The sequence below is a fragment of the Strix aluco genome, chromosome 1, assembly GCF_031877795.1.
Source record: "Strix aluco isolate bStrAlu1 chromosome 1, bStrAlu1.hap1, whole genome shotgun sequence".
Lineage (NCBI taxonomy): Eukaryota > Metazoa > Chordata > Aves > Strigiformes > Strigidae > Strix > Strix aluco.
In genome coordinates this window covers 40564353-40845281 of record NC_133931.1, presented here as the reverse complement: position 1 = coordinate 40845281, position 280929 = coordinate 40564353, and the positions used below count along the sequence as shown (strand labels likewise).

Here is a 280929-nt window from a genome sequence, read left to right as displayed (position 1 = left end):
AAAAGAAGTAGAATGTACTGGGTTGGGATTTTTTCAAGATCAGAACAGAAACACAGGTTTCTTTCTGCAGCATCATTAGTTACTTACTATCTTCACTATTAATGGTTGAAAAGAATATATACTACCCAAAGAAACTACAACTTTCAACTTACTGAGTCAAAAAAAGCAAATAGACATTTTTCCTCATGTAGTGAGCACCTGACATCAGTACAAAAAATACCTCAGATTTTTTAACATGAATTTTAGTCACATGAGATATCATGTTTTATATGCATACCTGTCTCCCATACAAAACTGCCTTTATTGCTCTTTAAGTTTTATCCCCTAATCACTTCTTAAGCATACGCTAGTTGTTTCTATTAATGTCAGTCCCTTTGAATCATTGCTCAACCAGGTGGGGAAAAAACAAACATTCCCCTAAGGCATTGCTGATTCTGCTCCATCTGACTGGAAATTCATTTTCCTCTTCAGAGTCCCACATTTTGAAATAAAAGAGTCTTAGGAGGCTGGGTTCATTCCCTTGCTTCTTGAAGCACAGTACTTCATTCATGCCCTCTATTAAGTCCTTTCCTGCAGTAGCTTTCCTGTGGGACGTCTGTTCTAGAATTTCACACTTATGAGGGGCAACATCATCAGACCTGTGAGTTCCTGTTTTGCAATAAATACTTTTCATGGCTTTCCATAGTTTTCATGGCTTGCATTCATAACTGAATTTAAGAACTAAGCTACTTATATTTGTTGACCTTCCTTTTAACATTTCCATTCTTTCCATATCTCTCTGCAAAATCAGGCATAGCAGGTAAAGCCTTACTGAATAGTTGGCATTTCTTTATTCCCATATGTATGCTGAGTTGTTTTCTGTGCAGATGTCCTATTTCTTCCATAGGTATAGCATGATCTAATCATCAGATTAGATTCCATTAAAGATTTCTATTTCTTTAATGGTGACGTGTGTAAGTAAGAAAGTATTTCAAGGGTGTGTCTCCACGATGAGATGGAGCAGGGGACAGAGCCCTCACATTTAACTCCAACCACAAATGTGTATATTGACCTGAGCAATCTCTGCACAAACTCATTCATTTATGGATCCAGCTTCAAGTACAAGGATTGAGACAGTCAGATGGCGATAGTGGCATGATCTAAGCCTTCTTCAAGATCAGTGGGATGTGGTCTCCTTTAGTGATGTGGGCACACTTGAAAGCGTTGTGCTCTGTTAGTCCAGTTTTGTCTCTATATAGAGTATACTGACGGTGCCCTATGCACTGCCCTTTGCCACATATTGATGTACTGTGCAGTCACCGAGAAACACTCACAGTTGTAGCATTGTTACCTGATATAGTTGTCCCAAGGCATCCACTTCCACTTTACAGTTCTTTCCTCTTTAATTCAGTGTGCTCTTTGTGGGGATCACGTGGTTTATGTCAGCCATCTGTGTTCCAACTCTCTCTTAAACTGACCTTACATCAACCTTCAGAAACTTTATTATTACTAGACATCTGAAGTTTAAATTTGTGTGGAAGCTCCCAATAGTTGACTTTACTATGAAAAGATGTTAAATATATAACTATAATACAGATAAATACACTCTTCATTCTGTAAAAATGCATTGCTTGAGGTGTTTGCTACATCAGCTCAGCATACTGAAAAATCTGTAGGGAGGCATAGTTACAGCCCTCAAGCTAGTATCAAATTGATGGGTGAAAAGTAGGAGAAGCCCAGCCAACGTGACCTTCATAAGTGACGTGACACCTCACCAGCAGAAAAGCAGGAGCCTCTCTCCTGAATCCCAGGTTCAGCCTTTGATTCTATGGAACATGCTGGCTTCTTGTTTAACTGGGATTAGCGATCACACCCTTTGATGATACCAGGAAAAAAAGCTCAGGCACAGATCCAAGGCTTAACAGTTCCTCTTTGAACTCAGAGGACAGTAGTTCAGAAGCAGGGGAGTTTCTGACATTGCCTTTCATCAAATGAGAAGCAGTATTTTGAAACGTGTTTGGTATAATACTTAATCCTGGTGAGATTGCAAACAACTATTCGTGTATTTCCTATATCTAGATATTATTTGTTATACAGTTACTGATTTTTTTCCAAAGGACAATACACCTTCCCTAAACACCTTAAAGTGTATACACTGGGAAAACCAGGCCTGAAGCAAAATTCTGCATCCAAACACTGTGAAATTTTTATGCATTCATTGTCAGTAATGACTAGCAACATTTTTTTTAAGAGGTTACATTTCAACAACTGTATTTATTGCTTTCACCAATCTGAAAGGGAGAGGTCAATGCAGGGAACTGTACAGGTTACTAAGAAATCTGTAGGAAAAAGAAAAGCAGAATCAAATACAAGTTATTTTAAACTATACATTCCTACTTGCAGGATTCTTTACAGGTCACAGAACTAACAGCTCTGATTCGAGGGATGAGAAAATTAGACTGTGAGGTGATCATATTTCCTTTATCATTCACTTTTTTCTTTATTACCTTGCTGCCAGCATACAGTAGTTGAGGGCACGTAAGACAATATTATGATAAGGAGCAAAATGTTCTGTGGGATATTAGGGTATTCCATTCGGGGCAATTTAGAGTACATTTATGCTTCTCTAAGCCAAATCTCAGTTCTTACCAAGGTAAAGGCAATGTCCATACAGCAACGTAGGCAACTGAAGGGATCAGGAGCATCTAACTTTTTCAGTGAATAGGGCTTCCTATTTTTCTTCCTGTGTTGGACTATGAGGTTGGCCAGCAATCATGTCTCATGTGGTCTTGTTTCTATCTTTATTTCTTGCTAGGTTACTCTCTCAAATAAGTTTGATTCTTTTCCAAAGTTTCTGCATTTGACCATTAAAGCACAAGCTTATATATAACAAAATGGAAAATCTCTTCACATTTTAAAAGGAACTAGTTCATTACAAGGAATAATATTCCAGTATTCCTGGAATAATATTATTTGTCTGTCATTTTTTTTCTGCAGCTGAAGTAATATGTTACGAAAAGGAAAAGGATGGTCGGGTAGTATAAATAGTCCAAGATGAAAAGGTAAAGAGAGACCATTTTCAATAAAGGGACCATTTATAGCAAAGAGAAACCCTTTACAGTGAAAGACTCTGTATGTTTGCAACTCAGGTTTACATTGGCAACTGCCGTCCTGCAAATATTGCAGAATATGTCAGCGGGATCCTGATTTCCCCTCACATCCACACCAAAGCGTGGTTTCAGTGACCTTGCGCATTTTATGGTCTATACGTGTAAATTTGTGCTTCTTGGCTTTGCCAGTTAATAGGATAGCAGGCTGGTCCCGCGCACACTTCACACGTTTCACTTTACGATATGCATGCTTTTGGGGGAATTAAAAGATCAACACATTGATCTGAAAGTCCATATACAAGTTTTTCTACAGTACAGGTATAAAACTCTTACATGCAAAATTGCATCTGTAAGAGGGCACAAGAGATGAAGGGAAAATGGACACAGGCTAATATTTCTAAACCGATGGTCATAATCGGCAGGTATTCTTCCAGTGTTCAAATGTGTAAAACAGGAATATTATGGCTGCCCATGAGAACTCACACATACAGCTAGAGGACACTAAAATTGCGACAGGATAGTTTCAAGTTCTTTAAAGAAAACCTGAGGAATAGAAAGCCATTTCTAAGGACTAAAAATACCACAGTCAAAATGGAAGTGAAGAAATAATAAAAAATACAGTGTAATTAAGGGCACTAAAAAAATAAGAGAATAACCCAGTGCAGTCTCCTGAAGCTTTTCTTTTCACTAACAGGGTCTAGCCCTAGGAAAAATCTGTAAAGAATTATAAAACATGACAAAGACAACAGGAATTGCTGATTAAGTAAAATAAGTACAAAAGTAAAGTGAAATCCTGTAGACAATAGAAGAGTAGAAGGGAAGTGAGATTTTTTTCCCCTAGTAGGCTAAAAGGAAAAGAGAGATAAAGGATGAAATGGGATGTCTCTGAAACACAGAATGCAAACAATAATCAAGGGCCCTGACATGGCAAAACTCCTATGTAAATAGTTCTTTATTTCTTTAGGAAGGAAACAGAACTAAAGGTACACCCAGACCCAAATTCAAGGAAGAAGATGGGAAGCTCAGAGGAAAAATCTGCAATAAGGAGATGACAAATATTTATTTACTTAACTGTAATAATTTCAAATCTTTAACATTAGATGAGATTCCTGAAGGATTATGAGTTTCATCTAATACCTATTGAAATGGAGTGGCTCTTTGTCAGTGGAACTGATAGGCGTTAATCCGCTACTTGCAAATTAAATGTTTAAAAAAGAAGCACTGAATCAGGGAAAGACATAATATCTTCTACTTTTTAAAATAAAAGGAGAGAACAGGTAATGATCCTGAGCATTTTTTCGCTAGAAGAGCACAAGCAGGTGTTGGCTTAAAGGTGTTGGCTTTTCATCTGGGAAGCTCGTGAAACAGGGGAAGCACTGATCAGGATCAAGTGACAAGGGAATAACAACATATTTGAGTCTGTAAATTGATGGCGAAAGGAGAGTCAGGTTCTTCACTCATTCTACTAAGTTTTGCTTATCAATGTCTAAACATCCATAGATGACAGAGTGCTCATGTGCCCCATTCTAGTAAAGCTATGAAATCATGCATTCAGCATGCAATCTGGCTTCCTGTATCACAAGCTATTACATTTCGTACAGTTACTCATGTATTAAGTTAATTATTTGGCTATCAATAAATAATAACTTGTGTTTTGCCACAGCACATTTTCCAGAAATTCATGACCTGAAGACAGCATGAAATGAAGAATTCATTACTTTGACAGTTTGTTCCAGTGGTTAATTCCCTTCAGTGTTAACTAATGGGTACCCAATTCTAATTTGAATTTCTCTGGCTTCAACTTCCAGCCACTGGTTCACATTATGTTTGTTTGCCTTGACGGAAGAGCCTTTATTACTTTGTGGTTTTTCTCTAACGTATCTCCCACTTTAGTCTGGTCACCTCTGTGTGGTCTAAACAAGAGAAGCTCATTAACACTTACTAGAGGGTTAAGACCGGGATACCTTGGTTTTAGCTTTTTTTCTGCACATTTTCCCATTTTCTACATTAAAAATACAGGCACCAGAAGTCTCTGTGTAGCTCTTGTTTTCACCTCTGTGTTCTCATTCATTTCTTTTTTATCCGCACACTGACGATTCACATTAGTCTTCTTTTTGCTGTTGAGTCAGACATTGGAGCTCTTGTTCTGCTGCTGTTTAGTATAAACATTAAACACTCTTCCTGAATCAGGGTATCCAGGAGCCAGTCTGTAGAATGTGGACACAGCCTGCATTATCATTTTACATTTAGTTGACCTAAAATGTCATTCATTTGAATGAGTCCTAGCATTCATTTGTAATCAGAATCTTGTACACTAGTAAATCATATGCTTCATAAAAATCTGTCATCTCATTATATATGTTTGTTTGACAAGATATACTTTCAGTAAAACTATCGTCATTAGCATTAATTATATTCCTCTCCATCAAGCTTTTATGACTGTAATTCCATATCAATGTTTTTTGTATTTTTCCTGGAACTGTTGTCAGGCTAACCAGGTCGTAATAACCCAGATTATCTCATTTCTCTCTTTTTTCTTTAATATTTACACAACGTTAAAATTCTTTCAGTCTTGTAACATTATCCTGGATTTGTTAAAAATTTAGAGAAAAGACTGAAGATCTGTTCAGCTAATTCTTGTAGAACTCTAGGGTGTGAGTACACAGATTTAAATCAGATTTAAAAATTCCAAGTTTATGATATTGTATAATACCACTTAGCTATTAATGAACTGCAAAATTTTTTACCCACACATGGTGTAAAAAGATCAGACTCCTTCTCTCCAAACACGGAACCTCAAAAATATTTATGAATATTTTATTTCTTTATCATTAACAATTCCACAGTCAGCCACTAATTGACTTTTCTTTTCTTACTAATGTAGTTAGTGAAACCTAGCTATAGATTTTGCCCTAGTGTTCATCAATATTCTATAATTTCTACTTCATATCAATATTTGTTTACTCCTTTTTCTACTTATTATGGTTTTTATTTCTAATTATTTTTTCTATTCACCACTGAATCAGCATCAGATTCTAAGTACAGCAGTTCTTCTTTTTTTCAGTGTGACACCTTGTCACATTTTATAACAATTAAAGAGCTCCCTATTTTCATTCAAATTTTTCTACCTTTTTCCTCTCAAGTCACGTCACTTGTAACCTTAACGATAGAAAACAAACTGTATGATTTCAAAGTATATAGAGCAGGAAGCAAAAGATATGGAAAGCAGTTTGCAGTTTCAAAGTCCAGTGGTCAACTGCAGATAATAATTATGAAGGAGCAAGTATTTAAAGGGAGACCAGGCAGTAAATGCTAGAGGATAGTGTGAGATAATACTGTAATGCCGCTAGAAAGACTCTTAGCTCACATCCTCAGTTTTGCAATTCAAAACAGTTCAACTGGAACCGAGGAAAAGGAGATGTTTCCATTCAGATTTAGATTTTACCATTCATTAATCATGTTTCAGTGTAGCTAACTAGGAAGAAGCAACTGATTTTGTTCTAATTTAAATGTTTGGGGTAGGAACATTGAACACTGATTTCTTGAATTAGTATTCTTCCAGGGTAATATTATCATAAAAAATAATGTAGTAATACCTGCCTTAGATTAGATGTGTTGTAAAAAGAATCACTAAAGGGATTTATCTCTGTATCCCGAACCTCAAAAAACTGAGATCTTATACAGACGCAGAAACATTCATACTCAGAAGTGCAAAGGCACTGCTAGCTTTCCAAGCCACTGAACAACTTCAAACAGCTCTCATTAAAAATAAAAATCCTTTCAAACTGAATATGAAATCTTTGCCCAAAATGCCCCAGATTTCCATGCAGCAAGTTATCCAGTGGCTCTAATATTCTATCAATGTCCTGCAATACATCCGTATATAGCAGTTTTATATAAAAAGGGGGGAAAAAAAGCATGAGAAGACTTCTCCACTAAAAAGAAGAGTGTGATATAAACCTTTTTTTATTTTTTCCTAGAAGATTTTGTATTCTCCACCTTCCTGTTCAAGAATCTGCAAACGGGCATTTTCTGGTTTACACTGAAACATGGGAGTCTTAAATATCTCTTCAGCTGCTTCCTAATGTTTGTTCCACAGGAAGGGAGTTAGTTCATAGCATAGTGAGCTCTGTTGTATCAGCAAAGCAGATAAGCTCAGCCTCTCTTCATCTGGAAAAGGGGCAGAGGAAGAGCACCAGGAGACAGTCCAGTACTTAAGGATTATTGTGAAGGTTTCAGGGAACAAGATGACGGTCAGGTAACCAGAAAAGGTCCTCTGCTATTTATGTTCTGTGCTGCTTCCCAAACTGCTCAACTGTGTGTAAGCACTTTCTCTGAAACAGCTTATTTTTGGCTCCCAGGTGTGGGTCAGTATTTCTCATAGCAAACTGAAATTCTCCTTAATTCTGTTATTATTCCTGCTCAGCACTTAAGATCTCATTCTGACACTGAAGAGCTCTGTCTTGGGTATGTTACCATACATACAAGTGTCGGGTATTTCCTTCATGCAGAAGATGGCCCATCTCCATCAGTTCTACGTGACATGCTTGGGCTCGCATCATATTGAAGGAGCCATCAGGACTTTTACTGATACTCCATGAGATTTGGCTACCTATACTTCGATTAAACAACAGTTTGTCCCAGAGAGACCTTATCATATGAAAGGGCAGGCTTCTCGTGAGTCCCTGCGTGTTTTTGGCTTTGGCAGATCACTCCTTGGAATTCAGGGAGGCAGAAGATACTTTTCAGGTTGAAAGGCATCATTTATAGTTTCTTGGGACTTTTCCTAGACTGTCTACATTAGGAATAAGTAGAAGGCCTGCAGCAATAACTCTGATGGCACTAAATCAAAGCATCTACAAAGCTTCTAAAAGTACAATTCTTCTGTGAGCTTCCTGTGAGCCCTTTCTCCCCTGCCCTCACACTTCTTTCAGCGTCTCTGTTTGGGGCTGAGCTTTTGGCACAGTCATCAACACACAGCTTTGTCAAGTTGCAAATTATAAACTAAAAGTGTGAAAATACAAAATTAAAAGCTTGTTTATCACAGAGCTTCTTTGCTGGCACAGGGCACTGAAATGAGTCGTTCTGTGACAGGAGAGCTAGGTCTTTTTCAATGTCAGGGAAAGTGAAATCCATGCCAGGCAATGCAGTGCATCAAGCCCAGGAAGCTGCAGGAGTTTGCAAGAAAAAAAATCTCCTTTCATAGTTAAAATCCCAGAGCGTCTACAAAATCCCTGTGGCATGGTGTTTAAAATGAGGGTACTGCAAGAGTGGCAAATAAAAGTGGGCATGCTCCACTAATGAGGGCAAATTGTGCCAGCTCTTTACAAAGAATAGCATGTTTTCACCCACATCAAACCAGCTCTGCTGATGGATGTGGAAAGAGAGGGAAGAGGTGCTATGGAACTCTCTATTCCTTTCTACTCCCCTCAGTCTGGCATCTCACAGAGACTGGATCATATTGAGTCTAATCTAGCCCTTATTGAAAAATGACAATGTTATGTGTGAAAGTTGAATTGTCTAGTGACAATATTCAAATTCTCACCACGCACCCAAACATAACATGCTCTCACATTACATTGTTGTTTACTTTAACAGCAATAATATGATTGGCAACAGTAAGATTGTGGCCTTCGTTAGGTTCAGGAGTTAAGACACTGTTTGTCTTAAATGATAATATTTTACAACTACTACTTCAGGGTATTTATACGCAGATTCAGACAGCGCTGCAATACATGGAGAGCATCCATTTGGAGCATTTCGGTTGATAAGAAATTTTGTAGCTCTAATAGCATTCAACTAAGGCAGACATTTTTTCTAGTATTAGGCCTTTTTTGTTAAGTACTTCCTTGGGTAATTTAATAAATCATTCCTCATATCCTCATGTTTAAATTATATTCCCATACAAACTGCACCCATCAGAGTTGATGAGAGTGCAACAGTACATGCTGTAACTTCCAAAGAGCTGGTGTCTCACATTATCATTAGCAGAAATGTATCTAGAAGTTACAAATGGTTTTCTAAAGATGGTACAACACATCTCCCTGTGACTTACTTCCTAGTTTCCTTCAAAAGCAGCTGAAAGAGGCACTCTGCACCTGCTTTCTCCTTGTGCTGACATCTGTTTCTACATGAGAAAGGAGGATGTTAAGCTGAAGGGACTTACTTTATTTATGATTGCAAAGATTCTTGGCTTGAAAAAACCGTTCAATTCCAGCACCTTTCACCTTCCACACTAAGCAGGGAGACAAAGAGAGCATTCATAAGCATAACGCATGTGACATGGGGCAGTCTAATGGCATTAGAACAGTTCAGTGAAACATTAATGAATTTACAGTGATGACAGCACAACAGTGCTAGGATCTAATCTGCTCTGTGATATGTGGTTTTCATAAGTGACCTCAAACACAAATAACCAGTCAAGACCCTAGCTAAAATCTTCTACTTTATAACAAAACATAATAAACTATTTTTCTTTTGAAACCGGTAGCCATTCCCTTGTTTGCTGTATCGCTGGTGTTTCTCCAGTCTGTGTTATATCTCAGACTGTACTCACCAAGCTCAGATAAGACTTCACCTATTCTGAGCACCTGATATTTCAAATACATTTTTGCCCATAATCTCCTGTGCTTCATGCCACTAGACCCAGCAGCTGCTTGGAACTCAGATACAGAAAAAAAAAAAAAAACCTGCACAGAATAATAGGTGGTATGATCTTGTCCATAATGCCATACCTTTAATCCAACTTTATATTCACATCCTTTTCTTCATCGTCATACCACCTTGCTGTCACATATCTGTGCCCACTTGTGTATTTGGGTGAGGTGGACATATAAGGTGTTAAATTAGATATCAGCAAGGTTCTTGAGATGAGGAAAGATGTGAGCACTGGCTGTTTACACAAGATCTTATCCTGCCTCACTGACATCAAAAAGGTTATTGCTATTGACTTAAATGAGCATGGTGACAGAGACAGCAACCTCTGCTAGAATGCCCATTTCCAGAATCCTACAGAGGAAGATGTTGGGCTTGAGGAGACAAATATATGGGGGAGCTTCTCTTCACAGTCTACCAAGAATGGTGGTCACACATTAGTATCCACAAAATTATTCACAAGATTAGTAATTTCACCATAGACATTCCCTTCTAAGGAGAACTATGAGTTCCATACTTGAAGCAAAGCAAAGTATTTCCAGTATTTCTTAAATCTCTGTGTTTTTAAATATATCCCATGATATTTCCCTGAAGAAATAGGTATTCTTTCAGATGCTACAAAGATACATATTCTAAATCACATTGTCCCTTCCCAGGAAAATGGGTAATGAAACAGGCAAATGAAACACAAAGAAGGGAAAAAGTGTCTGTCTGTAGGTTTTCAGGGATGTGCCAAACCTCACTGAAGCTGGATTTCAGTTACTTAGATGAAGGCAGACTGGAGTGGGAAAAGATGACAGTAAGAAGTAGAGATACACTGCAGTCTGCGGTGTTCCTACAGCATGAGTAAATACAATGAAGCTTGCCTACTTTAGTTAACTCCAGCACTTGGTTTCACTCAACCAAGCAGTGTAGTGTGCAGTGAAGATCAGCTAATTGCATAAATACCCAAAGGTCTGGGAAGACTGGTGTAGCACAGCAAAAGCCTTTGTGATCAGTACCCAAGTCAGCAAGACCAAAGGTAACTTTTACAGCAGCTAGAGTTTATTGGCACACCAGTAAGATCTATAACTGCACTCCAGATGCACTGTAGCAGTTTTCTTACTCAAAGATAATGTGGCTCTAAGGGCATTGTCATGAGAGGAACTACAGAAGCAAGGCAGAACAGAAGTGCATCCACAGAGTTTTATTTACTCCCCAGACTGCTTGTGAACTGATTTCAGTGGGACTTCTCATGTCAGCAGGGATTGTTGGGAGGAGAAGACAAATCTGTCCTTTTTCTATCAGAAATGCTTTGAGAATCAAATACACAAAAAAATATTATATAGGATTGATTGCCTTCATTAGCCTCATTTCAGTAATATTATTAGCTATAAATCACAAGACAGTTTCTTGGAGTTACATTCTTATTCATATCACAACATCCTCATCCCTCCACCAGTTACCATATTCATTTATTGTTTGCTGGAAATCCCGATAAAACCAGTTAACTGGAGACTAATAGCATGGCTGTATCTTTCCCTCTTCCATACTTTCTATTAGCTTGTTTTTATCTTACTTTCTTCTTTAATTTTTTTTTGGTTGTCAAATTGTATTGCAGAGCAGAGAATGCTTTTCTGGTTCTTACCATGGCTCATACATTAAAAATGCATTAGGGAAGATATCAACTACCTCGATTTGCTTTAAAATGTTGTCTTTCCCTCATAGACACTGAAAATAAGACTTATGAATGCATTAATCCTAAACAGAGTAGATGGTGGTTCCTTGTTTATTAAAAATGCAGACCAAAACTTACTATTAAAAGGATGATGGGGGGAAAAAAAAGTGTAGTTTGCTCCATATGCTTGATGTTCAAAATAATTCATTGATGATAATAATAGCAATAATAGGAAGCTGAAGAAAAAAAAAAAAATTACCTTGTCTAATTGAAACCTGGGAGGAAAACGAGTTTTCCTGAACAACCAAAAACTGCTTTCAGAAGCAGTTTTATCTCTGTGGAATCGGTGCAAGAGTCGTGCTGTTACATATTCCTTCTGTTCAGTACCTAAAAGGCTGGGGGAGATATTTTTTCACACTTATTCCCAGCCCTGCTCTATTCCCTTTGTGCTTTGTGGCATCAGTACAAAAGGTCTAGAAAGTAGGCTGGAAAATCAGCTGCGGGTTCTCCTTGAGAGAAGGGCTCCCCAGCTGCCACAGTGACAGCACAGCCAGCTGTCCCCCACCAGCAGCTCATTCCTCCTCTCCAGTATACTGGGCAGACCAAAGTCATGCTGCTCACTGCACTCCTTACCTGGGGGTGGGGCAGCCCAGCCGCTAAGGACTGCAGGTGGTGAGGAGCGGCAAAGGACCCCCCATCTACCCCAGAATCAGGTGCCAGAAGGTCCCTGCTGTCTCTCTAGATGTCAGGATCCCGTGTGCACCGATACCCCACAGGTTTATATGAGAATTCTTTCTAATACCGCTTATTAACAGCAGAACACCATGATTACATCTATGCCTATAACATTGTCCTGGTTTGTGTGTGTGGCGGCGGTTTTTGGTAACAGGGGAGGGGGCTACAGCAGTGCCCCCCTGTGAGAAGCTTCTCGAAGCTCCCCCAGCTCCAAGTCGGACCCGCCTCTGGCCAAGGCTGGGCCAGTTTGTTGCGCCTCTGCAATAATGTATTTAAGAAGGGGAATCTAGGAGGAGGAATGGGAGTTGTGAGGAGGAGTTGCGAGGAGAACTCCTATGCAAACACCAAGGTCAGTGGAAGAGAGGAGGAGAAGGGGGGGAGGTGCGTGGGAGCAGAGACTCCCCTGTATCCCGTGGTGAGGAGTCAGGCCCACCCCCCCCAGCACCCATGGAGGTCACTGGTGCAGCAGATATCGATTTGCGGCACGTGGGGGGCCCCACGCCAACCCAGGTGACTGCGCCCAAAGGAGGCTGGGACCCCATGGCAAGAAGGCCCCACAGTTGTAGTTCAGTGCTGGGAGGACTGCGACAGGCAGGGGTGACCCACACGCCCGTGGGAGTGACTCATGTTGGAGCTGGTTTGTGGAGGACTGTCTCCTGTGAGAGGGGGACCGCTCTGGAACAGGGGAGGAATGCCAGAATTTCCCTCCCCACCCTGAGGTGAAAGAAGTGGCGGGACTGACTGCACCCCCCATTCCCTGCCCCCTGTGCCGCTGAGGGGGAGGCAGTAGAGATGTCGGGAGCAAAGCTGACCCTGGGAAGAAAGGAGGGATGGGGGAAGGTGTTTTCAATATGCAGTAATGATTCTCACAGTCCTACTCTGTTACGTGTTGTTGTTAGTGTCTGTATTAAATTTTATGTTCTTTTTTTCTTCCCCTAACAAGCCTGTCTTTTGCCTGTGCCTTAATGGATGAGGTCATCCCTTCTTGTCCTTATCTCAATTTCCTGGGCCTTTTGCTTTCCTTCTTCCCAGCGCTGGGGGGGAAGAGGGGAGTGAGTGTTGCCTTTGCTTTATTCTCCCCTTCTCAGCGCTGGGGGGAAGGGGGAGTGAGAGGCTGTGTGGTACTCAGTTTCCCTCTGAGCTCAAACCACAATAAACATGGAGCTTCCTACAGAGACAGCACTGTTTGATTAATTATATGAGCAATGATTTCACAGAATGGCTGAGGTTGGAGGGCACCTCTAGAGATCATCTAGTCCAAACCTCCTGCTCAAAGCAGGGTCAGCTAAAGCAGATTGCTCAAGGCTGTGTCCCATTGGGTTTTGAATATCTCCAAAGATGGAGACTACACCACCTCTCCGGGCAACCTGTGCCAGTGTTTAACCACCCCAGAGTAAAAAATATTTTCTTCTTATGTTTAAGTGGAATTTCCTGTATTTCATTTGTTCCCATTGCCTCTTGTCCTGTCACTGGACACCACTGAGAAGAGCCTGTCTCCATCCTCTTTACTCACCTCCATCAGGTATTTATTCACATTGATGAGATCTCCCTGAGCCTTCTCTTGTCCTGGGTCAATAGTCCCAGCTCTCTCAGCCTTTCCTTTTAGGAGAGATGCTCCAGACTCTTAACCAGCTTCACGGCCCTGTGCTGGACTGTCTCCAGTAGCTCTACATCTCTCTTTTACTGGACAGCCCAGAACAGGACACAGCACTCCAGGTGTGGCCTCACCAGCACTGAGTAGAGGGGCAGGATCACCTCCCTCGGCCGACCTGCTGGCAACACTCCTCCTAGTGCAGCCCAGGAGGCTGTTGACCTTCTTTCTTGCATGGGTACATTTCTGGCCCGCATTCAACTTGGTGAAGAACCCTCAGGTCCTTTTTACTAAAGCTGCTTTCCAGCTGGTTGAGTCCACAGTTTCTACTGATACCTGAAGTTGTTCCTTTCCAGTGGCAGGACTTGGCATTTGCCTTTTTTGAACTTCATGAGGTTCCTGTCAGGCCGTTTCTCCAGCCACAAACATTTGGTGAAGCACTTCTCCCAGTTTTGTATCATCTGCAAACCTGCTGAGGGTGCACTCTGTCCCACTGTCCAAGTAACTTAGGAAGATCTTAAACTATGTTAGGAAGATGTTTATGATGGCCCCAGTATTGACCCCCAGTGTACACCTCTGGTGAGTGGCCTCCAGATGGACTTTGTGTTGCTGGTCACAGTTGTTTCAGCCCAGCAGTTCAGCCAATTTTCAGTTCAACTCACTGTCCTCTTACCTAGTCTGTACTTCATCAATTTGCCAGTGAGGATGTTGCGGCAGATGATGTCAAAAACCTTGCTAAAACCAAGATAAACAACATGCACTGCTCTCCCCTCATGCACCAGGCTAGTCACTTTGTCATAGAAGGCTACCAGGTTGGTCAAGAATTACTTTCCCTTCCTAGACCTATGCTGACTACTCCTAATCACCTCTTGTAATTCATGTGTTTGCAAATGGTATCCAAGATTATTTGTTCCCCAGGGAATGAGGTGAGGCTGACCGGCCTGTGGCTCCTTCATGAAGAAGTGACATTTGCTTTCTTCCAGTCCTCAGCAACCTCCCCTGATTGCCATGACCTTTTAAAGATTATCCTGAGTGGCCTCACAGTGACATTGGCTAGCAATATCGGCACTTGTGGTTGCCATCAGGTCCCATGGACTTGTGTGCATCCAAGTTGTTTAAGTGTTCCCTAACCTGGTCCTCCTCCAACAATGGTAATTCTTCCTTGCTCCAGATGTTTCCATGCATCTCAGGGACCTGAAATTCCTGAAGGTTGGTATTACCAGTAAAGACCAATGAGAAAAGAGCATTGAATACATTGGCCTTTTCTGTGTCCTCTGTCACCAGTTCCCTGCCACATTCAACAGTGGGCCACATTTTCCCTAGTCTTCCTTATGCTGCCGACGGATCTGTAGAAACTTCTCTTACTGCTTTTCACTTCCCTCGCCAAATTCAACTCCAGGTGGGCTTTGACTTTCCTAACCTGATCCCTGCATGCTTGGGCAATGTCTCTATATTCTTCCCATATCACCTAACTCTACTTCCACCTCTTGAATGTTTCTTTTTTATCTTTGAGTTTTGTCAAGAGCTTTTTGTTCATCCATGCAGGCCTCCTTCCACCTTTGTTTCACTTCCTGCACATGGGGATGGACCACTCTTGAGTCTGGAAGAGGTGTTCCTTGAAAATCAGTCAGCTCTCCTGGACTCCTCCTCTCTTCTTCAAGATGGTGTCGCATGTGATTCTTCCAAGCAGGTCCCTGAACAAGCCAATGTTTTCTCCTCTGATGTCCTACTATTTATCTTCTCTCCAGATCCTGAGCTCCACAATCCCATGGTCATGGTGACCAGGGATGCTCCTGACCTTCACATTCCCAACCAGTCCTTCTTTGTTTGTAAAAATCAGGTCCTGCAGAGCATCTCCCCTCTTCATCTTCTCAATCACCTGTATCAGGAAGTTGTCATCAATGCACTCCAGAAACTTCCTGGATTGCTTTTGCCCTGCTGCGCTGTTCCTCCAACAGATATCAGGGTTGTTAATGACTTCTGGGCTAGTGAACATGAGATTTCTTCTGGTTATTTGAAGGAGGACTGATCTGCTGCTTCTACCTGACCAGGCGGTCTGTGGCAGACACCCACACCAATGTGGGTCTGCCAGCCAGCCCAGACCCATAAGCTCTCAGCTGGCTCATGGCAGAGCTCCATGCGTCCCTACTTCTCTCTCAAATACAGGGCAATTGCCCCTCCTCACCATCCCATCCTGTCCTTCCCAAAGAGCTTGTATCCAGCCATTGCAGCACTCCAGTTGTGTGAATATGATTTGCCCATTCATCTGAGATTTCCAAAGATGCAGGCTCTATCTACTGAAGAATTCAAAGGTGAATGTTTTGCTTTTTTTATTTCTTTTCCAAATAATTGGCAATAAACAGGAAGTCCTTTTCTCAGTACCATTGCAAAGTGCATCTGTTACGGTCAAATATGTCCTATGCTACTGTTAGTTTTGTAACAAAGAAATGTTTCTATCAAATGGTGCTTATCACCAAAATTAAATAGAAATGATAAATGACTTGCTAATATTTTTCTGTGAGCCAGTTTTTAAATGGGTCACATTGTTCTCCTCTTTGCTAGCAACCTAAAATAGAAGTTATTATATCAACAGTGGTTTGCACATAATAGAACCCTATCTGAAATTGAATTTGGTAATATTTTTCCTTGAAAATTAAGGCTATAGTAGTATAGTTATTGAAAATTATCATAGTTTACTTTTTATTTTTCTATTTAAAAGCAATATTCTTGATAGTAAAAATTGCAGTTGGAGTTCTGACTAGAGAAAATGATCTCTTGGTACAGGCAATAAGGAAAATGAATGTTCATGTTGAGAGCATAGCATTATCAAGGCTTCTTTTCCCTTCATGGGCCAAATTCTCTGCCAGAATATTTAACGCAATTGCACAGACTTCAGTGGGACTGCACCAACTTATGTTACAGAGAATATAGGACATTTTTTTTTGTTGTTAAAATTGAACTAAGTTTTAAAAATAAGGATAGAATTTAAGTAAAAGCATTGACAGCATTTGCTTTCACAAATCTTGGATCTGAGAGGCTATTTATGATAATCAGACTGTGGTCCATTTCTCCCTGGAGTCTCTTACAGATGTGCAGCTGCAGCTCTTCAAAACCAAGGAAAATATGAGCTACCCACAGACACCAACAAAAAGCCAGGCACATGCAGCCCACCCAAGGCACGTGGGGCCTTCCAAGAATCACCAGCATTTCCAAGGGAGGGGTTTTTTACACTCACTGTGAAACATTCTGAAAGAATGGAAATTCAGATGAGCACCGAGTGCAAGTTGTTTGGCCCAGCCCAGATTTGTGCATTACTGCAGTGCTGGTGAGGACTGTGTTTGGGCAATGCCACGTGCTGCTGTCGAGAATTCCTTCTCGGAGAATGGATTTCCCCACTATTGTGTAAGCAGCTTCTGCTCCCACTCAGCTCTCAGTTCAGGATTAAAGGGCATCTCAGGGCTCCACTTCGGTACCTTAAGTTAAAGTAGGGCTAGAATGGTCAAAATCATTTGCAACCCTTAAAAACATAATAAGGGAAAATAAAGAGGTCTTTCCACCACCTGCTGAGGAGAATGGAAGCGCAGGAGAAAACAGACTCAAGTACAAGGTCCTGACTATGCCTGGCACCATGCATTAGACTCTTTGGGGATTTCTTCAGAGAGGTGAACTTCACTTGCACTGAGATCAATGAAAACCTGCGTATTCAATCTGTTTCTCATAAAAAAATACCTCTGAGTCTCTCCGGCGTGCAAGTGAGAACTGTCTGAAAGTCACAGGGAAATGAAGGGCTAAAAGGCTAAGAATTTCATGCTTCCTTTTCTTTTTATATACTCTTTATTCCCACAGATCCTATGGGAAGCATAGGACTTCAGCACAGGGACAGCAAGAAAGATTCAGGGCTGTTAAATTAGCAGCTTGTTTAAATCCCAAGGTAAACTGGTTGTGCTAAATTAATCTATGAACCTTCACATCAGATCTAGAGCCTCTGAACAGTACAGATATTTTGAGATGATCTAATTGTGGTTGGAGAGAAGGGAGAGCATGGGCACGAGTAACGCTATACTGTGTGCCGCAGTGGGGTTAGCACACAGCGCAGTGCAAAAAGCTGACACGGGCAACACAACCAAGGATCAAAGATGTCTAGGCATTTCTAAAAATTAGTTGCTTGGAATAATCACAGGATGCCAAATTTTAAATGCCTGCTAGGAAACTGAGGAAGATGTGTAAAGAAAAAACGGGAGTTTCTTGAAGTGGTGGAGGGATCAGAAAGAGCACGGAAAGCTACTGCTGCCAATTAATAGATTAATAGGCAGGAGCTGTCTGTTGTGGGAGTTTTGCCAGCTCTTAAGCAGGAATCACAGGCAACCTAGATAGCTTTGTTTTCTAAACTCAGGCAGTTAACAGTAGTGCCTCTCACCAGAGTGAATTAGAGGATACAGGTACTGCCATCTTTAACATTGTATTGGGAAGCAGGGGACAGGTCTTGACAAATTGCAGGCAAAGTCTGTGCTGTGGAGCCGAGCAACAGCAGCGTTCAGGGTAACCCCAGGCTCCTTCTGGACAACTCTTTTTTGTGAGTCTGGCACTGGCAGACGCTGTGGGCTGGAAGCACTATATCCGTCCCCACTCCACACCTAGCCTAACATCAGCACTGTGAAAGCACACACAAATCATCATGGTTTTGTGAATTTAATAGCTACAACCAAACAAGAAGGAAATAGAGACTTCCCATGTGCTGCTGGTAAATGCCAAATTTGTCATATAATGGTATATCCACCTTCGCTGGGTGGATGACATTTATGCACTGAAATTGACTTTTTTTATAAAGTTCTTGAGATTACACTTTTGTTTTTACCTCTCTGCATGAATGGTGGAAAACATTTTTTAAATACTGTGCTGCAGACAGAAGATAAAAAGTATTTTGCAGTTTGTGACTCCTTCACGATGTGATTGATCATTGCCCCATTGCCACAGGTCAACCTCTGCCATGAAAAACTCCAGATAATCTTCAGCTGAATTTTCTAAACCATTAAGAGAATGGACAAGGCTAAGATAACAATGCACAATTTATTTTCTAAAAGCAGCTGACAGGAGGAAATGGATACCAAATGAATTAACTCATTAGAACAGTGCAGCACATTTGGAAATTCAAAACAGACTGCCTGGAATGATTTAAATCTAGCATGAGGTTAATGTCAGTCCCTTGCTTAGGTGTGTCAGCGTTGTAATCTAGTGCTCCAGTTATAGAAATGTTGATGGGTGCACATGCTGGAGCTTGCGTGTTAGGGTGAGCCTGGACTTAATTAATTGCATGACTAGAATACCACTTATCGTGGCCACACACAGGTTGCTTATTATGTGCAAGGACTACATTCATATGCATGGACACACACACACAACACACAGATATACCAACACTTTCTAATATAAATAAAAATTTCTATTATTTGCTTGTTGAGAGGCATTATTAAAAGTAGCAAGTATCTTATAGGCTGTAAATACATTCTGTCTTTAAGAAGCTGCATCTATATCCAGGGCAAAAACTTGTCAGTCATGTCAAAGGAGCAAAGTTTCTCTCTTGCCTGATTTATAACCAAGAGAGAATTTTTCAGAAATTGGGTTTTACCATTTGTCAGCCACAAGTTGTCAACCAAGCCTATTTTCTCCTGGTAAACTTCCACTTGTGCCTCTCAAAGTTATAGGAGTGTATTTTTAGAAAATTGTGGACCTTTATTCAGCATACCAGACTCCTTTACAGCACTGCTAAAGTAATATGTACATTTATAGCTGTCATTAATAGGGTATATTTAAGAGCTTTAGTTGCTTTTTATCCTTCATGGGGTAATAAGCCATAATTAAAGGACTCAGGGGCTGTATTACAGAAGCATTTGCCACCACATGTGTAGCACAAAGATTATTTTGCAAAGAGACAGCTGATAGCCAAAGCAGTTCAGGGTATTTCTTCAAATATCCATAGCAAAAATATGATAGCACTTTTCATTAAAAAAAAAAAAAAAATCTAACACAATACCTTGTTAAATTACTGTATCTGAAAATGACTCAAACTTGATTAGTGTGTGCAGATAATGGGGATTAGGCAACACCATAAAAATGGTCCTGTTGATGGATATCTGAGGAGTCCACATACATGGTCTATGACCAGCAGCTATAAAAAGCTTTTTGCATTCCTTTTGGTGCAGGAATCACTTGGAACAAGGATCATCCCAAAACAAAAGCAATTCAAGCAGACTACCTGAGAGGAAGATGAGGAAGGAAGGAGGAAGGTTTATTTCATCTTCTGCACTGCCAATCATTTTCACATCATCCCACATTATGCAATACACCATAGCAGGTACTGTGAAGCATGAGTTCATCGGGGAAAAGCAGTCTTCGTTAGCACTGTCTGCTGCACAGTGTGTGCTCTCAGATGTCTGAGGTGGAAAGGTTGCAGTCACAGACTTCACAGCATGTCTATCCGGCCTCAGTCTACACCCACCCTTGATAATCTAGGGTTATGAGGAAGAGAGGTTAAATGTTTTCGTGTGAAGTCTGTGTTTATCCTGGTGGCATATAAAGAAGAATCCAGTTAAAATCAAATTAAGTAGCTCCCTTCTTAAGAATGACATTGTTACTGTGCAGTACAGATTAAAGCAAAATTCAAGAATTAGTGATCTGATTTCATTTTGCAATGATGTTTTTCAATGTCTAGTGTCCAACAATATATAGGGATAATCCTAAAGAGAGCACGTGAGGATTTACCATGGGTAATGATGTGTAATGTCTTTGGTGCTCAAACTCTTGTTCTTTTGTTTGCATATGAACCATGGTGATATAAACTGGCTTGGCAGAAGGCACAAAGTTTTTTCTCATCTCAGAAAAAATCAGCTGTACAAGAATGAGGTAAAATTACAAAGGTAAAGGCAGAATTACTTTAGTTCAAAGGACTGTGTCATATGGTCACAACCCTTCCTTTCCTTGAGTATCTGGGTTTATTGTGATATTCCAGTAATCTTCAGAGAAGTGTTGAAAATCCCTTTTTTAAACTGTATTGGTCTCTCTCCTTTAACTCAATTCCCCACATACACACTCACACGTGGACACACACTCTTAACCTTTTTCATTATGCACCAAAAGGCTTTAGTGGAGCCCTAAGTCACAGAACTTCTGAAATCAAACATGTTGGTGTTTTGTGCAAACTATCTTGCAAACTCTTGCAGAACAGATGTGCGATCCCAATCCAAGGCAAGCTCCATGCAACCTGCCAGCTCTGTATACAAACTGAGAGTCTGAATCAGATACAATCCTCTTCCTTTATTTTGTTCTGGCTTAAAACAGCTCTCTGAGATCAACCTCATCCATGCAAACATCCCAAAGAGAAATGCTAGATTTAGCTGACAGATGCATAAAATCTCATGTTGTCACAGAATTCCCCAGTGTCTACTCAGCACCAGATGTCAAAGAATGCAAATCTACAGCTGGGTCTGGTGTTCATTTGTACTCCAAACTCCCTCCTTCACAGCTGTTGTTTTCCACTTCCATGTACATAGAGCCAAATTTTCAGAAGCAGGAGCTAGACCATGGCTCCCTATACTGACGTGAATATACATGTTTCTTTATTTGCCTGGAAAACACCTGCTTGAGTTGAATAACAGTGTATTTGTGAGGGCATATTTGAGTACTCTCACCCACCAGTATTGAAAACAACCTTGCTCATCTTTCAAACACAATCTCCTTTCAGCAAGTTCTCTGGAACCAGAGCTGTCTTTCCAAATATCCATTTGGAGGTACAGAATAGGATTTTCATCCTTGCTTAGGCCTCCTGGGCACCGTAGAAATAATAATCATAACCACAGTAATACAAAACAAAAGACATGTAATCATGAGGAACTGCAGAGCAGTCTTTCTTCAGTTATCTGGGGGGGCCTTCGCTGGCTATCCCATGTGCCCCTCAGGAATGGAAGCTCTAGCCTCTCACTATAATTACTGTTTTAAACTTTTGTTCTCCCTTGTGTAGATATTACCAGCCTGCACAGCTTTTGAAATATAGTCAGTGAGTGCCATTAAAATAATATGCCTGCAAGAGCTGAATTGATGTGAATTTTTCCATATTTTCTATCTAAATAGGGGGGAAATATGAAACAACAGGTAAAGGCGATTACAGCAGTCCACATTTGTTTTCCTGAGCTTCCTTTAAATGAATTCAGATTTCCAAGGTTCACCCCCACTGGCCTCAAGTGTAGTTTAGATTTCATTTTCTTAAATGAAGATAAAATGCATATGGAGACCATTTCTTTCCCCTTGTATAATGATCTTCAATTCACTGAGTTCTCAGTTTTACAGATAGTAATCATAATCTTGCCAAATATTTGTTTACTTACATTTCTGATTTTCAGCCAAATCACTAATTTATACCTGAAAAAGTTTCTTTCTCCTAGGGCTGAGATGATACCTTTCTGTGTTTAAAAGGGATGAGTCTTGCATGAAGGGAGGCAAAAGTACTCCAAACATAGGTTCAAATTTAAATAAAAAGTCCTAATTGAACAATCACATATAAATACCTGATTTTTAAGGAAAGTATAGCAGGCACTTTACCATTGCAACATGACTTTTATCAGACTCCATTAGTTTCCCAGAATGTTTGTCTCTTCCCAAACTCTTTTTATTGCCTTCAGCTACATAGGAATATTTTTCTCTTGGTTTTACGTCCCTCAATATCTTGATGCCTGCACCAAATGCAATTCACCTAACAGTACTGTCTCCCCAAATTCATGGAGACCTGAGATGGTAAACCCATGCTATGAATAGTTGTGTTGTACAGATTTCTCATCCAGTGTCTGTAAAAAGTATAGACCAGCCTCACTAGAATTACCACACACTTCACATCTTGACCTGGCTTGCGTGCAGCTACCCCAGCTCTTTCTACAGCATTGCTACCCAGTAACTCCAGATCCGACCCTAGGGCAAGCAGAGCCAGGTCAGGTACCCTCACCTGCCATATGAATACTTACAAATCTTCACGTTGCAAATAAGTTTGAGTCAGATAGATAAACAAATCTGGCTACAAAGTACTGGAAAATTGACTCCTAAAGTTGCATAAGCTAATGCCAGAGTCCTATTATTGTCATGAAATGTTTTAATATATTTAGAATGATGGCTATGAAATATGGAAGTAGAACAGAGATGTAGTAAGAGGCTCCAGCTGTGCCTATATTTACTAACTGTGGCCATAAGACAGCGCAATGGTAATGAAAATGTTGTGTTAAAGACACTTTTGGGCAGTCTAGCAGTGTTTATTACTACTATTATTATATACATATCCAGATGTCAATTTTTCAAAGTATCAATTTAGGAAAGCGGTGGTTTAAGGTAAAAGAAAAAGTGGTGTTTGCTGGTTTTACACTAAGCAATAGCAGAGCTATCCACCTATCAGGTAAGAAGAAAGGAGGACAAAGATTTCAAAATACTTTGTTTGAAGTGATATGACCCGGCACAAATAGCCTCAGTGACATTTTAAGATCAAACAGTCCAAGCATCAATCACATGTACTTCAAATCATAAAGGGAAGTTGTGACAAGTTCAGCCTGATCTGCCCAAGCAAAGGAGCTAGTGCCCAGGGTGACAGACTTTTACTTAATTCTGAGTTCCTAAAGTTTATCCTGCATAATTTTACAAGTATCACCAGGTTGTATTTACTTTATTTGACTTCAAATACTTTCTAGTGACAATATCCCAATGAAGTGTTTTATACAGTAATTAAAAAGACATTTACCAAGTTATATTTTTAGGTTAGTGACTGTTTCCCTGAAAGAATGGAAGGGAATTAGAAATACGTGTTCAGACATTTTAAAAAAACCCAAACAACAAGCCAGAGATGACATTTAAATATGATAGTTAACATTAAAATAGGAATGATAGGAATGAAAGAAAAAAGAGAGAAGTGCTGAGAAAGGTAGGGAAGTCAGGGAGATTTTCAAATGGTCTGCACCATCGGAAATACATTAAATCTGGGACTACAAGATGTTGAGACCCAAGCTGTGAGAAATCAGCAGGAAAACAACATGCTAACCGCCCAGAGTAAAGCACAAGAGGTGAACGAAGAGGGGGTTTAAAAACTTGCCTGAAGTTGTGTTTGGAAGGTTTGGGGGAAGTGCCATTCTGAGGCAAACAGGCAGGTGGGCAGCTGTTGCATAAAAAGTAAATGTGGGGAAAAAGCAATGTCACTCATAAAAATCATTGGAAAAGAGGGTTAGAAGTTTCTTCCATTGCAAAGGTTTTCATTCATAGGAAACAAATAAAGGACATTTGTGCAGTAAAAAGCAGTCTGTCAAGCCTGCTCCCTACCCCCCACAACAAACATCACTTCTGTTAGAAAGGAAACGCACGCTTTCAGCCAGAATCATTCTCCGGGAGCCCGTAGGCTGCTGGAGATGGCTACCTCTGTGGAACACGCTGAGCCCCGGCAGGCCCAGCGTGAGAATCAGGACTTGAGCAGGCCAGCCAGGCAGTGGAGAATCAGGCCACAAGGAACAACCGTCGCTGCTCATTCCATGCTCACTGTATAAAAGCAGATACCTTTGGATTAATTATATCATATGCTTGCTTTATGTTCGTTATCATAGAAATTTATCTCAGAAGCAATGCCTTCTGCCTGGAAAATAAATGTTTCTACTTTGCTTCATTGCCTAATAGCTGGAGGAGTCCATTATCTTGGGAAAACATTTTTTCCATTTACACTGGCTCTTAAATATTTTATGATCATTTGCCTTTCTAGTTTTCACAGTAAATAAAACAAATACATGACAGACACAAGATGTTAAATAGTCACCAATGTCTATAATTTAGTGTATACATTGAATCCTCACCTATTTTCATCCTGACTTTCTATAAATTGTACTGTATACTGCTTCCTTCAATTATTTTCATTTACTTTAGACTGTCAGTGCTTAGTTCATCTACCATTCAGCCTCTGTATTATAAAAGTACTTCATAGCGGGCTTCAGGAGGTACAGCTTTTAAATGATGTAGCTCTGGAACTTGGATCCTAGTTTTTGAAAGGTGTCTAATTATTATTTCTCTTCTGTGAAGATTGCTGCAGAAACATTTCAGTGTAGTACCTCTGCCACTAACTCACTTTCAGTTCATTTAGAATCAAATGTTATTTTATCAGTCTGAAAAAGATGGTAGAAGACTTTTTCTAATAACCAAATGTAATATATTCTGTAGTTCTGCACATACAGCCTAAATAGCTTATGTAATCCAGAGGAGGAGGAGACTCAAAGGCATCCTCAGGGTGCACTGCCTGAACATATCCCTGAAAACATTTCTGTAGCACTGTTTTGTTTTGCCTCCTCTCTGTTTTCGGGAATCCCAAGGAAGGAACGGCAGTAAGATCACCTGCTTTCACTTGCATGTATCAGCTGCATGGAAATGCCCAGGTATGTACAGGGAAACCAAGCCAAGACCTCCCTAACACAGGAGCAGATTCTGCTTTCTATACTGGACCGCTCCGGACTGGGTTATAGGTAACAGGCAGCGTCCTTGTTGCATATGTAAAGCACAGTGTGCATACTTGATGCCATACCAGTAAAGGGATAATCATTATAATAATCACAAATGTTGCACATTCAATTAAATCAAACCAGAACTTTGTAACACTGTAAGAAAAATACACCTAGGCTTATTACGGTCTGTAAAATCTTGTTGTAAAATCTGGCTTGGTTTTTTGAATCTCAGGTTGAAAACACTTTGGAGAGACATGCTTCTGATTTTCTGAAATGGAAAAAAAAAAGTAGCCCCCTTTCGTACATTATATCTTGACTACCAAAGCCAAAAAGTAATTAGTCTCTCTGGAGAACCTCATCCTGTTCATAAAATCTCTCTCTTCTTTTTTCTGGTGCAAAACACACATTGATACTGAACAAAATGTTTCAGGAACTCCTCCAACCTTTGTGAAACAGTTACATTTGCTATGTGCAGGATATATATGACATCAATTTTCAAAGGTCAGGATATGAAATATTACATTATTACAACATATTAACTGTACCCACTGACTATCACCATCTGTACACCACTGACTAGGCATCACATTAACAATTTTTCTCTGCAAAATAAAAAAATACAGGTCTTGAGAATACAGTCTTTCACCAAACAGCCTTCTCTGAATCTTGTAAGCTTTAGAAATTTGGTTTGTTTCCAAGGAGTAGTTACAAAAGAGGTGAGATTTAAGTCTGGCATCAGATCTGGGCAAATAAGCTTTTGTGTAAAGTAAATGAACTCTGAGGGGACTGGAACTAGGGAACTTTGGATAAAATCAGCTAATAAATTCAGTCAGACACAGGTACTGACTGGGGAGAATAAAAAGGTCACAATATCTTAGTTTCACATTTTCCCTTTTTAATGAAATTCGTCATTTTGAAAGCATTGAATATTTTGCTATGATAGGTTTTAAACAAAACATTTGACATCATGTTTTTAACCACCACTTCTAATTATTATTTTTTTATTTTAATAAGTTAATCAAAAAGTCTTAGCCCAAAATCTTAAACCAGCATTTTAATCTTTTTAAAAAAAAAAAAAAAAAAACACAACACTTTGGAAGGCTCAAAAATGGGCTTCCCCAAAGCCTGAGAATATATCTATATTTCCCATTCATTTAGTTTCTCCTTTGAACAAAAACATTTGTTCTTAGATGACTTTCTCATAGTGAAGCACAGGGTGTGTAATCTGCTGAGCTGTAGCTTGTGCTACAACTGCATTTACTCTTTAGAACATTTTCTGAAATGTGCTTTATAGATACATTCATCTGACCTAAATTTTACCTAAATCCCTGGTTCTATTGTCCTCTATTGGCCAACCCTAGGCCTTCAGAGTCATCCTGTTAATAGAGAGCACTACTACTCAAAAATTTAACTGGAGATTAAGCCGTTTGAAGGTGGTCCTAGATATACTGCATTCCTTACATTGAACTTCCAGAAGGAAATAGAATTTCTAATACAATACTTGACATATGGGTTTTTTTCTTGGCTGTTCATATGGTTCATTTATGTCTTCATTAAGTGAATAGGAATGTTTTCTGAGACTGTTTACTGGGGATTTGTACATCACAAGCACACTTACTTCTTAAGTCATACCGAGAGGTGTGACAGTGATGCAATTATGAAGAGGAATAGATTATATCCAAAATATATATTCAGCAAATACTACAGAATATTTGGTTTTTGCAAACCTGGACAGACAAGTAGCTCTGTGTATAATATTACAACTTAATTCTCTTTCTATCAAAAGAGTGGCAGCTTGCTTTATGACCTACTGCCTTTGCATGCAACTAAGACATAGTAAATACTAAACTGAAGCCCCCGAGTGCCAATTGCACCACTTCTCTTCCACATCACCCAAAGATAACATGACTTTATTACCACAGGTTGCCGTGCTCATGTTTTAGTTGCTGTACTTTCTCTAGCTAACATATATCAAAGGTTCACACAATATAAAGGACAAGCTCTATTTTGCTAAAGCAGAGAAAAGTGTATGGTTTCTGTGTAATGTCAGAAAGATCTGGGAAAAGAGATTCCTTTTGCTTTTGAGTTTCTACATTGAAAACATTTCCACACTGCAATTCAGGGTGAGGCAGTATCATCTGCCATAACTTCACTGAAACGTTAGTCAAATTATCATCAAAGTAGTGTAATTTCTTTTCAAATATTTATTTCACTGTATATCTTCTGTTCTTATTTATAGAAATTAATATGAACCCAGTCTATCACTTTAGATATCCAAAGCAACTTATTCTTTAACATTTCTTTGCAGCATCAAAGAAAGCCAACAGGACGCTGGGTTACATCAACAAGGGCATCACCAGCAGAGACAAAGAGTCACTACCCCACTCAGTGCTTGTCAGGCCACACCTGGAATACTGTGTTTAATTTTAGCTCCTGCTATACAAAGAAGATGTGGACAGGCTGGAGAGGGTCCCAAGAAGGGCCACAAAGATGATCAAGGGACTGGGAAGCCTGCCATATGAGGAAAGGCTGAGAGAATTGGGCTTGTTCAGCCTTGAGAAGGGAAGGCTTAGGGGACACCTTTCATCCTGTTCCCTTTTTAAAGGGTGTCTACAAGGAAGATGGAGACTCCCTTTTTACAAGGAGTCACATGGAAAAGACAAGGGGTAATGGTTACAAGTTACTCCTGGGGAGATTCCCATTGGACACAAGAGGAAATTTTTTCACAATGAGAACAATCAGCCATTGGAATAATCTCCCCAGGAAAGTGATGGATTCCCCAACATTGGACACTTTTAAGATTCAGCTGGACAAGGTGCTGGGCCATCTTGTCTAGACCATGCTTTTGCCAAGAAAGGTTGGACCAGATAATCCTTGAAGTCCCTCCCAACCTGGTATTTTATGATTTTGTGATTCTATGATTCCCTTCATCCCATGCCCAGTAATCATCACAGAATCACTAACTCATACATCATTCCTGCTTTCCATCCCTTCCTTCAACTCCTGAAAAGGAGTAAAGGAGAAGAGAGGCCTTCCAGCATGCCCTGAGAAAGAAAATAAACCAGGATCTATTTCTAAAGTTGAGGAGGGCACATGAAAAACCATATTCCTCCAATCTCAAAATTCAGGTAGGTATAGCCGCAGTTTCAATTCTTCCATAGATGGGCACTGAGGTATGGTGCTCTGAGTGCTGAGTAAGCAAAACCCACTTATTTCTTCAGGCCAAATGTTTCTTTAGAAGCGGTGTTTGTTTAGATTGTCCAGGTCATCTGAGTAATTGAGGTTCTCTGATATTTCTATTCCTCACCAGGCTAAGAAATATGCAAACTCTAAAGGAAGAGATCTTATAAACTTCATATTACTGAATTGCATTATCTATTTGTACCCTATTGTTGTTTGTTGTTTTTATAACTTCAGCTTAATACACAAAGTACTTTTCAGATAGTATCCATGCAAGCAAAATCTCTCTGGCTCATCCAGGTTTTGCTCGAATAAAAGTAAAGGAACAAGTCTTTGTCCTCTTGACTTGAACTGCTCCATCTTTGCTACATACCCTCAGAACCTATATTATAAACAGTGCTATTATAAACAGAAAAAACTACCTACTGATAGTAAGAAGGATGCAAGCTTAGAGTATTGGATTTGTCACGCCGGAACTTAGCCCCAGTGTATTTCATCTACTCTCTGACAGAGGCCTCATCAAGATGTCTCTGCAGAAAGCAATATCATCACTCTCAGTGCCTGCAAAAATTCTCCAAAGTGCATCTGATCGGTGTTTGTTCTCACAGAGTGCTTGGGATGGAGACCCATGAATGACTCTAATCAGAAGTGTGGGAACAACAAGGATATTATCAGCCAATCTTCCTTTCTCTTTACGTTGTTTTGTTTTCCCAAATCTCATAGCTGGAATCTGCTTAGTCAGATAGATACAGTTGTTAGGGATTTACAGAAAATGCCTAAACACTGTACGGCATCACTTAATCTATATCAATTCTCTTGACATTTTTCAAAAAGGGTAGAAGCTTAGCTTTACCTCAGCACTAAAGATGGCCTTACCTTTTGTAAACCCTATTTGAGTGTCTGTGTCATACGTGAATCTCCAGAGAGCACTTTCTCTTCTTTCATCCTCTGATTTCCAGCTGGTATTCATTGCAATTTAGCTTCTAGGAATTCCATCTATAAGAGTACAATGACTACACTGAGAGTTTTAAATTGTTTTTCTACCTACATAACACAGCTGACAAACCTCTGCGTTTTCTGAAAACACAAATGCTTGAAGCAAAGCACGTGTGTTCAGCGTTGAGTTTGTTTATTTTCTGTTACTATATTTCGGTGTAAATTTAGGATCTAAACACTCATTTTGAATCCATGCAGGTAGAGACACGCACTTACACATTTCTTATTACACAAAAGTAATTTTCCTACACCTTGATCCACTTACTAATCTTACAAAGACTTTCTATGTAAAAGATATTTATTTTTAAGCTAAACCTTATCTGCTTTACCTGTAATGATTTATCATAAATATTTATGATAAGTCTTACATAGCTTAAGATAGCTGGCAAACAAAGGCTTACTAGGCTCCCTTCCAGAAACATAAAAACAAATCAACAATGTATGTTGGCCTGCATTAATATACGAGCACTTGCATCTTTCCTCACTGCTTAGTGCCTCTTCCTCAAAAGGATCTTTTCCCTACCTCTGCTGCCTTCCAGTGGCTCTGTTGCCTTTCAGCTGTAATCTACTCTTAACTGCATTCGTTCTTTGCTCTAGGATCTTTGGTATTCCTTTACCTATATTAAGTCTTGCTTTACCCTCATTTGCCTGATTTACTTTATGATGAACATTGAGAGTGGAGGTTACACAAGCTTCTCCCAGCTTCGCCATTCATTTCTTTATTTGAACTGTTTCTTCATAGAGGAAATTGAAAGGAGCTCAGTTTCTGGAACACTTCCAAATGGTCAAACATCCCAAAAGTCCAGATGACTCAAATTCTTGATGTATCTGGCAGTCCTTGTTACTTCTTTGCCATTCTTCTCTACAAAAAAAAAAAAAATAATAAAAAATTATTCTACTTCTGGCTACAAAAAGCCTCTTCTTCTCTGAGCACCTCTCTAAGTATGACATCGTTCCTCTTCTGATCCAGTGGAAACATCACAGCATCATTTACCAAAATGTGTATCATGGCTGGGAACTTCTTTCAATAGCATTAGTGATCTCACAACTTTGTCCCACACTTCTATTTCCTGTATCCGCTTGGTAACAACCACCTTAACAAGAAAACCCAACTCTACATTTGTCTCTTCGCAATACTTGTGTGAATGACCATCTTTTTTCAGACTTCAGATAAGATAAACTTCTTGGAGAACAAGCAGGAAATTTTTCACTAACAGAAGAGTATGAACAGTGTAGCTCTCCTGATGAAGCTCAGACAGGGTTCATTATGCAGACAATACAAGCTATTAAAGCAGAAAAACAAAATTAGCTCTTATATCATTCAACTGTGCCTGTGCCAAAACAAGAAGTAAATCACTGAAGCTGTGTATTATGCATGAGGTATACAACATTGTTGAAAATTGATTTTTTTTTAAATTATAAAAGGGAATTTGCACAGGAGTGAGATGTGATTTTAAATTCTTAGCCTAATATCATTGCTAATTTTAATTGTTATTAGAAGAACCTTTTTTTCCTCTAAGGCATTATGTAAAGAATCATTCTAGCCCAAATATTCATGGGAAATGTTTAAGGGCCATTACAGAACAAACAATGAATATGAAAGCAACAGCAGTAAACTAGCAAATATCCCTAGTTATGATGCCAGTACTTGGCTGTTTAGCTATCAAGCAGACGTTAACAGATGACAGATAAGTAATTATTCAACAAAGTTGGATGAAAAACACTTAAATGCATCCAAATAATAATGCAAAATACAATCTAAAATTTGATGAATGGGAAAAATTACACATAACATAACAACATAATTTCTGTGTAATATTCTTAATTATGAAATATTAACATTTCAGCATGCGAGGTTTTAGCAGCAGTTTGGAATCCCATTTATGAAACTGAGTCCCACACATTTACATATAATTGGATCCATGCAAAAGATTCCAGCCTGTGCTGAGAAGAGACTTTGGCACGCAGTGCCTCGAGGGGAAAACAGCACAAAGGCCATTGCATCCTCTATCTTCCCTAGACACTTTTCTGCTCAGAATCAGAGCTGTCCTGTATAACAATAGCAACAGCCAGAAGCTCTTATCACCTTACAGGAGGTGACCTTTTCAGGAAGGCAGAAAGGGTCTTTAAAGGCACACCCTTTTCCTCTCCCGACCTCAGGAAAGCCCTGCTCATTGCTGAAGGGAGAGAAATGACATTGATGAAGGACAATGCATGGGATCTCAAAAGTAGTGTCTGCAAGAGATACCAGCACATAGACAAAATGGAGTGCTTTGCAGTGGATGGGGATTTGAACACATCTAACTGAAATATATGAAATTACAGAGAAAAAGGAAATGTTATATGTAAGTAGCATGCGAGTAAGCATGATTCAGTGATGAAAAAACTATTACACAGCAAAACTAGAGAGGGATGAACATTCAACTAAAAACAGTGGAAGGATGGATCCAGAAAGATATTTATTAGTGTTATTGAAGATGTAAGCAGATGTTGCGTTCACTGAAAAAAAAAGAAAATAATAGAACAAAAATATTTTAAATCAAATTTTCTAAGCAAGTATAGCTTTTGCATAAGGATGGGAATTGGAATAAACCAGTGCATGGAACCAAATCCACATCAAAATCTTGATCATTGTGACAGCACAGACTCAAATACCTTCTTCATAAGTATCTCCTGTAAAGTGTAGTACTAAATGAGGGAATAAGGAAGCAGGAGAAAAAGAATACAACACAGACTCCAACTCAATAGCCAAGGCATTCTCTAATAAATGATCACGTTTGTGCTATTTTGCAATATAAACTCAGAGAACTACTCAAAGTAGACAGATTTTAGGGTAATTTGTAAATCAATTACTTACTTGTTAACACTGTTGTGAAGAACACTTTGGATATTACACAAACATTTGCCCAAAACAACAACTAATTTGGGTTTAATAGCAGAGAAGTGCCTGTAGCCAAACAAACTTGCAGGCCATATGTAGAACAATTTCACAAAACTAATAACTATATTGAGTTAATTTATAATCAGTTAAAGTGAAGTAAAACTATAGTTTAAAATATCCCATGAGACAGATAGGTGCTAGAATTTTTGCTGTACACTCTGTGTTGTAACTGGCAGGAACAATTTGGTCATAACAATTACATTTTAATTAGTAACAAAACAAGGAGGTAATGTAAAAGACATAATGACAAGTAAGAACAACAAATCCTGGCACTATAGTCTGAAAAAGAACAAGTAGAAAACATGAAGTATTAGTCATAGTCACAACACTTAATTTCAAAATATTTGAAGGAGTGAGAACAAAACTGAGTATTGGCACAAACATTTTCTTCTGATCGAGCAACACAAATCTTTTTGAAGACAAAAAGATGGAAAAATGTTTAGGCTGAGTTGGGTTAAATACAATATTCTTAGGTTACAAAAACATCTGATTCATGGTTTTTGTCATAAAATGGGTTTTGTGTGTAAATACAGACTGATTGGTAATGGCTGGAAAAGAAATCTGAATGCTAACTCATTAATTGCTTACCAAGTATTCACTTGGAATTGTAGTTAACTATTGCAGAATTATTCTAATGAAAGGTTACTTATATTGTTTGACATGGACATGTGTATTTTCTGCCATCCTTCATTGCTCAGTGCTTTGCATATTTCATAGGAATATAAGATTGGAATCCCCCTCCCTTTAGTCACTAAATACATTCCCTGCTGACAAAGAAAACCATGTGAATAGTTTGCTATCACTCAGTTATTATTAGATACATTAGACAGCTTCCTTTTCTTTTTTTAATAACATTGTCCAGGGAAGCTTTGTAAGTCTCATTATGTTAGGTTCACTGCCAATGCTCATGAACAAAGGGGGAAGACATACAATAAAACCAAAACCAGTTATCTTTTAACCACATGTGAATTCCTGGCATTACGGAAGTCAATGGGTGCCTTGCCATTTGTTTGGGATTTCGCCCTGCAATTGTAGAAAGGGGGTGTGCTCACTCTTTAGGGCTTTTCTCATTTAGCAATCAGAATTACGAGAGCAAGGACAGGAATATAAAGCTAGATTCATAAAAAGATTAGGGCCCAAGATTTACACACTGAATCTAAAAGTCACCTACCTGAAATCTTCACTCAGCAGCTCCTTGCTCCAGAAGGGCCTAAAGTTTCCAAATATCTAAATTTTGCGAATAAAATGTCTGGGCTACACCCAGAATTGCTTATGTCCTCAAAGGGAATTCCCAAATGATAGAAGTACCATTGCCTTTCTCCCTTCTGAGGTCATATGTGACTGGTGTTCTTAGACAAAAATAACCGGTTTCTTCTACAAAATTAAGAAAAAAGTACTGTATCTTTTGCCTTTACCTTTTAATGTCCTCATCATTTATTAAACATTTAGAGGTCAAATCACTTATCCGGGATATATGACACTCAGGGTTAAATCTTGGGATGACCTGAACTACATCACCCACTTCCCAAGGGAATATATTATCACCATGTCTCAAATAAGGTAGAGTGAAATTCTCTCAATTAGTCCTCTTAAACTGTCTCCACTTTGCATATAGCAATTTGAGAGTTCAAAGACTGGAGAGATCTGAACAGTCTAAGTCCATTCAACTACTTCATACAGTATGCAAAAGCTTCATCAGAAGAAACGATATAAAACCCACACGTAATTCCCCCCCGTACTGCCACCTCCAAAGACTGAAGAACAAGTCTGAATACGGCAGTGAGTGTTTCACAACACTGAATTGGATCTGCCTCTCTCCTGCTTTAGGGATTTCTGAGAAAGAGCATCTAATTTCAGGAGAAAGATAGAGAGCCCTAGCTTTTTGAAGGAGTGAGGCTTATGCTCACCTGGGATTTCTTGTTATTATTGCATGCTGACAAGTGGCTCCCACAGACCCCACTCTTGCACACCTAACTCTCCGTATATATATAGCATAACTGCTTAACTGTTGAACAGTTGAACATCGGAAAGATGATCTATGAAAATTCTTTATCTGATAGAAGATACAGGCACAGAGAATAAGAGAAAACAGAATTTCTTCCTGTCACTCTTTAGTTCTAAATTACTAATCTTACTGATCAAATAGGATATAATTACACCAGTGTGAAATTGGACTGTTAAAATATATTCCTGGGGAAGTAATACTTTTGGGACTTGTAAAAAAGTTCTTGTATTCATGAAGACATGGAGTTGATTAAACACTTCTGGACTGAAAATCAATATTTCCCTTACAAAGAATAAGTCATGCAGACTGTCTTAACCAATTGCAAAATAAGCAAAAAATGTCATCTTGAAAACACGTTCGAACTGACAGGTTAAGATAAAAGATGCTTGCATCTGCTGTCTTCCGAACAAAATAAGGCTTTCACTTTCCAAAAGACAGTGATTTTTCTTATACATTTCATTGTGTTGTGTATTGGTATTGTTGAGGTCACTTTCACTCAGCTGCTTTGTGGCAACAGAAAGGAGTTCACAACCTTCCTCCTTGGGAGTTTTCTCTTGTTCTACAGATGTGACACTTTAAAACAAAACTCTCTGTCATTACACCTGAACTTTGTGTCCCACGATTTTATCTCTGACTGTGGACATCTTGGCTCTTGATCTCTTGTTTCTAGCTTAATTAAATGGAAAACAATTACTCAGAGTAGCCAGCTATCTGGAAATCTTCCATACAGAGATCTGAAAACAGGAGGTTTTTTCACAGTCTGGCTCTCAATTCTGTTGCTTTGAAGCACAACCAAGAAAAATTATTTTCTGTTCTCTGTCCATCACATAATATTTCAGACAGCCTCCTGTCACATTACCTGTACTGGCACACAGAGGCTATTACAATGGTTACAAGAGCTGGCAGAGCAAAACTTATGGAGAATAGTCAAGAATACAATTACACATGGAACATAGTGATAGAAAATGGACCAAACAACTCTTAGCATAGCAAAGACATTAATAAACCCTCCCTACCCATGTTGAAATTAGACGATCTTTTGCTTTCCTGATCAGTTAATCCTTTTCAAGACTGTACCATCAAAAAAAAATCAATTGTTAGCTACTGTTTGATTAAATGATAACTCTAGACAGACTATTCTTTTGAAAAGCAGATAAGGAGGTGGAGGTGATTTGTAAGATATAAATACAATAGCACTCCTTATGCCTACCATGTTAATTTAGTACACTGACATGTGCCTCATTTAAACACTTCTGAACACTTCTAAGCACTTATGAAAACAAACAGGAAATGTTTTCTCAGAAAGCAAAAAGGAAAGGCTGAAAGACTGTATTTCATTATCACCAAACCAGAAGGTGCAAAACTGGTACAATGCAGAAGTCAGAAGAGTTGCTGTGATCTAGGTTTCTGAGAAGCAATCTGCATTTACCAGATCTTGGGATGCGTTGAACTAGATCTTTTTCCTGTAGTGATGAACCCCCCAAAAAAAGATCAGAAAGATTTGTACCCAGCCTTCTTGTGCCCAGGTTTTGTAACAGCCAGCTCAGTGGCCTTCTGGACCAAAGAAAACTGAACGGTCTCCTGTGGATCCCAGGAAATCATTTAGGTTGGAAAGGACCTTCAAGATCATCAAATCCAACCATAAACCTAACACTGCCAAGTCCACCGCTAAACCATGTCCTTAAGTGCCACATCTACACATCTTCTAAATACCTCCAGGGATGGTGACTCAAGCACTTCCATGGGCAGACTGTTCCAGTGCTTGACAACTCTTCTAGTGAAGATTTTTTTCCTAATATCCAACATAAACCCCCCTCATGCAACTTGAGGCCATTTCCTTTTGTCCTATCACTTGTTACTTAGGAAAAGAGACTGACACCCACCTTGCTACAACCTCTTTTCAGGTAGTTGTAGACAGCAATAAGGTCTCCCCCAAGGGTCCTTTTCTCCAGGCTAAACAACCCCAGTTCCCTCAGCCGCTCCTCATAAGACTTGTGCTCTACACTCTTCACCAACTTCGTTGTTCTTCTTTAGATGTGCTCCAGCACTTCAGTGTCTTTCTTGTAGTGAAGCCCAAAAATGAACACAGTATTTGAGGCGCAGCCTCAGCAGTGCCAAGTTCAGGGGTAAGATCACTTCCCTAGTACTGCTGGCCACACTATTTCTGATACAAGCCAGGATGCCATTGGTCTTCTTGGCCACCTGGGCATGCTGCCGGCTCATATTCAACTGGCTGTCAACCAACACCCCCAGGTCCTTTTCCTCCAGGCAGTTTTCCAGGCACTCTTACCCAAGCCTGTAGCATTGCATGGGGTTGTTGTGACCCAAGTGCAGGACCCAGCATCTAGCCTTCTTGGATGTCATACAATTGGTCTCAGCCTGTTGATCCAGCCTGTCCAGATCCCTCTGTAGAGCCTTCCTACCCTCAAGAAGATCAACATTCCCATTCAACTTGGTGTTTGCAAACTTACTGAGGATGCACTTGATCCCCTTCTCCAGATCACTGATAAATATATTAAACAGAACTGGCCCCAGTACTGAGCCCTGGGGAACACCACTTGTGACCGGTCACCAACTGAATTTAACTCCATTCACCATCATTCTTTGGGCTCGGCCATCCAGTTTTTTACCCAGCAAAGATTACACCTGTCCAAGCCACAAGCAGCCAGTTTCACCAGGAGAATACTGTGGGAAACAGCGTATTTTCTCTTTTCTTACCTATGGATGCTCCCTGCCCCTCTTGTAAATCTCTTGGCTTGAGCAGCATCACCCAACTCATGCTGCAAACCTCTCTCTGCTCTTCTCCCACAGGCTCCTGTCAATGGAAATTTTGCTCTCCAGCTGTCCCCAGATGTTCCCATGGGAAGAAGCCATCTTCCTCCTCCTTCAGGTAGTCTCTCTGACTTGGTCACCCTTTTACATTTTTCCCAATGTACAAGCTAAGAACAAACAAACCAGATGGATTCTGTCCACAATGGTCCATTGTTCTCTGTAAATATTTTTCAACTTGTACAAGAAAAAGAGATAAAAGGATTACTGGAAATAAGACAAATCACTAAAGGTCATTGCAAGCTGAAAAAAGTATTAAATGGCTGGAGATATTCATATACATTGCAAAGGACAGAGATGTCTGCTCCCCCGAATTTTTGCAGTACCTTTTATACTGTGAGCAATACAGGTCAAGTGAAGAAAAGGCTGTCATACCATTATACAGCATATGCATTAAGGTCTACATTTGCACCAGTCCTGTTGATCTACACAGTTTTAATGGTTTCTTGTAACAACAGCGAAGCCTCTGGTCAGCAGCCTTTGCTGTGTCTGCACCACCACTGTGGATCCACCAGTGGGAGAACTTTGACCACCAGTGCAATCAGAGCAGACCAACATTTTGTCCACCTTTCCTTATGTCTATCACCCTTTAGCATTGTTTGGCCTTCATCTCCTTCTGACCAGATATGCTGTCACACAACCTATGAACATAATTCCTGTATTTGGGAGGTTTTCAGTTCAAAGTGTACTTCTCACCAGCAACCAGCGTAATACCAGCGCCACACAGTGTGTCCTACAGAACAATACAATGGAATTTTGGACTCAAGTGGGTGTTATATACATGTCCTGGCAGACAAAGTCAGATTCAGTGCAGACCCTCTGCCAAACTGTCTGGAAGATACCCTAAAGTGAATTATCAGCTGGGCCTGGATTTACGTTTGGGTGAAATAATTGCCATCTTCTGAATGGAGGTGAACATGATGACTCCTCGAGGAAAATGAGGCCCAGAAATGGAAACAAGGAACAAGCGAGACAGTGTGAGAATACCTTCATGTTCCCCAACACTAATGTGAGCCTTCATCATATCCGCAAGACAAATTCATACCCTACAAAAAAAATAAGTTTTAACTACTGCTGTTACACGTCTTCTGTCTCACATCAATTCTTGCAGCACTTGTACAGGATGACAAAATTCCTGGTCACCTGCAGGAAGGCAGGGCAAGGCCTGGCAGTTCATCCCATCCCACCACCTCAGCCAGGAGCAGCTGGGGGCTATCTAACCCTCACTCTGACTCTGACTTTAATTTCTAGCAGAGGTTCCCTTTCAATGGTGGGAAGAAAATAATGTGTTGCCCCCTAATGATCAATTCCCCCTTTCTACCCAGAGGGTCCTACAAAATGCCATAACAAACTCAGCTCTTCAGATATTGGGTTTCCAAATGATAACTCCAGCCCTAAATTCAATCTTAATTATGTTTAATTAGATATGACCTCTAAATCCAGTAATATCTTTAAGAAATTACTTTCCAAACATGGGTAGACCTTACATAAAAGGAGAATATCTTGTAGTTTAGAAGCTTTAGATTTCTAAGCTCTAAATTTACTTCCAGACCTGAACCTAAACTTAAATATTAGAAGGAGTTCCTTCTAGTGTTCTCCCCTATATTATTTAATAATTTTTAAATATATTATTTTATAGTAATTATTGTTATAAATATTAATTTTCTATCTTTGTAAATCATACAAAGTGCAAATCCTAATGCAAAATTTAATTATATGAATGAATTTAAAGAAGCCCAGAAGTAAATGAGAACATAAAGCATTGGTCCATCCAACTTTTTTCTCTATTTGTAGTTATCGAGACCCCCTAGAATGCAAAAATTATTCCTTTAAGCATAAAACCCAAATTATTAACCCTAGCTCCAATCCTAATATTAACATCAACATCAGCAGTGAGCACAGCAATGAAAGCAGAAGAAAAGCATGTTCCCATAGAGAAACACATCATCTTTGTATTCCCTGGAGAATCTACTCATAAATTGGGAACTGTGAACTTTAGATTCCCAATTCCTAACACTAACCCTAACCTGTACAGCTGTATAAATATAACCTTCTGCAAGACAACACAGAACATTGATCCTTTCCAAAACCTGCCCACTTCCAACTCTTTAGTAATAAGAGGATGCAGAAAAGATCTGGGCTCTTAGGAAGGAATGTGTTGATAGATGAGAATGCCTCAACCCAAAACCCAACCTCAGTCCTAAATTTAAAGCAAGTTAAAGCCTTAACCTAACACATAGCCCACCACTAGCCCTAATCTTAGTTATAACTTGGTATGCATCCAAACAAAATAGACAGCATTTGCCTTTACAAGCACCTGTTATCTTGTCTTCTGAACTCTGCATGCCACCAAGAATATATTATAAAGTGGTATCTTGAAAATCCAGTTCCAAACTCTGTCTGACTTTAATTATTTGCGGAGTTAAGAGCATAATAAGAGTACATCCAACCTGCTACCCTGTCATCACCTGCCCTCTTCCTAACTCTTGTCAGACCACCAGAATAAAGACATGAACAAATATCTTGAAGACTTGAATTCCCAAATCCCAGTTACAGTACTTGCATAAATTAAACATATGTAAATAGTAAAGAAGGATACAGAGCATTTACCCCTTTCTGCCATCTTCCTGATTCTTCACTCTCCTGACAAAACAAAACAACTCCAATTCTCTCTCATACTCCAAACCCCACCTCAAAATGTACCCTGAAGCTTAATGTTGGCTAGCACACTCAAACAAGCAATGGCCCTTTCTGAATTTTCCCCTTCTAGACATTTGGGTCCTAGAAGCTTTACACTCTGACTCTTACACAAACCATATACCACTTTTTAATTATTTCCAGCAGACAGATATGCAGATTGCAAATTCCCTGCAGATTTACCTCCACAGATTAGTCTCAGAAGATTAAGAAAAACTGGCCCTGTTAATCTTTACTCTCCTCCCACCTACATGGGACCTACAGAATACTGCAATGCTACAGAATTCTGAATCTGCAGAAACTCCAAAGCTAAACCCAGTCCTAATTCTACTTAATGGTTGGGACCTATATCCAACACAAACATAATCAAATATTCTCTTTTGACAGCATTTGTCCTCTTCCTAGTTCTGAGGAACTTGATATCTTAATAATGGCCATGTTTGACAGAACCAGAGAAAATAATAAAATATAACATTTCCTTAGTTTATGATTAACTGAGATCCAGTTAATTAGGACTTTTAAAAAATAAATATCTCTGTTTGGCAAAGATTTTTCACTGTTTCTGCCCTTAGACAGTCTGCATTGTCAGCACCTCATTAGAATCAGCTGAATGGTGAATAAAAATGTTTTAAATGAGTATATTTCACAAAAAAGTTGATAACTACTGAAATCAACATCTTCAGCTAATATATCAAGAAATATGTTAATCTTCTTATTAATTTTTAAACATAAATTAATATAGTGTTCTACAACCTCACAGAATTTCTATGCTACAAATTTAAAAGTGCTCTTCACCAGAAATGATAAAAGGAAAGTATGATACAAAAACCGTTCAGTTATTCGGCGTTCTTTTTTACAGCAACGGTTACCATTTCAGTTAGTACTAACATTTTTAGCTGCATACTTGATGCAAGTTCTCCACCTAGTGGAATAATTTTTAATGCTCCAAAGGATCGCAGTTCCTTTTTTGTCATAATTTTTATTTCTGATTCATTTAAGGAGTAATAGCAACAGTTTCCTTACATAATATTTTATAAATATTTAAGCTATACAATAAATTTCTCCAAAATTAAACTTCATTTCACACAGTAACTGAAATATTCATAATAGCTTTGGAAGACATAAAGGCCAAGAGAACTATAAAAAAACAACCTCAAATATTTTTTTATCTAGGTTTTGGTAGTTGAGTGAAGTACTATTTTTAGAAAATCCTCTATGCTTCACAAATATTAACAACAATCATATTTTAAAGAAAATGTTGCCTGCTCATATAGCATCGACAAAACAAACCCATCCAGGTGCCAGAGTAAAAAGTAGCAATTTGAACAGCTTATCATGGGACACAGTAAATTCCAAATCACTTGAAGGTCTTACTTGGAGGCTGGGTGGGACTGTAAAATATGTATTCTGGTCTGACTATGTACCTGTGTAAGTACATACATCATGCAGGAATTCCGGGGGAAAGTAGAAGGAGCATTGCCATGTAGAAAGTCAAACCAGATGAACATAATCATCCATCCTACTTAAACGTATGAATCATGGTAATACTCCTTCCTGTGCTTACAAAGAACTGTCTCCTGGAAAAAAAATACAAAAGTAAGAAGTGTTCGTACAAAATACACAGTTCACATCTCAGACCTATTAAAACTTAAGTTGGCCCCAGCTCCAGTACCTGTAATCACATCTGTAGTGCACAGCACAGAAAAATAAATGTCCCTTCAGGTAGGTTGGTCCTGAACCACTTCAGAAGACAAAGGTCAAAACAGAGGATATGTATTTCACCTCCCTTCTTGCTGGTGACGAGTGCTCTCCCAAAGCAATTGGTGTAATGCACTGTGCTCCTTGCATGACACATTACTTAATAATTGCATGGCTGCATTTCAGGCCACCTTCAGTTCACAGTAGTTTTTAGTTGTGACTTGACAGTAAGAGTGGGTTACAGTTATCCTGCACTTGAGATAATGAAGGTATAGATTATAGTAGAGAAGCCCACATCAGACAAAAGAGGTCACCCATCCTGACTTGATACAGATCAACATTATAAACTTGGTCTCATATAACACGAGCATCAGAAAGGTGCCTTGACTCCTTCAGTGCGCTTACCAGAACTCAATTTGCCAGTATTGGAGATCATATTCCCTTGACCCGATGAAGTTCCAGTTTAATCTTTCCTCCTGTACTGGCTGACTCCACCACGGCACCAAGTCTTGCAGATGCAGGTAGACTTACTTGGGTAACCTAGCTCTCAGACAGTGCACCATCTCATGTGCACACTGCGCTGCTTGCACAGCAGCAGCAGGCAGATGTCCCTGCTGCACAAAAGGGGAAACTGAGGCAGCAGGAGGCTAAAACTTATCTGAGCAGGTCGCAAATGGACTGCAGTAGAGGAAGGAGAATTAACTGAAACCTTTTCCTGTATGCTAATAACACATAGCCTTCAAAAACAGTGCATTATCCTTACAAGCAGAAAGACTGTACAGAAGATTTCTTAATGCTACATTAGGCAACGTAAACACAGTATCCTTCAGGGTATGACACGAGGCATGAAAAGACAGGAGAGTTTCCTTGTGATCATGGGATATACACATGTAATACTGTCTTTTATAGGGCCTCAGTTTCAATGTGGCGCAAACCTTAGCATATAACTTTTGTTGTATTTACTCTTTCTTAGAGAAAAACTAAAATATGGAGCTATGTAACTTGTGGAGTTGTGTTGCTGTTTGTTTTTTTTTAATTGAGCTTCCCCTAACTTCAGTACACTTTTTACTGTGATTCTAGTTCATGATCCCCCACGAAGAGCAAATCTCTCTCATTTCTGGAGATCAGAGTGCAGGCTTTAAAAGCCCAGCAGCTCTTGAGTGGAAACAAAAGGGATAAATTGCAGAACTGACAACCACCACCTCCCCAGCTGAAGCCTGTAAGGAATACAGGTGTATAGCAAAGGCTAGGAGAGGAGCTAACAGGTCCAAAATGACTGTTCTAAGAAAGGTCCTTACCTCCTCAGCAACCTTGGCTGTAAACCTTTGTTTTCAATGCACATGGGGTTAATTTTGTGACCCCTCTTATTGCAGAGGGCTGCTCAGGGAGCTGGGGCTGCCTGACTGCACGCTGGCATAGCCAGTCTCTCTGCCCTAGGCCTACCTTCCGGCCCTTGGTGTGTTCCAGTAGCCATTGGCATGGCCGAAATCAAAGAATATTGCTTAACAAGAGCTGCCAAATACTAGGGTGCAAATACTCCTAGCACAATGACAAGGAAAGATCAGACTTAGTTACTAAGTCAGACCATATGAGTAATCTGGTTGAAGCAGGAGGGCAAAATTCATGACCCCTCTTCATTCTTCTCCTGCCTGGAAACATGTCTTCTGCTCTTCAGTTGTAGCTACACTGGCCTTTTGCCAACACGCTGCTTTTCAGTTTTTCTTCTTCAGTGTCAGCAGTCTACTTCTTTCATCTGCTACTCCTGCTTATAAGTTCTCTTTATTTCTTCCTGAGAATCAATAAATATTACTGTCCTTCAGAGGCAGGAAGATAAACTGAGTAATGACATTCCCTGCTTACCAGGTTCCTTCCACTGAGACTGCAACAACAAGATTTCTGGTAATGAGATAGAAAACCTTTGCAATATTCTTCCATCCTGCTGTCCACAAAGGAGGGAGTTCACATGTTATAGGTATATATTCAATTAAGCCCTAAATTTTTGTAGTCTGACTGAAATTGATTTGTTGTCTGAATGAAAACTGACCTTATGTTCCTTGCTAAAACACAAATAACCAGAAGGAGAAAAATATATCCTCAGACATTTGAAAAAATACCCTTAATCAAGGAGTATACCTTGATTTTTATACTAGTTCACACAAGGGTTGCTGAGAAACCTCTTGACACTGAGAAGCTAGTCATTTATAAGGATGTAGCTACGAGGCACCGCTTCGAGAGTAAGAACTAATGCAAGTGCACAGCTCGGGGGGTTTTTTCAAATTCCCTTATGGAATTGCATGACGTTTTCAGTAAGCCATCAATGCAAACTGAAGAAATTAAAATTAAGTTTGGGAGCACAGTTCAGAGCTCCTACCCTGCCAAATTTCATCTTGCTTACCACCTACTGCTTTGGTGCTAGGATTGCAACAAATTTTAAAATAAATTATTACGGGAAGAAATACTTTTTACTTGTCCTGACAAAAAAAAAAAAAAAAAAAAAAGCTGAATTCTTCTGTGTAATTTGTGCAAAAAAAAAACCCCTATGAATCAGAAGATGTAACTGAGGCAAATGGAAGTTTCTAGAAGTGATTAATACATGGAAATATTTCTAACAAAGGAAATATTTAAGCCTTGTTAGTCAGACTTGCAGCTACTGCACCGGAGCATGCAAGCTTGGTATGTACTTTTGTTTGGAATAAGGTCACAACTATCTATAATTCACACTACTATCAATGCTGGTGCCCTTTCGGATTTGGCTTTTTTTTTCAGTTATATTAAATTAAGCTGGCATCTGGTTTTGACTTTGGGCTACTCGGTACTTTCTTAATAGCATGGCAGATTGTCCTTTCTTAATCACAGTTCATGAGAGGATCCCTTAAAAAAATATGTGCTCTTACAAGAACACAGCTCGCTGTCAGAAAACATATATTCATATATCTACAGCTGAAGCAATTTTCTGCAGATTGCCACTGTGCAGCTACAGGAAGAGAGGGAACATTTCTTCATTATACTATCATTATAATTAGGGTCATACTGGACACAGAATAAGTATCCCTTGGGATTGGACAGTAACTCCAAATTCTTTTTTTTTCCTAAAGATGATAAATGCAAAACATTTTAAGTAGCTGTTGTTCCTTTTTTATCTAGGGTACATGGACAAAATCTGTCACATTGTTCTTTTATGAATTGACCATTTACTGAGTACTGCAGAAATTCTAAAATGCCTTTAACAGACAGACGTTGTTTGTTGGCAAGGATTATATTCAGAGTTATGATTGTGGATATCGTGGGAGACGTGTAGTCTATTTATGTGTATATGACTTGGTTTTTTCCTCTCATCTGTACCACAATCCCTAACGGAAGATTTACAAGAGAAGTTTTAGAAAATTGAAGTTTTCAGCTTTTATTGGATAGTACCACAGATTCATCACTTGTTTATTACCTGCTAAAATAAAGCCCAGAACACAAAGAGGTTGACTTCATGCCACCCAAAGTAAAAATCGTGGCTCTGTATATAGTTCATGGAGCAAGACAGGTCAAAGTGCTCTCTGAAGGAGCTCTCTGATTTGCTTTCTGAAGATGTCTGTCTTTCTCCATTGACTAGAGAGGGAAGTTAGAAGGCTAATGGCTAAACCTAGACAAGAAGAAAAGATGTTCTGGGAAAGATTTTGATGTAAATTAGGATAGCCTCAAGGAAGTAACTATATTAAACTCTGAGTTTGCTACTGGGGCAACAACGGCTAAACATTTTTATTTGCAAGGCTAAGATCATCTTTCTTACAAAAACAGCAATGGAAGGCTTAGTTGGGCAAGGGGGTGGTTGCTATTGTCATGACATCAAGATTGCGATATGCAGATTTTTTGAATGTTCTTTCCATTCACAGTTGCAGTCTTACAGTTAAGCAAAATAGATTGCCATCCTGCCCTTTGAATTCGCCCTTCAAATCCTTGTGTTTTCCTGCCTACCTAAGATAGGAAGAGATTAAGGGTGACTGACAGCAGAAAAAAATTATGCAGCCACATATATGTTAATCTTGCCATCTTTTCTGCAGGATTTGGAAGGAGAGGGATATTTATAATTGTTCCTTTGTCTTGCTTTTGGACTAGCCGCTGATTTCCCAGCACCCTAGAAAACATTTCTAAAGGTCTGGGACAGAAAAATAATTCTTTCGAGACAACTAATCTCTCCATTCATGTCATTCATATGAAAGTAATTCTATACCCTTAATATTGGCCAGAATATGTGGTCTTGAGTCTCAGGCCAGGAAAAGACTGGGAGACTCTGATAAACATTTCCTTTATCACAGTCTTAACTAACCCAATTTAATGTAACATTTGAAATTAAATCAGTATACTTTTGCATGTTGGCAAACTTGGGACAGCAGCCTGTTTCTGGCCACAGGTTGCAAAGGTTTTTTTCAACATCAAACACAACCAAGGTCTTATCTGAAGGCCTTCTTGTCTGAGAGGGGCTCAGAATCTTGACTTGTATAATCTGGCTACATAACTGTTATTAATTTGAAGACGTTAACCTCATTTATAGGAGCTGAGATCCAAGTTCTTTTTAATAATAAGTTAAAGCTTATTCATTTCTCAAAAAAATGCTCCAGATCCCCTCTAACATTTGTTCTACTTCATGTATTTTCAGCATTGTTAGGTCCCACTTTTCCAGAGCCTGACCTCAGAATACTGTTGCCTCTACATCTGAAACAGACCCTTTTCTTTGCCTATTCAACCCTGCATTATGTCCCAAACTAGAAAAATTATCTGCTATATATCCCTAACCACCATCATTTGTTATTACTACTTTTTCAACATGGCCATACTGGATACCATGACAATATATTCTGGACAAGAATGACAGGATTTACAGGGAACATAAATGAATGCACTTTGTTCACTTACAACTAAGTATGATCACTTCAATTTTTCACTTTATTAATATTTTACATACATAAAGATCCTTTTGTCCTAATGGATTCCAAAGCAAACCATTAAAAAAGGAATAGGAGTGATTTAGATATTACTCCACATAATTGGATTATATGTTCCTTGCTTCTGTGTTAAATTACTGTAGCAGTTCAGCCTACAGATGACCAAAGTCTCTGATTTCTCAGTTGAGAAACAGTCTTTTCTTTGAGCAACAGACTTGTAATTGTAGCACAGAATTTGTCAAAAGATCCATTCTATCCTCTGCTGAATTAAACTCATAAAAGATGCAAGAACACATTTGTGCCACTGATAGTGACAGTACTAGCTCTGCAGATGTCACTGTTGCTGCCACTTTGCCCCACATAACTCAGGCAGTCTTGGGTATCTTTCCAGAAACTAGCACAAAGCCTGATTCAGCCCTTCCCTTTTAAACGTAGTCTTTATAGTACATGGAATTACAGCAAGCAGGAAAAGGAGGATGCCATTTGGAGAGCAATTTCTAATTAATTTATATTTTCAGTGTCTGAACTACAGTTTCAGCAAGCTACTGGTCCTTAATTTGGCCCTCTGGTGCTGAGTGCCTCTAGATCCCTGGCTTTGGAACAAGTTTCTAGGCCAGTAGGCTCAGTGTGAAGTGATGACTGGTGCAGACCAAGGTTTTTTGAAAAAACAATATTGAATTATATTTTAGAAGTTCTATGTTGTAAGAGGTTAGTGGGATAGCCACAGGTCCTCACAGCATCCTTCTGGAAAAGTTGTCCAACTGTGGGATGAGTCCTGGGTGAAGAACTGGCTGAAAGGCAAAGCTCAAAGTGTTGTAGTGAATGGGGCTACATCTGGCTGGCAACCAGTCACAGCAGTGTTCCTCAGGGTTCAATTCTAGGGCCAGGTCTCTTCAATATATTTATCAACAGTCTGGATGCAGGAGTTGAATGCACCATTAGCAAGTTTGCTGATGATACCAAATTGGGAGGTGCTGTTACCTCTCTTGAGGGACAAGAGGCCTTGCAGAGGGATCTAGATAGAATGGAGCATTGGACAATGATTAATGGGATGAAATTTAATAATTCAAAATGCTGGATCCTGCACTTAGGATGGAGTAATGCTGGGCACAAGTATAAATTGAGATAGGAGTGGCTGGAGAGCAGACCTGCAGTAAGGGATCTGGGGATGCTAGTTGACAGCAGGCTAAATAAAAAGTCAGCAGTGTGCCCTGGCAGCCAAGAGGGCAAACCACATCCTGGGGTGCATCAAACACAGCGTAACCAGGCAGTCAGGAGAGGTGATTATCTTGCTGTATTCAGCGCTGGTGCAGCCTCATCTTGAATACTGTGTGCAGTTCTGGGCCCCACAGTTTAAGAAGGATGTGAAGGTACTCGAACGTGTCCAGGGGAGGGCAACAAAACTGGAGAAAGGGCTGGAAGGCATATCCTGTGAGGAGCAGCTAAGGACTTTGGGCTTGTCTAGTTTGGAGAGATGGAGGCTGCAGGGTGACCTCATTGCTCTCTACAGCTCCCTGAGGAGGGGAAGTGGAGGGGGAGATGCTGATCTCTTCTCCCTGAGATCCAGTGATAGGATGTATGAGGATGCTTCAAAGCTGCACCAGGGGAGGTTTAGACTGGACATTAGGAAGCATTTCTTTACCAGGAGTGGTCAAATACTGGAACAGGCTTCCTAGAGAGGTGGTCGATGTCCCAAGCCTGTCAGTGTTTAAGAGGCATTTGGACAATGTCCTTAACAACATGCTTTAACTTTTGGTCAGCCCTGAACTAGTCAGGCAGTTGAACTAGAGAATCATTGTAGGCCACTTCCAACTGAACTGGTCTATTCTATTCTAGTCTATTCTACTTCTAAGGGAAAGCCAAATTATATTTATAAGCATTCTATTTTGTTCAGGATTGGAACTCAAAGAAAGAGGTAAAAGGGAGTAATCACAGGATTGTAGCAGTCCTGTTTTGTTTGTTTTTTGGAAGCTCGACAGGCAAGACAGGTACCCATGCAAGTTATGGTAGGAGGGTCTTCACATGCCTTAAGTTAATAGATCTCTAGTTTTAAAGTTGCCTCTTGTAACATTTAACTGGCCTGGCAGGAGAAGCTGAATTGTTAAGAGTATCATCTAACTGATGTGAATTGCTCTAGGAGAATTTACTGTGAAAGATTTAGTTACTCACAGGTATAATCTAATTAGTACTTGAAAGATTTTTGCATTGGGATAGGAGGACTCATATTAGCTAAAGAAAGAATATTTCAGAGAACTCTTTGAGCATTATTTGAGGGGAAATGGCACAGAATGACAGTGAAAATCCATTTTCACAGAATCAGATATTAAATTACTTAAAGAAGAACTAGAAAAATGGAAATTAATTTCAACAGAAGGCAAAAAAAAAGTGAAGGCAGAATTCAGAAACAGTATAATGAAAAACTAAAATTGACATACTGTTCCCAGAAAGCATAAAGGAAACTATGTGCCAGTGGAAAATCTGTTAGCTGTCAGCAACCAAACCCAGAACAAATAAAATAAAACAGTTTAAAATCACAGCTCCCTGTAAATGGACAGATAAGTCAGCTTTAACTGGTTTGCTTTATCATAATGAAAGTCAGATTTGACCAGGGTATCCTGGATAACTGAAAAAGGGGAGTGTTAATTCTGTGAAAGGTAGTTTGGGACCAGTGGCTGAGGTACAGGATTACAGAGTAATATCATCCAAAATGCCATGCAGAAGAAAAACAAGTGAACAGACACAAAGCACAAAACACTCTCACCTAAAATACTGTGAATAAATTAGAATTACTAATTTAGTAGGAAAGATAAGAGATGAGGTTTTGTTGGACATTTGAGCCCATGGGCAGATGATTTTCTATGGATATGCCCTGGAAAGTTTGGAGACTGGATAAACAGTGTGCCTGACTGTCAGCAGACATAAATATATTAGAAATTATAGAGGGAAATCTTATTTTAATTAAGCAAAAAGGCTACTGAGTTAGTCATTAATTGTCCCCAGCTGAACTGGGCACTTGATCAATAGCTACAATATTCCTGAAATTATAAACATAGTGCAGTAAAGTACGGTAAGTAATATGGTTGCAGTGCACTAGTGTGGTACCAAAATTGACCTTGCTAAGAGTGTAGAATATGTTCTTCATCAGGCTAGCACTTGTGGACATCATTACATTCCTATAATTTAGGCAGACTGAAAAGGAAAGAGAATTAATTTTCTCCCCAGAGAAAGTCCCTAATGTGGCATGTTGGACTAGTGGACCTGGTTACTGAAAATTTAGCAGCAATATTTTTGAGAAATGTTACTGCTCAGTAACTTGAGAAGAGAAAACATACTAACCTAAGTATTTTAAAGGATTATATTAGTGTTATTTTAAAAAGACAAGACTGTTGGTAAGTTTATAGATATGAAATTGCAGCGGACACTCAGCATGTACAGGTGAAATCTATCCAGAAAAATAAGGAATTTGTATCTTGGATTAGCCAACACAGAGAATAGCTGTTTGAATTGGCAGTAAGCCTCTTCTCGGAGATGTATGGGAAAATAGCTTACAGAATACTCAAAGGAGAATATTTGAACATCTTTGAAGGTGTAGACTGGATCCCTAGTCTGCGTGTGAGAAATATGGCTGGTAACCAGTAGAGAAGACTTACTAATACCTCACGTAATATACCAAATGATCAAGGAAAACAAAAAAGAATGATAAAGTGTACCAAAATGAGGCTCTGAGAGGCCAGAGAAAAACATGTTAGTATGATATCTCAAGTTCAGGCCTTTCACCAGGTAAATCTTTCTACTCACTCTTAGATCCAGAGAAAGCTTACCATTAAGGGTTAGCAGTTGAACAAAGCACAGCCTTCTGTAGCACAAATATCCTATTTGTTTGAAGATTGTAATAGTGGATAAAAATATCCTGTTTAACTTCAAGGTGAGATATGTATTCCAAATGTGGAATAGCCTTATTGTTATCGTATCATTACTGAAGACTATGTGGTGAGTGTAAGAAAAATGTTGCAGCCATCATAAGAACATTGAATTCATCTGGAAACTGGTGAGCCTTCAAAGAAATCACTTTGATTAATTAAAACTGGGCTGAAATTCATCCTCCTGTAAGGGATTTGAGGTTCATTGGCATATTATTGATGCAAGTTGTTAAACTTCCTCATCTGCTTTCAGAAGTATATTTGAATTTTTTTTCAAGTACCAATACATACAAAAACACTAAAGGAAAGAAAGGACGCAGGGAAAGGATATATACTATCAAAACAGTTACCTGTACTGGGAAACCTCAAAGAATTTTAAACCAAATAACTTGACTACAAGTTGCAGCTAATCCATCCCTAGGTGCCTACTTGTATCATATTTTAGAAGGTAAAGCCAGTAATTGGTAATGAACCACTGACTACAGCTAAAAGAAATAATTTCTTTCATGAAAGCTGGTCTTTCTGAATTTGAATGAGGCTGCAACTGGCAAACGCTGTAACCTGCAACAGAAATTCTTTCAGGAGTTACAGGGATGGCAGTTCCTTATCCTGTGTCTTCAGTTCTACAACGCTGAAACTTAGTGCAGAGTTGGTCAGCTTAGAGAATAAAAGAGGAGAAGATATTTGGCTGCTGAAGAGACAAATGCTTTCTCCAGATTGTTTCTGATTATAAGAAAATTATGAGAAGCTAAACAAATTGCAAGAAGTGAACTGTTTTGCAGTAAGGAAATAGGCAAAAAGATGGGAAGGTATCTTGGTTAGATGGTACTAATCTCTTGACAGTAAAAAACATTTGCCTGATTTAAAGTCTTCTGCATGAGGAAACATTTAACCATCCAGAAGAAAGATCTAGATTTTGCTAACTTTTTCGTTATAAGACATATAGTCACAAAAATACTTTTTTTAAAAAATAGTATGACAAACAAATGACAAACTGGTTGAGATGATTATGGGCTGAGTACCCTCTTACAGAATTTAGATTATATATGAACATAATCAAGTGGGGTTTTTTCTGAAGTATCTAAAATCCCTTTAGTAAATCTTGGCTCTGTTACAATACATATATTAATAAAAATATGCTTTGGAAGCAAACAATTCTTGATTTTTTTTTTCTTTCCTGATGAAGGTTGCTATTTGTAGCCAGTAATGAAGAAGAAATGCTCAATATGGAAAAGAAGAACAACCACTAGTCCTAAATAAATTCCTTTTAAAATTACCCTGTGCAATTGGTCAGCTGAAGAATTGCTTTGCACAGATGTTTTTTCTAGATAAAAGGCTGGCACAGTGCACTAAATTTCTTGGTGAAAATACATTTAATAACTTGAAACAGTAATTACTTCTAACTTGTTAGGAATTCATTACCTAATACCAGAGTGATAAAATTTTAGAGAGGATAAGCTTAATCAGTGTTTTAAGGGAAAGACTGAATTCAGTTCTGTTACAGTTTCTGGTCACATATCATAATCCATTCAGAAAAGAGTTGCTAATATAGCTGTATCCCATATATAGAGAATATTTATATAGACAATCCCAAACTCAGAGAATATTTATATAAATAAGGTTTACATATGTTTATAAGCAACATAACATACATCTGTCTCTGGGATAACAGTCTACAACAATACAGTAAGATGTCTTGCTGAAGATCTAAATGATCTTCAGTCATGGTCAAAACATTATCGCAAACCTGGCCCAAATATAAACAAGAGATTTGGTCATCCCAGCTCGGGAATCACAGTAGATGATGGTGGCTCCTGCATAAACAATTGGTTACAAAAGTGCACCCTCTCAGCTGAGCTATCTAGTTTCAGTTGACTACATATCTAACATGATTGCATTGCCCCCATTCCTGTGTGATTATCTGAGCTCTACAGTCTTTATTGATCTTGATAATACTTGTGCAAGTGCAAGAAAGTGCTAACCATAATTTTTACCAAGGCAACAGTAAATATGTGGTAGAGCAGTAAATTCAAGTCACAAGCTGATGTCCCAGTTCTTAAGCCAACTCTCTATGATATGGCCTAAGTAAATTTAAACTCTCCATCCTAAAAATATCCTACTTCCACTTTTAAGTGAAGTTTGGGAGAGAGAAGCTGGCAGTAATAAGCTGCTTTGCTATTTCTACATTATTTAACCAGGAAGATGTGACTGGGGGATGGTAAAAGTGACCTTGAAACTTCTTTGTGTATAATAAAAGTAAATTTTGTGATGTAGGCCTCTCAATTAACATAGAATATTGCAAAAGAAACACTGACTCCAATAACCTATGCTAGCCTAAATTGTTTATTTTGACAGTCACTCAAGTAAGTGATGTTTCAGCCATGACTGCTGACCTTCCTCAAGGTTTCTTCCAAATGAGTCAAAGCAAACCCTCCAAATACCTAGACGAAACACAATGTCAAAACAGTGTACTTCAGAATAACTGTCAACATCTATGACTAAATTAAATTAACCTGAACTGAAGATTAAATATTGTTGTTCTGAAACGCATATCAATCTTTGTATTTATTGAGGGAACTGCACCAAGATAACCTTGGTAATTTCTGTGGATTTGGGGAGGAGGACACAAACATATGGCTCCTTAAAATCACTGGTTAGCTGTCAGTGTTGGCCCATGGAAACAATGAAAAGCCAATTTTGTGCTAAATTAAACATCAACAGTTTCAGTTTTAAGATTTAATATCTGAGGTATTGACAATGTTAACTGTAAATCATGGTTTGGGGAAAGAAGCTCTATGTTCGGAAGTATCAAATCACCATCGTTATTTAATTGTAGTGTCGTGGATGTTTTTAATGGTCATCTCAGAATTTCTTTCTGCAGTTAGCAAGAACATCCAAAGACTGAAATGGTAGCCTGTAGGAAACAACTGCAGTACATTTAGATTTTAAAAGCCAATGATGTTATTCAGATCACTTTCATTAGTAATAAAATAATTACCGTAAAGCAGGAATAAGTTCCACTGAAGACTAAACTACAGGGGCTACTATAGCTGGTATTTACACAAGCAAAGCCTAGAAAGATTTTATGTAGCTATTATTCACACATACAATCATCTCAAACATTGAGGCTTCCTCAAGGGAGTTGCAGTTGCACTGCTTAGCCCTGAGTTAGTTATAGAGAACTAAACTATTTCTCATCTCTTTTAATTCAAATTCCTGGCAGTATAACTGTGAGAGTATATGTGTGCTTCTATACACACCATTTTTTAAATTATTTAACTGAAAATTGAAGACATTGCAAATTGAAAAAACAATACCTAGAACAGGCTGTTACTTGTGAGACAGACATCATTGTTTAGTATATGCAAAGCCAAGGCTGGTTTTTTTTTCCCTTGATGTTCGCAGATAGGTTTCTTGCTATTTAAATTCTCGGCAATTTCTCTTTTAAAGCTCCAGTATCACTTAACACGCCAGGAAAAGTACATGATCCAAAATGCATCTTCGGGGAGGTGTTATGCTGCTCTGAACAGTTGACTGTTCCAGCATTCAGAATCTATGGTTCTGTCATTACAGACAACATTTAAACCTTTGGGAACTGTGAAGATTTGAGGGTAAATCCAGTCCAATTGAAAAACAAGTTATTAGCAAATTTTAAATGGTTTCCTTCCTTTGTTTCTCAATGGAGGCTGCTATCATGTAAACTACTCCACAGCCTATTCTTAACCTTCCTGGAGTAACTGCAGCTCTAGGAAATGTTTCCATGCTACTAAAATCCATGCAGTTAAAAGAACTAAATTATTCAGTGAAGTATGCTTTCCATAATTCAAATCTTTGCAAAGCCTGCTACTTAGAGGAAGACTCTACTGGAATGGACCATCACACTCTGAGAGAGTTCCCATTTCTTATGAACTTAAATGATTCCTAAGGTCTCTTTCCTTTCTTAGTCTGTGCTTCTCAATCGTAACAAAAGTATGGTATGAAGCGTCCATTCCCCTTCCACAATTCTGTCTTGAGGAAAAAGAACCGAGAAACTCTCACCGACCTTGTTCCATCATTGGAAGAGGGCTCTGGAGCACTCATTTCCCCTTCCCTCCAACACTTCCACAAGGTAGCCTTCTCTGATGAGGGATTATGTTTGCCCTTGCACTGCCTGCCTTTCAGCAATGGTTCCCTAATCATAATCAGATGCAAAAACCGTTATTGTTTGACAAAGAATTTAAATTGTTCAACTCAAGTCTAAAATCTGGTCTTGTTTCAGTACCTGGGGAAATTTGCCAGGGGCTTACCTGATTTGCTTTAATAGATTCAGATTCTTAGTCAGCAGTCTAAGTTCGAGACATGCTAAATACACTCTGAACCAAGTTCATCACCTGTAACTGAAATCTGAAGTCCTCGAGCTGATGCTCCTTGGTTACTTTTTTAAGGCTTTTCATTCACAATGTGCTTCTTGTTTTCTGCAATGTATTCTCCATGATGTTAAGTTTATCTTTATTGCATCACCTACTATTTCCTCCATGAAGAGGCAACAGTTTGTAAGAAGTATTAGTGTAATACTGAAAATGCTTGCTCTTTCATAGCATTGAGAATTAGAGACAGGATACAACAAAATACCAGATACAGTTAACTGGGTATTTTCAAAAAAGCAGGATAAGGAATGTATATTTTTTTCTGACAGACAAAAAGATTTTCTCATAAATAAAGACGATAATACGGATGACAAAATCATGTCAGGGATACTTTACTGCAGACAGCTGTATTTATTTTCTGGAAAGCATGATTGCTGTTTTAACAGTAACATCTAGTGCTTCATGCATATAATTTGATGTAGGTTTGGGGAACAATGAGTATATCTCTCTTTGTGTCAATTTTAAAGATACTAAACCTCTGAAATAATGTTATTATTCCCATCTATTCCCAATGCGCAACATGTACATTTCTAAAGTGTTTTAATGCCATTGAGATACGTCTTCTGTGTCTTCCAGTCTGTGGCAGTACTTCAGTCAAAAGTACTTTGAATCCTCTCTAGCACATTATTTTGCTTTACATTTACCCTGAATATAAACTACCATATATACTGAGTCACAGCGTTCTTTGGATTTACACAATTCCTGTTTATTAAATATGATACTAATCATAGTAATTTGTTACAAATAAACATATAATAGGCAATGTATTTTTCCCCTCATAGAACTGCACGCATGAGAGTGAAATTTGTAATTTAATTTTTTCTCATTCAATAGACAGAATTAACAGAATTTCAATTCTGATCAAGGTAATTACTTTAAAACAAGGCTCAGCAAAGTACTATTTCTTATTGGTTGGTTTGTCAGTTCAAGTCTAATTTTCTCTAAAACTCTGCTAGATCATTACTAAGTTAGACTTCTGTAATTCTCTTTGGCAGTAAAGGCAGAGCCCAACTTATATGTACAAAATGTATGGAATTTACTCACCTCAGAACATAAGGTCAAACATCTGCTTACTGCAAGTATGGTATTTAAACCTATTTGATCTTTATCTGAGGTGTAGGATAGAATGTTTTCATGCTTTAAGAGACACTCATAAACTTAGGGCTTATAAAGCTGAACTACTGAACTATTTCAAACAGTGGGACAATTCCATGTTCCAAATTGATTTACATAAAATAAATATGCCTGTTGTCATTACAGTAAAATTTTCATGTAAGAAAGTACAATGAAATCTTTGGTATTTTTTTCATCATTTAAATGCAAATTACTGACAGAAAATTCAATTTATTAAGATGAAACCTGAAAGAATGAGCCACAGAGTGGATGGAATGTTCAGCAAACCCATCCAGTTCATGCTCCAAAAGGTCCCAATTACAATTTTACTTTCCACTAAAAGTGGAAAGAGAAGCAGGCTTAATTCATACAAATTAAGGATTAATTTACTGGGAAACAAGCCTATAAATCTCTGTATGGTCCCTTTGTTTTGGAAAAAGTACATTTGTATAATTGATCTGTACTTATCTTTTCCTTTTCTTTCTCTTCTCTCCTTCCTTTCATTGTCTACTGTAATCAACGTGTTTTTTCCAAAAGAGTTGTTTTTATTTTATACATGACATTGTACTACTTAAACTGGATATTGCATCATTTGCTCCATTTTCATTTGACATAAACATTATAATTGTCATAAGTTTTTCTCTGTGTTTTCCCTTTGCTTCAACTGACATTATACTAGAGGAACTACACATTTTCATTGCTTTCACTTGAGGAAACTGTTTTAATAACTTGCTTTGAGTCATCAGGATACAAATATTTTGATCTCTACTTAGTCTAACTCACATAAATTAGATCAGTGCTGCCATACCTTTCTGGGAAGGTTGGCTGTTTCATTTCTTTCTGTGCCAAGACAAATTGCATTCCCAATACATGGCAGAACTTTATTGCATACCTTCAGCATAGTAGGTCTGATGCACCGTGGGAGCACCCCATTTACCAAGTAGGCAAATACTGATTAACTCTATGTTACACAGAGTATACACAAGGGAGAGGATGAGAGGATGGCTATGGCTTGACTGCTAATGCAGAATGAATTTATGCAGTATACTCCTGGTCACTCTTTTTGTCAAGGACAGCTCTGCTTTTCCCCATTATGTTGCTGGATTCATGTGCATGGTAAGAAGAACTATGGAAAATTTACACATTACTGTTGCTCATGGAAATACTCATTTAGGCTCTTCCCTGTACGCTCCTCTGTTGCTTCTTGTCAAACAAAACTACTGCAAGTAGTACTAGGAGTAGGCTCCCAATCCCTACAGGGCATAAGCTAGCATGCTGATGGTTCTTATATGGCCTTAGCCAGTTGTTATATGGCTGATGATTTCCTAAAAAGAGCAAGTTTGGGTTTTATTTCTGAAACACCGAATTACTTTTCATAGTTTGTGGACCACTCTGTGCTCATACTAGGGAGTACTATATACTGTGTATTTTTTTCCTACAGCACCAAGGAGTTCTGCAAAAGACCGCTCATTTTACCTTTTGAAAACATGGGAAGAAAATACCATGACTGAAATTGTTACCCAGAAAGCCATTTTGCCAATTTTCATGTATTTTTTGACCACATAAAATAAATTAAGATCATTCTGAAGAAAATACAAATAGGATTGAGAAACATGGCAGGAAAAAAAAATGTTAAATAGGAGTAGGCCTTGGAGAAGAGGACTGTCAACATACCACAGAGCAAGCCTTATGTTGATGAGGGCTCGGTGCTGCCACAAACAGCAAGCTTTTTCTATGTTAAGTAGTTATGATGACATGAAGGTTGTGACAACTAAACAAGCTTCACTGTTAAAAAAGATGGGATTACACTAACTAGTGATATAATCTGAATTTAAATTTTAGCAAACAAGAGCTCCCTTAAGTCAAGATGAGATACAACTCTTCTTTCCATTTGTGGACTAGAAATAAAGACTTGAAAAATCCCTTTTTAAAGTGTATAGAAGTAAACTATAAAACTATAAAAGAAGAGACTCTCCACCAAAGAGAAATCTGATGAAAAATAAACTGGAGCTTGGAGCCAGAATTACTTTCCTGCTACAGTTATTGCCATGAAACATGACAAGAGTCCTTGACATCCAACATTTTGTACTACTTGACATCTCATGATCAGAACAACAGGATATTCTCAATAAACATGCAGAAATTGAACACCTGATAATTTGCCATCCAAAATGAGTGCAAACTGATGGGGTACGGGGTGTTGCCCTGTTACAATTCATTCTCTTGGTGTTTTTGACTTTCTAGCATGTACTGCTTACCTTTCTCAGACAATGTATAAATGGATATAGGAACCTGCATGAAGAGCAAAAAATTAACACTTGCCCACCTCCTGATCTATGGAATGAAAGACTCTCTAGTTTTTGATGTAAGGATACAACAGCACAACTCACATGGGCAATAACAGCTTTGGTGTGACCTTCACAGCCTGAAGTAACCTTAAGAAGGCTGGAGTTCTGAAAATTACTCAATCAAATGAAGGAAAATACATGCAGAAGCACGTGCTGCCCTCTACATCAACAATGGCTGAATACAAAAGCAGCCTACATATGTCTTTGTTAAAGTAAAACACCTTCTAATTTAAAATACTTAAGATTAAGCTTATTTAGTGGAATGCACAATGAAGAGTACTTAAAAGATAAATAAACCTCTAGTTTCATGCTATTTTGGTTTGTTAAATTTTAAATAATTTCAAGAGGAACTTAAAACCTTTTAACATCATTTTAGCTATGGTTTAGCTACAAGCATTTTCATTAGAATCACCAGACATTGTTATTATCCCTTTAAGACAAAAATGTGGGGTAGGTTATCCGCTAATATCTTGGTGGAAAAAGATCATTTCTGTGACACTGACCTTAAGATTTCCTCAACTCAAATTCTTTAGCAACTCTGCTGACTTCCAGAGTCTTAGACAGTTCCTTACTTTCTACAGCAACCAAAAGACATCAGTGGAGGTGTCTGAAAAACAAAAAAAATCATTATTATTGGAAAAGAAGAAGAAAATGGGAAATAAAAGTAGATTTTTTTTTTTAAAAAAAGCTGCTTCTTTTTAACCCTTTCAGACCAAAATATTTTCAGTTTGAAAAAGATGTGATCAGGCGTGCTTACTACTGTTCCTTTTGAAGCAAACCAGTTTCCTTAAAGTTCTCTCACTTCTTGCTATGAGTAAACAGGAAGTTTTTACGATTTTCACTTCCTGTGAGCCTGTGTAGTAACTTTATTTACCTTCCACTTTATCAAACCATTGCCAAAACAATTTTTAAAAGACATCTAAAGAAAATTAAGAAAAACTCTGCCTCTAAAGAAAAAAAATCTTGAAAAATTTGCCTTGATGCCAGTTTAAGTAGCCTTCTGCATGGATCTCTCAACTTGTCTGTGTAGCACTAATACTCTATGCTTTTGTGATTCTTGTTACACAAGCATGCATTTTCTAATGCTTCTGAGGAAAAAAAACCAAAACAAACAACCAAAGATCATCACATCTTTTCAGTTGGTTTGTTAGCCATTTCAAGGTTATTTCAAGGATCCTTTCATTTTCCTAGTTTTTATGGGAAAAGTGTATTAAAATTTATTTTGTGCTGTTTTATCAAACTGTTTATTTTTATGTCAAGGCAGCACAAAACAAGGTTATTTACAAAGAAAAACAGGGTGCAATGATAACAGTGGCAAAGGCCATTAGTAAATAAATAGGGATAAAGCAGAGGTTGTGTAGATATTTCCAGGGATGCAAAAACCTAAAATACGAATACAACTGAGAAACTGAATAACTATACTTTTTATTGTACTGACTTGAAAATGTAGTCTCAAGATTGTATTTTAAAAACAAAAAGTGCTATTGAAACTGAATTTTTCACTCCCCAAAATTATTTATCAATATAGTTGATCTGGAATAAAACATTCAATAACTGTAGTGATTGGAGAAATAAGGTATCTTTCAGAATGCATTACTTCTATTTTTAGCATTTAGCTAATAGCATTCAACTAAGGCTGTTAGTTAAATACTGCACTATTCTAAATAAAGGTTTTAAAAAAGAAATTCATTTCTAAACTTTCTTCCGCCAGATCAAAAGCAACAATGTAACTTATCTTGGGTCTTTAACAAGTATACAAATTGTAGTTAGTAAAATTGCTGAATTTCTGAAAGAAAAACAGAGGCTATAGAAGAGGGTGGGGAAAAAGCGTTGTGCATGCGTTCCAGCCATTAGCTGAAATCCTAGCCAAAGCTACCTGGACTAGGACCCTCAGAGCCCAAGCCGCACATCCCTCATGGGAGTGTATTTCTAGGTACTCTACTCAGAAGCCCAGTCTCCAGTTTCCCACTTCTCCACTCCAAAATTTTAATTTCTCGACTCTTTTCCCCTAAACCACCTGATCTTCAGCACTCTTACCCAACTTTTCACTGGAGGCATTTCTTCTCATATTGCCCCTAATCCTCTCTCAGACCAGTCCCCAACTTCTCCCAGCCCAGAGACCACTTTCTATTCCCTGAACTCACTCTCCTCATACCTGAGTGAAAACGTCTAAGCATTTTCATTTCTTTGGTCCTGACCATCCTTCCCAGAGTCCAGTAGATACCTGCTGCTCTGTCCCTCCTCTTCGCATTGTTCTCCACGTATACAGCCTCTGCTGCTTCCCACACTCTGGGCCTAAACGGCATAAGAAATAATAGAGATTCTGCTGTGCTTACTATGTCATGAATTAAATACCTAGCAAACTAGTCAGAGTGTAAAGGTTTACATCATTCAGAAGTTAAGCCATGCTAACTTTCTTGAAGGCAAAGATTAAAAAAACAGTTGTGGTTTAAACCCAGCTGGCAGCCAAATAGCACACAGCCACTTGCTTTTCCTCCAACCACCCAGGGAATGGGGAAGATAATCGGAGGGATAAAGGGAGACTCATAGGTCAAGATAAAAACAGTTTAATAATTCAAATAAAATAAAACAATAACAGTAATAGAAAGTACAAATGGGTAATGTACAATGTGATTGCTCACCAGCCGCCAACTGATACCCAGCCTATTCCCAGCTAGCGATCCCAAAATCCCAAGATCTCACAACCACAATCCTGGAAGCAAGAGAGAACCCCCTCCTTCCCGGACACCCCTCCTTTATATACTGAGCATGACGTTACATGATATGGAATATTTCATTGGCTAATTTGGGTCTGGTGCTCTGGCCGTGCTCCCTCCCAACTTCTTGTACACCTGCGCACGGGTTGGAAAGTCCTTGATCTCTTAGCAACAACTGAAAGCATCAGTGTATTATCAGCATTCTTCTCAAACCAAATCCCATACCAAATCCAAAACACAGCACTATTCTAACTACTAAGAAATTAACTTTATCACAGCCAAAACCAGGACACCAGTGGAAGACAAGCCTATATTCTAGCTCCACAAGTGAGAATCCTATTATGAAGGCCAAGGGCTGGAGGACTGGGAATTAAAAGACTAATTTGTTTCCTTCTTTCTATGCAAACAAGAAGTATGCATGAAATTGCCCGTTCAAGATATACAGCAATCTGCCAGATTGACCTGAAGAGGGGAAGACAGATTTCTATGCACAGGAGGTAAAGAGACCAATTACATCACAGCCCTTGCTGATGCTTCCAAATGCTCCTGTCACAAAATGAAACCTAACATGAACAATGAATGAGAACCTCAAATTGCCAAAATCAAGTATCCCAGAGTCCTGCAACTGAAGGGAAAATGGAATTTCATCATTCGACTTGGCTATAAAGTCCAGGGTTAGAGCACTTCACATAAACAATATCAGCAGTAAGTGGGTCAGAAACCAGAAGAGAATTTCAGAATTTCTTTCAGAAATATTGCACCACCAAATTTCAATGTTAATACAACAAGCAACTTCAGCAGCTCTCTGGCTGCAAACGAGAACTATTCCCACATCTCAAGGACATATCTGAGCATATAAGATGCTTGCATAAACAGACCTAACAAACGATGTGCCAATTTTGCTACAGAACTAACTAACTAAATAAATGCCATCTAACTCATACTGAAGACAAATTAAAAATAAAATTAAAAATCCGGCATGGGTGGTTGTTGTGATAATCCACTATGAAAGTAAAATACCTATAATTTCACCACAGACAAAATAAAAATTTAGTAAATACCACTGCTTGATGCTGCACATCAAAGACTTTACATGAGCTTCTACCATTACTTCATCTTAACAAATACAGGATAGGGAAAAGTGTTATGAACCTAAAAACAAAGTACTAGACTCTTAAAATCCCAGATTGGAAGGAGGAGGCACTATACTGATCAGCTGACAAATCTTTCTCTATGCCGTTAACATAATGATTATTTTGTGATAATTTCACATGATTTATCAACAGGCCAGACTGTCCCTGTAGTCTCTAATGTTAATGATATCTAAATGGATTCTATGATGGAATTTATACCACTTCAAAATATCCTAGATCTTCTATAAATAAAGGGAAAACTAGGATGGCTAACAAGGGGCTCTTCACTTTTTATGCTTAACAGGTACCTCGAAACTCTCTTTCCAAAGGCAGATCTTCATTGAGATTTATATACATTTGACTGTCTTCCTGCAGGATCTGCTTTGTATATTTCCACATGAGGTGGTATCCCATTCTCAACATTTATAATAAATAAAATATGCTATATATTGCCTTGTTACTTACATAAAATACAAATCTAATATTTTAAAAATTATTAAATAAAATTCACAAATAAGATAAATTGTAGCATACAATTAATGTCCAGAAAAAGTACATACAGACAGATTAAATGCCAGACACCAGAAAATAACATTTCCTGCTCAACATATGTATAAATACTTTAACAGCACAAAGGAATTTTCTAAAAATTTTAAGTTAAAGTGAAGAGCAGGTGGAGATTGACTTCTAACAGTTAAATGATAGTACAATGCAAATGATAAATAAAGTGTAGCTGTATTCAAATGTTACACTAGGGTTCTGCTTTTCTTTTTCAGTTTCCAGAAAAAAATTCCTGTCTAATGCTTAGCTCTGCAGAGTACCTAGAGCTTTGGATGCCTCCATGGCTCTCTCCTAAATAGTACTGTTAGTCATAAGGATCCTGCCTAAAGCTTTGCTATAAACCCCAAGTGAGTTCACACAGCGATAAATGACAGAAATTTAGGGAAAAAACTGAGTGACCCAGAAAAAAGAGCAAACTCTAGTTTCCTCAAGTGTATCAAATTTGCCAGAATATAATCCTGATACTGTCATTTTAGTGAAATATTTCATGACATTTCTAAAGAGCATGTGACATAAAATCACTAACAGATAACATGTATTATTCAAGAGAACATTAACAAAAAAGCTAAAGCAAAGCAAACCTCTGCAAGCATTATGTTTCAATATTGAATAACCACTGCTTCTTTAATATCTCCTGGCTAATAATTTTTTTAATAAGTGAGACTGAGTCCATGGTAGCCTTCTATTAAAGTATTAATGCTTAACAAAAGAAGATTTCCCTCTGGAAAATGGGAATTTAGACAGGTGAGAGGTAAAAATTGAAAAAATTACAATACCTATTTACTTACATGCCTCTTAATAGCATTTAAACAAATGTATGTTAAACATAACTTGGAGGAGAATCAGTTTAACATTAATCTCTAGTTGGAGGCATCTCAGATTCGCAGAACAGCTGGTAACACTCAATAACTTAAGTATATAGTCTCTTATCCAGCAGCAAATTAGCTTGTATTTACCATGGGATAGCATAAGCAATGAATTCTTGCATGTTATCCTTGCAAGCCTCTACCAAACACTGATTCCATAAATATCCCAACAGTAGCATCACAAGTGACTGAAATACTCCTCAGATGTGCACACGCAAAGCCTCCCCAGCACCGCTGGCTGCCTGGCTAACCAGAACAGGCCTGGCTCTCTGTACACAGTGCAGCTCCTGACCCAAGCCAAGCAGTCACCGAGCCAGTCAGCGGGTCATTGCCCTGCCACATGGGTCACCTGCAAGTTGGTTACCCGTCTGACTTATCAGGCTGCCAGAGCAGAAACAGGTAGGGCAGCCTTCCCTCTGAACTGTCAGTCACATCAGCAGGCTGTTAGATGGCTAAGTAGTGGTGTTAAGGATACCTTCCACTTCACTGGAGATTCTGTAATGTCTGTATTTTCTCCCCATCAGCAATCTGCAGTTTTACAAAGTGGAAATACCCTTTTCTGATCAGATTTAATTCAGTCACATCCGGCCAATTTTGCTTGTGTTGAACCTGAAGTCTAGAAGATCACATAATTTGGAAACTAAGGCACCAAATCCCATCAGCGAAGTAAACAAAATCATAGAATCATAGACTCACAGAATTGTATAGTTTGGGTTGGAAGGGACTTTTAAAGGTCATCTAGTCCAACTCCCATTGACATTTTCAGCTAGATCAGGTCTCTCAGAGCCCCGTCCAACCTGACCTTGAATATTGCTAGGGATGGGGCATCTACCACCTCTCTGGACAACCTGTTCGAGTGTTTCACCACCCTCACAGTAAAAAATGTCTTCCTTATATCTAGTCTGAATCTACCCTCTTTTAGTTTAAAACCATTACCCCTTGTCGTATCGCTACAGGTACTATTAAAAAGTCTGTCCCCACCAAATACACTTGAAATTTATTACCCTGGGATGTTGAGGACAGATTGCCAAGATTTGACCAGCCCTCAGAGTAATACCCTTTGTGGCTCAACCATGTAGGAATCCCTGACAGTACCAATGGACACTTGGAGCATGTCATGAGTGATGGCAGGGCTCTGAAGGAGAAGGTGAAGGACACAGAAGCCCGCACAATTCTCCTTCATCTTGCCAGCCATGGGAGAGGTGCCTGAGAGTCAATACCTGTCTGCATGACTGGTCTAACAGAATGGGCTTTAGCCTTCACAACCACGGGATCCTCTGTGAGGCGTGAGGACTGCGGGGCAGAGGTAGGATCCGTCTGACAAGGCTGCCAAAAGCATTTTAGTCTGTTGGTGTGGCTGTGGGACCCAGAATGAATTTTCCTGAAAGCTAATATGGAAAAATTAAAGCTTAGCCACTCCTGTTCCCCGATTCAGCAGGTGACTCTGACAGTGCCAGAACAAGGGAGGGTCCAAGAGCGGGTTAGTGGGGGCAGAGCTGCCCGATCTCTGTTAGCAGCAACCTTCACTTACGCTGGATGAGATCTGACCTGCTTACGGGAGGGTTTCCTGCAGCTTAATTTCCTGTGGTTAAGGTCACACAAACCCCTGTGAACAGCGTCAACGCCAGCTGAGGGGCTTACCTGTAGAGGGAGCACGCAGGAAGCCTTGTTTTAGTGTGAGTTCTTGGTCGGGTTTAACAGCCGACCCCAACTGCAGCTTTTCCTTCAGCCAAGGTGCTCGACTCCATCCAGATGCCAGTTTTCAGGACAGGGAACGTAGAGCCCTACACACAGGGATATGTGAAAACAGAAGCCTAACTGTCATAGGAAACAAAGCAAAACCCTGTTTTTCTGAAAAAACTCATTTTGGATAGGAATTGTTAACAAAAATTTATATTGAGACTTCACTTCTTGTACATAAAATAATAGGGAAGTGGCTTTCTTCTGTGTGTGAAGAGTTTTTAAACTAGGAGAAAATTTCACATGCTGCTTTCAATGTTCTGTCCAGTCCAGGCAAGACCTATTCAATATTTTCATGAACAACCTGGGTAACAAGATGGCTGAGATGGAATAAAAATTAAAAAATCAAATGTTTGACAAACTGAGTGGCCCTCATCAAAATTACTGAAAATTGTGGAAAACGGTGCTTAATAAGGAGATACCAAATGTATAGATATATTTGGGTGGTAACTGTCTACTATAGGGATCTAGAATGAAAAATAGAATTCAGATGTTATTGGGGAAAAAAAAAAGGTAAAAATCACACGCAGAGAGGAGCAAGACTGGAGATACTCATATGACTGTTTTGAGGTGATGAAGCTGGTGTTATGGACACATGAGAACTACTATTTTGGACTCCACACTTTACAAATAGTGTTGAGAAACTGGGAGAAGTATGGAGGAGAAAAAAAAAAAAAAAAGAGGAGCAAAATGACTGACAAGGGAATGTGAATTTTTCATGTGGAAAAGGTTTAGAATATATAAGGAGCTTCTTTCTCTTTAAAGCATTCACCTTTTTTACATGTCTACAGGGGAGAGGACAATAAAAAAAAAAGCTTAATTTTGGGTTGCAGGTCATGAAATATGGAAACAGAATTTGGCACAATCAGCTTTATTGAAGGTTTTTACAATTAAGTCAGATGCACACCTGTTAGAAACAGTGTAAGTCAATGTTGTCTAAGCTGTTGACTTGACGCACCACAAATCAAAACCTTTATAAAGTTAAAAGCTACCAGACTGGTCCAGCCAGAACAGTAGACCTGTGACTTCATATGCAGAAAATGCAAATGGATCTTCAACAGTCCCACCAATTCACAGTCAACAAACAGCTGAGCTGACGGGCACCCCAAAGCATCATCCATCAGCCTCGGCACCTGAGTGGCGTGCCCTGCCCCTTCACCATTGCCCGGCATCTGACGTAGCCTCGGCGTGGAACCGACCCATGAGCCAAGCCGCCTTTGACTGCCCCAGGGCCAAAGGTCTGCGTACACGGGGCACTCTGCAAAGCAGGTTAGACTAAGGGAGACCTTGACGTTTCTTCCAAGTCACCAGTCCCACGTGAACTCCAAGCAGAAAGTCCTAAACAGCAGCTGTGAACTTAGGCTGCCTTCCCGGCTCATTGCTTCCAGTCCAACGAGGGAAGACTGAAACAGAAAGGAAAAAAACCCTTTACAAGCCAGAAGTCAAGTTTGATAAGTGATGAAAACAATGTTGTACAGAATTGCTCACTAGTGCTTACGCTCAGAGGCTTCTCTAGCTCAGAGCTGGCTTCGCAGCCTTAGCTCAAGCTTTTTCCCTGGATCCTCCCAGTCAGAAACACCACAAACGCTTCAACCAGCCCCACTGGGTTTTTGCCGCATCCTCGTACTTCAGCACCCCTGACCCTGGCGCAAAGCAGGGGCGAAGAAGCGCCCAACACAGGCCCGATCGCCTCCATTCTCCTTCTCCCGGCCTCTCCCCGCACGGCAACTTTCTCCCCCTCCCCGCGGAGCCGCTCGGGGGTCACCGTGGGAGAGACGTCAGGGCGCCCGCCGCCACGACACCCGCTCTGGCGAGACGCCGGCCTCCCGGGGCCGGAGCACCTTATTCCTCCCACCAAAGCGAAAGGAAAAGAGAGTCCCCAGGCCCCGGCTCCCGTTAGAGCGGGCGAGGGAGGGGGATCAGGCCGCGCAAGCCCCCGGCAGAGAAGCCCCCGGCAGAGAAGGCCCCGACGGCGCCGGCCCGCCACCTCCCCTCAGCCCCCAACCGGGCGGCGGGGCGGGGCCGGCGGCGGAGCCCCGCCCCCACGCCGGCGGGAGGCGGCCGCGCGCCCGCGGCTACCTCAGCACTTCCGGGTCGGGGGCGGGGCGAAGCGAGGAGGTGGGTGCGTGACGTTGCCGGAGGGGTCCGGGGCCGCTCGGCGCCTGTTATTGTTCTCGCCGCCCGCTCTTCCCGCCGCCGCGTCTGCCTTCCCCGGCGCCTCGGGGAGCGGCGGGAGGGCAGCAGCGACCGAGCGAGCCCGCCGGCGCGGGGGCGGAGGTAGGAGGGAGCGAGCGGTGCCCGCGGAGGCGCCCGGCGGGAGCGGGCCGCCGCCCGGTGGCCGTTAACCGTTTCCACCTCTCCGCAGCGCGAGCCCTGACAGCGGGGGCGGGGGGAGAGCGCGCGCGTCACGAAGGAGCGAGCGGGAGCCGGAGAGCCGGGGACCGGGCGGCCATGGCCTACGCGTATCTCTTCAAGTATATCATCATCGGGGACACAGGTAGGCGGCGGGGGCGGGGAGGAGAGGCCGCCCCGGGAGCGGGGGGGCGGGCAGAGCGGAGCGGAGAGCAGGGCCCGGCTCCCCGCTCCCATTTCCGCAGTGCTGGCGTCGTCGACGTGGTGGCCCTGCGCGAAGAGGCGGCTCCCCCCCGCCTCTGCGCTGGGCCCCGCCCGGGGCCTCGGCCTGCCTCTCGGCGGCTCCGCGCCCGGCGGCCTTGGGCCCCGCACCAGGCCTGGAGGCCTGACAGCCGCCTCCGGGCCTGGCTGACAGGCCGCGGGGCAGGTCGGGCTGTGGCACGCCCCTGGCTGCGGCATCTGAGCGGGGGAGGGGAGAGGAAGAAGACGCTGTCACTGCAAAACTTGTACCTGGGTAGTGCCCCTTCATTGCATCCCCGCAGCGGTGAGGCCTGAGAGGTGCCACATGCCATCCCGCAGTGGTGAGGCAAGGGCTGCTGCTTTGAGGTACCTTCCGCTCAGGCCACAAGGATGTCGTTTCCAGCCCCGGCTGGAGGTGCTGTAGCAAACTGAGTCAAGACATGCTGTCAGGGGAAAAGTAAAAGCCCTGGCTCTTTCCTTCTGATTTACAGGGACTATTGGTTTGGGGGTTTTTTGACCACTGCTTTCCCAGATGCTTCAGGTTGCTTCTGTGGTCTCTTCCCTTCCTCACTCCTTTGCTTGCCACTTTTTAAAAACTTGCTGCATTCTCTTTGCTGCTGTGTAACAAATATTAATGCTTACAAATGCTGCGGCCTTCCATGTGCTGATAGGAAGTGCTGTTTGAAGCCCCTTTGCCAATATATTCTATGCTTTCTCAGCATAGAGTGGATATAAATAGCATACTTTCATCAAACTGTTGTCGGGACAAGGTAACTAACATAGTTAACTATTGTGCCTGTGTGTTGTGCATCTTGTTGTTTTCCTCATACCTGAAAAGATGCCTTCTTTAATAAGTTTGATGACACAGCTGTCATTTTACCTGCTATTCTAAGGATACCTGCATAATTGTACTTCATACCTGTGAACCAAATTATCTGTTGCTGTAGTGTAATTATACATTTCAGTTGCATTACACATGAGGTTGTTAAATACACTGGATGCAACTGCTGTGTGATTTTTATCTTTTTTTTAAACCTACATTTAAACTCTGGAAGCTTTTTTAGGCTACTGCAGTAGCAGCTGTAGTACGAATGAATCTTAAGAAACACATCACAGCTATAACAACCATGACCATTAGGCTGTAGATGATAAGCAAAAATTCTGATTTTTCTTGAGTATTTAGGTGAGTGACAGTTCATTAAACCAGAGGACAGGAGGTCACCTGAGCAGATTGAGGAGAAGGAAGAAGTTTGTCTTCTCAGGGTGATGCAAAATGGTAATGCAGAATTCAGAATGATTGTGCTTCAGAGGAGGAGGCCAATTCTGGTGCATCTCTAAAAACTATAATTATTAAAGTGGTAGAGATGGCAGCAAACAGTTGCTTTGGTACATTGATCGTATACTGATTAAATTTTTACAATGAAGTATCCTCAGTGTAATGCTCTGTTCTGCACTTCACTTCAAATGTGAAATACAGAATGAATGTGTGTCACTTCTGAAGTTGTTTCAGCTGCTTAAGAGCTAAATATGGGAAGAATAAGACAGAAAAAAGAAACAGAGGGGAACAGCTCACAAGTTTATTTTCTTTGTTTCTTAAATTCCCATGGCTTTTATTCGGAGTTGATACAGGAAGCTAATTAAAGCTACTGCAAAGATCATTCTTGATGTGAATTAAATATGCCAATAGTGGTACATTAGTTTTGCTCTTATTTAGATCTCCTGTTAAGCTTTTCAGTATTCTAATATAGCTAGTGCTGAAGAGCTAATTTATGTTGTGCACAGTTGTTTGTTGCCAAAATGACTGTGATGGTTTAGGTGTTACTGCTGTCCCTCACATGAAGGCAGCTGAACTCACAGCTCTGCTGATGGAAATTAAGAGTGGCTCGGGACTGTCCTGTTCCGTTCCAGTGGTGGTCTGCCACAGCATTCCAGCCAGTAAAGATATGTCAGTGGCCTCACAGGCCATATAATTTTCATAGTGATCGAGAAATTTATCTCTGGGACTTATTTAGAGTCTTTGGAACTGCATCAGCTGTCTGGTGACTCAGCAATTAGTTGTAAACAAACTGTAGGAGAAAAGTAAGACAGCATCAGCTGAGGACAGATGTTAACATTTTGCTCCTCTGCCTTTTCAGCACTACAAAACAAAGTGGGTTACGTGAACCATAAACAAACCAATGGAAAACATCTGCAGTTATAGAAGACACCTGCACGTGTCTTCTCTGAATTGTGATTCCGCATGCTTTCATCTGCTTAAACACAGGAATTCAGCATGATCTCAGTCTCTTAAAATGACAGCCACAGAAACTGACTGTGGGAGACTGCTTTTTGCTCAACAGCTCTAGTCCCCTTGTGTTGCTTGCTTCATTGGTCATTGACATTCAGTGGCTTTTTCTTTTGCTGGTACTTCAGGCACGGTAGCTTTAAGAATATGGGACTGATTCTATTCTGGTTGTTACATTTTATATATTTAAAAAAAAAAAAAAAGTTTTTTCTATATAGTCAGAACCATTTTAAGATCTAGTTAGTTTTCTGTTGTGGGAGAGACCTGAAATAGCATGGCTGTTTTTCAGGCACTCGAACAACATTGTCATAAATCTGTGTGGTTTTTACGTTTTATCATTGGGATAGTAGCTGTGGGATTTCATGGAGTTGGTATCTTTAAGAGAAAAATAGAAGCAGCATGAAATACTGACTGCCCTGAGAGTTAACCAGGAAACTCATAGAAGCATAGAATCATCTAGGTTGGAAAAGACCTTAAAGATCATCTAGTCCAACCATTATGGACCAAATGTTTTGATCTGGATATTTCCGAAACATTATAGGAGTTTGCAGACACATTTAGAAGCATTTGTGGTGCATTCTGCTTAGGGCTGTACCTCCGAGACCTTTGCCTTGGTGGTTGGTAGCGTCTGTTCCATTTTGATTGCTGGTAGGAGTTGGTGTGTTCATCCACTCTTCCCTACACATCTGCTTCTGGCCACCAGCTGAAGTCAAGATGGACTTTGATCTCAGTTAGGGTAAACAGTCTTAGCATTGCCTGTTCTTGCAGTTGGTGGCTGAAATTTGTCATTTTTTTCTTGAAAGTTTTTCTGTATGATGGTGAAATCTTCTGCTTAAATGTTTTGGTTACCAGCAGTGTACCGCATGGGAATAAACTGGGAATTATACATGAGATTCCTGTGAAGGCTAGAGCTGGAATTATTTTTGTCCAGAATATTTAATATGCATTAAGCAGGATTTTCTTATATTAGAGTATGTTTACTAGATTCCACCAGAGAATGCTACTGAACTTTAGTATACCTGAATTACCAGTGTTGCAATGGTCAGATTTCTTGCCACCAACATAATTTGTCGGTGGTATCCCATCTAAATGTTTCTTTATGATCGGAGCTGCTGCATCTTTCACGAGCAGGTCTGTCTTCTGCTTTCTTGAATGTGTTAGTTCAGCAATCTTCAGAGCTTCTTGCGTAATGAACTTTCACTTGCCTTTCAATTTCAGCAGATAGTTGCTGGTTATAAACCAACAATATCTCAAAGTTACTCTTATTAGGGGAGGATGATGAAAGAAAATATCATTGCTTGGTGATCTAATTCTCCTCACTCTCTAGAGTAAAGCAAGCTGTCTAGTCAACCATTTCACTTGTCTAGGAGATTCTCAAGTGTTGAAATTAAGCAATTGAATTGGCTTTATTTTTCAGTCCTCCTTGTGAAATGTTTCTAGTGTCATTGCACTTTGTCCTGGAACAGCAGCTGTTATTAGCTAGCAATGTGCATGACCAGAGCCTCTTGCCCTTATTTTCTTCATGTTTGTAAGAATACTTCTCAGCTAAACAGGTTTTCATCCCACTAGAGCTTATGTTAACACCCCATGATAGCTTGAAGACTAGTTCATACTGAAAAACAGAGTATGGATCTGTACTACTTACATCTTGCTTTGAGACCCTTTCGATGATACTTTCATTCCTAGAAGAGCAGATATTAGGTGTTGTATATCTTCTTAGCCTCTTAGAAGTTAACTAGAATTAACAAACTATAAGTAGATGCCCATACAGATGGTTTCATGAGACCATTACTGTGAACCCTCATACTAATTCTAACCTTTAATTTTAAAAAACCCCAACATTTTCCCTCCCCTTGATTAAAACCATTTTATTATGAAGGGCTGGCAGTTTTCTAAGTCTTTTGTGATCATCCAGGACATGAAGAGGTTTTCTATAGATTCATGTAGCTTAATTTTGTTTGGAAATAATCTTTATTTATTTATTTTTTAAACCTGCAGTTAGTAGTTGGGTCGTGCCATACTAAATGAAATGTGATAAAGCTGAACAGCTCCTTTCGGTTTGTAAGTCTGCACTAATTTTTATGTAGAAAAGAAAACTTACATCATTGGTTTCGGAAATGCTGTTGTAAATAATTTACAGCAATGTTTATTTAAGTATTGAAGCTGAATCATTTTTAAAAGTTAAAAAGCCATTTTTATGAGATCACTTTTCCCAAACCTGCGTAGCCATCGTGAAGGATTTTGGAGCTTATTTTTCTTCCCTTCTTGTCCATGCTTACACTGGTATGTAAAGTCCCTTTGCTCTATAACTGACAGTTTGGAATTTTGTAGTTGGTCCTTCCTAGCAATTTTATTTCAATTTTTCCATTTGATGACAGCATTTTGACTAACAAATAACTGGCTGAAAAGAGGTTAAGAAAAATCTTTTAAGTTAATGTCTCATTATGCTTAGGCCTTCAAAAGGGTAATTTTGCTGAGCTGCATAAAGATGCTGTGGTTGGAGAGGAAGGAGAGAGGGAATGAGCTTGTGCCCTGTGATAAGAAAAGGGCTTATGAAACATCTGGAAGCTGTGCAGACTCCTAGAGAGAACTAGAAATACCTCATAAGCCAGGTTACAGGTGTATATCTTGTGACATTTGTACTATTTAATTACCTGGTTTAAATGTGCATTGGTTTTAAAATCTGTTATTCGAGACCTGTCCATTGTTTGAGACTGTCCTTGGCCTATTTAAAGATTTATTTTTGTTTGTTTTCTGAAGGAAGGTGAAAGAAGCAGCTCGGTTAGTATTGGGCTTCATGGGCATCCAAGCTGATACAGTTGATTACACATGAAAGGAGGTCTTGCTACCCTTACCTTGTGGTGACTTTAATAGTCTACTATGAGCTGAATCAACCCACTAACAGCAATAGAAAACTACCTACTTTTGGGTTAACTTTTTACTTAGTGGCTGAATCAGCTGAGTTGGTCGGGGGAAGTGCTTTCCAAGGTCTGGAGTGCTTTCAAGGGAGGAAACTCGATGTGGGAGGATCGGTGAGTGCAAGATAAAGGGGGAGTAGGTCTTCATTTCTGTGGGTGGTGAGCTGATTGATCACCCTGTCTTGTGAAGCAACAACAAGAAAAATACAGTTCTGTGAGATGGTTGAGTTCATCCAATGTTCATCTGCTGCCAAAACGGGTGGACCTGGTTACCACTCCTTGTCTCAGCTATGAGCAGTCAGCATCAGAGCTTGTCTGATCCTTCAAAAAGCCAGTTCAGCTCACAGAGATGACTTAAAAAACAAAACCAAACAAATAGTAGGTATGGTCAGAAAAGCATAAGAGTCATTTTGAGTAAGGAGGTGGAACTGTGTGGGAAGGAGTGAGTCTACCCATCAGTGGCAGCTAATAGATTAAAGAGATTTGTCTTCAGGATTCAATTTTGATAACTAGGTTGGGATGACAACTACTGCAATTCTTTTCCTCTGTCACTTTTCTTGGGCTATAGTGGTGCTTTTGTGAACAAGTAAGGAAATGATCTTAGCGCCCTCTCCCTCCTTTTTTGACGCATTTTTAGTTTTGAGCCAGATCAGCTTTCTAAGACAAACATCAATGGAAGGAACACTGATGAGTTTTGTCTAGTGGTAAGAAAAGCCTGGAAGTTTTCCTCATGTTGATACTAGTGCTCCTCTGAGTTAGCAGTTGATGACTGAACTTTCCTTACCGAATTCACAGGGAGTCACAGGAACTAGAAGGGGAGAAGGAAGCAAGTCAGCTCTTCTAGCAAAAGTCATTACCTGTGCTATGGTTCCAGAACTGCTTTTTTAATTGCTGTAAGTTCAGCCTGCTACTGAAAAGAATAACCCTTTCCTTTGCTATTTATTTGGTAGCCCATGTCTCATGCACATACTGGTGTTTTGGGTGACTGTAGTTTTATGGTGGATTGGTTTCTTGGTTTAGCTCATTGCATAACCTTAGGAGTGGGAAGGGAGAGGTTCACTTTACCACTGAGCTGTTTGAGCTTGCTGAGCAGTGAAATGAACACTAGTGTAGATATAAGGAAGGGAGGTGTTGAATGGTGGCTGGGCCAAGGTGGACAAGAGCAAAGCTCTGGCAACACTTTGCCTAGGGAATTTGACTGCAGAATGGCATCCAGATAAAGAGGAAGCTGTTAAGGGAGTCAGAGAATTTGGAGAAACAGCTCAGGCTGCTGGTTTAGAATTCAGAGCCGGAGGGTAAAACTGCTGTAGCACAAGTTCCACTTCCCAGCACTGTTCGGGTACTAAGAATTGATGAAGGCATCCTAGAACAGGCACTTGCAGAGAAGCACACTTCTCCCCTCCGAGCACATAACCCGTTGTTTTAATTTGTTCTTAAGCAATAGCTTTTGTTTACTGTGGTTGTTGGTGAAGTGTATCCGAGCTCTGCTTGTTTCTTGTTTTAAGATACTAAGATTTTTTTGTCTGGGGGTGGTTCATCTGAAGCTATATTAAAGTAATTGTGGCAGTAAAATGGAGAATGAGTTAATAAATAACTGAATATGTGTCTCTTGTGTTCTACAATTGACTATCGTAAGACATGCTCAACTACTTTTCCCAGAGCGTCTGCCTTGTTTCAGGCATAAGTGAACGAGGTACCTGGTAAACAGCCACTTTGCTCTTAGAGTTAACCAGTGTAGTTACTTTAAACCATCTGTATGCCATGGAATTAGCTGCCATGCAGCTGTTAACTGATCTTTGCAGCATCTGTTTATGTCACAAGGTGGTGAACTGCAGGAGTTCATATCTAGCTCCTGTTCCTGATAGGGGTTCTTGACTGTGTCTACAGTAGCGCAGTCTGCTCCAGCTCTGGAAGCGAATAGGCTGCAAACTACTGTTGTAAGAACTTTCCTGTTACAAACTTGCAATGTCTTAAAACTATAAAATTAAACCAAAAAATACTATTACATTTAGGCAATAAAATATTTGTAAATATTATTTAAAATGGATTATAACCTAAACTTAACAGGCACTACAGCTTTGTTTGCAATTTTTTTAACCCCTTTTCCAGTCAATAACAGTATAAAATTTAGGGACTTCCCTAAATGGGGGGAAGAAGAACCTTTTTGATGGAAGGTTCTGAAGTAGCAGGAATGGCCTTGAAAAGAAACTAGTTATTTCTTCTCTTTCTGTGTGTGAAGCCATCTGTCTGCAGCCTGCTCCCAAAAGGCCTTATAGCAGTAACTAGAGGTGCATCTTGTGCCAGTTTGAGACAGGCCTTGCATCAAAGGGGCTGTGCGTGTCTGTCATCTTTGCTGTGCTGACACTAGTGTTTGTATGTTCTCCTGAACCAACAGGCTGGTCACCAGCCTTACAAGAAGAAGGAAATATCAGATTGCCACCTGAGAGCTGGTGCTGGGACACCTAATCAAGTGTCACTTTGTTGATTAGATTTCGAATATTTTTCTAACGTTTGTAAGATTTGTGCAGGAATATTGGATAGTTTTGAGGTTCTGGTTTATCCAATGATACTGAAATCACTTTGTAAGATTAATAGTAAAAGCTAGTCTACATTCTATTTCTGCTGTGATTTATAGGTGGTTTTTTTGTAAGTGGGATGGTGATTATGTTCTGCAATGGGGCAGCTGTATTTCATTGGTTATCTGTATATATGAACAATGTTCTGTGAGTAGAAGAATTCTGAATATTTTAAGTCCGTAGAGTTTTGTGTTCAGTGCCCCACCTGTGCTTTTCCCTGCTTCTTTCTTACCTCCAGTGCTCTCCCCCATTCCTCATCCACTTCTCAAGTCCATTAATTTTGTTGGACAAAATCTATACCTGCTTCCAAGCTGCTTGTGTTCTGACAGCTTGCTATCATATGCCAGAGCGCTACAGAAACGAGATCTGTTAAGGCCGATGCTGCAAACTTTGCCTTGGGCTGCAGTTCCACGCCAGCCTAAGCTGTTGATCTGCTGGCTGCTGCATTTCTCATCCCTCATTTGAACTAACTCTCATGCTTGTCTGACCCTGCATTAAGCCATTTCTGTTTGCTTTGTCACTCTTCTTGTCAGATTAGCATGCTAACCCAGCAGACAACTGAAATTACTTCAGAATTTATCTAAGCCATATGGAGAAATGGGCACAAACATGCTGTAGGGAAGAGAGTAGGGATAGCAGCACCATCAACTGGCTTAGGCTGCTGGAATTACTGCATCACTTGGGATATTAATCTCGGAGTGTCATCAGTTTGTCACAACTCGTTTTGTGACAAAACTAAATGCAAGTCTCCTGTTTCTGTTAGATTTGTTTGAAACTGGCCACTGGTCTTAGCTTTTTTTGAGACCAAAATGACAGGTGGGCAGTGACTACAATTGCATAGGCTTTGTTTCCTCATGAAACTGTACTAAAAAATTTTGCTGAATTTAGTAGTAGAAAGGTCAATGTCACTATATGCAAATCTCTGGTATGCATATCTTGTGTCTTGCAGTATTGTTCTTTTCCTTACCCCTTTGTTTGCTGTCTTTTATTACCAGATATGTCACTTCTGATCAGCTGTTACTGACCTCTAGTATGTGGCTAAAATAGCCTTATCTTCCTGGACAGATAAAGCAAAGTACAGCAGGAACTTGAATGCTACAGTATTGTGTGTTATGTGATAATAGTTCAGAGTTTAAATGTATGTACATCAAATGTCAAGTTTTAAAAGGCTGACAATATGAAATTTGACTGAGCAGAACAGGAAGAATGACCCTTCGAAGTAAAAGAACAAGGAAAAATTAACTGTAAAAAGTATTATGTTTACAGACCTAGGTAGTTTGAGTACTCCTATCGACTTCATTAACTTTTACTTTTCCGTGCTTTCACATACAGAAGAAATTGCCCATTTGTTGACCAGTGTCCATGTAATGTGAAGCAGTTAACCCATTTGGGTTGGAAATCAGGATATCTGAGGGGGACAGTGTTTGTGTTGGCTGGCTGTAATGTGAACTCAGCTGTTGCCAATTCTGCTTGGGCTATTTTTTGGCCTGTTGGGAACTAGTGGGTGGTAGCACATAGTGGTTGTAAGCAGCCATATATGTACTGCTGTTACCTCAGCTGATAAATTAGGAGATAGGTGGGAGTGAGGTGCTATTGAGGATCTAGTTAGCTTGGAAGAAAGCTGAAAATACTGACGGGGAAGCACATGTAAGGTTGTGAGGAGTAGCTAGACCTGTAGTTACTGTGAAGGGAGGATGTGAAATGATACTTTGAAGGTTTGTTAGGATACTTTTTTCCACATAATTTTAAAGACATAACTACTTTTTCAAAATAATTTTTTTTGTTCAAATTTTGAAAATAACTGCTTTGGTTTTAATGTTTCTGGAACTTTAACAGCTGTTGTGTTATGAAAAAGTTGCATACACTTCAAAGTAGATGAAATCTAGTATCTTAAGTTCTAGTGATGAATTTTAAACAATATATACCATTCACTTTAATTTCTATTGGTTCTTAACAGATTTTTTTTAAAATTTGCTTAAAACTTCTTTTTTTTTTTTTTAGGTGTTGGGAAATCATGTTTATTGTTACAGTTTACAGACAAGCGGTTTCAACCAGTCCACGATCTCACTATTGGTAGGTCTCTTTTGTCCCCCACAACACTAATGGTTAAGCAGCTAGGGTACCTCAGCAGGCATTTATGAGTTGGTTGTGCTGCGGTAATGTAGGATTTGTGCTGTATTAAGGCAGTATGAATAGTTGTTAGCTCATAAAGCCAAGTGGAGGTCTTTTTTTCTTATTGGGAAGGTACTGAAACAGTTAAAAAAAAAAAATCATAGCTATAGTATCTCAACTGTCTCTTCAGAAAAGCTGAAAACTGGATGTGGAAGCAGAATTGGCCAAGCTTGAAATGCATTGATGGTGATTCAAATGGCAGATTTTTCACTAGGGAACAGAATATTAGCCTAGCCACAGAACCTTGAAGATAAACCAAAGCAAAGTTAACTTTAAAGATGAGTAAGCAAATTTACTATTTGGGAAGACATAACTTCTGGATAGAGAAGGATTGGAGTGTGAATATATTTCCTGTTTGGAAGGGACAGTGTTTTTTCTTCCTGACTTCTCAATTGGATGTGGACCATTTGTGTTAGGTATGATTTGATATTCAAAGTAGATGAAATGCATACATGTTGACAGAATGCATTACCTCTGATCTAACTACAGTAAAAGATACAAACTTTTATTTATCATTCCACACAAAATATGAAGAATAACATGAGAATAAATTCTTCTGTGGGCAGGCTTAGTCTTCAGATTAGCTTCACTGTTAAGCATAACAGATGCTAGTCTCTGATAAGGTTTCAGAAACTTTGAACAACTTCTTGATGTTATTTCAGGGAACTTACCAGCTCTAGTCATGATGAGCCTTGCACAAAATGTATCCCTAGTCTCTATTTTTAGTTTGTGCCCTGGAATAGGTGCACTTCCTGTGTTTGGGAGTACTGAAATAGATGCTTGAAATATCAACAAATATTCTTCATGTAACAGAATATATCAGGTGGTTTGGTTATGGCTTCCCTCTCTCTCTTGACAGTCTTCCCACACCTTGTGTGTGGCTGTCTAAATTAATTCAAATTCTTAGGCTAACATCAGTTTTTAAATATTTTTGACGTCTTGGCAGCAGATAGGCTGGCTGAATAAAGAGCCTGAGGTCTTCAGGGAGGCATGAGCTATTGCCATCTTTTCTTCTTTAGGCATGCCAAATATATGACACCTTATAGATCACTTGTGCCTTTGGCAGCCCTGTCACATCAGTAAACAGGCTGTGGGAAACAGCTTCATCTCAGCAGGGTGGTTATAGTGCCAGTTCTTTGCCTGGCATATAGCTAGCTGAAATCTGGGAGCAGAAATTGAAGCTAGTGGGATGAGGAGGTGAACCTAGATAGCAACATAATGAGGGATGTAGGAGTGGAGTATGGGAAGCTGCTTGGAAAGGGCAAGGAGCATAGGCTTGAAACAGCCTCCTTTCACTTAATTGATGGATGGGGCATGCATGTGTTTTGGCCAGGAGAATGGTTCTCTCAATTACCCAAACAAATTTAGAAAGACAAATAAAGAACATGTTAAAGTCATATGAATGCCTGTGCAGTGCAAGATAGGATGGGTTGGTGTTACCTAATACACCTCCAGTTGATGATGTTAAAACTTCTGAGAACCTGTAGATTGAATAAAAAAGCTTGCATTACATTGTCTAACTTTCTTCAATATAATACAATTATTTTAGCCTATGGGAGTAGAGATTCTATTCCTGCTGTGAGCAACTCGGGAGAAGAGAAGGGAAACTAAAATTGGACATGTGGAAAAAAAGACATTTAATCTTGAATTGTGCAAAATGCAGCCCAAAATTTTAGTATAGCTAGCCTAAGATGTTATTTCTAAGATTTAAGAAAATCAGAGAGAAACTTTACCTCTAATGAAAACAAGATTGGGGGGGGGGAAAGATAGAATACATAGAAGCAGGTATTTTTCTGTCTTTGAGCTACATTCAGAATTGTGCATAATAGTGTACTTTAAAAGAACTTAGAATGCAACAACTATCTGTTTATTTTTCATTTGGGAACTGAAGTATCTGTTATTAAAAGAGATGAAGGTGGGAGGGAGAACCTGCATCGGGGCGGGGGGGGAGAGAAAAAAAACAAAACAAACTCACTCCCCCCCCCAAAACCAAACACACACACACAAAAACCGAACCGAAAAAAAACAACTCTACAACATTTGTATATAGATATGGGTGACAAAAAACACTGTAAACATTCTGGGTTTTTGCCCATTGCCCTTAGGATATGTCCTTAACATAAACCAGAACAGCTTCTATTCCTTCTTTTTAAGAGCACAAATTTACCATCAAATTGTGTGTGTTGTTTCAAATCCAGAATTTTCTCTCAGCAGATATTTGGATGGAACAGGATAAATATCCTTTAAATTTTTCTATGCGGTTGTGTGTAGAAACTAAACATTTAGGCTGATTGCTGGATTTAAATCAGCAGCTCTATATCTGCATTTTGAGATCAAGTAATACCTGTAGTGTTGACACTTGTAGTGGTCCGAGGACCTTCCCCTGGCTTTGCAGTCAATTTCAGAGAGAGCATTGACATCCACCTGCTTCCTCCCTTCTGCCCTCCCCCTCCATTCTTCCCATTTGTTTGCATACAGTTACTGTAGGTTATTTGGATGCTAAAGAGAGCACAGTGTTCTTTGGCCCATGGCTTTTATTTGGCTCAGATATCCTCGGGGGGGGGGGCACAGGGAGAGTGGTTCCTCCCTGCCCCCTTCCCCAAAAGTCCTTCGGCAGAAAGCAACGCTGCTCCCCCCAATATTCTAAACAAGCTTTGAAGAGACATTTGGAATACTTCAGATCAGGGCTGCTTAATTGGAAGACTTCAGTCGAAATCTAGACAGTGACCAATTTTAGACAAAAATTAAGCTACCGGATCTTTATTTTTTTCTGAAGCATAGATTAATGGAAACTTGACAGCCTTTAAATATGTCCATTATGTCTAGGCATTTGTCAGATTTTAACTGCTGTAGCAATAGCCTCAATTTATGCTTAATTTACTGTTAAGGATATTAAAATTGCTTTAAAAGATGGTACAAAAAGCTGAATCTTTCCACTGGAGAAATTACTTTTGTTTATTTGAAACATATGAATTTTTTTCCTTGGTTATTAATATTTATCTTTAGAATTTCAGAAGCACTGTTTTTCATAAAGGCAGAAATTAACACAGTAATAAAATTTATCTTATTGAAGGTGACATTTGTATGCTTACTTAATAGAGTATTTTACTGATAAAGAATTGTAGGTTTAGTTACTTCTAAACTGGCTTCAGCAATCTGTCATTGGTAGAGTGTTAAAATAAATGTGACACTTCAATTTCCTGTTTGCATTTAAATGGACATGTTTTTCTTCCTCTGTTCTAGAACTACTAAATTGTTTGGAAAACTTTGTAAGAAATACCTGCTTGACACTTGCTCTAATTAATGCATTTTTAAAGCACCTTGAAAGTAACAGTTTTTTTCATTCTGGAAAACTTTCTAGCTCTTTCAAACAGATGGAAAATTAACTAAAAGCAGATTGTGAAAGATATACAGTGTTAAGTTAAACTTACTTTCTTGTTTTCATAGTACATGACATTCTTCTTTCTGATACATGCTAATAATCTTTTGTAAAATCTATTCAGGTGTAGAATTTGGAGCTCGAATGATAACTATTGATGGAAAACAGATAAAGCTTCAGATATGGGATACGGTAAGTAATAAATCATAGAAATTATTTAAACGTATGGCTCCACTGGCTTTCTCTTTGTTCTGGTTAAGCTCTCTGTCTTCAACACCCATGTGAGACTACGTACTTTGTCTTGCATCTTTCTTTGGTTTCTGTGAAGATCAAAAATTTGCTAAAATTTCCTTTTTTGGTGTGATGTATTCTTGAAACAGTGCAGATTTCTGCTGTTTGCACTGTAACTTTACTTCCTCAAGTAACACTGTCAGATTTGTAAGACTGGAATTCATGCTGCCTCCCTTTTTTCTGAAAATTTTGTGTATTATTAAGAACTTGCATTTCTCTGTGCATTCATGCAAGGTTGGTTAATGTAACATCCTGTTGGGAAATTATCATGTGTCTACCAGCTTTAATCAAAAGCGCTCTAGAGGAAATGTTTGCATTTACAACGTAGAAGAAAAGATGTGGCTCACTGTTTTCATAGAAGAATTAAGAACTCAATTTCACTATAACCATGAAGATGGTAAATACTTCAGACAGTCAAGAAGGGGCTGGTAAAAGCTTAGTTTTGAAAAGCCTACCAAAAAACAGACTGACTTTTGGGGGGGTTCAGGTTAAGAACATACATTAGCAAACTCAGCTGTTTTCTTTTTGCCAGTCACTTTACCATAGAGCAGTCAGCCTTGATGCAACGGCTTTAAGATGCTCATACTGATGGCTGTGTCCTTCAAACCTTTCGGGCAGGGTTGTCTGTTTCCTTTACTAAAAGCATTTTTGGATACCTTTAGAAACTGACAGATAGAGAGTCAGTCTCATGTATGTGCTCTTTTTGGTATAGAAAATCAGTGAAGTGAGATGCATTTATATATGCATGCCTATGTATGTACATGCGTATATGAAAATTAAACAAATGCAGTATTTTAGCCAATTTCCTAGGTAAGATCTGAAGTACCTTAGTTACTATACAAGTTCATCACTTGAAATGGCATCTAACAATTGTGCTTCCTTGGAAGTTCTCAGTGAGAAGGTGTAGAAGAATGTGGTCAGATTGTGCTTGCTTTAGGCTTTTTCTGCCCCGTGCATTTTTACTATTACAACTGTTGATTGCTGACCACCAAGGTGACTGGTTGTTTTTAAGTTCAATAGACAAGCAATTCTCTGTATAAACAGTAGCTTCTGAAGCAAACTTTTTAGTATGTGGTGTGACTACATGAGAATATATCTACATTGGTCTTTATTTCCCAAAATTGGGACAGTTTCTCAGTAGACAAAATTACTCATTTCCCTACCAATGCAGCCACTGTCTTTCATTGACTTTCAAACTAATTTTGTTAATGTGCTGTTATCTGCTCCTTGGATACAAGTGAACTTCAACTATTTTTGAGTAGATTGTGTTTTTCTTGATGCCTGTGACTCAGTAGCTCTTCACAGTCTGTTTGACTTCTTGAATTCATGCAAGGTGTCTGATAGCCAAAATTTCAATGGAATTTCTTTTGATTATGACTTATAAACTCTTTTTGAGCAGGGATTTTGTCTGACTATCTTAAGTATATCACACCTAGATTAAAAATATTAATTGAAAGCTTTCATACACTGATTGTGTATATGCTTGTGTTGTAGTTAATAATTTATAAGTTGTAAGCAATGAATGACAGTATATTGGCCATAGTTAAAATTTTAACTGTATAGAATCTGATTTTTAAAACACAGGGTGTTTCAATTCTAATTTAATCTAATCTTGATTTGTCAGCATATCTAAAGTTCACTGTCTTGGTTCTCATCTGGGGTGCAAAGGTGTTGAAGGAATAGCAAAATAAGAAATATGATGAGGTAGAGAGATATTTTATTTATGGGTGTTAAGGTATGTAAAGATGTCCATAATGACCAAGGTTAATATGTCTGTATTGTGTATCTGTGTTGAGCATTTCCTGAATTTCTTCTGTTAGCACCAGTAACAGTTAGCAGTTTTTGCTATCTCCCTATTTATTAAGCTGTAACAGTTTCTGTTTGATAACAGGAAGTTCATTTCACACCTATGGCTAAAGAAACAGTGCAGTAATTATGTTTTCAGTTGGTGCTTACTGAGTCACAGCACCAGCACTTCTCTGATTTAGTGCTAGGCTTACATACCTGCATCTAACCCATCACTGAACAGGAGGTATCTTGAGCAGAGATGTAAGAAGTGGAGAACTGGATAAAATCTGTTTTGACTGCTTAACAATGAATAAGGACTTGTTTTCTTAAGAGAACCAAACACTTTAATTCAGATTTTTCTGTCCAGATATTTCTATGCAATGGTGCTCAGTTTGTGTTGTCTTCAGCTGCAGCTCCAAGGAAAGTTATGTCTTAATAATGGGAATATATGGAAGCTGCAGCATACCTCACTGTAGGGGTATGTCATAACTTACAGGGTCAGCTGAAGCTAACACTGTTGCATGTCTACATGAGATCCATTTCTATGCTCTTCTTGTATCATAACTTCAGAATATTTGACTTTTTCATTGACATCTTAATTTGGATCAGGAGTGTGTTACAGAAGTTAGCTCTGCTTGCTGCAGTCTAGTTTTCAGGTGGGAGTACACGAACTGAATTCTTTTTGGATAAGGCTGAAATGGAAGATATGCTCACGGAATGCATGTGTGTCCGTTAGAAATTGTAGTCCAGTATTTGGTCCTGTGAGCTGGTAGTCTAGTAAAACTAATCTGATGCAAAAACACCCAACACCACTACCATCACTCTTTCCCCACAAACCAACACCACGCAAAAACCACATTCCATGAAAGATATTCAGTGTGGCCCTTCAATATTTAGTGTTAGGTGTTTCAGTCTCAGCTCTACTGCTGATCGTGTCTACAGAAGCAAATAGTGTGTCCTGTTGTTCTCTCCCAGCTGCAGGCTGCTCCTGATCTCCCCACTGCTGGGCTCTGCAAGCTTGCTGCTGTGTGCTGTGGCATGCCCAGGTTTTAGGTCTGCGAGTCCTTGGGTTTCACTTTTCCTTTCTGATGCATTTAGGTCGGTCAAGGGGAGTGCAGGTATTGGACCAAATTGTTCATTTGTCTTGTCTATCTTTAGTCTCTAGATTATTTCCTTTCCTGTGTCTTTTAATCTTAGTAACAGCTTTCAGTAGTTGGATAGACTGAGATATGTTTTTGTCAAAACTGGTTAGTTGGTAATTGCCTGCAATGAGAAGTTAAGCTACTGTTTTGTAGAAGTGTGGTGTTCGAGGTAATGTCAGTTGCAAAAATAACTTTTAGGGAACTAGAAGTGGTCTACAGAAGCTGGTAAGGATCAAAATGACCCTTCTGGGAGCTATTAAGCTTTGTGAGTTTAAACAAGCTGTGTAGATGAGGTTGTTTGTCTTGTGACCGTGTAACACTGAGAAATACTAAAATTGCTTCTCCTCAGAAAAACTGCATTGTTGCAGAGAGATACTGGGCTTGTTACCAGGCTGAGTCAGTAGCCTTCATTTTGTTGTTGAGGGGGATGTTCTGTATTGTATTGACTGTTACTAACAAGTCATTGTTGATGAGTAAAAATAAGCAGTAGTTGAAAGAGGGAATTTAAGTTCTCTCAAATGCTGTGGTGAGAGAGATCAGTGGTGACACTGATACTGCTTATGTTCTCTAAATTGATATGAATAAGAATTTTTCCTGTGTATTTAAATACAGTAATTTTTAATATCTCTTTCTTGGAAATCTGTGATTAAAAAGTTTAATTGTATTCATTATTATGTTTCTATAACACTTCAGTCTTGCTTAGACTAAGACTGGTCTTGCCCAGAATAAAACTAAATATCTGAAATAATATTTTCTTTTTTATAAGCTAATTTCAAGTAATTTCTTGGTTTCCATAGAAGTGAGCTTTCTAATTAAATTGTTAGTGTTTTCCAGTAGTTGAAAGCTTGCACAAAAATGCACATTTGTGCAAGGTGGAAGGCATCATCACTGAAGGCATGTCTCTTTCTTCCCTAAAACCATGGTGTGACTTGTCTGTCCACTTTCAGATATTCAGAATACATTAATCCTTCTTGGAAATTCAGTTATTTTTCATGTATTTGCAAATGCTTTGGATCTAGTAGAACCAAATAAAGTTCCCTTAATTCACTAAATGAAAATTCATTTCATCTTGGTGACACTGATAATTGCTAGGATGTAGCGCTCACCCCCCGAGAGTTCTTTACTAATTGTCTACTTCATGATGTTTTCTACTTGCTTTGGTAGTCAGAGCGTATTTTTATGTTCATGGGCAGTTGGTGAATTCTCCTACTGTATTTTTATTAATTTGACTCTTTTACCATTGCACCTGCAAGAATGTGGCTCCATCTTACAGCTCATTTATGATGACTCAGTGCTCATGGCCCTGTTTTACTGCTGTTAAGTAGCATCAAGAACTTGGAGGGGATCTCTTTTGGTTCCTGAAACTAGTTTGATATCAGTTCACAGAGTGTTTTTGCTGCTATGTTGGGAGCATTAACTTCTTCCTGGATTCATGGATGAGGGGAAATTTGTCCATTTAATAGTTATTCCTATTGCAGTTTGTGTAATAGGACCATCATCAAGAACCTCAGTGCCAGTAGCTAAGTTATTGTTCACATCCGTGATGGCACTTTAGGAAGCTAAGGAAACTTGATACACCATCTAGCTTAGTGCTCACAAACCTTTATCTGCCATGTGCTTAAATGTATTTGGTTATTGAAATAGTGTATTATTGGTATTTTATTTTCTGACTGATTATAGATTTCTTGTCAGTTTATATGTGTCTTTCTACCGTAATAGAGAAAGTTCTTGCTTCAGATAAGGCCTTAGGTGGAAGAAGGGCAAATCACTTCCTTAGTGGAACTCTCATTTTAATGAGGGTAGCTACTTAAATATATTTGAAACCTTTAGGTTTTATAACCTGAAATCAATCATAAGGGTGCTTCTAATAATGGAAGGCTAAAGCTTTCTGTTTCTGTGATGTGTTGGGAATTGCTCTGGATGTCTAAATGGCATGCATTCAACAACATCAGTAGAAAAGGCATATGATCTGTATTTAGACATATGTACAGTTTCACCCTTGGGGATCTTTAGTCCTCTTGAAATTTCAGTTCTTATTAGGATGCTGATAGGGTTATTCTGAAGCCACATGTAACTTGGCTGAATCCTTCACATAAATTCTGACACTTCCTTAAATTGTTGTGGATTCCTCTTCATCTTCAGTTCTTGGTCGGGAATGTCTTTGCTGGAAAGCAGCAGTGTTTTTTATTTTTATACTCCTTTTGTGCCTATTATTTGTACTACATGCTAGTAAATCACCTTAAAATTCTTTTTATTCTGGAGTAGAGACGTGATTGCAACAAAGATTAATGTATTTGTATAAACAAGTTGCTATGTGACTAAAAGGCTGTTAATTTATTTATAACTTTCAAAACTATGTTCCAAGGTATGTATTGCTCTTCTCTTTCTGGAACATTTTGTTTCAGGGATCGGCTTTGTGAAGTAGTTCCCAATTGTCATAGGTAGTGTGACACTTGTGTGAGGTAGCTGTTTCTTAGATGTCTTTTTAGTTTTCTATACAGCTTATGAAAGTGTAAATAAGTTTAAATGAGTAATAATTCCCAGTGTGAATGAGGTGTTCTGTCACCAGGTTTAAGCATACTGCACGTGTATGCACCTTGTAAAAGTGAAGGAGTCAAGAGCTACTAGCTATGGTGCATTGGAGTTTCTCATTTTTCATGTAGATGTATACTATAAAGTTTCCTCCTAATAAAAATGATTGGTCAGCTTGGATGTTGAAGGCCTGCTGGGATGTAATCATATAACTTTGTCCTTGAAGAAACTTTCTAAATTCTTCAGCATTGAGAATAGAGAGTTCAGTAAAATGCATGGACTGTTTTCTAGAGAGATGCACTGTTGTGGATCCTATTTCATTATGTAACTACTTTCTTGTACTGCATAATGGCTCTTATTATTTTTTTTCCCTTTAGTTTATAGGTTCACAAATACACAGTTAAGGAACTTTCAAGGAACCCTTTTTGATAGCAAAGACTTGCCTGTATATTTTGCAACTGACACCTACGTGACTACACCACACACTTGGAAATGACACAGAGATTTCCTATAGGAATAGTAACACTTGGAGTCTTTTCTCAAATGTGCCATAGATACTGTGTCAGTAGTTAACACAGTTATATAGCTTAAATGTTCCTGAAAACTTTAGTGCCAGCCCTAAATCTCTGTGTATCTCGGTGACCTAAGTTGATTGATAATGCTTCATGTTCTGCTTACATCATTATTTTGAAACTGTATTTTGGGCTCTATACCGAGTTATATTTAGAGAAGCACATGGGATGTATGTCCATGCAGTTGTACAGTTCAAGCAGGGATGAAGATTTTTGTACTATTTTGAAGACTTATAACTCCCAGAACTATGATTATATAAGTCTCTCCTATCAAAAAGTTTGTTTTTGTTAACCAATATGATATGAATTGTAAAAGCTTACAGTCCAGAAAACAGGCCAAAGAGAATGTTCCTAGCACTTAAAACATCACTTGTTTATCAGAGGCCCACATTTTTTCATGATTAGTGAACTACTTGCATCAGAGCTAGCACCTTTTTCTCTGAGAGGATGCATGTTCAGGCCTGTTCAGTATGCATTTATTTGGACATGTAGGCAACCTTGTCTGAGCTAGAGTTTCTATATGTGAAATAGCTGTCATGGTCTATCTGTTACCAAAAAGATCTTTCATCTTTCCCCTTCCACTGCAGTGTAATTCTGAAAGTGGTTATAACCAGGGATTGCCTCAGAGCAAAGGCTTGTGTTGCCTGTACTAGATGTAATACAGCTGTGGGAAATACCCTGTTTAACATTCATTTAGTGGCTACTGCCACTGTTCCCCCCACACTGAGCGATGGCATAGGTTGCCCAGAGAGGTTGTGGAGGCTCCGTCCTGGGAGATCCTCAAAAGCCATTTCAGCATGGACCTGGGCAACCTGCTCTGAGTGGTCCTGCTTGAGCCAGGGGTGTTGTAACAGGTGACTTCCAGAGGTCCCTTCCCACCTCAACCATTCCGTGAGTTTATCAAAAAAGCTTTTTACTATGGAAGAGGAAAAAAGTGCTGCATTTTGGGGGAATGTGGAAGAGATGGTAAGAACAATGTTAATTCCACCAAAGATGGAATTATGGTATCAAAGATGGAATCTAAAGAGACTAAAGATGGTATCTAAGATGGAATCTCTGGTATCAAAGCTGGTTTTAATTTATACTAAGCTTCCATATTGCTACTTATGTCTGTTGCTCCTTGTAGCAAGTAGCTAAACTTGTGTTGGTCCTACTTTGCAAGACTGATAAAAGTACAGTTGTAACACACTTGTGGGGTTTTTTTTTTTTTAAAGTCTATTTTGGCTAATAGCCTACGCTTTTTGTCGTCTTTGAAATAGGTTGTCCCTCAGGTAAAAAAAAGAGGGCGGAGGCAGAGATCAAATAGTCAGATGAAAGATGCTTGAAGTAATAATGATACTAGAAAAAGCTGTGTAGTATGTTCTACATGCCTAACCATGCTGTATTGACCTTCTAGATCTCTCATTCAGAATGATACTGTTAAAATAGACAGTACATTATATAGATATAAGGTGTTTATTTTTATTTTATGGATAATATAAAATATAAACATAGATATCATGGAGTTTCTTTACAGAAACCCAGTTTTCTTCTGTTTAGAACGAAAGGGAATTCAGTTTGTGTTGTGCTTATATATACTAATAGACAAATTCATTAACTGCTATATAGAAGATTGTATCTTCTTTGGTGAAGAAGGGGTAACATTTTCCTCCCTCTCTCCAGTATTTCCTTCAGGAAGCAATGATATTTAAATTTCATCATGAGCAAGTGAAACAATTAAAAATGTTACAGTATTTTCAGGATTTAGATACTGAACTTTTAAGTGATTCTTGTAAGAACTCACAGTTCTTACTTGGTTGGGTTGACCATGATTAATTGGTCAATTAACTTTCTTGGGTTGACCATGATTAATTTACTCAGAGAGATGAACAATTTCAGGTGTCAGGGTGGAATTTATGAAGGTGAAACAGACAATCTTAATGTGCTAGACTAAGTCCACTTCATGTATTATCTTAGGCAATACATGGAATACACTGGTAACAATAACTTGTCTGTTGTCTAGTTAGGAGGGAAATGTTTTATGCATCTACCATGTGCTTGAGTTAGTCACTGCACCAAGAAGAAGTCATAGAGCTTAGTGCAGCTTCTGAGTAAGGAACCAAGTATTGCACTAAAAATTTGATTTTTTTTTTTTCACTATTCATTGGTGCAGATTGTCTGTGTTCTGTTACCTTAGTTTACATAAAGATGCACTTGGATTCTCGGCCAAGTGCATATGCTAGTGTATTCTAATTGTGTTGAAACTATTCAACATATCGTCTGTCTTTTGTAACTTTTTCCACTGGAATGGCGAAGAGAAAGTGTTTTCTTAAACTGAAGTAACTGATTACTTTGGAAGATAATAATGCTTTCTGAAGGCTAAACATGTTGAAACTTGTGCCACTGTTCTTGTGCAATGACAGAATCTTAGATCAAGTTCTTGAATTCAAAAAGACCTTACTAAGAAAAGTACAGTAACTGTGAGAAGAGAAAGTTCTCTGTATACTAATTTTTTCTTTTACACTGTACACTAAAGGGTAGTTTGTATTTGATAAATATTTCATTCTTGCTTTTCATGGTTTTAAATCAGGGTAATTTCCTATAGTTCTGCAGATAACTGTCTTATTGCATATAGGGTTTTTTCAGCATTAATATTAGTATTTCTTAATTGTGTTCTGTGTTATCTTTGAATTATGCTAAAGCCTCTGTTATTACTAAATACTAGAAGTAAATGTTTCTTCTAAGAATTGTCAGGTGCTAGATAGCACCTCCAAAAACCATGAGCATGGGGAGCTCAAGGTCTGCAACTATGAATATGTATTTTTCAGGACTGTGTTCTTTTGAGCATGTTCTTATAAGTGCTGAGGTTTTTACTTTTCTGTGAGAACTATCAAATTTATGTAGGATCTCTGAAGTTTTTCACCAGTGCATATGAAGATGACTCTTGCATCCTGTAGCTGTTTTGACAAGCATTATTTATCAAGTACAGAGGAAATTGATTAACTGTGGAGTGGAATTGTGTAAAATTGAATTCAGAACCATTTTCTGTTTTTTCATAATAAAATGATTACTGAAAGAATTCCATCTGAAGACTGTTGAAAGCTGGCTGCAGTTTATGATATAACGGATAAAATCTGCATCCTTGGCCTTCCAACAACCTTTACACCAGCAGATGGTGGGCGTAAAGATGTCATTCATCATTTATTTACAATGGGCTTTATTTATTCTAGTGTCAACAGCTGCCCCAGGGAGCGGGTTATTGAATTCAAATGTGAAGCTCTGGGTTATTTGCTTCCTTTCAAATTTGTCTTCAGAGCTTAGTTGCTAGGAGTCCATTCTGTGCTCTAATAATGATTCATGTATTGTGAAGCCATTCAGTAAATTGGGTTGTCAGGGATTGCCAAAAAAGGTTTAGAGGTCTTGTTCCAATTTTTTTTTTTTAAACAGCACTATGCAGTAGTTGCTGTCTTCTCCTTATGTGCCTTCTCTTGCTAGTGTTAGAGACTGTCTCCAATTGTCCCCTCTCTGATTTCTTCTCCATACTCCTTCTTGTCCCTGTCCTCTCCAAAGTAGAATTCTGTGATTCGAAGTTTGTGGTTTTCAGCACCAAAAAATAAATGTGATATGAAATAATGAAATTTTGTCTTCCACAGGCAGGGCAGGAGTCCTTCCGTTCCATTACAAGGTCATACTACAGAGGGGCAGCAGGGGCTTTACTAGTGTATGACATAACAAGGTGAGAATACTGTGGAGGTATAACTGGATTAAAATTATCTGTCTTTGTAGAATTGTCCTATGGTATATAGCAGTGTTAAAATGCCTAATTTAGCTTGGCTTTTTGTATCGATATTTGTAATCTGGCATTTTGCCAACTTTCCTTAAATCAAAACCAAGATACAGCCTATGTAACCTATGTACTTCCAATTTTCTCTGTATAGTGGTTGAGAAAAAGTATACATAAAGTCTCAGGAAGAATGAAACAAAACAGAAAGTATAAACTATTTGCCCATGAACCTCTGGATTACCTTTATTGAGAAAGACTTTAAAATATTTCATTAATTCCTTTCTAGTGTTTTTATTACTATGAGCCATAATTTTTCTTTAATTATAGCTGATTTTTTACTGAAGTGCCATTCTGCAAAGGAGTGAAATTGTAAAACATCAAAGCCTGGTTACATAAAAATACCAGGAAACTTCTACCATTGCTGTGTTTATGAGGTTGGGAAAATAGAGGTCTTGGCATGATTTTTGTAGCAGTCGTTCAGAAGTGACTGAGGTTTTCCTGCTGTATTGAATAAAGTCTCTATACAACTTATCTGCAAAACTGTGGGTACTGTGGCTGGTTTATAAAAATGTTCAGGCTCTGAAACCCTATTAGGGTCTGTGGCTCTCTGTGTGGATCTTGGGTCTTGTTGCTGAATTAAGCAACAACTTTTACTAGAGATTTCCTAGACGTTTTTCCTTTTGTTCACGTTTATTTTTAAATATTAGGATGCAACGTATTCTTTCCATTAGATTTCCAGCAAATGAATCTTTGATTCATAAATAGATGTTTTTTCTCTTGTAAAATCTTAAACACGCTTTACAAGTACGTGATTTAATATTTAGTGTGCACATTCTGTAAAATCTGTAACATGCCATATTTGTGTATCTTTCTTAAACTGAATTTAGTAGCAAAATCTATTTATAAACCCACAGAAATTTGTCAACCATTTTCTGCCTTCAGTAGAACAAAAATTACTATATGAGTATGTGATTATTTGTACTATTATTTGAATTGATTGAGGCTGTTATGGACTTCTAAAATTCCATTCAGCAGAATTTATATGTATATAAAATTACAGATTCTTGCAGCTATAAGAATCCTCTTTACTCTTTGTAGCAAACATGTTTTCAATTACTTTTTAGGCAGAGTTCATTAATGCTCCTTGTTTACTAAATTTTTGTTCGCCTATTCTCCCTCTCACAAAGGGATTACTAGCTTTTATCCCTGGAGCATGTGTACTAATAAATGAGTTGGTTATTCAAGTAGAGACGATGACTAACAGAAGGGAAAGAGATTTCTTGAAATACTGCTTTTAATTTTTATTCTCTTCCATACTTAGGAGGGACACTTTCAACCACTTGACAACTTGGTTAGAAGATGCTCGTCAGCATTCCAATTCCAACATGGTTATAATGCTTATTGGAAATAAAAGGTAACTAGTTATGATTTTGTAAGTGGTAAAGATTTATGACTTATCTGTATTTCAGCTTTTGTGTTTTCTTATTTGTAGGGAGTATTTTAACTTTAAATTACTTCCAGTCACTGGATGTAGTTCTATAGTGAATCTAAAACCTTTCCTTTTCTGATTAGACTAGTACAATGTGCAGCACATGTGCATCAACTACCTTATGTTCTGAGTACCTATTTTAGAAATTTTGTTTTAAAAGGATTGACTGTGAATTCATGAAGTCATGGATTATACAAATTATTTTTCTTGTTACCTTCTTTTTTACATCTGGAGTCACCATTTAGAAGCACCTAGATCTCTCTCAAAGAGAATATGGCTCCTAATTTTAGGTGTTCTAAAGTGCTTTGGTTTTTGGTTATGAATCACAACAGAGAAAATGTCATTTAAAAAAAAGAAGTCTGTACTACAGGATTCACTTTGCACTTTTTACATTTGAGAAAAAATTTTGTACCTCAGAGATTATGAGATGTTTCTGAATTCTAAGCCTGTTTCATATTCTGTATATCTTAGCTGGGGTTGGGGGCAGAGAATGGTTTTTCACCATTTCCTGCTAAATTCAGACTGCTCTTAGACACTGATGAAAATGCAACTAAAAGTGTTGGAAGTGTGTTACCCAATTTGTAAACAATTATGTACTTGGTCTTCTGATCAGCTGGACTGTCCAAAGTTCTAAAATGGTTCCCTATTGATGCTGAGACTTTGGTCTGTATTGAAGGTCTTTATAAAAACACATCAGTGAATACATTTTTATCTGTAATTTTTCTAGCTCTTAATGCAGTGAACTGTAGCATCATGTTAAGATTTTTTTTTTTTCCCCCTGGAATGTAGGATTTTTCCAAATATCAAAAGCATCATCTCAGAATTTAATAACCCATTAGTTATGGACCTTTACCTAGTTGACCCTAACTTGTCTCTGTGCCTCCACAATTCTTGAAGGTAAAGATGCCAGTTGAAATAATGGTGTGTATGCTTGTCCCTTAAAATTTAATGAGCAGCTAGATAATTTCTTAGTTACTACTGAGAAACAGCCTTGTGGTAAAGAGGGTCTGGTTTTGCTACTCTGGCATGTTCATTTCTTATTTTATTCTTCTTTCCCCTTCTTCCTTCTGTTGTCTTCCCTCTGCCCCTCACCCTCTACCTCCCCCTGAAAAACATGTTAAACTTGTGAAGCTTGTCCACGTTTTTATATGTGATCTGGAAAATGATTTAACTATGTTCTTTTTAATTGAGGAATGTGATAAACATAGTCTTCACAAATTAATATAAAAATACAATCTTTTATTAAATGAAGCTTTGGTAAGACTGTGATGTCCCTGACCAACTGTTTTTATGCTTATGTGAGTAAAAATATGGCACTGAGAGAAACAGTAAAGCCTACTGTTTACTTGAGATAAATATTACATAAGTTTGCATACTTAGTTGACATCTGTAACTATTCCTGATTATTCTTAGCTATTAAACTAAATTTGTATGTCTTGCATTCTGCTGATGCAGACTATACCATGTGATTGTATGTTATAGTATGCTACTTGCAGCTAGCTTAGTATTTCCCAGTTACAACTAGGTTTTATTCAAAGAAATAGACTTAAATGATGTATTTGAAGTTACAGATTAAGGTGCCACATGAAGTAAAAGTTAAGAAACTTTTTAAAGGGGACTATTTTGAAGCCTCAAACAACAGGATGGGAAGAAAACTTCAATTATATTACATTATCCTGAAAGTGTGTTACAGGAGCTCTTATGGTAGGGCATACTACTAGAGATGGATGGAAGGAAGAACGTGTATACTAGCATAATGTTTTTGAAGGAATAAATTTTGTTCTTATGAGTCCCAAAAGTGCACTTGATATACATTTGTAGTACTGACTTATTGATGGATTTGAAGAATGTTGATAATTTAATCTGAAATACAATAGCTGTTTTTTTAAAAACATTACAAATACTAGTGTTAAAACATGACAAATACTGTACTTAATCTTCTTTCCAGAACAAAACATAGCTATATTGATCTAGTAAGACCAAATGCTTCGAATTATTGGAATGGAGAGAGGAAGACAACTGTGGTTAGTAGAAGCAGTTAAAGCTCTATAAGAATATGTTTAGATATCAGTAGTGAGTTTTGACTGGGTTATCACTGCAGTTTTCAATGTAGCTGCACTGTTTCAAGTCAAAAGAGTTGTTTATTTCTGTTCTATCATGGAGATAACACTCTAGTGAATCAAGGTTTCAGCAAATTAAGACATTGCTCAAGTTCAAAAATACAATGTCAGATAGCTACTTCAGGGACGTGAGAGTGAACGTCTTGTTAAGATATCTTAAGCCTGAGGCTGAGATACTGGGAAAGCTTACATATAATGAACATCAGCTTTAAAATTGTTTTGAGAAGACACCTCTTGTATCCTTATCTTCAAATGCTTCATGTTTAAATGATGTGCTGAATTGTCTTGACTATATAACTCATCTGAGCTAGCATGTAGTTATAAAAATAACAAAAACCTGCTTTGCTGCAAAATAGATGCCACAGTGAGTATCATTGATTTTTAATATATGTATAATTACAAGGATGGCAGCACTGAAGCCCAGTATGATACTTTTTACTGCTATTCTAGCTGCAAATTAAGCTTCTGTGTTCACACGCTGTTTAGTTTAAAAATGTGTATCTGAAGGTATTTTTACATGCACAAGTTAAATGAAACTTTAAAATATATATGTTGATTTTATTATTTATGTGTAAATGTAGCATTATTATTGCTCAAGAGGTAACGCACTTACAAAGAAGGACAAACTGTGTACGCCTTTTTCCTAAAGAAGCTCTAAAAAGTAAGAGTGAGATACTTAAGTGTCTACGTGACTTAGAGAAGCAGATTTGTCTTTAGCTGTCCAGTCCAAGAGAGTTTTTTCCTATTCTTTTCTGTAATATTTAACTTTAATTTCAACTGTTTGGAAAACAAGAAACAAGAAACTGTAAAATAGTCACTTCAAATTTTTCTGCTCTTAGAGGGCCAGGCCTGGAGTTTCAAAACCTAAATGCTAGCTTGTTGGGAGAGAACAGCTAATGTAGTTCAAAATAACTTATTTTTGCTTTTAAGTCTTTTTATCAGAATAGAAATTGACTGTATGAAGTTTTGTTACTGAATAGAAATAATCAAAAATAATTAAAAAAATAAAGTTCATATCATTAAGAAATAATTTATAAAATTCCCTTATCAGTCCAGCTTTACAGTGTGAATTAGTAGATAACATTATACTAGAAAAGAATATTTATCTAAAATGACAAGGTCTATAGTTAGCATTCAAGGAATAGCTAGATAAATGCATGTGCCTCCTGTTGAAAGCCATTTCATGAAGTCTTTAAGATCTGTGTCAGCTAGGATTGATAGCTCAAGCAAGTGTGATGTCTGTGGCTGCTCCATATACTGTAAGTGCAAAGCTTACAATGATTCTACTTTAAGGGCTTGAATAGATATTCATATGTACGTAAGTTCTAATGGGGGCTCTTGACCTCTAAGCATGTCTCTGAGGAATAATATATACATGGACAGGTTAGACCATGCAACTAACTTTTTTTTCCATCTTAGTGATTTAGAATCTAGACGAGAAGTCAAGAAAGAGGAAGGTGAAGCATTTGCACGAGAGCATGGACTTATCTTTATGGAGACATCTGCCAAAACTGCTTCCAATGTAGAGGAGGTAACTTTGCTGAATGCTGGTGTTTTAGTAAAACAGTTGTTTTGAATTGCACTTTGATATTTGTACAAATACTATTCCTCCAGGTTTTGGATTCCTTAACTTGAATCATAGAATGGTTTGGGTTGGAAGGGACCTTAAAGATCATCTAGTTCCAACTCTCCTGCTGTGGGCAGGGACACCTTCTACTAGACCAGGTTGCTCAAAGCCCCATCCAGCCTGGCCTTGAACACTTCCAGGGAGGGGGCAGCCACAACCTCTCTGGGCAACCTGTTCCAGTGTCTCACCACCTTCACAGTAAAGAATTTCTTCCTTATATCTAATCTAAATCTACCCACTTCCAGTTTAAAGTCATCACCCCTTGTCCTATCACTACATGCCCTGATCAAGAGTCCCTCCCTATCTTTCCTTTGGGCCCCCTGTAAGTACTGGAAGCCCACTATAAGGTCTCTCCAGAGCCTTCTCTTCTCCAGGCTGAACAACCCCAGCTCTCTCAGCCTGTCCTCATACGAATGGTGCTCTAGCCCCCCTGATCATCTCCAGCCCTCCTGGACCTGCTCAAGCAGGTTCATGTCTGTCTTGTGCTGGGGCCCCCAGAGCTGAATCCAGTACTGCAGGTGGGTTCTCATGAGAGTGGAGTAGAGGGGGAGAATCACCTCCCTCAACCTGCTGACCACCCTTGGTGCAGCCCAGCATGTGGTTGGCTTCCTGGGCTGTGAGCACACATGGCTGGATCATAGTCAGTTTTCCATCCACTACTATTCCCAAGTCCTACTCTGCAGGGCTGCTCTTTATTGACTACTCTTTATATTATGGGAAAGGCAATGTCTACATTGTATCTGATTGTATAGCACTAATTATATTGTTGAGACTCTAGCAATTAATATGCTTGTTTGTTTTTTTAAATATTTGATCAGGGAAAGGGGTACGTCTGTCTGCCTTGAAATCTAAAAAGACTAGAATAGATTTGCTAGTCTGAAGCAAGCCAAGCTATTGGTGTCCTTGGCAGATGTCAACCTAACCTGTTCTAAAGACCTCTAATATTTCACAGGCTCTTCAGAGCAATCTGTTGCACTGCTGTGGTATTTGTGGTGTTGTCATCTTTCCCCTCTGCTACCTAGCAGGAATATTCTTTGCTGCAATTCACACACACAATTTCTGTCCTCTACAGAACTGCTGAAGTGGTCATTATCTTGGTTGCTGTAGTCTGCTGTGTATTTGAATAAGTTTCTCAGTCTTTGCTACTTTAAAGAACTTAAGTTTTTTGAAGTTTTGCTTATAGTTCATATTTCTGGACATATGTGAGTTCTTACATATCTCACCTTGATTTACTGCACACCTTTCTTGAAGGGTTGTTGTGGTGGGTTGACCTCAGCTGGCAATTAAGTGACCATCCAGTTGCTTGCTCGCTCCCCCTGTCCAGCAGGATGGGGGAAAGAACCAGAAGAGCCAAAGTGAGAAAAACTCAGGGGTTGAGATAGAGTTCAATAAATGAAGGAAAGAGGTGGGGGGGGAAGAATGATGGAATGGCAGCCACTCACAACTTCCCACAGATTGATTCCCAGCCAGCCTCTGAGCAAGAGATACTTTGGAAAGACTACCCTTAAGCCAGTTCTGGTCAGCTGTCCTGACTGTGTACATGTGTGTGTGTGTCCCCTGCCTCCCCACCAGATTTTGTCTAGCCTAAGCCTAATCACTGCAGGGAGCGGAGTAAGAAACAGAAAACCTTGACACTCTGTAAGCACTGCTCAGCGGTAGCTAAAACATTGGTGTGTTATCATCACTGTTTTAGTCACAAATCCAAAACACAGCACCATACAGGCTGCTGTAGAGAAAGCTAACTCTGTCCTAGCCAGACACAGTACAGTGGTGGATAAAGAGCTCCAGCTGAGATGTTAGTGCTATGTAAAGCAGAAAGATGGCTTCACATGTCAGGCTCATACTCAGTTCATATGTCCCCACTTACCTTTTTTTGTAATAGCATGACATAGTTCAGCTGCTCATACTATGTAATCTGCCCATACTATTTTCCAAATTTGTCCTAAGTGTAAAATGGTGGCCAACAGATGAGGTATTCTTTTAGTGGTAAAGCCTTCTAGTTTTGAAATATTTAGTATTTTTTTTTAAAGTTACAGTAGAGTAACAAACAGCTCTCACTGACTTCACTGTGGTTTGTTACTACCTGATTCTACTATTAGCACCTCTCTCCATGTCAAAAAATACATGCTAGCGAATGAGTTGTCCAGTACCTAATGCATCTCTGATCATCAGGAGGAAAATGAGCACTAATTTATTTGTCAGAAAAGTTCAAATAGAATCCTCTCCTCCTGATGATACGAGTGAGTGATTGCACGCATGTACTAATTTTCTAATTCTGTTGGAAAATCTTTAGGGTATAATCCTTTTTAGTGACAATCAAATGCACTCCTTAAATGGTATTCTTAGTCAACACTATAACAGGTGATGTGATCTAGAATAGCTACAGCTGAAGGAGCAAAATCTTAATCTTTGGGCCAGTAAAATTAAGTGAGGAGAAATAGCAGGCACACAGTAGGTGAAAGAGATAATTTTGTGGACAAAAAAGACTATTTTCATTTTAATGCTGATTCTGGGCTATTCAGTATGAAAAAATAGAAGGGAATGAGGAAAGAAATCATATGGAATGGGCAATATTTGAGGAAAGAACAGGAATTATGCAAAATGGAGGCAAATCTAGCAAATTTGACTTCAGGACTGGAAAGAAATGGTAGTTTTGTGACTGAATATGTAGAAACTAAACAGGAAGAACAACATTTTAGGTAATTCAACTAAAATTAGAGTAAATTTTAAGCAGAAGAAATCCACAGCCCTGTGTCTACAAATGTTGTCTTGTGTGGTGGCAATGGAGGACACTTTCACTGGCTTCTTTGGGAAGCTAAGGGCTGAGAAAGTAATACTGTTGAAAATTTACATTGATGGAAATACACTGGATCTAAAAAGATGGATGTTGCAAGTCTCTGGATTATTATATTGTATGTTCTCAAATGCATTTGTGTCAAAAGTATTGAAGCAGACACTTCTATTATTAGGTTTCAGATAAATTGTCTGAATACTTCTCATGCATTTAATTTGAGTCTTGGTATGCTCATCTTTTCCAAAAGTACTAAGCTTTTTAGATAGAACTGCTGGGGTCAAAGGGGTGCTCTCTAATTGTATGGAGGTTATTGGGGGATGAGGGGAATAAAAGCTATGGGGTTTGGGGGAGAAGGAATATCCCCTTAATTACTCAGCAGCATTTTTAATCCATGCTGATAAATCACTGATGACTATAGTGCATCATGCATGGGTTATGTAGTTAACCATTACAGTGCCAGGATATCTGTAGAAATCTTTAAAGTCAAACATGTCTATATAAGATACAGCATCAGCAGTGTGAAGGAGCAGGGGATTTTACTTGAGAGAAGGATATAGCCCCAGAGCAAAATGGTAGATGTAGATTCTGACTAGCTAGCAGCAAAGACTTATGCAAACAAAAGTTTACATGAGTACAGCTTCAGAAATACTTAAGAATTATGTGCACATATTGGGTCTCTCTACTCTGTATTTAACAAAGTCTTATTGAATGATAAAATTAACGTTTAATTTTAATTCAGTTATCAGCCTCCTGTCCTTCTTACCCATCAATAGGAAATATTTCTCATAAAAGGTCCTTTGGAGAAAGACACTATTACTGTAAGGCACATGCATGTGTACATATGGAAATGCATAGATATAACAGGCTAGAACATTCCCAGATAACAACTGGTGTCTTGTTTCCTCTTTCCTTTCCCAAAAGAGGGATTTTACCATACTGAGATCATGTAGTTGCCTAATAAAGCCTTGGCCTGCTGCATTTGTGCCTGTGTTGTGTAGCTTAGTGGTTGCTATACAAAACAAAGTAGTGATGGAAGTGTATTTCTGCCTAGGGTATTGAAGGAAGTAATGTAAGTGGGATTGCCCAGAAAAATGGCAACAAAGAAGCTACACAGTATCCAGTAATAGGGCTTAAACTACTCTTGCATTCATTTAAGAAAAATAGTTAGATCCAAATTTGACGTATCTGTCCAAAGTAGAATTAAGAAGAATATCCATTTTTCCTGGCCAAACATGTTTTGCAGTTTAAATGTGGGGGGTTTTTTCTCACTACACAGATGGTTTTCAAACTTTGCTTTTTGAATCTGAGGCAAAAGTAGTCATGGCAAAAGAATCAAGACCATGAAGGGTTTAGAAATAATTGTTTTGGATCATTCACAGAAGCCCTTTCTCAAATTGCTTGAATTTTGTAGTCCTCTGTAGCCTACCTCAGTATGTGGAAGCAGTCTATCTCATAAACATACATGGCTGCTTGAAATACTAGTCACCAGAACTTTATTTTAACAAAAATGCTTTAATACATGTTTTTAGAGTAGAAAATGGGGTAAATATCTTTAGTTCTTTAGGTCAGCTGCTTGTATCAGTGATTTCTGAAGTGGTAAGGAAGCTTCTCAGGCAATTCTAAAAATCTTCTGAGGTAATTCTTCATGGGAAAAGTAAATTTCAGAAGTGTTTTGAATTAAATGACTCTGCTTTTGTAAAAAAGCAAGGTTGCATCAGTCAATTTTTTTTCTGAGCTGTTCACACTGCATTTTCAGGTCTTTTTAGTTTATAGCAGATGGATTAATTCTTATATATCTTTTGGTTGACATCAGTAAGTCTCACCACTATACAGTTTGCATCCTACAGGTATAAAGAAACTATAGCGAGTGCTTTTTACCCATTTTAATTATTCTTGAGACATTGTTAGCTCTATGGGTTACTGTGGTGTTTTCAGTCCCACACAGTTAATGGATTATCTAACCACATTCCACATTTTCTGAACAGCTACTTGGGTAGGGGCATTGCCTTGTATACTACCAAGTTTGTCCTATTACCTCAGGAAGCTTTGGCTGCTTACCACATAAGTATTTCTACAGCATCTGGTTCAAGATCTGGCATGCTTTTCTTAATATTGTCTCTAGTCTCGTGTCCAGACTAATACCTGGCCCTGCAGCAACAGGGCTAGTAACTGTGTGGCTCTTGTATGCTGAATATCAAGTTCTTGACACTGGGGAATTCAGGAGGGGCAATGTGGCAGTACAAACTGGTGGTGCTACGTAAGTTAACAGACAAATCGGCATTGTAAAGCACAAGCAGATAGCCATAGAAGTCTTTTGGTCCTAGTCATAGCTATGCAGTATAAAGACTACTCGCATTTCATGCAAATGTAATACTGAAACACAGCAGCGCATGGGTGTGTCGCTCCTGTGTTGTACCAGAAACATTTAAATGGCCAGAGAAGACTTTGCGTCTTGGATTTTTCATCTCTAGTTGAAAATACATGTTTATCTCTGTCAAGTGACAAGCCTCTAGACTTTGTTTTGATCAGTTTGACATTGTTTCTGACCCAACTTTATCTGCCTTGCGTCATAAATGGCTGTTGTAGATGTTTGTAAGCTAATAGTGGAGTCTTTAGCAGGTTTTTTTATATGAACAAATTGGCTCTTGTTGTTAATGTTATTTAAGCTGTTTCCCTTGTTTAAACCCGATTTCCACCACTGTGTAATGCCTTAGTCAATCTGGGGCCGTAGCAGCTACATTGACCTGTTCAGCGACAGTTTGTTCACTGTGTCCTTCAGGATTACATCTCATAACCTGCATCTTGGATAGAAGCATTTAGCAGTGGGGAATATCCTGTTAGCTATTTATCTTGTGCAAGGTGGTTAGGGGATGTTTATACCCTGCTTGCACAATAGGTAGTTGGTAGTGGGAAGTAGATGTAGGCTCTTCCTTCATAGTTTCTGCGGAGGCTTCTGAGAATTCAGTGTGGCCACAGAGTTAAATCATTGTGTTTGATATGGAATGGGATTGGGTGAGAAGAGTTTCTGAATCATTGGGAGGATAGAAGGATTACTGGGGTGGAGGTTAAGCACAGGGTTATAATTTGACTGCAGTGGAAGGCCAGTTGCACTAGTCTGTTCAGCAGTATCACCTGCATGAACCCAGGTGACCATGCAGCCTCCTGCTACACAGAGCGCTTATCTTTGTGTCCCTGGAATGTCACTTGTTTGAATCCATTTACATGCACTGATTCTCAAGAAGTAAAGATACCTACTGTATTTGGGAAGCAGGAATAACTGTCCGTTCTTCTTGCACTTCAGACTGCTACTTTTAATAATGATTAATGTGATCAATCTTAAGCAAAAGAGTTTTCTGGATACTGGTCAAACCAGTGCTAGATACCATCACTGTTCAGAAGCCGATCTCACTTAAGTTGTACTAGTGTATCATTGACTCCTGGTGTGGGAGTTGGTTTTATTAAGTTGTTTCCCATATGGAGGGGATTATATAGCCCTATGCCAAGCTTTCATCTTAAGAGTATCGTCTGTGTTATTCCAAGTTGTCCGCACATAAATAGAATGCGATAATGGATTCATTATTTAGGATTAAATCTGAATAGCGGTTTTGACTGAGCAAGGGAGTGCTTCTGCTACATGTAGCTGGATGGTCATTCAATGGTTTTCTTTCAGCTGTAACTTAATTTTCTCTTCAGGCAGCTTCTTTCATACTTTTGCTTAAATGAATAATGAATATTCAAAACCCCTGTAGTTTCAATGGTGGTAGTACTTGGTCATGGATAAGGGAAGGAAGATAGCCTTTAATATTCTGAAGGGTAAAAATGAAAATACCATGGAAGGATGAGATTTTTAGCAGGTTCTAAATTTGAACTGATTTTTAGAAGTGTTTTTTATATCCCCTCAACACCCTCCCTAAACACAACTAATTGCTGGTAAACAAACAGTTGTTTGACCTGGTGATATAGTTAACAGGGATTTAGTTAGTAAAGCTTGAAAGTCGTGGGATATTAATAGTTTTCACAGTAAGGTTAAGTGACACACAAAATGTAATCTGACTAGAACTTGCAAAAGAGCAGGATTTCTAGTTCATCAGAGTCTTTAAAAAAAAAAAAAAACCAACCCAACAGTTAGGTTTATCTTAACTTGTATCAAAACCAGTATTCCTTCAAGTTCCTTGAAATCAAAGTTCTGTGGCCTTTCGACTGTGTGAAGTTGGTGCTTTAGCTGGTTTCTCCCATGAGAAAGTAGAGAGGTGAAGCTCATGTCAGTTCAGCTCCGGGAGAGAGAAGGGGCAGGACACTTGGCTCCGGTGAGGATTCACAGCTTTTACCTCCTTCTGGCAAACCCTTGGACTGTGCCCCAGTTGCGCAGTAAGGAATGGTGGCTCTGCCATGGTTCTTGGGGCTTCTGGGCATCCCAAGGGATAATCAGAATAAAAAGTATCAGTTAATCGAGGGTTTCAGGCTTTATAGCAAAGCATGAAAAATACGATGTGGCCACTTGCCTGAGCTGTAGGTTCTGCTGGAGAGATGGATTCTTAGTTCTGGGGTTTTTATCTTCTTTTTTCCTCAAGTTCTTTGTCCTTCGTAACTGTTCAGCAGCCACTGCAGGACTTTTTGAGACACTTTGAGCTCTAGTACTGTGCATCTTCCTGTTAAGTTTGTCAGAAAGATTGTGCTTCAGTGAGTACATATAAACAAATAGCTGTCAAGTTCCATTTTGTGCCTGTGCACCTTTACTTCAAAAATAAGGCTACAGATGTGTTGGGATGCTTTTTGGGGTGTAGGTTCATTATATAGCACCTTTCTACTGCTTGATAATTAACTCCTCTGTAGCCCCTTTAGTGGCCTAGCCTTCCTCCTGAAGGATCATTTCCCTGTAAAAAGTATTGTCTTACTGTGCATAAAGCAGCTGCTCAGAGCTTTGGGATCTCACACTATTAAGTGTCCATCCAGCACCACTTATACAACTGGGATGGTGAATGCTCTAGGGGTAAATCCATTTGTGGTCCATGTTGTTACTGTTTCCAAATTCATTCTTTAATACTCGAGTAATCTAACTATATTGTATTTTACTGCTAAAAGATGGGAAATTGGGAAGGAGGAGGAAATGCTAGGTGTTGGCTGACCACAGAGGTGAGGGTCATGCTTTAGAATTTGTGAGATATTTAACCGTTAATTGTAAGAAAGCATCCAGAAATAATGACTGACCAATTTGTATTTCAGAGCACTAAATTTAACTTTTATATTGCCACCAGAGGGCAGCATGTTACACGAGCTGGCAGTGCAGAACCTGATTATACTGATTTTAAGCAAAGATGAACTTGTAAAATCTGAATTTTGAAAAGTATCACTGATTCATTTCCAAGTTTTTCCTGTTATGTTCAGCTTGTAGCTAAGTCCTCAAATACTTGTCATGGAATTAGCTTTCTGAGAAGGAAGTGACATTATTGACATCTGCCAAGTGAAAACTAAACGTAGCTGTTCTATAACTCGCACTCTGCTTATTATATTCTGCATACAACTTCCAAAAGACAGAAGTGTCAGGAACTTACTCCCTTCTTGTGTTGTTTTTACCAGTTATAGAATTCATTCTTCCTGGTTATGTCTGAAGGGTAGTAAACCTACATTACTTGTTTACTTTGTATAATAAAATGGATGTTGAAGTTGATTTAATGCTATGTTCAGTGCATTTAGGATTAATTTATCTTAAATGCAGCATCTGTATTGTTTGGTAGTTGGGGTTTTGTGGTTTGGGTTGTTTAGGGGTTTTTTGAGGTGAGCACTGTGAGACTTGACTTACTGATTCCCATGTAGCAGTATGATCTAGGAAACTCCTTATACAAGTCATCTAAAGTGATATTATACTGGCATATTGTGACTCAAAAACTTCCTTCATTAGCTTTGCAGTAGGTGCAGGTGTGACATAACAGACAGATCACATCTATAGGACTCACTTTCCCACTTGTACAGGAATGTAATTTTCCTTGGCAGGCTATTACTATTATTTGAGAACCTAGTTATGATGTGAACACAGTTGAAAAACATGTTACATTAAAACAACTCACTGAATAACTTGTATACAACCTCTTTTTTTTTTTTTGATGCTGTGGTACAGATCCATTCAGTAGTCTCATGCATAAAAGCATCAGTAATTTGTGATTTAGAAAGATTAAAACCAAGAGTTAAACATTAAATGTAGATAATTTCCTGAAGTTATGCTGTTTTCTTTCATTTTCCTGAAATGTAGTCTAGAATTTTTATATTTGGAAGTCTAACATACTGTTTTTGCAAAAGTTTCTCTTTCTTTTCCAAGTAATGGAGGCACTGTGTACTAGGGCCTTGCCATCTTTCAGGTGACTGATTATGAATCCAGACTGAATCTGGTACTGCCTCTCCGGGGGTGGTGAAAATGAACCTGGACCAGAGCTGATTTGGGGTGGGAGTGCTCAAGTGTCTTTGTGTAGTGTTTTAGTAAAAGCAGTGTTACAGGAATGTACAGTGCAACCGCAGTAGGCTTGGTAGGCAGCCAGCCAGGTCCATGTGGGCTTCCTGGTCGAGGTCTTGTGTTGTGTGGAAGTGGCTAAACTGCACCTGGATCCAAGTTGACGTGTGAAGGGCTACAGCTGTGTTCTTGCAGTTGCCTGCATATGGTCTAACAAATCCAAACTGGATTTGAGGGGAAACCGCTCTGTCTTTCTGCATCCATGGCTCAGTTAATCTGCAAATAGGATAAACTGCCCATAAATAATTGAGAGTTTATAGTACGCTGTGTGTTCCAGATAAGAGTTAGAACATGCAGTATTAAAAGAGATTTTTAGAAGTCGTCAGTTATACTGAGTTCACCTTCTTGTCCTTGTTAAATGGGGCGCTAGCATGCGGTGCCAAAATCTGATATGATATTCTTAAACAGAGTAGACTGCTGTTTTCAGTGAAGTTCTCAGGCAGTTATTTTGAGTCCACTTACACTTTGAAGCATAAGCTAACTTAAAATACATGGATGTAAGAAACGAATGGAAGTCTCAAGGGATGCAAGTCTCTCTTCATGGCTGATTAGTAGTAATTTTTCAGAGCCCATACCAACTGAAGAAAACATGAGGTAGACTTATTATGTGCTATATTCTTGTCAAACCATTGTTTTCAAATAGGAATTATTTATACGTGACCCAGTGCAGTCTGGCATTTTGCCAGGTAGAATAACAGTACGTGCTGTTTTAACACTAATATGAGGTGCACCAGAATCACTGATGGAAAGGTGGTAGTCAGATGATGTCTTTTCAAGACAGCCAAAATGATAGAACTGAGATGAATGGAATATTTGAATTTTTCAGATCAACAGTTTCTTAGGCAGTGTTTAATATTAAAATAGACTGTACTGGACTCGGTATGCTTTTTTACACTTTGTACAGTACTGTGTAATAACTAGGGGTGTGGGAAGGAATTGAGTGTGGTTAAATCACACTGTTTTCCAGTGCGTTTTACTATTTTTGTGGTGATCTGTTCTTGAGTGTAGCATCTAGAAGATACTGTATACTCAGTTGTGTTAAAGTTTGTAGTCTGTTAGAATTCTCGTTTTGTTGGTCTAAAGTAATTTTTATAGATCTAATGTAATTCTCATTAAATTAATTCTAAGAGCCTAGGCGTGCTTAGCAAACATCTTCTAGAATTATTAGAAGTGCCAATTGTTAAGTGCTTGTTTACATGAAGTTATCATAACACATTTTTAAGACTTCAAGTTCTGTTTAATGTCCCACTGAAGTAGAAGCAAGCAAGTATCCTCACAGATTCCAGCTGTGTGAATTTCCGTCATTTTTGACTTATACCTTTCAGTAGGTCCATGTATGAGGCCATTACAATAATTAGTGTGTTATCAGAAACCAAGATAAGTTCAAATTTTTTTTTCTTACATTAAAAACTTCAATTTCTGAGGAATTTGAATCAATTTGTTGTTGGCCAAAAGCCAATTTTTCTCCTCAACTCTAACGCGTGTTTGAAAAACGAACTCACTTCCTAAGTGCCTTGTGAATCTGCAATGATTAATTCTTCTCATTATTTTGCTGCAAATTCTCATGACCCTCTGTGATGATTCGATCACCCACTTAGAGTTTATGCATATTCATATCTTTCCGCTCCTGCTGCAGTCGTTCAAGTCTCCTTCACTGGCTGTGGTGTGTGCTTGGTGCAGTAATTGAGCTGCAGTAGATTGATTACTCTGGGGAGCTGTAAGGCCTTTAAAGGTGAAAACATATCAGTCCTGTTAATTAGGAAACAAAGCTCTGGTGGCAAGTTCAGCAGTCAAATGCTTCCAGTGTAGAAATGAGGAAAGGTATGATTTGTTCCTTTCCATGAACCCTGTTTACTTTTTTATATTTGAATTAGATCTGTATTTGCTGTAATAGGCTTGTGCAGAAGATAGCATATGTTGTATGATTGCATGGTGTTGGTATTTTAACACAAAAAACCCTATATGTTTGATATTGATTGTAATTATTAGCTGCTGTTAATCACCTCTTAAATTATACATTATTTTAAGCATTACTTGACCTATAAAGTTAAATGAGAGACGAAGAATCGAATCATTGATTGTAAACTTTAACCAAAAAGATTTATATCATTCACTTTTTCAGACCTGAATGTCAGTCTTTTCTCTGAATTCAAACAATAGATTTTCAGAAATCATTCTAAAACCTGGGGCCTCTCCTTTCTACTATTAAGATGTCTGTTGCCTATCGTGTGCAAGATTAATTAAAGAGAATACATTCTTAAAATTAGGTGAATATTAAATGATAGCATAAGGTTTCATCCAGCAGACAGCATCCTTACATCATCATTGTAAGTACCCTGTGGTTTTATGTTGCTAAGCACTCTAATCTAGAGTGGCCTATTACAAAGATATTAAGGGTAGGGGAAACCATCTGCCACACAATCTATCCATAAGGGTCAGAAATAAATAATTTAAAAGTAATTTATATATCTTAAAAACCACTTTTTCCCTGTAATTACTGGACAACAGATTGTAGAATACAGATGTTATGAAAACGCCACTGGTTTTGTAAACAGCGTGTGATCCATTGCTACTTCAGGGTAGGTTATAGGATGCTGTTGTCATACCTGTTCCTGCTGAGGTCAGGAAGAAGTCTTGCTGAAACAACTGCATGTGAGATTGGATTCCAATTAGTGCATCTTACACCAAAGGATATCGCATTCATTATGTTTTGTGGTTTTTTCCTCTATTTTAGGCATTTATTAACACTGCAAAGGAGATCTACGAGAAAATCCAGGAAGGAGTTTTTGACATTAATAACGAGGTAACTTTTAATACTCTGAACACTTCTTGTTTGTTTTTGAAATGTACAAAATTCTCCTTCCCTAGAAGGCTGGGCAGTAAAATATTTGTCTGTTCCATTTGGATGTAGAATTGTCTGCCATTGTGATAAAAATGGATTAAAATAAGTGACCCTATCCATCCATGAAGCATCACAAAATAATATAAATCCCCAAAAGAGAAGAAAATCCACTTTCATCCACTTCTCCATATGGTGTCATCTGTTTTCAAAGATAATTTTCCACTATGTAAATGGGGGACCATGTTGATATGCCAGATGCACTCCATGAGCTGTCCAGTGTAGGGGAGGGATTGCTTTGAGAGTTACATAAAAGACTTTTGAAATGTTCCTGGTTTAGGTGGCTGGATTCTGTAGGGAATAAAAGATTAGCCATTTTGCCTATGCACATTACTGAAATTACAGATTATCAGGGCCTGTCTCTTTGCTTGTTTGGGGTGGGGGTGGGGAGGTGGAGCAGGGAGCACTTTTGTAATGAAAGAGCACAGAAAGACCTATAATGTCTCGAATTTTGAAATGGTTGTGCTGTTGACAATATTGAGCAGAGAGGTTCATGGCCGTAGAAAAAGCAGATTCAAATTCAGTGGTAGTAAATAGAAATACTAGGATCATATAGAAATGTTACGATCATGTAAGCTCTCTGTCAACATTCTCACATAAAAAGTCACACCACATAAACTTTAAATTTGACAATGTGGTCAGTCCTTTCTGATGGCCAAGTTTCTTTTATCCTACATGTCCCTATGTTGCTGAGGTGCTTAGTGAAACCACATGTGAGAATCTGCACCACCACTCACTCTGTTCTGTATCTGTTCTGTGAATAGGTGCATTCTCTGTCTGGGACTGTCAGTCTGACACTTCTCTTAAGCATGATAGTCCTTGCAGAATTGTTCAGAGAGTAGCCAGGGAATTGGCAGGACTCAGTTTTAAGTAGCTTCACCTCCTTCTGCTTAATATATTTCAACATGAGAAAATTTAGACTATTAAAAATACTGCTCTTACAATTTTAGAGAGGAAATAATGAGAAACTTCAGTAGTATGCAAAGTATTTGCATTAGGAAACTTGTAGCTAAATAAGACTTGAATAGTAATCCTTCCAAGACACTAATTCTGACTGGAAGGTTTGTGTGTATATGGCGTTTTGGTGAAACACTCTTTAAATTCAGTTTAGTGATGGAAAATTTAAAATTTTCTTTAAGATATTTCCTAAAGAAAATGCACTCGGTAGCGCAATATAAATTGGACGGTAATCAGAGTGTCTGAAAAAGCATGCTCATTGTATCTGTCGAGTTTCATATAGTAGCTGACTGCTTTACTGTGCCTTATGGAGCTTTGATTGCAATATGCTGTCAAGAGCCAACAGTCCGTGCTATTTATTTGGCTTTATGCCAAGTCTGGCTCCTTGATTCCTCAAGAAGTTGCTATCAGCCCAGAGGGGGCAAAACCAATGAGCCATAGGGCATGCTTTTTATTAAAGAGGAGTCAAAGAGCGAAAAGAAACCACATCAGCTGCTGTCAATACTGAGCTAGTGCCAGAAACCCCAAGGCTACCACTGTTGCAGAACAACTGCCAAGCACTATAAATCTGAGATTTACTGTGACGCAAAGTTTCCTTAAGAGCTTAATTTCTGAAGCTACTGTATTACTTTTCTCAAAGTGCTGTATTTTTAGGTAAAATCCACTTGAGGGAGTGAGGGTTAAGATATAAGTGTGATTTTGATGAATGAAAGAGCTACGCTGTGTGTGGGTTCTTGGCAAGTAGCCACGTCTTTCGGGATCATAGAAATTATTGATGACACAGAACACTCGTATGCCCTTAGCCTCTACAGCTGATTCAACACAGAAAGAAATGCTGTCTAGAGAGGAAAAGTTTTATATTAAACTATTAAACTAATGGAGATTTTGGTGAAAGGGGAGAGGTTATATGTTCCTAGCAAATGCTATGTATTTTTAAAGCCTTGTACTAAGTAGTAGTCAAATACAACTCTTGCTCTATGTTTTGTGTTAGGAGTTTAATGTACAAAGTTCAACAGAGAGATAAAATTTAAATGAGAAGGAAAGCTTCTTCCTTTATATTTAATCACCAAGGACATATTGCTAAAAAAGTATCAATTTTGCTATATTTATTGCATACATTAGCAGAACATGCTATGTGATCTTCTAAAAAAAAAAAAGCTTTTCAATTATATTAGTGTTCTAAAATAATTACACTGTGTATTAAACTTCATTTCAGGCAAATGGCATAAAAATTGGCCCTCAACATGCTGCTACTAATGCAACACTTGCAGGCAATCAGGGAGGACAACAAGCTGGAGGAGGCTGCTGTTGAGCCTGTTTTTACTTTCTAGCTGCCTGGATGGGGCCTACTAACTTGTTTGTTCACCCTTCCCTCCCTCCCCCCTGCCCCGCTCGCCTCCACTTCAATTCAACTGAGACATGAAACTTGTAAGTTGGTTTCCTGTTGCAGAAGACTTTATCCTTCAAATTCTTGTATAACTTTGAATAAATGGTTAATGTTCACTTAAAGACAGATTTTGGAGATTGTATTCATATCTATTTACGTTTGATTTCTAGGTCAATTGATGTGATTATTTTTGTTAAATGTTGTCTTGTGCCCTTGACTACGAACTGAATTGTATTAAACACTACAAAGTCATCTGAGTATTTTAATCAGTTTGTGTAGTTAGGTTTCCCAGCTCCTGCGGTTACCTAATGTTTAATATTGTAGAGCTGTCCTCAAGTTTTTTGTCAATTTTCAAGGCTATAAAGAGAAGCAGAAGGACTCTTTTAATTCTGTATTTATCACTTTCTGTATATATAGTTTAATAACCTGCTTGGGTGTACTTGCCAAGCTAGAATTCTTTAATGCATTTGCATAAATTCTATACTACTTAGAGCTTGAAAACTACAGAAGCATTAATAGAAATTGCTTGGACGCTAAATTTTAAGCCTTTTTGACATTGTTAGCATGTTCATCCTCCCCTGTCATTATCCTGAAGTCCAAGAGAAATGCTTAATGTATATTACTAGAGGCTACATACGTGCTATCTATTTTAATGCCAAATGTTTGCTGTCTGTCCACAATTTCCACAGCACCTCTTCAGAAATGGATTAGCTGTTTGCCTTAACGAATACTGTAGGTAAAAACAGAGTACGAATGAAAAGTAGAGGAGGAGTTGATAAATTTAAAATGGCACATTATAAAACTTTAATCTTTTCTTAATGTTCTTTTCTTGTTTACCACTTGATTTCTAGGTATATTTTTCATGCAAGGACAGTTTTTCAACCTAAATGTACAGTGGTTGTGTAAAGTTTTCTTTTAGTGACAACTTGTAATCCTAAATATATGGTAAGCATCTTGTCTATTGTGAAGAGGGTGTGAAAATAAAATCTGCCAGTTTGGAAATCTTGATGAAAAACAAAACTAGAGATGCTTTGGTACTTATTATGTGGTGGCTGGGGGAGGGGAGATGTTTTGCCTCAAATGAAAAGGTTGCAACAGTGCAAACCAAAATCCTGTGTTTAAGTGTTTTTGTTAAAGTATACAGAATATTCATGACATTTTTCCTACAAATGAGGAAACAACTGAGTTTCCATCTCATCCTATTTAAATAAATTTCAGATAAAAGGGTGACACTAATGCTAGGCCATGCTTCATGTATCTTAAAAAAAAAAAAACACCAAACAAACAGGGAGGGGCAGGAAATAACTGCAAAACTTTTGTCTTACTGGACCAATACTGACTGCAACACAGCACTGGGGGATGTGGATCCTCGTGTCATCCGTTCCTATTGTCAGAACTTTAACATCAAGAGTGAATAAACTTTAGCCTGACAGGTGTAACATAGCAGTGGTTCTGAGATTAAATAAAGTTTAAAAAATGTGTGGAACCTTTTGTTTGTATCTGGGGGAAGGGACAACCGATAAGGATTTATGTTAGTTGCCGACTTCAACTATTTTTACACGTTTAGGAGCATTATAAGCAATGCAATATAATTGTTTTTAACTAAATTCTTAAGAGGCTATGCCATTTACATACTTTCAACTGTTAACTGTTTATTATATGAAGTTTGCACTTATAAAACACACTTAGTTTCAGTTGAAGCTTGAAAATTCTGTTGTGTGATAGTAACACCATAGGACTGAATTGCATTGATGCTGAGGGAAAACTGGCTTGTAGTAACTAGATGCTCGCAAGAAGGAATTGAAGGAACAAGAGTGCTTGCTTGAATTAACTAACTGCTTGAAGATTTTTTTGCAACTGCCAACATTGCTTGAGATGAGATGGGAGAAAAGCATGCTTTTCTATAGCAGCTTCAGCTACATTACAAATGGGAGTAAATTTCTTAGCCATAAAAGCTGCCCCTCTTAAGGGAGCAGAGGAGGGGAATTTGTATCCTGTCCGAAGAACAAAAATGCATGGTGTTCTAAGTGGTGAAGATTTACAACGCTACAGCTTCTGACAGCCACTCATTTTCTGAAAGCATGGAAGATGTATATTTTAGCAAAGAGCCGCTAGTGGTTTTTTTACTTTGGGGGGGGGGGGGGGGGAAGGGGAATGTGCTGTGATACTGATTTTTTGATCCTGCTGGTTGGTCCTGGTTTACATGCCAGTCTTATACTGTACATTATGTTAAGAATCTGGTACTTTCAAAGAGGAGCTAGAAGAAAACCAGTGTTTCCTCTCATTCTGGCTGGCTTTCTGGAACAAGCTTTGTTCATACATAATCCTTTTGTTGCCGGTTAGAAATCTTGGCATTTTTGTGACTTTTTTTGAGAAGCCCCTGATGCTGTTTTATCCTATTAGAATTTGAAAATTACATAGCACAGAACCTAGCAAGGAGGGTTTACTGAGCGTGTGTTTTACAAGGTTATTCTTTCACAGGTTTCAGTTTTACTTGTACATGAGTGACGGATAACTTGCCGAGTTTCATGCTGAATTCCAGTTGCTTTTATTGGTTGCCTTGTCATAACCAAAGAATTAAAACAATTGTTCCCCAGCAACTTGTACAGCTGTTACATGTAATGTAAAACTATCAATACTAAAAAATCGTACCAAGGTGCAGTTTCCCTGTACTCCCAGTTTAGCACGTGGTATAAACCATAGATAACTTACAAAAGAGTAAATTTGGAGTGACAAATCCTCTAAGCGTGACTTAAGACTTCTCTCTTATTTCTGCTTAAAACGAGAAGCTCTGGGAATTTTGGCAGTCATTTAAAGATTAACACTCCCCCTCAATCTTATACCTGTGTGTTTCTGTTGACTTCAATCATTCTGATTTATTCCTGTGCAAGATCAGACTCGGCAATGACTTAAGGTAAATGACTGCCAAAACACTTACTGATAAGCTAAAATAATGAGAGACTGTCTGAAGCCCCTAGCAGGCAGCAAATGCTCCATCTCGTGCTCCAGAGAGTCTCCTTTCTGCTGTGTTACGCTTTTTGTGATGCTTAGTTCTTGTGTTGTTGACTAGTTGAAGAGCCTTCAACCACAATATTTATATATTGGTGGGGTTAGAAGGGCAGAGATTAGTTTTAGGCTACATGGCATACATTTAAGTTGGGGAAGTTGTTTCTGCCTTGAGAGTTTACCTAGTGACTGTTAAAGCACTAAATCTGTTCTTGGGAAGAAAGGAGAACCTCTTATCAGGTTTTAAGTTACAGTTAAACTGAATCTGAGTGAAAAAATGTGTATTAAAACAAAGCAACTTAGAAATACTAGAAGACAGTTTTGGGCATTAAAGGATTTTTTTTTTTTAAGTAATCATTCTACATGAGGGCACCCCAATGTGCCTGCATTTTTCCTGAAGTTGTTACCAGTAGGGTATTGCTTTTGTAAATGCTGATGCCTCAGATAATGATTCCTCTCCATGGACTATTCTTTTGACACTACTGATTGTCCTACAGCATTCTTCTTGGGGTTGATTCGTTTGTTTGTTTGTTTTTCCCTCCTAAATCAAGTTTCTCTTGTGTATTATCTCCTTTTTGTCTTGTCTGTTCTGGTATTTTTTCATTCAAACAATCCAGTGAGCAAAGTGCCACTTTCCATCTTTACTGCTCCACATCTGTTACACCTGCACTTAAGGGAATTTGCCCAGTGTGGGGCATTTGCTTTGGGACGGAAGGGTGGGATAGAGGGGGAGAAGGATGTACTATCTTGCTGCATGATATAAAACCATGAGGGAAGTATTGCATGGGTTCTGTTACTTATTACACATACCCCTGTACTGTTTTGCGTGTGCGGGGGGATACGGTTTGCCTTTTCCTCTTCCACTATTGCATGGGAGGAGATAGGGGAGAAGGAGGAAGACGAACAGGTTTTATTTGGATATCTTAATAAATGTGTTTGCTGATATCATACTTCTGATTTGTATATACTTAACGTTCCTCCCCCTAGCATATCTGGCTTTTCTTCTGCCATGTTACTGCAGTGTAACTTTAACAGTATGCAGTGGTGATTTATTTTAATATGGTACTGAAATCTCCATTTGTAAATAATCCAGGCTGCTGCTGTGTAAGTAGCTGATGAAATGTCTTTACTGGGTCTGCTGCGTATGAAAGAAACCACAACATTAGGCAATAAAAACTACTAACAGAATGTTATGAAACCAAGACCATGACAAAAAAGCAGCATGTTGTGGATCTATCATTTTTATTCTTGGGACAGATTTTATTATTTTTGGAACTATTACAAGACTTATGTTAAATATTGTGGATGATAAGAGGAAACAGACTCTTGGCAAACATGGAAAACCAATTACAGCATATTACCCTATTCCCCTTCCAATAAAGGAGGGGCGAAGCTAAAAGTTTATTCTTTGCCTAGCAGCTGGAGGAGGAGGAGGGGGGGGAAAGTGTTCCTGCTTTAGGATTGACTTGAAGGAAGAGATTGTTGCTGTAGCAATCTTACCACAGGCAATCCAAGCTGGAGAAGGCAAAACCAGCGTGCTCCACAGTCAGTTTTACTCCAGTCTAAAACAGTACGATGTTGTCACAGGATCATTGATTAAAGAAATCACTATACTATCGGGTATACTGTTCCCTTAAAAATAAATTTTAAAAAATTGTGTTTGGTTGCAACCTTCAATACTGCCACGTCTCCCTGTTGTGATGATGAGTATTTCCAAAAACTTGTTTTGACAAATAAACTGGAATGTGCATCTGATACTCCGGCACAGGATTTAAGAGCTATATCCCATGGCTCTGTGTGACACAGAGGTGAAATAAGGTGCGGGGAAAGTCTACTCAAAAGTTTGTTTAGAATCGAGTCTACTACACTGTACATCAATTTGAATTCCTATCCCCAATTACAGTTCTTGTAAAATTGTCCATGGCAGCATGTATGTAGATGAATCAACGCATCGGTATGTTTGGGGTTTCTTTTCCCCCTACAGCATAGTTTTGATTTTTAACATTTTTTCTTTAAAGAGTCAGAGATACAAATGTTTGTATTGGGCAGAATCATGTTGATGGTTGGGACTAGGGTACATTTGGTGTAAATTATAGCAGGATCCAATTAGCCTTTCTTACTTAAGCAAAGCCCAGTACCACATATCAGACTAACTGGAAACTGATTGTTTACTTTTTCTTAGACTTAGATATAAAATACTGGGAGGCAGGAAAATCCTTAAGTGAGAGGACAGCTCGAAAGAGACCAAGGTACAGTTGTAACAACTGTCAATTTAACATTGTTTACTTGACTACTTTAACTTGGACAGTATGTTTTCCGATTAGGGCTTGGGAAAACATTTTCAGACACAGGAAACGTCTGAAATAATGTGACTTATAAGACAGTTAAATAACAAGGGTACTCAGGAAGATAAAAACCCATGGGGTTGCCTGCGGTCTCCCATGGAGACGATGCGGAGAGAGGCTGTGGGTTTAACAAGCGTAACCCAGCAGCTGAACGCTGCCACCTATGCCTGGGAGGGTGTTGCTGCTCCAGAAGCATAAGTGCTGGGCCGACTGTCATGGGGGACTTCTAAATTTGGACACCCTATTGCCAGGTGCACCTTGGTACTGCTAAGACCGGAGCTGAGGCAGTGTCCAGAATTTGAGGACACATACGTGTGGTTTTCAGGAGGAGAGATGGGAACAGAAGCAGTAGCAGAGGGCATGGGGCAAATTAACTTGCCAAGTGCTGGCTCAAAAAATACCCAAATCCACACACAACACCTGTCTGGGATTGTTGTATACAAATACAGCAAAGCTGTGTCTTGAATGTAGTTGGAAGCAGATTCTTCCATTTTTTTCTATCACGTTTAATTTGTGAGGATGGCTGGACCTTATTTATAGGTTGCTGGTTAGGTTCATGTCAAGAGTACTTAAAATGGACAATACCAGAACAAAACATGAATTTATGTTTCTGGTGTCCTTGAGAGTCAATCCAGCCACTTCTAAGCAAAACGTGACTGACTGACCTAAACCAACTGGTCACTGACGAAGGTCTGTCAGCCATCAGGGGTGTCCAAAACCCAGCAGATGGGCTGTGCTGATTCTCCTTGCCTCACATTGTTCAACTCTCATCTCACAAGTAAAATGTTCCTGCACAGACAGTTTGCGGTGTCTGCCATAGCTATTGCTATGAAGCAGAAATGAAGTTTGTATGAAGTATATGCAATATTGTAATCCTGTCTGGGATGTTTTTCTATAAAGCCATGTAACTTCAGAGAAAAGGGCATCCTTACTGCTGAAGAAAGTCTAATGCGTGTTATGTCACAGCACTGGCCTGCAGGACTGACCACTGTGCATCATAAATTACTACTTTGCCATTTTCTCTGGATTCCTATCCAAGTCTGATTCTGTTTTCTTTCCAGTTTTCAGAGTTCCATGTCTTGTCTGTTGTGCGTTTCTCCACATCTGTACCTCACTTCTCTTCCTTTTTGTCCCTTCTCCCACCTTTTCCTTTCCTACTTGGAGTTTGGGGCTGAGTGTCTGTTTAGGGGGAATGATTCAAGAAAAGGAGCGGCATACTTACAGTTCCCTGTTCTTCTGGAAGACCTTTATTAACTATCACTTGTTAAAAAAATAACTAGTTTGTCCACTTTGGATGAAGTGACATTTGCTTATAACAATGCCGCTGTATAAACTTAGCAAACATAGTTGGTCATAGACCCGTCTACTTAACTCTGTTGAGGACCCAGGAGAAGTACAAGGCACGTGAGGAAGCTTGCTGAGCTGTGCCTAACGCAGCCACGCAGCAAAAGGCTGGATAACCGGATCTGGCAGCATGAACACCGAGCACAGAGCACAAAGTAGTTTGTAAGGTTGAAGGTTTGCCTTACTCATCAGCCTGCGTGGAGGCTGCTAAATCCCCTCTCCTAGGTCCTGCACGAGCAGCAGAAGGCTTCAGTACCATCACGGAAGAAAAATGCAGTTGCCTATTAGCAATTTCTTTGGCCAAGCACCATCTGAGTGGTGTTCTGTTGTTTGTTTTGGGCTTTATTTTGATGGTATATGTAACTTTATTCCATCCTACTGGCTTTCCAGTTTAATTCCAATTGCTGTGCAAGGCAAAAAGCAGTTTTCCTTCAACGTCAGATGAACTCTGAAGTTCTGAAGTTGTTATTGTTACTCACCAAATGTAAAGAGGATCCGTTCAGGGTTGCAGCAGAGGAGAAGCAGCTACTGAAACTATTGCTTCATGAGCCAAGGAGTAAGCTTGCTTGCTGCAGGAAGGACCAGACGTCTCATTATCTGGGTGCTGGGAGCCGCCAGTCTGTTAGAGCCGTCTCTTCCTGCTCCACGAGGACCGAGGCGTCTCTTTGCCGTACGCAGAGCAGTAACGCGATACTCCCCAGGCTTATCAACCACTATCAGCTAGATCTGCTGTTTGCTCCAGACTCCACCTTTGCTTGGAAAGTGCTTGCCATTCCATGAGGTAATTCTTCCTCCCAGCACTGTGGCTTGTTACGACGACCAAGTGCTCCTACCATAAACCAGGACAGAAAGTGAAGCAAGCCTACCCTCCCCATCCACGGGCCATAACTTTTTCTCCATCCTGGCGGGAAAGGCTGTCGCGCTTCACACTTTTGCTCTCGCCATCGCGACAGCAGCAGTGAGTCGGGCAGGGAGAGTGAAACACCACAGCCCGAGCCCAGCCACCGACCTCCCGCCAGCGACGGGGCCTGAGCAGCCACCCTGCTGGGGCCCGCCGGCTCCCAGGCCACCGCCGCTTCACCCACAGGTGTGAGGGGAAAACCTGCTCGGTTGGCACCGAGGCCTCCGCGGCCACTCTGGGGCTGATCTAAATCTGCGTTATTTTGATTTGGCTTGGACTGATTAGGAACAGGTCCGGACTAACATACCATAAACACCTATTAAACCGAAATAAATACGTCTACAGGGGGCTCAAGTTAAACGGGTGCAGCTTTGCCAGTGCGGGGGAGCCGGAGGCGGCGGCGGGCCCCGCCGCCGCGCGGGGCCGAGGCCGGGGCCGGGGCCGTGACTCATGGCGCCCCGGGGCCGCTCCCGCCGGCCGGCAGCCGGGATGAGCCGCTCTGCCCGCACGGACCGGGCGGGACCGGACGGAACGGGGCGACCCCGCTCCGCTCCGCGACGGCACCGGGGGCTGGGGGGGGGGGCGGGGCGGGAGCGAGGGGGTGGTGCTCCCCATTGGCCGGCGGCCGCAGCCAATCAGCGCGGCCGGGCAGTCGCCGTCAGGGGAAGGAAAGCCCGGGCGGGGTGACGTCACGCGGGGCGGGGGGAGGGGCGGCCGCGCTCGCGCCTGTCGCCGCGGGAGGGGGCGGGGCGGGGGTTCCCCCGGGGGGGCGGGGGGAGGGGGCGCTCGGTGGGACCGGGCCGGTGGCTCCTCGCAGCCCCGCTGGGGGCGGCGGGGGCCCCGTCCCGCCGCCTAGACCGCGGCCGTCGCCACGGCAACCCCGGGGCCGCCGCCGGCTGCGCGCTCTTCCCCGCGGCCCGTCCGCCCCGGGGCCGCAGCCCCGAGGGGCCGCTCCGAGCTGAGGCGGCGGGAGGGCGGCCGAGTCCCTTCGGGTCGCTTCCCCCGTCTCGGCCACAGCCCCCGGGAGCTGCTCCCTCGGCAGCTGCTCCGCTCGCGAACCTGGCCGGGGCGGCCGGGGGAGCTGCTGAGGGGCGGCGCGGCGGCAGCCTGAGGGGACGGCGCCGGCCGTTGGGGCGGCGGGGGAGCGCGCCCGGAGCCCGGTCCGGCCGAGGAGGGTGAGCCTGCACAGGGGAGGTTTCCTCCTGGAGCAAGAGCGCCGGCGAGCGCGAGGAGCCCTCCCCACACCGAGGGGAAGGGGCGCGAAGTCAGGTCGGCACTTTGTGCAGGCGTGGGGTCCGACTCCCTGGCCTGACCGCAGCCGTGGCAGCTGTCGGCGTGCCTAAGCCAGGCCGCTGCGTCAGACCCCCGGGGGACTTTCGTCGGTGTTGTGTTTGTCCGTTCAACGCGGGCTTTTTTTTTTGCACGCAGCCTCGCTGGCGGTGAGCCTTCTCCCCTTCTCCCCCTGCTACACGGCCCCGCTGTGGGAGGGGAAGGAGACGCGGGAGAGCCGTGTGAGGGGTGACTTCAGCAGTAAAATCGTTCCCTGGGGCTGGGTTTCTTGTGGTCACTGCGAGGGCTGCCCACCCTGCCGGCCCCGCGGAATCCTCCTGGAGCCCATCCCAGAGTCCCTCCTCTGACCCAGCTCCCACCGAAGCTTCGCTGACCTACCTGTGGGGGTACCTTGCCAGCTCTGTGACCGGCCAGGCCATTTACAGAAAAGGCACAATATAGCTATTCTGCTTAGAAAAATAATAGAAAATTCGAGGTTTTTAACTTCTTTCACTGCGTTTTATTATTTATGACGCTATCCCCGAAATAATTTCAACTTCTTGCGTTAAAAAGTTACTGCAGTGGAGGAAGAACACTTTCACTTTAGTTTTGTAGTTGGCGAAATGAAGGTGAGAAAACAAGCAGTGAAGGTAAATATTTTGATCTTTAAGTGGCTGGACAATTGAACTTTCATGTCTGTAAATTTTTTCACGACATTAGCAACAAGCAAACATTTTTACTGTCACCTGTTTTACTTGTGAATGAAGCAAGAATCTGGGTTGTAGACGCCTGCACATGCCTTCTGTACTGATACTGGCTTTAATTTTAGTGTAAACTAGACTGGCCTCATCTAGAGAAAAAACAAGATAGAGGAAATGGAAATTCCCCATAACGTCAACTTTTCATTAATTAAAGTCTTCTGTGGATGATTCAGTATTAAATGTGATGCTTAGACAAGTTTCATGTTACAAAGGTAAAATAACATTTTCTTTTTGCTCTAAATCTTAAAACTCGATGAAGTGCGTAAAAGTTGACAGTGGGCATAGTCGGTATTTGCCTGAACAACTCCTTCAGTTTTAATTTGCTTTTTGGACAGGTAGAGTACACCACAGGCATGCCTGGACATTTGGCCCTTCTGAGCAGTTTGTCACTGAGGAGGCAGATAACTGCAAACTCAAAGCGAAACCATTTCAGTGCTCGCAGATGAACACCTCTTCTCCTTTTTTGACCTCCTGACATCCCCAGTTTAGGTGGGTTTAAATAAGTGGAGAAACGTATGCAATGCATCCTTCCAGGTACACACTAATAGTATATATACATTGAAATACTATTTGATAGAAAGACAAGCAGCATCTGAAAAGCACATAGGCCTAATTGATTCCAGACACAACTGGCCTGGATTTTGTTTCCTCTTATTCCAACTTTCTGACCTTGTAAAAATTATCTTGATTGTGTTATACTAAAACAAGGCCATGATCTTGCAAAAACTACCATGTGTGCTAGCGCTGAGAAGTACTGAGTAATGCACTGTGTATGGAACAAATGTCGACAACATTGGGCCCCAAGTTCGTTTCTTTGTTTTCCTTTGCTTATATCTAATCATGGTGAAGCAATAGTCTCACTTCTGCTAAAAACTGAATCTGGGTTTTTGTTTTTAAAGGAGGTGAAAAATGTGTAGTAAAACTTACAATTTGAGGCGAATGATAGGTTTTAAATTCTCACAGCAGTTTAAGCTACTGGGATTTTATGGCAACTAGACTAGGGGGAAGAACAGTGAGGGTTTAAAAATATGTATCGCCTGTAATTTTTTTCAGTACTTTTGTCTGTGTGTGTAGTGGTATCTTTGTTTTTCAGAAGACTGTTCTAGGGATCGGTAGGAAAGTTTAAGGACTTACTGGCTTTGATGATAACCCTTACGATATCATTGTGCCTTTGTATAAGCATGTAAAAAAGACCTAGGACAGCATAAAGTGTTAGATGTGCTGCTGTCTTTGGCACTGGAGAACTTCTGAGTGTAATTATATTTTCTGCTTGACAAAAATCGAAGGCCCAGGTACACTGATCCTTTTATTGCAATAACTACTGCTGCTCCTTCTGTTTGAGAATCTTCAGCTTGCTAGCCTTAAATCTCTGTGAAGAGTTGTGACAGTTGTTTCCAGCATGTTGAACTGAACAGATGATCCCTCTCTTTATTTCTCTGAAGGCTGTCCTTTTGGTTTTTTTCAGGATCAAGAATAAACTATGTATTTGTGCCTTTGTCAGCCAGGCTCCCTTGTAAGTACTGGGATTGCCTGTTTGGTAGCAAGGAGGCTTATAAAAAGCAGCTCCAGGTGGAAGTGAGTCTTTTCCTGCTCCTCCCTCCGTCCTGCTGCAATTCCCTTTCATCCAGGCTGTGAGAACTGCCTGCTCAGACTAAGCTACAAATGTAAGACAGTTGTGGTCACTTGACCAAGATATTAGAATATCTGCATTTACTTATGTTAATTCATTGATGTTCTGGGGAGTTTCCGTGTATATAGCGTAGCACATCAACTTACGGTGGTCATACAACAGGAAATGTGACTTAAAAAATGAAGCCTACCTCTAAAGAAAACGAGCAGCTTTTCTGCATCATTAAACTTGGTTTCTAAGAAGTTGGTATCAAATTGGCTGCCATCATGTTTGGGCTTTTTAGCTCAAACATTAGCAACGATTCTTATTTCCCTACAGAATGCAAGGTGGACACGGTGTGCGATATATTATTTATTAAATAAAAAAACTGACAGTATATGCACTGTTCTGACTCAAAAGTCATGTTGGTAACCAGCTACACCAAAGATTAAACACTGAATATTAGTGCTAACGCTGCATCTGTTGTCTTTATCTTCTAGCAACCATTTTACAACTTTTCTGTTAAGTTGTAGACAAGCTTCAGGTAAAACCCTCTTGCCTTAGAAGCCGTGATACAATCTGTGCTCTCAGTGTGAAAAACACGGCGTGTTCTGGCTTGCATTTTTTAAGAGAGAAAACAATTGGTCTGTTGCATAAAAGTTGTGCCATTCGGTGCAGCGCTACCGAAGTGTGCAGCCTACGAAGTGTGACCTGTGGCATTACGGATGCAGCACACATCCCCTCCCTCCTCTGCAACCACAGGATGAAAACACGAGGTCTTTCTGCCTTCACTGAAATAAGCAAGTTCTGTTCATCTGCTAAGAATGTGCAAGTAAATATAATGATTGTGTAAGTTGCTTGTAATACCCAAAGCATAAACACACTTGTGCATAGGGAAGGTGAGTTTCTGGCAGGTTTCCAGGGGAGTTCCCTCAGCGCTGCAGAGCTGAGGCGTTCCTCTTTAAGAATAAGACAAATTTTAGATATTTACGCAAGAGAGACAGAAAAGCTGCAGAATGGAGGGATAGAAAATTACGTATATGCTGGTGGAGGTGGTGCTTTTAACGCTAACCTGTGGCTCTAGATTTATTTCTTCACGGTTAGCACTGGGTGGTATTGAACACCTCTACTTTCAAATCATGTCGGCATGAATGACAAGTACGCAGCATCTCGTGGAATCAGATTTAATGTGTCTCCTGTGAAATGTATGCATAAAGTGAGGTGTTCCTTTATTTGGGAGTTGGGATTATGAGAGTACATTTTGTTAAACTCAGTTTTAAATTTAATATTTGTAAGGTTCAATTAATGGTGCATTGTTTTAAATACTTCGATGAGCAAGCTCTACTTAGCCAGGCAGTTGTTTCTTTTCTTGCAGTGAAATGCTGCACAAGGGATACGCATTTGGCCGGATTGTGAGAAACTGTGAAGATCATACAAGGAAGTTGAAGTCCTTAACACGTTTGCCGAATGTCTCTGACACTATTTGAATGTTCCAGTACCCACAGTAATTAAGGCAGGCTACAATGTGACTGCGTTTTCCTTTTCCTCCATATTATGCTGTTTCTATAGAGTATTGATTCATATTCAGAGTTTTGGCCCTTGAAGTGTTCTGTGCCAGTGAAATGAAGACCACAGCTGACAGCTTGGCTACTCTGTCACAGCAGAACTCTTCCATAAGCTTTAAACTTAATTATGTATGAGACCTTGTTCTCAGGGATGGGTCTGAAATAGTGGAAGGAAGAATTTATTTTACTTTTTCTCTCTCTAAGTGTACTGTGATTTTATGTATGTCCCTATATCCTTCTGAAACCAAATTTTCCATGCATGCCCTTCTGGAGAGAGAAAGGACAAGACAGAGAAGGAGAGAGGCGGAAGAGATGTTGCCAGTCACTCTGCTGTAAGGCACCAAGATACTACTGTGATAAATTTGGTGTAAGAAAACACAAAGAATAATATGGATTGCTGTAATGCAGAGCACATTTATGAAACGTCTCAATTACACTGAGCTGGGAGGATGGTGACCGCTACGGATGATCAGTTCAGAAATCAAAATGAACTTAAATAAATGCAAAAGTGAAAACGGTTGTCAGTGTCTTGGAGAAATCAAGGTGAATGGTTAAAGGGAGTTTGTAGACAATCAGTAAAAAAAGCAATGGACAATGCAATGCTTTTGCAAAATGCAATGCTCTCTTAGGATTTATCAATAGGTGGCATATGTAAGTCATAGAGAAAGATGTAAAGATGACTCCACTAAGTGCCGGTAAGGCCTCCACTGCACTATTGCCTTCGGTTTCATGTTCTGTGCTGAACAATAAAGTACAGGACAGGGCAAGAAGAAAATAAGCAATGTAGAATATCAAAGGACATGGTGAAGGAAGGGAGGATGCTGAGCCCGAAAAATAATTTTTAGAGGGAATTGGATACATTTGCCAATGTGTAAAAGGTTAGAAGAGGTTTGATCAACCGTTTTTGAATGCTGGGGGGAAGATGAGATACATCGGATCCGTACAGAGGGAAAATGACTCAGATTGGATATTAGGAGGGTGGGAGGATGATACAGATTGGACATTAGGAGAATGGGGGGAGATACAACAACAGCTTTTGAACTGTTGTAGTGAAATACCAGAACAAGCTAGGAAGTTCGGGTATCTGCTTCACGGACGGTCTCTAAGCACAGGTTAGACAAACAGCTGTTGAGGATTGTCTGGGGCTACTTTATCCTGTCTTTGTGCGGCTGGGGTGGGGACCAGATGGTCTCTTCAGATCCCTCTCAGTCCTCTTCCTAGAAGTTTACCAAGCAGGGAGGGGAGTGGACCTGAGGGTAATGAGAAAACTATCATCCTATTAGTCGATCCTCTTTCAGAATAGAAAAAGAATCGGAGAGAAACCACACCTAACCTAACCGTATCAGTAAATGTGGGGTTTTTAAACTATTGTTGACTTGCAATTTTATGAAGATTTACCAAAAAATACATGAAAAAGTCATAAAACTTAACACATTTAAGGTGTTCCTTACTGCATTTGTAGTGTAACAGTTTAAAGAAACAATTTTAAATGCATCTTTTTCTCAATGAATGTTGAGTAGCAAAAATAACAAGTTTATAACTATTTTTCAAGGATATTATAAATGTGTGTTTGGGGCTGTGGGTTTTAAATTGCCTCCCATTTTGAAACAAGTAAGACAACACACATAGGTATTTCTGACTGTATCTGAGAATGTCACACCTGGGTGCTCCTTGCATGTGCCAACCCAGGAAGTAATCATGACGGATCACTCTTACTCCCCAGTCCACAGAAGGAACAAGTTATTCAGTACCTGCTCTGAAAAATCTGTCTTGAAGGAAACCTGAATGGAAATGTGAAAAGTCAGAGCCTCGCTTCCTCGGCAGGTGAACTCTGTGGCTGCAGCGGCGTTTCCCTCCCTCCCTGCCTCCCCCGGGCTGCGCGTTGGGAAGTTCCAGTGAAATATAGCCGCTGTGGAAAGTCCTGCTCACGGCGAGGAGACGTGACCTCTCGGCGAGTCAGATCCAATTTTACAGGCGGCTCTGAGTCAGGGTGGAGCCCGTGAACTGAACTTTGTATTTAAGAAGGAAGTGATGTTGGTGGCAGCTTGTGTTGCTAAGCAGACAAGTTACCATATTTTTATGTCAGCTGATAGTTTCATCGGGTGTGTGACTTCATTCTTAGATATGTTGCCTTCCATTTATTAAGGACAAAGGTCAGAAATTGTCAGCGCTGTGATAGCTGTGTCTCTCCATATAAGAAGAGGCATGTTCTACTGAGCCGTCAAAGATGGAAATGGGAGTCCTTAATGCTGCTTCTGCACGGTGAAAACAAAACCAACCGTGAAACTGTCAGTTCGTGTCACGGTCCAAGAGCAAATGTCCTCACGAGCAGGGATGTTGCAGCGTAGGTCAGTTCCCTGGTGTTGCTCCATTTTTATAAGAACTCACTACTGTTCCTGATTAAAGAGGTGGCCTGTCTAACCCAGTGTCTCGTCCCCAGTAGTAATGGGAACTGGGGGGCTGAGGTGAGCAGTCGGGCACTGGCCTGTTAAATCAGAATTTAGATGGAAAGCTAAGCAATCCTGCCTCTTACTTGGGTAAACTGAGCGGTGAGTCTGTTTGGGAAGGAGAGCGCGTTGTTGGTCACCTCTATGCCGCTGGCGCTCCGGTGGGTGCTGCCTTCCAGCTGTCCGGATTGTCACGGGTAAGTGACGGTACCTGGGCAGCATTTCTGAGAGACCTGAGGGGGAGACTGCAGGCAGGTTCGGGCAGCTGCCCACAGCTGTGCGTGCACCCACGCAACCCACAGTGACGAGTCACGGCCTGCTGTCTCAGATGGCATTTCCACCTATTCCCCCCCTTCTAGTCTTTGGTTACATCTGTAAATTAGCCTTGAGAAACCTATATGTTGTCACCCTTGTTCTGAGAAATATTACTGTCAGAAAACTTCCACAGAAAAGAATTAATTTTGGGAGTGGTATTAATTCTTCTTGTTGGATTTCCCGAGGGTGAGGCAGCGGGGAGCGCTCACGTCCCTCATAGAGCTTTGTGCCTGTAAGGCCTGGCAGGTGAGTGGCACATGGACACGAGCTGCCGGGGCTCTCTGCCCCTCTGCTTTTCTGGTTCAGTTCCTCAGTTAAGGACTTCCCTGCCACAGAAGTGGCTGTTTGGGACAGTTCCAGCTTTTGTCACTGGGGCTGGATTGAGTTTCAAAAAAAAAAAAGAAAAGCAACCCACACCAGTGTCTACCCTGGCTTGCCCTCTGTTCCCTTAGCTTGCTGGTGCCACAGGGTGGCTCCTTGTAGCACTTGTATTTCTAAGGCTTTTAGCTTTTCAGCTGAAATCGTTAAGGTTGTTCTTTCTGATAGGAGTCTACAGCTTCCTGGTACTAACCAAAATCCACGTGCTCTCAGTATTTCAGCGCGCTGTACATTGGTGAACAATTTCTTCTGAAAAGGGAATAATGTTTTTCTTTAGCATTTGGCACATCTTTATTGTCTGGGCCCTTTTGGCCGCTTCACCTTCTCAGTCTCGTGCTTCCATTGCTGCCTAACTTTTGAGAAACTTTGAGTAAAACTTTCACTTGTGAAAGAAAAAGAAACCGTTTGTCTTTTTTGCTTCATTTGACTGAAACAATGTTCAGAGATGAATAAAACGTGAATATGTGTCAGGGTTGTGCGATTTTGGAGCCGCTTCCCACCAATCATGGGACAAAACGTGATGCTGCTACTTGTCTGAGGCTGCGAAATGGCATCTCGAATACCAAGCCTGGAGTACTTGGAGGGCAGCTACTCCAAGCACATGCTTGGGCTCCTGATCCAGTTTCACATCTCTCCTTGCACAAACAGAAGTAAAAGAAAGGCTGCAAGATGAGAAGTTGTTGAGGTTTGGGTACATCTGTACAGAATTTCCTTGGGAGCTGCAAGTTCCTTCATCAAAACAAAAAAGCCTTTTGGCAGAAGCCAGCTGGAGGCATGGCACAAGCACGGGTACTTTCTGTTGGAACCGATGCATGGTTTGGACCATCACAGTGCTGAGCAGGTGAGAAAGCAGCTTTTCTCAAGCAGGGTGGGTTGCTCTGAGCTCTCCATGCAGAGCCCGCAGCATTAGCAGTTCTCAAACAAGCCAAACACGTGGACTGAGTTACCAGAAATGAGGCACGGACTGCTGGGGCCTTGTGGCCCGAAGGCCCACCTGTGCACGGCTTGTGTGGGGACTCGGCGTCGTGAGGTGTCATCGGCCACCTTCAGAAGTGAGAACGTCTAGACCTTAAGATTGCATTTCACCATACCTGCCTGTTAAAACAGATGCTGGTTCTTCAAAGTCTACTGAATAAATAGCCTTCGTTTGTATTTTCATGTGATACTAAATCATTTGCATTTCGTAATACCGATGTTTTAAAACAGATGTAAATGCCGCTTGGTAATCTCTGTGCCGTACTTCTTACGGAGTACATTAACTTATCTCTGCATAATTATGCCTGTCATACAGAGTGACTTGCTCAGCTTTGTCCAAACTATCCCCACCTTGAAAGTTTACCTAGTTAGGTAAAGTGTAGCAATTCATTGGGGTTTTGTTGGTGCACATACTCTTGCTCTGCAACTGCTGTTGAAATTCTCAGCCATTAATGCAAATTCTTTCTAATCTGCGAGCCAAATGGCTGCCTACATCAGATGGATTACTTCGTCCCAACAGCATACAAAGGGTTGGGTGGCTACGAGAGAATTTTCATCCCTGTCATCTCTTGGATATTTTAATAAGGTGTTACCAATAAGGTTAATCATGAAGACTGCCATGTTGCTGTTTCCTCACTCTCCTACAGAGCTGCAAAGTGCTTGTTGATAACTTGGGGAGTTATGACTTTCTCTTTGGGGACTGGCTGAAGCACAAGTTAAGGTTTCAAAACCGCTTCCTCCGTAGCAGCTATGCAATGATGTATTTCAGACCTGTCTGGTACTGCCGTCGAGTATCCATGTGAGCGAATGTGTGCCACACCTGGACCACGTCCCACCTTGGGGTGGTGAAACGCCTGTGGCACTTCCCCTTACTCTCCATTTTCTTTTGCTGCTGAGGAGTTGGAGAGCAGCTGTAATTCTCCCTGTTCTGTGAAAGTGCCGTTTGAGGATTCTGTTTCTTCTAATGTTGGCAAACGTTGGGAGACTCTCTCCACATTTTTATTACCCAAGTGGTAAGCCAGCTGATTTCATAGGCTGCGGCCTGAGGATGATTTATGGGACCCGAGGAGCTGGTTCTGTGCCTTCAGCAAGAGGCTGGGGCGTTTTCTTTTACCTTGGAACAAACATTTACCTAAGTACCTACCCCTCGTTGCTGGTGCCATGCTAAAATACCTTTTTAAAGAAATGCTGCATTTCTTTGATTGTCTTACCCTGTCACCATGATATTCTTTAAACACTTTTCATGCTCGGAAGCTTTGCAATCTGATTTCTGCTCAACAAGAAACTGAAACAAGTTCTAGAGGGAGCAGTGAGGCTGCTGGCAGTTGGTCTCAGAATGAGTTTCTCTTGCCCCTAAATCTTGGAGAACTTAAATCTTTGAAAGCAAGGGGAGTTCCAGGCGGGTTTACGCTATGCCAGGGTCCTTGGCTTCCAGATTAGGGGCGCAGTTAAATGATACATGCAGAAAAACAGACTTGTGGGTTAAGTGTTTGGAGGCTGTTTACTTTCTGGTCTGTCAACATACTGCAAGAGAAAACTGAAACTGATTACAGTAACTTGGGAGGATACCTCTGTGTAGGGTTTGGGTTTTTTTTCTTTTTCACAAAGTAGAGAAATGCACATTAAAAATAGAACCATCGTAAACCGAGCAAATTTGGTGAAGGTATACTCAGGGCATGTGCTGCTTCAAAGGTTTTCTTTAAATACTATTTCCACTTGCTATTTTTAACTTTATGGAAGACCACAGTGAAGAACAGGGGACGTATTCTACCACACTGTCACGTGCTATCAGGTTTTCAACACGTTTTTCAGTTGAAAGCATGGGACAGCGTCACCGCCCCGGCTGTTGGCCCCTCTCCCTGTGACTGCGCGGGCCCGGCTCCACGGGAGGTGGTGACACCTCTCCAGCCACAGGCTGTCCCTTCTCCCAAAAAGGTGCTTTCCCCCTAAACCCAAGAGAGATTGAGTAGGCCAGACGTGAACAACACCATGCGGAAGAGTTTCAGACTTCCTCCGGAGAAGCCTGAAAGATTCCCGTGGCTGTAGCGGCCCTCTCAGCCGCAGCACCGACGCTGACGCCTGGATCGACAGAGCCAACGGCCCAAGAAGCGAGAGGAGCTTTTGACATCCACCTTGTCTGTGCCTGGCTTACCTACTGCGTGAGAAGAGAGCAGAGAGGAAAAGCTGTGCGAGATCCCGTGAAGACGCCTTCTCTCCCACAGAGGAGGTATGAGTGTGGGTCCGGCAAAGAGCCCCCCAGAAAGGAGCGGGGGGGGGGGGGGGCGGCACTACTCAGCAGCACATGACTTTGTTTTTCCTTCTCCGACCTGCTACAAACGACGATGGTGGAAAATTGTCTTGTCAAATGACTCGCTGAAAATTCCTGTAATGCCGAGTATCTTTACACTGGGTTTACATTTTAATCTCTTTATACTTTTAAGACGCTTATTTAGTTTCCCGAGTGATGCAGGGAAGACCGTTAAGCGTGCTACTACTGGTAATCACTTTTGGGTGGGATTTGTCCAATTTACTTACGGAACGAGTTCGTTTCGGTTTGTCTCACGACGTTGAATGTATGGCTTAAAAACACGACAGCAGCAGGGCTCGGCCTCGGCCCCGGCCCCGGCCCCGGCCCCGGCCCCGGCCCCGGCCCCGGCCCCGGCGGGACGGGGGCGCTGGCGCGGGCGGGCAGCGCTTAATGGCCGCTTCTCTTTGAAAACTCGACCCGCTCGGGACAAAGTCCACCCGAAACCGCGGACTCGGGCGATCCTGCCCCGCCCGCCCCGCCTCGCCCCGGCGGCCGGCAGGAGAGCGGCGGGCGGGGGCGCGGCGGCCGCTGCCCGGGCAGGGCCGGGCCGGGGCCAGGGCAGGCCGCGGGGGGCCGGGCAGCCTCCCGGTGCGCCTCTCGGTTTCACTTCGCCGCCTCGTTTGGGAAGTTCGAAGCGCGGCAGTGACACAGTGACACCCCCCCACACACCCCCGCCGGGCTTCACCGGGAGTTTCCCGGGCCGGTCTGGGCCGGGCCGGGCGCTGACCCCGCGGTGCGGGGCTGCCCCCCCACCTCCCCCCGGGCCCGGTCACCGGCAGACGGGGCGGAGCGGCGGGGGAGCGCACGGAAGCCGCCGTGCCCCGCCGTGCCCCGTGTCTCGTCCCCCGCCCCGCGGCAGCGCCTCCTCGCCCGGCGGCGGCAGGAGCCCCGGCGGGGCGGGCGGCGGGGAGGTCAGTGACCCCCGCCCGGTGCTGTGTGTGGGGGGGTGCGTGTGTCTTTTTTTTTTTTTTTTTTTAATCTTCCCCCCCCTTTTTTTTTTTTCCCCTCTCCCCCTCGCTCCTCGTTGCATAAATTATACCGGGCGGGGCGGTGACGTCGCGGGGGGGCGGGGCGCGCGGCGGCGCTCGCCCCCGGGGAGGGGGCGGTGTCGGGGGCGCGCCTTGTGGCGGCGGAGGGAGGGGGGAGGCGGGGGCGGGCGGGCGCAGGGGGCGGCAGCCGCGGCAGCCGCCTGGCTGGTGTCGCGCTCGGCTCGGCTCCGGCGGGCGCGCTCGCTCGCTTGCTCGGGAACTATCGGATTAAACTTGAATCGAGTGAAATTACACAAAGGAGCGAAGCGGAGCCGGGACCCGGCGAAGACCCCGAAACTACCCGAGACCCGCGCTGACCCTTCCTTCTCCCTCCCCTCCCTTCCACCCCTTCTTCGCCCGCCCGCCCCGGTCAGGGATCCCCCTCCTCCCCTCTTAGCCCAGCCCCGGTGCGAGCGAGCAACTCCGTGCGTGCGTGTGTGTGTGTGCGTGTGTGTGCGAGACCCGCACCCCGCCTCGCCCCCCCCCCCCCCCCCCCCCCCCCCGGCCAGCGGCACCAACTCCGGAGCGTGTCCCCTCCTCCTCCCCGGCCCCTCGGCGGAGGGCAGCGAGGGAGCGAGCGGGGGACACCGGTCCCCGACGGCCCCCGACGGCCACGCACCGGCCCGGTGAGTGACCCCGCACCTCGCTGGGCGCGGAGGGCGGGCGGTGAGGGGCGAGGGCCATGGAGCCGGCGACCCGCGGCAGGTCTCCGGCCCCGGCGGAGCGGAGCGGCGCGGAGCTGCTCGCTGCCGGCGGCGGCCCGGGGGGGGGGGGCGGGGGGCAGGGGGGGGGGATGCTGCGCCCCGCCGCGGCTCTGGGCGAGGCGGGGCGGGGGGGGTGGGGTGTCTCAGCGGGGCACTTCCCCGGGTGTAAATGGCTTTTTGTTGTGCTGCGGCCGGCCGGCCGCCTGCCTCGCCTCGGGGGAGGGGAGGGCACCGGGGAGCCGGAGCGGCGGCGCCCCTTCCCCTTCCCTTCTTCCCCTCCCCGCCCCCCCCCGCGCCTCTCCGCAAGTTTGGAGGGTGACTAAAAATCCGGGAAAAGTTGAGCGAAACTGCGCGGCGGCGGCGGGCGGGGGCGGCGGGGCCCAGCGCCGGCCGGGATGGCCGCGGGAGCGCTTCCCCCGCTGACCACGCTGACGGCTCCCGGCGGCCGCGGCGGCACAACAAGCGCTAACAAAGTGAGGGCGCTTCCCCGCCGCGCACGGCCCGGCCCGGCCCGGCCCGGCACCGCCCCACCCGCCGCCGCCGCCGCGCTCCCCGCCGGCACATGGGTCGGCGGGGCCGGGGCCGGGCCGCAGCGGGGGCACCCCCAGCGGAGGCCGGGCGGTGGGTGGCGGCGGGCGGCAGGAAGGCGGGCGGGGAGGGAGGAGGAGGAGGAGGAGGAGGAGGAGGGAGGCGGGAGCACGAGGTGCCGCTGCGGCCGCCGGTGCGCGCGGCGGGGGGATCGTCCTGCCCCGGCGGCGGCGGGAGGGGGGGGCAGGGGGCGGCCGGCGCTCTCCGGCGGCCGGAGAAGAAAGAGGAGAGGGGGAGGAAGGAAGGGGGGGCCGGGAAGGGAGGACGCTCCCTAAGGCAGCCGGAGCGGTGCCGGCGGACGCCGCATAATAGGGGCTTCACCCTGCCGGGCACCTCGCTCCGCCGGGGCGGGCGGGCGGGCGGCGCCGCCGCCGCGCACATGGGGTCGGGGCCGGGGCGCTCCCCCCCCACCCCGCACCCCCCCGCCCCGTTCCGGGCCATTTTGAGGGTGAGCGGAAAAAGGTGGTTTGAGGCCAAGCGGTCAGGGCTGGGGAGGGGGGTGGGGAGGGGAGGGGGGGGGGGGGGCTGCCGTGGCTCCGCGGAGCGGGGAAGGTGGGGGGGGGGAGCGGAGCGGGGCCGGCGCTGCGTGCGGGGAGCGGGCAGCGCGTGTGTGTGTGCGTGTGTGTGTGTGTGTGTGCGGTGGCGGGGGGAGGGGGGCAGGGTTGTTAGTGAGTCTCAGGGAGAAGGCGCTGCAGGCAATGAGCAGCCATCATTACGCTGCCTTCATTTATCCCGGTAGCGTTACATCAGGGGACGCGCTCCCACGCCGGGGGAGCCCCTGCGGGCGGGCCCCACGCCGCCGGACCGGCCTCCGCGGGTGGGTGTCGGGGGGGGGCGCGGGGGGGCGGTCAGGGCGCCCTGGGAAGGGGGTGGCTGCGGGGCAGGGGCTGGAAATGGAGCCGGTCTCCTCGGCTCGCTCCTGCACCCCGCTCACGCCCGGGTTTAAAGTAGTTGTTTTTTAAACAGACAATGGACAAAAGGAAAGTCGCGGTGCCCGGGAGTTCCCTTCCCACTGCCGGGGCCGCTCGGCGCGCCGCGCAACTCTCCCGCACTTACCCACTTTCTGCCTTTGTTTTCGTTTGGGAAGGGACTGAGCGTGCCTTCCAACTACGGAAAAGGGCGATTTTTTTTTTTTTTTTTTCATTTGCCAGCAGCTTTGTTTTTCTCCCCCCCCCCTCCACCCCTCCCCTCCCGCCCACCCCCCAGCCACTTGGTTTTTCGTGGATTTTTGGCTCGGGGAATATCAGAATAACCTCGATGCGATAAGTTTGTTTCTGTGTCGATGTGCGTCTCGATTTTACTTTCATCAAAGCAGATTGCGAGCTGTGTTTATCCTAGAAGATGGCTTTCGGGAGAATGTGTTTGCCTCTTTTTTTTTTTTTTTCTTTCTTTCTTTCTTTCTTTCTTTCTTTCTTTTTCTTTTCTCGTGGTATGTGGGACTAGCGGAGATACAGACAAGCAAGTTGAACAAAAAATGTTTCTGTTCATTTTCTCACAGATCATCCATTCTAACGACGGCAAAAAAATCTTAATGACTATGACCTTAGCAGCATGGGTAGCTGATTTATCCCAATTATAAATCCCGTTAGTTTGCGGTAATGTGTGAGTATCAATATATAATTCATATTAAAAAGCATGATCGGTAATTTTTTTTTTTATAAAAGTTGAAATCCATCGTTTTCCAATGAGAGTGCTGCATCTGTCGCTTGGAGTGTTTTTGTCTCGCTGTTGCACAACAGAGGCTCTCCAGTCTTTAACCTAAAATGGCAGCTTTAATTTGACTGGGGCCCATTCATTGACAATGATAATAAAAAGGCTGAAAGCTAAATGTAGCTGGATGCTTGGGGCACGTTTGCAGAACTCTCTCCTTTTCATTGCTAGGCGCTGCTAAGAGAGGAACTTCGAAGCTCTCTAGTTTCTATCCTGAAAGTTTCCAACACTTTTTTTTTCCATTTAAAAAAAAAAAAGAAAAAAAAATCACGTTGCTCTGCATAAAACACGTTCTAGACGGCAGGGTTGCTGACAAACTTAACGGTGAGGAGATAGTTAGAGAGGGCTTCTTCTGAGAGGTCTGTCTTTATAACAGCAGAGGAAATACTCTAGTGATGCCTTTTAAAATAAGATGCAGTCTGGGGGAAAATTAACCGTTTGTTTCTGAGGTTTGTAACAGGTGATTAGAACAATTACATTCTGTACATTTTCCGATCTCCAGCTACTAGAAGCAGGAGTGTTGCTTGTTTGTTCTTGTTTGGTGGTGTAAATGTGCTCAGGGTTTCACAGAGATCCTTTTGATAGTGTGCTATTTTCCTCTAGGATAAAACCACAACTGTTTGGAAAAAGTAATTATTTTTTTGTGTGAGACATCATTTGAAGTTTGAAACAGTTCTACAAAACAGAATTTCCCCTACTATAGCACTGGAGAGTGCCACAGATTCACACATCCCCTGTCCTGCATTTCTGTTAACCTAAACTGCTTATTTCCAGTCTCTTTCGAGCTTTTTTTTTTTAAATAAGAAATATATAAAGGTCATTATGAAAGCTGTAGAACAGGCTCTTAGAAGAGTGTTAAATGCTTGTGATTGCAAGTTTTAACTGAATTAGTGATTCACTGATACTAATTGGATAATCGTATTTGACCAAATATCTTACTAAATATTTAACAATGTAATGATATTTCTGTTATTACTTGTAAATCCCAGTTAGGTTATTTAAACAGTGGAAAAAGACTTGCTCAGATTTGAAACCCAAAACGATTTTGTTGCCTCTACAATAATTAAGGAAAGTTTTGATCATAGGTAAAAATCACGCAGTCCTTTTAGGAAAATAGCAATTTCGAAGGACATAGTGGTGTAAAAATACCGGTCAAAATGAGGTATAGCAGAATACACTCTGTTGCAATCAAAACTCTGTACAGTGGTGGGAGGTTTGAATTGTAACCATTTTCTTTTGAATTTGGTTAATGTGGAAACCTGAAGAGTTAGGTCAAAGCAGCCCTGTAAAGACTTCCCATCCACGTAGAGGGATCAGTTAACCAGAGTGTAGCTCTTTTTTTCACGTGAGTTATTTGCTGTTTCGCACTGAAAAGCTTTTGATGAACGTCCACGGTATTTCCCATTAACGCTCAAATAATATTAGGACTTTATAAGATGTAAAATGGGTTATTTGCGAGTAAAGGCAAAACAAGCTGGTGGTGAAGCTGAAAAAAAGTGTACTGAAGAAGGTGATGAGCTGCTCGGTGCGGGCTTGATGTGGGTGGCTTCTCAGTGTCGGTGGGCCCATCCTGCCCTGGCTGTGCGCAGGACGGTGGCCTAGGCCCTTCGCTGGAGGAGAATCTGCAGTGTCAGGATACAACACTGCTTTAAAACTAACAAAACCAACCCAGACGTGAGTTTTCTGTAAAGGTGTGGAAGGCCTGAGTAATAGGAACTTTGCAGGTTTTCAAAGAGCTGCTGAAATCTCGCAGTGAGACTCTGTGGTTTGCCATATCCATGGCACCCGATAGCAGCTGGCGGTTTGTTTTTTTGTTTTGTTTTTAGCATAGGGTGTGATACGTAAGGGTTGTTAAGGTGGGAGGAGGAGGAAAAAAGTAACCAGAAAGAAAGGATGGAAATAAACATGTGCGTTGCCTTGAATCCTGTGCCTTAACTCTATCCCTTATTTCCCGTTCATCTAATTTTTACATTAATTTTCAGAGGGAAAGATTTTAGAATCTGCTGGTGGGTATTTGCTCTTGTGAATCTAGCGCTGTTCAAATAAATCTGTGTGGCTAGCAAGGATACGGGCAACTGTGTGACAAGTGGTGTGTGTCTGAACACCCTCCTTCCCCTGGTTCCTTTAAATCCTGACTTCCAAACCCTTTTGTATTTGTCTGCTATGAACAGGTCACTAACTGCTTGGATTTATGAGCTGGTTAACTGATGTCCGTAAGTAACACGGGTGATACTTTTTATGTTCCCTGTATACATGAGAAAACTGCAAATTTTAGTAAATAATTAAACTGTCTTTTTTACAAATGAGTCTTTTGTGTGTAGGTGAGGCTTTAGATTTCACTTTCCCAACAGAGAAGTTACTGTATTAATTTACTGCATCTATTTAGCTTCATCATTAAGACAGACATTAACGTCATCGTTTCTCATCATTTGTATTTCTGTGAGTAGCTTGTTTGCACAAATGTGAACCACAAGATATTAATGGAAGAAAGTTGCAAATATTGTCTATATTTTGGCAGTGATAAAACGGCAAAGGGAAGCTCCAAGTATAATTTATTTTTAGAACTCTTTCAGAGAAAGGAGTGAGGTGCAATATGCAGAAACATCTCATGTTTTTATTAGGATTCTGACAAGATACTGAAACCCGATGGAAGAGTTTTCCTCTTGATTTCTTTCCGCCTGCAGAACCTAACTGTAACTTTTAGTGGTTCGTATCTTACCCGAGATCAGCGGTCATGGAAATACCACATCGTAGTTACACACTAAAATTCTTCCTTGGAAAATGAGGTTGGAAGGCATGATAAAACAAAAAGGAGGCTGTGACCTAAAGGACACATTCCAAGCGCCTGAATATGACAACAAAGCTCTTACGGATATTCTTAAGTATACAAAAGCTGATTAGCTCTTAGCTTCCAACATTGTGACTTTTCAAAGATGTAAACATGCACCTAGAAGAAGCCAAGTCAAAACCAAGGATCTTCGTGCTGTTGGGTTCTCTTGTTTCATCAATGCTGCTCAGTAGCCGTTTCTAAACATCCTGATTATTTTGCTGCTGTGACGCTAAATGCGTTCTTTAGAAAAAAGAAAGACACTACTTAATTGAAGCATTTTCATTTAAAAGTTGAAATTCAGTTAAAAGAGTGCTAATTATCAAATAAGCTACTACTGTATTGTAACGTGTGACTTTGAAAGCTTATTGGCATATAGGAACTGACCAGAAGTCCTCGCTGGCGTGATGTAGGGCTCACTTTGCTTTGTAGTGACCTATATAGCTATTTTGGGTGTGGTTTTGCTTGGCTTTCATGGGAGCTGTGTCCAACCTTCCTCTGACATAGACAATTGCTGTGACGAGAGGGCCTTGAGGGGAATGGTGGGGAATAAATAACTTGGGGAATCAATTGTCTGGAAAAAGTCATTGCAGCCAAAATGTCTGCCTTCTTCCTAATGGTTCTGAGAGGAAAATTAAATTTCACATATACGGTCCTGATCCTAGAGGTTATTCTGTTCAGGCTTCATTTAAATATGGACTGGTGATCATAGCAAGCAGTGCAGCAACTTACCTGCCTGGGAGTAGCTGGCGTGTGGAGAATCCACTGCTGGATAGTTTTGGAAGTGCTTTAATTTTAATGTCCTTGAGATGCTTTTTAAGCCGTTCAGTTGAGCTTTCTGTTTACTGCGAGAACTTCAACAGGTAGCTGGCTTTAATATTTCTTCATAGTGATTTTTTTGAAAGAAATTGGCCTACCCACAGTTTATTTTGATTTCTATGTGTCATAAGCGTCACTTCTTAAAGCATTTTATGGAGGTGTACATAAGATGTACAAAATATCATTCCTTTTATGCAGCAAAACCAGTCCTGTTCTGAAATCTAAACCCTTTCTTTCTTTCTTTCTTTCTTTCTGTTTCTTTTTCCTGCCCCCTCCCCGCCCCCTGCCCCAGCTTTCCCATGGATTTTTCTTCCTCTTCAGATTGTGCCTTTCCTATTGGGCTTTTAATCTTCTTTCCAATTTATATGGCTCTGTGTTTGCTTAGCGGAGTTGCGTTTTCTTGCCAGCCTTAGATAATTAGGATATGTTGCGAAATAAACATGCATTTCAGCTCTTAGTAATACCGCTTTCTACCCAAAGCGTGGAGGATGCCTTTGTTGGTGTGGGAAGAGCTGGCTGGCTGCACCAAAGCCTGATGAAGTCTCACGTTAGACCCTGGGTGCTGCCTGGCAAGGGGGCGGTTGGCAGCGGAGAGCCAGAGCAGGGGGCTGCTTGGGTGCTGCAACCTGCTGGCAGCTTTCCAAAGGTTCTTCGGGACCCTTTGAACAGGAAAGGCCTCTTGTCATTTCAAGTTTTGTTTTCATGAAAATGACATTCCCCTTTCATTTAGTAGTTAAGAAATACAGCTGTAGTAGTTTCTCTTGCTCTGTGCACGGGGAAGTTGTGAGTGGGGAGAGTCTAGTCCCATCATGCTTCGTGTGAAACGGGGATAGCTGTTGTGGGATATCCCTTGCCAAACAGAGAAATTTGGGGTGTGAGGAGGAGCTCCTGTGGGGGATTTTGACGTTTTTGAAAGGAGTAGGGAAGATTTGAAGACCATTAACTATGTGACCAGCGGTAAAGCAGATCAGAACCTGGAGCAAGTCCAAGGAAGACTTTAATAAAGGCACTTTTGTCCTGGACCTTAAAATAGGAAGCCTGTGGATTTATTCACAGGGTAAACAGGATTTGTTAAATGGGTAGTCTTTAGGTGCAAGGGAATACGGGTCGTTCTTTGAAAGAGAATTCAGGGGAAAACTAACTAAAACTGAACTGAAAGCTGGAATTCTGGAAGCTTAGAGATCAGAGATAGGACAAAACGAGCAGAAAAAGTCTTGGTCATAGAAAGCATTGGGGTAGTGCTGTTCCAGGGGAAATGTGAAACGAACTCTTATGAGAGAGAAATGGAAAAATTCAGTTAAAGTCTTTGTTATTAACAACTTGGGTGAGCTAGTAAGTGGGAAGTCTGAGTTGACAGTAACTTATAACACTCCTTGCTTCAGAGAGGATTCATAGGTGTAGCTATTGAGATTGAAATCCAGAGCTGAAATGTTACTTGGTAAAACATCCTACAGGAAAGTGCACGTCGGTCTGGACTGTAGAGAATAGCAGTTTAGTATTTCTCTGAGTTGAAATTAAGACCGCTGGAAAGGAGATACAACTGACTTTTTCTTTAATCCTCCTTCTATCGAGCATTAAAAACAGGAAGGTAATGATGAGGCTAACAGATGTTCAAAAATCACTCTGATAGGGCTGAAGTAAAATTGTATGTAGGTGAGAGACTGGTAAATTTCAAGGATGCATCTTAATTAGTCGTTTAGGGTATAACAAATGTTTCCAAAATCTTACCTATTCCTGGGTAGGAGAGCATATCTGAAGTCCAGAAATCTGGCATCTGGGGTAACTTGCTGCTCTTCGTTCTATATTTGAATATGCACTGTTTGTTCATGTGGGATCAGAAATACCTAAACAACTGTAGCGGAGGTTATTAGCTTGAAATAAGATCTAAAAATATGATTTTTTTTTTTTTTTTTTTTCCTCTCAACTGTCTGGCATGTATCTGGGCAAGTCCTGTGACTTTGTGAGAATGTGCTCAGGTTTGTGCTGCTGTTGGACTGGAGTGGCTGCTTGTTGGATTTGGTGGCTTATTGCAAGGCAAAAAAGCAGGCAGGTCATCATCTCTGGTTCTTGGTTTGAGAGGTACTTGGACTATGTTGCTAGATCCTGGGAGGATCTTGAAGACTTCATAGGGTGGTGTGGTCATGTCAGGATGACTTAAACGAAGGCCCTGTGTCATTGTAGCCATTGCTTACGTGAGTTGAGAGATTCCTTTAAACTCTGATGAGGGGAGTCTTGCTAAGAGTATAATTCTTGCCTCAAGTTGTTTTAACCGTGAAGAATTAAACTGAGAGTTTATAGTGAGCAATTTAATATCTCTCTTGATTTAGGAAGGAATCATTCAGAAAGTGAGTTAAATAGGGGTTTCTGGACTGCCTCAGGAGGTGAGTCTGGGAGAGACCTACTAAGTAATTCAGTTTATTTATCAGTACCGTTAGGAGGTGTCTGCTGTGCTTTGCATTCACTTGGCTCTGTGAATGGGGTACAGCCTTGGTCATCCTTAGCTTAATCGTTGTTCTTTCATTGGTGGGGAAGTGAATAAGCAGGCTTCAGCTTCACTTCCCCCCCCCCCCCCCCCCCGCTTTCTCTTGATCTCTGCAAAGGTACATTGTCATTTCGGTTTCTTTTTGCTACAGAAGTGAAGGCAGTTATGTGCCTCTTTAATTCTATTGTAACCTTAACAGAGGTTATTGAAAAAATTACATCAGTTCCACCTGCATTTCTCCTTTACTATAGTTCTGCAGCAATCCTCACCCATGCCACCTTTTCTCATAGAAGTGAGTCTTAGCGAACGTACTTTTGTATTTTAAACCTGTTTTGAACTTTGTGGCAGCCATGCAGAGGGAAGGGGTTGGTTTCGTAGAAATGGCATGACTGTTGGAAGAATCAGCTTGTTAAAGGCAGCACTGGAACAGAAACATGCTTTCCAACTTGGGTCTGATAATTGTTGTAGTAGGTAGTCTTAGAAGTCAAGCGTGTTAGATGTTGCACTGAAAAAAAAAAAAAAAAAAAAAGGGGAGGTGTTTTTGTGTGGCTTTTCACTTACCATGGTTAGATTTAGAGAAAAGCTATGGTTAAGGTGACTCAGTCCTTGCATGGCTGGTTCTCAAGGAAATAAGCTAACGACTCACACCCCTGCTCCCCCCAGCCCAAACCAACGATTCCTTAATTTTGGGGTGTTAAAAAACCAAAACCTTGGCTACAGAAGAGATGGCAGAGGAGAGGAATTGCTTCCATTGCTCTTCTCATAAGAAATTTCCCTAACACAGTTATTTAGAAGGTGAATCTCCTTGATATATTTCTCTCCTTCCACCACCAGTCCCCTTTCCCTGCCCTCTCCCCCAAAAGAAGGGAGACCAGAACGCCTGTCTTTCTGCCTGCCTCTCTCAATGAAGGATGGTCAGCCTTTGGCTTGTCAGCAGTTCATGTGCGATTGATTCCCCTGCTGAGATTGTCGCATGACTGGTGGCACAACTGGACTGTGCAGTATGGGGATGGTTGGGCAATGTGAATTTTTGCTGTGGGAGGAACTGGACTAGTAGGGGCTCTTGGAGGCGGATATTACAGAGCCAGCTGGGATGCAGGCTGCATGCCCAATCTTAACCCCCGGTGGGGCTTCTAGGATCTGCTGCTGTCTTCCTTTGTGGCTCTGTCGCTATGGCACTCAGGGATTTGTGGTGTGTTCTGTGGCTGCCCAACATTAAGATTTTTGGTGGGCAGCTGGTAGAGTCAGGAAGGCTGAGAAACCCTTGTCTAATTTGATAAGGTGTAATGATGGTGGTGTTTTGGGGCAGGGTGCTCTTTCTCTTCAGTGCTTACTGAAATTAGTTGTTTCTGTTTTGAGGTGCCTCCAGGCACTTTGAATAGCAAGATAAGGACTCCAGCAGCTGAGCTGTCCCGTTTGCTGCTGTCATCGATTCAATTTGGCTGTGGGAGTGATATATTTGATACATGTTCACTTCTTGCTTCTCAAGTGAAATGGCACATCCACAGTAGGCAGTCCATCACAGAACGAGGCAGATTGATCCATGGAGGGAAATCACTGGGCAGAAAACAGGGGGACTGGACATCTATTAGAGCACATTGTCACTTGCCTGTGGTACAGCACCTTGCAATGCATTGGTTCGACTGCCTCTCTCCAGATTCTTTCTCTTAGGCACGTCAGCCTTCCGTTAATAGGTTTACTTGGATACTGGTGACAACTTCAGGAGAGAAGGCAAAGTTCTTGCTGTTTTTTCCTTCTCGGAAATACTTGTAGCTTTTCTCCATCATAATGCTTACTGAGATTGGTGGTCAATTTCCTAGGGCTTTTTTTTTCTTTTAAAAAGAAAAGCTGGAATGAAATCTGCCAAGCTTTCTTTACCTTCCTCTTCTAATTGAGTTATTCTTATCTTGCTATTATCTTTGTAAGAACTTTTTTTTCCCCTTAGGGGAGTATTATACTTAAATCTGTATAAGAATACATATTACTATATTTTTTGTACAGTAAATTTTTTGTAGCTCCGAAGATAGCTGAAAGCTATTGAATGTTGTCTTGTGGTCCATCTAATCGTTTATAAGTCAGGGTATGGTTTGAGAAACGCAGTGAGCTAATTCAACCGGACATTGTTCTGAAAGGAGAAGTTTCCTCCCTGCCTTTGTCCCCCTGCACCCTTCCTCCCAACCGCATGGCTCTGCTACTTTGTTATAGCAGCAGTGCTTGTCAGGTCCTTCTGTGAACCACTTTAGTTCACTAAAATGGCAGAAAAATAACTCGGTAAAATGGAGAGCATTTTGCTGTTGTAATGAATCAAACTGGCTCATAAAAGGATCTGATGAACACCAGAGCTGGTACTAAGGACAAGGGGGGCCGGTGGCTTGGAGAGCAGCAAGCCCTTTTCATCTTTTCATTTTGGTGGCAGTGAGCAAGTGGATTGGCTCAGTTGCCTGGGAACCTTCATGGGAGAAACAGAAATAGAGTAATCATCTGTGAAGCAAAGGACACCAAAAGAAAAATGTGCTGGCCTGAGTTCAAACTGATATTAAAATTTGTTTATTCCAATGATGGTATGGATTGCATGCTCTAAACAGTTTGTTAGAATTAATAATCCAATGCCCAGAAATCAGTTTTCCGCTTGAGATAGGAGAATAAAAGCCTTAAAGATTTACTAATGTATAAATGGCTTGTCTGATATTTCAAATGTGAAGTATTTAATTGTTAAAACAATTTATTCACAAGAAAGTAACATTGCTCAGGGAGGGTGTGGTGTGTGATTCTTTTTTTGGCAAGCTTGAAGTTCTCCGTTAGGTTCATCAACCTTCTGAGTCAATTTATATGTCACAAATTTTACTAAATCAGTGTTTAATCCAGTGGATTCAGTTGTCCAGAGTTTCATCCCAAGTATCTACATAATTCCTGTTAGTTTGAGATGGTGTGAGCTCTTGGTCGTAGTAGATACCTAAGACTGTTAACTTCCGATCATAGTCTAAAGCTTTCTCATAGCAAAATGGACGCGCTCTTATTTGTTTAAAATTGGTGAAAAAATTACATTGCAAGTAAAATAACGTGCTGCTTAGTTACCCCGGTAATACTATACTGTTGCTGTTCTCCAGAGAGAGAAATGAGCAGTTTACACTGTGTAGCCCAGCGGAGGAATGAACACCTTACAAAAAAATCAGGATTCTGGCTGTAACTCCTGCTCAAGCCACCTGCCAGCTTGAGGTGACTCTTTCAGCGTAGTGGGAACATGGCATGAGAAACTGCTTGCTTTCTGAAGAGCCCTGGCTGTTTTGTAAATTTATTTGTGTAACTGCCTGCAGTGTGACAGAAACGGGCTTCTTAGCAGGTGGAAGGGTGGAATCTCATTGTTTCCCTCCTGGTTTTCTCAAGATTTGGGCAATTGTATGTAATGGAAGGTAAACACTTCCTATAGATATACCCGCCCCCTCCACCAATGTCGTGAACCATCTAGATTCCTCTCTGCAGGTTTTACATCTAAAAAATTTCCTTTCAGGAGCTACAGGGAATGGCGGGAGGTGCAGGAGAGGGAACTTAATAATTCTGTCTCAAGGTACCGAGGATATTGCAAGCTGCTTTTGGTGAAAACTGTGAGGAGTGGTGGCCCTGACTAGCGTTGTGTGTGTTCAGAGTGAATATTGTAGTTACTAAAAGCAGCCTGTTTACATTAGGAGTTGTATGTGCTAGCTCTAATGGGCTTTAGGAAGCCCAGAGCACAGCTGTAAAACATCTGTCTCTGGGACCAGATCTTGTCTATCTGATGGATTTTTGTCCTGCATTTCATGTTGGGATTCAAAAAAGAAATGAAACTTTTTTTTTTGCAATAGGAAAGTTCTTAGCCGTCCTGCTTGAAGACTGGTTTACAATTGAAAGACTATCATGCTGTTGTCTTGAACGCAGAATTTAAAATACTCAGTATTAACTTAAGTCTACTTCCTCTTTAATCCGATCATCTTGCTTGCTATATGACCTTATAACACCTTAATTTAAAGGCTGCTTATTCCAGTGGATTAAATTTGGAGGTGTCTGGAGTGGTGGGCATTGCTACAGGAAGGGCTTAAGAGGAACTGAGAAACTGTTGCTTAAAAAAACGCCCAGGAGTTGGGGGGGATAGGAGCAGCGGGGGTATTTTCCCACTTGCTGATGCTGTCTGTTGCTGATGTATGGCCTGTGCAATAGCACAAGGCTAGCTGAAACGTCAGAAGGAGTTCTGAGCACCTAGTTCTGCTGTACCATAAGAATTACATTCATTTCCAGTGAGTGAATTTGAAGCTCTTTGTCTCAGTTGTGCTTGGAAGTGATAGAAGGCAAAATATCTGTTTAGTCCATGCATCTCCAAGCATTTGGATGGTTTTTCTTCTTTTCAAGGCTAGTGGCCTAGGCAGATGGTCGGAAGCCAGGAACCTGAGTGCTACTCCAAACCGGTATACCAGGTTCATAATGATGTATTTTGAGGTTTGCCATATTGTGATTTGTAATAGTTGCTGTTTACCTAGCAGTTCTCATCAGATGATCTTGGTTCTTTACCAAGTGTTAATTTTGCCTTGCTACTGCTCTCGCGGAGTAGATAAATACTGTCCTTAAAAGCGGAGTTGGTCTGATATTTAGCACTTGAAAAAAATCCATTTTAAGTGTTCAGAGTCTGTGTCTGAATAGCCTGGTATTTTTCAGAATTTAGGTCTTCTTCCTTTAAATATTTTTCTCAGGAGTAAATTCTAAACAGTTATATTTTGTGTATTGAGCTTAGGGACTGTAAGCTTCCCCTTTGTCCTACACAGTTTCCTGAATAAGATCTGCCAAATAGTCTGTGATTATTATACGTTGAGCTTAGGTTTAGGAGTAGAAAGAGTTTAAATAGTATACTTTCTACTCTATGCTATGTTATTAGCCATTTTGACTCATGTTTTCTGTGAGGTTTTTCTTCTGTCTCAAGTCAAGTATTTAACTTGACTAAACTAAACTACAACTGAACAATCTCTTTGAAGAACTGTGTGGTTCCAAGCAAGGGTATGTAATTTGTTGGGTGTGATCTGGGTGTTCTGGTGAGTTCTATTGTACCTGTGAAAACTGATCGTTAAGAGTCCTTGGAAATAAACCATTGGCTTCTGCTGCTTTGTGGCTGATAGAGGTTTAGCAGAAGGCTTGTTCTGCACAGGGCACACGCTGCTGGCTCCAAGCTTGGGCTGTGCTCAGCATAGAGTGGCAGCAGCACCTTTCCTGTACTGGAGGAAGCTGGAGTAGGCTGGAAGGTGTAAAGAGGCAGAGTTCTTCCATTGCTTACAAGAGCAATCACTGTGTCTTCTGTATTTGTGGAGGGAAAAGTTAGTACCCCTAATTTAGGAGATGGGCATGGGCCCACTTCATAGGTAATAGAGAGGGATTGTTTTCAGCTGTTAAGATGTTGCACAATGACTTGAGGATTGGAGCTGAGGATTGAATTCAGTCTTCCAGTAATTCCTTTAAGTGCTTAACCTAAATATGTTGTAGTTATTTTAAGTACCTTTTTATAACAGTAGTAAAGCTTCAGGCCAGTCCTTTGAGCTGATACTATCTCTTACAACTGCTGTTAAATCAGAAAAAGTATGAATATTTCAATTTTTTCACCATTTAGTGTTGCTTTTAATTCTTTCTCCTTCAAACATGAAAAAATGTTTTTAATACAAGTTCAATGTATAACCCAACTTTGTTTTGAGTTATTCCCAAACTGAACTTAAAAGCCATTGCAGGTACTGAGTAGCATCCAGAGAACTACTGCTTGTACTGCAGTATTTAGTATTGTCAGTGTTTTTGTTACTATCTTTTTCCACCTTTTTTTTTTTTTTTTTTACTCTCTCAAGGGATTAATACAAGATCATAAACTCTCTTTGAATTTTTTTGTTGTTGGAATGGGGTAATCTTTTATACAGGAATGGTAGTATTTCACCATAGTCTGATACTCACTATTTTGAGTGGCCTAGTCTCATTCATGCTGTGGTCCTCTCAAATGTAATCTCACTCGCATTCTTGAAGTACTGATAACATGGACTGAAATACAGTTTCTTTGTGAAAAGAAGGCGAAATGATGTACTGAAAATTGTGTATTATCGAAGTAGCATGTTTGTCAAGAGCTATTAAAACCATGTTACGACTATGATCTTGCTTTTTTAGTACCAGAGAATAGCTTTGCCAGTTGAGACCAGAGGTCTGTCTCATCCAGAATCCTATTTCACAGTGACTACAGTGGAGGCTACCCAGAAACACAGTAAGCCCCTTTACCCTCCACAACTCTGCAGCTCAGAACTACCTCAGAAGAAGTGATAGGTAACACTTAATGATTTTTTCTTGCTTGAATTCATCTAGTCTTTTCTCGGTCTGTGTAAACTCTTGGCTTCCATTGGGACTGTGGCAATGAGTTCTGCAGCTTAAGTACACATTGTATGAAGAACTGCTTCCTTTTATTTGTTTTATTTTGAACCTACCACCTGCTAGTTTTGTTTGATGTTCTCTAGTTTCCTTGTTAAAAGAAAAAGGGAACAATAGTTCACTACTTACCTGCTTCATGCTGCTCCTGATGTCACAGACTCTCTTATTCTCTTCCTGGTTGTCCCTTCTCGAGGCTGGAGATTCTGAAGGGCATTCAAATGCCTGTCAGCCCCCTTTGGTCCTTCAGTAATTTTACTCTTGAAGTGGAGGTGGTCAGAGCAAACACTGGCACTGAAGCAAGATATGGGTACCTCATAGACTTGTGCATCTCCTCTCTCATACAATTCTGTGGTTGGTTGGTTGGTTTGTTTTTCTTTTTTTCTTAAATATGCTTAGCCTTGTTTACTCTTCTGACAAATCTTGTCTTCTTAGATCTATTTATTCTAGCTCCCAAATCTCTTTCTTGACAATGAGGTAATCAGGTCAGAGCTCAGCAAAATGTAGGCAAAACAGTTGGATTGTATTTTCTCAGGTGCATTGCTTCCCGTTTACCTACACTGAATCTCATCTGCATTTTATTACACCTTCACTGGGTATGATGGTCTGCTACTGCCTGCATAGTTGACTTTCAGTTTTAGCAAAATGAACTTGTTAATATTATCAGCAAACTCACTTCAAGGTTCACCACCTGTTTCTAGATCTTTTATGTGCATGCTAAACAACACAGATCTGGAAAAGAGTCAGGTGATGTTTCCTAACATTTTTTTCCCTGTTTTGGACTGGTTACTTATCCTTGTGAAGACCTTCCCTGTTTTGCTGGTGTACCTTAGTTTCTTTAGGAACTATTGGTGGAGGAGCTTTGTTCAGCAGCTGGCTCATGTTTTGGTTATCCAAGTTAGCTCAGACTTTTGACTACTTATCAATTGCTTCAAAGAATTCTCAGGTATTGGTAAGAGAGGACTTTTCTGTGGGAAAGCATCAATGTCACTGTCATAGTTTGTACTTGGCTGCGTGCCCGTGAACATAGTTTCTTCCATCCTCTGCTTGTTTGCCCCACTGAGACATTGGACTTGCTGGTCCGTAGTTCTTGACAGTCTAAAGGTGTGACTGCCTTTCAAAACTGATGCATCATCAACATGAAAGCAGTGTTTGACACCCAGATAGTACGTGGTATAGTGGATAGATAGGCTACTTCATCCTTCAGCTTTTCAGAACTCTTGGGTGAATACCATCTTACTTTGGTAACTTGCTACTGTTTGCTTTAGCTTGACCAAAACTACCTCTAAGGCTTTATGTGACGAAAAGGATGAAAGCCCCCCCTGTAGCTTCTTCAATGATAGTAGAGGCAAAAAACTTTATTTTTGGGGTTTTTATTTATTTATTTATTTATTTATTTATTTCCTATCTTGGTTATATGTTGTTCCAGTGTATTGTCTATCAGGCTTCATGTACCTGGCATTTGTGAAAGGGCCTTTTATTACTTTAGCCCTTTATGAACATGCCTTTTGTTTGCAATTTTACTTGCTAGTTCTTGCTTTGTGATTTATTCCCGTCTTGATGAAAAATGTTCTTGCTGATAGCCTCCCCAGCTTGTGGTTTAACTGTGCTGAATTTTTTTTTTGTCAGGTCTCTGCATTTTCAGTATAGTATTCTTTTGTCTGTTGTCTGCAAACATTTTGTCTGACTGTCTCATTTTGTTTCTCTTACCAAGCTTCCTCATTTTCATGCATTTTTCTCTTGGAAAGTAAGCACTCCAATAATGCATTTTTGTTGCTGTTGCTTTTCTAGGAATGCTAAGCTTAAATATATTTAATGGATTTCATTAGCAGTAGCCACGAGTCATGGTATAGTCAAGTCAAATATGACATGGACAAATCTGAATGTCATATAATTTGTTGGACGTTGAAATAGTCCATAATCTAGTTAAAATGCAGCAGTGTTGCCCTGTGTGCTTCACCATAACTTCGGAGAAGTTGTTGGATAAATATGGTTTATATGCTTTTATAGCCTGTTTTCTTCTTGCCAGCAAACCAGTCACCTTACCAAGTTGTACAAGTGCCATGGAAATGTATTTTGAATGCCACTGATTTATTTAAGAGTGAGACAAAGTATGTGACTGTGTCCTTCAGTTTTAATTCTCCATCAATTGTAAATTGATGCATTTGTTCAAATATACAGTACAAAATAGTATTACAATCAAGCTGTAGTTATGGGAACCATAACTTTGACTTTTCTTTTTCTTGGCTTCCTATGTGAAAAACTGTACTGTGGTATATTATTTAATTGTTTAGTACTGCAGTCTCTGTTTTATCATAGTATGTGACATGCTACAGTACCACTCTGTATAAAAACCTTTGGTGCTTGAAGCAGTGGTGGAACAGTAAGGGTTTATTCATGTCTTCATGTATAGATACACAAGTACCGTATTTAGAAAAACGTCTGCACAAATAATAACCACTTCGTACTGGGGTTTTTTTGAGAATTATGTTGCTTTGCTTAGCCGAGAAGTACTCAGAAAGTTGTAAGTCTGTAAATCTAAAGTCATAAGCTTTGACTGTTATTTCTGTGTTTCATTTGATTACTTCTATTAGAGAAGAGGCTATCCTGAAAGTTACTTAGACTTTCAGAGTAGTCTGTAATATGCACTCATGCAGTATTTCAGCATAAGAAACTGAATTTTGGGGACTTTTACACTTCAGTAATGGAAAACATGTTTGCTGTATAAAGATGGTGAACTATTTGAGACGCCATAGTCATGGAAGTAGGCAAACTGATTTTATAAAGAAGGAGCAGTTGCATTTCCAAAATGGATGCTCTGAAAGGTGGCAATTGTGAGTTCATAACACTTAGAAATAAACAGAATTTTAAGAGAGATCTTACAAAATCCTTTTGTTTTTTCCTACCAAGAATCCAGGTGTCATGAAAGGCTTGTGTCCGTGCCAATTGTTGAGGAGTCATGGTTGTGCTTTGATAAGTTAATTTTTAAACTTTCTCATGAAACCTACTTCAGCTTCTAGATAGCATGCCATATGTGCAAGATAAGCTCATCAGTTGTTTTGTTTTCTTAAATTGCAATTAATGTGCTTACAGGTAAATTTGTTGAGGGTGATGGGGAAAGAAACTGTATAGAAGTATAGGTTTTTGGTTTAAGAAAGAACTTGAAGGCATTTTAGGATGGGGTCATTTCTTAGTTCAGGTAATACTAGCAAAGCACCTAGAAGAAAGTGGAGGTGTGGTTTTCTGTCTGCAAAGTGAAGGTTGGTAACAAAGTTAGAAGTAACAAGGGTTGAAACTAATCCAGCCTAGACACAATCAAAACCAGCGTGTTGTGTGATGGTAAAATTCCCTTAGGTGGTATTTAATGGGGGTGCTGTAGCCATTTTTTGTATCTCTTCCTGAACTACTGCATTTCGAACTTCTCCTCCCAAGTAACTTTCATGAAGAATAGAGGGGAAATCTGGAATTTGTTTGTTTAAAAGCTGCATAGTTGTTGTGTGTTAGTACAACTTATCTCTGCTGTTGGAAGATCACAAGCTATCAGTCATTTAGTGCCCAGGTTTAAATGGAATAGGGCTTTTATAGGCTGATTTATTAGAATACATTGCTTATAGGCTTGTTTAAAAGTGTCACTAGCAAATTTGATACGAAAAAATGGCATGAAGACAGTTGGAGAAGATTTCGTCATGGTCTATGAATAGCTGATAAACAAAACGAGGTGCTGTAATGCTCTCGTTTCCTCCCTTAACCTCCTTGCCCCCCATCCCCCCACGCACATGGGATTTTGAAAGTGGCATTGGGAGGGGGAAGTAGGTCTTAATCTATTAGTATGAACAAAGCTATGGGTTATAGGTATCTGCTCCTGTTTCTGTGATCCTTGTCAAAGGTATATATCACTTTTGTTCCCCCCATCCCCCAGCAATAAGGCAGTATCTTTTTTTTAAAAGACCGCTCCATCAAGTACATTTTTAACAAAGACCTCCAAGTAGCTGGGTATTGCTCCATAAATGACAGTTGCTCATTAAATTGTAACTTTGAATTTCTGAAAATCGAGACAACAGTATATTAGGCTTCTTTATTTTAAACTGTTAGAAGCTCTGTGTTTCAGTCTGAAATACACAAAAGGTATCAAACTAAAAGGCAGGACAGCCTTTCTGCAGGCCAGATAAGTTTTTCAGATAAGTTTGGTGTTGATGATTTGATGATCTTGTTAGCATTATCTTATTTTTAATTGAAAAGGTATATGCGTTAATGAGTGGTATGAAATGAAATCACATGCTTTGTGTTCCACATCCCTGTTTTAGAGGATGTATGGAGCAGTTATGCATTAGCAGAATAGAGTCCTAACATAGGATTTGTTGTAGGATAAAATCAAAACCAACTCTTTTGACAGTGAGTTGTCAGTTTTTCTTGCTTTTTCAAAGGCTTGTATACATATTTGTTCCTTCTGGTTTACCTTGAAGTTTATCGGGGCAGTAGGGCTGATCCTGAGTTAACTACAACAGCAAGCTCTTGGAAACTTAATGTGGAAAGTACTTAAAAATGTTCATGAAGACAGACTATCCTGATGTGGTTCTGATGCCTCCTTTTCCCCCTGTATGATTATTGATTTGAATCGGACAGATGTATGTGATTGGAGCATGAGTTGATTTACATTTGCCCATCACTCAGACTCATTTTCTTATTAATGAGATAGATAAGGGTAAGTAGAAGGAAATAAATTACTTGTTTCTGTTTAAGCAGAGTTTTTGCATGGTTAAGAAGGATGCTTTTTCTTTCCTCTCTTCTTCCTCTTTTACCTTTCTATGTCAACAAAAGAAAGAGTCAAACTACCAGCTATGTGTTTTTAGCTGGAGGAATGGAAGAATAATCCAGTCATTTAATGTATTGGGCATAAAAGAAAGATGCTTATCTGAATATTCACATAGATACTACTGTTAATACAAAGAAGATGTAAATTTGGAATAACTTCTGAAAAGCATGCAGCTTCAAGGAAAAAAAGGCAACAAACCAGTGTGGCCAATTCTTGCTTTTTGAGTGGGCAAGCAAGTTGGGGCCTTAAGGTGAAGGGTCTAGATAGTTTCAGAATATGGGGATGTAATTTAAGACAGTAGGTGTTAGTCATCTGTCTTGGAAGGAAAAATACAACTCCTGTGTTTAAATGGATGCATATTTAGAATTGGTATCACTGTTGACACCAATGTTACAAACACTTTGCATTTTTATAGACAGAAACCCCATCCATCATCTCTAGCCTTTCCCAAAAATTGAGCAATCTGAATTCTGTTAGCAAATTCTGTCCTGTGATAAGCTTGATTGTATCTAGCGATTCTGGTTATGGACCATCATTTACCCTATGTGATTACAAAGCTGTTGTGCATTAACTAATGGAATCCATGATACGTTTAAATACATGCACAACAGGCATTTTCTGTGTTAACTCCAAGCCTTGTGTTGGGTTACCTTATGTCTTGTAATTTCTCATTAAAATCTTTGTGAAGTTAGTAACTTGGATCCTCTGTGTAGTTAACAGCATCCAGAAAAGTGATCTGTGAAGGAAAGATCATTGGTTTTTTTGGAGATGAACAAAATTTAAAGTCATATCTGTTGTGCATCTTAGTCCAAGGCAAGGTTTCTATAATATGAAATGTCATTCACTGGAATTAAACTGATTTCATACTGAGGCTTCTGTTTTAAGATACAGGTATTTTCAACAGTGGAAGGTTAAAAATGATATCTTGAAATATGTTCCTGTTATCTTGAAATATGTCTTGAGTCAGCAGCTAAAGTCAAGTTCTGGGTTTGAAACCTGATAGATCCCAGCCTCTGGTATTCCTTCAAATAAAACTGTCTTTTGCTCAGAGATTGAACATTTGGAGTTAGTCATAGATGTGAGCTTTGTGAAGTCGCGAAAATGAGGCTCGGGTTACAGAGCCAGAAATCACTCTCTTAGAAGTTTAATTTGTTCGTTCAAGAGATTTGGCATAGTCAAGGGTAGAAACCTGTTCTCCAGAGTGGCATTCACTTTACTTGTATCCATGCATATATTTCATTTTTTGTTGGCTAGCTAACTGACCGCAGCAAAGTAATTATGTGAGGTAAAGCAGAAAAATTACAAAAGAAAAATTGTCCTCTTGTACTAATTTTTGTATATTAATTACAGGTTATTCTTCATTTATGACCCTGAAAATCCACATTTCCTACTAGAGAACTAATAAGTCTTTAGCAGATAAAATCTTTCTCTGGTCTGTAATAGATAGAGCCTATAATGTGGATATTTGCTGCAAGCTTGAGGATCAGATTTTTGCCAGTCTATAAATTTTCATTTTCTTCTTATACTATTTGTTGAGTATAATTATGATTCAGTTTGTAATCACTACATAATTGCACTTGATAGACTGAGTGGATCCACTGTATGTAACTTCAGGTAAAAGATCACCTGTATAATGATGCTGAATGATAAAGTCACCGATAAGTTATTTTCATTCAGCATTAGTATTGCAGTTCTGTGATATCACAGTTGGTATCCCTTTAAAAACACTTCTAAATTGCTGGAGAAGCATCCTGTGTGATAGCTCTTGTATTCAATGAGTTCTTAGATGTTTCTGAAAGATTTATAGTGAAGTCCAAAACATTTCAAGGCCAAGTATAGCAGTCTTGTCAGATACAGCTTTACAGCCTAGTGACTTATAATGAGAGTAGAATGTAATTAGAAATTGTCCATGTCTTTACTGAGTACTGATGAAAACTGTGGCTCAAAGGTTAATTCAAATAATAATTAATATTGGTTTCTGTCAGAACAGGGTGGTAATGAAATCTTTGTCGTACAATGACTCTGATTTTTAAGAAGTGGGTGCGTAAGAAATAGAGGCTACAGTTTACCTTTTCTGATTATATTCTGTTATCTTACAATCAGCATGATAGCTTGATAAAGCATAATTTGAGGGCAATTTAAATGTACTCAGAAATATTACAACCTACAGTGAAAATCATCTAACACATTGCATCTGTTTAAGGAGATATATTCATAGTTAGATTGCTGAAGTAGATGGGTCTACTACATATGATCCTTAAGGACTCTGTAAGAAATTTTTTTTTTGTTAATAACTGAGCAATACCATGTGTTTGTGGAAAGTATTCTTAATAAGATTTGCTAGCATGAGGAATGTGGGATGTTACATTGATGTTTGTTTAAATTGGACTAGTTTCAACGAAAGCGATAGACCAGGTTTTGCTGGCAACCAAAACAAATTCTGTTCAGTTTCTTTTCCTGAGTTGAAATTTTCTATTGGAAAAAAATGAATGCTGTTAGCTTTTGGTTAAGCTAAAACCATAATTTTTCAGTTCCAAGTAGTCAGTGAGCTACTAGATCTGTGAGAGGCATTTCATGAATATGTTGCTGTCTTCTGATTTTTCTGTATCTACCCTGATCCTGTTCTTAAAATCTGCCTAGTGAAAAGCTTTTCCAGAAAATTACAGCTATAACTTGGTTTTATAGGTCCAAATAGTTCTGCATAACATACCTTTCTCAAATTTCTCCTTTCTATTCAATCTGCTTGTCTTAAATGTTACTGAACTGCCTCCCACAATTTTAAACTTGCTGTAATTTTTAAGGCTGTTTCCTCTATTGCCAAAAAGGAAACGTAATGCCTCTGAATTAGATCTGACAAAGATCAGGTATTTTCATTCTTACACTTGCAAAAGTGATCACAAGACTGATTTTTTTTCATTCATCTGGATAATGCTTCCTATACAAACTGCTTCAATTCTTGGGAAGCAAAGAGAGTCCGCAGTCAAGATTGGACCTCTCAGGAGCCTGGGCACCCAAGGGGAAATGAGTTCCATGGCAGGGGTGGGAGTTGAGAAAGGGGGTGTGCGTGTGTGTGTTGGAGGGATGTTCTAAAACTGTTGAGAGATACGAAGCATTATGTTGATTTCTCAAAGCTATTCCTGCTGCTCTTGCTTCTCTCTCCATACATTTTCTCAAAAGCCTGGATGAGACAGTGCTATGTTGAAATTTCCACGGGGAGGGGGGGAAGCCCGAATTTTAGCGGTAGTACTGGAGAAAAGCTCATTGTACAAGTTAAGTTAGATGCTTATATTTTCTCTCCCTTATTTTATCGTAAGCAAAGAAATACTGGCTTGGGAACTGAGCTGCTCTTAAGACTCTTACAGAAATGTCTGAAGCTACAGGGTTTGAAAACTGTAGTGAACAGACTTGATCAGGAAATAGAGACTTTTATGTAAAATGAAATCTGCATACAAATTTTCAAAAGCTAACGAAAAATCTAAAGGATAGAAATCTTTCTTAGTGAATTAAAGTTTTGTGTTTATGCTTAATGATTTAGTTCTTTGAGAGAATCCATTGCCTGTAGAGTTGGTCCAGCATCTGTTGAAGGTCTGCTGTAATGGTAGTGGAAAAAAAAAATCTTTCTAAATCTGAAATACTGTGACATTTACTGAAATGTAAACTCCTAATACAGAAAGGCTCCACTTGTAGCAAGACCTAAATGTGCCAGAATTTGTGCTAGTACTCAAAGGTGTCAGAGTACAAATGTGAATAGATAGAAATTTAAAGGGAGGTGCTTTGTTGAACATCCTAAAAACATATTTTATTTCTGTATATTCCTGCAAACAGCAAACTGAACCACACTTAGGTTGTTTTCCCAGTCCCCTTCTGTGACGGGTCTACAAATTGATATGGAGGTATCAGTTAAGACTACTCTTGTTTAACTAGACACACATGCACTGGTGTAAATACACCATCTCCAAGTAGCAATGAGACTACATGGTGGGGAGAGGGGAAGAGGAAAGGAGGGTGGTCATTTCAGTTCATCTTTTTAATAGTCTTAAGTGGCAAATTTGCTGGAGTTAGGTCTGCTTGAAACGTGCCGTAGACTGTCCTGTAGCTTGCTGTCTCCAACCACTTGAAATTCTTTGGGAAGGGAATCTTCCAGAGGATTGTATCTGTGCTGTGGAATAAACAGTTGTCGTGTGAAACTGATGTGAGCCTTAGTTTTACTCTGCCTCCACTAAAATACACTTTTACGCTAGTTTGTGCAGGATCAGCACAGAGGAGTACAAAGAGGGAGCTTTTCAGTACAAAGGCTGCCTGTTTGGCCTGCCCAAACCACCGTGAATGTGTTTAAAGGGGACTTTTATTACCATGGAAACTCTCAGACAGGAAGGAATTTGTCCTGCCATATCTAGAAAATAGTCTGTAATGGTCAGCTCTTGGAACAAAAGTGTTTCAACTAGTGGGATATATTTAAAAATTCTTGTGGTGAATATATTTTTTAAAAAAGAATATGTAAAACCCGATCTTATTCTAATGGACTTTTAGTATGGGGATTTAGGGAAGACTGCAGACAAGTACAATGTGAGCAGGGGAAGTGTTATGAGAAATCCATGAAAGTTTTACCTCGCTGTGTCCAGAAGTCTTCCTAGGTGTTGAATGGATGTAGACAAAATTTTCTCCATTAAGTAGCATGTTTATCCATCACAGCTGTTCATTGAGGGACTGTGCGTGCGCTTGGCTTGAACTGCTGGAGGCAGTCCTCTGAGCACCATGGATTAATTGCTTTTGGAATGTCTTAACTAAAACCTGTTCTTTGACTCTCTTGACAAATATCCTTAGTGTTCACAAATGGCCTTTATTTTCCTAAATCACACTGAGATACAACATTTCTTGTCTAAAATGAATTCTAACGCCGGATCCGAGAATATTTGCACATCCTTCACTGGAGTTGTACATTGGTATGAAATAACTCCCAAGTCAGCAACCTTCCCTTTCAGCCAGCAGGAGTAGCTAGCAGTAACTGCAAGATTTTCCATGCTTTGTCTAGTGTTCGGTGTCAATTTAATTGTGTGTTTGATCAGTTAGATGCAAAATATTGTTTCACATATTTGATAAAATTACAATTTCTTTTTTTTTTCCTCTTGAAGTCATACCAGCAGAGACTGGTTTATCATGTTCTTTGATACAGCAAATGCCTGGCTTGTGTTAATGCTGTGCTTTTCAGGTTAAGTTGTTGAACCACCTGGCTGTGGCCCAAAGGCAGTTTGAATGAGTGGTATAGTAATAAGCCGATCCAATGGGTTGTGCTGCTTGAAATCAGCTGTACCACTCTTGCTTCTTCCCTTGTGCTGTCATTGCTGTTCAACTGCCCCTGTGGTGATGATCTTCTGATGGCGACTAATGGTTACATCAGCTTACCTCTAGTGGCAGACTGCACCCGAACGTTTTCTTGAGACGTTTAAGATAAGCAGTAGAATGAAAGCATCTTGTTTGTGGTTAGGAACAGGAATAACTAAGGAGGAAAAATTGTCATGAAAACTTTACGCTGCCCTGTCAATTTTGCACTTGCTCACAGCTGCTGAAAATCAGTGTGCAAAGTCTAATTCTCCATGGCAGGCCAGGTAAAGAACAGTTACATATATATGTGTATATAATGGAGTATTTCTGTGTGCCTTTTACAAGCATTGAATGACCTTGTTTGTATTATCTGGGTTAACACTGTAATCTGCTGCTCTCATATGAGCACTTCCGTCTTACACGTTGATCAGTTTAGTTTCTTGTCTCCTGACTTGGGGACCCAGAAGTATTGCAGAAGGTAGTTCCAACCAGGATTAAAAAAAAGAAACAAACAAGAAAAAAAAAAAACCACCCTGCTCTTCTTGTTTATAAAACTGCTTAACGGCTCTGTTTCCCTCATAGGGCTTGGTCCGTTTCCCTCATCTGGGAACTGGGGGTAGGCTGCTGTCCAGACTGTGCCAAGGGATGGGGATCTTAATCATGGACAGTCATTTGTCTTTCAAAAGTGTAGAAACTCCTGTTAGATGTATTTCCCTAATAGTTAACTAAGTTGAGAAAGGAAATACTGGTGACATCATGTGTGACTTAATACGGTTATTAACTGTGCAGGTGTTGTAAAGCTGTGAATCTAAACTGCAGTGGAATAATTGTACCATATGTCAGGGCTTTTTTCTTCAATTCTTATTATTCCTCATTCACCATGTTTGTTTTTTCCTCTTTAAAAACATACTTCTGTGCCACTTTAGTTCTGTAATACCTCTTTTTTAAAAAAAGAAGGGGAAAAAAGCATCCCTCAAACCTTGATCGGTTTTGACCTTAATTAATCTACTCTTTCCTTACTCATTTCTCCATTATGCATGTGTAGTTTTGTCTCCTTCCTCACTGTTCCAGTTCTAGGTTTTCTCAAGCTGGCAGTTCTTCATCTGTTGTGCTTTTCATGAAGGTGGCAAAGGCTCAGCTTGCTCTTTTCCGCTACCTCCTGCTCCCCTGAGGAGCTCGCACCCAGTGCCTGCAGGTCCGTGCTGCGTGGCTCAGTGTCGCTCTCCTGATGGGAAGCCTGGGAAGCACTAAATCATCCGACCACGTACCGCTTCCTTCAGCTTTCTCCCCAGCAGATCCGTGGGCTGAGTTTGCAGTACAGCGTGATGGCTGCACGCAGCTTTAAAGCTCAGGAGCAGCGATGGGCTTTATGCCCCCACCCCACCCCCTCGCCCCACGCCCGCACAGACATTTCCCTGCTCTCCAGCTGCTCTGGTTTCCATCTGTTACGGGGCCTTCTGGTGTGACTGTTTCCTCATCTGCTGAGCCGAGTGAAATGTTGAAGGACCAGACACTGCGCTGACCCGGGGAATTAGGGGGTTGTGGTTTTGGAGAAAATGGCTCGCATGCTTATTTTCCTTTCCTCTCAGAAACTTGGCATGCAACACATGCACATCTAGTATCTTGGAAAACTTTGTTAGGTGCATTTTCATTTCTTTGTAGCAAACATGTTTACTGATCTTAGTTGTGTATGTGACATTGTTGGCCTGTCACACATGGCAGCTGCCCCCTGCCCTGGGAGGAGCGATGTGCTTCAGCCTGCGATCGGCTCAGAAATGTACAGCGATGCTAAATGTTAATTTGCAACAGACAGTGGGAGAAATAGCTGAAGCCTTATTTGTGAAGACAAAAGTATGCAACTAGTAAGAAGTAGCAGGGAGCCAAGGGAGGCGTTAAGAAACCTTGGAGTGGCCATCGCTCTCTTGGCCCGGGAGCTGGGGAACTTCACCCTGTGAGGTGTCTTCTTTTTTGGCAGGCAGATGCCTGCTGCCCATCTTCAGACTGCTATTTTAGGCTGCTCTTGTCTTTAGCACTTCTTCCATCCTGCAGTTGCTTAGATTATCCCTTTCGCAGATCTTTGGGCTGTTGCTCTCTCTTGAGTGATACTGGTAAGTTACCAACAGCAGCAGAGTTGGTGGCAATGCAGGCATGCAACTGAAGAGTATTCCTGTAAAGCAAAATAGGTGAACAACAAAACACCCATTTTATACGTGAAGAGTTGTAACCACTTCTGACTTGCCAGTGCATGGAAGCCCTGCAAAACTTCTTTAATTATCCCTGATCAAGTATATATAACTGTCAGAGTGCAGTCCCTTGCTAGTCAAGTGAGTGAGTTAGCAGCTTCCCTTTTTCTGACTATTGCATCTTCTTCCTTTTGGAAGTATTCGTTCTTGGCTTTTAAAATCTGTTTAGACACTGTCAAATTGGTTTGGACTTCAAAATTACACGTGTAAATGAGAAACGTACTTAGCACCCACTCTTGTAATTGAACAAAGCTTTTATTTCCAGAACCCGACTACTACTCAGCGTGTGGGAGAAGTGTGCTCTGACAACTTGGGCTGTTTTTTTGAGGACTTCTGTGATCTCACTGAAGGGTTTTAATATTAATTCATCACTAGTGTTATGGTTGTGTTTTGATGATAGTCACTTAGGAGATGGGTGTTAGGCAACCAGTTGAAAATTACTGTAAAGTGATTTTTTTTTTTAAGTGGTTCATACATTCAACTTGAAATCCCAGAGCACATTAGAAGTGCTAATGCTCGTTCTCCTGAAAGCAAGGTTTCTATGTATTTCTCAAATTAGCCCCCCTCTGCCCCCACATCCCAGCTAATATACTATATGTAACTTAACCACTGATTTCTAACTGGGGATCATGCATTTATTAGCTTGATGTTGGCAGAAATTGATAACAGAAATTATTATAGAGCTGCTGATAGGAGTGATTGTTTGCCTTTTGGGAGGTAAGATGTACTGCATTATCAGAGATGTAATATATACTTCTGGATGGTTTTCTGTGCAAGTGCGTGACTGTCAGTGCAGCTGCCACGCGTAGTTCTGTGCAGAGTGAGAAGCTCCATGCCCATGAGATGTGTTGCCTTCTTGAAAAACGTGGAGTGAATGAAACAGTGACCAAGAAGGAGAGGACTCAGTGAAACAGGACTGTTTTTATTGATGGATATCAGTTGTGTGACTCAGCATCTCAGTCGTGTGCTCAGTTGTGAGCAACTACTGTGTTCAGCTGAGCAGTGAGAATGGGTATGGAGATGTCAGGTAAAAGGCTCTGCAAGGTTTTGTAAAGAAGCTTCTCCACCCTGTGTTCTGCAGTTGGAGCATTACTATGGAAGATACAAGATCAGGATCAAGGAGAATCCAGCTTGTGTTCTAAAGTGTGAGAACAACAAACAATGTCTACTGGTAGTTTAAGGAGTTGTTTGGTATGCTAGTCTGTCTGGCTAGCAGGCTCTCAGATTAAGTAGCTACTGTATGGTGCAGCAGAAATGGGAAATTAATTTAAATGGATGAATCAGTAGTTATCTGGGTTTGAATTCAGTCAAAGCTGCAGATGCCTAGGTCAAAAGAAGTAGGGGAAACTGGCTGGACAGTCTCCTTGGCTCCAGTGAAATGCAAAGTTTGTGGTTAGACTGAAGATTTCAGCGTTTGTTCTCAAAACTGCAAAAAGATTTCAGAGTGTGTTGTGTAGCCCCCTTTCAATTGTATCAGTGATGATAAAAGGTGGTATGTCTTATGTGAAATAACAGATGAACAATGCTTTTCTAACAAACTGTAAGTGAATGGACTATATTGCCATCATAGGTTTTGAAATAGAGGCGCTACATAGATTTCTATCTTGTAGATGTTCCTTGCATCACTGCTTTGTTGATGTATACTTCCTCCTTGCCTCTCAAATGAAACTCTTGTCTTTAAACTTGTTCTGGTTGGCTTCAGCTCTGGAAAAAAAGGCTTTCATAGTACTGCTCTGAACCTTACCTGTAAATTCACTCCAGCTTTAATGCTGTTACTTCATTTAGTGTTTCAGAAGGTGTGAGAGGAAGCTCAGTTTTGTACTTGCTGTGAAAAAGACATAGGGAATGGGTGCGAGACATGAAAAATTAACTGTTCATCCTCATGTAAAGCAGTATGTTATGGCCATATTGATAATCTCAAATTTCCATATTATCAACAAGTGCTGTTTGTGGACCGGGCTGATAGCATGGTGCTAACTCTCCTGGTTTAAATGAGCTAAATTGAATTACATGTTTGTCATAGAAAAAGTGATTTAGCCTGTTTCTTAGTAGAGCATCTTGATGTGAAACAATTGAATAATCCCTCCTGTATGTGATGCCACTTACAATCTTGAGATCCCTAAAGCAGGGGTTCTCAACCCTTCCTTCACCACAGACCCCCTTTAAATACTTTTTGTGACCGCAGACCACCAAGACTTAATTCAAGATTTAAAGCACCAGACTGCATCAAATATTTAATTTCAATTTTCTCATGAAGGGCCTTCAAATTTGGAGAGAAGGGGAAATATGTTAATCTGTTAATGCACACACTCCTATTATATCATCTTCATTGCAATGATTGCACATGAATTTAAAATAATAGCATCAACACTCCTCTTGCTCAAATGGCCCATTTTATGGTATTTTAACATGCTAGTTCTGAATTTGATGCCAATTTTTACATTAAAATTTGATGAAAAGTTTTTACAAGTCTTCTCACCTCCCCCCTTGTTTGTCTGTGTTCAGTCACCATGTATTTTTGTTTACGGGTCCAGGGCCACCCCTTGGAGGAACAGGCTTCAGCCCCGTTGTGGCCCTAAAGAGGGCCGCTGGGTTAAGAAAATGTTTTTAAGAGAAAAACCGCCTAGTTAAAGTGAGTCCCACCAACCATACTAGTGCGTCAGGGCAGGCGAGGGGGCGGGGGTGGTGGGGCTTGTGTATGAGAGAAGCATTGAGGGGAGGGGGCTGTGGCAAAAGGAGGGGCCGTGCTTGCCGCGGGCCAGACCAAATGTTTCTGGGCTGTATGTTCCCCACCCCTACTTTAAACCCTCGTGGACCCCCTGTGACAACATCATGGCCCCCCAGGGGTCTGCAGACCACAGGTTGAGAACTACTGCTCTAGAGAATAGGGGAAGTTTTACTTTTAAGCAGACAGATGTTGAAGTGGTTTTGCTGGGTTTTCTTGGTGTGGTTTTTTTTAACCTAATACTTCAATTCCTGTTTACTAAAAAGATTATAGATACATAGAAATTATTGTTTCATAGCATCTTCCATCCTTCCTAAAGAAAATCCATTTTATATGGAGGTGTCAGGAGGAGCTACTAGAGTACGTACACTATTTAGCATTTAGTGTTACTAATACCTAACTGCTGCTTCTATAAATGCAGGTGCCTAAAAATGTAGGTATTGAATAATCAGAAAAATAAGCCTGATGCCATTTATGGTTTTGATAAGAGACTTTTTTGATAAGAGACTGTCAGTATTGTCATGTCTGAGGCTTAGAATTTCTTCAGTAAAACCTTCACTTAGCCTGCCTCTAGAAAGTTACTTTGTTATAAGTAGCCACAAATCAAAAACAAAACCAGGCATCCCCAGAGGAAAAAAGACACACACACACACACACACACACACACACACAAAGCCTTAATTTTAAATAAACACTTTTCTAGTTTTTGGTAGCAACAGCTTTTGAATATGTTGAGAGTGCCGCCTGTGCTGTAACCCAAGATTGCCGTGAGAGGCATGGCTGACTAGTGAGGGCTGTGTTTGAAAGGGAAGGTGGCAGCTGGCTTACCTGGATGCTCAGAAGCAGGCTGGGACTCTTGACAATCCCGACTGAACAAATCCGGTTGACAGCTGTTGCTATTGCTACTGCCTTGCAGACATCTCTTGATTAAGCTGGTCCCAGTATCTCTCTTGCTTAATTATTCTCTTTTTGGTTTCTGAGTAATTAGCGGAGCTGTGCAGAATGTGTTGGGTGCTATGGAGATACAGTAGGTGCAGTTGGTGTTAAGTCCTTCTGTTAGCATCCATTAAACTGAGAAGGAAAGACCAGGGTTCTGGGGAAATACAACAGAGCCCCCTTAACAGTTTTACAAAGGCCAAATGGTAGAAAAATCAGTCTATCAAGTTGAGTCTTCATGTATTTTAGAGTGGTAAGACACTGAAGTTTCTCAAATAGAATTTTTTTCCTCAACAACTCCTCCTCATCCAGGCTTGGCACACTGGTATAGTGTCCAAGGGGACCTGATTCTGACGTCTGGCTGTTCCTGAGGTGAAATGTTTCATTGCTCGCTTTGCTTTGAAGCTGCAGTCTCAGTTGAGGACATAACATGTACTTTTTTGAGGTGATCTTCTCTCTTGCTGTTATTTCAAAACTGGGTTCAGAGATCACCGTTGTCTGAAAACACAGAGGTACATGGATTGCAGGTGCTGAGCAGGGTAGGAAAGGAAGAATCATGATCTTACCAGTTTCAGATTTTTGGATGATGCTTTGTGCTTGGATACAGTAATTTAAAAGGTGCTGTAAAAAGTTGGTCAGGAAAGCTCATTGTGAAGGTTTAATTAGCAGCAGCAGGCAGTTCATCATCCCTTTCAAGTAATTCTAAGTACTTTTACTTTCATAACTAGTTTTATATAGTATATGTCACTGGGGGAGGACAAGGAGCTAGATTTTATTGCTTTGCAAGCATCATTAATGAAACAGTTACCCTAGTCTCAGCTGTAGGTACAAATAATATTTGCTTATACAGCATAAGCATTTCATCTGCCACTAATTCCTGTGACTCCTAAATCAATTGATCTCTAGCAGAGCCTCATCCAGTGCTTCTTCCTCAGCTGTGCACGGTATTATTGGGTTCCGGTTATCTATGTCTTTGCATGCTAACTTAGAAAGATAGGCCATCAAGATAGTTCTTGATGTACTGAGGATGTTATAATACTGCTATTTACTGTTTGTTTCTTAAGTAAAACACAGTGTAGGGGTTCGTGCTTTTAGTTTTCTGATGGCTGTTATATTCTGAATGAGTCTTTTTTGCAGAAAAAATAAATTTGGAAATGTTGTTTAGCACTGGAACGTCTAAGTTCTTTGTACCTGTTCTAATTTCTCTCTCTGTGTAGTTTGTAAGCAAAGAAATATGTTTTTAGCTGTTTGAGTTTATTCACCTTCGACTATCAGGTTTTTGACCCTTGATAGAATGAAGATTTTCCTAGTAGTGTTTCTGCATTGCACTGTAGCATAGATAATACGCCAGCTGTTGTAGGTCTTGTTCTGACAACCAGACTCTGAAGAGTAAGTGAAATAGCTCTAAATCTGGCTGGTTACACAAATCTGTATGGTAGCATTCTTCATACAGTAATTGATGAAGAGTCCCTGAATTCTGTTCTGTGATCTTTGCTACTTAAGTGGTTTTGCTTGTTATTTTTTAATGAGCCATTTTATGGGTCAGACTTTTATGTTTTCAGGTATTTACAAACACAAAATAAATAGCTAGTTCAACTAAGTTTGCAGTACAAACTCTTCCAAACTCTAGATGATTTTTAAAGGTCCCTTCCAACCCAAACCATTCTATGATTCTATAAAATAAACCTTCCTATTTCTCACACTTGTAAAATAGTACTCTAATCTTTTAGCTTGCTCCCACCTTTAATTTGCTTACTTTTCCTACTTACAAACAAACAAAAATGAAGCACAAACCCCTTCTACACTAAATTTTAACCTCTCAGGTTTCTAGTGAGTAGAAATAAATTTTTGGTTTTGTTGAGGGGAGGGTGGTGTAGGAATGTGTAATTTTGGTTTGTTTGTTTGTTTGTTTATTTAAAAGGACCTGGAAACTTCTAGCCCTCTGTAGATGCTGCAGCAAGATTGATAAGCTTGAAAGGTACATTGAAATGGAATGTGAATCATTAGGAACAGTGAAGATAGTGCTTTCTATTATAAAATTAAGTTTAGCCCTGCTTTTTGAGAGAAGGTAGACCTACCTACTGTGAAATGGAACCAAAGTTTGCTTTCAGATGAGTAAAAATTTCCTTTAACATCTTATCCATGAATGCAATGCTGCTCTTGTATGTCATCATCAGTCTCTGAAAAGCTTGTGGAGAACTGAAGGTAGCTCAAGAATTTCCCTGTTGGGGGTAAAAGGTTTTTGTGGTAGATGAACGTCAGCTGCTTCTACTGCTTGCAGTAGCATGAAAGACTGTGGCTCTGGGTACTGGGTCAGTAATTATCTTTGACTTGCAAGCTACTTCCAAGGTCTTCAAAATCTTGATGAGAAGGGGAGTGAGATTGCATAGTTCTAAAACTTAAGATGACAGACTTTTCCCTGGAAGGCTTTTTTTGTTTGTTTGAACATAACTACATTGGAATAATTTTAGAAGTGCATATCAATTAAGCGACACACTTGAAAACACCCCAGTTTTATTCTTTGTGAAGAAGATACTGGAGACCCATTTAAGATTTGCAGAAGAAAATTTTGTTCTTTTCCTTTTGAATCTCCCCTGATTTTATAGGAGAAAAGCATGCTAGCTTAATCCTGCCTGGAAAGAAAAGCCACACTGCACATGATGTGTGATGAAGGTTGTACTCATCTGACAGTCCCCATTCCAATTTATAACTTCTGGCACCATTGCTCCATGCTGTGTAGGCACCCTTTTTCCATGTCTAAGTGAACTTGAACACAGCAGTTTGTTTAAACATGTTAGTCTTACACCCTGGGAGCTGTTGAGAGTTCCAAACTCTTCCTTTTGTCATTCTCCATTGCAGAGAACAGCTTGGTATAGTCATTTATGTTGTGGTCTGAATAAGCACTCATGATCATTGTGAGCCAGGCATTATGTTAAAAACCAAAAAAGTCAAACTTCATTTGTACATGCAAGAGCCTGCTTCCATTCACAAGCCAAGAATAAACCACCATTTTTGGCATATCCTTCTTCAAAAAAACACAATGGGATGTTCAAAATGCATATCTGAATTTTGTTAAACAAAAAACTCAAACAAACAAACTCAAACAAATGTCCAATAAACAGTAGTTGTGGAAGGTCTTTTTGGTATCTGCCCTGTATCTCAGCTGTCCCCGATGTTCTGTGGACATTATTAGACCTAGTTAATGGTTCAGGCAGTAAATGAAGGTTCCTGAAATCTATTCACTCCATCTATTGCATTGTGTCCTGCAGTGTACAGTCTTTCTCCACACCCCTCCCTCCCTCCCCAACCCTTTTTCTTTATGTTGGACTTTAAGTTAGTGAAATAATTTAACATTTCTTTTAAGTAGTCTATTGCATATGATAAAATACATAATTAGTCTGGTACTACAGGTCTTTTTTCTAATGGAAAGTTAAGATTTGTAAAATCCAATAGATCATGTATGATTTCATTTAAAATACTTTATAAAACATTGATGTTACTTTATTCTTAAAAAGGTAATTTGTACTCCCTTCCCAATGTGATATGTAATGTTTTTTTCTTTGCTGAAAGGTTCAAGACAGTATGCTTAAGTGTATTGGGCAAAAATTGTCATCGATATGGGAAGTTGAGTGAGAGCTTAAGTTCAGATGTAGGAAGATTCATCTTGCCACGTGTAAAGAGCGTAAGGGAGAACTACCATTTTGTTCCACAATCCTGAAATATGTTCTCTTTAGTTCTGTGAAAACTCTGGCTTTTCACTTTGGATGTATAAGGTGTATTTATCTTCACAGAAATGAGTGTGGATATGTGGTTCCTGTACAAGCGCAGACTGTGATCTAGCAGTATTTATGAAGAACACATGTACAGGAAAATGACTCTTAAGTACAAGTCATAAATTGAAATGATTATGGAATATACGTGGACAAATATACCATGTGTGGTATCGGTAGACTGTAATTTCATCAAGTGGTTTTTCAGACTTCATAAACTATGAATGAAACATGATTGTATTGGCCTTATAACAGGTAAAGTAAAATATAGGGTCTGGCTACTTTAAAGCGCTCATAATTCTATAGCTGGAAATAGCCTTTTGGGATATGATTAAGTCTTAAAACCTGCCCATGATTAAAAAAATACATTTCAGTGGAAATCACATGTTCAGAAACCCTGGGAAACGTTTTAGTATCCACCTCATGAATTTTTACAATTCCCAGCTTTCTGGGTGTAAACACTGCGAGGTACTTCCAGCAAAAGGAAGAGAAACGGCCCCGTTTTACTTTGAACTTCGTCACCTCTCCGATTATTTTGCTGTTCGCGATGTTTTTTATGACTTGAACCGCGCCGGGCTTTGTTTACTTCGGGGGACGTGACAAACTGGAAAGGCTCCGGCCTGACGCTGCTGTGGGGAGGTTGCATGAGGCGGCCATGCGCGCCCAGCCCGGCCCTGCGCAAACCCTCCCGCTCGCTGCGGCGACCTCTGCCCTTTTGTATCCTGTGACACTCAGCCTGTCTTTGTGCTCAAGTTTATTCGTGATGGATACGTTTCCCTCCCAATCGCATATGCCGGGAGCCCGGCAGAGCGAACAGATAAATTATTTTCAGCTGCAGGCCTGGCAGGCCTGGGCTGGGGGAGGAGGGCGGCGGAGCCGGGAGAGGGGCCTGCTGGAGCGGGGGCCTCTCCGCGCCCCGCCGCACCACAGCCGGACGGGGCGCAGCCTCCCACTCCCCCTGGAATATGAAAGGGGATGACTCTCGGCCTCTCAGATCCTTTTTAAATGCAAAAGAATGTAGGAAATTGCCAGATCAGTTGGTTAATCAGTGACAACTGCAGTAGGTGCACAAAAAGCACGGCCCTTAACAAGAGTAATCAGTTGCGCGGGGTGTTTTTTCAGCGCCTCAGCGGGTCGCCGCTGGCCCCACCTCTTGAATCCCCGGGCCGGTTTAGTGTCAGCCTTATAAGAGAATGTAATTGCTGGGAGATTTCTTGGTGACTGATGGCAACAATATAAGTCTTCTCCCTGACACCACCTCCCCCCGGCCCTGCCTAGGCTTTGTGTCGGCCTGGCCGTCGCACAGCCGCGGATCAGGGCGGCAGCTGGCACCGAGCGAGGGCCGGCGACAGCGGCTGCGAAACGCTCCCGGCCCCCTGACACCGAAAACTGTATCGGCTGTGTTGGGTGCGCTCCTCATGTAGGGTTGTGTTAAACCTGCGACTGTTCCCCTTTATAGCGTTATTTGCAGGATAACGCCCCTATCAAAAATTCTGAAAGAGTATTCCTGAAATATTTTTGTGACTGCAATTGTTTCCCTTGCTTATCTAGGACTATTTTTAGATAAACCTCCTCCTCACATCTGTATTTTAAACTTATGCTGGGAGAGAGGGTGGTCGTATGACCAAAAAAGGCCTCTTAAAATTCCAGGCTACATAACACTAAAACTGAAGTGTTTCTGGTTTAGACTTGTCTCCTCTCCTCCCACCTCATGTTTGTGATGTACTTAAATGCAAAAAACTATTCATTTTTATTCCTCTGGTTAGCTCATTGAAAACCTCCAAGTACCTACTTCTAATAAATGGCTATAAACATTCCCCTTTTTCTTCTGGACTGGGAAGAAAAGACATGCTGAGGCTTCTTATTTAATGCTATAAGCGCTGACTTAAAATTAGCAGTGCCCCATGTTAGGAAGAGAGTTTGCAGCCCAACTGGTATGGCAAATGTAGAAGTCATTCGCAACAGGAGTGTATGATGTAACGACGAGGCTTGGTGGGTTTGCATCAGAGTACTCCTACATGATGCTGTTGTGGTCTCGTATCAGAGCTCCTGTGAACTTGAATGACGTAGGATATTGTTTCCAAATGTGTGGCACAGGCTGAACTCTAGCTGGTCATTCCTGCATCAGCTGCTTGACAGCAACAAGCTGCCAAATATTCGAAGGCTGTTGTGCCCTCAATTGCCTCTGTCAAAGCCTGTTCTTTGCCAAAGTGCATCATGCATTAAGGAAATAAAATGCAGTCTGGCTTCTGCTTAACTATTGTATGGGAAACTTGGGATTTAATGGATTTCTTGCCCAAAAGATGTTACTGAATAGCATTCATGGTATTTAGCTGACTGCACATGTGCAAAAACTGTGACTTTTGAGGAAAGATGTGTGAGGTTTTCACTCCCTCCTGCCCCCCCCCCCCCCAATTGTGAATTTAACAAGAGATACTGACTGCCGCTGCAAATTTCTGTAAAGATGTGTTTCTGTAAAGAACTAACTGAATTTTACAAAGATAGATGTGAAATTAAACTTTTCAGAAATGTTTATACTGTAATTTTCTGACTCTTCCCACTGAAGGCAGAATATTCCTGAAGTGCATGAGGTCATTCTTTTCATCCTTGCAAGTCCCCTCTCCCTTTCCTGGGGCAGGGAGGAACAAGATTCCTGACATCCTTTGATCTGATATGAACTATACGGACTTAATTTTTAACACAGCTGTACTGTGTGAAGTGTATACTAGGAAAGCATTCTTTCTCTACGAAGGGGAAAAAAAGTGTCTTTAGGCATTCAGATAACCAAGTTTCTTAGGAAGTTACAGTCAGAAATCACATTGCAATCGCTTTACAGATCTGCTCTTTTATTTTGGCTAATCTATATGCAGGAGGTACATACCATGCATGAAGAGTTGTCTGTGACAACAATGAGAACTAAGCATTAAACACGCAGGAGACTAGGCGTGCTTCCCACGGACACGGTCAGGCGCTTGTGTAACTGTCCTGGCATCAGCAGTGCTGTTCACTCTGTAGGTAAATGAGGTGAAAGGTAGAAGTCTCATCAGCCATCTTCCCCAATTTGAATGTCATGGCTTGACTCTTCCTATGTTGTCAGGGTGTTACACGTGTTTATGAAGTTTTTGGTGAATGTTTTCCTTCAACTTTGTTAATAAAATAAGAATGTGACTTTAATTGTTGTCATTTGTGTCATCTACTTCCATGTGGCAAATGCTTAAATTACTACCCCAACAGCCAGTAGGAGCTTAGCAGTTTTGAAAAGCAGTTTAAATACGCAATGTTTAAATGCAGATTTAGTAGCCTGATGTTTAATCTTACATTTTGAGGCTACAGTCTCAAAATGACCTTTGGCATGGCTTTGGTTTTTAGCATGAGAGGTCTTTTTAGCCTAGTTCTTCAAAATACCACTGTACTGCAGTGTTTATTGATTTGTGTTGTAGGTGTATAGTTCCATTATATGAGTAAACTTTTGTTTGTGCCTATAAAGTACTTCAGAGTTTTGTCTGAGATATCAACGGGTAGCTGTAAAAATATCAGCTCTGCATGACACATCTCACTTCAAAGCTTGAAGCAGTCATTATTATCTGCCTTCTCGAGTTCTGTTTATTCAGAATACTTGCTGCATGGCCATCAAGAAATGCTGCTAAATTTCTTTTATAGAAGGATTGATAGTTGAACTGAGGAACCTGTTGATTGACAAAAGGTTCTTCTCAGCGGCAAAATGAGAGGATGACATTGTGGAGGGCACGAGTGTCTGTGTGCTGCCCTTGCTGCTTCGTGGTCTTGACTGCCTGGATCTGCTGCTTTGGGAACAAGACTAATGAAGTTCAGGTTTCAGTGTTTGCAGCCCTAGTTCGGGTTGTATGTATGCAGCAGCCAGCTTTGTTCCACGCATGAAAGTGGGAAGCTGCCCAAGGCTATTGAGACCATGTAACTCTGAGATACTAAGTTGAGCAATGGTTAACTACTACTTAAATTTGAGATCTATCTGCTTAGGACTGGAATGTTGCAGACTGGAGTAATGTAAGCTTTGTCTGTTGAGACAACAGGGTTGTTAAGCAATTGACTGTGTCCTGGTAGTTGGGATCATACTATTGCTTTGAACAGAAACAGGTTGTCTGGGCAGTCTTAGGGAAAAACATTCATTGACTCTTTAGCTCAGTGTTGTTGGTGCAATCTTTCATGTTTAGGAACAGAAAAGCTATAGCATTTTATAGCAGAATCTGTATAGTTAGTTCAAGATGATTTTTAAAGTTCACTATCTCTTCTTACGGTCAGACTTACATTCACATACGTATATTCACACGTACATACACAAACACATACTTTCATCAATCTGCCTTTCTAAGGATTCGGATATTCTCTCCTTTGTACCTGGAAAATAGTCACTGCTTCACAAACGTCTGTTGGTTTTAACTTATGGGATAGTAGAGAAGAAGATGAACAAACTCGTATTTTTAAACAATTTAACCCCAAAAAAGACTTTAAGCTGAGTTTATTGTTGTCAGTCTTGCTGTTAGTATCTCTGCTTTCATGGGGAGGTAAACAGTGGTGCCTAGTGAGTATTTAGCTAGAGTTATTGCTTGATGCAGGTCCTACGTTTGTGTGGGGGCTTTTTTTTGGTTTTATTTTTTCTGGACCAGCCTTGAGGATTTAAGTAGAGAAAATACATTGATTGTGGTGAAAGAAGCAAAGAAATGACTGCAACTTAAAATAAGGCTGTGACTCTCATGACTTGCTTAAGTATCTAGAAGACATCCTGTTAGTGTAGAAGGTTGAAAGCTTATTAGGTAATTCCAGTGTGGACTCTTTTCTTATCACAATGTTGGTTAATTTATTTTGATCAGGTTGTAGCTGCTCCTGACTTCCATTCTTCAGCATGTGCTGTTAGCCATATATCACATCAGAGTTGTAACTTTCATTTGGAGAAATAGAAGAAGGTTTTGTGAGAGCCAATGTTGACGGTTATTGGTTGCTGACTCTGCCCTGAATTTTATTGGAAGCCTGTCAGCTGAAAAACAGTAAACGAAGCAGTACGATTCAAATGTGTACTTGATGACTGTAACCTTGTTTCTGGAGATGCTCTGTTAGCTTGTCTATAACAGATAGCAAAGATTATTCTTCTATCTAGACTTCAGTTATTTTTATTGCAAAGTTTCATTAGTGCTTCAGTAGAGTAGAGCATGCTTGTCTTAAAAAAATGGTTCTTTTAGTAGGCATGATGTTATATAACAAAGAGTGAAATTCTTACCTGTTCATAACTCTGTGGCTGTAAATAGGTTAGCTGATGGGTGAGAATCCTCTACTTGGCTCAAGTGTGATATTACCCAGATTATGTCAGTGGTCGGGAGGTAACAGTATCTGTGCACTATGCTTTTTAGCATTTCCAAGCAAAGAGACTGTTCTGTTAGATGGAAACTGTTAGTACACACTGATGTCTAGCTTTGCCAGCTTCTGATGGCAGTGTGCATCAGCAGTGTCAGAAGTCTTCGGGCAATCTTAAATCACTGGAGACACCTTCACCACGACAGTGGTCTGCTCTGGAGCAGTCTAATACCAAAAGCTTGTTTTGGTGAAGGAGGCTCCTTCTCACCTTGTTGTTGGAATTTACACTATGCTTTAATAAGCTGATTGAGGTGGTAAATACTACATGCGGGTTCTGCTTAATAAAGAAAATGAAATAAAAATAAATAGATATTAAAGATGTGAAGGTGGCTTATAGGAATTTACCCCCAAGTGATTTAGAAATATAAGTGTTAATATCCCAGCTGGGCACTAAAGAGATTTAAGAGTGTGGTTTTAAAGGTGACATTCAAATGCTATTTTAAGAGGAGTGATAAATGCTTGTGCTTTTTCTCCTGCCCTCTGCTTTATGCTGTAGAAAGTCCTCTTGACAATGGCTACAAGAAGTGTAATAAATGTGCTGATATTTTCTCCCTAAAACTTGTCTGGGACAAATTGCCTTCGGTTAAAATAGTCTGGCCTGGCATTTTGCATCCAAAGTGACTGAAAGCATCCCTCCTCCGCAACAAAATGCGAGATGTGAAACTACAAACTTGTAAATCTTTTTTTCTTTGATCACTGATTAATGGCAAGTTGGTCTCTGCAACTACAGTCACTACTAAATTATGACAAAGATACAAAGTACGTGGATGGGCTTCCTTGACTATCATTTTGAAGTTTATTTTGAGATATAAGACATACCATTTGAAATTCTGTTTTCAAGAAGGAAAGATAGCATTAGACTAGTTTTATTCATAATAAGCAGAATCCAAACAAAATCTTCCGAGCTGTTGCGGGCAGGGGATGGGCGACACATTTTAGAACATGCCACTCTTCCCTGTGAAAAACCTAAACAGGAACTTTTCTGAATCTATTCCATTATTATGTGTTGTTTGTTTGTTTGTTTTTTTTCCCAAGTCCAAGTGTGTACCTGGTTCAGTTAGCATTTTATTATTTAAATTCTTTTGCCATTACTAATTCTCTGGAATGACTTTTCAATGTTATAATTCTGGAGAGAACTTCAGTGTGATCTTCTAAACTGCTGCAGTTGCAGGTACTAGCATGATTGCCTGAAGATGAATAATGAACTCCAATGATAGTCTTAGCTGTTATCATCATGAGAGAAATTAGGGTAGGGATTGAGAAATCTACCCTGTCATAGAATTAGGCTTTTGAATTGAATTTTCTTACACAAATTGAGCATATAGTTTTGCTTAAGTGGGAAGAAGCATCATGTCTTTCAGTTTACAACTTCACTAAATTAAGATAAATTGTGTGTTAAAAAATAAATTTTTCATCCTAAATGCCACAACTTGGAGTTTAGAATGTTTTTAGAGGGTCATTTCTGTGTGCGTTTGAAAATCCGTTCTCTGTATAACTGACTTTAGTCCATCATAGGACTTGGTGCTTCTGCTTGCTCATCTGATTACGCAGCTCAAGGGAATAAGGTTAAGGACATGCTGTTGGTAACTAGAGCATTTTCAGGGCTTTAGTTCGGCAGATGGGCTGCTTGGCTATATTCGTACATCTGCCTACCTGCTGTGGCAGCTGCTGCTGCTGCATGTTGTGTTCTTTTGTTCTGTTCCACCCAAGAAAGGAGCACTAGGAAGTGTAGTGAATGGATTAATTTAAGGTTAAGGCTAGTGTTTTGCTTGCTTCCTAACTCTCTGTAATAATAAAGATTCTGATAAAGCTAATGAATCCTTCGTAAAGTGAAATAGATTTTTTATGATGTATTTCAGGGGCTGAAACTAGCTAGCATTGTCTAAAACAGTCAAGTATGTTTTCTTTATATTGCCTGACATTATTTACTTCAATATCTTCCTCTCTTTCTCCCCCTTCCTCCGCTTTTTCCAGGAGCAGTAACCAGACTTTGCCTGACACTGCGTGGTCCAAAAGAATTAAGGAAATATGGAATGACATGAAGGAGATTAGTTGAGGATTAAAGGCTTTGAGGACAAAACACCTCACTGAGGTGAAGCACAGACTAGCATTCTAGTTGTAGCTCTGAGGAGCTGTGTGCTGGAAAAAGATGGCAGATCCAGGAATGATGAGTCTGTTTGGAGAAGATGGGAATATTTTCAGTGAAGGGTTGGAAGGTCTTGGAGAATGTGGATATCCTGAAAATACAGTAAATCCTATGGGGCAGCAAATGCCCATGGATCAAGGATTTCCCTCTTTACAGTCATCTCTTCATCATCCCCCTGCAAATCAAAATCAAGCCAAGTTGACCCATTTTGATCACTATAATCAATACGAACAGCAGAAAATGCACCTGATGGATCAGCCGAACAGGATGATAAGCAATGCCCCTGGGAATGGTATAGCGTCTCCTCATTCACAGTATCACAACCCTCCAGTTCCTCAGGTTCCTCACAGCAGTGGTGCTGGTAGTCAGATGGGAGTCTATCCCAGCATGCAGAACGAAAGACACGGGCAACCCTTCGTAGACAGTGGCTCCATGTGGGGGCCACGGGCAGTTCAAGTGCCAGACCAGATAAGAGCACCATACCAGCAGCAACAGCAGCAGCAACCGCAACCAACACAGCCACCACAGGCACCCTCCGGGCCCCCTGGGCAGGGCCATCCTCAGCACATGCAGCAGATGGGAAACTACATGGCTCGTGGTGATTTTTCAATGCAGCAGCACGGCCAGCCGCAGCAGCAGAGGATGAACCAGTTTTCTCAAGGCCAGGAAGGCCTCAATCAGGGAAACCCTTTCATTGCCACCTCAGGACCTGGCCACTTGTCTCATGTGCCCCAGCAGAATCCCAGTATGGCACCTTCTTTGCGACACTCAGTCCAGCAATTTCACCACCATCCCCCCACTGCTCTCCATGGAGAATCAGTAGCCCACAGTCCCAGATTCTCCCCTAATCCTCCCCAGCAGGGTGCTGTTAGGCCTCAAACACTTAATTTTAGTTCTCGGAGCCAGACGGTACCCTCACCTACTATAAACAACTCAGGGCAGTATTCTCGATATCCTTACAGTAACCTTAATCAGGGATTAGTTAATAATACAGGGATGAATCAGAATTTAGGCCTTACAAATAACACTCCAATGAATCAATCTGTACCAAGATACCCAAATGCTGTCGGATTTCCATCAAACAGTGGTCAAGGACTAATGCACCAGCAGCCCATCCACCCTAGTGGCTCACTTAACCAAATGAACACGCAAACTATGCACCCTTCACAGCCTCAGGGAACTTATGCCTCTCCACCTCCCATGTCACCTATGAAAGCAATGAGTAATCCAGCGGGTACACCTCCTCCACAGGTTAGACCTGGTAGTGCTGGAATACCAATGGAAGTTGGCAGTTATCCAAATATACCCCATCCTCAGCCGTCACACCAGCCCCCTGGTGCCATGGGAATTGGACAAAGGAATATGGGCCCCCGAAACATGCAACAGAATCGTCCGTTTATGGGTATGTCTTCAACACCACGGGAGATGGGTGGGCACATGAGACCAAATGGTTGTCCAGGTGTTGGCCTTGCCGATCCACAAGCAATACAGGAGCGACTAATATCTGGCCAGCAGCTTCCTAGTCAACAGCAGTCTTTTCAACAGCAAATGCCAACCTGTCCTCCCATGCAGCCTCATCCAGGGATACACCATCAGTCTTCACCACCCCCACATCCTCATCATCAGCCCTGGGCACAGCTTCACCAGTCACCACAAAACACACCACAAAAAGTGCCTGTCCTTCAGGTAAGCTACTTCCAATGAGTAGAAAAATGTTTTAAATTACTGTAAAGGTGATTCAGTATACCCAGGATCTGTGGTTTCAGAATAGTTGCTCCTGTTTGACCCCTGTTTGTTACTGATTATGTGGCTTTCTTGGTGCACAGAAGCTGAAGGTAAAATGAGGTTCAGGTAGCTTGCTAATGTCCTTACAGTAATTTTTACAGGATGACATTATGGATAGACCGAAACATGATACAGCAACAGGACAAGCTGAATACCTGCTTTTTTTTTTGTGTTGGTTTCTTTGAGGGGAAAATGGAAAGCATGTGTGAGAATTGTCAGTTAAACTATTATTTTTTGTATTTGCAACTTGGAGAAAGAAGTGTGTGTTATAATGTGTTTGTTTTGGCCAAACTGAGGGTTTTCTTTAAATCCTAAGGGAATGTTTTGTGGTTTTAAGTTAAAGCTGAAATTTTTACATGTGAAAAAATTTCCAGGATGAACTTCTTCAGCACTAAGTAATGCAACTGATAAGTGATGGGGCAACAGTTTATGCAAGGAGAAGACAGCAGATGTGAGTCATAGTCTGAAATCAAATCTTCTGAGGCTTAAATGAAATCTCGAATAGGATAGAAGTTTTATTTTACTGAGTCTCTGATCTGCCAGGTTTCAATGAAAATGTATTGCTTCCACATCATTTTTCAATTAAAAGCTAAAAATGGTAAAACATCTTGATCCTCTGTAGCTTAGCAGGTTTGACTACATGCTAGTATGTTAAGCTTCAGCTGAAAAAGTGCCTTTTGGGATCTTCGCATTTGCCATTGCCTGCCTCTGGCTCTATCAGTCATCATTCAGGAGATTTTGGTACCAAATGAATAGGTGGTCAAGGTATCAGAGGTTTAATTTTTTTTTTTTTTTTAAACAGTCCATAATTAATGCCACGTAACTGCCCATAAATATTTGGAGACAATTGTTGGAATGCAGTCATAATGATACGATGCTACAATAAGCATAATAAATCATAAAAACAGCTGTCCTAGCCAGTGTCCCAGGCCTGTGCGGAAAGCAGCTGCTCAGCAGTCCCCTCCACTGCTGCCTGCCGGCTGCTTCTGTTAGCCGCTCCGCACAGCGTGAGGTGGGTCTGGGAATCAGATGTATGTGCTGCAGAGAGGCAGCTGACAAGGAGTGGTAGATGGAGCAGCTCAGCAGCTGGGAGAGGCTTCTACATTCCCCGTGGAAGAGAGGGGGGGGGGAGCGCTGGAGGTGCCATAGGGTGGGGAAGTCCTGGGTGGGAGATCAGGGACTAAGTTGCACAAGGAGAAGGGCACTGTCTTTCTGGGAGGGAGGAGGAAGCTCTCCTCTTGAAGGGGCAAAGAATATCTTCGAGACCATCTTTCTCTCTACTGCCCCCCTCAAAATTGGCATGAAATTTTATACCTGTGTTGGCCCTTCCTCTCCCCCTGCCTCTATGCACAGGCTTTGTTTGGAGAACCTAAATTATAGTTCTTGCATGCACATGGAGTTGTGTGTTCCTCCTTGAGAGAGCAACTCTTGACAGTGCCTCTTGTGTTATCGACTGTGTGGGTAAGCAGGATGAAAAAGGAGAGAACTCAAGACTGTACAAAAAAACCCAAGAGAATGAGCAGGTATTTGGAAAGGCGGGTAATGACAGCATGGAGAAATCAATACAGAAGGACTGGGGATCAGAAAAAGAAGTACAGGGTGTGTTTTTTAGGCTGAAGATGAGAGATGACACATCTAGCAGAAAAAACTTGAAAGAAAATGGTAGAAATGGTAAAGTAAGACTTCTAAGACAGAAAAGGAACAAAACCCAGTGGCACTGGGATCTTTCACAACTAGTGATGGTGGGGGTGTGGGAAGGGAATACTTGAGGATTGACTGTGCCCTAAAGCTGTGGTGTTCTTCACCAGCATTAATTTCTTGTTTTCATCTGACCATCCAGTAACCTTTTTTTGGCAGCAAGAGGTGGTTTGGGAGGAGAAGGTTTACTTGTAGAATGAACAGACTTGTTAAATGTTCTTGGTACATTAATTTCCCTTTAATCAGGGAAGAGGTGAAACGCAGACAGTTCAACCCTTAAACAAGCTATACAACCTACTACAAAGTTCTGAAGTGCAGATGAATAGCTTGAACAAAGGTAAGTGCTGAAACTGAACAATTAGAGGAAAACCACATGATAACTCAAGTTACTTGATTAAAATCAGTAATTCAAACAGCTGTAGCTAGCCAAGTAGCTTCTCTATTAGCCTACTTCTGTTAAGTTTTTATTTGGTAAAAGTTATTGTTAACATACCTTCCCATTAAGTAATTAGTTTGAGACCTGACTGTAGTAATGAAACTCTTGACAGGCAGGCATTTCCCCCTTGAAAACTGTTTGGATGAAATAAATATTGTTCAAGTCATTGAAAATTCAGCTCCTCCCCACCCCCTGGGGAAAAATGCAGATGTGTGAAACCCCTGCTTTCAAGACTGAATATGGAATTTGCAGCTCTCCTGTCTGTGTCACGGTTTTCCCTTCATGTCAGTTGGCAGAAAACTGTTCACTGAAGAACAGTTATTTAAATGACTGGTTTGTTTTTATTTGTATAAAATGAATCAACAAAATGGATATAGTCAGTGAAATGGAAATCACTATGTACTTTTAAATCAACAGAAGCCATCTTAGTAATTATTTTTTGGTGATTTGAAGCTAGCCTTATCATGGGAAGACTGTAATAGTTGTGGTTAACCAAATTACTGTTTTGTTTTTAGACATGTTGGAAGGAAAGTGAAGTTCTTTTGCTTTTAACTTGAAAGAAATTGCCGTGTCGATTCTAGGGCTTGTTATTTCTTTTTTTGTCTGCAAAACTGCAAATTATTTTGGCTCGGAGATAGAGCTGGTGATTGACAATTCAGCTGGTTTAGATTAATAGCTGAAAACTAGACATGGTTATTAGGACCTTGTTAGCAGTGAGTTGCTGGCTTCAGTGGAGTTCGAGAGATTCATAAGAACCATCATAGTGTTGGGACATTCAGTCAGTGTGCTTGGTTTTTCAAGCCCTCTTTTTGAAACATTCTTCACTAAAGGCCTTTGGAAGAGCTCGGTGGCCACGGGGTGGGAAGGTGGGTTGTGCTGTGGCAGGGTAATCGGCCAAGGTGCAAAGCAGAGGGTAGGAGTAGCTTGCTTGTTTTCACAGTGGAGGCATCTGTATTGAGCTTGCGAGCTTGTGGTCTCCAAAACGCTCATAAATGATCTGGAAAAGAGCAAGAAGTCAGATGGCAAAGTTTCCTGCTGCTGTTAACATACTCACAGCTGAGTGCCAAAGTGCAGACATGGTGGAGAGCCTAACAGTCATGAAACTAAATAATTAGAAATACAACAGAAACGTAAGTCACTTGGGCTGTAAGGTGTGTGAGTCAAGGCATGGCCAGGGGAGGTTTAGATTGATATTAGAAGTTTCTTCACTGAAAGGGTTATCAAGCACTGCAACAGGCTGCCCAGGGAAGTGGTTGAGACACCATTCCTAGAGGTATTTAAAAAACGTATAGATGTGGCACTTAGGGACTTGGTTTAGTGGTGGACTTGGCAATATTAGGCTAATGGTTGGACTCGATCTTAAGGGTTGTTTCCAACCTAAATGATTCTGTCATTCTGTGGTGCCTGGGCAGTGAAATGGCAGGCAAAAACCTCTCCTTAGGGACAGGGTCTTGGTGTCAGATGGCTGCCTGAAAATGTGCTATGACAGTCAAAGAAATAAAACGGTAGAAATTGTTATGGAAGTAGTAGAGAGCAAAACATAGCTTGCTACTATGTTGCTGCATGTATGTGTGGTATGCGGATGTGGCAAGTGCTGTGCAGCTCAGGGTCCCTTCCTTACGCTTCAAAATACAGTAGCACTTGAAAAAGCACAGAGGGGGGTGACTTGGGGGGAAGAGAAGGAGAGAGATGGTGAAAACCTCTAAAATTGTAAGTGAATTGGGTGCATGAAGAAGGTGGATGTGAAACAAGGGTTGTTAGTCACCTGCTTTTGTCTCCTTGAATTCTTTTAAGGTATTCAGCAAATTATCAGGTGGTGAGCTCAGAACTGCACATTAAGATGCTGATCTCTGAGGTGTTGTGCAGAAAAATGCATCATTTGATAAACATGAAGGCACCACATCTGGCTCAGCAGATCTGTGCCATAAGTAAGTGGCTGAGAGTTTGTTATTGGGGTGCATCTACTGTGTGTGTGTCTAGTTCTTGTACTCTTCCACAGACTTTATCAGAGAGGGGATATCAGGTTAGACAGGCCTCTGGGGGTCTAGTACTATGCAGCTGCTCATACATACTGTTATTTTCAGGGAATTTTATTAGTGGTAGAGCAAGTGTAGGAGTTTTCTCTGCCAAGAATTGGCTATCCTGGGTGTGTTGTTGTAAAGAACTTCTTATTGACCCACAGCTACTGTGTGGGCTGGAGTTTTGAGTCCTGTTCATTAATCACATTCCACAAATGTGATCTACATTATTTATAGTCAAACATAGGAATACATAAATGACAAACAGTTATGATGTAGTCTTCATGCTCGACTAATGGTAGAGCTCAGTGGTGGGCACCAACAGTGTTGAAGGATGCTGGGTTGCAGTGTCCAGCTTCTTGTGGAGAAGGAGTTCATTTTGTGTGTGTTACTGGTTCACTGCCAGGTTTACTCTACTGGCCTTACTATCTGTGGGCATGTGACTTTGCTTTAAATCATAACTCATAGCTGTGTTTGGTATGAACACATTCTTTTGAAATTTCCTTCCCTCCCTTGCAGGGGAAGAGGCAGGGAATGTCCTGCTGAGTCGCCAGCTGGGTCACCCCTGTCACAAACCCCTCCTGCATTTTCAAACCTCGTGTTGCTGCCTCAGTTTAACTTACACTTGGATATACTGTAATGGAGGGGGATATTAATGAAAACTACTATCAGCTGGGGTGGTTTGATGCCGTATTCTAACCTGGCAGAGAGTGCAGGTTAGGTCAGTTACTGCTGGCCCACTAAAATGAAGTTGAGTTTCTCCTGGGTATTTGTTTTTTAATGACTAAGAGTAGTAAGAGACTGACTCCTTAATCTCCTTACTTCTTTGCATAACCAGTGATCTTTCAATGCACGTCCTATAATTTTATTTAGTAAGAAATGGTATCATTTCAGATGGTTAGTATTTTTCCCATAAATTAATATTCATAAGCAATGTCCCACAGCTCCAGAGAGAACTGTTAGCTTTTTCATTCCTTGAGTGTTGAGCTTTTTGACTATTTTCCTGTCAATAAGTAGAACAACTCTAAATTTTTTTTTTTTTAAAACTTATAAACACTACTGGGTACTATTTGTCTTGATACAGAGGCTATTTCATGTGACTGCTGGCTGGTCTTTTGGGGTACTGTATGTGCTACACATTCGGCAAAATGTCATGGCTGCCCCCGGAAATTCTAGTTTCCCTTTTCAAATGTTCATAGACCAGCAAACTAGTGTATGTTGGTAAGATTGCTGAAGGTGCCAGACTAAATGGAATTTTAAAAAAGCTAATACTGAACCTTGATTGATTACGATTATGTATTATTTTTATATATAGATTAAATGTATGTATATATATAGATTAAGTGTGTGTATTTACGTAAAATATATGTAAAAACCCAGGCTATGTCAGAAGTTGTGGAGAATGATGAAAGGAAAGCTGAGAAGAAAATCCATAGTATTCATCTAAAAATAAAAGCTGATAATAATTTTTCTTAAAAGTTTACAGGCTTCTGCTGTATTTTGTTGAGGGTCTGAAGAACTCCTGTATTTGAGCAATGTATGCAACATAAATAATTTTCCAAATAAAGAAAAAGTAGACTGTTAAAGCTATCTTTGCTTATAAGTATTGAAGTTATTTTACCTTTGTGGAGTAGAACAGTCTGTTACACTGATAACCTGATTCATCTGTGAGCTAGTTTGCATTCAAGTCTCTCAAAGGATATAATAATTAATATGAAATACTTTGTCCAACAAAAGTTCATGTTCTAAAACTCGCTTGAAAATATTCCAGTCTAACAGTTAATATTAACATATCTAAAGGCTTATTTCTTCACTACCCTTGCGAAGGCTATATGTACTTCTGTAAATACGGGGTTGCAGTGATTCTGTAGTGAATAGGGCTTTGGGCTAAAGACTTGCAGTTTTGAGGTGGTTTTGCTATAGATTTTTTAGTCTTTTTTACTGTTGAGGAGGTATAAGCAACTTCAAGAATACTCCTTCCCTCAGGTGCCATGATTTGACTGTGATGAAAATGATTTGTGCCATTAAATTACCTGCTCTGGAGTTTTGGGTAAAGCTGGTTTGCAGCATTAGCATAAAAACACAAGTCTGCCTCAGCATACTGATTTTGTAGGCTTTAAGAGTTACCAGACTTGTTCTTCAGTGTGAATATGTTGAAAGTTTCTATGATATGTTGGTGACCTGAATGTGTTTTTTCTTGAAATCATTAGTATTATCTGAGGAATCACCTAACTAGTTTAAATTTAAGCTCCTGCTCAGTACTTCAGTACAGTATTCTTACCTGCTGATGGTCACTTCAGTGGGAGTTGGCAATCATCTTATTTTCTCATGGCTGAACACATTCTCCTGTTTTACATTTATTTGAACAAATTGGAATCTGTTGTTTCAGAGAGAGCTTTTTTTCATGACTGAAAGCTGATAGTTTAATCCAAACCCTCATGTCTGTATCATCATCACCCTACATAACTTACGAGGATGGAAAATTGGGGCAAATGAAAGGAGAAATGCTTGATACTTGTTTTACATTTATCTTTTATTGCATTAAATACAGTGAGTGGCATTCTTAACAAGGAACAAGTTGCAGGTGAAGTAATAATTTCCTATTTATTACAGATCCTCCTCCTGGTCTTCCATCCTGCTCTTTCACGTGGAATTTGAGGCATCTATTTGTTTAAAACTAATCTGGTTTTGCTTGTATCTTGAATGCAAAAGTCACAAACTTGCATAAGTATCCTCTCTTTTTTTGTCTGGGGATAGTAAATGTCTCAGTTCCCACTGTGATGGGACACCATCACTTTGAATTTTAATTTTTAACTTTTGTCTGTAGAGATTGTTTTCTCCCTCAGTTCAGTAGAGAGCCAGTGCTTTTCACTTTCCAGTTTTGAGATTTGAGTTATAATGAAAGAACTGATGACCAAACAATTACGAAACTCAAAATAATGGAATGGTATTTTTAAAAGGGACGGTCTCACCTGAACAACGTATCAAAATGGATGTAGTATGCCTCCTATTCCTTTCTTTATTCTCTTTGAGAGCTTTCCTTTCTAGGTATCAGTGTTCTTTTAATTGTATAGAGATATATGTATATTATACAGGTGGTAATGTGGTCTGGATTTTTGGGAATGAATCGCTTGTGTTTTTTCTTCAGAGATGTCTTCTATGAATAATTGGTACCTTTTTTTGTCAACAGAGTATAAAGTTTGCTAGCTAAGGAGCGAGGTTAACACCCTTGAATTTTTCACAGTGATTAAAGCATCTGTTTGTACAGATCTTTCTTTTGAAATATTACCAAGTTTGCAGGTGTGGTTTAAAGATGGTGAAGCTGCTACTTGGGAACTGGTAGGAGTAGAGTAGGAAGTGTGGGCAGGAAGAGGTGATCAGGGAGGGGTAAGCAAATGACTGAGCTGATGGAGCAGTGCTGAGCAGTAAGAACAGAGAGGAAATTGCCAACATCTGTGTTAAAATAGGGACAGAGAAGTTTAGAGAGTCACCCCACCTCTCCTGTGCCAGCTGCTTGAGTCACCTGCCTCTTGAGGCCTTGCCAGAGGTAGCTGTTTGTCACAGTGATGCCTGTTAGTGCTCTGCATGCTGCTTCAGGGAGCACCTTTGTGTCACCGTGGTGTGGGCAGACAGTTCACTGACAGCTTCCTGGCATAGTTGGGTGAACTCGATAACTCTCAATATCTAATCTTCTTTAAAATAATAATAATAATATAAAATAATAATAATCCATGGAAATAAAGGTGACTGAAGTCTGGGATACAGAACTGTAGCTCCTTCCTTGCTTCGGCACACCTGGCCATTTGGTGAACTGGCTTATCTGGCCAGCTTGCCTCTCGCTAGGTCAGGTTCCCAGCATCTCTTCACTGTGCGACCACAGGATCACCCAAGCTGATGGAATGGGAGTGGGAATGCTTGGTGGGAGAAAATGGGGTCTGCCTCTTACTCTGGCAGTGAGCTTTCAGGCCTTTTAATACCCTTACACAGCTCAAGTTTCTGTAGCACTTGCCCTCAGTAACCAGCCCTTGAGTCCTCCCTCAAATTTTGATAAATGAAAACTTCTGTTAGAAGTCAAAGCTTTGTCTTGTTTTACTGAATTAGTGACAAACAGGTCACATTCCAACTCCCATATGTTTTTTAGCTCTCACCTTCTGTTCCTTTTTTCGCACCAATACAAGTAACTGATTTGATTTCAGAGGTGTGTTACTTTTTAGAAAAGAAGGACTCTCTTTCTCTTCCAACTGAAGTAGTTACAGCTATTTTGTTATTGAAGAGATGAAAGAACATCCCCATTCTAGCAAAGAGAGCTTGGCACAGCTTTGTTAGATGTGTGTCGTGTGCATTGGAATGAGGGAAGATGCTTCCAATATCTGTCAGTGAATTGTTTTCCTTGAGCACTGAATGGGTTTTTTTTTCTTCAACACAGAGAATCTTTTAAAAGCGTAAAAAGTTAGAAATAAAACTCAAATTAATTTCTTAGTCTTCTTTATGAGGAAACAGAACTGAGAGATGGGGTGGTTTAGTGATCTGAGTGTGGGTTTGATTATAAACTCTGGAATGAGCATTCTTTCTAATTTTGCTGACCTTGATATATTACCTATTATATTAGAATTTTCTCAGCTAGTGGGCAAGATTGGTAATAGTGTTGCCCCTGTTTATGAAGAGGAACATACAGATGGTGGGCATAAAGATTGTTATTTATTCAAAATCCAGATTCGTAAATCTCACAATTCCAATTGTTACTCCAATTCTTATCTGTTATGCTAAAACATGCCATCTCCCTGCTCTCCTTGTCACTCCTTCCAGTATGGCTCTTGCTTAAGAGTGCAGCTCAAGAAGACGAAGATGACCAGTCTAACAGTTCAAAGCGTCCCACTTCTTGTGTAGGTATTTGGTAATTGTAGAGGTTAACCTGAGAGCACAAGATGCGGAAGAAAACAGGTGGATCTCTCTCTGATCTTCCACTGTTGGGTTGGGAGGAATCTTTGTTCCTTTGTTTCTGTTGTTCCATCACCTGTTCATCCCTGAATCAGTACCGAGCAACTCTTTGCTGTACTCCTCAGCAGTTTTATTGTGTTAGCCAAGCTTAGGAGACAGCAGCTCATGTATTATTGCACTGAACAAGCACAAAAATTAAGAACTTCTGGGAGTGGGTTCATATTGCATGGGTTGCTGCTATAGAAATTAAATGCCATGAATTCTTAACTTCTGGAGCTTGGCGGGTTTCCATGGATTATTATTAAAGTTTTAATTTTGGAAAATTGCAAGTATTTGTTTTCAAGAGTGCAACACTTACTCTTCAGTACAGAGCACCAAATCTGTCTTTGCTATATTGACATAACATGTTGTAGGAAGTGCCAAACACTTATTTAAGTTTCATCTTTTACTTTTTTATATTTTGTGAAATATAAACTCTTGTTATTTTAATCAGAGAGGAAATTTTCATAGGTAATGCAAGAGTTTCTGAAAGGAATGTATACCCACCTACAGTAGACTTCTTTCTTAAAACAGATGGAATAATTTAATCAGTTGAATCAGAAAATCATTAGTCAGTTTTAATTGTGCTAATTAAATTGTGTTTTATTCTGTCTCTTAACTCCTGCAACCAAAAGAACTTAATGGCCACAGTAACTGAGAAGTTAATACTCCTATCAATTTTTGGATTTAGTGTTCCTGTAAGAAAAGAGAGAGAGGACTCATAACAAGCTTCATAACAAACTTCCTAGTATCTAGTAGTCAATATGAACTCTGTTTTTTCCACTCTCCTTTTACATCTCCTTTCTCTCCAGATGGCCCTCCATCCACTTGCATTCTGGTACTTCATATCTTTTTTGGCCCTGCAAGACTCTGATAACAGTGATAATACTGTAATTTTCCTTACATGTGAGCACAGAAAGATATGAAGTGCTTTAATTTATTTTTGGAAGAAATCTTTCTGTACCAGCCAATTGTTTCTAAATATAGTGGGAGACTTGTAATATACAGTGCATATTTGAATTTAAAGTGACACCATAAAAAGTTGACGTCACAGTTTACTTGTGCAACTGTATATGAAATATATAGTTATTAAAACTTTGGGCTTTATAGTTGCTATTTGTATCTTGGTCAGTTTGTTAAGGCGCTATTGCACGTTTATTTTGGCAAGCATTGTCAGTTGTGGACGTAGGGATGAACACCTGCAATATACTGGAAGACTAAGTCTTTCTCTCTCCTAGCCTCCTTTGAAGTACTTCAGGAAAACTTGTTGAAAACCAGATAATTCTGTAACTAAGGCATTAGACTGGGATTCAGGGAATTTTTGCTGCCTGACACAGGTTGCTTGTTTTGTGTTTGTATTGCCAGTGTTGTTGTCGGGTGTGCTTGAGAGGTGCTGCATAGCAGCGGTGAGCAGGGGACGGCAGAGCGGTTCTGGCAGTTCCGTGCTGCGTTGTACAGCAACACCGAAAAATGTAACTCAAACTGTTACTGGCAGTGAGGGATAAGTTATAAAGGGTTGCTTTAGACACAGCTCTCTGGTTATAATACTACAATATAAAACAGAATTTAGACCTGATATTGCTGTAGACATGTCTATTTGAGACTTGTGTATAGGGATTTTTACATTTTACTATAGGTTGTGTAAAGAATGGCTGGAGCTAGGCTACTAAAGATATCTGCACTAAAGATAAGGTGTTTAATGTTTCATAGAACAATGTTAATCAAACTGGTTGGAGAACTAAAGTATGATTCAGACATTATAATTAAGAGTTATCTCAATTGGTACTGCTCAATGAGGTGTTTGACCACAGAAAAGGAAGTGTGGGGGTTTTGCTTGGGATTTTTTTTTTTTCTTTTTCCCCGCCCCTTCAGTTCTAATGACACTTCCTGATTTAATTGTTAGTTTAGTTCAGTTATTGGAGGAGCTGGGAAAAGGCCTACCTGTGACATGCCATAGATAACATATTCAAAGGCTTTTTTAATTTGTTACTGTGACTAAAGAACTAGACCTTGAGAATATCTTGGGCTCTTTGACATAAATGGATCTTAGGCAGTATATATAACATCAAAGGATTTTTAACAAGTCTGTAATTTCAAGCCCACCTTGTCATGCTGAACTGTAATGGAATTAAAATACTGTAATGGAAAGTCCATTTGGAGAACTGTCGTCTTCCCACCCCAGGAGAAAAATAGATTGATAGTGATGATCTCTTTTGGTTCTGTATCTTACATGTATCCATTGAGATTTCTTTGAGTTGGTGGTTTCAACTTGTGGTCTGTAAACCTCTGAAGTTCCTGCTTTTAAGTGGTCTGGGAAAGGTGACGAAGGAGAGCAGGTTTACACGCTAAGCAACAATATCCATATGGGAAGTTTTTAAAGAGAATTACGTCTCCACTATGAGAGTCTTACAGATTAAAAAATTCAAAAATGAAAAAAATTTTGACAAAAGAGTTCTGTGTTGTAACGTGAGTCTCACTTCAGATGGTATCTGCTCAGGCTGGTGTCTGAAATGACAGCAGTTACACTTCAGTGTAAAGCAAAGTGTAGGAGATTCCCTGTCCCAGCAAAGTAAGTGTGTTGGGACTGGTACTGTTTAATATCTTCATCGACACAGACAGTGGGATCGAGCGTACCCTAAGCAAATTGGCAGACGACACCAAGCTGAGTGGTGCTGTGGACACACCTGAGGGACAGGTTGCCATCCAGAGGGACCTGGACAAGCTCGAGAGGGGCTCCGTGAGAACCTTCTGAGGCTCAACAAAGTGAAGTGCAAGGTCCTGCACCTGAGTATCAATACAATCTGGGGGATGAAGGGATTGAGAGCAGCCCTGTGGAGGAGAACTTGGGGTGGGTGAAAAGCTGGACGTGATCCAGCAATGTGCACTCGCAGCCCAGAAAACATATCCTGGGCTGCATCAAGAGAAGCATGGCCAGCAGGTCGAGGGAGGGGATTTTCCCCCTCTGCTCTGCTTTGAGACCCCACCTGCAGTACTGCGTTCAGCTCTGGGGCCCCCAGCACAAGAAAGACATGGACCTGTTGGAGCAGGTCCAGAGGAGGGCCACAAAAATGATCAGAGGGATGGAACATCTCTCCTCTGAGGACAGGCTGAGAGAGTTGTGGTTGTTCAGCCTGGAGAAGAGAAGGCTCCAGGGAGACCTTATAGTGGCCTTCCAGTACTTAAAGGGGGCTTATAAAGAAAAATGGGGACAAACTTTTTAGCTGGACCTGTTGTGATAGGACAGGGGGTAATGGTTTTAAACTAAGAGAGGGTACATTGAGGCTAGCTATAAGGAAGAAATGTTTTATGATGAGGGTTGTGAAACACTGGTTGTCCAGAGAGATGGTAGACGCCCTGTCCCTGGAAACATTCAATGTCAGGTTGGATGGGGCTCTGAGAGACCTGATCTAGTTGAAGATGTCCCTGCTCATTGCAGGGGGTTGGACTAGATGACCTTTAAAGGTCCCCTTTGACCCAAACCATTCTATGATCTCTTCAGGGGGGAGTCCCAATGGTGAGTTCTGTGTCGGCTGATCAAAATGGTATATCCTCACCTCACCTGGAAGTAATGGATTGTACAGAGCCACCTTTTTTTGCAAAGGACATGGAAAGACTGAAGAGAACATGTACTAAAATGTTATATTTGCCTTTGGATTTGAAGGGAACTGGGCATAACTGAGCCTTTCTGTGGAGCAGCAAATCTTGTAGTGGAAAGTGACAGTATGAAACCAGTTACCTGCACTGTTTGACAGGTTAGTATTAGTAAGCCAGCTAGAAAAAGACGGCTTTAGCCTGTGATATGTACTCTCCATGTCTGTTAACTTCTTCCATCAGAGAACCTTGGGGTAATTTGAGTCAGTGGGAATATGCTGTCAGGGCAGGCAAACCCAATCACTGTTTCCATTTCACAGGGTGGAAGTGGGAGCCAGGTAATGCGCCTGGGATTACGCAGGTGGCCACAAACCTCCCTCTTCTGCTCCTGCTGCCCTGGGCAGGCCCCTGCCATGGGTGGGTGCTCCCAGGGGTGCCCGCCTCAGGAGCCCTCCTGTGAGAACAGTTAACACTGCTTGTTCCTCAACTCCTGCATGCTTTCTCGTATGCCAGCTTGACTTCTCCTGTGCATTTGTATGTCCTCAAAAAGGCAAAAAGCCTTCGGGTGTAGTCTTGTGTTCTGCTTTGTCTTTTAGTATATCCAAAATAATCAGTGCAGCTTCGGAAACTAACTTTCTGCATTTAAAGGACTTAACTACCTATGTCTAATGGGATAATGAAAAATTCTCATATAGAACTATGAGGACTAATACATAAAAGGAATATTAGCTGTGCACATGAAAATACCTATCTTAACCTCAGTCCTAGAAAACCACCAATTTATTTTTACAAGTCAAAAGGCAAATAGAATTATTGAAATCTTGATCAGTGTATTTTCCTTTAACTGGGGAACATGTTCTATGAGTTGTAGATGCTGAAGAATTAGATGCTTGTATTCATAAGTAAAGCAAAGAAAACATTGTGGAGGGCAAAACATATATTAGTATATAAGAAACCTGGGCTGCAGGTAGTTGAAGTATGATCTGCAGGTTGTGTTGCTCTTTCAGTGATTAAGTCTGATATACTTGCTAGAAGATGTAAAAGATAAAAGCTCTTGTTCCTCTCTATCTCTTCTAAATGTCTCTACATCAACTTGTACAAATTTAACCCAAAATGAAGCACTCTTGTAAACCACCTAGTTGCCTTAATGGGTGGAGATGGGAGAAGGGGTTTACATTGTTAATTAACTGGTCTGGAGGGCTGTCAGAGCAGGCCAGGAGCTTCTGGTCTGGGAGCTCTGGGGTAATTTCTATGGAAAACAATTCTTTTTTTTTTTGAGGGAAGAATTTGTCTACCTTCATTTATCATCATTGATTCAAATCTCTTGTATTAGGGATGTTGTGAGTAGGAAGCTCTTGAGGAAGAACAAGTTTTCCAACACAACATTAGAAAGAAGTGAAATTCTCTTGGGAGCCTTTTTAGTTGCAGTATTCCTGTTGCAAGTTAAGACACATGCTCAGCAATTGGATACCAGCATCTCCTGCACTAACGCACTCCTTACAAGTATATCACTAAAAATCATTAAATAATGTAGCTGTGTAAATGAACAACTGATGACCAGTAATTTCACAAACTGCTTCTACTTTTTTCAAATCTCTGTCATCTAGAGTACCTAAAAATAAAAATGACTTCTGCATTGTTTTGGGAATATTGTCCAAACCAAGGAATAGAAAAGCTATTGCAAAAGGCCACTGGAAATGTGCCCTCTTTATTTAAAAAGTAACCCTTTCTGTTTTAAACAGCAGTGTTGCATTTTGTATGGCAATCATGATATGAACAAAGACAATTTCTAGTCAAAGATGTTATGAATACAAGCATTTGCAATCACAGAGGTTTTTCTTGGAGTGTCAGAGTAGTCACATTCATAGCTGTGATGATTTGAGGATGCGAGAGAACTAGGGCTTATAGAAGAGGTAATACTTGGGGTTTTTTTCTGACTATATCGGCCAGTGTAATTATAAAAGCTTTACGGGTAGCCAACCCCTTTTTTCAGGTTTGAAGGTAAAACTTCTTCAACCAGAAGCGTGTCTTACCAGCCCTGTTAGTCTGCTTAATAGAGGTTTCCTTCCCCTAGAAAATCAAACATAAATGGTTATTCTAAGCATATTTAACTAATTTCTGAACTAATAAGTTCAGTGTTTGTCATATTCCAAATTACGTTTGTTAAAATACATTTATTTTTTATCTAAGCAAGATTTTGCTGTTGATTTTTACTGTCACCAGTCATTCGGAGCAAAGTACTTGTAAAGATTGTCTGGGCCATTGAGTTGAGCCTCCAGCTGTCACATGTATCATCTTATGAACTACCTTTCATAACCTTATCAAACTTCAATTTAAAGAGCACTTGGCTTTTGCTCCCAGTACTTCTTTTTTGAAATTCTTACCCAAATCAGATTACTCTGAATGTTGGAACAGGCATCTGACTTTCTATCCTGAATTTATTAGTCATTGGTTTTATACCCAATTTGCTCTGGTGCCAGTTTTACCCATCTTAATTCTTTTTATTTCCTGTATCGGGATCTGCCGATGTTTTCATAAATAGCAATCTATCTAAAGTAAGTTAAATTCCCTTTAGGCTTTTCCTTGAAGATAATTTTTACCTGTGGCTGAGGTCTAATTGTTTGTTGATGTGGATGATCAGAATTTTGTACAATATTGTATTATGGCACAAATACTTTCCTGGGTTTACTGCGAGCCATCTTGAGAGGCACTTCAACATTTTAATTTTCTTTTCCTCATTGTACATAGCACCAGTTGTTTACAGACATCATATGGTTAAGTACAAAATACTTCAGTCTTCAGCTACACAGTCTTACCTTGTTTTATGTAAACATAAACGAATACCAAAAATCAGTGGTAATAGCATAGTACAAAAATTACAAGTACTGAAGCATTTCAAGTTTGGAAATATGTATGAAATGCTAGTTAAATTTATGAGGGCTTTACACTCATGGTCTTAATTTCTTTGATAGTGTTTTGAAGTTCAGGTGTCCACAAATTTCTAATTCAAAACTAGGATTCTGAGTAAGCGCAAGCTGCTCTACTGTTGCTAGTCTCAGCTGTATAATGCTTAAAGGACACCTTCCTTTGCAATAACATTTAAAAATACTAATTCCTCTTAGTCATCTGCAATCCTCTTCCCACAGCTTGAGCTCAGGGCTATAATGGAACCTATTATAGACAAAAGGTCTATGACTCAGCCATTGAGCCATGCAAACTCTTGGCTTCTTTAATTGGCACCATTAAATCTTTAGTAGTTTTTCTCTCATAAAATAGGTATCGTTGGTGTAAAATGCATCACTGCTGAAGATATATTGTACCTTTTACCCTCTGATTTCCCTGAGTTGATCAACTATAGCTGTTTAAAGGCTGGTTAATTGGAGAGACTTTTCTAGAATTACTGCTTTTCCGTAACTGTTCAGGAGTGTATCTAAAACAAAATGGAAGAAAGCCATCACACAAGTCGTTATGTTTTCAGGTTATTTTCCTTTTCTGTTTAGAGACAGGAGAGGGAAAAGAAAAACCTGCCTTTCTATCGTCTTTTGTTTTATCTTCATGGAAGTTATTTAACCTGAGGACTGGGTATCTTCTACATGACAGGATGGAAAACGTTAATCTTGAGTATTTAACCAGGGAAGAACCTGCATGATTTAGCTGATTATTTTTTTTTTTGTTGCATGTTGATCTTGTTTTGCTTTTTTAAAATTTATTTATTGGAAAGTGAACATAGAAACATCTGTGATTTGGAAAGGGGCTCAGACATCAGTAAGGGAAATCTGAAGAACACTGGAAGTTAAATGTTTGTATACATACATATATATTTGTAAGTATCTATGTATGTAAGAAAAAAACAGTAGCTTTTAACTCTTCTTTTGTTGCCTTGCCACATATTTAGTATGTGACATCTTAGAGCTTTTAAGTATTTTTATTGGTGTAAGCATCAATGCCTCTGAAAGGGGTGTGAGGAGGACATCCAGGAAACTGTAATTGTTACCATCTGCAGATGCCTGTCTTGTTTGTATCTATGGTTAGCAAGAAGTCTTTGGTTGTTATGTTTGTATATACTTTATCTGTTGAAAGTAAGAATCAAGAAACAACAAAGTTATAGAAAATGTGAAACTATGTAATTGAATACACATTTTAAGTGATTGTGTTTACAGAATTGATAGCAAGCTGCAAAGCTGGAAGTTAAGAAAGATCTGAAGTAGGACTGTTGCTACATGTTCTTTGTGCCTATGAAACAGGATGTAATCTGTGTATGCAAACATGTTTTCTCTGTTCCCTTTCTTCTACCTGCAGAAGATTTTCTGTGATATAAGTAGCTGTTTAATTTGTTTGTTTTTATTAATTGAGGTATGACCTGATGATTTATTTACTGTATATTATCCAGTAAACCCAGTCTTGAATATCAGTGAATCTCATGAAACAGACTGATTCTTCCTACAAACACTGCCTCTCTTCATATCTCGGTAAAGAACTAATAGCTAAGTGAGCGCTTTTTAATGGTGATTGTAATCATAACACAGAAAAACCTCAACAACCACTAATTCATTCATCTTCTAAACTCTCCTACAATGTGTATTCTCCATTTTACATATGAGGAAACCAGAACAGAGAGACAGGGAGTTGCCTGAGGCCTGAGTGATAGACGTGGGATTTGGGGCTTGGTAGTGTGCATTATGCTGGGCTGCACTGCCCTAATGCTGAAGCCAGTAGATATCCAAGTAGGTACTCTCTTTCAGTCATGGTTGGACACTTCTCAAGAAGGTGTCCTTCTCTGGAGATCCCTGTTAGAAATAAATGAGTATGTAACTCAAAAAAAACCAAACCAACCACCCCAAAACTTATTCTGGAAACAAATAGAAAAGTATCACAGTGGGTTGGGGCTGGTGGAAAAAAGGACAGTAAATTATCTTGCCTGATGTTCACTGCTTTCATCACAGACCATTTCCTTGCCGTCTTTCCCTTTTCTGTACTTAAGTTTTCAAGGTGACGTGAGTCTTCAGTATAATATCTTGGTCATTCAGATCTGATTTAATCTAGGAGTCTCATCCATCCTGTATGCTGAATGAGGCAGCAATTCTGGAAGTAACTAGGGAGGAGTCACCCTAGATGTTAGAGATACTACTGTAAAAAATTAAGTACTAGGAAGTAGAATTTGTTTCATAAGTGATGCTAACGACATTATTCTTTGTTTTCAAGTATTTGAAATACTTAATAATTTAGACTGTCATTTAAAGAAAGGAGAATATGTTTATAATGTATAATAGTTTTTCTTAGGATTACAGTGAACTTCAAATACTATTTTTCCAAGAGAACATTGTGCGTTTACTATTTCACTTGCAGGGTGACTCATTTGTCAGCATCTGAAGAAAGCTTTTAAATTTCTGCTGGACAAGAACAGTTTAATGTTGGATAAAAATGGGTTAGAAAAGTCACTCCAACTTATTAGGGACAGCTTATAGAAATAAAAGTGGTAATGGGATTTTTGGAGTTTCCTTTTCTCTTGTGATGTGGAACTTATTTGTGACTAAGTGAATGGCATTTAGAATGTCAAAATGTTAACTTCTAAATAATTTTAAATTGTGAATCTCTTCATACTAAGTGTGCTCACCTGGACTGTGAGATTGAAACAGCAATAAACACTTTGAGATTTGGAATAAATAGTAGAGATAGGATGACTGAGCTACTGTGAATATCACGTTATGGTATCAGAAGACATTTAACAAATACGGCCTTTTGGGGGAAATTCTGACACAAAGCCCTTTTAATCAGAATAAGCAAACTTAAAGATGAAAATAATAAAAATAATTTTTTTAAAAGTTGGTTTAGACTGGTTTAACTTTCTTTGCCTTAGTGGTGCCTTATGTATTTTACAGTATTAGAAGTCCATGGGATCAGAGAATTCTGTGTGGTTTTTAAAATTTGTAGCAAAAAAGCCTTGACTACAAGTTGTAGTTTAAAAAAAAAAAGGCACCAGCTCAAGTAATGGATCAAAAAGATTTCATCTTTTGATTGTGGATACAGTCTAACTTCACCTTGCAGAGGCAGGAGGTGGCAAGGGAGGAAGAGTGTTGTATTATTTGTCTAGTGGGGTTTGTTGCAAGTTATCAAGATAAAATATTGATGAACTAAAAGTTCGTCAGCTCCAAACTGAAACCAAAGTGTAATATTTATGCTGGTAGTGTTTCCTCTAATGATTTAAGCTCATTTTTCTTAAGCTGGTATGCTCTATCTGCAAGATATCCTGGTGAAATTGAAAAACATCTTGCTGCAAAACATGGAAGAATTCAGAATATTTTATTATTTAATAAAAATAGGGATGGTATTGTGGAAGTACTGTGGGACTTCCTTTCTAGGGACAGGAGTAAGAGCTCAGGGATTCAGGTCCTTTGTCACATCTGTTAAAATCTTAAACATCTAAGGCCGTTGTGCTTTTCTTGAGCTATTAGAATGTGGTACATGTTTATACCTTTGGGGAAAACGTGCTCTTTTTTCATGAGGGCTTACAGATAGGAGAAGTGGTAAAGGCTCTCCATGAATTGCATCCTCTTTTCACCAGCCTCATAATCTGATGAATGTTTGTTATTAAACTGTCTGTTGATACATTTTTGATATGTGATCTATTGATATGATCTTAAACATGCATGTTTAGCAAGTCTAGAATCTGTTGGGGGGGGAACTCCTAAAACAAAAATGCTGGGTTTTTGTTTTCCTAGGTATATAAGAAAGGGATTAGGAAAGTGATAGAGAAGTTATATCTTACCTAAAGACTTCCTTTGTGTTGGAACAAACACCGTATGCTAATAAATGCAGTTGCCTAGAATACATTTGAAAGCGTTTTGCTGGTGGTTGCTATATTTTACTGTTTCATGAATGTATGAAGTAAAGCCCTTTGGTTGCTGCCCTCATTCACTTCTATGAGAGGGCTTGGTGGGCAGGCTGAGATTCCCAGCCTGCCTCCTGAGAGCCAGCTTTCTCCAGAGGTAGGCTAGACCCGCTGAAGACCCTTGCATTAGAGTGCCCTCAGACGAGGGGCGAGAGGCTGTCCCAGGACAGGTGTGTGTGGCAAAACACAGTGTGGCTTACCACGAGAAGGCTGACAGAACTGGCTGTGACTAGTGTCTTTCTAAGGCTTCTTAAGGCTGATGGGAAGAGACTGGAAGATAACCAAGCCCAGAAGAAAGGACATGATGATGCATGTACACAAGTGTGGCACATAGTCATGGACATGAAGTGTATAAAGCTGAGTTTGAGGACTTTCTGGCACAGGATGATGTAAAAATACATACACATGCAGTGGTGCCAGATAAATAGACTGGGGCAATACACACTTATATCCGTGCTGCTTCTGTCTGTGCTCATCTCTGCTCCTAGTGTACTTCCTTACAGTCTTTATTGCAGTTTGGTCCTTTTGATTCATTGTTAGAAAGCATTTTGCGTTGTCTTTACAAGCAATGGACTAGGGCTCACAGGATGTCTGTCAAACAGCTGGTATTTCTGAAGCTTGTATTTACTTGATCCTTAGGTGCTGCAGAGCAGGCAGGAAAAATACAAATTTTCTGGCCTGCTAGTTGGCTTCATCCAGTTAAAAAAAAAAGGCCAAACATGCTGCTTTTCTCTCTGTTGTTCTCCTTCCCTTAGATTAAAGTGCACTTTATTTGTTATAAAGCATCATTGTAAAGATAAAGTGTACTTTGTTTGAATTCCGATAAAGCATACTTTATTAGAGGTTTTGCAAATCAAAAAGGTATCACTTCTGAATTTAGTTATACACCTTATATTTTTAGGGTTTTTAATAGTATGTATCTCTTACGTAAACATGTAAGATATATGTGTCCTATTACCTTTCACCTAATATTTTTTACATATATAGCCCATTAAGTTTTCCTGTTAACTCTTTTGGGGGTTAGAAGGGAGGGGCGGGGGGGGGAAAAGTACCAGAATAGAAATGCTTTTGCTGTTGTGGTGTGTAATGTTTTTGCTGTTACTACTGCTTGCAACAGTGAAAGCACAGATAGAACTTTTTTGTTTGTCTGTGGTCAGAAGAAGCAGCGTTTGTACCACATATGCTGGTCTTTGATTTTTCTCCTTAGTCATAAACCTGATGCCGTTTGCTCTGTGTCACTATGATTAAATTTGATAATGGTAGAGAAACACTGATAGAAGTAGATGTGAGCTGATTAAGGTCCCTCTTAAAATGGTTCTCTGAGTGACTTTAAGTCTAATGTAGAAAAACAAAATTTTAGGGGACATTTATCGATGAATTACTATGGGGAGGCTGTAAACACTAATACACCAAGTCAGTCAGGACTGTTTTGTTGAGTTTTCTTTTTCTGGGTAGGGGACAGGGTATTAAGTGGAAATCATACTTGGTACCAGAGCGTCACAACCTTTGGTGATGGCAATACAGTGTGATGTAGGAATGGGTTACCCTTCAGAGAGGATGGGTCTCTACATATTTGACATTCAGTAACTGAATGGAGTGAATTCTGCTGGTGGAGGGAGGAGACTGCATGTCAAGGGTAGTATGTTTCCACTCTTCCCTCAGGACCTTGGATTTCAAAGCGTGGCTGTGAAACGTACCCAAGAGAGGGTGGATGTTCACATTTTACTATTTTGGACAAACTGCTTCATTTTCACAGTGGAGCTGAAGGGCTGTGAGTAATGTGGAAGCAACCACGAGAGCAATACTCAACCTGTGTATATGCTGAAATGTTAAGTTACTCTTTATAAGGCTTATGTATTTAATAGCAGTTTCAATATTACTGTTTTGGTTGAATATGTGAAGGTGTTTCCTGCCCTACTCCCCCTGTCATGGAGAAGTTGAAGTATTGCACTAGGTCCTCTGGAAACTATTTCATCCTGACATGTTCTTACTTTACTGCGTGACTATCTTGCCTGGAGATATGCAGCAACTTTGTTTTAGAGGAGCTGGAAAAGACTGGTGGTAAACTTCCTTGGATATTCTCTAATCTAAGGAATTCTCTAGTAAGCACTGAGTATCTTAATAGCTGTGCTTGGGCGTAACTTCATATAAGTTCTACGTGGCAGAAGTAAGGTGTTAAGAAAAAGATGCTTATGGGCCATTTTACAGTAGGACACTTGCTGGTCTGCCTGTCATTTCCCCACCTGTAGTGTAGACTGCATAGCATAAACTCTGCAAAACTTTTGTGGTAAAAGTCATGTTGGAGTTTCTGGCATGTCTACTGATTGATAATGGAGTGCACACAGAAGTGAGGTTTCCTTTGACCGTGGCTGTGCAGGGAAGGCAGGCTTGAGGTAGACGAGCTGTCAACACGAGCAATACGGGTTTTGCCAGTAGAAATCAGTACTTAATTGTCCCTCCCTTTCTATGTGTCTCTACAGCTAGAGCTAGTAAAAACTTGCCAAAGTCGTGAGTCCTTGGCCATCTACATGGTGATGAAGGAGAGTGGAGTCTGGCTACTGTTGCGTAATATTTAGGACCTGCCCTGATTGCATTAGGAGCAATCTTACACTGTTCTCTAAACCAGTATATATTACAAAGTAATCTGTAGCAAAATAAGTATTAATAAAATGTTTGTCTTGTGGACCATTGCATCAGCAGTTATATACAATTCATGTGGTAGCTATTCCTGTTTCTTACATGGAAAGCTAGTTTGGAGCATACACGCTTCATTATCCTAGGGATGGCAGTTGTCTGAGATTGATCAACACTGATGTCGATTCTGATCGATGGACAGCAACCTAAGAGCTCTCTTATGGGAGAAGTTAGTTCTTTTTGAGCTGTGAACAAACCGTCAGCACTCATTGCACTGGCTGACATTCCATAGCTTTAGTAATATCCCTCACTTTATGTGAGCATGAAACAGTGTTGCTACATATGATTACTGTAAAATGGGACGTTTGCTTTTTAGATGGTCACCTTAGTATCATTCATATTTTGTAATCTCTGTTACTCCACAGAGTACATGACCAGAAAATAATTCTAATACTGTAGCTGTGCTGAGACTCAATTAAGGAGCTCTGTATTTTGTATCGAATGTTATTATTCTTCCACATACAGTAATTGGGTGATATTTTCAGCTGTACCAAATCAGCAATGAGTGTACTTTTGCAGTGGTGGCTGAGGGCATTAAGATTGGTTTTAATCACTTCCACTCCACTCTTAGGATGCTGCTGGCATCAAAATTCCAGTTGTTTTGATTCAGTTTTTCTGAAAACTTTGGATCAGTGAGTTTTAACTTTTTAATAGTTGTACATGTTTTTTAAAGATGGTCTCCATGAATAGTAACAGAGCAGGAAGACTTAGGGTAGATAAGAAACAAAATGGTATTGCAGCAGCACTTCACTAAAACATGAACTTTTTTCATGCAAAGTGATTTTTTAATTGTCAAGTTATATCTTGCTAGGAAGGTATTAATAGAACTTTTGTTTTCCATACATTTTTATCTGTGTTTTGTAGAAGTATGGCAAGAGATTTAGTAAACTGCAAGATTCCTATTGAGTCTATTTGCCAAATAGATTTCTTTCATTCTTATCTGCTGTGATGACTTTGCCTTTGTTGCAGAGAACATCACTGACAACACTTGGTTTATAAATGCAAGTTGTCACTTTGGAACTGCAATTTTTTTAGAGGGGTTTCTGAAGTACTGAGATAGTAGTTGTTTCTAAACAGCATCATATTGCCCAAAATATTTTAAGGTAGTACTAAGTATTTTCATATACTAAAGTAAAAAAGACATATCCATCTTCAATTCAAGGTAGTAGTTCCACAGAAAAGGGGTCTCCCACAATAAAGGAGAAGAAACCGATTGGTAAAACAGATTTTGGAAATAATTATGGGTGCGAGCATAGTCTTGAGGAAGTTTCTGGACTTCAGCTGCTATAGGAGAAAATACTGTACAGCTGTACTGTTGTTGAATGTAGGTACTGGTATTTGGTTGCAGTTTTGGAGGTGGTGTTGATTCCTGTTTACTCTGGAGTTTTTACTGATAATGCAAGCTTTGCAGATGAACAGTGTCTGAACAAGTATGAAGCATGCTTCAGATGGAGGGAGCACCAAGACAGGCCTAATGCTGAAAGTATTGATGGGGCAAGTTGAGAATAGCAGGGACAAAGCAACGTCATGATTGAGACATGATTGAGACATTGAGCAATGAGACATGATGCGGAAACTTTACAAATGGTTTGTTTGGAGGATAGTCAAGATGAGTAGTTTGTTCTGAATAATCCAGAGGGATGATGAATCCTTTCATTAACCTTTGAAAGGAAGAATCATGGAGCAATTTCTGCATGTAGTGGCTTTTAACACCTTGGGGACTGTGCTATCAAGAAGGATACAAATTCAAAACAGTGATCTCTGTGTCACTAGGTAGAGCTGCTTCCAGAAGTGATGCTGTAGTCTGTCTTCTGTTTTAAAAGAACTTTCTTTGGTCGCCAGTTGCTGTTTTAACTTTTCCAAGGTGAAGGTGATAATTTAACGGGACTGCAGTTGTTGCAAAGGAGACTATTCAGTAATGATTTACTTATCATGAAGTTATCCATTGTATAGATATATTGGAGACATTTTTATTTTGGACCCAGTGGGAACTGACTGAGCACTTGCTCTACTGTTACACAACTTAGTTAATAAACCAAAGTTCAAGAAAATTAAAAGTGTGGTTACAGTAGATCTTTTTGAAAATACAGAAAAGACAAGGGAGTCTGGAAATACCGGTGAGGGAAATGAAAGCAGGCCTGGTAAAAAGCTGCTTTGTTGTTGTTGTTTGGTGCTGATGTTTAAATTTCCCAAAGTTAGCTGAGTCATGTTGCATACTTTGCTGCTCTTGCTTCATACTTCTTAAAGCTCAATATTGGCTCAAGTTGCTGCTCTGCTAGGGAAGTGACACTCAGCTACTTTCAGTGCTTAAGTACAGTTGATTGTGGTTCCAATCCTTGTTCAAGCAACAGAAAGATTCTCCTCCTTAACCTCCCTCTCTGCCACTAACCCTCGCTGGATTAATCCTGCATCCTGTCCATCTTGCTACTTTACATAGCAGGCCTGGTTGAGACTTTTATCTGTGCTTTGGTCTGCGGAGAATGAGCTTAGCTCTAAACGTGTAAGCCACTGTGAAACGCAGGCAGCTTCATTTTTAATTTTTAAAATTTTTGTGATACATATGTGGAAGTTTACGACAAAGTTTGAATTCCAGACAAGTGAGATTTTTGCACTCCAGAAACAATTTCCTGAAGTAGTGTTTTCATTTATTATTTGCTTTGAATATTGTTGGCTTTTACTGATAATGCAAAAGCATATTATTGTCCTGGGTAACCTGTTGAACTGCAAATTATTTTAACTCCTCGGAGTTCCTGAAGAATCTCTGTTTTGCTCTAATTAGCTGCAATCTTTAGGAGTGTCCTGCATTGTGATATTGCATGTTAATAGCATTGATTAACTGTCAGGCAGTGGGAATTGATGAGGAAATGTCCATTGTAAAATTAAATGGTATTACTGAAGGCTGTACCATGCTGCTGGTTAGGGAGGTGACTAGCCCAGTAGTCGCTGGTAGGAGTATTAATGTGAGCTCCAGGTTTTTTCGCATGATTAAAACAGGCCATCTGTTCTTTGTTAAATGTTTACAAAAACAGCTTTTCTCTAAAAGATTTAAAGAGATGTGGGTCTAGTAAACACACCAATATTTTTGAGCACCTTTTTCACCTTATTTCAAATAATACCAAAAATAATTCTGCTGCAATATCAAATAGGACGAATATCTATTTGTGTCTAATCTTCACCGCTTTCTTTCCTGTCGAAGATTAAATTCTGTACCAACATACTAAATTATGGCATTGTTATTACCAAAAGCAGCAGAAGCGATTTCTGAGATAAATTTTTCAATCTTTTGGTAAAAACTTGTAATATACATACTTTCTTAATTTTGTAAATGGAAAATGGGGTTCTTTCATTAGAAATTGTGACCCTGTAACTAGAGTTAATCCTTTGTAGATGTAAAGAAGTAGAACTATTTGAAATAATTCCCTTGTGGTAGGCTTAATCTAATATTTACTAGTGAAAGCCTGTTCTTCCTTTTCTCCCTTCTTAAGAAAGAGCAGGCCACTGGTTTGGGGTAAGAAAATGCATCTTTCAAGCTGCTTCCACTCTCTTACTCTCACTAGATTTGTGCTGCTCCTACACAGCTTCACACTAGGGAGCAATGTGGGGTTGTCAGTTAGGGATAAACCATTTTAGCATATTGCAAAACTGTAGGCACAGACTTCCTAGAAATATAAAGTTAATCACACCCATTTCTTTGAAAGAGTGCTACAATTTAAAAGATTGTATGTAAGTGAATTACAAAACATGCCAATCTGCAAAGGGGGAAGTGGCAAAAATAATGTATTTTCAAGTAATAGGAAATATAACCAAAGCCTAATTAGGAGAGAGTTTGCTTTTTTGTAGCTTAATGTTTTGGGGATTGTGAATGATATGAAACAAAGCCGAAGTATTTTAATTTGTATGCTTGGTAATGCATGTAACTTGGTACTGTAAATAAAAGGCAGTAAGTTGTTTTATTTTTAATGTTTGTTTCATGCATAATGTTTAAGTCTAATGTATAGTCTAAGTTACTTTAGAGCATGTAAATGACTCTTGTGGATAAGCTTTTTGAGGTAGTAAGAATCTGAATTTTTATAAGATGACATCTTTCAGAGCGAGTTACTGAGTACTACGGTGTGGCAGCAATCTGCCATTCTCAGTGTTTTACCTTCTGGCCAGACCTTACATTAAAGCTACAAATGTCAAATCATGAAGGGCTGACATTGCTGTTGTGGAGACTTGGAAGGCTGTCTACCTTACATTCAGATTTGCTTATGACTCTGCTGAAAGTAGTTGTTCACACTTCTAAAACAAACAAGCAAACAAACAAAAAAACCCAACCCACAAGTCTTAAAAAGAAGATGAGGATTCATTTTTTGAATTAGATTAAGAAGGTAATGAGAATACTCAAGCATGTATCAAACTTCATATTGATTTGAATGACACGGTCATATCACTAATGAAGGTGCAACCTTGAAAATTTTATACAATTAAATTTACATGGCATTACTGGATTTCTTATGGTTTTTAGTATTTGTCGGCTTGACTGTTTCACATGCTTAAGAGGAAGAAAAAACAAACTACCAGTTCTGATTTGTTCTAGAAAGTTGTGCCTTGTACATAAGCTTTTAGATAGTTGTAAAAGTCTCTCTTAATATGGCAAACAGATACTGTAGTGCCAAACACAAAGTAGAAGTAATGGGAAGAAAAACTTAGCTTTCTTATGTTAGACACAGCAAGTGAACGGTATTTAAAGAGAACTGAGTCTCTTTAAATGAGACACTAAAACTGAGACACTACAGTGAACAGCTTGGTGAAGACATTGATGAAACTTGCACCTGAGGTCTCTGAAAAACATAGGATGCATGAGATATGAAATGGCAGATAATACAAAAATATATTGACGACCTTTGGAAAATGTAGGTTAAAATTACTTTTCTGAATACCTGTGGATAAGAAATACTTAGAGGTGATCTGTGTAATATTCCTGTATTTTCCTACATAAAAATGAATGTTAGACTGTACAAATACGTAATGGTCTGAGGTACAGAGAAGAGAGTTTTGTTCTGTGTCAAGAACAAATCTGAGAAGGTATTCAATTCAGTCAACCAAATTCAAAACCAATTAGATTTTAAAATATCTATTTTATGTAATGCGTAATTGGACTGCAGAATTCGTTGGCAACACTTGACTTCCTGGGATCAGTGTTTTCTATACAGATACCCAGTCTTCCTGAACTTCCCAGCATGAAGATATGTAAGCATTATGGTGACTACAGATTTCTAGAAGAGGTGTCAGTTCATGCTTCAGGATGCCTAACACGAGGTTGCGTTGAGGTGGGGCTGATTGATGTGGTGGTAATACAGTCATACATCAGGTTTGCATTAGAGCTGAGTTTCCACTGCAAATAAGACCCTGTTGCACTAAAAAGTATCTTAATAAACAGGTGGAGGACAGAAACATACAGAAGTCACCCTGAAAGTTCTTGGTTAAGCCAAGTAGACCCACATCTTCAGTCCGTCACTCAGGCCTTCCCTCTTGTCCTTGGAGACTCTTGCATGAAGAACTGTAGTGTCTAGCTTTTAACCAGTCAAACCTCTCCCAAACAGCAATAAAGTGTTGTCGTCTTCTTGACAGCCTTGCTCCTTCTGCTTCTTGGGTAGCTTCTGAGTATGTGAGTGTATTCTCAGGGCACGGTGGTTTTTTGCTGCTGTGAAGAAGCGCTGCAAATAGTTAGTACTGCACTGGTTCAGTTTGTTTACATGCAGAAAACTATATTAATATATTTGGAAAAATACACATGCATTCACTTGCTCATATAATGATATTAAGAATTTTATTTCCGAAGTGCATTGTTTTTTTTAGATCCAGGTGGCTAAAGTATATGTCTGTGTATGCCCATCAGTTCTCCTTATGCTCAGGGGTTGGGTCTGTAGTCATTTGTTTGCATGCTTCCACTCCTAAGTAAGTGCAGTTTGAATAAAAAGTGGAGAAAAGAAAACATGAATAACATTACAGACAGTTACACAGGCACTGCTCTTCCTAGAAGTAAAATTCCATTTTTTTTTTATAAACCTTTCTTCTCTCAGTTCAATGGATTGAACATCTCAAATGGCTAGACTTTGTGACCACAGCTAATGGGGAAGGAACTCTTGACCTAGAGTCATCCCAGCTTCATTTTTAGGGAAGAGAAAAGGAGAAACAAAGAGAAAGAGTGTGGGGAAAAGGATCTGACTGTATATGCAGTTGCAAGAAATGCATCAATACGGTGTCATGCTATTACTTTTCTTGAAAAGCACTGTCATCCTGCATGTATAACCACGGGCAGGCAGTGAGGAGAAGCAAGTTAGAGCTTTGGTATGATGCAGTGTCATTGGTAGAGCTTCGACATTTTTTCATTGCAGACTCATGGATCTTTGTGTAGAACAGAACCATTAAGAGGAGAAGAGTTGCAAATATATCCAATATGTTTAGTCCAGGCACTTGACATTTGTGTAATTACACATAGGTTTTCACATACTTTGGTGTAAACCTGATACACTATACAGGCTTTGAAATAGGATGTTTTTGCAGGTTCACAAACACCTAAGGTAGTTCTCTATCCAATCTGCAGCAGGAACAAATCTGTTTCAATTACAAGTAAGGAGCTGTGGATCTTTGACATAAAATGTAACATTGTATTACATTTTAAAGTGGCTTAATCCTTCACCTGCTGATGAAAATACCTCCTGTTACAGCTGAACCAGTGTAAATTGCCTTGATCAGTTTTTTATAAATACATCCTGTGAATATACTTTGTTTTCCTTTGCATGTCTAGAAACAAACTTTAACAGTTTTTTCCCAGAGGACAAATTCTAGTGCAACTGAATAATTTGTAACCGTTATTCATCCTGCTAACAACTATTTTGAAATATCTGCAATAACAGTTGCTTTGCTTTTGCACCTAAACGTTGAAGACTGTACTATTTTCTATACTTCCACTTCATATGCAAGCTTTAGAATAATTTTACCCTTGCTATATGAAGAATTTCTGGTTATTTTGCTACTGTTTTAGCTGCAGAAAGCTTTGTTTGGTACTGTTTTATTGTACAATGTTTCAGATGTGTTACTAGGTTAATCTTCTGCTTAGTATTTTTTCCCTCTCTAACCTCTTGCTCCAAAAGAGCAAAGTTTTAGAAATCAAAGTTGCAAATCTACAATTTTATTTCTGTTTGTCTCTCTCAGCATTCTCCATCGGAACCCTTTTTAGAGAAACCAGTGCCGGATATGACTCAGGTTAGTGGACCGAATACCCAGCTAGTGAAAAGCGATGATTATCTGCCATCAATTGAGCCGCAGCCACAGCAAAAGAAAAAGAAAAAGAAAAACAATCACATTGCTGCAGAAGGTCCCAGTAAAGGTTTTGGTAAGGAAGACTTTCCTGGGGGACTTGACAGCCAGAATCTAAGCAGAAACTCAGTGGATTGCTCCCAAGAAGAGAAGAAGAAAAAGAAAAAGCCCAAGGCAAAAAAAGAACCGAAGGATCCTAAAGAACCCAAGGAAAAGAAGGAACCCAAGACCCCCAAAGTCCCTAAGACCCCTAAAGAGCCAAAGGAAAAGAAAGCAAAAAATACCACGCCAAAACCCAAGACCAGCAAAAAGGCTAGGTAAGTCAGAAAACTTCTATATGCGATTGGAGAAAAACAGTGTGTTTGTGGGATTTCTAGAGCATCTGTGCTAAATGGTGTGGGTGGAGAGGAAATCTTGTTTTGTCATTTGCCTTCTACCATCTACAACATCATGTTTTTGAGGCACTTAGGCACATTTCTCCTGTTTGGCTTTCCTGTTTATGGCTTCACAGTTATTTTAAACAAGCTTGAAAGGCAGAAGGCTAATTTTTCTTTTCAAGGCATAAAAGTTTCTGGATGTGTTAGATTTCAAAACTAATTCTTTCTCTTCTAATGCTCATCTGTCCTCATGTGTGGTTTCTGTATTAAGAAACTAAATTGCTTCAACATTAATGTAGGTTTGACCAAATCCAGAGATGAAGGCTTAGAGTAGAAAGGATTGATGACGTTTTTTCTCTAAATACAGTAGTAAGTTAGGTACTTAGCATTGTTAAAAGTTGTACTGCCCTTACAGACACTCTTTTATTCTGACACAACCCATGGGCTGTAAGCGCTGCTGTTAAAAAGGCATTTTTATATGGATATTGATGTATCCTCACTGTAGGGATTATATTCATTTTGCTGTTTCATGTAAAGACAATTTTCCTAGCAGAAAATCTTTGTGGATAGACCAGATGCTTCAACCCTGTTTCTTAACTGTTTTCACTCAGCATCATGTCCCTTTATCAGGATAGACTTAAAATGCTATAGAGTAGTATGAGAAAGAACAAACTGCCGTTACACGTGAGTAAATACGTCATAGATAATAACACAGATTCTTTCCTTACCCCTTAACTCCCTAAACACAGTGATTATAAATTCCTTCTTGAAAGAAAAGTGAGAGGAAAAAGACGTTAAAGCTTATTTTTTTTTTTTTCATTTGTACCTAGAATTTCTTACAACTGTTCTGAATTTGTTCCAAACATCTGAATCTGTTTTTCAAGATGTGGCTAGCGTTATAAAATATAACTTCCAGATGGAAGCACAGCCAGACTTGGTTAATCCAAATCAGTTTGCAAAATCCATTTGTATTAGGGTTTAAAAATTGCAGTTAATGAATCAGCTTTGCGTATATTCTACAAGACTGACTATTAGGTTTGATACAGCTATATGGCTAAATGAGGCATGGACAAGAAGATGTTACTTGTTCTTTTAGCAAGAAAGAGAAGTTTCTGTATTAGTAGAGACAGTGTTTCCTGAAGAATTTATAAGCACTGGCTTGTAAAATCAAATGTTGTCCTGAACAGGTTACATTAACTGTTCAGTAAATGACAGCTGATCAGCCCGTCCCTATTGCAGAAGTTACTTCAGCTGTGTTCCAGACTGTCTTAAGGATGGGGTCTACATACATAGCAATTCACAGCTTAGAAAAACTCTTTAAGTTGTGTATCTCCCAGTATGTGTTCTTGAAACTAAATTATTGTAACAGCTAAGATAAGCTTTTTTGTTCCATTTCCCAATACTCATAGGTTTAAAGGCTGACCAGGCCATATTGCATGGTATTGAGCATCTCCCAGCACTTTTTGCCACCAAGAAGTAAAATAAGCTTCTACTGCAGGACTTCTCAATTAGTGCGGTTTTACAAGGTCTTGACTACAGTGAAGCTTTGTTTATTAAGCAATGGTTGGAAGGAGTCTGCCTCAAAAACATGTGTGGGCTCTTGTGGCTGTGCTGGATATTGGACCTCAGAGCTGGTCTTGTCCCTTCCACTCAATCCTGGTATCTCTTTGCGTGTCTCCTCTAAATCTTGGGACATGCCATGCAGTGTTTCATTTGAAGGAACAAATCCCTCCTTTCTTAGTTGTATTTGTAGGAGAGTCTTTGTCGTCTTTCCTGTGTAACGCTTGTCCCTAGGTGGCTAGATGACTCGCAGTATTCTACTAAGTACTAAGCCCTGTTGTTTTACCTGTGAGAGAAATGTGATTGGAGCAGTATTAAGAGCATTTGCTGTTCCTTATGCTTACTCAGGGGTGTGGAGAAAGTCCTACTTTTCCCGTAATGGGCTTGTGTCTCTGTTACCAAATGCTCTCTTGAAAACAAGGTTGTTCTCATTTTGTGGTCTTGTCAGCTTCAGTATCAAACTTCTCTGAAGAACGCTGAGACTGTGTTGGGATGCTGTGCTGCCAAAGATTTTTTTAAATCAGTGAAAGAAATTTGCTTACTTTGGCAATATCACAGACTGGGGAACCTGTCCGGTGACAGATCACTAAATCAAGTTTTTTAAATAAATGAACAGTCCAAACCTTTAATCATCTGAGCCACAGTATTTCAGCAGCACTAACCACAGAAAGGAAATATGACAGTAGCTGAGATGAGTGAGATTAATGCAAGTTTATACAGATTATGGATGATTATGTAGAAGAATTTTGATAAAGTTAGTATCTGGCATATGTTTACTGCTACTACTTGTATTGCTCAGTATTTTGCTTCTAAGCATTGAAAGTAGCAGTGTGATTTTTAGATTTCTAAATGCTGTGCAGAACTATTGGTTTTCATTCCTGAATAAGATGATCAGTTTTAATAGAAGAGTTTTGCACTCCTGTAAAATTCAGGAAAATTAAGTCAGACATAGGAAATGTATTTATTGAAGAGCAGCAGTTCTTTGGATAGAGCATAAAAAGTCCTTGATAATTAATTTTGACACAGGCTGTAGTAGAGTATACACAGATAAAAGACTCTAGTATTTAAGTATCTTACCAATTTTGTAATTTAATATAGCTCATAAATTAACCCTGTTATTTCAGTCTCAATTTTGACTAACAGTATAATCCTTTTATTAAACAAACAACAACAAAACCCCCAGAAACTTTATCCTTCACATCTCTTCTATCTTTGGTGTAAATTGTGACAAAACGAGTAGCCTGCCTCACTGAAATGCACCTTCATGATCAGACTGGAGAATGGAAGAAATGGATTAATTTCGTGCTTGTTTGAATTGCATGTCCCATGGCATCTTAAAAAGATGACACCCAGGTGGACTGCTAGTATGCTGTACTACGTATTTGGTGATTTTTTTTGAAAGAAAGATCACACATTAATACTGTACTATTACACTTGTAATGGATATTGGCCCAATCCTGCCAATACAGAAGGACAAATACAGTGGTGGCTGGAAAAAAACATTTGCAAAACAACTCTATTGTGGATCAAACTAGTCGGGTTTGAAAGCAAAATGTAGGTATACCTAGGATCACAAATGAAGGATTTTCACTAAATCATGCAGGTGCTGAGTATTATGTGGGCTCTTAATGTTATGGAGCCAGCTTCAGGCACACGCAAAGCAGGCAGATTTTTTCCAAAAGTGGATGGACAGGGAAAGGCAAGTAGTCCTACTGAATTGCAAAGTCATGGCTCAGATGTCTGTTCCCCCTGTGCCTGTCCCTGGAGGAGATGTGGACCACCTGTTTGAGGAGATCATGCTGCAGCACAGCTGATATCTCTCCCGCTGCTTCCTATGAAACCCTAGAGAGTGGCCACCGATTACAGTGGAAGAAGCAGTAACTATTTGCGGGGGCCAAATGGCAGCTCTTTGCAGGAGCTTGTCCCTCCTCCCATCTCCTTAGAGCAGTGTGCTGTGCTTTGCAGGGCTGCTCTTATCTGCCTCGTCCCCTCCCTGTGGCAGGGGAAACTCTTCGTCCTTCCCACACATAGAGCAGCAGCCTGGGATGCAGGGTAGGGCGAGTGGGTTGCTGCTCGTAAGGGGAGTGCTAAGCGTGAGCATAGCTACCTCTTTTAGACGGAGGTGGAGACGGCCTTTTTTGGCGCACAGATAGACGCCAGATTTGTTGTATCGGAAAGGAGATGGCTCCTGGCCGCAGGAAGAGGCTGCTGCGGCAGAGCGGTGAGGGCAGCGGGACGCAGCACCCTGGGGAGCTGGAGGACAGGAAGAGAGGTCCCGAGGCGGTGGTGGTAGTTTCCACTCCCAAGCTCGGATCATCCTGAGCAAGGCAGGAAGGGGCTGCCTGTGGGAGAGAACAGGAAATCGTGCGAGATTTCCATGCACGCATCCACTGAGGCTGTTCCTGGTCACACCTGTCCTCATCTCCCTTCTGAACCAGCCCAGCTGCCAGATATTTACCTTTGCCTTTGCTGCAGGCAAGCCTCATGGGCTTTGCTGTTACCAAAGCGTACTTAATTTGGCTGAGTTTTCAGGCTGGAAAAAACCTTGCTGTCCTATTGTTTTTCCTACTTTTGTGACCTATAAAAACTGATTTAAAAAAACCCCAAAACAACAGGTTTTGATTACACTAGGGGCTTTAAAAAATAATTGTTTTGCTCGGGTAAGACTGTACAGAAAGTTTCACAGCTCTAACATTTTGAGAGGGTGAGATTTTATGGTTTTGATGTTCTGCAGTGGATGTGTAACATTTTTCTAAGCCAGGTTCTAGTCAAGACTTTGTCACAGGACAGTGTTCCCAAACAGCAGAATAGGGATCAGTAGCCTGTCTGACTTATTTTAAATGTTTACAGAAATAAGCATCATCCAAATCCTGATAGCCATCATAAATTACACTAATAAACAGATCTGTCAGATACCCAGATGAGGTGAGGTGGTTGCACAATGTAAACATAGGGGCTAATTACTTCCCCTCTTAATCCTGCGAAGCATGTCATGCTTTTGGGGTATTTTTGAGCCATATGGTTTGGCCCTGTAAGTTCCTGGAGTTTGACCTAGCTCTGTAGGTGGCTGCCTGACTAACTGACACAAAACACTTTGTCAAAGTTTGGATATTTGTTCTCAAAATGTAATTCAAGCTTTTGTTTCAGTTGTCCTACTTACTGTTTTCCTCTCCAGCCCATTTTCCTTCACATTGTTCGCTCGTCTGACCTTCTGCAGGTTGTCTTCTTACTGATCCCCTTTGGTCAGTGTGCTGTGCATGCCTCAGGGATAAGAGGATGAAACCAGAAAGTAGTATTGGACAGCTAGGTTGTAAGACATCTAATCTGAAATATCTCTGTTTGTATCACTTGAATAGAAGGACTAGCTTTACCTGACAGTTTTAAAATATTTCAGTGTTTCATGTGTGGCAAATACTACTTCAGTTTCTCCCAGATTTCTAGTTCTTGTTTTGGGACTGGACACTATCTTTAGTGGGACAAATTTTGTGTTCATTCATGTGTGAAAACAAATATGAGAGTTTTCTAAATGTGCATATTACAGTTTGCTTCCTTGTTGCCAAATTTGGAAAGTACTATCAGATGTGCATCCAGGGTTAAGCACTGACGCACAGACCCTAATGGTAATGGCAAAGTCTCTGAGAACAGGTTTCTACCTGCCTGTACTTCCATGTGGAAAGGTAATTCTGGTCCAGGCTAACACCGTTCCTGAGTGGCCTGAGTATGGTCTGCTGGAAAGTGGAAAGGCTGAGTCAGAAGTGGGTACGCTTAATTGTTGGGAACAAATCACACTGGCTTTGTGGGAAGATGGAGAGGAATAACAGTTGCTGACAGTTTGAGGAAGCTGATGCTCCCACCAGCCAGGGGAAGCTCCTGGGTGCAGGATGCACTGCAGTGCGTCGCCTCGCTCAAGGGGATGGTGCTGTTGTTCTCTGGTTTATTTGTACTTCACCTTCCTTTCTTTCCTTGAAAGAAGCTGTCGCTGTGCTTTTAAAAAGAGCAATTCTGCTGAATTTAGAACTTAAAATTCCTGGTGGAGCTGCGCACAGGCTTTGTTCTCCCCAAGTTGGTGGCTCTTCCCTGTGTCTGTTTTTAACTGGCCTGGCCTGGCAAGGGGGGAGATTTGAAACTGTGTCCGGATTGCTTTGACCGCATCTCCGTTACTGAGAGTGACTCGGTACGCCAAGGCATGGCTCAGGGGGTATATATAGGTCATGAAATACTCTTAGCTTGGAGTCCCTGCGCTACGAGCAGGGAAAGGTCTGACGGAGGCTAGAAAGAAACCCTTGTTGGTGTGGACCTGCCGCCAGCGCTGGAGTCGCTGGCGGGGTCTTTGTCTGGGCCTCGCCGGGCGGCCAGCCCTGGGGAGCACGCGGCGGCCGCTGCGCCGGGGCAGGCAGGCCCTCGTTAGCGCTTCCCAGCCTTTCAGCAAATTGATATTTTATCAAACCTAGGCCACGCTATTCTTCCCGACTTTAAGCCTGTTATTCATAGGCAGCGGTGCACCCGGGGCACGGTAACGACTACTGAACTTAATTGAGCGCCTTGCTCTGATTTATAGGGGTCAGGGGCGAAAAGTGCCCGCCTGTCAGCTCGCCTCACCTGGCGGCTGTCCAGCTCCCCTGACAGGCTCACCTTTGATTTAAACAAATGCGAGAAATACGTAAAGTTTGGGTGCTTTGGGAAGCGGTTTCGCGGTGATTTGATAAAAGGTGGCGGCGGGGGTGTGTGTGGGGGGGTGCGGAGCGGCGGGGGGGGGCGCAGGCCGCGGCCGCGCAGGTGCCGGGAGCGCCCGGGCGCTGATTGAGGGAAGCAGATGGCTGCAGTCGGTGGCCGCCAGCCAGCGGAGCAGGTGCTGGTCACGTGGCCGCGGGTTGCCGGGGCGACGCGAGCGCTCTCGGCGCGCGGATGAAAGGCGAGGGGGCCCCGCTTCAGCTGCGGCTTTGTGCCATTGGTGGCAGCTAGAGCGGAAACAAACGCGGCCAGGGGAGCGCGGCCCGCGCGCCGCCCGCGCGCCCGCCCCTGCGCCGCCGCGCCCCGGGGCCCGGCTGGTGTCCGCGCTCCTTCCGCCGTGTCAAAATTCACCCCCCGCACACCCCCAGCCCGCTGCTTTAAGAAAAATTTTTATTTTTTTTAAATTGTCACAGCCTGAGGTGGGTTTTTGTGAGAGGAAGGCTGTGTCACGCCCTCTAATTTCACGATAGTACAAATCCATTTCCAAAACTCCCGGTCTTTTCACTTGTAAATTTTATTTTAAAGTCAACATTACTTTAAACACAAAATGCAAAAGAGGATAATACCACAACCGAGTTGTCCCGGTCCCAAAGTGACATGCAACCCTATCCGGGAATTTTAAATTACGGTTCCAAAGTACGCCTTCAGTGGGCCAACGCGCTGATCTCGATGAACAAGCTTAAAGCTGATGTTTGTTTGAGAAGTTACAAGGCCGGGGATTATGAAGGAAAAATAAACAGGCAGTGTGCTGGGTATGAAATTAAAATGTTGAGGGTGCAGAAGTCGTATAAAAGCAGGTGACGTAACATTTGGTGACCTGTACTCGCTGTTTGTCAGATACCAGTGCATAACCCTGCTCTTAAATGTCTCAGCAACTTTCCATAACCAGCCTATCAAATCAGTAACGGGCCTGGGGGAGTTGACCACAGAGGGGAAGAAAGACTAGAGAAAACCCATGTGAATCTCAAAGGCTAAATGTGCCTAAAAGTACTAACTTTTGCCATTGATTCTTGGTTTCTGTCATTTAAAACTTTCACCCCCATGATGCTGGAGATTGTCACAGTACATGATTTGGTGATGATGTATTTAAAGCTGGGTTTTGATATGTGTGTCCTCACCCGTTTCCAGGTCTCCAAGTACAGTTGGAGAGATGTGGTCCCAGCTCCTCAGGTCACGGGCATTTTCATGGGGGAGAAACAATCCCCCAACTTTTCTCTACCATCAGTGGGTACTGCTTTCTAGTATCATGTAGATGCTGAGATACCAGCTGGGTGGTTTTTCCCCCACACAAGCTGCAGTTGCATGCGTTAAGGCTGTACAGGTCCCCTCAGAGTTGACACAAAAGCACCTTTCCTGCTTGGAGATAGCAGGGACGGTACAAGAAAATGAAGAATTTTCCCATTTAGTCCTTTGTTTTGGTAACAATTCTGGTTCTGCTTACCCGGTCCGCACAGTTAATATCAAGACAAGTGCACGCCTAATGCTGTTTCTCTTCATATGTGTTAAGTTGCCCAAAAACCACTTTCAGAAAGTACAGGTTTTGAAGAGACTAGCTCTTCCTTTCCAGTCTCATTTTCAGTTTCTTGTTGAATACATATTCAGCGTCACTGTCTAAGATCTTGAAGGGAAGAAGCATGGTGTCCGTTGTTAAGGAATGGGAAATGTATAGTGATGGCACACGCATCATTGATTTTACAGTTATGTTTAAATACTTAAATAAGGAAGGCAGTTGAAAATAATGAAGTCACTGAAAATAAGCATCTCACAGATCAACTATTTTGTTAAGCACCTTTTGCTTATATTTTTGTACAAATACTGATTAAAAATACCTCTGTTTCAGTAACAAGAAACCAGATTCAGAAACTAGTGCTGTGAAGAAAAAGGTTAACAAGGGAAAGGAAGGTTCTGAAAACTCAGATTTGGAAAAAACTCCGCCACCATCACCTCATCCTGAAGATGAAGATGACCCAGGGGTTCAGGTAGTGCTATCTTTCCAAGTTAAATGTAACCTTTCACAATTTAGATGCATAAAACGGTAGTTCTGACAGTCTTTGTTTCAGCGATGCAGGTATTCAGATATTTTCTGTGTTATTTAGAATGACATACCAAGAAGGTGAGAACTGAAAATCACCATGATGAATATTTTACTAAAACAAGTATTCCTCATCATAATTTGGCTTTACAGTCCCGTTACCTGCAGATACGTGTACGGTGCTGCTGAGTTTTCATGTGTTCTTTTCTATCACTGCTGCAATTATGGTGCTGAATTTTCTGCTCTGCAGACTTAATGTACCATTATGAGGTCTTGCTTATAAGCCTCACGTTTCTGCTTGCATTGACTTTACAAACCTCCCGAAATCAAGAATGAGACATGACAAAGGATGTCAGAAATGTGCATGTCAGGGACTTGTTAACTACACTGCTTTAATGGATGAAGTGCCTTTTTGCAGGACTGCCAGTCATTGGCTAACATCGATAATTTCTTTTGACCACTACACACCTGTCACTTTCTGTCCAAACTTTTATTTCATGTAAAGAAAATCTGGAAATAGAAATAGCATATATGATAACTTTTGTGTTCTCTGTCATTAGCCGTGTTAAGAAGTGGTCAGCTCCTGGCTTACTTCTGCTGGCAGTGGTCAGAGTGGGCATTAAAAATAAGAATTCCCTCATGAAGGGGTAGAGGCAAATTGTGATGGAGAAAGTATGGGACTTTCAGAAACGCTTATGCTGGTGTTTCTGAAATCGTTTGTATTTGTCCGTTGTGTATCAGGCTGTGGATGTGTTGCTTCTAGCTAGGAGAGATGTCAAGACTGATGATCACTTGAGAATGGTCAAAGCTGCCTGGTGAAAAGGTTGGCAAACAGTGGTGTCCTAACACAAACATGGATTATACCTTCCTTCTTACTATTTTCCAGAAGGATACAGAGTATAAGGAGATGTGAGCAATCTAGTATATTCTAGTTAAAAACAACAACAAAAAAAGAGTGTTACTTCTGATTCATGCAAGCCACGTACTCTGAATTGGAAAAGTTGAGATACACTGCTCAGATGTTTGAAGAATAAGTTGTCTGTCCTCTGCCACAAGTCTCTCTTAGCCTGATTAATGACCCTGACAAAAGATGTAGAAGAAACTTTTGGAGCTGATGTTTCTTCAGGTTAATTTGCAGATGATTATATACTGCCTACAGTTCCATATATATGCGTGTTTTGCTTGTTTTCAGTTTAGTGGGACAAAATTTCCTCTTTATGAAACTTAATTGGGTGATAAACTTTACATTTTAAATACTTTTTTCTTTTTGTAGAAATGAGTTAGGGCATTTGCATCACTTCGTAATTAAGTGTAATAAAGTAGTTGAGGTGATTTTTATTTTCTTAATACTTTCTCTTGCTGTGTGTGTTATACTGCACTCAAACTTATTTTCATAAATTAAGGGAGGGTTACAACCATATATGCTAGGACAGCTAGAATTAATAAACTTGTTATGCGTTTCCCAACTGAGATTGATATTATTCAGTTGTCTAAAACACCATTGCATTCTTTGTGTTGAATACTGAGTCTTCTGTAACAATATTATGTAGTAATGCACAAAGCCATGCGTTGTTATCCTTAGAGAGGAAAAATACTTTTGTGTCTTACCATATGTTTTATATTCCATTATCCAAGCCTATTACCTTTGTACCTATAAATTAGTTAATGAGTAAAAGATAATCTGATGCAAGTGAATGTACGGACAGTTTCTGACAACAATGCATAACAATTGCAAAGCTTCATGTGGATGTTACAGGAAACAGGAAGCTAACTAAGTCAATAAAAATCAAGTAGAGGATTACCATTGCATTTTAGGCATCCTTTCTATTAGGGAAATGGAAGAAGAGATTTTTGGCACCAAAAATAATGGTAAGACTTACCTATTGAACCAAAAGAAAACTGATAATTCTCTCGTCAGTTGATTATGGAAATGAGAGTGCAAATTTGCCAAGTAGTATCTAATTTCAAGTATAAAAGTATTGTTAAGTTTTATGGGAACTCCCATAAGTTACCATGTTAAAGGTAGAAGTCGCATCACTGTTATTTAAAAGAGTGATGTAAACTTAATGTTTGCTCAAAAAATTCATTTTCAGTTAAAGAAAGAATGTCTAATTTTGTGAAGTGCATCAGATATTTGTGCTTTTAAAAGTATGATTAGCTATCTAAAAGTAAATATTTGACTTTGTCTATGTACATTGAGAGACCCAGGTGCATAGATCTCTTAAACAAGCTACATCAGTATTTGCATGTACTGGTGAAGATGTGTGTTAAGCTGAGAAAGATGTAAAAATAAGCAGTATATCAATTCATGAAGTTGGTTTTTTTTTTAACAGTTGATATTCAACTTTTTTTTTAATATATATACATTAGTCCATTGATACTTGATACTTGATACCAGATACTTGATGCTCACTTGACAGTTTCCTTCAACAGCATATGCTCTCAGCTTTTCAAAATATATACCCTCATGCAGACTATCAGGGAATTTGAATTTTATTGTTGCAGAAAATGGTGTCTGGCACTGAGTGTCAAGTTGCAAATTCTGTCAAATGCATACTTGTGTATTTTACAGATTGTTTTCTGCAGTTTCTCTGAAGCTTTCATTCTGGAGATGAGGGTATTGGGGACACAGAAACCATGTTTTCAATTTGGGGTGGTTCAAGTTCTTCATTCTCCTCTATACTAATAGAGGATCTTTTCCCATGCTGTGCTGCAGGATGTCTTTCTGAACAGTGCTGGCTCAGTGGAGTGAGGAAATCGTATTTCATTGTATTTCCCCTACAAGATAATCTGGGTACAACTGGGTGGATGGGGAGAGCAAGAAAGTGTGTTGTCACTGCTTAGCAACACAGTGGGCCACGCTGCTGAAAGGTGGTGTTTGGTTCCTGCATTGGCCATCTGTCAAAGTTTGTCATAGATGTGAATCGAGAGGTGCAACTTCTCTATTTTAGTTGCTTTCTGAGTTATGCTTTTTAATTTTCTAACATGGTTTTAGTAATGCTAAACCAAAATAAAATACCACTTTCCAACTCAGAAAAAGCATGGAGTGTTTTTTTTGTTTGTGTTGTTTTGTTTTCAGACGTTAAAAGTAGCTAACAGGCAGGCATTTAGAACAGTAGTGTCTTGATTCCACTATTTCTATCAGGGTGCTGTAAAAATAATAGTGTTTGCTACACACTAGGGTATTTGACAAATAGGAAGAAGTTTTCTCAGTTATTCTGAAACATATCAGTTTTGTTTCTCATGAAAAATATCAATGCTTTCTATTTAGAAGCGACGCTCCAGCAGGCAGGTGAAGAGGAAGCGTTATACAGAAGACCTGGAGTTCAAGATTTCAGATGAGGAGGCTGATGATGCTGATGCTGCTGGAAGAGACTCTCCTTCAAATACTTCTCAGTCAGAGCAACAGGTCAGATGTGAACAGACTGGAAAGGTGGCTGTAACTTCAGCATTCAGAGTTCAAATATAGGTCCTTTTCCTGAATGATAGTCATCTGTGATGGGCACAGTGTGCCAGAAGGCATTAGCTTTTTACCTTCTTAAAGTATATATTAATTCATGACTTTGTTTACAAGCTGATGATAGGCAGTTTGACACAGTTCTTTGAAATTAATGGTCTCTACCTAAAGGAAACAAACTGGACTGCTAGGAGTCTTGAATTTACTTCTCTGAATTCAGTGGTCTGGCTTCTGTGACTTTAATAAACCACTCAAGCTTGTCCCCTGCTGCTAGGCACCGTAAGAACCCCTTTATGAAATTACTGCCTTGTAGTACCCAGCAGGGCACACTTTATTCTCTGTGCAATGTAAATGATGGATAAAATAGTTTGAATAAGATGAGGGGTAATAATGTAGGAATGACTGTAGTAACAGTGTCATTGTTTTGTGGTGCTTTTTCAAAGAACTACTTCACTTAACTGACAGCCTATTGGAGAATACATGCATGTTCTTTGGTATTTCATTTGGCAGTTTGTTAAGCCCTGTGAAATATTGTATGTGATCTCCATTGTTAATTGTGTCTTACAGTTGCAATAGTGAAGTAATGTAACGGAGAATTTCAGGCAATTTTGATACCTATCATGTGGACACAGCCACATCATCTTATGTTTAGACTGTATGGTGCTGAAAGTGTGTATTGTTCTGGGAGAGGTGAACTGCCCAGGTGGATATAACTGTGTATCTGTGCACGTCAGCCTTACTGAGATAGCTAGAGTTGCTTTAGCTCTTAAAAATGGGCTGAAACATGTATCCTTCGATCCTTTATTGTGGTATTAAATCCATCTGAATTCTTTAAGTTCTCATGCTAGGGGTAAAACGTCCTCCTGTGTATTAAAATCCTGTTGCCAAAAAATTATTTGAAGCTTTTAATGAAGAAAGTCTTTAGGTAACAAAGATGCAGTCCCATAACTCCTGTGTGGTATTTCTGATGTAGGAATCTGCTGATGCTGAAGGTCCTGTTGTGGAGAAAATCATGAGTAGCCGTTCAGTCAAGAAAAAGGTAAAACAAACAAAACCCCTCCCCCCATATATTTAAACATGCTAAGCATATTTCTGCTGAAGACCCCATTAAGTTCTTAAGATACCTTGAATATTCCAAATTCAAAAACTGTTTTATTGAATAGAGAAGGTTCATTGAAAGTATGTTTAGATGGTATTTAACATGCTTTTGGGTAGACACACATAAAACAGATTATTTGTTCAATCTTGTACTATTTTCTTGCATTTTTTTGGATGAGAATTTTGGTTTTTGCAAATATACGTACCTGGGTGAAATCTACGGTGCTCTTCAGAGCAGTGTTTCATGGGAGTTTGAGGAGTGAGATAACTCTACTGCATCCTCAGTTTCTGCCCTTTCTAGTAAAGTCCAGGCCCATAGTTTTTGCATCTTTTGATAGTGGTTGTGCTTAGCAGCTAAAACAAGTTTACATGTGGTCAAGAATGTTAACATATAGAGGTGGTTAATATCTTCCTTGTCACTATGCTAAGATGGAGAAAGAAGCACTCTAGTTAAGTGTGCTTCTCTCTTAATTCTGCCCTGCTTGCTAGTTGTGTTCTTATTTTGCTTACAGATTCTTCTAATCTGCTTCACAACTTGATTGGCCTTTGCACTTCCAAACTAATAAACTCGAGTAAGAGGTAGAAAAGAATTTGTTCAAAAAAAGGCATTATTATATTTTATAGGCTCTTTCATGTAGCTAATTCTCTGACTTGGACTGCAGTTGGGCAGAAAACTGTCCAATTGATATAGATATGGTACTCGTTGATCTTAGTTAACCAGAACTACCTCTTTTCCTCAAAGTGTTAATTTTCAAATTGGAGGAGGGAAAGTTGCCTTTATTAAATTTTTCTTTTTTATTATTTTCATGTTGTGGCGTGGGGGTTTTTTGGGGGGGCGGAAAGGGTGTTCTAAAAACTTTATTACTACTGTCATAACATCATTAACAGCATTGTAAACCTAAATTCATGCAATGTCATGACTGGCTGTGATTGAATTTGACCTGTTTCTGCAGCTTTCACAGCACAAAACCTCTGGGGCTTTTTTTGAAGTCTAGAGCTATATGTCATATTTCAAACCATAGTCTTATTTTTCAGATAAACTTCGTGTAATATAAACTCGGTAATTAGTTGTCCTGATGATCTACTAGGCAGGAGAGGAGAATGTGGTCTTTTCATAAATGTCTTTACATTGGAAGCTGTTTTTCACCAATTATTCTTCTCTTCTTCCTCTCCCCTGCAAACAAAGGTGTGATTACTCATGGGGAGTGTGTATTTTGCTGCAGTTTGTGGGAAGTGGTTGGTCTGCTGCCTACATGTCTTTGATTGCAAGCTCTGCTGGAGGCAAGCTCTATTTTGAGCTCTTTCTTTAATGTTTTTTATGGATTGTATTTGCAGGTTTGAGGGGTGTCTCTTCTTTCCCTGCTCTTCTCCCCAACCCTCCTCTCCAAAATCCAAAAAAAATGGATTTCAGGATGTTAATATTTAACATCTGAAGTATCCAACTGTGCTTTTATTAAAGGTCTTTTACACTCTTACTAACGTCATCAAAACCCTGGTTGTTGGATTACTAATCAAAGTAAAATTGCTGCGATCAGGACCAATGCATAAAATAAACATGAGGAAAGGCTTCACTAGGAAACCTTTCAGTGGATTAGGTTGTAACAAAGACGTTACGTTCAAGTAAAGGACATTAGATAACGAATACACTTTTGGAGCAGTATACTTACATAAAATTATGCCGGTTTTCTCAAAAATAGCCCTAACCTAGTTTTGAAGTTACCAGATATGATGCAGCCCTGCACTTGCAACCATTTTTGAAATGTAGAGAATAAAAGGTAGAAATCACTTTAGTTCATATTTGAAGTATAAAAGACAATGTTTTTCCATGTTGTTCTTAATGTGGAATTTTGAATACTGTTGAATACTCTTTCCTCTTGCAGAAAGTGTTAAGTACATGTATCATTCTCTTTCTAAACCATCACGGTCCTGACATGTTCAGTTTGTATGTGGAAATCTTTCATTTTTCTAATTATTTTCTTGGCCACCTTCAGTTTCCTTTGAATTTCTGCTCCTTAACTTTGAAAAGGAATGGCTAGAACTAAATATGCTATTCAGCACAAACAGCACATACTACAAAAAGATGTGGAGTTTGTAGAATGCTATACCTGTGTGTTACGCGTCTGAATTTCTTTTTGCCTACCAGTACATGGTGAGAATTAGATGTAATTGAACTGTGTACAGATGCCTGCGTCTCTTCCACAAACTGATTAGTTTACAATCTAATGCTGTGTATCAGCTGAGGTGATTATTCTTTATATGTTGCTTTGCATCTGTTATTAATGTGTTCTGTCCGCTATTTTTCTAGCAGTTGATATTTCTGTGGGTTTTTGGTTTGTTTTTTTGTTGGTTTTTTTTTAAGTTCTTCTCTTTACACTTGAGTGGCTTGCTCAAATAACTTTTGCATTAGCAGGTATTACTGTATCACCTCTGTGGCAGTGCAAGACTGTGTGCTCTTAAGTATTTGCTTGAAGGAAGGGATCATTTATTTCTTCAATTATCTGCAGAGACTGTGGATCAGATTGTCAATTATGGTCACACCTGGGCAATGATAATTCGGAGTGTCCTGTGTTGCCCAAGTCTGCCATGTGCTATTTTAGGATGTCTGCATAATCAGTTTGGGAAGAATTTTGCATAAATGTTCTATCTCACCTTTTTTATCTGGTTAATGTAAACTTATGTGTAGTGGAGGTTGGACAGTGTCGTCAAATGCATAAGCTTCTGTCGCCTATACCCTGAACTGAGGTATTGCTAAACCCTACTTGAGTGCCAGTGATTGTAACTTGATTAGAATTTTTTTTGGCCATAAGCATGAATGCCAGAGTAAGATTTTTAAGAAATTTTATTCTGAAGTACTTTTTATTTAGGTGAATCTTTGATGCATGCTCATAGAACATGTAATAACATAGACCAGTTATTACCTATTAGACAACACAGAAGTATGTTTTACTCATGAGAGTTACAGGACTTATCAAGATTTACATTGTAAATTATTGTTATTAAGTTGGCAGTAGATAGAAAATGTACTTGACTGAAATTCTGTTGAGGGGAATTAAATTGGCTAATATGAAACCTTTATTTAAAGGTGCTTAACTGTGCTGTCACTGTAAGATTGATGTATCTCAAAGGATTCTGACTAATCAAAGAGACTTGGCCATAATACATTTCAGAAAATAAAAAAAAGTTAATGTCTTAAAATTAGGGATGACTTCTTAAGGAGTGATTTTGCCTCGGGGTGGTGAATAGAGTCAGATAATGGGATCTCCTTTTTTTGTAATACAGTTTTGACCTCTAAATATGAATACCTTCTCGAGAAATGCTCCCTTTAAAATTCTTTGTTTAATAAAAAAGAAAAATCTTAATGGTCTTCAAATTCCTTCCTTTGACAGTATCTTTGTAAGTAACAGAGAAGCTTCTTCTCTGTGTTTAGGATTAGGGAATAGTTTGTCTTCAGCAGAGGATTCAGGAAGACCAAGAGGCAGCACCAGGAATTCCTTACCTTCTTTCATTTCTTCAGGGAGAACTAGGTGGAAGCTGGTGTTGGTCCTCTCTAGAAAGGAACTCAAGCAGACTGTACTGGAGTGATATAAATGCTAAAATGATGAAATCCCTTGCTAGTCTGGAAGAGAAGGAGTACTATGTAAATCAGGGATTAGGAATGCATTAATTTCTTCTTCACTGTGCTAGAACAGAGTTTAATGCAGCTGCTACTGTTCTTTCATTGCATTGCTATGGAAGTAATGTCTAGCCAGCAACTTTTGAGCAAGAATTTGAAAAATGACAATTCATCCTCTAACTTTAGAGTAGTGTCTCTTTTTCTCTATATATATTTTCCTCTGTTTTTTAATATGTATATATATGTTTTTTTAATGTGTGTGTGTGTATATATATATATACACATAAAAAAGATGGAGGTTGTTGACTTATACAGGGGTCACCGGTTTTGCCCGTTTAGCACTACATACAATATTTATTACAGATGATGATGTCCCTGATGAAGTATGCAAACCAAAAAATCCTCTTCTATTTAAAATTGTTCCAAAGTTCATTAGTAAACACAAACCACTAATGTTGTGACATAAACTGAATTCTAAACGTGTGCCTGGTGCACTGTCCTTAGTTTGTCCTATGGCTGGGTTCAGGAGTAATTCAACACAGTATTACATGCCATATGTTATGCAGTACTTCAGCACTAGGGATGAGTTAAGGGTAGTCTCAACCCTTAGCACTGAATGCCCTTGGTTTTGCTGGTTTATATCACAACTTTAACCTTGCTTTAAATGTAGTTTTTGGGTGTTAATTTAATTTGGCTGCTCTGTATGTGAGACATCTTGCCTGAGTGAATTTAATTGCACCATTGAGTAAAACTAAAGCCATGAACACTGATGCACTAAAATTCTAGCAGAGGTATAAGGTTTAGTTTTATATGGCTTCTTGTTTGGAGTTATTAACTATATGGAGGAATAAACCCCCTTTAAAACTCTTTTTTAAAACATTACAAAACCCACAATGTAAAGTTGCTATGAGCCAGCCAAAAATAATACATATGGCATTCAGGAGTGCAGTTGCTAATTGGCTGCTGCCTGAGAAAATGGTACACTTGGCTTCTACTTAACACTGTGGGTTTGGCAGAAAGCCAGATTTGGGGTGAGGTTGTGAATGAAGCTGCATGTGGTTAGGGAGGAGTTCAAATGATTCATGTCTTGGAAGTTGTAGTAAGCCGTGCAGTATGTACTTGGGTAAGCTGCTGGAGGAAACTCCTCACCCATGTCCTCCCCCACTAACACTTTCCTACACCTCCACTTGTCTCTCTGTGTGGGGACTGTATTCTGTATTTTGGTTAGTTTTAATAATTAACTAAATTGGGCTGTTTAGTGGTTTAATTCACGTTTCAACAATTCTTTTCTTATAGATGGAGAATGGAGAGGAGGTAGAAATAGAGGAATTCTATGTAAAGTACAAAAACTTGTAAGTAAAGTTATAGGTTTGATTACTATCTTTAAGTTCATATAATTTCCAAATAGTTTTTAAAAACTGGTTTTGTAAATGATACAACTGCTACTGTCTAGCTTTAAAATTTCTAATGTTTAGTCCCAAACAGTGGTAAATAAATGGGGAAATACCTTACATTGGTGGTAAAGGGTTTGATATTGTTGTCTTAATTTGTGTTCTCTCCAAAACGAAATGCATAGGTAAAATTGCTCTGCTATCAAAAACTTTAATCTAAGGCTCATTATGCAAGCAGATTCATGAGCACATACCTATGTAGCTGTGTAGATCTAACTGCAACCATAGAGTAACGTGCCTGCAAACTACTCAAAAATAACTGTTAATGTTGTTTCAAAAACGAGACTGGTGTTCAACAAAATGTCTTAAGATAACAAATGAGATGGCTTCCAGTATTCCAGCAGATAGCTGCCTCTCCATAAGAGGCATGTAATAGTGGTGAGAGCAGCATGTTGTTTCACTTCTGGGCTCTGAAACTGCAATGCAATCAGTATTTAAAGTAAGATAGTTCACAGCTGGATAAGCTCATTTTTCTTTTAGAAAAATAGCGTATCTTGTTTAATTTTAGCAAATTTTCCATCTGAGAGAGAAATGCACTTAAAGTGAGTTTCTTGCAGCTAACTGCAGATAGTTGACTTCACTAAATATGCTGCCACCTTTGTACCTTTTGCACTGTATTGATTTTTGCATGATGTTTAATAGCTTAATTATTCTTTGTTTAGTTTTATTACATTGGCATGTAATTTTTGTATTAACTCTTCATGTCTTAGACTTCTTAGCAGTGTAACTTTTGACAGACTCTAAATTTATAAAGTGGGACTAGGTATTTCAGCAGAGATGCTGTTCCTTCGTGTTTTCTTAAAGATGAGTTACTACCATGGAACTGCATTTACAAGGGTTTTTCTTTCTATCAGTATTAAAACTTCAGTTGACTCAGGTGACTTAACTCTACAATGCTGTTCTCGCAAATACCAGTGTAAAGCATGCTAGTATTTGAAATGTTTGCGTATTTTTATTAACTTCCAACGACCCTACTCTTTGCTAGAATATGATGTGAAATAGTGACATTTATGACAAATGTCTATGTTTTTAAGTGTGCTCAATAAAAATAATCTTAGCTTTGTGCCAAACACTAAATGTATGGGGTATGTAGTTAAATTTTGAGTGGGAGTTGTCTTATTTACTGATAAGTTTTTCTGTTAGTAAGTGTAATTACTTCCAGTAAAGATGATTTCTTAATAACTTATATGATAAAGATGATCATGTCCAGTTTTCCAAACGTGACACTACAATGTGCTGGAAGAATCTATCTATACTGGTGGGATACCTAGACATATGCAATGGAAGCATAGTTTTTGAGTAAGATTTTCTGTTTCATCTTCTAGTTCTTACCTTCATTGTCAGTGGGCATCTGTGGAAGAGCTGGACAAAGACAAGAGAATTCAGCAGAAGATTAAGCGGTTTAAGGCAAAACAGGGCCAGAACAAATTCCTTTCAGAAGTACGATTTGTTTCTTTCTTTCTTTCTTTCTTTTAGGTATTTAAGGAATATTCTTAAGAATTCTCATTCTGTATACAAGCAGAAGATTTTGAACTGTGTGATATGTCAGTAGCGTATAAAGTATAACCATGCTTGATCCAAGTCTTGCAAGTCTATGAAACTCAAGTGATCTATCCTGACGTTATACTTTCTATTATAGTTTTTTTTCTCAAAGTGAGAGGTTAGTTGATTGCATTGTAAGCATGACTCTTAGTGAAGCAGTACCAGGTCTCTTTTCTCAGGAGCTGATTATGCCAGAAAAATGCATCACATTTTTCTGTGTTATGGACTGCTGCTCACTAGGGATTCTAAGCTTTTTATCATCAATTTAATTTCACTTAGAGCCACAAGCAGTACTGTGGCAGGGGTCCTGTCAATAAAAGACCAGATCTGCTGATTTGTATCTCTTAAAGCTTACCCTTCAGTAAAATGCTGTCTTTTGAGAAAAAAACAGATTCATGTGCTACTGTGTTTTATTTATTTTTACTATACAGTTCAAGCTAAACAAAACCTGTTGCAAATTGAAAACTTCCATAAAGTCAGTATGGGTTTCTCAGTAAGTGCATCTGACCGACATATTTTGATAAAATTTACAGGAATTTGGGGGAGGAGGACTTCATGTGTTGTGCTTCTAGGAGAGTACAGAACATCTATGAACGCTATGTCAGAGCATCCAAAATGCTTTGAGATGGTTATAAAGTAGGGTGGCACCTGTAAAGAATTAGCTGCATTGTGTAATACTAATGCCTAAGGAACTAGATTAAATTAACTCTCAAGACTCCTGATGTTTGAATTTTTAAAGAACTTAATAAAGACATAATTTGGAGTAACAGTCAGTACAGTATATCATGTCATTAAGCAGCAGCATTGTAAAATTTAACATATGTTCTAAGTGAAGATGCTTGGAATTGCTGCTTTTTTAAATTACTGGTTTTTAAAATCTGTTTTCAAGTGGGCCACAAGTTACTGTAAACACTTGGAATTTGTTCTTGTTTTAGAAAAAGCTATCAAAATGTACATAGTCTTTAGTCCTTTTGTCTGCCTTTTCTATTGGAAGGGATCTTAAAAGTATAAGATGAAACAACACTTTAGTACACAAGAGAATCCTGTAAGTTATTGAAGGCGTAAGAAAGAACATAACAAATTGTGACTTTTGGCAAAACTGTATGCATGCAGTGTTTTTTCTCTTTTTTAAAAAATAATAATCTTTGAATCTTTCTTGTCAAGCAGTTAGACAATTCCTGTAGTTAAAATAATCCAAACGCACTTAGTGTACATGGCTCTAATTTCTTTATTGCAAGCTGTAGTTTTTAAGAATGCTAAGTGCATTGCATGCCATAAGCCTTTTCGATTGCTCATTAGTGAATTGTAATTTCACACTTCATTTAAAATATTCTTAAACATTCTCTCACAGTAAAAGGTTTCACACAGTAATTAAGAGGCCCAGTTAACAAAGTCTGAGAAGTCTGATTCCCTCACGGGGAATGATCTTGCTGAATTGTAGCATTTCAATTAACATGTTGAAGTTTGCCAAATATAAATTCTTATGTCACCGTGACCCAAAATATTATTGCATGGTGAAATATATAATAATTTTCCCTCTCAGGGAGGGCTAATAGAGATATCTTTTATATTTTTGCCTCTTTCCTTGAACAGATTGATGATGAGCTTTTTAATCCAGACTATGTGGAAGTTGATCGAATCATGGATTTTTCACGTAGCACAGATGATAATGGAGAGGTAAACAAAACTTCCAGTGCATTTGTAGGCATATAGACATTGTGTTTAGAATTTATTTTTAGAAATGTGAATGTATTAAACACTTCAGAAGCTACCAGCGTATATGCATGTAGAAGATGAGAACGTATTTGAGAAGGACTTGGGGGTATTAGTGGATGGAAAACTGACTATGATCCAGCCATGCGCGCTCGCAGCCCAGAAAGCCAACCATATCCTGGGCTGCACCAAGAGAAGTGTGGCCAGCAGGTCGAGGGAGGGGATTCTCTCCCTCTACTCTACTCTCATGAAACCCCACCTGGAGTACTGTGTTCAGCTCTGGGGTCCCCAGTATAAGAAGGACATGGACCTGCTCGATTGAGTCCAGAGGAGGCCACAAAGATGATCAGGGAGCTGGAGCACCTCTCCTGTGAGGACAGGCTGAGAGAGTTGGGGTTGTTCAGCCTGGAGAAGAGAAGGCTCCAGGGAGACCTCATAGCAGCCTTCCAGTACTTAAAGGGGGCCTACAGGAAAGGTGGGGAGGGACTTTTTGTCGGGGAATGTAGTGATAGGACAAGGAGTAACAGTTTTAAACTGGAAGAGGGTAGATTTAGATTAGATATAAGGAAGAAATTCTTTACTATGAGGGTGGTGAGACACTAGAACAAGTTGCCCAGAGAGGTTGTGGATGCCCCATCACTGGAAGTGTTCAAGGCCAGGTTGGACGGGGCTTTAAGCAACCTGATCTAGTGGAAGGTGTCCCTGTCCATGGTGTGAAACTAGATGATCTTTAAGGTTTCTTCCAACACAGTCCATTCCATGATTCTATGAAAACATTGGCTAAGATAGCAGTTTGCCTGAAATAAAGGGGTTCCAAACTTCTTATAAGTTACCTAGATCTAAAAAAATACAAACCAACACAACAACAAAAATTCCTCTGATGTGCAGATCTAAGGTGGCACTTAATACTGTAGAAATATGATGCCCTTGCAGGTAATACAGAATTTAAATGAAAATTGCAAGAATCTTAGCTAAATGTCGTAATAGTTTAGACATTATTTAGACTATCTCTTGCAGAAGAGGTCCTGAATTCACTTTCTTACTCTCTAATAGTTGTTCTGCAGAACAAGATCACTTTGTGTTCCAGGAGACTCCTTTTTGGTCCTGGGAAAATAGAAAGCTTCACTGACGGTGTCAGTGTTACCATACTGCTCTCTTGGTGAATGGTGGTGTTTGGGTTGCCTGCTGGGAAGTTTCTGATGACACTGACAAGAAAAAGACTGGACTGTTTAAATATGTGGGAAAGCATAGAAATTATAGAAGTTGGAAAACAAATGTTGTTTTACTTCTAAATTTTAGTTTAACCTTAGTGATTTCAAATGTAATGTTGTGCTTGTTTTGGTGGTAAGCCTGCATTCCCTGTGTTCTAATTTTACTTCGTTAGGTTGTCAAGGTGTCAGCCTGCAGTTTGCTTATCCTTTCGGCTGATTCAGATATTTGGGTCTGGTAAAGCTTTTTGAATTGTATCTAGCCTGCAGATCTCCTGTAAAAAAGATTATACTTTTATTCTTTTTAAATTGTGATGTAATTTCATTTTTGTCTTGACAAAGCCTGTAACACATTATCTGGTGAAATGGTGTTCGCTTCCTTATGAAGACAGCACTTGGGAGCTCAAGCAAGACATCGACCAAGCTAAGATCGAAGAGTTTGAGAAACTGATGTCTAGGGAGCCAGAAATGGAGCGTGTGGTAAGAATTGGCTCCGTATAGAGGATTTTATTTGAAAATAGTAAAGTAATGTGGTCTTTCAGAAACCACTAATGGGATTTGCTGTATTTGAAACAGGAGCGACCTCCTGCCGATGACTGGAAGAAATCGGAGAGTTCCAGGGAGTATAAAAACAATAACAAACTCAGGGAATACCAGTTGGAGGGAGTAAACTGGCTTCTTTTCAATTGGTACAACACGTACGTAAAATATTGCTTACTGCTGAACCCTGCTTTGGAAAAGCTTTTACAGTCTATTTGAAACAATAACCTTTTAAAGTAATCTTATGAAGTGAGGTTTTAGAATTATTTACATGTCTCATTTTTTGCTGCAGGAGTCATATGCAAACTAATTTTGGGTGGATAACAATGTTATTTAAAACATGAATATTTCAGACAGATTCTCATGTCAGGTGCTTTTGTGTGTATATGTGTGTTCATGCTCACCCCTGCTGCCCCTTCCTCCCCCATGGGAACTTGAGAGGTACATAAAATGGCTATATCCATGCTTATTGCATCACAAATTATAACATATGTTTAAAATGCAAAAATATTATGATGTCTTTTCAGTGTAAACTTGCCATTCTAGAAATTTCTATTCTATTCAGTTCAGCTCCTTATTGATTTCCTATGTTGCAAGTTAGGAATAAGACATTCAGACTGTTTTTATTCTTGTTTTCAGACGAAACTGCATTTTAGCAGATGAAATGGGGTTGGGAAAGACTATCCAGTCCATTACGTTTCTCTATGAGATATATTTGAAAGGAATCCATGGTCCTTTCTTGGTTATTGCACCGTTGTCCACAATTCCCAACTGGGAAAGGGAGTTCCGCACTTGGACAGAGTTGAATGTGGTTGTGTATCATGGGAGTCAAGCAAGCCGGCGGACCATTCAGTTGTATGAAATGTATTTCAAAGATCCACAGGTAAAAGCTCTTGGTGATCTTTTTCTTTTCTCTTTTTTGTATATGCTTTACTGTTGTTAATCTAAGCATTGATTAGGTTTTTAGTAGTGATATAGTAGATTTTAGCTAATAATGAAATGAAGGCATATGCTCTAATAAAGAGAGTGCTTCTAATAGTAGCCAAGAGATCAGCTGGAAATAGAGGGGGGCCAAGAGTTACAGAGATGGTGTGACTCTTGTTCAGTTTCATTGTTTCATACAAGGTTTTCATTATTTTGCGTTCCTGGAGAGGGCTGGCAGAAAAGATTCTTAACGGAGAAACTACTTTAATTGGAACTAAGCTTAAAAATCAATCTTTGCCTACCATTCCAGGAAAAGACCAGCTTGCAGAAATTAAACTTGATGCTTCTTTGTCAGATGTTATAAGTCAGATATATTTTGAATCTGTGTTACTGCACTCATGTTGAATAGTGCTTATGAGAGGAGGAGAGCAGGTACAGAAAAGACTGGGAGTAGAAATGGAAAGGTGAAGCTGTAAAGAGCAACAGATTTCTATACTTAAATGCATGGCTTTGCTCACAGTAAGCAAACAGGATTGGGGAAAAACAATGTGCATACATCGAATGTTATTGCAAAACAACAGAATCCTACTCACTTAAGAGAAAAAAAGTGGAAGTTCAACCTGATTTGATGTATTGTGGAGTATTCTTTTCAGCTGAGTTAAAGAAGTGATAGTGGTGAATTCATATATTTAGATTTTCTGTAAAGCATTTGATTTTATGCCACTGGATATTTTGATTAATAAACTAGAATGGTATGAAATCAATATGGCACACTTTAAGTGGATTTAAAACTGGCTAACTGATCTTTCTCGATGTAATTGTAAATGAGAAATGATTTGCATTTCCAGCATAGTTCTTCAGGGATTGGTTCGTGTCCATGAGCTATATAACACTTTTATCAATGACCTGAAAGAAAACATAAAATCATTACTGAGGAAGTTTTCAAATGACACAAAGATGGGGAGAGTGATAAATAATTAAGACAGTTCATGGATGCAGAGTAAGTTGTATTACTCAATAAACTGGATCCAAGATAACAATACTCAGAATAACTAAATATAGGGCTATCTGTGGACAGGGAATGGAGATGATTCTTACAGTAGGGACAGCTCGGTTCTGGGAAGGCTGTAAGCCAAATGCAGATCCTTTTGTGTCATGACACACGACCAGTTAAGCATGAGTTCATACTGTGAGACTGTGGTTAAAAGGGCTAGTGTAGTGCAAGTGTGTAGGAGGAAAGAAATCTTTTTTAAAAAGTTACAGCATTCTTCTCTTTGTCAGTAATGTAGTGGGTAGTCCAGTTCTGCCTAGTTCTCACTTCCTGTCCTCAAAAAGAGCGTTGAAAAACTGGAGTCCTTAGAGCAAAGCTATGAGAGTGGTTGTGAGATAGAAAATACGGTTTTACAGGGAAAGATCTGAGTAAAAACTGTTTTGAAGGTGATGATCTGGTATAGTTGGAAACTGCCAATGCTACGTTAACGGTTGGACTAGATGATCTTCAAGGTCCTTTCCAACCTAGATGATTCTGTGATTCTGTGACTGTGGCACAACTTGACATGCCATTAGGGCAAACAGAAATAGAATCATGTACTTAAATATAGTAGAAAAACACATAGTAATTTATAGAAGTTACATCTGTTTGGCCTAGGAAATAGCCATTTTCTCAGCAATTTATCAAAGAAACTTTCAAATCAAAATCATATGCACCGTTGTTAAAAGAAGATTGATTTGAATAACAGTTGCTATACTGAGGTCTAATGGCTTATATTCCTTATGATGATAATCACATTTAGCCTCTTACCTAGACACATAATACATAAATGAACTGGAATGGATTTGTACTTTTTCTGGTTTAAAAATTATTTCTTATCAGAGATAGATATTTTGTATTGAATTTAAAAATTTGGGTTTATACAAATACTGTTTCCACTGAAGTATTTTTTTGTGTTAAAAATCATGTATGTTTGTTATTTAAGTGGTGTTTGTTCTCCACATGTTCTTCCCCTTAGGATGCAGCAATTACATAGCATGGAACCTGAAGAAATGTCATCAGAAAAATGCCACTTACTGTGCAGATTCTTAGTGGTTTTTTGGCAATATTGTTTCATTATCTAAAGGCAACTAAAAGGATCTAAAGCAAGATGCTGCAGAAAGTTTTGTTCCCCTGTTGCCATATTCTTAACTCTCCTCTTGTAATGACTACGGGAGTCATTTGACCCCATTGCGAATAACAACAAAGCCCTCATGGCACAGAAAAATGAATCATTTTCTGCTAGCTTTGCTCCCTGAACTGGCTTAAGAGGTGAATCAGACAATTGCCATGGTTGGGGATAAAGGAGAAGTGAACTTGTCCTTTTGGTGGCAGCTAGTTTAGATGTGTCATGAAATCACCTTCTGTGTTCCATTCTTTGTAAGGCTGTGTTAGCTGTGAAACTCATGATAGAAACTGAATTACAAGAAAAAAAATTTCTTCATGTTGTGACAAAAAGAATCCTCACGTAGTGTTCAGTCTGGCATCCTGTACCGTACCGTCAGTGGGTGTACGTTGGGGATGATAAGCGAGAGAAAGAAGGCAGGCTTTGGCAGTACCATTTGTAGTCCCCTTGCCAAACACATCAACCCAGACATCAGCATCTCTGGCTTTTTAGGTCTTAACATGAAAAGAGGCCTCTCAAGCTGAGTTGTTTCTCAAAAAGACATTAAGAAAGCCTGAATGGCTTTGAAGGTCAATAATAAGAGCATACGTAAGAAGCACCTACCCCATCTGCAGTAGTGTGATTTTCAGAGTCAACACCAGTAACCAGAGTCAAGTTGTTGTGAAAACCTAGAGAGCAGTCAGTAGCAAAATACATTCCTTCAGTGGTGTGACTTCAGCATTAAGGACACCATGCTAACAGAGACATCCCTTCCTGCCTTACTGCTTGTGAGGGTCATGTAGGGAAGCCTGTTGTGGTGTTCTTGAGCAGTATAACTGAAAGATTCTTCTAGGGACCTTCCCTGGTTGGAATATCTAATAAACCAGTTGCTTTTCTGTGTATTGTACCTCTGAGAAAGAGTTCTGTTGTAAGATCAGGAAAACTATATATGCCAAATAAAATTAAAGACAGAGCCCTGCAAAAGAGTTGGCTTGTTTGTGAGGGAAATTTACTTCATAGTATAATGAGGACTAAAAAGAGAAACCACCTGACTCACGCATAGAAAGAGAGTACCTTGTCCTTGGTTGGTTTTAACTCATAATAATGCTATTGATGTTCAGGACTTTTCCTGTCTTATCTGGTTCATTCCTTTTGGGCTCAGTGGGTGTTGACTTAAGAGTATTTTCTTGTCTGCATGGTTTTCTTCCTTGCTGAGAAGCTACTGAGCTATGAACATATCATCAGCATAGGATTACCTCAGATTTCTGCAAAGAATGGTTAGCGTGCAGCAGTTTAATGCAGTATTTCAGCAATAGGGACTCTCTTTCACCGAGGATGACATCAAATTGCATTTTACAAACTGGCTGCGACTTAGTTTTCCAGATGCCTTCCAGCTGTAATTGGTTAACATGTACATTCCTTGCATCTGTTCTCTTGTTCCACAAAGTGGAGGCTGAGGTTGGGGGGAAAAGACCAATATAGGGTCTGGAGGACAGGTCTTATGAGGAGCGGCTGAGGGAACTGGGGTTGTTTAGTCTGAAGAAGAGGAGGCTGAGGGGAGACCTCATCGCCCTCTACAACTACCTGAAAGGAGGTTGCAGAGAGCTGGGGATGAGTCTCTTTAACCAAGTAACAAGTGATAGAACAAGAGGTAATGGCCTTAAGTTGTGCCAGGGAAGGTTTAGACTAGATATTAGGAAGTATTTCTTTACAGAACGGGTTGTTAGGCGTTGGAATGGGCTGCCCAGGGAGGTGGTGGAGTCCCCATCCCTGGAGGTGTTTAAGAGTCGGGTTGACATAGTGCTGAGGGATATGGTGTAGTTGGGAACTGTCAATGTTAGGCTAATGGTTGGACTAGGTGATCTTCAAGGTCTTTTCCAACCTAGATGATTCTGTGATAATAATGTTTCACAGTTTCCTTTGGTGCAAAGTGTATCTTTTTAGAAGTCCACTTCTTACACACATCCAGTTGATCTTCTCAGTTTGTAATACACCAAAACAATTCATGTCTAATTGTTGTGACTACCTCTGTTGTATGAGTTACTTCCAGAAGAATTTCCCAAACAGAACAGGAAGCTGCTACCTATTAGGAAGATTTATTTACTCAAATGGAAGAACTTCTCTGAGTAAATGGAAATGAAATTCCTGTGGTTCCAACATCAGGGAACTTCTTTTGGATGCCACACTGAAACAGGATAAATTGATTCCTAGTTGCCTAAGAATTCACCTGTGACAATGCTATAGGTCACTTTCCTGATAGTTTCTACATTTAAATTTCTCAAATGTGAAATTAATGGGATTACTTAGGGATTCTTTCCCATACTTCCCCAGGTGTTGGAGGCCTGAAACTGTTAAACAACATCATTTTCCTTCTAAATCTTTTTGAGAGCTCTTGGAGCTTTCTGCTTGTTTTACTGCCATGTTCTTCAGTGCAGCATTTGACTGTCTTTCAAAAAATGTGAGCTCTTGTGGCAAGACCACTATGCATATTTTAATGTGAGATTTAGACAGCTTTAAATACATAACGAAGGGTCCCTCTTACGATTTTTGCTTCACCTGGATGTGCTGCTTTATGTAGTGATCATTTTAGAAGAGCGCTGCTTGCTGTAGTCATGAGGTTGCTCAAGGAAGTGTTTTCCTTTGAAAGAATCTCCTGGGCTGCATTCTTGTATTTTCACAGTTTTATCTGGCTCATGAAAAGGTTACAGCATTTCAGTTTGCTGGCTTTCTAAACTGCCCACTTAGAGAGTATCTTCATCTGCTGTTTGTTAGGTAACTCCTTTTCTCTCTGATAAATGTTTCTGGACTATGCCGCGAGAAAGCACTGTTGAGCAGGTCATTACTTCCTCTGAAATACTCTTGATGTACATAGGCAGATTTAATGCTGAGTTCAGGATATCAGGTTTCCAATTATTTTATTGAGTCAGTAGCCAGTTCTGATCCCCACAGTCTGTAGAGGATTATATGCAGGTCACTTATAAAAGGATTCAGACTTGCACATGTTTGAAGGAAAAAATGATCACCTTACTGTAAAATACCTGTTTCTTTTGAAATTTATTCAGTATACAACCCACAACATAGTCCTTCTTTGAAAACGTAGACTGGCCTTGAACTTGTGTGAGGCCCATCCTTAGAGAGAGAGTGTTCCTGCACAGACCCAGTGCCACTGGAGATACCAAGTTACATTTTAATTTGCACAACATTGGGAGGAAATATAGCATAATGTCAGAAAGGTGTTTATTTCATGATCTTAAGTAAAGTTTATTCAGTGGTTTTTTTGAAACAGAGTCTTAGTATCAGCCCTGAAAAGAAGACCCTAAACTAACCAAAAAAATAGTGAATATGGTGCCAGACATCAAGTAAATTGTCCTATTGAACTTTCCTTAACACAAATTTACAAAAATATCGAGGAAGTATATGCAGAGATAGACATTCTCCATATAAGAGTTCAGAGATTTGCTGCTTTTCAAAGCTGTTCACTAGAATTGTAGGTGTTTTTGTTACTTGATGTCTGCCAGGAAAAATTTACTGTTTAGTGGGAGCAAAATATCCTAATAGTCATAAAAATGAAGCCTTAATGTACTTTTGGATTATTTGGGAGGAGCATCACATACCTTTGATTTAAAAGAAAAAAACAAAATTCTCTTGACAAAGTCTGTAAACCTTATTTGAATATTGCAGCAATACACTAATGATTGAAGGCATTAGTGTTATCCCTATGAATTATGACTGAAATACTCATATAACATCTTTGTAATGAAGATGCAGTGATTCTGTGGGCCTTTTTACAGGTTTAAAAACATAGCTAGCGTGAAACCAATAGTAAACTTAGACATTTGTATTCCTTCATTGATAGTCAGCAATAATAACTTCTTTTACTTAAAATATCTTGCCCATTGTACTGTGCTGTATTTTTAAAGCATTAATTTTGAAGATGAAACAAATGTACTTTGTTTCTTTGCCAGGGAATTTACTCTAACTTTTGATGTTCTTTTTAGGGTCGTGTGATAAAGGGGTCCTACAAGTTCCATGCCATTATCACAACATTTGAAATGATCTTGACTGACTGCCCGGAGCTGCGTAACATTCCATGGCGTTGCGTGGTCATTGATGAGGCCCACAGGCTGAAAAACAGGAACTGTAAGCTTTTGGAAGGACTCAAGATGATGGACCTGGTCAGTGTGTACATCTCTTACATTTGTGTCTTCTGTATTTTTATTATTCCTGATTTGTGGTTTCATCAAAAAATAACACAGAAGGTTTTCCTTCTCAAGTAAAAGCATCAAGTGCTAAGAAGAATGAGGGAATGCAGCTCAGAAGGGCTTTAAAATACCTGGAACCACATTCATACCTTGAATTTTGGAGTGCTGATGTTTTAGAAGTCTCTTCATTGATTTAGACCAAGAATTATGTGGATTCTGTTAAGAGAACCAAGATAAATTTGTTCTTCCCTTTCTGCCTTTTCATGTGACTTACTCCATAGTCACTTCTTCACATAGACCTTTCTTTAAAGGTATAATGTGTCAGGTGGCCAAATACAGGTGTGAGAGTTAAACTGCTCTGCGTTAATGTCAGCTCTAATGTTACTTTGTTGTGTGGCTCTAAGGAGCTTCTTTCAGACTGGCAGGAAGGGAAAAGTGAGTTGGTTTCTGATGGTTACATAAATACATGTTATGTTACGTGCACAAAATACATACATTAAGCACACAGAGAAAAATAAGATGATTGTTTTTAAAGACACTTACTGTTTAAAAGGCAAAATAATTTGGGGGGGGAGGGGACTGAAGATTCTTTAAAAATGTGAGAGGAATGCAGTCATGCTGAGTTAATACCTGGAACGTAAAGCCTCTTATTTCTGATAAGAGGCATAAACATTAGCTTACACAAGCACTGGTGGCCTATAGGTTACTTCTAGTTTCTTTTTCCCTGTTTGTTAAACAGTACTTTTCTTGAAGGAACCTTGAGGCTTAACGAATGAAAGTTTGTAAAAATGCTGTATACAATTTATTTTCCTTATTATGGTTGCTATTAGAGGAAGGTCAAGCTGATGCCTGTAAGCTACAGATGGAGATACAGGACTTCTCACTTCAGTTCTTGTTCTACTACTAAATTCATGTTTGACATTGTTTAATCTCTCGGGGCTCCTCCTCTAAAGCAGTATGCAGCTTTTCCTCTTGTCTCTGCCAGTCTCATGCTCTGTTGTGTGTAGATGGAAAGTAGGACTCTGCTTCAGGTTCCCTGTGTTAGAAACTGACACCCTGAAGAGATACATGTACTGAGATCTATTGGAGGTGTAGTAAATCGGTGTATTTATACTTGAAGGGGTAGGATAAGTTCAGCTGTTACTTTGCCATTTAAAGTTCATTGTATTTGTGAAAGAGTTGGAACATTGTGGGTTAGTAAAATCTCTTCTTGTATGCGGAGGACTTTTGAAGGTGCTTAAGTAGTGAAGTATTTTTCTGGAAGCCCAGAATACTAGTTAGAAAAGTCTTGAAAAGAGCTATCTATATGTAGTTGGGGGAGGGGAGAGGAAGCAAAGATGAGAGATAAATATAGGGGAAAAAAGAGAGGGGTTTATGTATTTCTCCATGGAAAATGAATTTAGATGGATTCCTAGGCAACTGTTTCTTAACCTTTCAGGAACATAAAGTGCTGCTTACTGGAACCCCTTTGCAAAATACTGTAGAAGAGCTATTTAGCTTGCTTCACTTCTTGGAACCAGGTCGCTTCCCATCAGAAACCACATTCATGCAAGAATTTGGTGATCTGAAAACTGAAGAACAGGTAAACTTCTCCTGCACACTTACGTTTCTATTTAGATACTGCGAATTTATCCATTTTATTATATCTGAACTTCATTACTTGTTTTTACAAGCAGTATCTATTTACGTAGTTTTATCCCTGGTTTTTTGTTTGTTGAGTTTTTTGCTTTTGACCAAAAGTCATTTTGCCTTATCAATGTTTTTTTTAATCCTTTGTCCATTGGTCATGCAAAAATGGGGAAAGTTTTCCCTTGTTAAAATGTGATGTTTAAAAATGGGGGTGGAGTGTCTTGTAACAGTTGCTAGATGAAAATACTTCTTGAATTGCTTGTTCGCTCTAAGAGAATTAACTTGTCAGTTGACATTTTTCCTTAAGCATCAGTATCAAAGTGAGGGGACTGTCCTCTGTAACTTCTGTGCAGTTAACATCTGAGAGTTTTATCAGTGACTTCTGTGCAAAGAGGAACATATCTGAAACCTAGTTTAGCAAGAGGCCACCAAATGGAGGGAGATTTTTTTGACTGACTTGGAAACAGATTTCTCAAGCTGTCCAATAAAAGAAATGCTAAATCAATGTAAAATGAAAGACTCTCGGAGCAGCATGTTTTAGATCTAAAATGTGAAAGCTTCTGATGATCATATATAAAACTTACTCTTCTTGTATGTATCAAAATGTTTTAAAAAGTCACTAGGTAACAGTCAAATCGCCTTAACATTAGGAGTTAACTGAAGCACGACATCTTAATTTATACACCTTAATTTGGCCCTTTGCACCCTCTGATAATCTAACTTCATGATTGCATGCATTTTTGCGTGCAACTTCACGTTGGTTTTGTCTGAAAATTCAATTTCTGGCATTTCTATCTTTTGAGTGCTTGAATTTGTTAACTTTCTTTAAGAGCAACTCTTTCATAGGTAGTAGTCTAAATTAGAAAACAGCTCTCCCCCAGCGCCTTACCTCTTGGAAAAATCATAGCATGTCCTGGGGGAATCATAGGATATCTTTCCACAGATTGTGCAGGCAGTTGCATGCCAGTCAGGCTGGACTCTGACCTGATTGGAAGTGAGCCAGCTCTGATCCAGAAGCCATGTAGTCCTGTTAATACAGTGTTTGAGCTGGAGTTAATATATCCTAACTCTCAACATAGCTTTTGTCTGGCCAGCTTAAAATGTCAGCAGAGCAGAGCTAGAAATTTTTTAAGCCATACATGGAAATATTATTAAAATAATGCCATCATCCATGAGCAGAATTGGAGCCCGGCTTGCTTGGGCCAACAAGTTTTGGAAGAAGTGCCTTCTCTGCCAACACACCATTAGACGTTTTGAAATGTGATTTATCTTTCAAGTGATGGAGAGATTATGTGTTAGTGAATTAGGTTTTCTCCTTCATTCCTTGCAATCCTGTTCCGTAATAATTTATCTTCTTTCTCTTGAAGTTGCTTTATTATTAAGAGAATAATGTAAATTCAGGAGAAAGTGTCTTTTGTTTATGTTTCTGCTATACAGTTCTGCATCAGGAGATGTTGAACAATTTCAGGGTAAATTATCAGCTTTTCAACACTGAGCTCATTTGTACTTTGATGAGAGGCAGCCTAAAACAACCTAAATGTCAGTCTTTTTGTATATGGAATATTCTTGAGTTTTTTGTGTAAGGGGACTTTACAAAACCTTGCCAAAATTTAGTAAATGGTTTTTTTTTAAAATTGATGTTTTCCCCCCCCTTCCCTGCCATCTAGGCCATGTCTTAAAGTATATGCTGCAGAACCTTGAGACACTAAAAATGATCAGTGTGTTAAAAATTTACAGAAATAAAATGTTTTCGTTTTGAGACCAGACCTAAATAGTTTTCTACTTCATTGGATGTCAAAACTAAGGAAATAAGAAAAGCATTAGAAGCAGATATATGGAGGGAAAAAGTAGCATTAATCACTGTTGTTTAGTGGTTAGAAGTTAACTGTGAATCTTGATTTTTACCGTCAGATATGCTTATATAGCTGCACTTACTTAGGATTAGTTTGCATGACTGGTGTGCAGTGCTGTCCTTGTCTAGAAGGATAGTTCTAAGTTAAGTGTTTAATAACATTCACTAAACAGAAGTGATGCACACTAAAAAAATTACTTTAGAAGTGTATATCTCACTGACTTAACATGGAAAACTCAGTCTCTAGGTCATTGAGGAAAGATGATTTTTTTTTTTTTTTACAAATGCTCTCTACTTGTGATCTGAGATAGGTAACAGGGATTTTAGAATTAAGGAAACTGAAAAATAAGTATTTGAATCCTTAGAGTTTCAATTCAGTTATTTATTAAACATATGTTTCCTAGGTGCAAAAACTCCAAGCTATTTTGAAGCCGATGATGCTGAGACGTCTCAAAGAGGATGTAGAAAAGAACCTGGCCCCCAAAGAGGAAACCATCATTGAAGTTGAGCTGACAAATATTCAGAAGAAATACTATCGTGCTATTCTTGAAAAGAATTTCACATTTCTTTCCAAGGGTGGAGGTCAGGCAAATGTACCTAATCTTTTAAACACTATGATGGAACTAAGAAAATGCTGCAATCATCCGTACCTTATTAATGGTAGGCCTCCTATTTTTCTCCTTATTTGAAAAATGGGTGTAAGGAAGTTCAGTAAATCAGAAATTCTATCCTAGTATGACTTTCTATTTATTCATTAATTTTAAGTAGAAAAGTGAGATAATCTTTTAGGTTCTCTTAGGTATGGATGTCTGCTAGTCAGGACAGCATTGCTTTTGAAGACTTCTGTGCCGCTTTTTTCCAAGGCTTCCTAGACCTGACAGAGTGTTGGTATTACCAAGTTTTCCTTCTGTTACTTCTGACAAACAAGCCTTAAGTTATCACGTGGATTGTTGGATACTGGCATAAATATGGCAATTTTTTCTTCAGACTTACAGTTAATGCTCTGTGGAAAGAAAATAAGGAACTGCCAGATAATGGCTTAAAATTTCTGAATAAAAGTTATAGAGTAAGAAATTATGATCAGGCATGCTTTTATGACCACGTGTTGTTGGTTCGGTTTTCCGATTTAACTAGTCAGATTTGTTTGAATGTCATATTAGACTTGATGAATACTCTTCTGTGATGCTATTGGTTTTAGATCAGGATCATCTATGGCAGGTGCTATATGATGACCCGGCTATAGCTGTCTGAAGTATGCTAAACTGTATGGGTTGGTCAAACCAAATCTTCTCTTTTGAGGATGTAACACAAGCCTCTATACAGGATTGCATTCTACTAGTTTCTTGTTTCCCAACTCCTCTTCCTTACTGTATATGATTTATGATATAGTTGGTTTAATGCTGGTATAAGCTTCATGGTGAAAGACGGTTTAGTTCCAGAACCATATGTGATTTCAGTTTTTTACTGTATGACTTCCATATTGCAGTCCTTACGTGTTTTTCTTGACACTTTTTGTTTAACTTGGGGAAAAATGTCATTGACAAAATGACATCTAATTATATTTCATGCACAAATAATCGTTCCAAAGATTTGATATAGGGTTACTCCAGAGTACTTCAACCCAACCATGCTGGTGAGCTGCTCCGTTTCTAAACTCAGAAGAACATGCAGTAAAGTAGCTTTGTGGTTCTGGTAGGATTTTCTTGTTTGCTTGTTGGTTCTTTGTTTTACACTAACCCATTTTATAAATGAGTTTAACAGAAAAGAGTTCAGGATGTTCAGGTTATGAGCTTCTGAACTTGATGCTTTTTACATATCTCGGTTTTCAGCTAGTTTTAACATTGCCATTATTTTTCCCATATTTCATGTTTGCTAAAAGAAACAAAGTGAATGTTTTGGTGCTACTTTGTTTTGTCAGATAGAGTTCATGAGTAGTACTTGCAGTGTTGCCTACAGCAGCGATTCTTTTCCTTACAAGTGTTGTATCGTTTAGTGTCTGATAGAGACTGCTGAAGTCCAGGTGGCAATATAGAAAATTTCAAGTGGTTTTTGATGACTGTAGTTTAACCTTAATAAAGGGAGGTGGGGTTTTCTCTAGAGCACTTTTGCCTTTACAACATTTTTGTGACTTTTGAACATTTGGGCTTGCTTGGTGTCATGCAGCAACATGACAGATGGGTCAAGCCTTCAGATTTGAGGGGAAAAATAAATAAATCCTGGCTATTATTACTGTGGAGGATGGAACTAAATGAATATGTCCTTTGTAGTTCTAGGACAGAAAATGCTCTTTCGTCCTGTAGTTTACTGAGCCTGAGATTTTGTTTTGTTGATTGGTAATTAACATCTTTGTACTTAGCGTGATGGCACAAGGTTATTGTAGCTCTACCAAGAGGTCTCGCAGTGCTAGTATGTGCGGTGTTGCGTGGTGTTCTCCTGATGAATGATTTGTTGCAGTAGCCAGTTCTCGAGACTTAACTGCTTTTATAAAGGTGTCTCTGAATCCTTCTTGTTTTCTTCTAGGTTTACAGGTTTTGTGGCAAGCAGTACTGCCTGTGTATTTGAATATCCCAGTAGAACACTGCATCTTTTGTTTTGCATAAAAGTTGCAAGCAAGTCTCCTAGATAATCTTCAGTTAAGAACCATCGAAGGTTATATGATGGAAGTGGTATGGTAGGAGTTGAACGTGGAGTGGTTTTTTTTGTTTGTTTCTTGATTGGTAGATCTGTTGTGTGGAGGGGAGAGTGGTGGTCTGCTGAGACTGTCTTTGAGTAGACTTCTAGAGGGAGGGACTGCATTTTATGTATTCTCCAACCAAGTTGGGCAAAGCATTGTCTGTCATTTTTCTTAGAGCTGGACTCCTTGTTTTCTCCCTAGTAACCATCCTCAAGTGTTTATACATTATTCCTCTGTCTCCAAGAGCCAGCAGTGCAGAGTGCCTCTATATTTATATGTTCTACAGTGTTGAACATTGGAAAGGTTTCTTACTCTGTTCCTTATCTCTTCTTGAGCCCTGGAAGCCTCTCCTAACTAGGAGTGGAAGTGGCAGTTTCCTTCATGGACCAAGCACACATTCAAATACCTTCCTTTCATCTCCTACTAAAAATCAACTAGGATAGGAACTAGTGTTACAGACCTACAGGTAACTACATCAAGTAACTTTCAAGTAACAGGCTACTCAGTATACATCACTTAGTTTCAATTGAAGCAGAAATGAAAAAGATGGGGCAGCCTTTTACAGGGTTTAGCTAGGATAGGTTTATTGAAAGAGCAGATTTTTGGAGGTCATGGTCTGTTATGGAAGTGGGTCTTGCTGAGACCAAACTCTGATCCTGAAAAGTCGCCATTCATGAGACCTGTTTGTGGGTTTATTGTGGTGCACTTGGCTTAGGTGGTTTGCTTTTGCAGGTGCTGAGTTTGCATATTGGTTTACTTCATAGTAGTGAAACTTAAATTTGGATATCACAGTTGAGTAAGAAATAAATGATGTAACCAAGAAAGATCAGTGAAGTTACTGTTATATGAACTACTTGCCAGCCTATTATATCCTGAAATTGCCTAAGTTCAGTACAGAATCTGAGATTTACTACCCAAAATTCTGCCCATTTTACAAACTGGGAAGTTGAAGGGAACTTGAAGGAGTATCTGACTGTACTAATTTGACATAGGTTTATTTTTCTTATGTGCAAACCATTAGGATCAGTAATGCTTGGAGTAGGGAATCCAGATAAGGAAAATTCAGGAATGTAAAACTACCTTCAAGTGTGGTCATATCTTGAGTCCATTAAGTTCTGTAAAAGGTAGTAGTGGAAGTGTATTGGGTAATGCAAAGCTGTCAGACAGCCGGCTTAGGGTAGTATCTAGTTAAGACACCACATTACAGTAGGCACTGAACCAGCGATCACACGGGGAGGGTGCGTTTGCATGTTTGTTTACAGGCATCTACTTAGAACTGGGATATGAGCGAGATGCTCAGCGGAAGCCTGGCAGTAAGCTGTTCTTCGCCCCCTCCCCCCACCCTCCCACCTTTCCTTCTGTTGTTCAAAAGCAGTATTGAAGCTGAATATTATACAAATCAGAAATACTTTATAAACTACGCTTTGTTTAAAAAGTAAACAAAAAACAGAGGGACTGAAAAAGACAACTCCAAAGAAGAGTTTATTTGGATGTGAAATAAGCTTAGAAAGAAGATTCCTAACCTTTTACATAGCCAAGAGTAGTAATCTGATAATTCTTGGAATAGCCCACTGTTTGTAGAAGTGACATAAAAAAATTGAAGAAAAGCATAGGAGAGGTTGAAGAGAAAGCTTGAACTTGGTCTGTAGTCTTCAGGTAATGAGCAGTACAAGGAAATATTTGCTGCTGTGCATATCATTCATAGGCAAAAGGAGTGGCAAGAAAGAACTCTTCACTAATTCTGGAAAGAATATATACATTGGATAGCTTCATCAGACTCAACAAAAAAATACATTCAGGGAGAAAAGAAAGCTAAATAGAAGGTAAAATAGTAGTTTCACAGCTGCTTATTTTCCCTGAAATTAGTTTTTTCATTGTTTGGATTTCGATTCTATAATTAATAATGGAAGGAGCATGTCCAGGTCATGCACGTGTTCAAGCCTGGTTTTGGTTTTGGAGGCACAGACTTTAAATGTGATTTGTATTCCTTGTGTTTTCCTGCGGAAACAAGATATTTTTTCTCTCATGTTGCATTTAAAAAAGGACAGAAAATTCTTTTGATCAGTTGGAATATGGTTTAGTTTTTCATCGTTTTTCTTAATTTTTCATTAATTTGTGTGCATCAAATAGTTGTATGAATTTATTTAGGAAAGGGTCTATTCCTATTTAAAAGAGGGAAAAAAAAAGAATGCTCGGTTGCTTTTCATTTATGCTGTATTTGTGTACATGTTTGCTTTAAATTTAAGCTTAATATTTTTTATAAATGTTTATTCACATAACGCTTAAAACATTCCTGCAGTTTCTATAGGGTATTGAAGGCGAGCTCATTGTTTATTAATAAAACCCTTTGCAGTGTTCATGCATTGCTGTCCAATCTTTGCAGGTGCTGAAGAGAAAATTTTGGAAGAGTTTAAAGAAACACACAATGCCGACTCTCCAGATTTTCAGCTCCAGGCAATGATCCAGGCTGCTGGCAAGCTAGTACTGATTGACAAGCTGCTGCCAAAACTGAAGGCTGGTGGCCACAGGGTGCTTATCTTTTCCCAGATGGTGCGCTGCTTGGACATACTGGAAGACTACCTCATTCAAAGACGGTGAGAGCAACAATATAATACAATTCTAAATAAACTGTGCTTTCCGCAGTGGCCACAGTATTTAACCTGTGAGTAATCCATATTGAAAAGGGATGAAATGCAAACACTTTACAGTATTTTCTGTAGTGATCTGACTAGTAGGGAAAAGCATACCTATAAGTTGCAAGGACTGAGATTTTTCTTTCAGGTAGATACAAAGTGACCTCACATCGAGAGCTTTAAACCTCTTAGTTTGCTACTCAGTTAAATGTTTTGGTGTCTCTAGAGTTTTTTAGCTTAAGCCTGAATTTTTATTTCATTCCTAGAAGTGAAAGTCTGTTCTTTACCAAAAGGCACAAAGCAGAAGACAAAGTAGTATGTCTTCCACTGATGAAGTTAGTGGACACAGGAACAGCCACTCAGTTTGTTGTAGTTCTTTTGACCCTATAGTAGCATGTTTTCCCTCTTTTAAATTGCGTATTCTTACAAAGAAACAATGTCATTGCAGTACAGTTGTCCTTATAATGCATCTTTATTTCAGGTACCCATATGAACGAATTGATGGCCGAGTAAGAGGCAACTTGCGTCAGGCAGCTATTGACAGGTTTTCAAGACCTGATTCTGATAGGTTTGTTTTCCTGCTGTGTACAAGGGCAGGAGGTTTGGGCATTAATCTTACTGCTGCTGATACCTGCATCATTTTTGATTCAGACTGGAACCCCCAAAATGACCTCCAGGTAATATTACAAGAGATGATTTTATTGAAAATTTTTCTTTGACTTTTTGCTGTGAAATTTTATTCAGCTGTAAGAAAAATTATCCACTGTCCCTCTCCTAAAAGCATGAAGATTATTATTTATATTGAAAGCAGTAATTTTTAAAGTAAGTTCTCTGTACTGATTATTTCAAATTTTTTTTTTCCTTTTGTCACCTATAACTGAGTATGTGTCTTGGTTCCATCAGGCTCAAGCACGATGTCACAGAATAGGACAGAGCAAATCGGTGAAAATTTACAGGTTAATAACAAGGAATTCTTATGAAAGGGAAATGTTTGACAAAGCTAGCTTGAAGCTTGGCCTTGATAAGGCTGTGCTACAGTCTATGAGCGGAAGAGAAAACGCTACAAATGGGGTGAGAATTAATATATTAAATTGTATGATCAACAAATGCTATGCATGTGTAACAGTTTTCTTACTTGTTTGTGTTTTAACTGGACAATGGTGGTTTTCAGATGGAGTACAGCATGTATGTTAAAGTAGGGTTAATTAAGGGCAAGGCTATGTGAACTGGCTTAGCCTATCTAATGGCTCACTTATTGCCAAAAGGGGGCAGGTGGAGTCATGTTCCCTCAATCCTCATCCATTCTCATCATTCCACCCTTTACATTATGTTGATCTTGGCACTTTTTGGAGTTCTAGTCAGCTTTTTCTGCTGTAGCCTTTTTGTTTTGGACTTTTTTTGCTTTAGCTTTTTGTTCGGTTAGTAAGTTAAATCTGCTCCCAGGAGGAGTTTAGTAGTCATCAGAGCTAAAGTAAAGGGATTCCGTGACAATGAATTATTAAATCGTTTAAACCACTAGTATAACTTCACCCTAAGAATTTAGTTATTCATATTCTTTTAAAGGTGACTTCAGCATGAATGTTTAATTGACCGATACCACATTATCTTAGAGTTTCAGTTCTTAAAATGCTAAATAAGAGAACAGTCAGTCTGATTATGCCATCAGATGTACACACTGGCTGATGTCAGAAAAAACCCAAACCCCTTTTTTACATGTTACAGGTGCAACAGCTTTCTAAGAAAGAAATAGAAGATCTTCTTCGAAAGGGGGCATATGGTGCTCTGATGGATGAGGAAGATGAAGGGTCTAAATTTTGTGAAGAAGATATTGATCAGATTCTCTTAAGACGAACACACACAATTACTATTGAATCTGAAGGAAAAGGCTCAACGTTTGCAAAGGTGTGCATTGACATTCAGAGGAAAATTAATAAAATGTGACCAGGATAGGTAGAAGTAGTGTTAAGTTACCTTCTTGTGTCAGTTTAGTATTTCAATGTATTTGCCTCAGGTATTTTCTTCACAAGGGTTAGGATAACTGTATTTCCAGTCATGATAGTTTCCAGGCTTACTTTTTTCCTTGAAACTACCACTTTATAAGTCCTAAGTATTGTATTTATCAGTGAAAACAGATGTTATTTGTAGCATGCAGTTAAGAAACCAATGCATGTGTTTTCACATTTACTAGGCTAGTTTTGTTGCATCTGGGAACAGGACAGACATTTCCTTGGATGACCCTAATTTTTGGCAGAAGTGGGCAAAGAAAGCTGAGCTGGATATTGATGCTTTAAATGGAAGGGTAAGAGCTTTATGATAGTTCCTAGTACAATTAAATTGAAGATTTTTTTCCCCCTCCTAAATTTCTGTATTTTCACTTTCATTTTAGAATAACCTAGTTATTGATACACCAAGAGTAAGAAAGCAAACCAGACTCTACAGTGCAGTCAAAGAGGATGAACTGATGGAGTTTTCAGATCTGGAAAGTGATTCTGAAGAAAAGCCTAGCACAAAGCCCCGTAGGCCTCAGGACAAATCACAGGGTTATGCAAGAAGTGAATGTTTCAGGGTGGAGAAGAACTTGTTGGTTTATGGGTAAGGATATACAGATTAAATATACTGATTGTGGCTAAAGAACTGAAAATACAGAAATGACATATATGGTAAATAACTCACCCTTCTCTTGGATACGTTCACATAATCTCTTACTGTGTAACCTTTACCTCATTAAGCTGTATACATGCCAGTGAGATATTAAGTTGCTATATGTAAGTTGCTTATATATGTGTTATTTAGCTTAAAGTATCTTGAGTGTCTCACAGATGGCTATGAGCTCACTGGTAAGATATGTAGTTTTGTGATGACGGAATATTTGTTTCTCATAACGTAAAAAATTCCTGAGTTACCGATGTTTAATCTCTTTTTTTCTAAGTGTGGTGGGGAATAACAAAGTGTATTTGAAAAGAACAATGTTCTTGTGAAATCAACAGTCAATCTAGAGGTTTTCAACATAGATTCTGGTATTTTGGCACCAAATTCAGCTATTTGATACTTTATACTTTTCCCCATTGGATTTCCCCATATGAATTTTATCTCTTTGCAAGCAAGTAGCTATATTTGACCGCTGACATGGTGGGCTTCAAAATGACTGTCTTTATTTAAGGAAATTGCATACAAAAATTGCTAGTAGTGGACTTCAAGATCAAAATAAGAATGATTCCCCAAATTCCATGATTGTAGGAACTGGTTGAATTTCCTATTTGTAGCTTACTGGGACCATTAAACATATGTACTTTATTATTTTGAGTGTAGTTCAGTTGCAGCTTTACGAGCAGTGAACTTATTGCCTGTCCTGTAAAATAAACATTCTTAACTCTTTGGTGCTGGAAGTTGGATTCCCTGACGTAACCTGCAAATGCAAAATGCATTAGTGCTAACACAGGAGGTCCCAACTTGCTTGGTACCAGGAGTTAAACTGAAAGTCACAAATTAAAATACCAGTGCCCTGGCTGTGGTATTGAACATATTTTTCTTATAGCTGGGGTCGATGGACTGACATCCTCTCACATGGGCGCTATAAACGTCAGCTAACAGAACAAGATGTGGAAACCATCTGCCGGACTATCCTAGTATATTGTCTTAATCATTACAAAGGGGATGAAAATATCAAAAGTTTCATCTGGGATCTGATCACTCCAACTGCAGATGGGCAAACTCGAGCTCTGGTTAATCATTCCGGTATGTCTATCACAATAAAATAATGATGCTACTAAATAGGAAAGAATTGCTTCAGTCATGCTATGTATTTAGTTTAAACTATAGCCATTCTGACATGTCGTAGGATCTTGTCAGATTTTATGAGTAAGGTGGGCTTTGACTTGGTCCATACTTAAAAGGGAAATCTCCCTCAGACGCTTTGTAGGATGCAGTGCTTTCTCCCTTAAATCAGTTTTGAACAAATATTCCAGCATAATTTTTAAGTGGCACCTACTGCTGAAGTTAATCTCTTTCAAATTGCCATAAATCAGAAAGCTTGTTTCCTTATGGCCATTCAGATTCATGAGAGTTTTTACAAGAAATATTTATGTAACACCATTTTCTGGCTAGCGCTCTGAATTTTTGAAATCTTCACACCTAAATTTGCATGAAAGTTTTGGTTGATTTCATTATTTGCAGTCGTCTGTACTGAATTATGTTGGTGTTCAGTTTTTGGTGGTTGTGCTGCCCACAAAGGAATTAATATAGCAGCAATACTTAGCTTTAAATGTGTGATTGTAATGCAGTTTGGGGTAAGAGCTTTTTTATTCAGGTTGTATAAGAAATATTGGGGCTTTATGTAGGTCTGTCGGCGCCAGTGCCCAGAGGGAGGAAAGGCAAGAAAGTAAAAGCCCAGAGTTCACAGCCAATGCTGCAAGATGCCGATTGGCTCACAACCTGTAATCCAGATGTACTATTTCAAGAAGACAGCTATAGAAAACATCTCAAACATCACTGTAATAAGTAAGTATTAATAATTATTCCATTTAGAGTTTTTTTTACTACATGCTTTTGAGAAGTCCACAACTTCTTTTGGATATTTTTAATAGAACACAGGGCCATTTAGTAGGATGTAAAGGCCATTATTACTTTTTAATTTGGGGATAATCATCTTAACAGATATCTGGCTACTTCTGTAAGCTCTTCTGATCAGCAATTAAAACAGTTCTGAAGAAAATTGTTTTCTACTTACTAAATAAGAATGGAATCAGATGAGGTTATTCTATTTACCATATAAAGGAAAGACTATATCCCTACACTAAGTCTATTTCTCTTGACAACTGGCTATCTTTAAACAAAAGCTATTTGTTTCTTACCCTTCTTGTGGGGTCTTTCAGGCTGATGTCCTTAAAGTTCATTAGATGTTAAACTCAAATATCCAGTTCTTGGTTTCCAGAGTTTCATGTAGTAGTTCATCTATATGTGGGCGTTTCTCTTCTCTTCGTTCTTTTTCTCGCTTCCTCTCTTGCTCTCCACATTACACAGAATATTTCTTCTTTTCTTCTTTGTTTGAGATAAAATTTTGCAGTGAGCTCTCTTACTTCAATCAGTGCCCTGATTTGATTTTTGAAATTCTAAACATGTGACTAAAGTGAAAGCCTTCGGGGATAAAGATAATTGTATTTTGGTTTGGATGTTTTATTGTTGCATGAATGTCTCTTAAGAGTCTCTTAGTTTCTTTTAGCTTTTTTTTTTGCAGTATCTTAGTTATTTTTGTGTCAGCTTCCTTTGATGGTGTCCTGGTTCTCCATCTCAGTTTTGCTTACTGTATTCTCCGTTATAGACACAACCTAACCCTTGTCCCAAAAATATCTTGTTTTGGGATTGGGGGGTGGGTTGTTTGCTTTTTGGGTTTGGAGGGTTTTGGTTTGTTTCGTTTTTAAATTTATACTCTTCGTTGTGCATATACCGTACAGATGTAATGCAGTGTTACTGAAAGGTTGTCACTGCTTTTGTGTTTTTAATATATATTGTGCCTTACTAATACTGTTTATTGCAAAGAAATTATTGATTTGAAAAGTACCTGTGGCCTGTCAATAGGGGGTGTGATGTGAAGGAAGAAAGGCATTTAAGGGGTTTATTAGCTCGTTTCCAGATGCTAACCAAGCTTAGTTCTCAGCTGATGAAAATAGATACTTATAGAATTATGTTAGCAAGTGCACTTCCAAATAAACTGCTTTTTGATTTTTTTCCTAAACTGTTACTCAGATCTGTTATTACATTTCACTTGCTCTTAAAGTAATTAAATTCTTTCCTGTAACATTATTTTAATCTCCCAGGTAACATGTCCTTATTACTTGTTATATCAGTTTGCAGATCAGACTTAGATTCATTTTTAAAATTTGTTTCTGTAATAATACAGCAGAACAATTACAAGGATCGGGAAGACTGATAAATGTGCAAGAATGTTTTCAGTTGCTATCTTTTCTCTTCACTTCCTAGATCCACCAGGACTAAGTGAATTGTAGAAGCAACATGTTTAGCCCAGGTAAAATCAAACAGAGGTGAAAGCCAATTAAATAATCAGAGCAATTTCCTTCAAAAGGTAGCAATAGCAATTGGCTTTATAAGAACTGGTGTCCTGTCCTTATGTAACATGTGTGCTGTTTTAATGGATAGGACTCCTGAAAGGTGCAAAGAGCCTCTGGTTTTTGGTTGATGTCGGGTTTTTTTCCCTGCTCCTCTTCTTTGGCTTTGATGTAACAGCTGTTATTGCTTAATATTAAGATGATAGAGACCCTCAACAGCTTATTTACATAGCCACACAGGGAGCAGGGACACCTTACTGGTCCCAGTTATCATGCATACAAAAAGAAGCATGTCTGACATGTTTTGAATTGCAGACATGACCTTCATTCAAATCCCTGCTCTTCCGAGGTTTGCTTGAATAACACGTGTAAAAACGGGTATTGCTCCGGTTGCATCAGATCTCTAATGAGGAGCTCTCAAAACTGGTGGTGGTCTAAATTTTTCATGCAAGTGGGTGATCAGATTACTGCCTCCCTGGTCACCCTTGCTGTTCCAGGAGCAGCAGTAATTCAACAGTTGCTGTGATGGATTTGGGTACAGTGAGAGGGCAGGTTGAGTAATCTCCATTTTAGCTGTTACTGATTTTACTTCGTGAACTAGGCAGCAGGGGGTGCCCTGAATTGGGTAAACATAAGAGTGCAGGATTATTTTCAGGTAGATACTTTTTCTACAGAGATGACCTCTTTCCTAGTCTCCTTGAAAAGCCAGTCTGCCATTCTGTCTCCCGCCAGCTTCAAGTGTGACCACAACACCTGACGGTGCTTCCAAAACCGACTGTAGTATTGCAGAAATGGGGAAAAATAAACATGGGAAATGAAGATTTTTCACTTCCTTGTAGCAGTTAGGTTGTGCACAGGTAAAATTAAATAGCAGTTTGAACTATAAAGAGTAAAAATAGTTAATATCTCCCAAGGGAAATGGGGGATTATTTTTTCCCCCCATTCTCGGAAGCAAAAAGTTGTATAATCTGAAAAACCTGACATTCCATATTGAGGGTTTATTGTAAGGTAGTAAAACCAGATTTTATATCTCGTTTATTCCTACAACTTCTGATGTGCTTCCAAAAATGGTATTAAGGCAGCAGCTGAGGAAATTTTATGAGATAATGAAGCAGAACAGTTACTGAAAGCCATCTGCTCAGTTGTTTACAAACTTGCTTCAATACTTCAGAGGCAGTGGTAGAGTACGTGTCTAAACTTCACAAGCTGCACTAGGTAGAACTAAATGAAATGCGCCGGGGCTGGGCTGAGCTGGGTCCCTCTCTGTGCAGTGTAAGCGGTTGCCAGGCAGGCCTGTTGGAAGCCAGCAGAAAGCACCACACAGAGGTGATTATGTGCCACCATCTGTCACGCTTCAAGCCTACCATACAGCATGGCTAATCAGCCTTGGCAGGATGATGGATGAACAGCAGCAGCTGCCAAAAGCCACTGTTGGCAAACAGTCCTGAAGTTAAGAACTTTTTCCCCCCTCTGCCTTCCTCTCCAGGGTCCTGCTGCGTGTCCGCATGCTCTACTATCTACGACAAGAAGTTATAGGGGACCAAGCAGACAAGATCTTAGAGGGTGCTGACTCAAGGTTAGTGCAAGTGCAGGTTTATTTCTTGCTTTATGATGCTGGCTTTTATAAAGTACAAATACTATAATAATGCAGCGTTTAAAGGTTGTCACACTTTATCTCTTAAATGTCTGTTCTCAAGCAGCCTTATTATTTTATCAAGCGCAGTGGGTAATTTTCTTGGGGGAGGAAACAATGTGGGAAATGACAGAAGCGGATTTTCGGTTCTGCTAATACTGAAGGATTATTCTATCTCAATTTTAAAATTTTTTTTAAATAGACCTTAAATGAACCATATTTGGATAAACATTGGCATTCCATTCCCATAATAGCCTAATGTTGGGGTTTTTTGTTGTGGTTTGTTTTTTTGGGTTTGTTTTGTTTTGTTTTAACAACCCTAATTATTTTTGAAGGAATTTCAATTTCTGTGTTGTGTTTTGGTGGGCTTTTTCCCCCTCAAAATTTGTATTTACAGAACAGTGTGAACCACTTTTTTTAAAAAAAAAAAAAAAAAAAAAAAAAATCTTTGTCCAGTAATACCTTTGAGAATGTATATAATGCTGTCTTCACAGTGAAGTAGATGTATGGATACCTGAGCCATTCCATGCCGAAGTTCCTGCAGACTGGTGGGATAAAGAGGCAGATAAATCCCTTTTAATTGGAGTATTCAAACACGGTAAGTGATGTCTCACTCTGAACAAAACTCAGTTGTAAAGCTTTCTGTGTGTAGGACTGTTCAGTCATAATATTAACAAGTATTGTTCCAAAGAACTGTTGGCTTGTATCTCCCTTTTTTTCTTGCCTGCATTAAAAACCTAATATGAGCTGTAAATATCAGATGCTGTTTTTAAATGTTTGCAGAACATTTGAGAAGAAAACATTACTTTCTTGGCTGTAAATAAAACAAAACCATATTTGTTTAAATAATAGCCAAATAGTAAGATAGATCTCCATAAACTTTGCTTCCAGCACTGCTTCACTTGCTAACTCTGCCAACCAGTGTCAAAGTGGACGGTGGGCTTAACCTCTGCTATTAATCTGTACAAGTGCCTCCTGGGCTTTGTTCCAAGCAATATTTCACAAATGTCAGTGTTGAGAACTCCCGGCTCCCTTGAGTGGGATGCAGCCTTGTTAACTTTGAAAGGCTGGGGATGCAGAGCTGGCATGATATATACAGTGAGCGATTCCTGATTATAATCCCAATTCTCTGGAGGTCGCAGAGGTATTCTCAGCAGCCCAGCCTGACTAAAGGGGAGAATGATGGCTTATAAAACCTTTCATGATTACAGTTTGGCTTGAGGCTCTACAGCAGTTAGGAGCAGTGTGTTGTAGTACAAATCCTAATTGAATTGTGCTGTTCTGCCTATGTACAGCAGCTCTGTTTTGTGGGCTCAGCTGAGGCAAGTCTTAGTCTAAAAATCATTTTCCTGCAGTGCACTGTTGGGATCTGCCATTTTCCATCTAGTCAACTTGGGCAGTAAAAAAGCAAACAGCAGTTTGAAAACCATAGAGGGAACAGTGTCATTTTACTGACATGCATCATCTTAAACCTAGTAAGACAGGTTCGTTGGCCTTACGGATAACCCGTGTATACAGCATTTTTGCAGCCTACACTGAGGCTTCCAGCGGGGCTGAAGCTACAGAAAATGTGTGTGTGTGTGTGTCTGTGTGTTTCCATTTGCATCTGCATGTTTCCAGTAGGGAGTGTTGAATGTGGAGAACCACTTTGAAAGTCATATAGGAAACTTAAAGAAGTTTTCCATGTGTGAAAAATTTTTACTTTACCTTATAAAGATGTTAAATGGAATGCTTTCTTCAGTATCTTACTATTTCTTAATATTTATTGATGTGAAAATGTTTTTGTGCTGATGGAATTCATCAGTATGAAAAAATTTCATTACAGGAATGAAAAAGTTGTTTCCAGCAGGGTGGCAGCTCCTTTGTTTTATTTAAAAATAAATAAATGAGTCCAGAAAATTGTACTTCTACTGCCTAAACCTATTCTATTCGCAGCTGGTCATAGCTTTTAAAAAAAAATTGCCTTCCGCTCTGCACACAGGTTATGAGAAGTACAATTCTATGAGAGCTGATCCAGCGCTGTGCTTTCTGGAACGGGTTGGCATGCCTGATGCAAAGGCCATAGCTGCTGAACAGAGAGGGACAGACATGTTAGCAGATGGCGGTGATGGGTAAGGAGGACATGAAAAAATTAATAAACTTTATCAGCATTGTATATGTTGGCATGAGTTCATATGTCATATTTTGCTTACATCTCGCCTGAGGATCTGAAGTGATCATATGATGTAAAAAGTACATAGAATTGTTTACACAGTTGAGCATGAAATATAAATGTGTAACTTGGTACACCATGCTGATGGCTTTTGTAGCTTTTTAGCTCTTGTCCAGAAAATCAGCACCCTCTCAGAAATGATATATTTCTTGAGAACATTTCTTTTAAATATTTTATAGTGGTGAATTTGACAGAGAGGATGAAGATCCAGAATATAAGCCAACCAGAACTCCTTTCAAGGATGAAATTGATGTAAGAACTTCCAACTTTCTATAATTACAAATATATATAATTATAACTGATTCTCCATGTTTATCTTAATGTGCAGCTCTTAAGTTTGAGACCTACCAGATAAACACACCTTACAAAGATTGTTTGCTGCTGTGTTTGAGAGATGACATACTTTTCTCCTGAAATGATAACATGGTCAAAACTGAAAACTAAAATAATTTCTGTCTTCTCCCCAAGGAATTTGCAAACTCACCTCCGGAAGACAAAGAAGAGTCCATAGAAATACACCCAAGTAAGACTATAGCAAAGAAATCAAAAAGGCAAAAAGGGACAATTTAGTGAAAGGTGGACTATTTGTATTAGCACGAGGGGATAGGTGGTGTTTTGAGAAAACACCACAGTAAACTTTTTACTGCCAAATCTTTTCATGCTTCACATCTTTCAAAACAATTATTTACTGTCTTTGAATAATCCACATTATGGCTTTCTGGGTTTCTAATTACGTAGTAGAAATTGTGATGATAGAGACCGGATGTTTCATAATGCAGCCGTTGATGTGTTTGCCGAGATAATCTTGGAAGTTATAGATATGTTGTTTCCTCAGTATGGAGGAAAATTGCCAAGTTTAAGTGAGAATAATAAAGTGGGAAATCATAAGCGTAGGTGTTTCCTCAGAGGCAGAATGATCTTCCTAGTAATATATTTAAAGATGCATTGCATTAATTTAAATACTTAGAGTATTCATAGTATGTTTGCATTCATAATATTGAATAATAATGCTTGATGGTTATCTAAATGCTTCACAAGCATTTCTGATTTCTTGGATTTGGATGGTTTGGTTCTATTTTTTTATCTCCTGCCAATGTAGTTACCCTGTTTTTAATTTGTTATGCACCAATATTAATGAGGCATATGTTCTTATCTGATAAGACAGGACTCCAGTTATAGCCATAGAAACTCTGAAATGTTTAGTGGTGTTTTTGTAGTGCACTCATACTTCTCTGTTCTCTAGACAAGCACAGTGAAAGCAATGCTGAGTTAGGCCAACTCTACTGGCCCAACACTTCAACCCTGACTACCCGTCTGCGTCGCCTCATTACTGCCTATCAGCGCAGCTATAAAAGGCAACAAATGAGGCAAGAGGCACTAATGAAGACTGACCGCAGGAGACGTCGGCCTCGGGAAGAAGTGAGGGCACTAGAAGCAGAAAGGGAAGCTATAATAACTGAAAAACGACAAAAGTGAGTTTCTTAGTGATATCTTTCTTTAACTCTCATTTGAGCTTGTATATCACCAGTACCGCTCTTCTGTTTTGAAAGAATAAACTAAGGGGGGTTTGGGGCATCCAAACTATGTGTGGACTCTTGGTTTGTTCAGTGGCCTCACTTACCTTGCTTCTTCCTTGACTAGATGGACAAGAAGAGAAGAAGCTGATTTTTATCGTGTGGTGTCTACTTTTGGAATTATTTTCGATCCTGTAAAACATCAATTTGACTGGAATCAATTCAGAGCGTTTGCCAGGCTTGATAAAAAGTCCGATGAAAGCTTGGAAAAGTATTTTAATGGCTTCGTGAATATGTGTAGACGAGTGTGCCGAATGCCAGTCAAACCGGATGATGGTAAGTTTTAACTGACTGTAGAAATCAACATGACTGCTATGAGACAGTGGGACTGTTGAAACTTCACGTCCAGCTGTAATGATTTCAAAATGGGTGTACATTTAATTGATGTTAAAAAATACAAATTGGTGTTATTGCAGAACCGCCTGATCTTTCCACTATGATTGAGCCGATCACAGAAGAGCGTGCTTCTAGAACTTTATATCGCATAGAACTGTTGCGGAAAATCCGTGAACAGGTTCTCCATCACCCGCAGTTGGGGGAGAGGCTAAAACTTTGTCAGCCAAGCTTGGACCTGCCAGAGTGGTGGGAGTGCGGTAAACATGACAAAGACTTACTGATTGGTGCTGCTAAACATGGAGTCAGTAGGACAGATTATCACATTCTGAATGATCCTGAACTCTCTTTTCTTGAGGCTCACAAAAACTTTGCTCAAAACAGAGGGACAGGTAATGCAAATACTGTCTCTTCTGTAAACCCTCTGGGTGCTGGCTGCAGTCAAACACCACCTATTGTCCCATCCACACCAGTACAAGAAGAAAAGACTACAGAACAAACCGAATCTAAAGCTGAAGTGTCTGAAAATCCAGCAGCCAAAGAAAAGTCTGATATCAAAGAGGAGACAGATATTGCAGATAAGGACACTAAACCGGACTGTGATGCTGAGGCTGAGCCTGGCTCTGTTAAATGTGAATTGAAAGACATAGAAATGAGTACAGATGTAGATCCAAAATCTATTTCTGAGAAAGGTTCGGAAGAAGACGAAGAGGAGAAACTGGATGATGATGATAAATCAGAAGAATCCTCCCAACCTGAAGGTAACGCGTTGGTCAGATCAATTCTGTGTGCTTAGCATGAGCCCCACAGCTGTTGTAACTTCTGCCAGCTGGTAAGTGGCACACAGAAGCCGTTACAGAGCTTGGGATGGGCTACATGTAGCAGTTCCTCTGTCCTTCCACGTATCAGGTGGCTAGATAAGCTTTCATAAAAACTGTCCAGCATCAGCGGGGTATTCCCCCACAAGGGATGATTTCCAACAGAGCTTACTGAGCCAATAAGCATAGTCTCTGTGCCAAATGCAGAAGGCTAAGGCTCTGCTGTAGTAATTGCTGAACAAAAGCCCAAGTTGGAAATGTTGTGTCAAGCCTAGTTGTCTTAACCTATCTAGTTAGGTTGACATTGGGAGGTTGGGAACTTTTGTAGTTAATGCCTGGTCATGGTTGTTATTCAGCAGGAGCAGTTTCTCAGGGTAAGAATTTTGATGAAGAAAGCAATGCCTCTATGAGTACCGCAAGGGATGAAACACGCGATGGATTCTACATGGAAGATGGGGATCCCTCTGTGGTTCAGCTGCTTCATGAGAGAACATTTGCCTTCTCATTCTGGCCTAAGGTTGGTTAGGGGTGGAATGGCACGTGTCTTTTTCAATACAAATAAAATATGGGAAGTCTGTTTGCAAAACAGCAGTGAGCTTTGTATGATTCTGCACTTCTAGTGGGCAAAGGACTTTTTTCTGTGAATGATTTGTGGAGTAGCATTTTATTCTTCAATTTCATATAAATCAGCAGAGGAAATTAAATGAATTGCTTTACTGTAAATAGTGTCATTTAGTAAAACAACAAACTACTGACAGACATGAGTTCCTCATAGGCTCCATAACTGTATGTCAGCAGAATCACACCTCTCGCACCTCTGTTGATGGAACCAAGCTCACAATTTTGAATTACGGATTTTGTTTGCAGAGCAATCCGCAGTGTTGAGAGCAGACATTTTGTAAGATCACCTTTTCATTTTGGGGTGAGGATATTGTTGAGAAGAGTATTGGTGACCTACATGATCTAAGCCATTATGTAATGTTGACAGATGTAATTGTGTTAAGGTATCCTGCAGACATAAGCAGCAGTTTGAGATAGGATAAAGCTATGTCTTAATTTTCTGCATTGTTAACAAAATATCTAATATGAAATGTTTTTAAAAATACAAAACCGTAACCTCATAATAAATCCATACATAATTTAGTACACTCCTTTGCAGTAAGGGGAGAGAGAGGAATAAAGTAGTAATAGTCTTAAGCTTACTAATCACCATAACAGGGCCATCTGGTTTGGGACGGGGGGGGCAGGGCGGGGGGACCTTGCTCTTAATAGGCTTATTCCTGGGGAAAGCAAGCAGTCTGTTGCAGCTGCTGAGATTTGCTAGTGGCTTTTGCACTGTTTTGCTGTTCAGGAAGCTAACTGATGCTCATATTCCCTAACCGGCAGTATTTCTCATAGTTCTGAAGTTTCTACTACTTCAGGCAGGCTAGCGTAGAATGTGTTTGAATACTGAAACAGAAAAAAAATCAAATGATAGTCATCATCTTTGTTTTCAGCATGTATTTTGGAAACGTGGACTAAAATTCCAGTCATAGTGTAAAAGTAAAACAAAAAATCCTTCATCAGTATAGGTTCAGCATAAGTAGACTAATAAACATAATTAGAGATTTTTAGCGTGCACGCTTCAGTGAAATTTGAAGTGATAATGGGCGTGGAATGAAAATTGACATTCATTAGATGTCCCTAGGTTGGTGCCCATTTCATAATGTTGAACTTTATTAATAGTGACGCTAATGAGGATCCACTTCCTAGGACAGAATTGCAGATCCAGCCTCTTGGATCTCAAGAACTGCAGCTTTAAGATACTGATTGCAGATGTTTTTATTTTCCCTTCCTAACTGTTGATTTTGCGAACTACTGAAGTTTTGCAGTGTAAAACAATAGTGAGTTTCTGTTAAATTTGTCAGTTGGTACAGAAAACTTGGTCTGTCTTTCTCCTTCCCCCCAATACAAATGCAGCTTTTAAATTCTAGTGATGGTTTATTCTACAAAGTTGTCTGTGTATTAGCTTCTTGTAAGGTGATCAGTTTATCCTGACCTGCAGGAATAGTTTGTTTTGAATGTATTTCTTCAGTTTTGGAAGCTGGACTGTGTCATTATACTCATTTGAGTTTAAAAGGCGGCTTTCACACTGAAGGTTCATTACGTACTTTTCCTTTCTGCAGGACCGAGTAATGATCAACCGATTAGACAACATCTGTGAAGCAGTGCTGAAAGGGAAGTGGCCAGTAAATAGGCGCCAGATGTTTGATTTCCAGGGGCTCATACCTGGGTATACTCCAACAGCTGTGGACAGCCCTCTACAAAAAAGGAGCTTTGCAGAGCTCTCTATGGTTGGTCAAGCCAGCGTCAGTGGCAGTGAAGATATCACCGCTTCTCCTCAGTTATCAAAGGCAAGGCTTCATCTTTCTCTTTCTTACCTAAAACGTTTTATCTTGCATGCCCTTCTTTTGCATAATAGGAAAAAAGAATTATTTAAATAAAATGGGAAAAATATGAAAGTATTTCTTTGAATAAAATGAAGGCTTTGTTTTCAGAGTTACATGTTTGGACTTTTGTTTTAAATTCAGCATAGCGAACAGAGCTTTGCTGATGTTTGGAAATGCTTGTTTTTCATTAGGAAGATGCACTCAATTTATCAGTTCCACGTCAGAGGAGGAGGAGACGAAGAAAGATTGAAATTGAGGCTGAGAGAGCTGCCAAAAGGAGAAATCTTATGGAAATGGTTGCCCAGTTACGTGAGTCTCAGGTGGTCTCAGAAAATGGACAAGAAAAGGTTGTAGATTTATCAAAGGCCTCACGAGAGGCAACAAGTTCTACCTCAAATTTTTCATCTGTTACTTCAAAGTTTATCTTGCCTACTGTCTCCACACCCGTGTCTGATGCCTTTAAAACTCAAATGGAGCTGCTGCAAGCAGGTCTTTCACGCACACCCACAAGGCATCTACTAAATGGCTCTTTAATAGATGGAGAACCACCCATGAAGAGGAGGAGAGGAAGGAGGAAAAATGTAGAAGGGCTTGATCTGTTATTTATGAGCAACAAACGGACATCATTGACTGTAGTAAGACAGCAACCTTTTTGTCTCATATTTGTTCTTCTGTGTCTAGTACTTTCTGAATGTGAGTTTAAAGTGTTGTTACACTCTCCCTAATAGTAATGTACAGTTTTTACCCAACCAGCTTTTGCTTTGTGTTTAGAGCTGTTACTTTTGAACCAAACAAAATGTTGTTCACATCAAGTTTTTACTCCTTCAAAAAGACTTTTTTTTTTAAACAACATATAATGTATTTATAACAACATACGTTTTGAAGCTTAAGTATGTCTTACTGTGTAGAAGTGGGAAGGTGTTGGGGGCCGTTAACTGGAAATGCGCAAAAACAGCTCTGTCTTTAGCTGTTATGTTCTTTAATGTTCAAGGATGCTAAACTTACAAAATTCCCTAATGCAACAGTATTGCTTTACATACTATGAATATTTAAACCCCATTAACTCTTGCATATGCAAAATCTCCTTGAGCATTTAGCTTTAGTCTCTGAAATTATTTCTCCCAAGTAACTGTTCCCTTGAAGTGAGAATTAATACAGATATTAATGTTCTCAGGAGGATGCAGAAGTGACCAAAGCTTTTGAAGAAGATATGGAAGCCCTACCAGCAAGGAACATTCCATCTCCTGGTCAACTGGACCCAGACACTCGCATCCCTGTAATCAATCTAGAGGATGGGACCAGGCTGGTGGGAGAGGATGCTCCTAAGAACAAGGATTTATTTGAATGGCTTAAGCTGCATCCTACTTATGCTGTAGATATGCCAAGTTATGTACCAGTAAGTATGTGATTCTAAAAGCATTGTTGTATTATATTAATACAGAAGTTAGTTTTACAGAAGTCAAAGTGAATTTCCTTACATTGGGCATAGTCATTGGATTTTGTAACTGTTGGTTTTCTGTAGATGTTTTCAGCCACACTTACTATAATATTTAAAAACCCAAGTGGCACTAGGGTTTATGGGTTGCTTTTCCTTTCTTAATATTTGTATATAACAATGTGTTAAAACAGTGTTTGTGTTAAGCTCTGCAGAATTTATTCATCTGATAAGAAAAAAAGATTTTTCTGAGATAATCTGAGTGTAATTGGTCCCTTCTTAAAATTGTTATGAGGAGTTCCATGATTAGTGATCTTTGTCAAGAAAATGAAGAACTAAAAAGCAATACATATCTCTTCTTTCCAGAAGAGTGCAGATGTGCTGTTTTCCCCATTTCAGAAGCCGAAACAAAAACGACACAGATGTCGAAACCCTAATAAACTGGATATAAACACCTTGACAGGAGAAGAAAGGGTACCTGTTGTAAATAAACGAAATGGAAAGAAGGTAAAAATTAAGTTAGTTTGCTGGAGGTCTTTAATAATGTCTTTAAATGCGGAAAGCAGGTTTTCTACTCCAAGCTTTCTTTTTAAAAGTTTAATAATTTGGTGCTGGCAGTTATTCTTACTGGAATGTACCACACAGTTCCTGTAATTCCTTCTTTGCTCTTCTGATATGTTCATATTAATCACTTGAGTAAATAACTCCTACTTTCTGTATCTGTATAGCACATTTTTTCCTTCAATCAGATATGAATTTCATTAGTAGCCCTGCCTAAGCTGCAGCATTTTACTATGTTTTTTTAAAACAGGATCTTCTCAATTCTGGGATCATTAGCTGGTTTCTATGTAGTCTTCCACAGTCTGAACAGGAAGTCTTTACTGCCCTCCTTCAGAGATGAAAGTGCACAGATAGAAAATGTCCATATAAATAGTTGTTTGGTTTTGCTTGGTTTGTTTGGGTTTTTTTTAAAGTATTAACCTTGTCTTTTGCATTAGATGGGTGGAGCTATGGCCCCTCCAATGAAGGACTTGCCAAGATGGCTGGAAGAAAATCCTGAATTTGCTGTTGCTCCAGATTGGACTGACATTGTTAAACAGTCTGTAAGTGAAACTCTCATTCCATGCTTCACTGTAGATTATAGCACGGGAAAGCTGAAGGCTGTGTAAATTAATTATTAAGTTTTTATCTTGTAGCTGCTTTTAAGCTGAGGAAATTGTAGTGTCTGGGTGGGAGTTACCCAGCTTGGGGAGGATGGTGATAGGAGGCTGCTGCAGAAGGGGTTTGAAGTACACTCGAAAAATCAACTGCAATAAGGCAGACTTCAGCACTTGTTTTGCATTATTTCTTTCTTAAAAGCAACAATCCTTAATAAACACAGGTATTCATACATTAGGAACTATTAAGAAGATACTTGTCATATTCGTAAGAGAAATAAAATTCATCATCTTGGTAACAGGCACTGTCAAAGGATTAGGTTTTTTGCCTTTTATTTTACAATAGTTCTTTGAAAATAAAGGGTACAATTCTGCAAGTACTCATTTTAATAAAATATTCTATACCAAAGTTCATTGTGAAGTACAAAGGTATAAACTCGTAACTGCAGTATTATCAGGGTGGTGGTTTTTTTGATGAAGCTACAGAGTTTCAGTGTGTGTTGTTTTACTGTTGTGTTTAAATGTAAAAAAGTCTGTGACACTGCTTTCTTCAGTTTTTCTTATATGTTCCACTGCCATTCACTTTAGTAGCTAGCTAGTCACAATTTGCCAGGGTTGGAAAACAAACCACTTTCGGAGTATGCTGAAATCCCTTCTGTTTCTCCCATCGTCATCAGTTAACTGCTGAAAGCTATAAAAACTGATTGAGAATAAAGCTTGGTTTTTCACATCCCCTTTTCAGGGTTTTGTTCCGGAGTCCATGTTTGACCGTCTTCTCACTGGACCTGTTGTGAGGGAGGAAGGAGCAAGCAGAAGAGGAAGAAGGCCAAAAAGTGAAATTGCCAAAGCAGCTGCAGCAGCTGCTGCTGTAGCATCAACTTCGGGAATCAACCCACTACTAATGAACAGTCTGTTTGCTGGAATGGACCTCACAAGCCTCCAGAACCTACAGAACCTGCAGTCTCTCCAGCTCGCAGGCCTCATGGGCTTCCCACCAGGGCTAGCAACAGCTGCTGCTGCTGGGGGGGATGCTAAAAATCCAGCTGCCATGTTGCCTCTGATGTTGCCAGGGATGGCAGGATTGCCCAATATGTTTGGACTAAGCGGATTGTTGAATAACCCGATAACGGCTACTACTGGAAATGCCACTACTGCTTCCGGTCAAGGAGAGACTGAGGATGGCGCTTCAAAAGCTGAAGAGAAGAAAAATGAGAATGAAGAGGAGAACAAAGACTCTGAGAAAAGCACAGACACTGTTTCTGCTACTGACTCTGCGAATGGATCTGTCAGTGCTGCTACTGCGGCGACTACCGCCACTGCCACCACTACCACCACCACCAACACTGGATTGCCCACAAACCCTCTGGCCTTCAATCCTTTCCTGCTGTCTACCATGGCTCCTGGCCTCTTCTATCCATCTATGTTTCTACCTCCAGGACTGGGAGGATTGACTCTGCCCGGTTTCCCAGCACTAGCAGGACTTCAGAACGCAGTGGGCTCCAACGAAGAGAAGGCTACTGACAAAACTGAAGGAACTGCCTTTAAAGATGAAGAAAATCTCGAAGGCAGTGATGCAGAGGAGAGCCTTGATAAAACTGCAGATTCCTCCGTTTTAGAAGATGAAATAGCACAGGGTGAAGAATTAGACTCACTTGATGGGGGGGAAGAAATAGAAAACAATGAAAATGATGAATAACCAGTACCAGTTACAGTTAAAGTGTTTTAAACTTTTGACAAGTGGTAGTCCTACTGTTTACACTCACAGTTAATGTCCATACTTAGTTTTTATAAGCTGTTCTGTAACATAGTGTAGCAAAAAAAAAAAAAGTTCAAGTCATGTTATACAGATGTGTCAAAAGGTATCTTGGTCATTAAGTATTGTGCAGTGCATTATTTATTATCCCTAGGAGAGATGAAATTTGAGAGGTGATCATGTCTTTTTAAGGAAATTGACATAATGCTCTGCTTTTTTTTTCTTTTGGTACCATTGGTATTATGAATTAAGCAGCAATTTGTAATCAAGTGGCACTAATAGAAGGAAGTGCTGCTTAAAGGAAGGATGAAGTTATATATTTAATTTTTTATTTTTATTTTTTTTTTTGCTGTGAAGGTCAAGATGAAATTTACCATACATATCGTACTCGCGCTTCATTTTGACTGTATGGGAGTTCACCCGCTCACATGCGCGCACACACCCACACACACACTCTCTTTCTGACAATCTTCATGATAGTGTGAATGTCTCTGTCTTGAGACACAGCAATAATAAGGCAGCTGTTGAATGTGAAGAGTACCTTTTGGAAATTAACCCGCGGAGAAGGTTCTTACAGGATAAAGCTACAGTTTAATCGTCTCGTGATCTTGTAATGCACTGGTATAAACAAAAAGAAAAAAATCAGGTACCTTTTTTTAAATTAAAGGACTTTGTTACTTTAGCCACAAAGCTAAACAGCATTACCTCAACTCTAAACTAGCCTTGAAGTTTACAGACATGACTTTGTAAATGTATTGTTTTTCTTTGTTGTGATGTCTTTTTATTTTTTTTCTTTGGAAACTGCTATCATGTAAGATAAGATGTAAATTGCTGCCAACTGTAGTAATGATGCTTTTAATAAAAGTGACCCATGATATGCAGAGATGTAATTATAGAATGTAGTGTTTAGGGACGTCAGAACTGATGTTCACTTTCTGTATTTGCATTGTGGCTTTTTCACAGCATTTTTCTGCTATATTCTTTATAGATTAGTGGCTTTAAATGCTGGACTGATCATCTTCAAGGGACTAGGCAGGAAGAAAAACCTTGAATTACCTTCATATTTTCCACTCTTAAGTAACTCTACAGAAATGCACACTAAAAACCCTACTTTACTCCTTCAAAGGGCCATGAGAGGCTGAGAATACTTTAAAATGTGTTCAGCATGTGATAATGTGGTACACTAAAGAACAAAAGGGCAAAAGAAAAATGAGGCTTTAATAGGCACAATATCTAGGTCATTTATCCTTGGTTAATGGGTAGAAAAACACAATGCTGTAGTGACAGCAAGGGATACAAAGGCTCTGTGGTATCCTGTAGACCAGAGCTTGTGATGCCAGAAACCACTGTGTCAAACAACCTACATGAAACTAAAACTGACCCACTTTTCATAAAAACCAGTGTCTCTTCTGGAGAGCTACCGATTTGTACCCTTTTGTGACCTTTTGATATTCGAGATAATGTGCCATTTGAGAACTTCTGTTTTCACAGTGTTGTCACCTTGACACACGCATACACAACCATCTCGAGAGTGAGGATGAAAGGTTAGATTTTCAGTGGAGTACATGAAAAATTAGCTATTTGAGTAGCCAGCTGTGGGTGGACCCCCGTCTTAGGACTAATATTATCTGTGCCTTTGGAATGCTGAAGAGCTGCAAACCTTGCTCTCAAGTCCACTGTGAATTTGCACCAGAGCTCAAATGGACAAGTATTGCGAGGCCAAAATTCGGTCCTGAGGGGGATGTATGAAACGGGGTGAACTTGGCCTGAAAAGAATGTTTCATGAATGATGAAAGTAGATGCAAAATGAAGGCCTAGGAAGTGAATTCTGTGTGAATGAATCACAGGCACACACTGCTGAAATGAATAGATGTCAGGATGTCTTGTACTACCACTTAAATAGATCATACGGAGTTAATGAAGGTCAGGAAGGATTCCCCCTGCCATGTACATCACTGAATGGTTGACGAGGAGTGTTATTTCTGCTTCTTCTGAAACATCACATGTAGGCCACAACAAAAAGTGAGAGGTTGAAAGCTAAGGTACACTGACTTGATGAGGTGTGTTACCTACTCTGAATTTGAGCTGTTATTTAAGTTGTTTAAATGCCTCATGTCTTATTTTCTCTTCTACCTATAGAATTCCCACTGTAAGAGTTGGTAGGTGCTTCCTGTGTATGTATTCCACATACTGGTACCAAATAGCTTTTTTTTTTTTTTAATTCAGTTTTATAATTCCCAGCAAAGATTTACACAGACTAATGATATCCCTTGGGAGGGCCCTTTTTAATTGGCAAGGCTACAAATTATATTGTTAAATGCCATCCTAACCCCCTTTTTTCTAACACCCTTCCTCTGTCAAAATTGAGGAAATTCTGGTAACCACCTATTTTTGCCTATAGGTTTTTGGCACGGAAGCATCCAAGTTATGGTGTAGGGTGTCCAAGCAACAAATAAGTGAATCTCACCCTTATTACAAGCATTCCTCCATAACAGTATTACTCATCTACCTTTCCTAATCAAAGAAAAAATGAAAGTAGTGTTGCAACAGAATGAATGCCATGGTAATGGAGGAGCCTCTATACTCTGTGCTTTCTGAACAGCCTTGCTTCCTACAAGCCAAGCAGACCACTCACCTGTTGAAAAGAAGGTGACATTTGATTTCTGGAAGGGATATGGGCCCCTGGTATGAAAAATGGAGTGGGGGGATTGCCATCTAATGTCCGAGAAATGTATTACATGAAAATATGAAGGTTTTTCTTTGATTTTACACAGAGTTTTTACATGTTAATTATTGCAAAGATTCTTAAGGAGTTTAAAAGTGTGTCTGAATGAATAAAAGCTTATGTGAGTAAGATGCTTAGATCAGATACTATTCTGCACTTGATTCACTGCTGGAGGACCCTTTATGTCCATCTTGACGAGAAGCGCTTTTTTTTTTGCCACCAACCATTTTTTGCTGGACCTCCTAATGGTCATGGAAATGTTAATGGGGTTATCAAGGAATACAAATGACTTCATTTGTTGCTTTCAAGAAGGAAGTTCCTGTGTCAAAATATAGCAATAGTCTGCATGCTCACACAGCCTTTTCTGTGTGCATGGTGCCAGGGAAACAACAAAGCAACAAATCTGCTCAGGCTTTTAAAAGACATATTTTTTAAGAACTGAACTATAAAGGAGAACCAGTTCAAGTATGAGTGTTGTGAACTGTCACTGATGAAATAGGACGAATCCCTAAACTAGTCCCAGGTATCTTCTCTCAGCTTCAGTCTCTCGTTTCGTATCAGTGTCAAATGTCAAAGTATACTGCTTATTGGAATAACACACTTCTGTTGAAGACCTTTGCCACTGAGTACAGCAAAGAGCAAAATGAGCCCTTTCTCATTTGGGGGGCGGTGCGTAATAGATTGTATTTCTGGTATTAAGTCTTCCCATTGCATTTCATAGCGCAGACATTTAGGACTCCTGATGCTCTGCACCGCACATTTCAGCTACCTCTGTATCCTTAACATCAGGCTCGGGGTCTGATAACGTTGGGGCATCTGAGGGCTCTCAGTCCTGCTGCCTCCAAACTCTTCCCTGGGGGCCTGAAAGGTGCCAGCCTGTGAACGTTTTCTGACTCCACTCACTGGGAGAGAGTGCTGGCAGCAGGGTTTGCTGTATGTGCTGTGTAAATAACCTGTTGTACCCCTCTTTGGCTTCAAGTAATGATGCCTTGGAGAGACCTGAAGTTGGCTTCTTACATAAACAATGTTCCAGGCATCCATTCTAATCACTAGCTTGAGTCAGCTGTTCTGAGGAAAACACGTGAAGGAAACAAAATTTTAAGGATTGACAGTTGCTGTGATCAAAGTTGGGGAAGCAATCAAAAACCTCCTTCTCAATGTAAGGTGGATGTCCCAGCTCAGTCTGCCTGCAGTTTTAGGTGACAGATTTGATGCGTAATAGCAAATATTTAGGATAACATGGACTATAGTGCAAAAATATATTTTCTAAAGGGGGATAAATCCACATCACTGAATGGTTTTGGTTTTCCAACTTTTATAGATTGCTGTCAGCTATTTGTGTTGCAGTAGCTCATTGCTGGTAGTTTCCAATCTGTTATTTGTACTCCCTCAGTCTTTGCTTAAAAAATTTAGATAGCAGTAATAGCTGCAAGTCAGAGACTTCATTAAATCCTGATAATTGTAGTCTATGTTAAAAACCCAAACCATCCATTTTAGAAAGTTTGCTTGGAGTATGTAGATGCAAGCATTGTTAATTGGGGGCTCACCGCAGAAGCTCCTTTTTTCTTTTATTTCCAACTTTTTATACATGAGGCTTATTAACCTAAGGGACAACATAGAGACGTTGGACCATGGATTCATCAATCTTTTGGGCAGTTGCATCTGTAAACCGAATGGCAGGCAAACTGTAAGGTTTAAAACGTTTAGTAACGGTGTGCTATGCGGGCGATGAGCAGTCAGCTCTGACACCAGAGCTTTTGCAGCTCTTCTTGGACGATGCTTTGACCTTCCAGTTTTTGGGAAGTCCCGGGAACCTGTGAGCTTTGCAGGCGTAGGAGTTGGGAGCAGCAGCCGCCTGGTCTGCGCTATCGGTCTCCTCCCACAGGGCTTCTGCTATTGTTGGGCCTGGGGAAGGATTTGCATATCTGTGAGCGCAGAGCTAATGTCGCTCCCTCTGCTCAGAGGCCCTGCAAGGAAACCACGATCCTTCCCTTTACTCCCCCCCCCCCCTTTTTTTTTTTTTTCTAAGGGCCAGTACAAAATAAGAGACGGCCATTGTATTTCACTGCAGCAGTATTGTTCTGCACCAGACAAAGATGGCATATTTCTCCGATCCATAGTTTCTGCTCCTTCAGCCATGGCTGGCTACTGATGAGCAGCTGTGCAGACTCTGAATAGCCTAAGGCATTTCCTAAAACCATTAAAAATATGAATTTTCCCCAAACATATGCCAAACCCCTCCCAAAAATATGTGGCAGGAGGGGGGAAGCAAAGCCTTTGCTCTTTGTCCAGAATACGTTTTCCTGAAATCAAACTTCTAAGGCATGCCCACTTTCAGAGAAAGCATGTAAGTTCTCTCAAACATATCAGTTGATTCCTGAATGACTTATATAAGTCCTGTTTAGAAGAGTATTTTAAAAGAATAAATGTTTTTCCATGTTTTCTTCAAGGGTTTTTGTGAAGGAAAGATGTGGAAGTGAAAGGTTTAAACTAAGCTGTATAATTTTGTTCTATAAGCTGGACAGGTGCTCGTAATAAATAGTTGAAGAAAATTTCAAAATCAGTCCTGTTCCTCATCTGCCATGCATCTGACATTTCCAAAATATCATTTTGGGCTGTCACTGTAAGGACATGCTTTTTCTTCCCAGTCATCTTCAAGTTCTCAACCAGACTGGCCATCTTCTGCTGTCTCAGTCTGCAGCAGGCTTGCCATCTGCTATATGGCTAATCAATTCACAAAGGTGCTGCTGGGCAGTGCAGACTCCCTGTCCTCTGCCAATATTTTCTGGAAGTTGTCAAACATAGCTGAATTTGTTCTCAGCTGTCACAAGCATCACATTGATTCCAGCTTGTAGCACGCTAGTGACCAGTGGGGTATGCGCTTTGTTTTGCAAGCAGCATTTGCTCTTTTGTGCCCGTTTGATTAGGCTGGAGCTATCACTGGAGTCTGAGGGAGCGTGTCTGTCGGTCGCAGGTAAAAGGTGCTCTTTGACTGTTTTAAGTTGCCTACTCACAAGTTTGAAGGGTGAGCCTGTGGGTGAATCAGCAGACCAGGACTCCAGATTCAATTTCTAATTCTGTCTGCTTCCCTGAGGCAGTTGCTTTAATTGCAGTTTCCAATCTTCAGAATGGAGAATGACACTTGCCTTCTTCACAGAGATGTTGTGAGGCTAATGTTAGCAACAATCATGCGGTACTCAAACCACCCTGATTAGGACTGCCTGGGTAAGAGACTTCAGCTCATCCTTGAACATGACAATCTTCATTACATCTCGGGCTGTCGCAATACAGCCCCCCTCAGTCAATTGCTGCCACTGTACGGTGGAGAACCTGCTACCCCACTGTGAGATACCAAATCTGTCAGCTTCTCTATGCTGCCTCCTGCTTCCACTTAAAACTGTGTGCCAAGCTTTGGGTCTTGCTTCTCGTTGTTCCATTGAGTCCCGTTTTGAGGGCAGGGCTATGGCTACGGCTTCCACTGTGCAACTTGCTACCGCTCAACCTTGAGGCCACTTGCTGTTTGGACTGTGTAGTAGATCACAGAAGTGTGAACATAAATCGGTACACTGACTTCTTCAGGAGGAGAGTTTGTTGTTCATGTTTCTTTAATACTCCTGCGACCATACCCAGATCTGATGGTGGAGCCACTTCACTTGACTAATGCAGTTGCCAAAGTTGCATGTTCAGACACTGGTTTTAAGTGGCAGGATTCGCGTCATTACAGCTTCGTGTTCTCCTCAAAAGGCTTCTGCTCTACACATTGCTCTGTTGATGGGGCAAATCTGAAATTAAGGTGGTAGATTGCTGAAGCTTTAGTATACTCCAAGCAACAGCTTTCCTTTCTCCCTGGTCATGTGGGAGTGCTGAAAAGCCCTCCCCTAGTTCTTCCTTGGCTTTATTTACAGCTGCCTCAATAAGGGAGCTTGTGGATACATTGGGGACAGGCAGAGAGAAGATAATATTCCTGGGTTTTTTCTGGCCTTGTCTGCTTTCTGTTAGTTAGCAAGAAGTGGTTAGCTGATGTTTCCAGTGTCCACTGGTCTTTTAGCAGAAATTGGTAGTTTCAAAAGGGCTTTAAGTCCAGCTTTCCAAGTACCAATTCCTACCAAGGAGCACCTTGTGTCATTGGCGCTGTACAACTGCACTAAAAAGGAGCATTTGGGAAAAGAAAAAGGCATCTGCTGGCTTTAAACACTCAGTGTTTCACTTGAGCAAGCTTTTTCATTGCCCTGTTAGTTTCCCTTGCCACATGAAGAGCTGCCATCATTTCTTACCTACTATATATTTAATCCAAAGGAAAAAAGCAATTTTCAAGAAGTCACAAGAGGCAAGCTCCAAAAGATCTTTCAGCCTGTTTTCAGTACGTGCTGCTAAATACCTCATGTTCGTCAGCTCTTCTTGGCACCCTTCCTATGTAACAGCCTCTAACGAATCTGGATCGGCTTCTCTGCTGATGGCTAGCAGGGATCACACTATACAGTAACAGCACTTGAGAATGTGTAGCATTTGACTACAACTACATTTCAGAGGTGGATGTTTTTAACCTGGATTTGGAATAGGGTTTGCAAAACCGTTTTCATCAGTAGATTTCATTGTATACAAGCTAAAGGATGAGTGGGTTTTCTTGCACACTATTTAATGAAGTCTTCCTAAAGCAGTTGCAAGTTGGCGTGCCAAGAGGATCTTAACTAAATTGAAACAAATTATGCTTCTCTGCCATGCGCTTCATTTATTCCTCATGGAGAGGTAGCTTTTTAGATCTCTTCTTGGGCCTCGTGCCTGTGGTGACCCAAGCAACGTTTGCGTGCGGTGATATCAGGTTTTCTTGCTGAACCTTTACTGTTTGCACTACAGAAATAATCTGCAAGCGATTGTGGAGCTGGTTTTTATGTTTGTCTTCACTCTTTCTGATAGGTAAGGGAGAACATGCTGTGAGCAGGCAAAAGCAAATTAAATCTGCACTGATCTCTCTGATGACCAATGTGCAATAGGGTTGCACGCAAATGTCTGTGTGTCTGCTGCTTGCAGCAAAAAAAAAAAATTGTTACGGGGAAAATCAGGACCGGGAGTTCTGGGAAGAACATGGGGATTTCTGTGGGAATGCTGTGATTTCCTTTCCTGGTTCAAGGTACCGGTGATGCCCCTCCAGCGCAAAGTGACGACTGAAGGGGTATGTGACCAGTGCAGTAAAGGAGTCCTTGATGAAGCCCTCCTTGTATTGGTGTGTTTTGTTAATGGAGACTATGGCAAGCAATGGAGATCTTCCCCCATCAACTCTGTTATCCTGGAGAAAATGCATGGAAAGGGCTGGCTCTCCCCAAATCCCATCCTAGGTAGGGTTTCTGACAGAGGAGCCTCAGGAGGGAGGGGAGCGAGAGGTGACAAAATTCTCTCATAACCTATTGAAAAAGAATGACTTTGTCTGCAAGATGATAAATTGCTGGTATGAATCAGTAGCAAAATACAGGGCCCTTTCCTCATAATTCCCTTCACCTGCCAACAACCACTCAACCTTGGACATGAGCAGTTAGACCCTCCCTGCAAAATGTGTGTAGGATGGGAACATGTGGCAGAGGCTTCTGAATGCTCACTAGATCAGAGCTGGATAGCTTTAAATCATGGAGCGTGTTTCTGTCTGGCACAGGCTGTATATATGTACTTGACTGTTGGGAGGGTGGAAAAGGTGAGAATGCCATCCTGAAGACCAAAATGTCACCAGGTGACCTACTCCCTCTGGACTAACTCTCCATGTTCCTTGAGGTCCTGGCCAGCAGACTTGGTGGTTTTTACAAGCTCATTTTCAAGTTCTGTTTTTATGTCCTGTTTTATGGTATGTTTATTCCCTTTGGTTTTATTACTGGTTTACAGTTGCACGATTCTTGTGTTTTCTGGCACCGAACTTCACGTGAATCTACAGCTATCATCCCCACAGCTAACATGCTAACGGCAGCTACTGAAATCCCCGTAGCAATGCATGTAACACCAAGTGTTGCAGAGGAATCTCCACCTGGGAAAAATTGGTAATCCTTTTGATATTTTTGCACATTTGAGTCCTGGCCCCCATAGAAATAAAGGCATAAAGCTAAAAATGAAATTCTTGCTCTGAAGTACAGGCAAACTGACCACTCTGAATTTGTTTAGGAATCACATTTGACTCTAAGAAATCAGCCAAGCAATGCACAAGTAATTCAGGAAGATATAAATGGCTACATTATAATGAGCAGACACCTATTTTAAGCATGATCTATGTTTTTAAGAAAATTCATTACAATAAGTCTTACAATACCAAGCTCTTCAATGAATTTTTCATGTCTGCATACCAAGATATATATAAAATGATCGTAATCATACACCTTTGGGGCAATGCTGAGCACCAGCTGTTTCACTGATGATTTATAGGTTGCCATGTTCAAGGTTAATAATCAGGAGAAACAGGTTACAGTATGCAATGTATTTATGTCAGGTTAGAAGTTCAGTAGTGAGGATATGATATTAGGATGATATGTGCGGTTTTAATTAGCTACATCCTGGTTTTCTGGAAAATCAAATGCAACCGCTTTCCAAAGGTAAAATCTGTGAAAAGTTACTGATGCTAATTTTTATTTTCAACTCAGTTGAAATTAAATCAGCAAAATATCCTCTTCATCTCATGTGAAATCTGCATGCACACTGCCTAAACGGTCAATTCATAATAAAAATTCAGTGCTAGGATGGATGGAGATTTTCCCAGGACAGAGAGCAGGATGGTTTAAACTGCAAATGCAGTTGCCCTCCATGCTTTGTGAGCTGCCATACTTTGCAGCCCAACCCATTAAAATAAGCCATTACAATCTGTCAGGGTACCAGCCTCAAAGCAGCAGTGGCGATGGTGGTCATGGGGCATCAGCCTGTGCAGCCACCCCAGCCGCTGGTAGGGTCATTGCCAATGGCCGTGGTTGTTTCCTCCCTGGTTCCAGCTACATCCGCATGTCCTCCTGCAAGAGAACCATTATAACTGTGTGACTGCCAGGATCTGCTCTTCTGTGCAAGGTGTTTACTTTAAACAACAAAAAAGAAAGGCTTGGAGTCAACAATGGATGCCACAGGCTTTTTTAAGTTTCTGAATAGTCACCCCTTGGTTTAACGAGGGAACTGCCTTGCAAACCAACAAGCCTAGAGTCTGGCAACATGGAAAAACCTTTGCCTCAACCTCAACAGAGAAATTTTTCAGCACTGGAGTTTTCTGACACAAGCAAAAGGTGCAAGCCTTTCTACTAAGGCCTGGGGAGCTTTAGCTGCTTGCAAATACCAGAGTCCCCAAGCAGGGCCTTGGAGCATCATCATTGCATTGCATTGCTTTGCAAAAACCTTTGCTGCTTCTGTTCAGCTTTCCTGAGCTCCCTCAAAGCTTAATGCTCATTCCCAGAAGTCAGCAGCTTTCTCCACGCACTGCTGTGATTATATTCACAACAGGGAACTCCAAATAAGATGAGGAAAGGGACTAATTCATTTCAGAAAGATGGCTTTAAATCTCACCAGATTCAGCAATAGCAGACTCCTCTTTGGAAGAAAACAGTTGATCCATCCCATCTTTGTGTTTTCAGCTGTGTTGCCTGCCAGTCTGGGAGTGATGGGAGGTGTGCTGGTGCCAGGGTACCAACCCTGGGTCAGGTCAGGCTTCATGCCCACAAGCTGCTGCGTCCAGCTTTTCCTTCAGGACTGATCTGCAGCTTAGTGGGATTTGAGTCTTGGACCACTATGAGCCTTCGTTAAGGATTTCCTTGGTGCTGAGATGCTACGTGCAACAACATTCCTCATCCACAGACCCCAACTGCACGCTTTGACTGTTGGATGTCATGCATTCAAGGCCTCTCTCCACTTCCTGCTGTGCATTGATGTATGCTAAGCAATCTGTTGAACTTATTATAACGAATGCAGCCTGCCCTCTAAACAAATGGGAAGAGGCACCCTGGCATAATAAAATCACCAGAGAGAGGGCAAGGAATAGGACACAGATGAGATTTCATTCTCATAAATTCCCTCTCTATTACACTTGGAGTATATTCACAATAGGGAACTCCAAATAAGATGAGAAAAGGGGCTAATTCATTTCAAGAGGATGGCTTTAAATCTCAGCCTATACCCATGCTATAAAATTAATTATGGCTGTGATGAATGAAAGGAGAAGTTATACCATTAAGGAACATCACCATATCCTGCTTTCTCTAGTCCAGTAAAATTTTCTTTAACTGAGCAGTGGCATTCATAAATGTCAGCAAAGCAAAACATGAAGATAACAGGACACGTTGACCTGAGTGCAGGCAGTGGTGCCTACGAGTATGGGAAAAGCTGTTGGAGCCCTTACATGTTTGTGTGTAATTTTAAAAGGCTGGGCTGTCTTAGGCATTTCACAGAGCAACTGATCAGGTAGTGGAGAAATAACCAATAAAAATAGATGATATAAACATTATTATTGAGAGTTGTGGTTGATGGTGGAGGGAGCTGGAATCACAGAATCATAGAATGGTTTGAGTTGGAAGGGACCTTAAAGATCATCTAGTTCCAACCCCCCTGCCATGGGCAGGGACACCTTCCACTAGACCAGGTTGCTCAAAGCCCCATCCAGCCTGGCCTTGAACACTTCCAGGGAGGGGGCAGCCACAATGTCTCTGGGCAACCTGTTCAGCATCTCACCATCCTCACAGTAAAGAATTTCTTCCTTATATCTAACCTAAATCTACCCTCTTCCAGTTTAAAACCATTACCCTTCATCCTATGACTACACTCCCAGATCAAGGGTCCCTCCGCATCTTTCCTGAAGGCCCCCTGTAAGTACTGGAAGGCCGCTATAGGGTCTCCCCAGAGACTTCTCTTCTCCAGGCTGAACAACCCCAACTTTCTCAGTCTGTCCTCACAGGAGAGGTGCTCCAGCCCCCTGATCATCTTTGTGGCCTCCTCTGGACCCACTGGAGCAGGTCCATGTCCCTCTTATACTGGGGACCCCAGAGCCGGACACAGCACTGCAGGTGGGGGTCTCATGAGAGTGGAGTAGAGGGAGAGAATCACCTCCCTTGACCTGCTGGCCACACTTCTTTTGGTGCAGCCCAGGATGTGGTTGGCTTTCTGGGCTGCGAGTGCACAAGGCTGGATCATAGTCAGTTTTCCATCCACCAATACCCCCAAGTCCTTCTCCGCAGGGCTGCTCTCAATCCACGCATCAGCCAGCCTGAATCTGTGCTTGGGATTGCCTCAACCCATGTGCAGGACCTTGTACTTTACCTTGTGGGACTTCATGAGGTTTGCACAGGCCCACCTCTCAAGCCTGTCAATGTTCCTCTGGATGGCACATCCCTTCCCTCCAGCACATCAGCTGCACCACACAGCTTGGTGCCATCTGCGAACTTGCTGAGGGTGCACTCAATCCCACTGTCCATATCGCCAACAAAGATGTTAAACAGCGCTGGTCCCAATACTGACCCCTGAGGAATGTCACTTGTCACTGCTCTCCACTTGGACATTGAGATGTTGACCAGAACTCTTTGAGTGTGACCATCCAGCCAATTCCCTATCCACTGAGTGGTCCGTCCCCCAAATCCATGTCTCCAGTTTAGAGACAAGGATGTCATGTAGCAGAGTGTCAAAAGCTTTGCACAAGTCCAGGTAGGTGACATCAGTTACTTTTCCCTTATCCACCAGGGCTGTAACCCTGTTGTAGAAGGCCACCTAATTTGTCAGGCACAATTTGCCCTCAGTGAAGCCATGTTGGCTGTCACCAATCACCTCATTATTTTCCATGTGCCCTAGTGTAGTTTCCAGGAGGATCCACTCCATGATCTTGCTGGGCACAGAGGTGAGACTGACTGCCTGTAGTTCTCTGGGTCTTTCTTTTTCCCTTTTTAAAAAATCCCAGGGTGAAAACTAGACTGTATTGAAGGTAGTATTAAACTCATCCTGACTCTGGGTTCTGGTCTTACAGCATGCAGGTCCTAAAAAGAATAACTTAAATTGTCTTATTAAGTTATTAGACTGTATACCCTGAGTTATTCCTGAAGGGTTAGCGCTCAAGCATTTTATTTCACTACTATGTCAATATAGTATATTTGCCTCTCATTGGCCTGGCAGGAGCCTTTGGACGTCTAACAAATCCATTGTCCTAAAAGAGGGCTAACTACCCTTCAGGCTCTTCTGGCCATATTTGTTTAACCTGTTCTTAAAGTTCTTGAGAGATGGAGATCCCACAAACCATGCTGTGCTTCTCTCGCATTTTAGCTTACTCTCCTTGCTGTAGTTTTTGCCTATTCCTGTTACTCCCATTCTCTGTGAACATGGAGAACCAAAGGATCCCTTTTCCCTGGTAGCAGTGTTTTCTAACTTGGAAATCTGTTATTGTGTTCCCCCTGAGTCTTTTTGTCTTCAGACTGACCCATGGTTTGCCCAGTCTTTCCTTGCAGGAGACTACTCCCTTCAGTCACTCTTAATGCAGATCCTGGCACTGGCCACCCTGTTTGACCTGGGACAGTCCATGTGGACAGCTTGCTTCATCTGGGGCTTCAGCTCTTCCCATTCACACCTCCCATTACCCAGCTTTCCTCTTTTCCCATGGTTTGCTGTAATTTTGTGCTCAGCTTGTGATCCTCTGTTCCCCCAGAGGTCTCCTCAGTGGTCCCCTGACCCATCATACCTCTGTGTGTTATTTCTGTGTAACTAGTACTGTGCTGCTTCTCATCAGACTGTATGAACATTTCTCCACTTCATCATTTCAAATAAAGTCTTTTTTTATGTGTAACATTACTGTTCAAATTATTTCAAGACTGTCTGTGAAGGCATGATATCTGTTCCATACTAAACACTGTTTGCACCAGGTCCTGGGAGGCCTCACAGAATCTACTTTTAACCATAAACTAAATCCTTTCATACAGGTTTGAATCTGATTTTCAGTTGCGTTGCAGGAGTTCGAGCTAGAGTGTGCTTCCCCAATTTTCTTAGGAGGATGTTTGGAAGACTCTGTCAAAAGCCTTGCTAACCTCAAGTATATCCACAAAGCCTATTACTTTACCACACAAGGAAATTAATTTGATTTGATGCAATATGTTCTTGACAAACTCGCCTTGGCTGAATCTCATCTCCTTGTTCTCATCCATGTGCCTACAAATAGTTTTTTTATTTTCTTGGGAAATGAAATTAAGCTGACAGTGGTTTATAATCCCCAGCCCTCCTTCCCCCTCCCCACCCCCCCCACCCCCACTCCCCCCCCACCCCCACCCCACCCCGTGCATCCTCTTCCTTTCTCCAGCCACACTAGAGCCTCTGTATGTTGCTGCTGTGACAGTCTTGGGCCTTCTGCTGAAATTTCCGTCCATGCTTTCCTGTCCTGGTGTTGGTTTTTTTTTTTTTTTTGGTTTGTTTTGGTTTGTTTTTTGTATTCCTCCGGTGCAGTAATCCTCCCTCCCCATCCAAACCCCTCACTCCAGGGCTCCCACAGGGGATGGAAAGCTGCTGTTTTCCCTCACGTGTCATGACATTTGACCACTTCACCCTCAGCCAAACAGCGAGCGGCTTGCTGCTTAATTTCAGGATCCAAAATACAATTGCTTTTTAAACTCCCTATGGACTCTTTCCAGGCTACTGCACAAATTAAGCCTGTTCCTACTCCTTTCCCCACCACTTCCTTTCCTTACAGAGTGGCAGCCTCTTCCTTCTTTTTAAACTTTTATATAGTGCTATAAATTTATGTGGAGATTTACAGGCACTAGATAAGACCCCCAGGCTGCCCAGAAGAGTTTGCACACTGCTGCTTGGATCTGGTGAGAGAGGGTCTCCTCCACAGGCTCTGCCCTCCCTCTTTCTGCAGCAGCACAGAAGCCAGACGGGAGCAAGGCATCTCCCTCTTGCCAAGGTATCAGCAAACGGTGCCACCCCATCAAAAACTGTTACAGCCTTCTGCTTCTCTGAGAGGGTCTGTGATGCACAGGGATCTGTGTGTCTTCTGCATGGCTCTATGGTCTCCCAGTTTTCACCCAAAGCAGACCGGGAGCTGCAGTTTAATTTCCTTTGGATGCTAATGAGCTCAGCTGCTCTGGCAGCAGCAAAACTGGGCAAGGGGCTCAGCTGTGGGCTGCCCGCAACCCCAGAAATACGGGGAACGGCCTCTCCGAAAGGATAGAGAGAAGTCCCACGATGGAAACCAGGCCTTCCTTGCTCAGCCTGTGAGACCTGTACCCCACCTCTGTGGCGGCAAGGCTGAGGCTGCTCTGCAAGCATGGTTCCCGGCAGGCTGAGGGCATCCAATGACCATCCTGTCCTTCCCCCTCTGCTGAATGGGAAGGCTTCATGAACCCATGGCCCTGGGAACTAATGCCACCATGGCAAAGGGCAGAGGACAGTCATTTGAAACTTGACCCTGAGTCATGCAGATGAATTGAGTTCCCATCTATGTTGTTCTGAAGTCTACATGAACCATTTTATCTCTGAGTCTAAATACACCAGCTAATCAAGAGGAATTTCATGTGGTTTTGTCCTTTATGTCCACAGTTGTTGCTCCACCACCTCACTCGGCATCTAGTGACGCTGGTTTCTGCAATTAAAATGAACCCGTGAAGACCCTCTGGTTAATGAATATCAAAAGCACTCTGTAAATATTGTTCACTATGAACATTATATCAAAAAAACCCCCACAATCAGTAGTGAGTGAAAATTGACTGCTTATATGCTCCTGCTTTGGTGCTTAATGCTGATAGAAATATGAGTGCTGAAGATGCATAGTAATATAGATTTCATGTTTTACAGGGGTCTGGTTATCTCGTCAAAGCTGAAGTAGCTGGACTGTAAAACTTGTCTAGTGAGTTAACAAATCCTCAGCAAGCAGAAGTCACAGGGGACATCTGCTAGTTTGATTTTTAATCATTTTTGGCTTAGAAAAAATACTCTGCTTCTCCAACATACCATAAAACCATTTGTGTAGATACTTTGCATGCTGTGTCATTCACACCACCAGCTCAGCTCCACAGCCCTGTTACTAGGTGTTACATGCTTATTAAAAAAAACCCCACCCACCCACCATACATCTTTTGGGGGTGGGCAGAGCCACAAAAACCCTGGGTGGGTGCAGCCATGTCACAGGTCCTGCGGCCGGGCATGATCCTATACCTGCACCCTATGCCGCGCAGCTGCCCTGGCCACTCTGTGTGAACCTGAACTTCTGTGTGAACCCAAACTTCTGCATTTCCTGCCTTTGTGTTGTTTTGTTTTGCTCCATTGTTGGCCTGCCTGGCCTCCCCCATCGCCTCGCCAGCGGATGCACCCTGAATTCAGCGTCTTCCTATTCTCAGAATCCCTTCTTTATTTTCTCCTCTTCAGGCTGCGAACAAACTTTTGTGCCTTTTCCATGTTTTGCTTGATTTTTCCAGCAGCTGAGTCAGCATCTCCCTTTCTCTGCGAGGCAGCAGCCCTTTAAAACCTCTGTTATCTTGCGAGCATGCCATTTGCTAGAACCACCACCTAGAGCGACTGAGATAAGTACAGCAGTTGAGGGAGTAACCACCTCCTTGCAGCCCATGAATGCTTCCAGTCAGGCTGGGAAATAATAGAAATATTTATTCTCTGGAAAAGCTTCCCACAGCTGCTCTTGCTCCCTCTTTGTTTCACCCTGTGCTGCTGATCTCGGTGGCAAACAGAGATGGAGCTGGGAAAGGCCTGAGCCTGGTGCAAAGTCCAGCTCTTCTCCTTAGCAGGATTTTTAGTGAGTGCCAGACTGAGCAGACGTCAGCTTTGCCCCCTCTCCTCTGCCATATCCTCAGCCTCCTGTGCTGCCAGAGGGACAGGGTGGTGGTGG

The 280929-nt window shown here is 40.1% G+C and overlaps 2 protein-coding genes and 2 long non-coding RNA genes across 13 annotated transcripts; 3 read left to right on the top strand and 1 right to left on the bottom strand.

The window, feature by feature from the left end:
- Nucleotides 1-66163: 66163 nt before the first annotated feature.
- Nucleotides 66164-67338, bottom strand: LOC141933032 (uncharacterized). 2 transcript variants are annotated; one of them, XR_012625982.1, is made up of 2 exons: nt 66797-67338; nt 66164-66711 (listed from the first exon to the last, which is right to left on the bottom strand). It is a non-coding gene; the product is annotated as an uncharacterized LOC141933032 (long non-coding RNA). The 2 variants fall into 2 exon arrangements; XR_012625981.1 differs by having other exon boundaries at nt 66807-67338.
- A 94-nt stretch (nt 67339-67432) lies between these two features.
- RAB2A (RAB2A, member RAS oncogene family) lies at nt 67433-112112 on the top strand. Of its 2 annotated transcripts, XM_074818614.1 has the most exons (9): nt 67433-67585; nt 67674-67805; nt 77680-77751; nt 81354-81421; nt 91187-91269; nt 92639-92731; nt 96346-96457; nt 108584-108652; nt 110922-112112. In XM_074818614.1, the coding sequence occupies exons 2-9, from the start codon at nt 67760-67762 to the stop codon at nt 111015-111017; spliced, it is 639 nt and encodes a 212-aa protein (XP_074674715.1). In that variant the 5' UTR covers nt 67433-67585; nt 67674-67759; the 3' UTR covers nt 111018-112112. The 2 variants fall into 2 exon arrangements, with proteins under 2 accessions (XP_074674715.1, XP_074674724.1); XM_074818623.1 differs by lacking the exons at nt 67433-67585; nt 67674-67805 and adding an exon at nt 73972-73995.
- A 7410-nt stretch (nt 112113-119522) lies between these two features.
- Nucleotides 119523-125292, top strand: LOC141920948 (uncharacterized). Of its 4 annotated transcripts, none has more exons than XR_012622505.1 (3): nt 119523-119957; nt 120117-121207; nt 122184-125292. It is a non-coding gene; the product is annotated as an uncharacterized LOC141920948 (long non-coding RNA). The 4 variants fall into 4 exon arrangements; XR_012622506.1 differs by having other exon boundaries at nt 119523-121207; nt 122184-122382; nt 123090-125292; XR_012622503.1 differs by having other exon boundaries at nt 119523-121207; nt 122184-122382; nt 122958-125292.
- A 6553-nt stretch (nt 125293-131845) lies between these two features.
- Nucleotides 131846-265275, top strand: CHD7 (chromodomain helicase DNA binding protein 7). Of its 5 annotated transcripts, none has more exons than XM_074818558.1 (38): nt 131846-131969; nt 174053-175910; nt 205513-205934; nt 214126-214264; nt 217589-217726; nt 218748-218813; nt 223782-223837; nt 225262-225376; nt 227072-227155; nt 228742-228879; nt 228976-229097; nt 229579-229822; nt 235997-236173; nt 237639-237782; nt 240086-240341; nt 244739-244949; nt 245470-245665; nt 245892-246059; nt 246711-246890; nt 247177-247287; nt 247375-247580; nt 248524-248723; nt 249326-249485; nt 252537-252626; nt 253178-253281; nt 254665-254794; nt 255075-255147; nt 255364-255418; nt 256139-256367; nt 256537-256745; nt 256886-257563; nt 257980-258137; nt 259786-260013; nt 260241-260684; nt 261224-261445; nt 261851-261991; nt 262483-262587; nt 263384-265275. In XM_074818558.1, the coding sequence occupies exons 2-38, from the start codon at nt 174228-174230 to the stop codon at nt 264335-264337; spliced, it is 9036 nt and encodes a 3011-aa protein (XP_074674659.1). In that variant the 5' UTR covers nt 131846-131969; nt 174053-174227; the 3' UTR covers nt 264338-265275. The 5 variants fall into 5 exon arrangements, with proteins under 5 accessions (XP_074674659.1, XP_074674668.1, XP_074674641.1 ...); XM_074818567.1 differs by having other exon boundaries at nt 257977-258137; nt 261884-261991; XM_074818540.1 differs by having other exon boundaries at nt 257977-258137.
- Nucleotides 265276-280929: the final 15654 nt, after the last annotated feature.

Excerpts from the sequence above, each read along its gene's own strand:
- RAB2A (XM_074818614.1), top strand. The coding sequence starts at position 67,760 with ATGGCCTACGCGTATCTCTTCAAGTATATCATCATCGGGGACACAG. Across the intron at positions 77,752-81,353 it reads AGTCCACGATCTCACTATTG|GTGTAGAATTTGGAGCTCGA; the intron begins GTAGGTCTCTTT and ends AAATCTATTCAG. Across the intron at positions 96,458-108,583 it reads CTGCTTCCAATGTAGAGGAG|GCATTTATTAACACTGCAAA; the intron begins GTAACTTTGCTG and ends CCTCTATTTTAG.
- CHD7 (XM_074818540.1), top strand. The coding sequence starts at position 174,228 with ATGGCAGATCCAGGAATGATGAGTCTGTTTGGAGAAGATGGGAATATT. Across the intron at positions 248,724-249,325 it reads AGCTCTGGTTAATCATTCCG|GTCTGTCGGCGCCAGTGCCC; the intron begins GTATGTCTATCA and ends GGCTTTATGTAG. Across the intron at positions 256,368-256,536 it reads ATAACTGAAAAACGACAAAA|ATGGACAAGAAGAGAAGAAG; the intron begins GTGAGTTTCTTA and ends TTCCTTGACTAG.